At 38.7% G+C, this 254,008-nt stretch overlaps 2 protein-coding genes across 4 annotated transcripts; one reads left to right on the top strand and one right to left on the bottom strand.

The window, feature by feature from the left end:
- The first annotated feature begins 8,155 nt into the window (after positions 1 to 8,155).
- On the top strand, positions 8,156 to 64,347 carry TAX1BP1 (Tax1 binding protein 1). Of its 3 annotated transcripts, XM_066195187.1 has the most exons (18): positions 8,156 to 8,262; positions 11,054 to 11,236; positions 24,462 to 24,564; positions 28,008 to 28,195; positions 29,798 to 29,956; positions 40,706 to 40,854; positions 40,994 to 41,084; positions 42,296 to 42,481; positions 45,709 to 45,936; positions 47,239 to 47,385; positions 48,638 to 48,731; positions 49,996 to 50,114; positions 51,237 to 51,362; positions 53,193 to 53,264; positions 56,194 to 56,368; positions 56,703 to 56,851; positions 62,474 to 62,559; positions 63,203 to 64,347. In XM_066195187.1, exons 2-18 carry the CDS (start codon positions 11,060 to 11,062, stop codon positions 63,402 to 63,404), a joined length of 2,451 nt encoding a protein of 816 aa, XP_066051284.1. In that variant the 5' UTR covers positions 8,156 to 8,262; positions 11,054 to 11,059; the 3' UTR covers positions 63,405 to 64,347. The 3 variants fall into 3 exon arrangements, with proteins under 3 accessions (XP_066051284.1, XP_066051293.1, XP_066051301.1); XM_066195196.1 differs by lacking the exon at positions 42,296 to 42,481; XM_066195204.1 differs by lacking the exons at positions 48,638 to 48,731; positions 49,996 to 50,114.
- A 1,676-nt stretch (positions 64,348 to 66,023) lies between these two features.
- JAZF1 (JAZF zinc finger 1) lies at positions 66,024 to 252,671 on the bottom strand. Its single transcript, XM_066195175.1, has 5 exons — positions 252,457 to 252,671; positions 150,069 to 150,141; positions 94,513 to 94,709; positions 73,518 to 73,687; positions 66,024 to 67,190 (listed from the first exon to the last, which is right to left on the bottom strand). Exons 1-5 carry the CDS (start codon positions 252,569 to 252,571, stop codon positions 67,014 to 67,016), a joined length of 732 nt encoding a protein of 243 aa, XP_066051272.1. The 5' UTR covers positions 252,572 to 252,671; the 3' UTR covers positions 66,024 to 67,013.
- Positions 252,672 to 254,008: the final 1,337 nt, after the last annotated feature.

Raw genomic sequence — 254,008 nt, 5'->3', positions numbered from 1 at the left:
TTTAAGAGTTTTAAATACAAATTGCACCTCTGTTTTAAGTCTAGCACTATAATTTCACCACAGACAATGCATATTTATGGAACAGTTTGTTTATCATTAATTTTGGTTTAAATTTCTGCTCTATATTAATGCATTTCCCTAATGAATTTTAGAAAGAATGTGATTTTTGTTGTCTTAAGAGCTACCAGCACTAACAAGAAATGAATTTACTCTGGACACCTTGATTATAACTAAAGATAATTGAAATGCAAATTTGGTCTGTTGTGCCTGCCTTTTGATATCTCAAATTCTAAGAAAAGATGCACGAGAAAAAACATCATGACAAGCTTACAAAATCCAGAGTTGTTGATATAGGAAACCCAGTTTTCTGAGTCAGATTTTGTCATTATTATAATTTCCGTAAAATTGACATAGCATGCCTACTCATGTATACAGACCAATGCTTTGATTTATAAATAAGATGGAATAAAATATATTTTCCATTACTGATTTGTTCGAAACAAAGGTACTTCTTGATTGTTTTTTTTCCCCTAGTAACACATTAACTTTACTAAACATGAAATCAAACTTTGGTTGGTTACTATTAAAAATGAAAATAAATGTACCATTATGACTAGACTAATATAATCCTATTATCATCTTATTAGGTAAACAGTGACAACGTTGTGTTTCTAATAGCCTCTAGAGATACAATAAATCTAGTAGGGGAATGTCAGTTTCGTCCAAGACAGATTAAATGTAGAGAACTGGAGTATAGTTCCCAGTAAACAAACACTTTCAGGTCAGGAGGTCATACTTGCTCAGCTGTTCTTCATAAGCTCTATTGGAAATAACTTTCATACCATCACTGAATATATTCCATGCTACCTAATAATACTGAAGGCCAAGTACAGTTGTGATATAAATGATTTCTAACTGAAATATTTAGTGTGAAATGATCAAAAAGCAATATGTAAATGGAAAATCAGGGTGATGCTAGACATGCAATGGGTGCAATTCATAAGACTTTTTGCTCTTTTGTGGGAGAAAATCCTTCCCACTTGAAGGCTTGTGCAATTTCCCACTGACAAATGAGTTGATTTGGCCCCAGCAGACCTGTGATTAATGTAACAAAAACAAAGAATAACTGTAATTTAGAAAGCAACTAGGAAGAATGTTCAATGAATTCTCCCTTGGCAGTTGACTAATTGCAGCAGAATAGGGAACACAAGTCAACAAAGGTCTGGGAAGGAGAGACACAACTACAGAATGAATTTGCTTTTGGCATCTCTTCTATCAGGCAGAAAAATGCCTGGATTCCGGATATGCTAAAATAAAGATAGCAATGTGTGGATTATGATGGGTGAAGGTCTCAAATCTGGTAAGATAACTTAGTGTTTTTCAGACTCATACATCTGTCACCCAATTTTATGGAAAAGCTGCACTACTTACAGGCTGTAAAAGTAACAAATACGGTTGACAAGTTCACTCAGGTCTCAGTGGTAGCATCTAAGCAGGCAGTTTCATAAAGCCTTAAAAAGTCTCCTTCAGCACGGACACGGTATATTCAAAATATGCAGATATGCAGACCAAATGCTGCCCACTGATACATCCTAGCAAAGATAATGGAAATAAACACTGTAAAACCAGATTTTTACCATGGTGTTTGTGTACAAAACACTTATTACAGGCCCAACAGATCTTCTGCCATGTAGTGAACTAAAGCCATATGTCATGGCTGTAACCTTACTGTGGTTTCAAAAGAGTTGTTATCCATATTAATAATGTAAATTTTATTTTGATTGAAAGTTTCCAGTCCAAGGCACAACAACATGCAACCACACTTTGGAAAACAAAGTATGCTAACTTGGCTACAATATAATGTAAATATATATATTAGCAAAAGGGAGTGTCATTTAATAAATAAGCTTCTTTTTGTAGAAAGTTCTAGAAATGTAAGCTCCAGAGTATTCTGCCTTTTAAGAATATTCCCTATACAAGGAAATAAATTTGTGAAATAAGAAAAAGTATGAAAGTTGTGTGATTAGAATATATTTCCATTTCTGAATAGTGCTGATCAAATAACACCAGAAAGGTGGCATTACTTTCTGTATGTAAAATTGCATAGCAAATCCAACATATTCTTCTCTCTACAATGTTAATAAACACAATAAAATAATAAATCATTGGGGGGGGGTGAAGAAGAATTTTCATTTTAGCACTGTTTCCAAGTAATTGATTTGTATGTAATGTATGTAGCAATATGGTCATTATTTTTTTCATAGAATTTAAGAACTCTATAATGTAAGAGTTTCAGAACTCAAGCAGTAGGAGAAGGTGACACTCAAGATCTGTTGACTGAGAAGTTTTCTGTACAAAAAGCTACACGAGAGCTTTAGACCTGTCTCCAAGCTGAATGAGGGGCTATGGGGAAAGCAGCCTGACTTGATCTCTGTGTCGAGACCCAGGCCAGGCACAGCCTCTCACAAGTGCGCTGCATGACTCGACAGATCATTTCCTTGGTGTCAAGTCAAGGCTGACAAAGAATTCCGGCATCACTCAGGTGGTACCAGTCTCGGTCTCGGCAGGGAACTGCGAAGCTGCACTAAGCCCCCCAGTTTGAGCACAGCCGATCAGGGAGCCAAGGAGCAAGACAAACCAGTATAATGGTGGAGACACAAGTGCCTGAGCCAGGCTAGAGGAGCTGGAGGCAGCATTAGTGTGAGGACACAGACATCTTTAGAGCCATTCAGAAAAACATATACCATTATGAGAAAATAGGAAAGCTGCCAAGCTTCATGCAGATAGAGTATACAGACACTTCTGTGCTTTGTCAGTGGTGGCAGCCAGTGCTGGAGGGGGACCCAGAAGGGGATACAAGAAGCATGCTGTAGGCTGCTATGGAAAGGGCCTTTCTACTTTCAGTCTCCCAGGGTTAAGTGCTGTGCTCTGAGGTACAAGAACTTTTAAATCTCATTGCTTGTTTGTTTCCTGCCACATGCAGTTTTCCTGCCTCTGAAAACAAAATGTTGGTCATTTGGGAGCTTCCTATTACTTTCAGACAGAAAAGATAAAAGGCTGAGAGAAACAGTAAATCTACTAAAGCATACCAAACAAAGGTATTTACCTGTTCTATATCTGCTAAAATTTCAGTGACACCTACTCAGCGGTCATTTACATGCCGTTCTGTGTGTGTCAGTAAGAGGTATGCTGGAGGGAAAAAAACCCCCTTGCAAACATCATAAATAAGAAATGAAACACTCCCCCAGACCTGGGTCTCCAGTGCACAAATATTAATTACACACCAGAGGGTAAAGCCTCAGTATGTGCAAGCATTTAATTCATTATTTGCATTTATTAAAAACATTCCTTTTCACTTTAACAATACAGTAACCCAACAGTGAAGTAACAGCAATTCAAATGCAGTCATTTACAGATGTGCGGTTCCTTGTGCCCATTGTGCAGTGCAGTGCTGCCAAGTCTCACACCTTAGAAGCAAGCTCCTGCTCTCTCCTCTGTCACACACATACATACACACACATACAAAATTTACATGTCTGCTCTCACCTATACTCTTTTGGGAAAACCCACAAATTTCATCAATCTCACTCTACAGATTTAAAAAACCTGGCAGCTTTTGAATAGCTTTTCTTCATCAGCTGCAATTAAGTGTTGGAAAAGAAATCCAAAATACACAGAGAGAAATTTTCTCCTTAATAGGAAATGTTAGCAATAGTATGGGATTTCTAATATGTTCCAAAGTTTTGCCACACCATCATACTGGAAGGCTAAGACTGCATGCCCTGGGATTAGGTTCCCTTAAATGCTGAGCAATTCAGTGTTGTCAGCCATAACATAAAACATTATTTATAACTATTTAACTGTTTTAAGAGTATAGTTAATAGCTTTCTGTAACATGATCTTAAAGAAGTTGATTAAGTGTGCTTTACAACATGACCAGAAAGAGCTTCCGATTAGTGACATCTATATATTTTTTTTACATCTCACATGGCCCATACTTTTAAAACTTGGAAGTGTTGAAATAGGAGTCAAACCAAAATGAAATCAAATCACTAGAACTGAAGCATTTCCTTACCACACTTCATCAATATCATCATGTCATGCCAATAGATTGAATATCCACAACATCAAGTACCTGCCTCTGGTAATAAAACCTAGAAATATATAATTTTTCTGTCACTCACACAAAGCAAAGATGGGCCTCAGAGGGGAGGACTTCAGGGATGGTTCAAAAACTCATCATGAGTTTGGTCTAGACTACAGCAATACAGAAAGTAAACAAATGAAAGAAAAAAATGTTAGGCTCTGAATCTGAATAAAAGTTCACATATACCCAAGGTTAAACAGATGTAGACAGGGATCTATTTTTAATTTCAAGGCTCTAAATTACTGAAGGAGCTCACAGGTTGAAGAGGATAATGTAGTTATAAAAATAATGTTTTGCAAACACTCAACTCTGTTCCCTGGGAGTCTGTAATTCCTCCCCATTTCCTTTGGCAGTTCCAGTTAACTGCATGTTTTTATTCTTAATTATTACAGTTTTTATTCTTCATTCATCTCATGCCTGAGAGGGACTAGTCTCATCCTGGCAAAGTCTTAGTATAATTATAAAGCAGTGAAATTTTTGCATCCCAAACTAAATTTCAAACTTATTTGGAATCTAGCAATGTTCAAATACAGTTACTGAATTCACACACACTTTTTATTTTATTTAATATTTCTATCACAACCACAACTGTAATTTGCCATTGAATATTTGTCCTTGTATTTATGCGTTTCAGAAATAAAGACCCTTAAAAGAGCGTTCTCACAGCTTTTTATTTCAAAGTTGATACCCTAGTGAAATGTATTTGACATATATTCCTTGGAGATGGTGCATGTAGACACAAAATGAGAGAGAACAGGGATTTTTTTCAGCCTGTGGAGGAGAAGGCCTCAGGGCCTATTGCTGTCTACAGCCAGCTAAGCAGAGGTTGTAGAGAAGATGGAAAAGAATTCTCTTCAGAGGTACACAGCGAAAGAAGGAGGCAAGAGACAAAACTGCAACATGGAAAATTCCAATTTGATAGAAAGAATCTTTTTCATAATGAGTAATTTCAATCACTAAAAGAGGTTCTTTAGGTGACAGTGGAATGTCTCCATTAATGGAGACATCTGAAATGTGACTGGGCAAGCCCCTAAGCAAGGCGCTTCGAGCTGCTCTGGACGTCTCTTCCAACAAACATGGTTTTGATTTTACATATATATACACACACACACATATATATATAGAGAATCATTAAAAAGATACTTGACGTTCATAGTTTCTTTTTCTTTTAAATATGCACAAATACTGGCTAAACATAGATACTACGTGTTTAAAGTACACTCTGGTACACACAAAAGTTGTATTTTACCATATTTTACCGCTTGTGGTAAAATACTGGCTCGAACAAAACTAATTTCCTGTTACTGAAATCAGTGGAGTAGGAAAGCTGAAAATCAAGTCAGAAGGAGACAATATTGCCACCATGCCTGTAATAAGCTTTTCTGATTGAGTTAGGGTGTTAGTGTTAAGAGAATCTCACAAGAGTAAGGTTTTGTTAGAAATGCTGATGTCAAACTTTTTTCTTTGTTGCTTTAAATATTTTGCAGAGAATGTAATCAAGGATAGAAAAATAGTGTTGGTGAGGGGTTTTTTTGCTTTGTTTGGGGTTTTTTGTTTAGTTGGGTTTTGGTTTGTTTTTGTTTGGGGTTTTGGGGGTTTTTTTCTGCTCAAGATCAAGTTTCCTAAAAGATTTATATCACGAGTATGAATTTCAGGAAATGGTATTTGTCTAACAAATTCAGACTTATCAAAGCATTCAACCATTAATTCTCACCCAAGTGCAAGTATCACCAGTTCCAGTCACATTTTTCTTGATTCAGATCTTCATACAAGGATATTGACTGTTGATTATGGGATCACTATGCACCACTTGTTCTTTTCAGTCAAGTACTTAATTTCTTGATGGGGCAATAACAAAATAAGAAAAGGCTCTGCAGCATCTTTCTGTAAAATATCTATAAATTCTAGAGGGATAGGACTGGCATCTAAACCTAGCATGCAAAAGTGTACATGAGAGTACATTAAACCACATGTTTATTTTAGTCAGAAATACTTTTGTATTATATATGGATTATAACCACCATTATGGGGTTAAGATAGCAAGTTTAAAAATACATTTTCCTGAAAATTATGGATATAAGTACAAAAAAAGACAAGATTATTCTTGATTTATCTGTCCTAATATTTACACTGTTCATGCCAGCATATGTAGTTTTTTTCCCTCTTCCATATGCATTAAGCAATAGAAATAATAACTGAATACTGAATTATGAGTAAACCAGAACTACCTTTATTGACTGAATGAACATTTATTAAGTGAACATGGAAATATCTCAAATTTCTTAAAAAACTCAGAACTGGGGAGAAGTATTTTTTAAAAAATTAGGAAACAGAGGTGAGTTGTTTGTTTGTTTTTCCAGGCATTTACTTGTAAAAATTTTGATAGCTGCAAAATAAAATCTTTTTTTTCAAATTCCCCATCATATTCTCATAAACCTGCATTATAATGGCTTTAAATGAAAGCAAAACTACTTAGTCTCACCAACGTTAATATTCCCCAGTTGGTGACTAAACCCCGAGTTCTTCTTAAGTTCCAGCCCACATGACAACAGTGTCTTGTGACTCTTAAACAGCCCTTTATCACATTATAGAGAACAGAGAGCAGCAAGGAGAAGAAATGGAGGACTGAGATAAGAAGAAATAGCTTTTCCTACCTCATTACAAATATTTGTTGCTGAACAAGATACTGCTTTCGTTTTCCACTACAGAAGTTCATCTGGTCTTACAGGCGAGATTGCTCTACGTACATTTCCTCTGTCTTCTAAGATGATCAGTTAGTACTATGCACGGAATTTATTGCTTTCCAGGAAAACGTAGAATGTATGGATGACATAAGAGATTATTCATTATGGCTGCAAATCAAAGGATAATTTAGTAATCTGTGGCACACCTTAAGACATAAGACTGTTTTCAGAAACAAAAAGGGCAAGTGAATGAATAACCATAATTACTTAAAGACAGTTTCTATGTTCCAGCTTAGTTTCAGTTCTGTTAGGACTGACCATGAAAAAACCAGGTGAACTTGTCAGAAACCTCACTCAATAATTCTAATGATTAATCATGTTATTTATAATAACACTATGTCTCTCCTAACCCGTTTGTTTAAAATACACATGAAAACACATAAGAAATGGTAGCAGAAAAGAATTTAAGATGATCTTAAAGACAGTTTGTAGTGGCAACCAACACTGGGTGCACTGGGAAAAATCCTGCACACCAGTACTCATCACTGCTTGCTTGTACTCAGCACCGTGACTCAGATCAGTGCTCTATGAGCTGCTTTTGGATGAAAATTGAGTGGAGGTTGTGTAACAGTTGCAAGCATAACCAGAAAAGCCTTAATACCCAAACCATTTAAATCCAGATTGTTATCAGAAATGAGAAAAGATATTAATCGTGTATAAACTTGTGGCAACTAAAGTAGTTAAGGTGGTGGAATCACCAGTCCCTAGAGGTGCTCAAGAAACGACGCGGTATTTAGTGCCACGGTCTAGCTAACAAGGTGGTGACTGGTCAGAGGTTGGACGCAATGAGCTCAAAGGTCTTTTCCAACATAAGTGATTCCGTGTTTCCGTGGTTCTCTGAGGCGGTGTTGTGTGTGATGTAACGCTCTTTCATGGAGACCCGCCGAGGTACCCAGGCGCCAGCCTGTGTGAGCGTTTACAGTCGCTCTTATCTCACCCCTCCGTTCCCGGGGAAGACCAGGGAAGGCCAGCAAAGGCTGGCAGATTAACGGCGACCAACAGGGTGACGGCACGCCTGTGTCTTGACGTCGGACGGAAGAGGAGATGATTAATTCGGGGTAACTGGGTGCGACAGAGGTGATGTTGCAATCGCGGACAAGCTGGGAACGCTGTACGGACGTAACAGCAGCCTGGTCGGGCACAGGCCTCGCACAGCGCCGTGCCCGCACCCCCAAAACCCACCACGGGCGTGCTGCTGTGCAAGGGGGACTCGGCCGGAGAACTCTCCGCTCCCCAACCGGATCCGTGTCAGGGCCCACCCCGTGCGGGCGGGGCCGCGCTGGAAGTGACGCGGGCGGACGGGCGGAGCTGCGCGGCGCTGGTGGCCAAGGCCCCATGTTGATGTCCCCGGCGCCCTCCGCGTATGCCTAGGTAAGAGATGTCCGGGGCCAGCTGGGGGGACCGGGCAGGGCTGACACGCTCCTTCCCGCCGGCTGCTGGCCGCTTCTGGGCCGGGCCGGGGCGGCCGGGCCGTGCGGCCGCGGTTCTGCGCCACCGGCCCCCGCCAGCTGTTCGGGCCGGCCCTGGTCGGCCCGGGAGCGGCGGGGCCGGGCTGCGGGAGCTGGCGGGGCTTCCCGGCCCAGGGAGGAAGAAGAAGGCCCGGAGCCAAGGTGACCGCGTCGGCCAGCTGCCGAGCAGCGGCGGGGAAGGGGCGGGAGGCGGCGCGGGTGGGGGCTGGGGGTGTCGGGGGCCCGGGACCGCAGCTGGAGGACTACAGGAGGAGCTGACTGAGGTGGTGCGGCTCGTCCTGCTTTTGTTTTTCCTGCCTGACGAGCTTTTCCTCCTTTTCGCCGTCCTTTCCGCTGCGCCAAGCCAAACGCGTCGTTTAGCCTTCCCGTGGGAAGCGCTTGTCATGTCATTAATGAAGGCTGTGCGCAGTTCTTCCTCCTCCTCTCCCGTTTCCTAGCCGGTAGCTGGGAGCAAAGCGAGTACCCAGCATCCCCGTAACTATCCTTGAACTGTAAGTAGATCTGAGCATCACCTAAGCTCCGGGGATTTTTCTGCTAGGCAACAGTAATCCCAGCTGATTGTGCTGGTCCGCACTAGTTGGATTTGTGGACAGTTCTGCTTTGGGGTTGGAAACCAGTCTACCTTCACTGGTTCCGTTAGGGCTAGTTTTCAGCTGTGGCAGCTGACCCCCCAGTGTGCAGAAATGGATTTTTTTTTTCCTTTTGGTTGGGGTTAGTGCCTTTTTTTTTTTTTAAAATAGAATTATCGAAAAAAATGCAATTGGCTTAGTTATTAATGCTGTGTTTTCTCTTTTTGTACTTATTCTAGGTAATGAAAATTAAACACACTATTTCATGTCAGTGTTATTTGGCTAACTCACTAAATTACTAAAAAAAGAATTTGTTGAAATTGAAAATAACTAAGGTTGTTCTTTTTCTTCTAGAACTATAGAGATTGCTGATACATACCATTTATAGTTCAGAGTAAAATTGAGAGATGCCTTGAATGTAATCATCTGTTTTGAGATGTGTGGGAGTTTTCAGGATTTTACTGTGCTGTAGCATTTCCTATTCTGGACTCTGAAGCTGCATAACTGATAGGATTTATTGTGTACCCTGTTGTCTCTAGAAAACTGTGTTTTGATCTTTACTCAGTTTCTTGCTTGTGGAAGTTTTCCTTTTTCTTTTATATCTAATAATCTTCACATAAGCTTGGTGTTTTGTCTTGTAACCTGTGTTGGTTAGTGTACAAGACTGCTTTTTATTTAACATCTGATACATTAAAATAATGACATGGCTGCCTGTATGCACTTTACGTGTTACTCTAAATTGAGCGGTAATAAGCTTAAAATATTGACGGCTTAAAACTGAAAAAAACCCCTGTATTTATCTTTTCTGTGTTTTGCATGATGCATGTCTGTTTATTTCAGAGTGCATTTAGTTTCAAAAAGCAGAAGGTCTTTGCTACTTATTTTTTAATCAGTGATATTTTAAAAGGCTTTAGGAGGTACATGAACAGCTTTTCATATTTGAACTGGTTGAGTCTTGCAGTGTCCTGTCTCCTTTTGGTTTTGGTTTCCACATGTGTCTTCAATGAAAATAATATATTATGTCACATACTTGGCAGTTACTTCTTTCAAGGTGTGAATGTGCTTAGTTGGTATAAAATTACTTTCAACAGCAATTGCAAGAACAGGATAGCTCATCTTTCCTGAAATATCAGATACATAAGGCCTTTATCCTCCTAATATCAAATGTTTTGACAAAATTGTTATTGTACAAAAGAATCAGACACTTGAAACTTCTCAGTTGCATATGTTCTATTTTTGGCAGGTGTTGCTGAATTTGAGGAAGGGATGTTCTTGTTCTGCTCTTGAAGCATCTTGTGTTACTGTAGTTTGCAGCACTCTGTATCCTGAGTAAGGTGGTGAATGGAAAGCACGATTTAAAGCTTTTGCAGTCCAACTGATTAGTGTTAATCCCTTCAACTGCATGCATACCTCAATGTTCCTGCTATCAATGCAAGCCATTGTTTATGGTAATGAAGCTAAACACTAAGTGTTGTTACAGTGAGAATAGTAAAAGATGCCCACAGACTGCTAAACTGGGGCAGGAAAACTCTTGAAGAAGTAGGGAAAAAAGCCAGCCCAAACAAAACTCTCCTGTTTACATAAACTTTCTTATTTAAAAAAAAAAAAAAAAAAAAGTCTTAAAATGGAACTTTAATACTTTTGTTGAGAGGGAAGGAAAAACTTCATGTGTAAAAATGCTGTGAAGAGCACTGCACCGTACAGATTTGAGAAAAATTTAAAGCAGGAAAACTACAGAACTTATGTTTCTCCTTCTCTAGCATGTCTAGAACCATTAGGAATCTTTCATTAAGTCAGAATCCTGCTTTGTTTTCACACTGCTGCTCTTATTTTCCACTTTCTGACACTGAGATATAATACTGGGGGCATTCAGCTCAGCAATGCTTTCTCTTCATCTTGATGTCATTGTTGAAATGACTGCTCTTTTTATTCTGAGAGGTGGTTGTTTTGGAGAGATGCTGAGGCAGTGCACTTGGGTGAAGTTAGTCTATGTCTCTCTGTTTTTGGAACAGGGGAACTGATTGTTAGTTTTTTCTGTCATATCTATTTCAACTAGATTAATTTTTATAACTTAACTAGTTTTTCCACTCTGTTCAAGTAACAGCTTCTACAATTTTGTTACAGATAATCATGTCATCCTTTCAAGAAGTTCCGTCTTCAGCTAGCACTTTGCAGACCTCCAATTTTGCACATGTGATTTTTCAAAATGTCGCAAAAAGTTACCTTCCAAACACACATCTTGAATGTCACTACACTCTCACCCAGTTTATCCATCCTCATCAAAAAGACTGGGTTGGTATTTTCAAGGTAAGTTTTACTTGTTCTGTTGCTGTTTTTCAAATGTTTGCTTGCTCTCTTGCAAGTTAAAAAAGTAAATCTCGACAACAGTAAACTTTAAGTTGAACATCACTTAAGTGATGTATTTGTTCCTGCTGTTAGAGTGTCAGTTTTGTAACAAAGACCAAACTGGAGACCAAAACTAGAGGAGCGAGTACAGCTGAAGTCTGCTGGAGTAAAGAGAAGGTTTAATATATGCAGAATTAAATGGAAATTATTTGAGAAGAGATATGTGGTTATAGAGTGACATTGTGAACAGGACTGAGTGAAGAATGTGCTACTATGTGTGAAATGTGTGTGCAAAGGATGAAAACTAAGCTGGAGATAACCTGACCCACATCCCTGACTAATTTTTATTGCTAGAATAGGCTGAACAGGACAGATCACTAAAATTATTCAAAGCAGATCTTTGGAAAAAAGATATTTGGAGATATTGTCAAAGGTTAGTAAAGCTTCATTTATGGGATTAGAAATTGTTCAATTCTTATACCTACTTCTGTTTAAGACCTTAAAGATTTGTGTATCTTTGCCAGTATAGCTCCTAATAGATGATGCTTAAGTTCCTATTTTGAATTATATTTAATAGAAGTTTGATTCAGGCTTTAGTGAAGTGATGCTTTGGCAGTGGGAGGGGGAAAAGGGTGACAGACTAATTTGTTATTGGAGCACTTTTCCCATAGAACTCAGTTCACTGTTTCAGAATGTAAATGATCAACTTCATTGTAATCTGCAGATTGTGAGTCTTTATTCAAGCTACATTACTCCTCTGCTATGTAGAAATACTGTGCTCTGTAACAAAGCAGAAGTGTTTTTAATGCGATGTGCAGTGACTGTACAGTCACTAAATTGTGCCAGGGAGGTGTTAGCTTACAAACAGGCACATTTCCCTAGTAAGAAGTTTTTTTTTTTCAAGTGTGTATGTGTCTTATTTGCAAAGTTTTGACAAATGATGTAACTGAGAAAGCACTTGAATGTTTAGTTAATAGTATTTGTGAAATATAAAAAACCTGTCTTTATCCAAACTTTATAGACTGTTCTGTTTATATTGTGTGTAAGCATCTTGAAATTACTGAAATGTGAATGTAATGGCTTTGTCTGTTGGCCTAAGTGTGGGAGGCAATCAGACAGGACTCTAGAATTATTTATTAGATAAAAGAAAAACAAAGTTGGGAAACAGTTTTTCAGTGATTACACAAAATGCTGTGTACAGTGTACAGGTATCTGATTTCATCTTGACTGTGATGATAGCTTTCATAAACTATTCATGTTATTCTACTTTATTTTACTCTAACAGAGGCAGGTAATATTTTGGCAGTCATTTGAGGAGCACGTTGAGCTGGCATAAGGCAGTACTACTGTTCAAAGAAACATCTTTTATGCAGAGTGGTTTGTTTCTTGTGCTTCCTCTTTTATGTGAAATGAGATCTTGTGTGGTGAATCAAATCAGGGAATTGATTGAGGTTAAGACCAGTGTTTTGTGACTAGATCTTAAAAATGGAATTTCCCATCTGAATTTCCAGTTTGCCTGATTCTCATCAATACAAGGGAAGGAAGCATTGCAAGATGGGAAAAGAATAAAATTTTTTTTTTGTTTTTTTTTTTAGTGGTTACATCAGTTTATACTGAGTGTTATGAATATACTTTGTATAGTTACAGTACACTGAGTTAAATGGAGCCAGCTGTCTAACTGTATCTGTCTTCAAATATATATGTGTAATGTTTGCAGTAAAATAAACTATGGAACGTAGTAATCTTGGGATAGATAATAGAAGTTGTACTATACAGTGATCTGAGTGTAAAAATGAGTGACTTCTAGAGAATTGATGGTTCATGAACAACTAACAAAGCACCTGGAGGTGGCTTGAAACCTGATGAAACCAGGAAGGAGTTTTATCATTTATTTCACTAAAACACATATGAAGGATACAATGCATGGTTATTAAAGTGATTGAAAAAAGGAAGGACAAAAGCAAATCTTGACTAATTATGAGAACAATAATTAATGACCTTCAGTATTGCCTAGTATGCAATGAAAGTGGGGTTTCTGTGAGAGAACTTTGTTGATTCACAGACTGTGTAGAGGGAATAAAATTCACTTTGTCCTTTTCGAGTGCATAAGTTGCTTAGGAAACAAATCTGTTCAAGCTGGTGTCATTTAACCTTTGTCTGAAATTGCACAGAAGGTAACTAATATTGTAATAGTGAATAGTGGACAGAGGAAAAAGGCACCTAGTTAAAAAAAAAATGAAGAAACCTCAGCAAAAATCCCCAACAAAAAGTGGTAATTTTAGATTGGTTTAGAAAATAAGTATGAAGTAAGATTCTGCCTGTGCTCTGTTAACATTGTTGTTTGTGGTTCTAATGTTGATTTTTGTTGAGTTTTAGGGGTCAGTGGCTTCAGCAGTATTCTGTCTTGTTTGCTCTACTGACTAGAAAAGAACTTTTTTATTGAACTGAAAAAAAATCTTAGGTAAAAACCTTTTTGAGTGAATGGTTTCTATTTAGGATCCAAGTGCATTTCTTCAGCAACAGTGATGTCTTGAGTAAATATTGGTTCTATATATCCTTATGTTATTGCTTTTGTTTTGCTTGTCCAGCTGTTAGTGCAGCTGCACAGTGAAATGGATCAGTGGGGTGATCTGCTAGAAAAATACAGCCTCTCCTACCCCAGCTTTTGCCATATTATTTCATAACTGGTTTAGTTTTTCAGTTTGATCATGGTGTGGTGCAATGGGCAGCTGTGCTGGCGTCACTGTGATGGAAACGGGGGCTGGGAATGTGTGTGTGGGAAGCACTATGCCTGCTTTTTTGACATGGCTGCTTAATATGGAATGACAATTGAAAATTTTTTTCTGAACTTTTTTAGAGTTCTCAGTAGCAGCTTACGTGAAATTGTGAAAGTTAAGACTCTGACTTCTCTGCGTATGTTGTAGGTGAAATGTGATTTTTTGTTGTTTGTTTCCAGTGTAAGTTGCTAAGGCTCTTTGTGGTGGCATTAACAGCTTTAAAACTATTCCTAGGCAAGTAATTTTGTATTGTTTAGAAAAATGAAGACCTAGTGTTCATAAACTGAAAGAGTAACTTTGCATATAGGAGAATTATTTCAGATATACCAGGTTTTTTAGAAGCTTGATGTATCTAAATGCATACACTAATTCTGGGGTTGGATGTCTGGCAAAAACTGGGGGATGTAGGAAGTACAATAATGAAGATATTATCCTTTATAGCAGAAGTTCTCCATATGCATTTTTTATTGGTTTTGTGTTTATTTTTCTTACTCATTCCATACAGGAGAAGAGTCAAACGCAGGTTTTGACTCAAGTCTTCAAATCTGTTGTCTGTCATTGCTGCTATGTGTTTTTGTCCTTTTGTGGTATTCTGGAGAGTCATCTGTAATCAAGTGCTAAAAGGTCTTGATCAGTTATATCCTTGTGTGTTACCAAGAAAATAAAAGGCATTTTTTCTGACAAGTACTTGTCTAGTATTTGGCATGGACATCCTGAGCCTGAGTTCCTGTTCATGCAGTTTTATGAGAACTAAAATCTGAGATCAGCTTTCCTTCTACTGAGGGTTTCTGTGCAGCATAACATGATGGTTTCTAGTGTGGAGTCAGAGGTGAGAAGACTTACCATCCTTGATTGATTTTGTAGGAGGTCTGTATTCCTAGAGTGATCCAAGACCTCTATTTGTTTCTGCTCATCTCTGGTTGATCAGAATCTGGAGAGGCCTTTAATGTAACCCAAATCTAAACCTTTGAAATGAGGAAAGATAATAAATGTGTGCCCTACATCTGGCTGCAAAACTGTCTTGGCTGTAGGTAGTCCTACAGCTAGGGAATTTCCGGCTAGGGAAGTCTACATCTTATGACTATAAAATAAAATAATCATATGGCCAAGTGATATTTTTTGCATTATTAATACATAATGTCCAGATTTGCAGAAGTGTTTGAAAAACCTGCTTGGTTTCTAGGAAGCAGTGTCTACTTCTTTGTCTGGAGCATATGTGTGCAAATAGGGCTGTCAGATGTTCAGTATACAAGAGAGGCAGGTTTACTCTACATCTCAAAGGCACAAGGAAGGGCTCTTATAGGCTTTGTAAAGATACCGCATCAAGAGAGTAGTGCTAAAGGTGTAGGTGTTTGTGGGGTGTATCGTAATACTTCGTGCATTTCTGAAGATACAATTGAGCTGAGACAAGCATGCTGGAATGACCTGCAATATCAGCGCATAATCAATCTTGTATATGTTAAGCTAGTGACTTTGGTCTTGCTGTGTCATTAATTAACTAGTCCATCAAAACTTTTCTGTTCTTCAGTTCTGGTTGATATTTTTTTTTAAGTAATCTACCTTACCATTCTTCTAGGATATTGACAAGTCGTAGACGTGCTTTGATATTGACTGTCTCAGGGTACCCCTAGAGAAGGAAAGGAAATTCTTTCTTTCTTAATTTCCATATTTTTAATATCCTCACCTTAAAAATGGTGAGCCGAGGTTCTGGTAATCTAACATACAGAACAACTGAGTAACCGAAATTGGGAAGATCTTAGTAACTTACTTGAATACAAAAAGTACCTCTTGCTCAGAGTACTCAGTGTTTACAAGGCCACATCTGAGCTACTGTTTGTGCATCAGTGCAGTGCCTGTGTTTACGTGCCACTTAATTTCTGTATTTTCAATGGCCTTATTTATAGAAAATCTCAGAATTAAATTATCTGTTGTCTTTGTAGCACGGTCTAACACTATTTGATAGAGACTTAAGAAACAACTTGTTGTTTGTGTTTTATCAAGGCAGTGTAGCTATATCTTTGGATAGTACTCTGGGTTATTTAGTCTCCTTTAGACTGCAAGTAATAGTACACCTTGTGTGAGTCATTTCAATATCCTGATTTTGTTGTAGATTTATTACTTAAACAACAATTACTTCCACGTATACAGATTACATTCTGAAGTACAGCAAACATCTGGATGTACTATTTGCCACATGCATATAGAAATACCATTTTTCTGGCATGGAGTCATCGCTGCACAGCTGGCCATAATAGATACAGGAATGTGCAGTGCACAGTGTGTCCTGTTGTTAAAATAGCTGGGAAAAGAACTATTGGAATTCAGAATGTTTTTGAGAATTGTGATATCTGTGAATAAGAGGGATTTGGTTGGTTTGCAGTTTACTTTCTTTGGAAGGACAAGTAAATAGTGCTCGACTTAAAAAAGAAAGTCCCTGGTAACCTTACTTGCTCTTTCCAGATGAGATGAAAAGAAGGATAGTCTGGGTTTATGCGATTGTTACCTTTGACAAGAAATTTTAACTTTTTTTTCCGAGTGTCATTAATTTTCTAAAACTATTTGGTGCGGTAGATTGTAGAATAGGCATAACAAAGTAGTCAGTAGCAATTTTGAAATAAAAGATTATGCTAATTGATAGTTCTCATGAGATATGGTACCAAGGGAATAGTTCATTTAAACCCCACCTGCTCTTTATAAATACATTTTCATGCTTATTTTCTAGAGTAAACAGTAGCTTTTTTACTCTTTGATCTGTCATACATTTCTTTGGACAGTAGTTTATTTATGTTACAGGTTTACTTTTAGAGAATTCATAGTTTCCATATTTATTTTGATTTATACCTAATAGAGGAAGTTGATCCTATAGTCTAGGCACTCTGTCAATGTCGTTTTTACACATTCCTCTGAACTATGAGAAATACAACCAACAAGAGATGATTATAACTTAGGATCCTGATAGTATCTTGATATTGCAACAAATACCATATGTTTGCAGTAGTCCAAATTAATGTATGTGTTTGTAACATTCAGCAGAGATGGACTTCTTCAGGTCTGGGACTGAGAGAACATTTTGAGATTACAGCCTTCCATAAAGAATCTAGAGCACTTTGCAGCCATCTTCTACCTGAGAATGTTTCAACCTTGAGCCTCCTGTTGCATAACTGATTTTAATCCCAGTGTGAGTAGCAAGGTCATGTCTGTAGTGAAGGCTTAAGCGTCTTGGCTAAGTCAAAGTTGCATGTGCTGTAAGGTGATCACAGACAGACTAAAACCCCCGAGGTTTGACTTTGCTTACTTATTTTGGAATGTCTTTGCCTGAATGTTGCTACAGTGTACTTAATACTTAAATAAGTGCTTTTCCTTATGTCCATGTTCTGACATTTTTTATACAGTTTGATTCTTTCAGAACTACTATCTAGATACCATTATTTGCTGATGATGCCTGTGTTCAGAGGTACATTGCATCGATGGCATGTCAGCATTAACTCTTGGTGATTTTGGCTGCTGTGAGCTTCACTGTGCACAGATGCTTTCATTTTCCTATCTGCTGGTTGTTTTAGAAGAACTTGGTGTTTGTAGCTGCCTGTTGTAGATTATATGCTACAGTAGAACAGGCATTGCTGTGACTTTCAAGTAATGTTACTTTACTCAGGGTTATGGCTCAAGCCAAGCCTGCTTGGAGAAGTCTCTTCCTGTGATACTGATCCCAAGAGTGTTTTGCTTAAACCCCTATGTGCTATCTGTGGTTTGGGGCAAAGTTGGTGTCTTACCATGTGAAACATGGAAAGGCTGCTAATTTACTGTTGTCAGTAATAATTAAACTGTGTAACATACATCCAGAACTTTATCTTCTGTCTGTAATTTTGCTTCTTTCAGAGGTAGCACATTGTCTTCTTGCAGTACTTAGGGTGCTTTACCAAATTTCTTTCTCAGCTATTTAATTTACCTTTCAAATTAGAAAAGGGCGTAACATTTACTCTGATAAATTTTGTGGTCAGGTTTTTTGCGTGGTTTTTTTTTTTTTTTTTTTTTTTTTTTTTAAACGTTGGATTGTAATGAGGTATCTACAGTAAAGGCTCACTGGTTATGCCCAAGTTGGTTCAGCTAAACAAGTGTTTTCCTGGGTTTGCTTCTTTGGCTTGTTGATGTTGTGTAGATGGGTCAGGCACTGTTAATGCAGCAGAATGAACACTGCCGTTCTTTCAGCTGTGTAACAGCTTTCTGAGGCCAGGGAACAAAATGCCAAGTGAGTCTCCCATGCTGATGGTCTTTCTTAGAGGCACTCTGTCTCCAGATTGAATTGACTGACTTTACCAAGTGATTATAAAAGGAAAGAAATTTAACAAAATGGAAAATCAAAAAAATTTTATTTTCCATGTTCATCTGAAACTCAAGAAAGGAAAACAAAGTTGGAAATAATTTTTGCACTGAAAACACTGTGGAGTTGTAAGTAGAGCTTTCGCCTTAGAAGAGCTTACGTTCTGTGTTAGATGAAACAGATGAGAGTTGTAGGAGATTCAGTGAAATAAAATGATGATTTTTTCCCTCAGGTAGATATTGGATAACTCATTATTGCTATACAGACAAGCACTCCCTATTTATGCTCCCTCCCTCATCCCCCCATTTATTTTTCTGCTTGGCAAATTTTCTTCAAGCTATTCTGTTGAAATGTACTGGATGAAATGTAAATATGGGAAAGCTAATCTCACTGTGTGATGTGACATTGCATTCAAAAAGGAGCATATATCTGTGGGGCAGCATAGAAGAAGAAAAAGCTTTTGTGATGTCTATTTTTACATGTCTATTTGTTAGTAGAAGGAAAACCTGTCTAGTGTGAGTATTATGGGACAGCTGAGTTGTCCCTACTGGCCCAGCCAAATTGCAAAGTACTTGGTGCTGGACTCTTACCAGACTTCAGCATTTCTGCTGTGACTGCTGAGTTGGTTTATTTCAATTTAGGACATCATAAACACTTTTCAGTCGTATAAGTCTTTTTGCTCCAGAGTAGGAGATAGGAATACGATGAGTGGATTACTCTGTAATGGCTTGTTAAAGCTTTCCATTTTATGGAGGGAAAATTAAATAAAGTGAGATTTCAGTTATACATTGTAAATAATAACCCTATCTGGATATGACGTTTTTTGTGGCATAAATGATCTGTAGTCATGTTTTGTTTTAAAAACGTGTCTGAGAAGGTGAAAATAGGATTTGGTTTTTGGATTGTTAATTTCTTGGTTAACCTGTGGAAGGAAAGCAAGAATGTTTGCATTTATGCACAGCTGTCTAATTTAAAAATGTATTTCAGAGTGGAGTGTATTTCAGAGTGTAGAGAATATGTTGAGAATGTGTTGAGTAGCCGATGCCTTATGTCTAACTCAGTTGTAAACTGGACTTTTTTCTTCCTGTTGCTTTAGGGAAGTTGCATCATCTAAGTCTTAAGTGTTCTTTTGACTGAGAAATAAGAATGTTTCTGTTTTTTAAGCTTTGAACTCTGAGCAAAACGTTTTCAGACTTTTCAATGAATTCCTTGAAAAGTAACAGTATCAGCACAGTCAGTCAATGGAGATGACTGCTGTGCTCATCAGATGGTGAATCTGAGTTCAGGCTTCACAACGAGTGTAGTGTAGTGACTGTAGTTTGACAGGTCATTCTTCATTTTTCTCCTCTGAATTTCAGAAAGTTTTGTGTCACAGTTCTTCTGTAATTTGCAGTGTTTGTGTGCTTGAATGTGGATGTTGTAATGGTTGCCATGGCCCGTTCCAGGTTTTTAAGTTGGACTAATAAACTGTGCCTGGCTCCTTCTGGCTCAGAGAAAGTTTCTCAGTGTGTCCTGTAGAAATTTCTCGTTTATTTAAGATTCCTGGTAGTAAGAAAGTACTACTGTGCATCAACATAAGCACTTTGACTGGAACTTGGTTTCATGTTTTTAGTTGACTTTTTGTTGGTTGTGAGTTTTTTTGATTTGTTTGTTTGGGTTTGTTTTTGGGTTTTTTCAACTGATTTTTAAAGTTAATTTTCAACTTTGGTTTCACATTTTGGTACATAAGAATGTGTTCTTCATACCAAAATAGAAGTGTTAACTTCATGGGAGTCTTCAACAGGAATTAAGTGTGGGTTTTCACATCTTTCCCCTTGTTAACATCTTTTAACAGCTGTCAAGTTCTAATCATTAATGCAAATAAATATGCCTGCAGCTTTATAAGTTTTCATAATTTTCATAATTTTTTAGGACTTGCTTAGTAAATGAAGGAAATGAAAAGTTACACCGTGTTACTGAAGGCTTATTTTAAATGTATTTTTATAGTGTGCATAATTTCTCTCAATGGCTTTTTTTCATTGTTTTGAATTTCAAATGCAGAAATGAAATTTTCAAATCTTTCTTACAAGCATTTGTTTGTTTTCTATTATGTTTTCATGAAAAGAGGCCTCAGTGTTAGTCATATCAGCTGCTTTGGCAGTTGGAGTGGCCAGACTCTTGTTCTTATAGGCCTGACAATTTAAATAGCCATATTCCTGCTGTTCGTGTAGTACAGGTAAGATGTTCACATTGAATGGGTTCTTGTGGGGAGTCTGGAGCCCTCTCCCCTTTCAGAGACTAACCTGAAAGATAGTCTGTATTATTTCTAGTAGGTTTTGTTGGTATGATCACCAGTAAGACAAATAGCCTAGCTTTTCTGATTCCTGTCGTTAAAAATGAAACCATTTTTCCAAGCTAATATGCCTGATGTTGCTGAGGATGCTGTTTGTTTTGCATCCAAAGCTACAGTGTTTTATTTGTCATATAAACTCACTGTAGGGCTGCTGATGAATATTCCCATCTTCTCTTCATGTTTTTCACTTTTTGTTGATTTTCTTTGTAGCTTTTGCCACTAATTTTAGTTTCTCAATAAACCCTTAAGCAGTGTTAAATTTTATTCATATAGTTTTAACCCTGTCTTTAGACAAATATTGGTTTTCTTTCTGAGCTGAAAGAAGTATCTGTGTCAAAGATCACATTTAAGTCATTACTGAGCCATCCAGTGTGTGCTGTAGTATTATATCTGTGATAGTATAATCTGTTGCCATAGAGAAGCTTATGACTATGTATATGGTAGTTTGGAACCACTGTGTACTCCATACTAGGCTTATTAAAGAGAATGTTGACAAAATTTGCAAAGTACTAAAGTAAAAGTTTATTAAAACCTGTTGATAAAAAACCAGATTTCTTTTATTTTAAGGATTTACATTGTACACCTAAAACATGGATTACTTAAATTTGTTCTTATTTTATTCTCAGCATATCATTATGTGGCTTTGCTCTTTGTTTCTGCCATGTAAGAAATAACCCCGTGGATTTTAATGATATTTATTGTTATGTAGGTAGAATGTTGAAAAATGTTACTAAGTTAATTTGCTTTGCTGCAGAATACTCATCTTCCCCTTTTAAAATGTATTAAGCTGCGAGGAAGATGATGTTTGTTCATACTTCTCTGCATTGTCAGATTTTGACACGTGCAATGTGTAGCAGGGAAAACCCTCATTTTCTGAAATTCTGTGCAGTGACAAGGGCTGTTGGGCAATGCACACCTGCTGATCACTTGTGTGTGCCCATTAAGAAAGAATGGAATTGTCATGATCATAAGAGTGTAAGACGGGGAGCCTCGCCAGGGGAAAGAGATGATGGATGACAGGAAATACTTGTGGGGTAAACTTCCCAAGGTATTGCTTTTTAGCTCGTGATAGGTCACAGTTCTCTTTCTACCAGCAGGCCACCGATTAGTTATACTTAAAAATACGGGACCTGCTGAGAAACAGACCAGGAGATGTATGTGTTTTCTACATAAGTATTCTTTTTGTTTCTATCAGTATGGCTAAAGTTTTAAATGACCTCGAAAATCCTTTAGTTGATTACTGTTACAGGTAGAGTATTGATAAAAATAACTTTTGGTTTCAGGATAAATCACCAAATTTACAAATCAATATGTGATATCTAGGAAAAATAAAAAAAAAGATAGACCTCCAGGAATAAACTGCCTCAGAAATTGATTTGATCTCATATAGGGACCATTTTCGTATTTATGTTCACTGGATTTTGTTTCTTCTCTACGTTTTCCAGTGTTAATAGTCAGAAGGAACAATGTTATTTTAGTAAGGAAGACAGCATCAGAAGCAGTGTGTACATATTTTGGTTTTTAACAGAAATGAAAACTAGTTTAAGGTGAAAAGATTATTTCAGTTCTATACAATATTTGGTCTGGACATGATAATTTAGTTTCTTTTCTGAGATGAAAAAGATGATGTTGACTTTTTACTCAACAAGAACTACATTTAGAAAGCTGTGTGCTTTAGTTTAGGACACCAAATAATGGTATATGCGTCTCTTTTTGGAAGTAAAAAAGTCAGGGAAAATAAAAAGAGGTAGTAACATCTGAGTTGGATTTGAAGACAATGACTAATGTGAAGATTTGCGAAATATTTTTCCTGTGAACTTTTACTGAGAAAAGATTGCTTTTACCACCCTCAAGTTACTGGAAGAGTTTTCCTTGTTATTTCTGAGATATTTAACAGTGTGGGAATAATAACCCCAGGAAGTCTCATTTCGACAGCTTTAAAGGCTGTGTGATAGGAGATATCGTAGAAATCTTCTTTGCTAAGAATAGGCCTAAGATGTGGCAGGTGATTCCATTCTAATAGATGTGTTGAGTATCTGCACTGCTTCTCTTTAGTGAGTGTTGCCTTGCAGAAGTGACTGAAAATGGGAATTTAATCTGGTTTCACTGTTGTTAATGTGGTTTTTGAGAGTATAAAAAAGGCTCCATTATCTTCAACATTAATTTTTCCATACTTCTTAATATAAAATGAATGGATATCTATGGAATAATCTATTCAGATTTTTTAAATAATGCTATGCGTTAATGTGCACACATAAAATGTATGCCTCTATACATATATAATTGCTGCTTTGCCACTGAATTACTTTCACCTCTGATGTTCTCTTTGCCTTTGCCTATCTAAACATATTCTCCTTTCTTTTTTCTTTTTATTGAAAATTTCTTTAAAACCCTACCTATTAATGCTTTTAAAATATGCTACTATAATGTATTCTTTATAGAGGAAGACTTCTAAACTTGGAGTTTGGAAGTGTTGCCTGTTGAAGCAATGAAAATCATGATTGGTAACTTAATCTTTGCTTGGTTGTGTGGTTTTTTGTGTGTGGGTATTTTTTTTTTCTTCTTCTTCCTCTTGAAACACTGTTTTACCTGATAAAAATTGGGAAACAATTTATTCCCTTTCCATATCTTAATTCTTCCATGACAGTATACTGAGATAGTGATAAGCACCTAGCATTTGACAAAGTGTTGTGGTTTTTTTTGTTGTTGTTGTTTTGTTTTTTTAAAATCAGTGGCATAAATCAAATATATTTCTTCTTTTCCTTTACCATTATGCTGTCATTAATACCCATTGCTTTACAGTAGTTGTTTTTTCTGGTTTAGTTGCATGTATTTCAAGCCTGTTGAGCTCATAGAGTGGCCTGGGTTGGAAGGGATGTTAAAGAAGATGTAGTTTCAACCCTTCTGCCAAGGGCAGGAGCCCTTCTCACTAGACCTGGTTGCTCAGAGCTCCATCCAGCCTGACCTTGAACACTTCCAGAGAGGGGCATCCACAGCTCCTCTCAGCAACCAGTGGCTCACCACTGTAGAGAATCGCACTTCTGGGAAAACTCTGAAAGTAGAGGTTTATTGAAGTTAGCAGAAAGAAAACGCCAACTTAGCTAAGTTCTGTTTTCATGCAGATCTATTTTTTTTCCTTTGCAGACATAGCATGTACGTATGACAGAATTAGCATTCCGGTGAAATGCTGGTCTTTTGCATTGCAGAAGCTGTCAAAAAAATTCAAGTGTCAGTTGTGATCTTATCAGTAGCATAGAAAGCTTTTTTTTCCCCCCTCTTTTTTGTTTTCTGATGAACCAGTTGGGCTGTGAACACAAGAGTCAACATTGGCAGAACCTACACTAAGAAAATTTCACTATAAAATCAAGAATTAATCTTTTTGTATTTTCAATATAGAAAAATGTATCTTTATAGGAAAAAAAAATAATGTACCGAAGAATAGTTTAACATACAGTGAAAACTGTCTGGTGTTTTACTTTATATAGACCCTTTTACTGCCTTAGACCCATTTACTGCCTTAGGTAACAAGCTTAATAAAATAAATGCTAAATCTTTGACATGCTTGTTAAAATATTCCAGATTTGTAAACATTGTTAAGTATCTTTTGATTGCATTTTGGAGCAGAAATATGCATATTACAGTATGTTGTAAAGGCCAGACAATGATATCTTAACTGTGTATATCAAATTCTTCTGTTTAATGTTTTCTCTTTCTGTTTTTTTTTTTTTTTTCTTTTTTGTTGTGGTTATTCAATTTTAGGTTGGTTGGAGTACTGCAAGAGATTATTATACGTTTCTTTGGTCACCTATGCCAGAAAATTATGTGGAAGGAGCAACTGTTAACTGTGTGCTGACTTTTCAAGGTGAGTATAAGGCAGTATCTATCTATATTTTCCAGCCTACTCAGCTTTTTAAATACTTTTCTGTTCATTTAAGTGCTGAGCATTGTATAACAGTTCTAGAGTTTAAAAAAGATAAATTGGAGGAGAATTTTCAACATTTCACTGTGGGAAGTTTAGTCTTATTTTAGATGTCAAGGAAAATGGTAGGGAAAAGTATGTGACTTAGTATGTTTTTTACATGGTAATGGCAGATATTCATGACTGATAGAGAAGCTCTGCTGGAAACTACTAAAATAAAAGAAGTGACTTCGTTTAATCATCAGAAGGCTTTTTTAATCTTGACCTCTCTTAGTACAATTTGTCTGTACATAGTCTTTAGTCTCTGGACTTTAAACATGATTGATGTGATTCTTGTTAAAGAATAAATAGCATAGATGATGGTTTCATGAAGGTTCAGAGTAGTCATTGAGTTGCATGGGACCTTTTGTTGCAAGGAATTGATGGAAATGTCGAAGCTCTTAAGAATAAGGAACGAACCAGAAAATGTTACACCACTGTACAAGTCTATAGTATGTATGACTATAATTTTCAAATTACAGTATCTGTAACTATAATTTTCAACACTGTGTGCGGGTCATATCCTCTCTCTCCCCATGGCAGTCTCAAAACAGGTCTAGTAAAGTGCAACAAAGGAGATCAAAATTAAGAATAGCTTCTCTGTAAAGGTGTGGAGTTACGAAGATGAGAGCCACACTTCTTAAATAGAAAAAGGGACATTGGCTGTGGGTTATGATGTGGGAGGTTTATGTCTGACATTAGGAGTAGCATTTTTACCTTGTGGGGGAAATGGAGCTCTTGAACAGGTATCCTGGTTTGGAAGGATGCAAATTCCATACAGTTGTTTAGAGACAGCCACAGTAATCTCAGGTGCTGACAACAGTCTATTGAGTGGGAAGTCTGACAAAGTGACCTTCCAGACTTCCTTCTGCCAGGTTTTTCAGGCTGGGGAAAGGAAATAGTGTGAAGTGGCTGATGTCTCTAAAATCAGGTACCCATGGGATGGGTGGATTAACCGTTCTATATATCCAAATAAATAGGAACCACTGATATAAGCTACCAAGTGACAAGTTCAAAATAGAGGTAGAGATGGCATGTTTATAATACATTCAACATGCAGAGCTTGTTGCCACAGGACACGACAAATGTCAAAAAATCTACACACATTCAAAATTTAACGTAAAAAGAGCACCTCCACTAAATTAATGATTTTCTGCTTACAAACAGAATTTTATGTACAATCTTAGCATTTTTTTTTTTACTTCCCAAACTTGGCCTTAGTCTTTGTTCATGTGTGTGTTTATTGCTTAGAACATATTAAAAAATTAAATAATATGAGTCTTGCCATGATGACTGTATTAGGTCGCTGTCTTATTAAAGCTGCAAGCAGTGATAGCTTTGAGTTCAGTTCTTTCTCTTTTTTTATTCTGGTGCTTTCAGTGATGATCATATCCACATGGTCTGATAACCTGATAACCATTTTATAACTTTGAAGTTGATTGAAAAGTGTGCGTGCTCTGTAGAAACTGGAAGGAAATCAGTAGGGTTTTTTTACGGGTAACATAGTTCACTGAATGAATGAAATTGGGTTGGACTGAAATGAAAAGTGGTCTAGAAGAGTATAACTCTTCATGCCATTTTCAGTTCTTTGTAGAAATTTAACCACACATGAAGAGAACAAGTATCTCTGACCCATCTGTTACATTCCATCCTGACAGACCTCCACTTTTATAGAGCTGCCAGATTGCATCTCCATTCAAACAGTCTCCCGGTTGTGTTTGGCAAGATATTTTAATGCTGCTGAGATGAGATCAGTAGAGCTTACAGGAGCTTAATTATCTGAGCTAAATAGTAGATGCTGTGCAGCATGTTAAATGTGGTTGGGGTTTTTTTTATGATCAAGTAGGTATACTGGAAGAAAACAACCAGAAATCTGTTTCTCCAGTATATGTTAGACACAAGAAAAAGTACTTTCATTAGTTTTAAAATCAGGTTGTCTGAACCAATATTAAAATGTGCTGAAGCAGCAATGTAGGTTGTTCTACATTTATTTCTGCATAGTTTCATCTTACTTAAGCACTGAATCAGGTATACTGAACTACAGTGCTACATAGGAAAGTGTAGCCAGGCCCAAAAGCATGAATCCTGATGTTTTGTGTTTCAGATACTATTCCCTGAGCGACTGTTAATAAAGTAAAAGACTAATGGAAACATGAAGTTTCTTGATACAAGTGCTGTCTATACAGCAAATGTAATGTTTTACTATTTCTAGGAAAGGTAGCTAAGAGTACTGGGAAAAGACTTGCAGGAATCTGGAATAAAAGTGGGTGGAAAGTTAATGGTTAAATTAGAAAGGGAGAAGGTTGAAATGTGGTGAAATAAGAACTGAAATGGGTGACATCACCTGCTGGACCAAAGGCTGAGTAAGGGTTTATTATGTTAGTATCACCCTCAGGCCGGCTACAGTATCTGAAAAGAAGTATTATGAATGAAACTGGCTGGTTTTCTTACCATTACCATTGGGTAAGGCATAGGTCTCGACTATACTAATAAAAGTAAAAATGTCAGTAGTTTTCGAAATGATTGTTTCACATTCATAAATCCTACTGTATGAATCTGGGTCATGCAAGAGGCTTGAAGCTTTAGTGGGCAACAGTTCAGTTGGATAGTCACACAAATTCTCAAATAATCTGCTTGCACCATGTACCATTGCATAGCTTCAAGGAAGAGGATTTGTTCTTACCTTGTTAAGTCTAGAAAAATTTGTTTCAATTTTAAAAAATAAGCTTTTTGTTAAACTCCAGGCTCTTCTCTTTCAGCTGGTGTCATTCATTCAGGGCATTTCTGTGTTTTGGCATTGAAAAACAGAAAAAAAAGATGTTTGTCCCACAGACCCCTCCCCCCCAAAACAACAACAACAAAACGCTATGTACAAATGGTACCTGATGAAGTTGCAGGTGTCTTGCATATTATTTTGTCTTTTTTTGTTATATTTGGTTGTGTAGGTATTTCAAGGCCTAAAAATGACTTCCTCTCTGATGTGTGACTGTACAGCAGTCACACAGTAATGTGGTCATGATGCAACTTCATGGCATCTGTTTGCTAATGATTCTATTTCATAAATGTATAAACAGCAGCTAGTAGTGTATGTGAGGTGATGTGTACATATAGCAGCTATTGCCTAACATTGTTTAATCTTTGTCTTAAATACTCGTAGAAATTGCTAGGGGATGAAGGTTACTAAATAGGATGACTTTTTCTTTCTGCTGTTTTGGTGCTATATTTATGCCTTATGGAGGCAATGAGCATGAAATCTGTGAGTCAAACATGATGTGGTAATCTGTCTGCAGATGGAGACTTGTAAGCTTGTATAGAATATTTCTTCAAATATGAATTTATTTTGATAGGATATTATCTCCCAAATGATGATGGAGAATTTTATCAGTTCTGTTACGTGACTTACAAAGGAGAAATCCGTGGAGCAAGCACGCCTTTCCAGTTTCGTACCTCTTCTCCTGTTGAAGAATTGCTCACTATGGAAGATGAAGGAAACTCTGATATGTTAGTGGTGACCACAAAAGCTGGACTTCTTGAGGTTTGACACAAAAATTCTTAAAATGCTATTTTATTAATACTATATACAGACAATCACAGGTACTGAAGGAAAAACTAGTAGGAAAAGACCTGCATGTGTCTGTGTAATGCGTCTATTTCTGGCTCATTCTGTAGTATTTGGTTGAGGTTAGAACACGTTAAACAAATTAAGATTTAAAAATGTATAGCACTAAGCATGGATTGGGAAACACAGGAGTGGATATTGCCTGTCTCTCATATCTGTAGTCACCAACTAACTGGAGGGGGAGGAAGATACTCTTTGTGTGAAATGGTGCCTCTTGTAAGGAAAAAGAGTTATGGAACCAGGATACTTTTATTTTTGCCCAAGTTAAGAGCCCTGGAGACTGAGCTGAATAATTGCAGGTGCCTAAGTATATTAGAGTAGCTCTTGTTTTATTTTAAGGAGTTTTCTATGTGTTGTGTTCTTTGCTGGAGAGGTGTGGGTAGACTTGTGTGCTTATATCCAAAGTCAAGGTGTTTTACATTTTGCTTGTTGCTGTCTGTAGGCTGAACACTATTTAAACCCAAACAAATGATAAAAGATGCCTAAACTAACTTTTGTTGAAGTTTCTTCTTGGAAAATTGCTCAATGCAGTTCCCTTACCTTGCCATCAGACATTGTATCCAGTTTTCGGTTGCATCTAGGCACGTACGTGCATGTATTTGATTCACAGTTTTCAAACTTTAGGGATAAGAGTTAGTACAGAGATACATCTGGGATATTTTTGCTTTTCAGATATGTACTCATAGCACTAAAATTAATGAAGTTTTCAAGTATTTTTTATGATCTTCATTTGTAGTACTGTAGGATGGTTTGGGTTGGAAGGAACCATATAATGTCATCTACTCCAACCCCCTGCAGAGTGAGCAGGGACATCTTCAACTAGATGAGGTTGCTCACAGCCCCATCCAGCCTGACCTTCAGTGTTCTCAAGGATGTTGCATCTACCTCTCTGGGCAGCCCTTTCTAGTGTTTCACCACCTTCATCATAAAAGTTTCTGCCTTATATCTAGGCTCAATCTGTCATTTTTTAGTTTAAAACCTTCGCCCCTTGTTACTGCAGGCCCTACTGAATAGTCTGCCTGTCTTTTTTATAAGCTCCCTTAAGTATTGAAAGGGCACAGTTCATGTTCCAGGGCTTACTTTTCAGGTGGGGTGTGCAGTGTATGTGCACATTCATTTTTCTCAAATTCCTCAAATACTGCTTTCGAGAGAATGTGTGTCTCTGCAGTCAGCTGTCATTTTTTCACGGAGCTGCCATCATCAGAATTAGCTCGTCCACAGTTGCTGTCACTTGGGAACAGTTAAAGGCACTTCATTTAAAGAAGCAAAACTTGAGGGTAAATCAGGACACTGCAAATACGCTATCTAATGGCAGTCTGGTACTATGCACTAAAAGCAGTTAAACTTCAGAAATTTGAAAATAAGGGGGAAATTGTAGTAACCTAACCAAGGAACACACGATTTGTCCTTCTGCTCAAACACTGGAGTAATTAGTTATCCACTTGTTAGATTAGAATGAAGGGGGGAAAAATTACCAAATCCCATTCTTTTCTTTTTTTTATTTTTTTTTTTTTTCAGTTTAAAATTGAAAAAATAATAAAAGAAAAAGAAGAGCTATTAAAGGTAACTTCTGTTCTGGAAAAGGAAGCAACACAACTCAGAGATCAAGTTGAACAACTGGAAAAAGAACTTAACCATGAAAAGCAGAGATGTGAACAACTGCAAACAGAGCAAAAGGTTAGTTGTTTAACTGATTAAAGCTGACTCATAATGTCTGTATTAGAGCTTTTTCAAGAAGCAGTCAGACTGTGTGAACATCAGCTGTCAAAATCCCACAGCAGTTAGATAGACGTTTACACTAGCATAGGTCAGTTCCTGTTAACCTCCTGCCACTATTCCTTTTATGTCGTAAAATGGCTAAAATATTTAAACCTTTTGGTACCAGGCTTGGTAAGATAATCGATGACAACTGTTACCAGATGTTTGATAATTAACTGTGAAATTCATAGTGGAAAGTAGTTGATAATACAAAGTTTGCTTACATTAATTTAAAATGGAGGAAACCTTTTCAAAAAAAGCCCTCCTTAGGGAATAACTGCATAGAACACAGGCTCTTGCAAATGGTAAAAGTTCTGGTATGAAAATCAAAGATCAAAAGAGAATGCTTCTGCCAAGGTATGTAAAGAGTGAAAAGTAACTAGTAACTGACTTCTCTTAAAAGGTTTCACAATTCAAAGGGAAAAGAAGCATAAACTTAAAAATCTTTTTAAAGTGTTAATTAATAGTGAAAATGTAAATGTAGCCTAAACCAAAGCCAGCTTAATTTGGAATTCTGTATGTGGTAGGGAGGAAATCTAATACTATAAAAAGGATACCAAAAAGTTCGACCTAATCTATTTTTAAGCTGCTGCTTTTTAAAAAACCCAACTTTTAGGAGAAGATTAAAAACATATGGGAGGGAGGTGGTGACATGGACAAATTTGAAGTAATGAAACCTATATAATTTAGCTGTGGACAGCAGTTAATAGACTATTTCTAGGTACTAGTGTGTACATGTCAACAGTCCTGTGTCATACACTTTTAATAGGAATTTGTTGAGAGAACTTGAAAACATTAGTGCTTTTTAATAAGCTTTTGAACAGCAGATGGAATGGACTAGAGTGTTGGCTAAGGAAAAAAGAAAGGATAAGATGTTGTTTAGAAAGGTTTTTTCTATTAAAGAATAATTTTTATTTAATGTGCATGGGAGAACTAGCTTAAATCAATGAGAGAATAGAAATTCACATTTCATGGATTTGCAGATCTTAAGTTTGGTGGATAAATCTGAATGAGCTACATTGTTGCTTTTCATTGTCACTTGAGGCTCTTATTTAAAAAAGAATATTTGAAAGCAAACTGTCAGTTCCAACCCATGTTAGCTTTACCATTCCATTTTAGAACAATTCCTGAAATGGGATTTTGACTGCTGTCGTGCAAGGATATAGTTGGACTGTATAGGAACAAAGATGACTCAATACTTTCTCCCATTTTGCAGTGAACTTCTCTAATCCAAAGTAATTTTGACTCTAAAATACCAGAATTTAGCAAATAGAGTTTAATTTCATGAATGCTTGGATTTGTGGGTTTTTTTTCTGTCTCTTTTTTTCTCTGCAATTGTTGTTCTGCCTTGGCCTTGCAATTTCATGAAGAGAGAACACAGTGTGACAAACTTCTCACTTGTATTTAGATACAAATAGATGTCTGATCTGAAGCTGGTTGAGCTCTTCACTTGGCTAAAATACGATGGAAGTTTCCTAACTTAGGCTATTTTTTAGCCTCTAAGATTTTAACGCTGTCTTATTTTACATCTTCTATGTCCTGTCGTCTGTTTTTCACTTTTTAAAAAAAAGAAACTTAATATGCTGAGTTGAAAAAGTGTTCATTTTTAATGTATATAAGCAGAATATAAATTGAGTGTTATTCCTGAAAATTAAGTGGACATGTACTACATCTACTAAATCAGGTACAGAAAGTTAACTTTTTAATCATCAGAAATATTAATAAGTGATGCTTTATATGTGACTCTCCTGTCTTGAAGATGACTTTCTCTCCTTTCCTCCACACCCCAGGAAGTGAAATACAGCAGTGGATCGCAGGATTGTATAATTTATGTTTGCTGGGAATTCATGCAGTACATTAATACATTGATTTAAAGATTCCTGAGCAGCAGTGACACAGCACTCAGTTGGATTTCAGTACCTGGGTTTTATTTTTCTTGTGGCTTGTTTAAAAAACAAAGCATCAGCCAAACCCAAAAATCCAAACAAAACAACCCCAGAAAACACCCCCTCCCCAGCTGACCACTAACACAGATCTTGCAAAACAGATTCTGAATACAGCCCCCTGATAATCTAGTGCACTTTGTGTGATGTGAATTGTTGTTATTGGCAATAAGCCTAAGTAATGCATTAACTTGGATGTTTTTTATATAAGACTACAGGGTATAATCTTTAAAGTGATAAGTAATCAGAATGTATTTTTATTTTTTGTAACAACAGAATCTTCACAGGTGCTTAGTGTGAGCCAGTTTGTTTTGGCTTGGCTTATGGGATTTTTACCTTTTGAGTAGTTGTTTTAACCATGTATTATGGGGGCTTTTTATTTTCTTCCTTTTTTTCTAGTTCTCTTTTTTCATATGCATGTGAATTTTTAATTATGCTCTACAAATTTTTCATACATAAATAGGTAAAAAGTGAAAGTGATTAATTAAAAAATGGTATTTTAGAAAATCTTTAACTTAGGTAAAGATTTGACTATTTGGAATTCCACTTAAAACATCTTCCAATATACTTCCATATTAATCTAATGAACAACAATTAATAAAACAAAATAGCCCATATAAGAAAATATTGTATATATGAGATGTCATTGCCTTTGTAGTTGAAGGCAGCTATAATTGATAGAAATTTATTTCTGTTAAAAATATAGCTAAGTTAAATTGAACCTATGTGCAGTCTCTTAAGAGCATACTTTTTTGTTTGTTTTTGCAAGTGCTTCTATTAGGAACTGCTCAATATATTTCTGCTTGTGCAAAAAGCTCTCAAAAAACCCACAGTAGTACTAAATACTGTGTTTAAAAAGCAGTAATTGCATGTGCCAAAGAAGTGGATGTGCTTGTACAGACACGTGTATTTGATCCTAATTGAGTGCAGAGCTCTTTATGCTGCCAGTGTATTGGCAGCTAATATTTACTTATTACATTTGTATTGTGATAAGGGAGCCCTGGAGTTATGAACCCCTAAATGCATAATACTTGTCGATCTGCCTAATTTCTAAAAATCTTACTTAGGTTCTTCAGAGAAAATAATACGGGTATCTTAGCTCATGTGTTTCGTCTCTTGATCAAATCCATTGTTAAGCTATGTTGTATTTTTGTAGTTGTACAGAATGTGGATGATGTGGTTGGGGTTGTAGTACATTAGTTACTTTATTGTGGTGCAGCATAACAGATAGAAGATGGGAAAGCTCCAAGTTCCTAATATGAAAATGCTTCCTTAAAAAACAGTTCTCTTAAAATCTCCTTTTTATTCGTGTTTATTAATATGCCTTTAGACTACTTTCTTCTTTTAGGTGTTGATTTTTGTCAGTATTTTACTTTCAGAAATAGCTCAGAAGTAGTTTGGATCATGGAGAAATGCTTCTGCTGTAGACATGACAATGCTACAGCTAATCCCAATTAGTGCTTCCCTCCTACTCCTGATTAAATGACCTCTTTTCACACCTACAGAATTTTAGGCAGTGGAACTGGTGTCTTTTCTGTCTACTTTTTGCCAGGTTGGGGTATTTTGTAAGTGGTTGGGGAAAATATTAGGAAGGGAGAAGCTAAAAGTAAGTGCAATCAATCTTTTAAGAACATGGCATACTAAACAATCTATTCAGGTGTAATACAATCAGTGCTCCATGAAGCTTGACTATTGGGCTCTGTACATATTGAAAAGATTCCCATTTTATGAGTTGTACTAGTAGGAAAGTTCATGTGTTTGTGGCACTTGAAATTAATGGCTACAGCAGACTTTGGTTTGCTAAGGTGCCCTTGCTGTTCAGGAGATAAACAGTTTTGTGTTGCCTTCTTACAAGGTAGCCATGTCATTTCCTACTAAAGGCAGGAGGAATGAATGCATTCAAGACATAAAGTCATAATGTGCTATTAGAGTTCTTGAAACATATCTTCTTGTAACACCTTATTGCACTCTAAGTCACTACTTGTCCCTAAAGGCTTTTGTTTTTTTAGATTTGGTTAAATATTTTAGTGCTTTATCACATTAATAGAAAATGATTTATATTCAACACATCAATGATTGTGCAGGCAGTATTTTTTCTTGTTGTAATTGTCACCATCACAGAAAAAAAAAAAAATCTGCAAGACACACAGCTCAGCATTAGTCAGTGTTTGCACTCACAGGGAACATGCTCTCCAGCCCCACTTTTTTAGTGTGTACATACGGTTTATTACCACTAAGTTGTGTTAATAACCGCACCTTGCCAAAGCTTGAGGTACTTACTGTAAGATGAGGTCAAATTCAGTCTTTATTTCTTTTAGGTTGATCTTCTTCCTCTTATCCAAGGCCTGCTTAATGCAGTATATAGTTGTACTGACAACATCAGTTTAGAAAGGATGTAAATAGCCTTGCCTTTTCCTACCCCGAGCATGAGAATTTCCTGCAGCCCTCTTTTAGCCTTTTGAAAAGGGCTTGCCATGTTTTCAGTTAGAGGAAAACATAGTATTCCTTTGCAGCAGTTTTCATGTCAGTTAAACCATTCGTACTTTTTTTTCCCCCCAGATGACATTAAAATAGTCCTTACTGAGTGTGAAGACTTAACTTAATCTGTTACTACTCTGTGTGGGAATTCAGAGTCAATGCAAACTTACTGGAAATGTTTCAGAAATGTCACATCTTTTGCTTACAACCTTCTGTTAGTGTTTCAGAGTTAATCTGTTTTTGCTAGGGTGATGTTCTCTGGTAGCATATTTCTGTTTAGGATCAGGCTATATATACACCTTGCAACTCTAGCAGTGTAACACTGTTAAAATAATGATGTAGCTACGCTCTATTATTTTGCTTAAGAAGATGGCACATTATGCATGGTTGCCAGAAATGGTTCAGGTTGCTTTTAATATTTCAACTTTTCCCATGGTTTTACTTCTGTAAACTGGTACATAATCAGTGTGTTGAATAACATTATTATCCTGCTTTTAGCTGAACATATTTTGTTTTTAAAAATTGAGGGAAACTAACTTAAAAAAATGGAACAAAATCTTAATATGTTTTTATTTAGAAAACAATAATACAAACATTTCTGTCTTAGACCTTATGAATATAAACTGTGTATAGCTTTGTACATAATAAGAGTGCTTGCTTTTTGGTCTTTGTGTTCCCAGTTTTGTGTATGCTTAAACTGTGTGTAAGATCTGTGGCAGCAGTGCACTTGCCTACTGTTTTAAGGATCAATTTTACTGTGCTGAAGAAGAGAAGCATGTTGTAGTCATTGTGTGTCTTTCACTGGTCATTTCTTTGATACTCTGCAACCATTCCGTTTTGTGAACACTCGGTTTTGCGCTTTTGTAGAGAGCAGAGCTTGCAGAAGATGCTTTTGTAGTCATTGGTCTCCCTCTAGTGGGGAGAGGGCACTTCTGGACTGATTTTTTAATGTGACAAGTGGTGACAAGTCTTATTCTCTGGCAGTAGTTTCTGTGTTTAGCTTGAGTCAGAAGCAATGGAGTTGAAGACTGCCTGTTCATCCGTTGATCTTGTGAACATTTGAATAGTGTTTCTGTTATGATGCTGGCATAAATTGAGGCAAAAGTAAATTTACTGACTTGATAAACTTGTTCTTTCATACTTTTTGTAAATTTAGTTTACTATTTGACTTCTTAGAAGTGGGCTTTTTCATCTATCTTATGGGGAATTTTAATAAGGCATCCACATAAATTCACATTCTACTGACAGGTTCTACCTGCACAGTAGCTTTATTTATTGGAGAACTTTATTCAAATATCAGGGATTCATTTAAACTGGCTTTTGATGCCATTTTATAAGGAGAATTTCTCTGCTTAGATAGTGAAAAAACACTTGTTCAGTGTAATATGTCAGTGGTATGAGTAAGCAGTACATGTGCCCAGTTCAGCCTGTGTGCATAAGTAAGTAAATGAATTGTTTTTTCAGTGTCTCTTTAGACCAGGCTCTGTTCATACTGTTCATGTGTGCTGCATGTGTGAAAAATCTGATGGTCAGGAAAATGCACTGTTTTATGAAAAAACCCTCCCAAAAATTAAGTAACAACAAACCATCCTAAGGGCAAAAACCCAAACAGCAAGCAAAAAACTACCCCCCAGCCCAAAAAGCAACCTCCCCCCCAGTTTAATTTAATTTTAGACACAAATTAAACACTCTGAATTTGTTCAGGTTAGTACCAGCAATTACAGCACCCTTGGGTACTGTAAACATCATATGAAGAGAAAACACTGTTTCATGTTTTTTTACTGTTCTGTGTATGAATATTTCTTAAACTGGGCAATTGAAAATTATTTCAGTGGAAAATTAAGTAGTAACTTGAGATATTCTATAATTCACATTATGTATTCATGAAAATGACTTTGTAAAATCAGTAGCTTATAGCGAAATTATGGCATGTTTTAAGAAATTAACATTCTGACATGTAAATACATCCTGCAAAATCAGAGAGTGTGTAAAGGCTTCAGCTGCCTCCTGCAAAAACTTGCATGTTTGTAATCTTCATGACAGTAATTGAGTGACTGATGTAACTTAGATGAACTCTTAGAGGCTTAGATCACAGTTTTGATCACTTTTACGATGTTAAAGTACTACTGCTGTGAAATCTTAGATTTTTGAAATTGACTGCAGTGTTTTAAGTCATAGTCATGAGGATAAAAGCTTAATGTTATTGAAGTTATTTGGACTTGATTTGCTGTTTTACTTTACTGAATGCTTCAATTTTTTGTAGAAAGAAAAATTACAACTTGAGGTTTCCTTTCAGAACTTTCATGTCACGTGTTATGGGCAGACTCAGATTTTTGCACTGGCTGCAGTGGTGCTGTGTTGTGTTCAGAGGTCCTTTGAACAGAGTATGATGTCAGCCAAGTGTTTCACATGATTCTGTTGGAGCTGCTGTGATGTCAGTGGGATAAGAAAAGGCTCCTGCAGATAATTGATCTAAAACCCCTAAATTCTCTGTAGGAGATCAAGTGTAATAGTTCCTCTGACATTAAATTACATCCAGCTGAAAGGTGGTGCTGCCTTTTTTTTTTTTTTTTGCCGTTGTTTGTTTGCTTTTTGGTTTTTTTTCCTCATTTTTGTTTTTAAATAGATTGCCTTGTATTTAGTGATTTGACCTCTTCCACATGAGCTGCATAGCTAATTTTTAACTTTTCACCCTTCTTCATTACGGTGTATGCATTCTCTAAAAAGTAAAAAAAGACTGTAGATACTATGTATTAATCAACAGTGAATGCTTTAGGTGTGGGATGGCTTTGAAAAGGTTGGTAGGGAGTTCTACATGTTACGGATAGGGAAGATGAAGCATAAAAAACCATGCTGACCATTGCCATACTGCAAGGTGTCATGTCTGGAAATAGTCTTAGATTGTATTTTTCAAGTGTTTTCTTCTGTCTGCTGGATCTCTCTCTGCCTTCAGTATGTTTGAAAAATGTATTGTATGTGCTGATCATAGGAGGGATGTCTGTACCATTCCATTAAACAGACTGTGCTCAGCAATGTTTTACTGCTGTTGTAAAAATCCATTAGAAGTAAGAAATAAGTAGGAAAAGTGTGCTGTTCTTCGTTGTTGAATATGTGGATTTTTGCCATGATTTTCTCTTATAAAAATGAGAATTTAGAAACATTATGGCTATTCCATTCTCAAATGAAAGATCATTAGTCCTTTTGCAGCAGGAATTTATTTATGAAATGGATTTTAAATGTGTTTCAAGGATGATCCCAGGCATGATCTTTGCATATCCTCTAGATAGAGCTTATAATAGCTTTATGAGGACAGTGTTGCATGGAATTACAATAAAATTAATTTTAAAATAATCAGTCTTAAATTTAAATCTCTTGCCATTTTAGAATAGTAGTAAAGATTTTGGGACCCCCATATTTCTTCTTGTTCCGTATCTGAAGGTACATTAAGATTTTCAAAGTGGAATTTTGTTTCTAGGGAAATTCACTTGATAACTCACTGAATTTTTGTTGTTGTTTCATTTTACTAATGAGACTCCTAGTAGATACAGGATATTTTGTTTTGATAGCTACTTCTTTTGCAGTGGTAAAGCTAATTAAAGTAATTTCTAGTTGCTTACTCTTGACCCTTGTGATGCAGTTCACTTCCCACTTCCACCCTTATGGCTGTTGCAGCTCTAGGGAAGGAGATGGTAAGGCATATTTAACTGGATTAAAAATAGGCTTAATATTGTTGGGTGTTTTTAAACCAGTTCATTAAAATGATTCCGGTTCTTGCTGTGCTTTTTTTTTTTCCCCTCTGTTAAGAAGGTGGAAGAAAATTGTATAATATTGGTAGCTGTACCGGATAAGATAAATGAATTAAAGCGGTGATTACCGAAAACAATTACCTTTTTTGTAAGAGGGGTTGTACAATTATTTCACGTGTTTATTATATTCTTCCCCTTTAGACTCTTTCTAAACACAGTTGACTTTACCTGTAAAATAGTCTAAGAGCACTCATTTTAAATTTTACAGGCTTTGAAACCACTGTAATCAATGTATGGAACTAGGGATTGCAGCATCTAAATTGAATTACAAAGAATTCTGTAAAATAACAAGTCGTCTCTAAAAATTAATCCTTTCTTCTTCTTTAAAAACTGTAGGCCTTAGTTGTATCTAAGCAACTTTATTAGGTGAGAATCTGTTAAGTATGGAACTTTTACATTTTAGTACCATGTCCCTTTAGAATAACTAGCAAAGCAGCATCAATTGTAATGCTGTTTGTGGAGAGAATTTTTTTCAGGCTATTAATTCCTTTTAATATATGTTACCTTTGGCAGCCTGTTTGAACTGTTTGTACAGTTTGTATATATAATGTATCAGATTAAATTCTTTTGAAGGCACTTGGGTTACAACAGTTTAAGTTATACCAAAGTGGTGTTTAGAGAAAACACAGATATGCATTGAAATAGACTTTTTACTATACTAGGCTTTCAAAACAGGGGCAAGTAATTAGTCTCCACTGCACTAGGGGAGGACAAGCAGTTATAGAGTGTGCTGTTGCTGCTGGTTATACAGCAAGTTTTATTTGGAATACTGACTTTAATTAAAATATCCTGCCCTCATTACACCAAGTACATATATTTTTGGTTGCAAGAAACTGATAGCTCTTCAGAAATAAAGACCTCATGAAAGTTGTGGGTTATCTTCTCCAATGCTGTTTTTTTAAGAAAAGGTGGCACATTCATGATCCCTTGAAATTCTTTATTGTATTAAGATGTTAGACAGCCATTTAGAGTTTAAATAGTTGTAATATATTAGTTCTTCTATATAGCATATATGGCAAAAATAAAAATCTAGATGCTGGTTTAGTGTGTCACAAGTGAGTGAGTCATCGGATACATTTGCCACTCCTTGATTCAATACTGCTTACCCCTCAAACTGCCCCCCCCCCCCCCCCCCCCAAAATCATAATCCTCAAACTTCTGTTTAGTTGCTTGTAAAAGTGGGGCTTAATTATACTTGGAAACAGTGTATCTTGACAATTAATGACTAAAACCAGTCCTCATTATATTTTATTGTACTTAAAACATAGTTTGTTAGGTTGGAATTTGGCCAGTAGGGGTTCTTTGTAAAGTCTGGCTGATGTGTTTCTCTTGATGTAATAGTACAGTCTTGTTATTTCAGGGCATTGAGCTTTGTTTAAAAAGTAATAGATGAAGTAGTGCTTTTATCTTCCAAATCTAGAGCAGGAAGACAAGTTGTACTACAGTATCTACACAAGCACTCCTAAGTCATGCTGTAGTTAAGTATGTTGGTCAGTCTGTCTTGACCTTGTTTCACACTTTGATTCATATCACTGTCATGGTTGATAATAAGTTGAGATTTTTTTTTTTTTTCAGAAAAAGGTGATATATTATCTCAGTATATGTATTCTACTTTAGTGTCGCTTATTTATTTTTTTCGAGAAAATAATTATGTTGATAAAAAACATTTTCAGGTTTATTTAAGATAGTGTGACTTTAAATGGCTGTTTTGCTGTGGTGGAGATGGCCTTCAGATGTCCACTGCCTTAGAACAGTATGGACATTACTATAATTAGATAATGCAGTACTTAAAATTATTTCCCATCTTGTATTTGTCAGTTTTCTGACAGAAGAATCTGTTTTGGGTATTGTCATCATCCTCCGTCTCAGCTTCTGATATCCAAGACAAATCCCGCAGTGGTTGCATGAGCCTCCTTGAGCTATGTGAGACCTTCTATATCTTCTAGCTAGGAGAATGTCATGTAGTAACCAGCTCTGTATCAGAATTTTGTTTTGTATTGTTTCTCCTTTTGCCTGCAGTTGTCTTTACTGTGGCTTGCTTCTGTAGTGTAACTGTCTGGAAACGTGCAAGCTCTTCTTCTTTTTAAGTAAAAGCAGGTAAAAAGAGAAATAAAAGTTCTTTGTTTTCTAAGCTGGACAGTCAGTGGTTTGTTTGTGAAAAGGAAATAACGTGTTTATCCTGTACTCTGAAGTCTTTGGTAGGCTCTGAGTAACTGAATGCTTGCGTCCAAACAAACTCCTTATTGACCTCTTATTTTTATTTGAACTGTGCATAACAATATTCAATATATATTTGTTTACATATGCTTGAAATGGGCTTGTTATACATTTTAAGGAAGAAAAAAATCTGATGCCCAAATTCTGGCATTAATTCAAATAGCATGTCTTACTTCTGAAGAATCACATTCTTAAATGACATCTATTTGCAATTTTTTGAAAAGGATAATATTCAAACATCAGAAGCTTTTAAAAGGGAAAATAATGATTTGAAGAAGAAGCATGATGAAGCTGCTTCAAAAGTTCTCCAGCTTGAGGAAGATATCATGACTGTTACTCAGAAAGCCATTGCAAAAGAAACTGAGTTAGACAGGTACTTATTCTTTTGTTATTTACCTTCCTTATTTTACTTTTTTCCCCCAAAGGTGGTTTTTTTTAGACTAACATTTTTTATTATATGTATGGATTTTCTGTATTAATAGTTCTGTACCATTAATTTTTCAATGTTTTAGTCTGAAGGACAAACTGAAGAAAGTGATGCTTGAGAAGGAGCAACTTGAATGTGTGTTAAAGACAGAAAAGGATGAAAAAGAACTTTATAAGGTAACTTCATTACTTGTTCCTGTATACACTGGAATGAAGCGGTTTGAAATAAAGGTAATAATGTTTTATGGAAAAGTCTAGTAAATTGAATTTTTAAGGAAAAACGGAAATGGGTAACTTCTGTGAACATATCTTTAAGATAGTTATAGATGTTCTCATATAAAAATGAATGAGGAAAACAGCATCTGAATTCAACCATGGTATAAAAAGGTCTCTAAGAAGGAGAACGAATCACCAATTTGTTAAAGCTCAGACACAGTAACAAAAAATAATAGATTCTAGTGAGAAAATTCTTTAGTTATACAGTGCATCACCCAGTAACTGATCATCTTTAACATACTTTTTCATAACTAAAATGCTTCTTAGTAATTTAAATTCTCTCTCCAGACTTTGTTTTCTAAATTCCTCTTCTTGAGCCTTGTGTATAACACTGAGAAGCTTTTAGGTTCTCTGTTACATTGGTTTTTACTAGCATGGCTGATTTCTTTTGCTGGTAGTGAGAGACACTCATACATAGAATAAAATACACTGCCATCCTCCCTTCCCCCAAAGCAGAAAAAACTTTATATGCTAAAATAATGAAATCCTTAGGTTGTATGTATTTAAAAATTAGTTAGATCAAGTGTGTTTAAAAGATTATTTCTGTTCCTAGATTATAAAATCTCAAAGCATCTTTTACAAGCATGGAGTCCCTTTGTAAATAACACAAATGTTCTGGTCAGAGTGAAAAACAGTTGAGTGCAGGAGCTATTTTGCATTATTGTAGGCAGAGTTATTAAAAGTAGTTTGCTGTCATTAAAAATGAATATTCCTGATGTAGACCTGTTTGCTTAGATGATGTGGGCAGTTACTGCTAGAAGTTTAATTCCTCTTTAGTTTTCTTCAAGTTCTCTTTTGCTTGTCCTTAGTTGTCCAGCATTTATGAAGAGAGGAGTGAGTCCTGAATAACGTAATTTGATGTGGAAAGAAATTAGGGCTTTAACTTCTGGCTGTAGAGTGGAGCTGTTTTTAGGTGACCATACTGAAAGAATTCCAGCCAGAAAGTTTGGGCTGGAGGGCAGTGGTAATATAAAATACTTAATTTTTCTCTTTACCAGTTCTAATCTGCCTCAAGTTAGAATAAATTAGAATTTAGTGAACACATAAATAGACAGGTGAACAGTAGTTCTCCTAACGTGGAAGAAGTTTGACATGTTTTAGCGTCATTGCAGATGCACTTGAAGAATACAGAAATAGAAAACAGCAAACTAGTAAAAGAAATCCAGACGTTTAAGAATTTGGATGCAAACAAAGAAAACATGATATCGTATTATAAAGAGGAGGTTGGCAGATTACAGCTATTAATAGCTGAGAAGGAAAATGCGAAGAAAGCTTTTTTGCACTCCTCATCGAACAAGGTAAGCAGTACTGATATAATTGGCCTGATGTGAATAAACATATTGAACATTGTGTGTATTTGACAAGAGAAAGGAAGAAGTTGAAGAAATCATCAGGGTATAGGCTAAGCGGCGTGAGGATTATGATGTTTTCTGTAGATGCAGAAAATGGTGAAAAGAATGAGATCTGTTCTAGTTTTGCACCTTTTGAGCTTGTCGAGGTCTCACATGATGAGCTGAGATTAACTATGTGTGAAAAGGACAACTTTGAGTCCAGTAAAAGTGTTGTGCTCCTGTGTTGCTTTTAGCTTCGTAAAAACGGAAAGGAGGTTGAGGAAAAAAGTTTGTAATGTAGCTCTGTTTAGGCTGTAGAGGGTGATGGAGAGGAAGAGGAGACATGGAATGATTGCTGAAGGACTCCTTAGGTGAATGTGTTATCAAGCTACAGTGCTGACTGAGAATTCTGCAGGGACAGTAGCGTTTCCGAGGAAGTGGTGCCTTACTGTGCCCTGTGGCAGCACTGTGGTTAGCAAGCAGTGTGTTGTAACAGGAGAGTGAAATTGCTGAAGAACTCATATTTGTGCTGTCTGTGGTCCACCAAAGTGGGGTTACTTCAGACTTAGTTCTAGTTGGGTGCTATGGATACCTGTATTGTGTTTGTATAGGTTTTGGTAGCAGAGTGGCTTCTGTGAGAAGCTGAGAGAAGCTTCCCCTGAGAGCCAATACCAGCCAATGTCTGACAGAGCCAGTGCCAGCAAGGCTCCAAGATGGACCTGCCAGTGGCCAAGGCTGAGCCTGTGGGGCATGATGGTAGCAGCTCTGGGATAACAGATTAAATAAGGGCATGGGAGAGGGGGAGACTGTGAGAGGAATTGCAGCTGAAGAGAAGAGTGAGAACACGAGAGAAAGAGCACTGTAGACATCAGGGTCAGTGACGGAGGGCCAAAAGTTCCAGGTGCTGGAGCAGGGATTCCTGTGCAGCCCATGGTGAAGACCCTGGTGAGACAGGCTGCCTCCTGCAGCCTGTGGAGGACCTCATGCTTGAGAAGGTGAATGTGCCTGAAGGAAGCTCTGACTCTGTGGCAAGCCTGCAAAGGAGCAGGATTGCCGCAGGACCTGTGACCCCCACAGGGACCCTGTGCTGGTGCTGTCTGTTCCTGAAGGACTGCACCCCATGAGTGGGATCCTACACTGCAAGATTTCATGCAGAACCACAGCCTGTGGGAAGGATAAGTATTGGAGACCTTTGTAGAAGAGTGTCGCCCATGGGAAGGCCCCCACACTGGAGCAGAGGGAGAGAGTGAGGAGTCCTCCCCCTTAGGAGGAAGGAGCAGCAAAGAAACGTATGATGAACTGACGGCAGCCTCCATTCGCCGTCCTGGCTATGCTACTGGAGGAGAGGAGATAGAGAATTTGGGAGTGAAGTTGAACCTGAAAAGAGGGGTTGGGGTTTGGATGTGTTAAGACTTGGTTTTATTTCTCATTATCGTATTCTGATTTGACTGGTAATAAATCAGATTAATTTTCCCCCCTAGTTGAGTCTGGTTTTGCTCATGACAGTAATTGCTAAGTGATATCTCCCTGTCCTCATCACAGCCCACAAGCCTTTTGTTATATTCTCCCCCTTGTCCAGCTGAGGAGGGGAATGGTGGAGTGACTTTGGTGGGCACCTGGCATCCAACCAGGATAAACCCACAACAGAATAACCATTAGGTGTTTTTCTTTATGTACATCATCCTGTTCCATTTCATCCAAAAGAAGTGCAGTTTCTGTGCCCTGAGATTGTTCTCTGATCGGCAGTGTAATAGGCAATAATGAAATTGACTCAGGGTTTTGCTTCACAGATTTGCTGTTGATCCAAATTAGAGAGTCAATTTAGACATAACCTTTGAGGCCAGTATGGAAAAGTCGGATTATGCAGGCATCTTTCATGTGTATCCTGCCAGTTTTCTCACTGAAAAGCAACTTGGATCTCAAAAGACTAGAAATTGTTTTAAAGCAATATGAATTTTGAATATAATAACTAAGTGGAAAAGTAGTGCTGTTGAGAATGGACATAGAGTTTAAAAAGGGCATACTGTCTTGCTTTAAGTTACATCTTTACATGTAACTACATGTTTAGTCTATTTTCTGCTGTTTTGTTTCTGAATGTGTTAAATTACTACTTTGTTTTATTTTGAAGAGAGTGGATATGTGTCAGTACTGAAGCAACCAAACCTTTATGTAATTTATTAAGCTTAAAGTGCTTTTGATGTTTCTGGTGGGATCATTCATAGTTTTATCTCACACTGTGAAACTGCAGGTATTTACTGAAATACGTTACCAATGTATCATGTGCTGTAAAAATAGCTAGGAGACAGGACTTCAGGACATTAACTTGTCTATCCATCTTCATAAATGGTTACAAAATGTATTAGTATTCCTCTAGACTTAAGTGATATTAAAAGAATTAACAAATAATGGACTAGAGATAGCTGAATTTATGGCTGGACTCAAGAATAAGAGATGATTATGCCATCAGAGAGGCCAGAGGTGATGACTACTTTATATAGTAGCTTCTTTAAAAAAAAAGAAATTAAAATTATTTTTTGTAATCTTGGCCTTATCTGAGGAGTGAGAGGCTGGTAGTTCAGGTTGGTCAGTTGGCTCTTGGGTTGCCCAGTGTGCTTAGTGCTACATGCTGCAGCTTGCTCTTTGTTACTATTTGTTTTCTCTTCCCTCTGGAAAGCGTCTTGTGCAAGTTCTTGGGAAATAGAGCTGTGAGAAAAACATCCCAAAGCTGCTTTACAGTGTTTTCTATCAACCAGTTGTAGGCACTGTAAAACCTCTTGCTCTTTTGTTACCTTCAGTGTGTTTCTCTGGGAAGAACTTTGCTTTGGATGCTGGAGTCCTACAGTGATAAGAAGGGAGATGTGGAAAACAGACTTTTTTTGGTCATATGTTTAAAACTGAAGCTGAAATTCCAACAAAAATCCAGAATTGAAACTTCTATTTCATAGTGAAACTATTTCACTATAAAATATAGTTTGCCTTTATTTCATCGTGAAATAAACTTGCACATCATTGCTGGCAGAGAAGACAAGTGGGGAAAATAGTACTTGTGTACTGACTTCTTGATTTAGTAGTTTTGCTAAAGCCACCAGGAAGACTTGGTTTTTCTTTCAGATGTTTCTAATCGCTATGCCAACTTTTATTTAAACTTTGAATTTAAAAATCATGAATTGTCTTGCATGTCTTCTCCTTCCTAGGACGAGGCAAGTATTTTGAAAGAGCAGCTTCGGAAAGCTGAAGATCAGATTCAGGCTAGCAAACAAGAAGCTGTTCTAATGTCAAAAGAGCTGAGTGATGCAGTAAATGTGCGGGATAAGACAATGGCAGATCTTCACAGTGCACGTCTGGAAAATGAAAAATTCAAAAAGCAACTTGCCGAAGCTTTAGCTGAACTCATAAAAATCACAGCTTTGAAAAATGAACAGGTAAATTGTCAGTATTTAGTATTGAAGTTTATCTCTATTTGTAAAATCTTTACTGAAGATGGGGAATAAAACAGGTTTCTGGATGCTTAGTACAAATAATTATCGAATTCTCTTTCAGCATTCAATATACTGCTTTAAATCAAATGCATGTTAGCTGGTCTGGAGGTTAGTTCAGAAAGGAGGTTTCTGCTGTATACTCACATCTACTTCTCCCCACATTATTTTCACAGAATAATGCAGTATTTTTCTATGTTATTTTGAATCTTCTCCCTGTCTTAATTCTGTTAAGTGAGCCACAATAGCATTAAAAATTCATTCAAGTAAGAAAATGTATTGGTAGAAACTTGGGTTATTTTACAATGTTCTTTTCTCATTGATAGATTCTCTCTGAATTCTTTTAAATCCTTCCAGTATTTGTGATCAAAGTTAATTTGCTTTAAGTATATATAAGTAGAAGAATATCAATGTAATGGTAACTGTCTTGACCTTAGTCTTGGATAAAAATATAGTGAGCTAATACACGTTTCATCGTTTTGATTAAAGTGAGCTTTATCGAGGATCTTCAGTGACTGCAACTATATTGCATTTATTTGCTACTAGGATTACTGTAATGGTGTAACTGTTCGAAGAAAATATATTGAGCTGAACTGAATTAAAATGGTAATGGAATGTTCCAACACTCAAAAGATCTATTATATTTAAAATGTCAAAGAATTGTATGGGTTTTTTTCCCTAAGAGTTTCAGTTTTATACACTGTCTTTTGAAATGTGTCTTGAAAGAAGTAGCAAGTCATTGAATGCCTCAGGTTACCAGAAAGCATCCGAGCATGGCCCGTGTCCAGTTGTCTGATGTGGTTTGTGTAGCTTGTGTATCAGTGTTGTGGCTCAGTGGAACCACTCCCCGGTGAAATCTAGTGAGTGTGAGGGAAATAGTTGTGCACTTTTGCTATGTGGGTATATTTGTCTGTAGGATAGCTGAAACACCCCCTGGAAGGTGTTCAGACTTTTCCTATACATTTGGAATTTAGATACACATTAATGAGCCCATAAAATAAGAAACTCCTTTACCTGCCACTGGTATTATACCAGTGCCTGTTTATGTCGCTCAGTGTATCCTGCTTGGAATGAAGTTCTGCTTCTCTCTGTGCTCTACTGCTTGTGCTATTCCCTTCTTTCTTACAAAGAAAATAGGAGCTTCAGTACTCACATGGAGCATTATGCTTTTTTAATTGAAAAAAAGACTTTTTGGGAAATAGTGATATTTGAAGAAAAGAGAGGACAGTTTCTATTTTTTTTTTTAAGGAAGCTTCAAATGCAGTGGAGCAGGAATTGCGCAGAGAAGTTGAAGATCTGAAGCTTCGTCTACAAATGGCTGCTGACCATTACAAGGAAAAATTCAAAGAATGTCAAAAACTTCAAAAACAAGTAAACAAGTTTACAGAACAGGCAGTAAGTACAACGGGATAAATTGCACTTGCTTTTTTGGTAACATTTCAACAATGTTTTTATTCCTTTCTGTGAAAAGCAATGCTTTTAAAAAGATGTAAATGTGTGTTAAGGAATGACTCTGTACCATTTTCTTTCGCAAACCTATTTGTGAAGTTACTTCCATGATTCTTCTATGATTATGTCTGTCATTCTTCTATTACTTCTGTGATTTTAGGTAGTTGTCCAAACCAAGCATAGAATTTATAGTAGCTGGTGTAGAAGCCTAGTAGAGTTTGGATGAACCTAAAAAGAATTATACTGTTCAAGGAAGAATTTTGAAACTGAAGCTTGGAAAATCCATAATTATTGCCTCTATCCAGTACCACCACAAAAAAGCCCAGCAAAAAACCCCAAGCCCAAAAGTGGGGGAAATAGAGAACTTGAAGTAGGATTTAAAAGCCAAATGGGGAAGAAATATCCACAACACAGTATGGAATTGTATGGATTATGTATTTTGTAATCTTATCACTCTTCCAAGGTCTATTTCATAAATAAATGAATCTTTTTTAATGGTGACGCAAGTCTTAGGCCACCTAGTAACTGAACCTGTTAGCCAGTTTCAAACAGATTTGAAAGCAGCGTTCTTCAGAATTTTGTAAAAATTAGAGTTGGAGAGGAGCTCAAACAGGGAAAAGACCTATGCAGAATGGCAAGATGTAAAAATATGAATTCTTAAGAAAACCAGACTTAAGTATTTTTCTTACCCACAGAGCATTGCATAAAAAAGTCTCATCCAGAAGGTCAATGGTGAATGAGTTGTCATATCAGAACAACTGTGGCTTTTCTGTAAAAATCTTCTTTATCTTTGGCAATGTTGTATATCTTACAGCAAACGCCAGATTTCATTGCTTTTGCTCCAGAAGTCCAGCAGACATTGCTGATACAGACTCTATTTTTCTAATGGAGTATTAGATTTAAGTTAATGAATTTAAATGTAACTCATTCACTAGAAAATGAGGTTTTTATAATAATTTGCTTAGAAATTACTCCTTCTAGGGAGAAAGACCTTCGTCAAGTAAAAGGATAAAAATTATAGTCTGAAGAAATTTCTGTCTTAGTAGAATTAAATGTTTTTGTATATTTATTACTACTTACTGTTTAAATGAGCAGTTCTGTCTAATTTTGGAGCAAATGATACATTTTGCAAGGTACATTACTTTGTGCTTTGGTTTTCATTTAATCAAGTACCAAAACAAAATTTCTTTTCACAAAGAAAACTGGAGGGCATCAGCAGAAACTGACAGATGCATCTAACATTGAAACACCTACAGCCGTCCTTACAGGCAAAAAGTTGCCTGCATCTCCAGGTATCAACAGCTTAAATTTTGTCTGTCTTTATAAGACTGAAATGTTGTCTATGTGAAGTAGTCGCTAGTAGTATTCTTAGTATAAAGTAGGTGGACTTGTTCTTTTTAATTAAAGCATTCATTAGAGGTGAGAAAATTGAGCTATTTTGTCTCTCACCAAGTGGTGACATTCATAAATAAGTTCATGTATCAGTTTAGTTGCTATTTACTATTGTCAGTAGAATGGAACTCTGGAATTTCTGCTTCGTGGTTAACAGACATGGTTTTGCCAAGCTAAGAAACAGTTTATTAAAAAATAATCTTACTCAAATTTTTACTTTGAATATAATAGCACGGTAATTTTGCAGTCATGTTATGACTGTCCACTATAATATTCTACTGTAAAATCAATCTGCTGAAAAGTTCTGATTTTGTGATGGCAAGGTCAAGTCTACTGACTATTTTCATGAATTATAGGAGAAGTGGTTTATAAGAAAATGTTTATAATCATTACGAACTATTAAGTTATTGCGAAAATGATACTGTAAAACTTCAATATGTAATAGGCTAAAGCTAAAGAAGAAATCCTTCACTATGAGGCTGGTGAGGCAGCCTAAAGGAGTTACAAATGCCCCATCCCCTGGGGTTTAAGGCCTGGTTGGATGGGGTTCTGAGCAATGGAAGGTGTCCCTGCCCATGGCAGGGGCATTGGAGCTGGAGGATCTTTAAGGTCCCTTCCAGCCCAAACCATTCTGTGATTTTATCATTCAGTTTAAATTGATAGATGCCAAAAAATGCTGATTAGCTTTTTCTGTGTTATTTTATAACTGACAGATTTTTGCTATCTGTAAAGACCAAAGGTTGTTATTTCTATCAGTTTCCTCCTGTCTAAAGTAAATTCCGGTGTTTCTTAAAACATAAAATCCGAACAAGCTCAGTGATAGTGTGTGATGAAGTAGTTCGCTGAGGTACTTCCATGTTTTTATGTAAGAATAGAGTATTTAGAATGATAGCATATGTATTCTGGTGTTTAGTTTGTTTTCTCTCTTGGGAGAGTACTACATATGTCTGTATTTATGTTGATCTTAGTGTGAGAGAACTGAACACAGACATGGCAGTAAGGTTGCTGATCTTACATAGCACATAATGCTGATTGTCGCTGGTTTGGATAACATAAAGCACTCTGTTTTTGATGCACTCTCAAATCTGGGCTGTCATCTCTCTTATACAAACTTTATGGAACAAAAAAAATCAATGTTTTTGTTTTTTTCTTCAATGTTCACAGTTAGCCCCATTTCATCTGACATAGTTTCGGAATCCGTGGTAAAGGAGCAAGTGCGTGAAATGAATAAAGAGATTGCTGAGAAAACAGAGAAGTATAAGAAATACAAGCAAATGTTGGCAGTAAGTAAACAGCTGCTTCAGAAAACTGAACAAAAAGCAGCTGGAGGTGCTAAGCCTTAAAACCACAAGGCCTACCCAGCTGAGTTGCCTTCCTTGTTTGTGTGATGCACTGTGATTATACACAGTTGGAAAACACATTTTTGTTCAGTCAGCTCTTAACCATGTATGGTTTTAGAGGGTCCAGACAAGGAAGGCCAAGATACAGTAAAACAAATGTCCATATGCTTAAGGTTTTAAATACTTTTTATTCTCACATTAAGTGTAATTGCTTTTATAAATCAAATACAGCAGTTTGCTGTAAGCCAACTGATGTTTGGAACAAGTGTGGCAGTGTTGATCTGGTACACTGTCCAAAGGAAAGTAACTTCTCCCTATCTGCCTGTCATGGCTTTTACAGTGTTTTCCTACTCGTGGGTGCTGCCAATTACCTTGGGCTCAGTCATACATAAATGCATTTATTTGGTTGTTTTGACCAAAGTTGACACTTGATTTTCATTTAACCAGTTTGGATGTGTGTATGATGATGGAGTATTGCATCAGTGGCACTAGTAAAAAGTTGAGAACAGTTGAAGAAATTCTGAGTGTTGTCTGTCTTAAATTTGTTTCTTTTATTTATCACAGTGATATTATTCTATTTTAGTGGAGTTTTCCAGGATGTAATAACTGTCCTGTAGTTCTGCTCATGACCCTGTCCGTGGAGAGCCTGCATTGGCTTCTGCTGGCTGTTCATTCCATAGTAATTTTTGAAGAAAGCTTTGCCTTTGACCTTCTGGATGAAAGATACTTAGGTTGTAAAAGTCACTTGAGAAACGTTTTCTGTTGAAGTGAGGCACTTGAAAGAATTATGGTTAGTCGTATTAGGGTACAAAGAAACATGAAGCTGAAACTAAAGAGGAATATCATCTTATTGAAAACTCACAGAAAGAAATGGCTATTGAACATCATTTTTATGCAGTGTTCTGTGGTCCTGACCATTTTAAAGTCTTGAGTCAGGCTTGTAGAAGCTATTTGTAAATGGTCTTGTTTTAAAAGCATGGAGTTAACACAGTGTCATTTTGGGGGGTGGGAGGGAAAATCTCTTTAGACTGTAAATATTTCATGCCGTGGTATAAACTACTTTAGGATGAGAAGATGAAATGCAGTGTTTATGCTGATGAATTAGCCAAACTGGAGCTGAAGTGGAAAGAACAAGTGAAAATCAATGAGGGTATAAAATTACAGCTGGCTGCAATGGAGGATCAGTATAAAGTAAGTTACAGGTTTTGTTTATGACAATGAATGGTTACCTCTTCTTAACATGGCTGCTTATTTCTGATAGTTCAGGTAATGAAGAGCTTTAATAAGGAATGCACGCTAAATACATTTTTACTGTAAAATACAAATTCTGCTCTTGAAGAAACAATACAGTCTTGTAATGCTTCTTTTAAAATAGGAGAGGTCTGCTAAGATATGCTACCATCTGGTCATTAGTCTTTTAATACTGCAGATTTAGACAAACACCTAAATGACGTAGTCTTGTATTACAGGAAAAAAAGGGCAAGGGATTTCTGATTCCCTGCTGCTTACTATAATACTAACAGGAAGACTTACTGGTGTGTTTGTCTAAAATCTTCATATTCTCTATTGGATTACCAGTGTAGTAATGTCTAATGCATTTTATCTAAGTCAGTAGAGAGAGAGAGGAGCGATGCATTATTTTTAAAATCATGCAAGACTTTAATTTGGAGAATCTCAGCTATAGTCTTGGTAGAGTGATGTAACACATTCACCAGAAAGTCCAGCATAATGGGCAGCTTTAGCTTACAAGGGGCCTTAATCTTTGAGGCTCTGTGACAGCAATGCTTATGCTGAATTAGCTTCTTAGGTCAGTCGGGATGAGATAAGAGCAACAAATGTTCATGAAACCAGCTTTTCTGCTGGTTCTCAGTCTAATGGTGATAAAGTTGACTCTGTTGCCTGTTTTTGGCCATTGTGATAAAAAATGATTAACTGAACTGGGACTGTTAGTTCTACTAGGAACTCCTTTTTATTAGCAATTACAGCACTTTTTCTTTATAAAATGACAAATTACTCCACAGGCCATCTTTTTCTGACACTTTCCAAAGCTCCAATTTCAATTTTGTAAAATGCATGAGTCTTTCCCAGTTTATTTTACTAATTAAAGTGATCAGTTGCCATGCGTAATTTAATGTGAAATAAGTTTAACTTATCATCAGCTGGTGTAATAAATAATTGGTTCCACAATTGAAAGCATTTTGACTGGAGTTAAAAAATTGCTGTAATTCAGGAGAGTGCGGGTGGTAGAGAAAAAGTGAGCTTTTCTTCCCAGTCAGGAGATTTTGTTCCATTGACCTAAACTAGGAGGAGGAATTTCAGAATTGAAAAAAATTGATAAGCAGTTACGCCAACCACTAGGTATTGGAAAAACAGGGGAAGAGGCAGTCTCTAAAGGAACCAGAATACAAATGAAATTGTCCTTTGTAGTGAGAGATTATTTAAATCATCATTTTGAAGGCAGGAAGAATTGTGTAATGTCTCAGTTGTACCTCCTCCCAGAGCACCCAATAGAGACACAAGGTAGATGTTTGTGAAACAAATTAAGTGCCTTTGAGGCAGGAGTAGCTTTTGGTTCTCTCAAGTTCTGTGGTGGGACATATGAAATGCCAAGAGATTTCTTCAGAAATAATGAGATGAGGCTTGCAAACCTTCAACTGTGTCTGGGCAGTGGTGCCCCTCCTGCCATTGGTGACACTGATAGTACTCCTTGTTTTTAACATAGAATTTTGTCATTCCACAACTGTTCAGTGGAAACTGACAAGAAGAGGCTGCTAATGAACTGCTGTTACCCAGCAGATAAAACTTAGTGAGAATAAGTTTAAACTTTGTGAGAATAACTATGCGAGAATAAGTTTTGTTGGGTTGGATTTATAGTAACGCTGTGTGTTGTGTGTAACTCTAGTAGACAAAAGTATTTTCAGGAAGATTAACTTCATCAGGGAACTTTGTTTTCATGATGTAACATGCAGGGAAATAGTTTCCATTCACTATTACAAGAATCTTAATCTTCTGTTCATGTAGATTCAGCTGGCAGAAAAAGAGAGACGAATAAAGGAACTGGCGTCACAGTTGGAACTCTTTACCAGTGAGAAGGTATTGTCACACATTCTGAAATATTAATGCTAATTAGAAGTATTATATGGCAATTAATCAAAGCCAAATTTTACTGAGAAGTGAAATAAAAAAGTCTTTATTACATTCAGATAGTATTGCATGGTATTGTGCAAAGTTGGGATTTTTCTTTGAAACTTTATTTGATTACTTTATAATTCCAGTATGGAGAGATACTTAGTAATAATAGGCATTTTAATACTAATAAACTGAAGCAAAACTAAACTTTCAGATTAAGCTAGTTAATTTTTTGTAAAATTCTAGATTATCAAGTAGTTGGTATTTAATTTATCTTCTTTTAAAGCGAAGGATATATTTTTTTATAGATCTCGCATATTTTTCTAGTTCAAAAGAAATCAAAGTTTGAGTTTTAGTGAGGCTAGTTTAGATGGAGGAAGTAATTTTAAACACCACATATAAGAACATCAGCTGTAATAATAATAATAATGTATGAAGCTTATAAAAGCTTGGAACTTTTTCTACTAGATTTATAGGTATTTACATTACAAAGAAGAATCAAAGTGCCTTGCTAGACTGGACCCATGATTTAAAAGATTAAGCATAGAGTAGTAGTAAACAGCATTTCAATTTATACTCATTATCAGTGTTTGTTTATAAATGTCACCAAGCATAGCTTTCTAAAAATTCTCATTTGCTGTCTCCTCAAACTTATGAAAATACTTTATTTCTCGTTTATTTACATGCTTAGATAGATTTTTTTTTTTTTTTTTTTTTTTTTTTAAATCAGTCTCCACCCTAGCTATCCAGCTTCTGGCTAAGATTTTTTTGCACCACCTTTTTATAGTCATGTTGATCTACATTCTGTTTTAATTGTATGCTAAAATTAAAGTACTAATGCTACTGCCTCTCATTTTAAACTGCTTCTGTATTGCAGAAGAAATTGGTTTTAAAAAGGAAAATCTTGATTTCATTGCTAATTAATTGTTCCTGCTTTGTATTGAGTAAAGATAAATTACTTACATTTCACACTCACTAAAACATACAGTCGTAGGTTCTTAATCTTACCTATTTTAATCACATTTTCCTTTTAGTTTATAAATCTAAAGTAACACTGGCATAGCTTTATATTGTATGTAGAGGAGGTGTCTTGGTTTAGATAGACAGGTATCTACCAGGGAGGGTTGGAGTCTCCCTTGAAATGTAAGCCCCTCCTCCCTTTTCCAAATTATTATAAATTTGCAATTAAAAGGCTCTCAGGCAAAGATTTTGAGAATAGGTATAGCAGGTCTTTACTAGAGATATAAAAATACAGATGTTGTAGTACAGAAGAATAAGCAAGCAAACAAACAAACAAGAAATCCTAGAAAACCCTGACAGAGTCAGAAATACAACCTGACACCCTGTTGGTCAGGGTGTTGGAAGCAGTCCAAAGTAAGCCCTCTTGGAGTGGCAGATGTGGTTCTGTCGGAGTAGAGATGGTCCTGTTGAAGAAAAAGGGTCCAGTAATGGTGAGATGGGTCCAGTCTTCCTCCAGGGATCCGGTGGAAGACTGGATACCTAGTGGCACTGTTGCTCTTTTTTATCTAAGTTAAGATGGTTTGGCTCCTCTTCTCTGTGTGGAGCATCTTATAATAGTGCGAAGTAATGTGTCATGTCATTGGTGAGCTCTTAATGGTCCATTAGCAGAAGATATCCCCATGGGAGTAGTGAAACAATGAAGAGAGATAAGTAGCACTCCACCATTTGATAAGCGACACTGACCCATTTGGGCAAAGATAAGCAATTCTGCTCCACCCAGATGGAATAGAATAACATGTTCTTTACAAAACCCACATCAGGAGGAATGCCATCTGTTATATGAAGTCTCTTTGCATTTGAGTAGTGCTTTGTTTTCAGAGTAGTTATTGGTACTTGATTTTTGCATTTTTCTGTTCAAGAGGTTGATCTGAAGTTCACTTGTTTGCAAGAAAGAAAATACTAAATTGTTCCTTTTTTAAACAGACTTTTAATTCTCATGGAGTTGAACTGGTAATTGAAGCTTTGGTTTTAAGTTTCAATTTAAAGTCTTTCGGGGAAAAGACACACTTCAGTTTTGGAAGGTTTTATTAGCATCACATCAGCAAATACTAAACATGAACCCAGAGAACCCAGAAGAAAATACTAATCAGAAAGAACATTACTGGAAAGCATGTCTCCCATAACAGTCCCTATTCCTAAATTATTGTTTTCATATTTATCTCAGAATTTTTTGCTTGGTTCTGAATTTAAATGGCATAATCCTTTTGATATTTATGGCATACTGCTCTCTATTCCTTAACCCACTTTGTTGAATGGAAGGATGAGAAAGATTTTTATTGGGATAAATTACAGCTGATGCATTGACCACACTGAGGTCACCTTAATTAGTCTTTTAAGATCTATACTGGCTTGGAGTTTTAATGGTTTATAAGTTACAAAACCCCTTAATAGTTTGTAAAGTTGACAAAATTCCATATGGAATTATGTCCAGTATGTACAAAGATGTGCTCCACATACAAAAATGCTACATTTTTGGATGGTATGGTATGATACGAAAAAAAAAAATTACTTTCTTTTTAAACTTCTAGAAACTTTTCTCACTGTACATCATCTTTAGTTTTTATTGTTAATCTACCCATTTTTACTGATTTAGCTAATTTTTCTTCATTGTAAAAAGGATGCAAACACTTGAGAAACGTGGCAGTTCTGTTTATGTAATTAGAACTGACAACAAACCAAGAAAAAATAATATCCCTTTAAAATCTCTTCTTTGTATTTTGTTTTCTTCATTGACTGCTTTTGGTATTAATGGTATACTTGGCATAAGACCAAAATGAAAAGACAGTAGGAAGGTTAGCAGATTTTCGTAAACATTTCAGATTTTGCTAGGACTCCATAGGTTTAACTACACTATGAACTTTGTATTATTTAGGAACTTGGCAGGACACCAGGAGATCAAGCTGGAAGGATGATGGAAGGACAGGCTTCACAGCAGACATTACATTTTCGCAACCCATATTCAGAGGAAAATGGACCAGTTCCTGCAGTGCCAAGTAGACTACCAGTGTTGCAATATGGAAACCCTTATGCAATTCAGGAAAGAAGAGGTAAATAAATTTCACACCCCCAATATAATTTTTCCCTCGCTATTTCAAAAGCAATGCCTCATTTAATGCAAGTTAAGTATCAACAGTCTTCAGACGGGTTTACAGAGCCTTTTCTGACTGACGAACTTCAGTAAAAGGCCTTTATTTTATGATGCGAATCAGTAAGGTAAACAAAGTTTTAAACACCTTTGGAAGAAGCGGATTCTCTCCTATTGTTTTATATTATCTAAACCAAAAATGTGTTTAACTCTTGATTTTTAAAGGTAAAGTAGCACATCTGTAATCTCAAAATACAGTCTACTGAACAAAGATGTCCTAATTAATTTTTCTTCAGATGGAGCAGATGGCGCTTTTAATCCTGATGAGATCCAAAGACCACCTGTTAGAAGTTCCTTTTGGGAGCTAGAAGATGACGTAGTGTGTAGCCAGCCTTCACGCAATCTCAGTCGGCCTGATGGTTTAGAAGATCCTGAGGATAGCAATGCAAGTTACCCTTTTTGTTATTTATTTTCCTTGATACATTTACTGATGAGTTACTGACAGTTTCACATAGGTTTCCTGTATCTGACAAGCATGATTCATTGTTATGAAAATTTGGAGTTGTTTTTTCTTCACCCTGAAAAATATTTTTTCCTTCCTGTGAAGGGGAAAACTCTATTGATGATAATATACTTGTTCCCCTAATCTCTTGAGTTACTGACAGCTTGGTTTGGTATTAGAACAGTAGCTTCTTAACCTTTTAAAGTACTAAAGTAAAAAAAGTCAAGTAATCTCGACTCATGATTTTTCTCTCCTGTGTGGTAGAATGAGATCTCAAAATGTAGCCACATCTCACTCATTTTTTAATAGGAATGTAGGAACTAAAGTGGAACAGAACAAATAAAAGCATGTAGGATTCAGATACCAGTGTTTTCAGTTAAGTGCTGACTGTCAATTTGTATCCTACTAGATACATTATTCTAATCTGTTAATCTTTTTTCTGTCTTCTGCAAATCTACATTTATTAATTTCCATTTTGAATGCTCTTTGCTATTGGATATGTATTTGGAAGAGCTTAATTGACTGTTGCCTCAAGCTGATTAAACTGAAAGAGATACATTTCCATGGATTTTTCTTTGGGCTGTGTATGTTTCCAGTTTCTGGTTAACTTTTCTTTTTAGTACAGTTAACTTGCACATTCTGGTGTGAAAAATTGGCTTCTGTAATAAATTGGACTGTATGTCTTCATTTGAACAGGAACAGGTCTATTACTCTTTCTTATTCCAGGTACTCTTGCACCTTCAAAAATATTAAACAAGAAATAGCTTTCTGCAAAGTATTGTGCTCTTTGCAAGTACAGTGGTATCATGACCTGTTTCTCATTTAGTCTAGTTTGCCACATTTAATTGCTATTAACCTTTGCAGAAACTGATCAGTGTTCAGACAGGCATGATTTTAGCCCTGGTGCTCAACACCTATAATGGAGAAAAATGTATTTCTCCCTCCTACCTTTTGCTCCCAATGTCCATTACTGTGAATAATTAGAGAAACTGTCAGAGCTTTTGCAGCCTGTTCAAGATCTCGAATGTGAGCTTAATGCTGTCTCCACCTTTACTTCACATTTTGCATATTTAATCTGATCATTCTTGACGTAGCTATTACATCTGACAAGCTCTTCTCTTCTTTAGTCATCTGCTGCAGTTTAATTAGCTGGGTGTTCTCTCTGATCTATGTGCTTTGCCCTCTTGCAAACCCAAGAGAAACAGTGCTAGAGTCTTGTGCTCATTTGCAGACACAGCTTGGATTTTTGTAATGAGGTGGAATATAACAGGATTAAATAAAGTTCAGCTTGAGAAAAGGTGCCTTTAAATCAAATAACTTGTATCTTTATTTTTTATTTGCAGTTGAGAATCAGTTGCTTGTTCCTCACCCAGATAGACTGTATGTATAGTGTAGAAATTTATATGGAAATGAGGAGCTGCAGGAATCTTTCTAGGGAGACTTAGCAATGTGCCAAAGATAAAACAGTTCTGAGGTAGGATGTAAATAAATAATGAAAAGCTTCCACATATATAAGTGATCCATTATAAAGAAAAGTCTGTTGTTTGTGCAGAAGAAACAGCGAATATAAAATGATAAATATGAGGGGATTGCCATTTCTTGGACTGATTTTTGAAATAAGGTATTTAAGATGTAGTTCTCTGCATTTTTTCAACCAGCATGATGTAGATCCTTTTGCTGGAGAAGGATTCCCTCCCAGAAGAAAAGGACTGGTAGGATTGCTGCTTTGTTTAAAATACTACCATTGTGTGGACTTCTGCTGTCCTCCTGTCCACATTCCTATTACTACACATTATATTGGCTAAGAAATTAAGGGTGTTGCAGTCACTTCCATGTCTTCATGGCTAAAAGGTCTGTTATCTTAGATAAATAAAGTAGACATGTTCATCATCATAGGTGAACCACTACCAAAACAGTCATGAAGAGGTGGAAGTGACTACAACACCCACACTACATTAATTTCTTAAACTAATACAACACAAGATACTCAAATGCCTCTGAATTTTTGTGCTGTTGCATTCCCGTTTGGTTTCTCCCAAAACTTGGTTCCTTAGAAATGGGCACTTCTATGTCTTTGGTTGTCATAAAAACCCTTCAGTTTTGTATGACTGGGAGGACTTGACAGGATTTTTGTAGCTTTGACTTTTGGAACTCATAGGCTAATTAAACTGTGATTTCTGAAAGGGATAAACTGGTCTGTGTTAATAGTGCCAGCTGAGCATGTGCACAGGGGTGATTTTGTGTGGAGTGGCTGACTTGCCACACAAGTTCCTGCTGTCATCTACTCAACACCAACTTTCCATTTGCTCATGGTCTTGTAGTTGACCGAAATGGAATTGTTGGGAGCAAAGAACTTCTAGTGGTAGAGGGACAGATCCATAAACAAAGCATATATATGTAATATACTAGAGTATGAGTTTTAGAAATGCAGTCCTGATTACAGTTGGCAGCAAGCCCAGAATAACTATCCTGAGACTATTAAACAGTGTTTTAGTCACAGTAAATTTGTGGGGGATGGAGAAAGTAACTCTTGGCACCTGAGCACCAGGTCAGGATATTTTTGCACGTAACTCCAAAATGGCCTTTCTCCTAGCAACCCCCCCCCCCAATGCATTATTAGTCTGATCTGACCCTGACAGCCAATTACTATCTTTTGCATAGGGAGGATATGAAAGGAGCAGTTGGTATCCAGGTGTCTCTTGGGAGAGCAGACTGCTTGCAGGGAGGTTGAGAGGCCTAGAGGAGTAAGTTTGATTTTACTCCCACAGCAGAGCTGAATTACAAAAATAAAATCTGTGTGCCCTTCTTTCCAGTGCACCTGCACTGCATGTCGGCTCTGTGTCTGTTCATATGTTGTTTAAGGCCTAGGATGGGCATTGGTTCCTTACTTCTGCATGTCAAAATGATTTCGAGTGCTTGGGGATGGGATTTTGTACTGTGTCACACAGCTTTCTACTTTCTGTTTGACAGTCCTAGAACTGCTTACAGCTGTGATTATGAAAGCAATACTTAAGACAGATCTGGTTGGTTTCCATAAAACTAAAGGAGTTGCACTTACTTCTGACAGTTTCATGTCTGGCTTTCCCTTCTTCCCCTAGTGGCAAACCCCCTTTTTTTCCCCATGCTTTAGTGTGTAATACTGTATTTATCTTAATGATTCCCTTAATCTGTGGAGCTCATTGTAGCAGTTTTTTAAAGAGCCAGAGGTACAGTCCAATGAGAATAGTTAAGTCATGATGTTAAAGACATCCTTTATAATTTGTTCACCTAATTATTCAGATTTCTGAGTTCAGGAGGCCTGGCACTTGTTCTGCTACAGGACCATGATGCCAGCCTGTCAGTCCATGGTATCAGTCTTCTTTCCTGAGGACCTGAGACCGTGTATCCGCTGTGTTGTATCACTGCAGGGCACTGTAAAGCTCTCTAAGAATGTCCAGCCATGTCCATGTCTCTGGTCATCAGTCTGAACTGCAAGAAAGGTGGCTTTGGATCTACATAAAGAGCAGGTTAATCTGTTTAATGGAGTGTGGGCTTTCATCAAACCACGTGGTATCAAAGTAAACTGGTGCCTTTGCTTAACATACAGCATAGGCAAGAGCCGCTGAGGCACTGAGGCTTGGTGTCCCAGCAATTGTTGTCATACTCTCTGTAAAGCAGCTTCAGAAACCACCTCAGTTTGTCTTTTGAGCTGTCAGGAATGGTTCCTTTTCCCAGGGGAGAGTGATGGGTGTTTAAATGCCAGATTGAAAAGCATGTGTAACCTTGTTTATAAGAATAAAGAATGGATTTCTGGATGATACTGGGCACTAAGTGGCTGTGAACCAAGATGAGAACCACGTGAACTGTGAGGATCTGTCTTCTCCCCACAAGGTGCTCTGTTTTACATGGAACATTTAAGAGGTTTGTCCATTAGAAATAACAGAAATAGATAGCTGTTGGAGTCCAGTACAATGGCACCTTCTCTGATTTCCAGAGTTTCCGAGTTACCCCAGGGTGCTGCGTGAGAATTTTTAGTTCATGGTGACTGTATAGTGTTTACTGTAACTTGTAATTAGAATGGCTGGGAAGTCCTCTCAGACTGAGATAAAGTTCTCATGGTTCCTGTTTGACCATGCCGTGGTTACACAGTAATCTCTCTAACATCTCTGTGAGGTCAGCTCAACACAGAGACATTTGCATTCTTCTTGTGTGGGTTAAGCATCTCAAAAGGTTAAGAACTGCTCCCTGTACTTGGCCAAGAGCAAAAGTACACTGAAGAGACAGACGTTCTGTATCGTAGCAGTACATACTTAGTATTGACATTCTTGTACAGGGCCTGGGTCAGAAGCTGCTGTAAGGAACACAGAGTATGAATTTCAAAATTAGGGGAACTGGGCCACGAGAAAGCTGTAGTTTTAGGACATTCCAAAGGCTTTTACATGTGCTTGCCTTTTGTTGAAGAGAGTTCTTGCAGGGCAGCTATATAGGACAGTGCAGGTGTGCCTGTGCAGAGGAAAGCATCGTCCTCTTTTTCAGATGTTTCTCAAAAAGGAACAAGGAGGAATGTTACATTTGTATGTGGTAGGGTACCACACTTGCCAGAAGCTGAGAGAGGGCAAAAGCTATAAACAATTTTATCTTACCAAGTGACCAGCAGTAAGCCAAATGCCTTTAAAAAAAAAGCGGGGGGGAAGGGGGGGAAGGGGTTATACTGAAGATATTAACTAAGGCTTAAGTGTTAATGTGACCAGTGTTTGTAGTGGAACTGTTTTACTGATGGAAGATGCACGGGAATTTTCTTGGTTAAGTCCTGGTGTGCTTCAGTCTGGCATTCAGCAAATTCGTTGAGTTTTTGTACAAGCTGTAGCATTGCAGCATGAGAGTACTTTAAACAAAATAGTTTTCCCTTCTTAATACATCCATCCTGTCGCCTTCAGGACTAAAGCAACAACTTATGTTTTAAAACTCATATGCCCTCTTCACTGCAGGTGCAAAGCCAACAGACTGCAAGATTATGTTTGTTGCCAGCATCTTGTCATAGCAGGCCCCGCTGCCTGCTTAATGGAAGTGTTAAATGGTTGAAACTAAGCAGGTGTTGTCAGAAGAAGAATACTGAGGAAATTTTCCCATCCTTCCCTGTTTCCATTAACCCTTTCTAAAGGAAAAGTATGTTAGCCTAAAACTGAAATATGTTTGCATATGAGTTATTTGTATAAAACACAGCCTGTGTGCTGTTAAATGTGCTCCTTTGCACATCGTTTTTTGTAGATCAGCTAAATAATTCCTAGCCCTTGTTTGTAAGGCATCTTTGAGATAAAAAAAAAAACAGAAAATGAAGTAGGAGTTGGAGTTCCAAAAAATCTTGGAATGTACCTGTATTTCCACCTTGAAATTACTCTGTTTTGTGCTCTATTATTGAATTGTGTAATAGAGCCAAGATGTACAAAAGTTAAACTTCTGCTGCAGAAATTAGAGAGTGAAGGGTAATTTCATCTAGGTTTGTGTTTGATAACAAAAATGCATATTGAGGAGGAAAAAAAGCTGTTTGTAGGGGTTATTCTTTAAAATACTTTCTCTTTTCAATAGGATGATGACAACACTGTACCTTCTGCTCCTGATCCTCCAAGTCTTCTCTTGCGTGAGCGGGGCACAGGCTTCTGCTTTGATTCCAGGTAGATGTTATCTTTTATTGGTCTTTAAGGGCATGGAGAGGTTTCTGTAGAACTGCTCAAGGGTGGGGGTGGAGGTGAAAAGCTACGGAGCATTTTCAATGAATGTTTGGTTTACAATTAACTGGCAGAGAATATGCCGTGAGACTGGGCAGGCTGTTCATGCTATACCTTTGATGGAATTTGGACAATTTTTTTAGTAAAATGAATGAATAACTTTTGTTTTTTTCCCTTCTCTTGCCAACCTAATTGTGAACCTAAGTTTAGAGCTTTTATAAAGTGTTATGTTTGCTAAGAGCAAGCATTTATGAGCAGAGAGAGTGGTTTCCCATGAAACTGTTTGGCCATTAAGGCATTCAATAGATTTGTATTCAGTGGTAGCTGGAGTAAGGTCAAAATTATGTTGCTTTTAAAATGCCAGGTTATTTTGGAATTTGTGTGTAAAACTACTCTGACTGTATTGAGTGCTTTTGGCAAAAACATTGAAATGAACTGGGTGATACTTGGATACAAAGTCCACTCAAATTTAAGTTAGTAGTAAAGTTCTGAATGTCAGTGGCAGCGAGATCCTGCTTTTAGTTTGCATTAACAGAATAAATAGAAATAAACTGTTCCCTTTTTGCTTTCTCTCCACCTTCTCCTGAAGTTTTGATGTGCACAAGAAATGCCCTCTCTGTGATGTGATGTTTCCCCCAAACTACGACCAGAGCAAGTTTGAGGAGCACGTTGAGAGCCACTGGAAGGTTTGTCCCATGTGCAGCGAGCAGTTCCCGCCCGACTACGACCAGCAAGGCTTTGAGAGGCACGTCCAGACGCACTTTGATCAGAACGTATTAAATTTTGATTAAATACTTTGTTTTGCAGTGTAGCTTAAAACCCCACCACTTTGAGTAGTCCACCTCCAAAACAAAAGCAGTGCAGCTTTCTGTAAAAGTGCAAACTTCTGATTAAAAGCTCATGTACTCTAATGGGAGCCATGGCTGTAAGCTGCTATGGGGTTATGTTCTCTCTGCCTAACACTTTCACTAAGGAGACCCACAACCCCCCACCTTGTTGTGTATGTAGCTATTTATTCCCCTACTTAGTGGAATTTCTTCCCCTACTTAGTGGAATGCCTAAGGACACAGGAATGACTGAGCCTCAGAAAAAACGAGACTGGCTTCATGGTGTTCTTCAGCTACATTTATAAAAGGTCACCTAAACATCTGTGGTTTCTCTTAACCTTGATAACTGGGGCACAATTAAAAACGTGATAAGCAGGTGTTTCTCCTAGCAAATCCATGTCGTTTTTCTCTGAGTAACACTTAAATTGGAAAGCTACATTACTTACCCTATGAAAATATAGTTTTCTAGTACATTTCTGAGATGTAGATGCATGTACTGTGAGATTCCAGGCTTGCAACAAGAGGAATGGCAAATACTTCAGTTTCACATGTAGAATGTTTGCCTTAAGGGATAATGTTAAATTAGGCACGTTATACTTTAAGGCAGTGGTTTTGAGTTGAAAGAGACAGCTGTGCTTAAATGCTTAAAAGTAATTGTTTAAAAAATCATTGCCATTATGTTGCAGTTTTATTCAGTAGAAAATATTGTTCTATTTTCACAACAGTGGATTGTGTTCTTCTGGCTTTTAAAACCTTTTGTGTTTTAACTTTATGTATTTCTTTCCAATAAGTAAAAACACGTGTGTATATCTAAACATTTTATATTTACTTTAACTGTATTAAGTAAATTTGCTTCCCACTTGTTGTACAGTAGTCTTGTTACATTAAAAGCAGAATTATTCATGGAGTCAGTGGTCTGTTTTTCCTGCTGCTCATTTTGAAATTAAACAGAGTATAGGCTTTACTTAGGAGTAAATGACTCAGCATTGTATGACAAAGGGTTGCTCCTCACATCTGTTTATGTTCTTTCTTTGAGAGGGAAACGCTGGAATTAAGGTTTGGAGTAGCTTCTGTTGACTGCAGTTCCCTCCTGAACCATATGCAATATCCAGTTAATGCAGGACTTAACTAAAAACTGCATGATGGGGATAAATTGCAGTGTCCTGGGCAGCAGCAACTCAGCAGTGCTCATGTGCCATTTGCAGTCTAAAGTTTTTTTGTAACTGGGAGCTTCATATCAAGAGCTGGCCTGAGGTAAAGCATGGATTTTTTTCTTACTGTAACTCAACAGCAGATGAAAACAGTTGGAACAGACTCCAAGAGTTTAATGATACCAAAGTAAAATAAATATAAGACTGTACACAGCCCAAGAACTTAACTCTAGGTTAGGAATGAGAAAAGAGCAGTCTTCTTAGGTCAGAGGCAGTTTATTTTAAATGTGATTTGATTTACATTTATAAGCAGCTTTCCTGACAGGAATTCTTTAAGTTGCCTTCAGTTCTAAAACAAACCTCTGTCACTTTCAAACTTAAAGTACTTTGTCCCCAACAAAACATATGAAAATATAATTTAAAGCACACTTTTCACAGACACAGTACAATACATTCACTATACACAGTATAACAAAATAGTCCCATCTTTACCTGTTTAATAATACTGTCACAATGAATAGGTAAATAGAAACTGGAATTTCAGTTTTATAGTTGAAAGGAATTTACATGCAACAATGACGTTTTACAACTGTTTAGCTGTTGAACGAACTCGCCCAGCCTGTAGTTCTTGCACTAGGAGCAGAGCCAAAATGTGTTTGTTGGCCAGATCTGTTGCCAAAGCTGCAGAAGGTGGGAAGTGGCCACTTGGGGCCTTGTATGTACCAGTAACTCTCATGTCTGGATCATCCTTTAAACCCGGTTGTCACGGTCACCTCTCTGGGATCTGAGAGGGATGTTTCGCTTCACTTCGGCTGTTCTAAACACTCATTAGGATGATTCTTATGTGTTTTAATGAGACTTTTACTCTGCTGGAGAAAAGGTAATTGTCATCCTTACAAAGTTTTCCTTTAAAGCTTTGGAAAAAAAAAATAGGGAAAGCTCATTCCTCCTTTATGGGAGCTTTCTTTTGCACTTAAAAGAACAGGAACCAAGCCAAGGCGATGACTGTGTTAACACTGGGAGTTCCTCCTGCACCCTTGCCAGGCAAAGGACTGTTCAGGCCAGGGCTGGTGGAGAGTGCCCACCTCGGCTCCCAGCCAGCTGAACTCCAGGAATAGCACTTGTGAGAAGAATGCTCAAGGCAGGATGGCAAGCAACAAATGTTCAGGTATGGTCCAGACACGAAGTGCTCTCATGTTGGCTTTTAAGTCAAGTCTCTGACCACCTGCTGCAAGAAGCACTTAATCTTCAGTAAGGCTCAAATGTCATATTTCAGCAAAATTAATTGTAAAGCTAAACAGACACTTCCAAATGGAATGCAGTGACCTACAATGAGAAGCAAAAAATGCACAAAGAAAATCTCAAAACACAATGAATGTGAGGGAGAGGCATTAGAACTCCCTTAGCACAACTAACGGACCTCCTTAAACCATGCGCTGAATTTCTCATTTTTATTTGCAACCGCAGCACATGCTCGTACAGTAGTTGCAAGAATTGGCAACACATAAAACATTAAATCTGTTGGCAATAGAGAACTACAAAGTGCTTCAAAACTTCATCTGAGATGAAGATAATTGTTTCTCACACACACATAAATTTGCACTTAAGTATTTCCAAGTGTCTTTCTAAGAGATAGTTCAGGGGTAAATATTTAGTTGGACTGGGATATTGGTCCTCAAAAGTTTGATGGGCATGAACATAACATGACATCTTGTACAGAGAAAAAAAATGTAATTGCTAACACTAAAGTGATTGTTTACTAGAGTTCGAATGGCAAGGTTTTCAGCATTTCAAGAGGGAGGAAAAAAGAAAGATTTGCAAGATAATATAAAATACAGCAAGCACACCTTTTTATGTATGTTATTTAAGTATGAAAATATTTTTAGCATATTATGTTAAACATTCTTTCTTATTTATATTTCCATTACCTAAAAGACTTGCTACTCCACTGATAACTCCATTATGTAAGGCATGTTAACTATAGTTTGACGAGGGCGGTACTGTTTTGGTTTTGCACACACATTGACAGATGCATCGAAAGTCTTCATCACGTTACAATCTTGAAATGATGTCAGTGCCAAGCTCTCCTCCTCACGCTCCTGTCCCACACATCAGTACAACTAAATACGCAACGTCCCCCTAGTTCTTTTTTGTTTTGTTTTTTGGAGAAAAATGTTCTGAAGAACCTATAGCTTTTATAGCACCTTATCTCAAAGTAATGAAAATGGGTATGATGATAACATGTGCAAATGTACAAAATCATTAACTCTACAAAGATACATCATTCCAAAATTACAGAAAATTTTAAAGCATGCATTTAATTTTTTTAAAGGGTTGCTGAATGCTTCCCCTGAAAAAGGTGGCTGTTCTCAAAATCAGCAACTGCTGGTGAGGATTTCTTGGCACATTTGTGACCAGCATGTTATTGCTGCATCTTCCTGATGATCTCAGCAGACACGGGGGGATGAAAATTGATTGTGTGGTGCCGCAGGCCCTGAGCTGTCTTGTAACTCTTTCCACAGCGACATTTGAATGGTTTGCGTACGCGGATTTGTGTTCTGTGGCCGTTCTTGGCGTGGTACTTGATACCGTTCACATTCTGTGAGGGAGAAGGGAAAATGTCAGTGCTCAGGTGGGCTGACACAGGCTCTGCTTCCAGGCAAAACCTGAAAATGGATCAATGCTATGAGCAAAATCCTATAAACTGCCAGGAGCTCCTGCTGGCTATTACACATAGGCTATGCTCCCAAGGTACCAGGTGGGACAAGGACAATAATTTGTGTGGTTCTCAAAACTCACCTACTTGGCTAATCCTGATTTTTACCTCCTAATACACATCACTTCCCAAAGAATACCATTTAATGGACTCACACATGGTTGCTCTTTGTGTCCTGACATCTTTTTCATATAGCACTGACAAATCTTATTCAGAGGTTCATTTACAAGCAAACAAAGAATTGGCATGAAGACTCGGGTCACACCTCTTTAAAGAGCTGAGACCTCCCCCATGGTGGGTCTGTTCTGTTTAGTGTCATTGTTTGTAGATATGTCTTTAAACTCCAGCAAATTCTGATCGTTGACACATTGCCTCCAAAGAAATAACTGCAGGGAATGCTTAACTCAAAAAAGTTACACAGGACACTTAAAAAATAATCCAGAGAAGCTGTCTTCAAAATAGCTATTGTTTGGGAATACTCCACTGGTAAAACTGGAGAGCTGATCCCCACTAGTGCAAAACACAGCAACACAACACACACACCCTGTTACACTGGCAAGGGCAGGAAACAGGCCAAACTTCTGTCAACCAAAAACCTTACTAAACGTAAATCAAAGTAGTTCCCCTGTCTTCCTTTTCACATATTTCTGGCAAAAATGGAAGAAGCTGTTGTGATCGCAGCAGCTGTTGTGATATTCATCTGTGGAGTATACTGGAATCTCTCATCTGCTCCTACCAAAAGAGCTTGAATTTCTCGATGAAAAAGCAAAATCATACTGTTTTTCATCTGAGCTTCTTCTAGGATGAAACTGAAGAAGATAGTAGTTGTAATAAAAAGAGACAGTTCCAAGCCTCTCCTGTGTTCTCTCTTAAGATTCCAGATAGGTATCTCAGTACTTTTTTAAAGATTAAAGAAAAGAAAAAAGAGGAGAAAAGAGAAGAAAAGAGAATAAAAAAGAAAAGAGAAAAGAAAAAAGAGAAGAGAATAAAAAAGAAAAGAAAAAGAAAAGAGAAAAGAAAAGAAAGAAAGGAAAGAAGAGAAAAAAGAAAAGAGAAAAAAGAGAAGAAAAGAAAAATCTAAAAAGCTAAAATCAACCAACAGCCCAGATACTAACCCCTTAAATTAGGTCTTGGGCATTTTGTCTTTGCTAAACCACTGCCTGGTGTTACACATAACAGAAAGTCCCCTTGGCTCTTTAAAAAACAAGTTTTATCAATGTGCAGCTTGCAGTAAGTGGAAGCTCCAGCTTCAAACTCACAAAAAAACAGTCTCAAATATCCATCCTGGAAAAGAGGTGCAAGACTGCAAGCAACTGCTCTGACTGCAGTTCATGCTGCTCTTCTGCAGAGCAACCAGGCAGTGAATCCTCAACTGAAGTTGCAAATCCCGCCTCTGAATCGTCCTTTACACCCTTAAAAATGCTGGAAAACCCCTGCACAACTGTCTGCTCCTCCAACACCAACCAGGCACAGGAACATGAGATATCAAGGCAGGGTTTGTCTGGGTGCAGAGTACTCAGAGAAGGCAGAAAGCTGTTGCACCACAGCTCCAAGAGCACTACAAAGCTACAAAGCTACAAAGAGCAGTCAAGTAAATTCCCTGCAAGTAATCTGAGATCCTGGGGCAGCTTTTCGATCATCTTGCACATAGTTTCAACCTCTAGCACCCACAGGGCCATTGGGGTGAGGAGGCCAGGATTGTCACTGGGTGGCAGGAGGACTTGATAAAGGCATCTGCCATCATCTATGTACCTTTAAGGACCCGTGCCTTCAAAAGAGGACAAAATCTGGGGCTGACCTGCTAAACTTTTGCTACTGCAGTGAAATTTTTAAACAAGCCCTTTACCTACAATAACAATATTTTCCTAACAAAAACCTGTTCCTGTTTAAATTTTTTCTAAGAAATCCCTTCTAGATACTGTTGAGCTACTATCAATTGCTACAGATACTGTAAATCTACAATCACAAACATTCTCACTGTTCCATGCCAATGGTACTCTTCTCCTGATCCAGATTTTTTAACAATCCATCAGCCCTAGTACACCCCATTCTTTGGGGAAGGGGGAGAAAGTATTTTCAGGTGGAAAAAATTAAGGAGATGCTAAAGCAGAAACCTTAAAGGGATGTATTGGGCTCTGGAAGGTTTGAAACACAGTAACCATGCCGAGCATGAAGAGCTTGTGTAAAGTGAAATTTGACCTGTAACTCTGTCTAAAAGGAAACTGTTGTTAGAATTACAGTGACTCTTCGGCACTTTTTCCACTGCTGTAGTGTAAACACTTTGTTGTACGTACGCTGAGTTTGCTGAGGTACAGCAAAAGCCACGACCAAACTCGTACATCACTTTTATTGCTCTGGTTACTTAGGTTGCTCACTATTTACTCTCACAAATGATTGAGGAAGAGGATGGCCATAGAGAAGGGTACTCTAAAGATCTTGAACAGGAGGAAACAATTATTAACCTGGGATCAGATCAGGAGGTGATAGAGAAGTTTAGACTGGCACTATCTGGTTTGCAAGGACACAAAGGCTCTTGTTGGGCAGGGCCCTTTCTGCACGGCAGGACTGACAAAGGTACTACACTGCAGAGAACTTGCCAGCCCCACTTCATGTAGTAAAAAACATCTCAAAAAGATGATTTGAGAGTTTTCTTGTTTCAGCCTTGGACATTCATACATGTTTTTGTACTCTTGGCTCTTCATACCAAAGTTTTCTTTGTGGGTCCAGTTCCTCTGTTCAACTTGCAAGCTCTGGCTTGCTTCTTTCTTTCAAGTAAATTCCCTTGTTTCCCTCTCACTTTAATATTCTCCTTCCCTAAGTTCTGCTGAGTTTCACTACTCATAGGTCAGCCTTCCTGGGGGTTTGGGTCACCTCACAGGACCCTCATCCTTTCACGTGCCAAACAGACAAGCTCAGTGACTGAGCAGACATGGAAGGTACCACTTCTCCTCTTGCCCAAGGCCAAAGAAAAGTCATGGATGTAAGCTACATTCTGTATGCACTGAAATCTATTATTCTTTTTATTACTAATTTTGCACAAACTAGAAAATTTAGGACAAATACTCTAGGGTTTTCTCTATACTAGCATATATGCATTATTTGTGAGGTTTGTTGTACCTACTATGTCTCAAACTTCATTTGCTCTTACGATATTGCCTGAGTAAGTTTATCTACATCTTAAACACATTTTCAAAGACCTTCTCCAGAGCTAGAGACCACTCAGGGGTATTGAATAAAAGGAGGACTAATCAACACCTTCATAAATCCCCATTTTAGCTCCTACAAGGTGGTATTTTGCAAAGCACATTAACTACTCAGTATTCATATACTTCTGGACAGGGCATCTAAATTTGGATGTGAGTCCGAAGTCTGGTGACAGTGAACTCCACAGAAAACAAGGATTATACCTTTGGGTTCCTTGGAATCACACAGATGATTTTCTAAAAATCAAATTTCAGCCATCAAAGATGAATTACAGGAAGAAAAAAAAATCCATAAATGGAAAACTATAAAGTAATTATAACTTCTTCTCTACCTCAATAAGCAAAATTAGAGTAGAAAGCAAGCTTCAGAAATTAGTTCAAAGACTTATGTTTAAAGCATCTAGAAATCAGTGTACTTCAGGTTTATATAGATGCTTCTGACAATCCCGCATGTAATTTAAAGAAAAATATTTCTCCGAGGATCTGTGGCTTCTCAAGAAAATCTCTGCATTACTATTTAGAGTACCAATACACGTTACAAGCAAACAATTTTTAAAAATAAAGTTCCTGAAGAACAACGAAATGTTTATGACTATTTGCACTGCCTATGGGAAAGCGCCAGGAGACAGCAGCTGGGCAGGAGGCCAGCAGGGGCTCCTGATACGCATCTGGGCTTGTGTATAAACATGTTCTCCTTACAGTTTCCATTGTCCGCCCCAGCCCGTTCCTTTGGAGTATTTGTTGTACTCATTCTTGTCTTATTTACCTTCCCATAATGACTTTTCAGTGCAGAGGCCATCTCTTATCCTTGAACATTGTTTGCAAAAAGGTGCCCCATCCCTACTGGGTCCTTTAAGCAGTACTGTAATACAAATAAAATCTCTAAAAATACCATTCTACTTCTCAAACTTACGTCACCTAAGGCCAGACAAAAGAAAACTGTGTATATCCTCCTTTCCTCCTTGCTCCCTAAAGGAATGCATCCTTTCTCAGCCGTAAAGTGAGCCTGGCAATTACTGTATGTGCATGTCTGTGTTCCTGTTTGGAGCACTATAATTGTTTTACAGTCCTGACTGTGATTATCCAGTACCCACCAGAAAATCCCAGTGCTTTGATCACAGGACTCCCTACCCAGACTCTGCAAATAATTCGTCAGACAAGCGGGTTAAGCAGAAGGAAGATAAAGAGGAAACAAGAAAACACAGCTGACACAAAGCTCAAAGGAAGGAAACAAAGATAAAGATGCAAAAAGAAAAGAAGTAGGCTGAAAATAAAAAAGGGAGGAAACAGAAAAGAGAAATGAGGTGAGGTAGAGTTTAAGGAAATGTGCTTTTCTATCAGGACTAAACAGAGGTGAGTCTCTTAGGAGAATAAGGTACTTTTTATTTGCTGCTGTTCCCTGTCAGCCCCTCTAAGGGTCATTAATTTGTTCCCCCGCCCATCTGCTCTACCATTAATGGTGTACAAGATATCCCTTATAGACAGTCCTCATGCATTTGAGATGAAGTTAGTGAGATAGCAGAAGCAAGCACAAACAACTTGCTCATTTGGGCAATAAAAAGACGGAGGGCTAGCAGTCAAACAGAGAACAGACAGGATATAGCAAATTACAGGGTTCTCCTTCCAGACTTTGCCATTAAGCGAATGTTTTCTGCAATGCATAGATGCCCTCTGGGCACACGACTTCTAACAATCACCATGGCTTGTTTGCTTCCTGAGCTAGGGATTTAGCTTTTTATACCATACCCTCTGTCTGGCACAGCTCCTACCACATGCAAGGAAAGTATTGATCTTCAGTAATGTGAGTTTGTCTGCAAATACTTGTAAGTAGTCCAAAAACATCTTTCTCTCTGCCCTGGCCCTGGAGATGGTGTTCAGTTTTTCCTGTAACTGGAGAATAAATGCTACAAAGTTCAGGATAATCTCAGCAAAAAGATTTGTATGTCCCTAAGAAACAAGCACACTGCTTTCTTGTCCATGTTTTATCAAATAGTGTTGTCAAGGATAAGTGGTCTGTACAGGAACCTGAGTCTTGTGATTTGCTGCTGTAGGAGCTGCTGCAGCATCACTGAAACAGGTTTTCATCCACTACATGGTTTCATGCACAGGTTCTCCATTCTTGCCATAACTCTTTTATCTCAACTGCTATTGACCTTCCTCTATTTCTATTTCATATTTCTGCTCTCTTCTAAGTCCCTACTTATCAGTTATTTAAAGGACAAGCCACAAAATACAACCAACCCAGCCACCATGGTTTTTCTAGGGTGTAGGGTCAGTGGTTGGATTTTCCAGTAGTTCATGCAAAAAACTTTAGCAAATGTCTTAGAGGAAGTGTTGCCAACACACTATTTCTGTCCCTACATGTCAGTGGTTAGCGAATGCCATACTGAAGTGCAAGATGTTTAACACAATTTCATCTGCAAGCCCTGCATGTGGGGTCACTGACAGCTGTGCAGATGTGTCATGGGAACTCAGACCCAGGACAGAATGATGCCAGAATTTCTGCAAGACTCTGCCTTCCCAAGGTGAATTCTGACTTGCATGATGTTAACCACTACATCCCACACATTATCTTTAACAGGAAATGCACCCCGGGCACTGTCTCACTAAAGAGGAGGCAGTATCTCTAGTAGTCAAGCAGAAGGAATTGTTTCTGGCACAGATGGACAGAAGCTTTTTATTTCATATTTCTGAAAGGGACCCAAGAGATAATTTTGCTTGTAGTACCTCCTGCATTCTGTAGTTAATTTGTCTAAATAACAGAAAGGCCGTTAAAATGTGTAAAGCAAGAGAGTTGCTATATGTAATCTTTCTTGACAGACATCCCTTGTAAAACTGATAAACTTGGCTGTGCTTGAGAGGAAACTAGTGAATAAAATATTCTGCTAAAATATCACAAAAATAATTGTGGAAAGTCTATTAAATGAGAAGAGTGCAAACTGATTTTAGAGGCTTCCCCCACCACCCACACCAGCAGGAAATGAGGTAGGTCTGAACTACTACTTACCTTATATCTTTTTTTACATCCAGGAACAGGACAGGCAAAAGGTTTCTCATCCCCTCCATTCATGCACATTGAACTAAGGATAGCTTCAGAGCTGATAGCACTTTCTGTAGTCCAAGACTCATCACTGTCTGATTCTTCATAGTCTACTTCCTCTTCATCATATTCACTACCTAGAAAAGCAGGGCAGTCAGATAAAACAAGAATAAATAAGAGCACAGTAAGATAACCCATTCTGCATTTATTACATCAGCTACAATGACTTGTAATTTCCCCACTTTTGTCTTTTCTGGAAGACAGTTTTTTAATTGCATAACCCTATCTTTCTTGTCGTTATTTATTCCTTCATAAAGACACCAGTGGTTCTTTTTCTAATAACCAGGACAGACATTATTAATATATCTTCATAAACTGTTAACTGCATGGCACAGAAAGTTCAAAGGACTGATTTTAAAATGCAGTTTCATTGCTTCTCAAACACCAGGATCCTTCCGTCTTTCCCAGTGCCCTAACAGAAAATGCTCCCTTCCCCCCTCCAATTAAAGCTAATTTTAAGGCATTTCTTTATGCAATACAATACTGAAGAGTGTAATTCTACAGATCATAAACAGTGTAAAATAATATGTTGACAAGTCCTAATGCATTTACTAGCCCTTTGGAATTAATAGGAATTATAGCACAACATTAATAAGAATTATATTGTAGCAATTATAGTTGTGAAATTCATTCCCTCAGGTGTGGGTATAAATTGCATTGTGAGGCTGCCCTGAACAGACCGCATTATGTTCCAGATATGCAAAGACAGCCATCTGAGCAGCTGGTGCTGAGTTTATTTATTATTTTTAATTGCAATAACTATTAACGAAATCCTCTGAAGAAGTTAAATGTGAAACAAGAGAAATTAGAAAAGCAGAATTCCAACTGTAAAAATACAGTTGAAAAAAGAAAAGCAGGGGAGGGAAGAGCTGCAGCTGATTAAAAAGAAAATATATGCACAGAGGGAGAGAGAGGGAAAGCTGAGGGAAACTTCAGTGGTGTCAGCAGGAGGTGGTGCTGTGTTTCCCCTCCCCTTTCTTTTTTCCCTTTCCCAGCTCTGCTAAATTTTATCCTTTCTGCTGAAAGACAGTTTGGCTCCAAGTGCTGGAATAGCTCCTGCTATTAAAGACAGTTATGTGACACTTGCACGGCTCTTCCCTCACGTGCCCTTTCAGTGCACGGCTCTGAGCAGTTCTACCCGCCGAGGAGAAAATGCAGACAGATGCCTCATGGCACTTTAAAACATTCAGAATTCATAGGGAAAACCCATACTGGAAAGTACAATGGGGTTTTAGGGGCGTTTCTGCTTCTGCTGAAACTCCACACTTACTGCCTCTTTGGACTCCCCCTTCCCCACCATTCCAAGTCAGCCTCAGCACTGAGTAACAACACGTGGCAACTGGTAGCTGCCAGCAGCCAGGGCTCCTGAGCTTTGGTCAGGACAGATGTCAGGCTGTCCACATTTCTTTCCTGTGGCTCCCATCTGTCCAGGATGGTGTGCAGATGAGGAAAGAGGGATGGTTTCCCACCAGCCACAACCGTCGACATGAGCGCACGCACAGGCCCTGCAGCACATCTGGAAAACTCTGCCCTGCTGACTGTAGCTCCTCATCCCACTCCCAATGAGCGAGAGCCAAAGAAAGCATTATTGACCTCTTAAAATATTTCTGAACTCTAGGAACAGTTAACCTAAAATGAAGTTAAGAGTTGTTATAGTTTAATTAACTAATAAAAAAATGGAGGCAAAACCACAACTCTGCTTCTACGATTTCCTGCCCTTGATTGTATCTTGATGGAAAAAATTCCTCAAGCTGTTCCTTTCAAACCTTTTAGCTCAGTGGGGTTTTTTTAAAGCAAATGAAACAGAAAACCCTATTGTAAATACACACATGCGCTCCTAGGATGTCAAAACATACAATTCTAAACACTGATACCAACAATTTCTGCCTTTATAATCACCCTCCTTGTGAGCCCCCTTAAGAGTGGGTGATTTCCGCCCAAATAGTTTTTGTCCTCCTGAAGAAAACATCATTTGAAACAGTACAACATCTCTTAGGGACACCGGTCCTTTTAGTGATGATAAGGCGTATGCTTTCATAAAGCAATAATCAGTGCTCTTTAAAACTTAATATGCAATATGATGTATAAAATAAGAGATGCACAGAACAGTGGGGAGAAGCTGCAGTCAGTACTATTAAGCATTTCCTTAGGTTTTCCTAAAGGCATTAAGGAAATAAATTTTAATTTTTCTAGTAATCTTGCATGGTAGGATCCAATCCTGTAAAAATGTTGCCAGTACTTCAGTTAAAGGTAGGCTCAGTGACAGAGACAGAAGAGACCAAACTGTGTGTAAGCATCCATGAGACCACACCATCCTTACGGTTTTCTTCCCATGGCTTACCCGAACAAAAATGCAAGATTTGGTCTAGTACACTCAGAACAGTTCTTTAACCAGTACAAGCAAATGCTTCATTATCTTAAATTTTTAAATTCAGATGTCACTACAGATTTTACAAATACAATTGAGCTTTTCATATGAATGACCATATAAATATCTATTTCTTCTTGCACAAAACAGTATGGTGCTGTATGACTTCATATGAAGCTGTAACCGCACTCTATCACTGCTTTTATCTAACAGTGTCCTACTGAACTTAACTGCTTTTAATGTCTTTAAAAAAATAAAAATTAGAAATCCCAAAATGTATTTAAAAGGATCTTGGTAGAGGGAAAATGCAAAAAAAAAAAAAAAAATCATTGCCTTGAAAAAAAATTCATTAGCAATAAAAATTCAACCTTAAAATAATTATGTTGTTTCAGTTGTTATAGAAAAACAACACTGATTTAGTCATGCTTTTAACCGATTCTGCCTCAGAATTTAATTTCCTCAGTTGTCAGTGTCCAAAGTGCAGCAACCCATGCGGTGCCTCACTGACTGCGTGCAACACATCAGAGAGGGGGGAAATAAAACAAGAGGAAAAACAAGAAGCACAACGCACAGGTTGGCGCTGCCATTATAAACAGCCCCTGGATGAGGTATTTTAATTAAGTGGTGCAGGGCTGAGCACGGTGGCTTTGTGAGGCCGTTCCCAGGCGGGGCAGGAGGCTCCATGTCAGGTGTACAAACTGCAACCCGAGCCGGTGCTGCCCGGGTTCTTGGGCAGCGTTCCCGGGGACCAGCAGCGCGCCGAGGAGAAGTGCACTGCAGCGCACTTTGATCAAGATAGAGCTAGTTAATTGCTTGCCTTTTCTTTTTTTTTTTTTTTTTTAACTTGGTTGGTGTTTCACTATTATACCTGTAAATATTTACTTAAAAAAAAAAAAAAAGAAAAAAGAAATTACGCGCCTTTACATCTAACCCATGGCCATCTCCAGGGTGTAACAATTGCATGACTTGGGCAGTGTTTGCATTAACTCTCCAGAGAGCTGTCTCGCTGAGCTCCCCTTAGACAGTGCCACGCTCATGGAAAACGGGATGCTCTTCTGGGGAATGCTGCCCTCTGGACACTGAGCTGAGTCGTTCCTGTAGCAAGTGTGCCAATGGCTTTACCCTTCCTCCCCATGCTTGGAAAGCAGAAGGAATGTTTCTTCCACAGAAAAATATCAGAACTAGTCTTCAGACGTCTGAAAAGCAAAAAAAAAACCTCCCCCAAAACTCGACAACACACAGTTCTCTAAGACAAAGCATCTAAGTATCTGGCTGATAGACAAGCACATGGTTTCAGCAAGGCACCGTACAAATACACAATATTATTACCATAACTAAACACTAGTTCCACCATAGCAAAAAAACTGCTCTCTTCCTCTCTCCTCTGGCAATGCTTTTTCTGAGGCTTCTTGCTGGCTCATTGCTCTTTAACATAATATCCAGTTTCATCATCTGGCTTTCATTCAGAGACCCTACACAGTTCCACCTTGGCCTAACCTAAACCACTGCTTTATTATCCAAATAACTCAGTAACATCTTCTTAATACTGCACCCGCCCTCGCATGCAATAATCCCTCAGTCCTGGCCCACAAAGCCATTTCCCCACTCCCCACTTCAGTGGCCTTGCCAAAAGACTCACTTCATCTGGGCTGCCCCCAGCAGATCAAAAACAATGAAAAGAAACAAAGGCAAGGAAAGAATGCTTGTTCAGCTTTTTTTTCTGCCCCCCTCCCCCCGCCCCGCCCCGCCCCACTGCAATTTTCCATGCTGAGACAATGCCGCTACTCCTTAAAGGGGAGGTGGATTCCACTAGGCACAACTCACACAGTATGCCATATTGGAGCCAGATATCACATAAAATTACCTGTTATGAGAAGCCACAAAGCACACCGGCTCACAAACAGTTCCAGCAAGTTATTTCTCTTGTCATTTTCACACTGCATTTAAACAACCCATCACAAATGAGGAAGCTATGTCCCAGCCAAAAGAAAAGACATGCACGAAAAGGGATTATGATTACTGCCTGCAGGTTAAGAAGCCTGTGTAGTTTAAAACAAAAGAAAAGCTGACCATAAAGACTTGGTCTACACCTCTGCTGCCAGTCAGTTTTCCTATCAAAATCAGTGAGAACGTCACTTAATCCTCCAGCAAAGATCTCACCTCTTCAATGCCCATCTACTACCTTTTTGTTTCCCAGTAGATGAAGTCAGTAATTTAAAGAGCCCAGAAATGGTTTGCAGGGAGTTAATTCATTTGACATTCTGGAACAGACAACATCCCAGCTACACTGCTGAAAATCTGGGGCCTTATCTTTTATATTTCTGGGGTTTATTCTGTATTCACACCACTGTAGCCAAGATAAATTCTGCCTTTTGCATGAGTGAATTCACTCCATGGTGAGATTTACAGAGGATTTTCTTCTGAACTTTAAATGAATCCTGGTTCTAGCAGGTGCACAGCATTTGTTTTTACATTGCTTTTCAAATCTAAAGACTCCTCTGCTGTGCCTTTAAATATAAAAAAGACAAAGTTGATTAAAACCAGCACAAGCTGTGTGTGCCATTTTAATGAGTAGGATCTATCTTGACCTCTGATCAAGAACATTATGAGTTCTTCCTTTCTCCTCCCATGAAGAAAAACAAACCCAAAACATCCTTGCCAATTATTTTTGTGACCAGAAAGCATACATTTAAGTATACAATGAATAACCATGAGCAAATAGCTTACTGCAGTGGGAACCAACATTGCTAGTGTCACTGAAAGTTCATGGTAATTCCAAGGATTTCTCATAAAAATTCAGCTTCACACTTTGTCCCGTGCGGGACTTGCAGTTTGTATTTCATAGAAACAGCTTTATGAGAGCACTTCTTATGTTAAGAACTTTGCATTCCCATATTCTGCAACAGTTTCCTTGATAAAAAAGTGAATTATTAATATTATGTGAATTTTGGGTTAATACTAAAGCACATTTATGAATTTGTCAGACTTCTTCCCTTTATGCCCAAGGATGTACACAGCAGGGACAATGTTCCTACAGGTGATACTCATTGCTGATCTAAAGACATATCAAGTCATTCAAAATGAAATATTATTCTTTCTCATAAAGAACAGGAAATAAATGAAATACAAAACAGTCAAAGAACAAATAACAGCGGCCATGCAAGTCCAAGTCTTTAGAAGCTGTAGCAGGACTCTCTCAGCTGCGAGCTAGTATGGGTGGCACAGTGTACTGGCTCTGCAAATTCCAGCAACAAATGTCAGACACTGGATCATCCAGACACACTAAGCCAGGGTCTTCGCTTGCCTGCTTGTTTTGGTGGGCGGGGAGAGGGGACACAGATGACAGAAAGCGGTTTTCAGCCTTTGTCCATTCAGAATAATTTCTTACATTTTCAAAAACACTTCTACCATTCATGTCCACAAAGATGATGTAGACACAACTGAAGAAAACGTGGAGAGGTTTAACAGAGCAGTGCTACAGACACTGGCATTTTAGACAGGAAGTGCCTTTGCAGTGTTTGGATTAAGCACCTAAATACAACAAGCACTAGGTTCACCTCAGTGAAGTCTTTCATGGAGCCTTTCTCCAGCATGTGGGTATAAGCATGTGCAGTTGAGGTTTTGCTCCTCTCCCAGGTAAATATTCCTGATCTTTATTTCTGGGTGAGGAGGGGCAATTCTGTTCTCAAAGCCAACTGCATGCTTGGAACTTTGCTGTCACTGGTGGGAGCTGATTGAGATGGTTATGGTTTATCAAACAGGCACTTGCCAGGGCTGGCAGAGGCCTCCGTGCCTCTTCATGATCACAACAGAGCCATCAAAATAGCAATTATGACTGACTACTGCCTTGGCCCTGCACCAGGTGGGGCGGGGGCTCCAGGCTGTCCTGCTGGCCGCTGCCAGCGCTGCACAGCGCATCCCACGGGCTGTGGCTGCCACTGCCAGCAGCCTCCTCTTTCCCATGACACCAGTCAGAGCAGGATTTGGCCAGAACAGTGTCTTCTGGAGAAACCACCCTTCCTTTTCTCTTTTCCAGTCCTCTCCTAGCTCAGATCAAGAATTGAGTGCTAAATAATGAGCTGTTAGGATGTATTTCTGCCAAGAAGAACTAATTTTCTATTGTCTCTGGCTGAAGCAGGGCTCAGCTAATGAATAAGCACCAAGAGAATTTCAAAAATGTACCTCATGTAATGATGTGAACATGGATTCAAATACAAAGAACAGTATGGTTTTTTATCATTATTTTTAGGCACAAAGCACTTGAAAGCACTAGAGAAAATAGTTAGGCAAAAAAACCCCAAACAAACCCCACAAAAAACTTTTCTGTGTTCGTTTGCATCATCTGAAGAGTAGCTTTCAGACAACACTTTCAGACCTCCACTGCTATACCAAAGGAGGGAACATTTAGGCATCTAAGTTTACGGGGAGGTGTTTCTGGACATCCCCTCCCCTCTCTCCCAGTCAAAGGGCAACTGTAACTTGCAGAGTCACAGAGACAGGCTGAAAAGATCCTTCCTACAGCTATTTTGGAGGGTGGTACTTTAAACAGGATGAACCTGTACACAGTTAAACATCCAGCACCCTGGTGTTTTAAATGACATGGTAGATGGGCCAATTCCAACATTTCACACCAACTGCAGTTTTAATTTCATTGCTTTCAGTGTAAGCTCATGCTGAATTTCAAGTGACTTAAAATGCATCCTGTTACAAGTTTTGGATTCTCTTTGGAAAGTGTGCAAACACTCCTACAGGTAAAACGTAAATCTGAATACATTGTATTTTGGTATAGAATGATTTTGGCTGAGCTAACCTGTATGGAAATCACCCTAAAATGTTGGAGGTTAAGCTAAAATGATAAAGGTTCAAAATAAGCATAAAGTTTTATATTTAAAGGGCTATTAGTATGACATTAGTGCTATATAATATTTTTCACTTTTCAGTTCAGATCTCATGTGTAAACAGTTCTTTTCAGCAAAATGGAGAACTGTTTACATGTGAGACCTGCTCTCCGTTTTGGGCTACTAGAGAAACAGAACTAACACACTCAGGTTAAAAAAAAAAAAATCCTCCAGAGCCAATACTGGGATTGGTGGAGCAGCTGGATTCTATCTGGCCTTAGGAGCAACTGTGTGCCATTTTCTTTCTTGATATATCTGTATCTTGATAGCAAGGAACAGTCTTTAAAACTAAAGCACTGTAAACCCTAATCCAAAGTTTATAAATCCGCTTGCACACCTATATAAGCAGATATGTTACAGCTTATTGAATGTATAAATGCAAATAAAACATACATGTAATAAGATAAACAAAAAAATCCCCCACTTCCAATTACTTGTGGAACAGCAACTAATCACAAAAACATGCATGTAAAGAACTGATTCTGGAAAAAAACAGTCAACTGATACCACGGCATATGTTTTGTAGAGCAGGCCTTTCTGAGAACGCTGCAGAGGTGCTAAAGCAAATTGTTATAATGTCACTGCACAATGTGCTGTTGAGGTTTTATGGTCACACTGCGCCAATAGTCTCGGGAAGTTACTTTGCATTCTTATATAAACTTTTCCCCCCAATGCTGTTTTCCACAAAAAAGGGCTTTCAATAATGTACAAATCTTGTGTTTATACATACTACAGGAAAAACACGATAAACCCAAGAACACAATCTCTACTTTAAACATATTTTAAAACTAGATTTCTGCAACTTCATGTAAACAAGAAAAAGCTGTTAAACACTCACCAAAAAAGAACATAACCTTCCTGTAATTAAATGGCAGTGTTTTACATGGCACTTTTTTAAAAATCATGAAAATAAAAAAAAGTAAATAAATAAATCAGCCCAGCAGACCCCTCCCAATTTGAGGCTTAACCTGCAAAGTAATGTAACAGTAATAAAACCTATGCCAGCTGGACTCCTTTCTTTTTCTGGCTTTGGCATCAGAAGCAAGAGCAGGTATATGTTTGAAGAAAAACAAAGTAGGACATTTTCCACCTTTAGTCACAGGATGTTAATTGAACTCTGGCAAAGGTTTAAAGATATTCTCAAAATGTTCAAAAAAGAATTAAAACCAGTTGGGGCTGAGAAAAAGAAACAATCCATCCTTCCTCCCCTCCCTTCTCTCCCCTCAAACATCTGTTCCAAACTTATACTCCAGAAACCACAGCGAAGAACAGTCATAATTAATGTTATTTTGGCTTTTTAGTTGCTAGGCCTGCATTCCAAGGTTAGAAATACAAAAATACAAGTTCAGGGCACTATTACTGTACTTAAGGACTCTCCTGATGCATATAACAAAAGAGCAGTTTTTCTTTTCTCTTCTTTACCCCATTTTATAAAAAAAAAAGAGAAGAAAAAATAGAAACGGTACCAGGAAACAGTTCCATGTTGAAGATAAAGGATTACAATAAAAAGTACCTACATAAATGAACTACACTTTATGAAGCTATGAAAATACATTTGAGACATGTTTAATACATGCTTTACAGCTGTACAAAAGCTATCCAGCCACTTACAATGCAGGTCATAAAACTGCTAATGCACACAGGTCCCTCCCCACCCCGACTGCCGTGCCTTTGCCTTGACCGGCGTGCAAATCCTGCACGGCTGCTCTGAGCTCCCCCCAGGCACTACCACTGTGCAGGTACAGCCTGAACTACACAAGGAGTGCTGCTGATTTCAGCAGGATCTGGCTAGGCAGGGACTTCCAAGATGCTCCTCAGGCCCTCCTGTGTGAATGGGCTGCAGCATGCCTGCAAGCCCTGGCTCAGCGCATGGAGGACCAGGGTGCAGAGGAGCTGTACAAGACAAGGTGAGGTACAAGACAACTCAGTGCTTTTCCAGCGGTTTTGGGCTGAGGAAATGTCATGTTTATGAAGCCCAAGAGGGCTGGCTACAAACCCCTGACCAGCAACAAGGGAAGCAATGGCAGATTCTCCACCTCAATCCACTGAAGGGCCAGGAGGATTTAATCTGCATGAATATACACCGACCACTTCTCTTTGCCTGCTTTTGAAGCTCTGACCGTCTAGATTTAAGAAACACCATCAGCATGATTTGAGAGCTAGTCCTAAGACTCAGAATTGCAGGATGGGCTAACATGGCTACCAACTACTGAGCAAGAATCAAGGCTTTTGTCATCTCAACTACACAAAAAATCTACAGGAAAGATCTGTGATGTTTTCTATTAATCCTACTTTGTGTTTCTCAGAAAGAAATTAACCCAAGCATAAGAACACATTTAGTGGGGAGTCATGTCTCCTCTCTCATTTTTAAAGACAAAGATTCTGATAAAATAAAATGTGCACTGTGCCTCTTATGCTGTCACAAAGCTTTCTTTGAGGCTCTCATTGTTTCAATCAGGTCTACACAACGTATGTTAGCAGGCGTGAGTTGTTTCAGGTGACATATCACTGGGCTAAAATCAAAGTACTTTTCAAATTGCTATTTTCCATTGCTCCTTGGCTTCTTGTCTCCTTCGGCATTAGAGGCAGAAGTGCTCAAAAGTTGTGAATGGCACTCTCTGACTATAGATGGAAAAACCTTTCAAGAGGGAGACTATGCTAGCAAGGACAAAGCACCAACCTTCATCTTCAGCAAGAATTAGGGTGGTGTCTTCCACCTGCCAGGCCACAAGCACTAAAAAGACAAAAGGAACTAGTGGTTTTAGGAGTCAGCAAATGTTTCATGGTTTTTAGTTCACTTGGAAATACACAAGAGCTACATAGAACCCTGTTTTTCCTAAAATGTTACACAATTTGAGGATCTTGTACTGGCCAACATCACCTCATGATACACCATTTCCCCTGTGAAATAAAGCTCTCTGGGTTATAAGAGAGTGAAGTGGTACATTAGTCCTTGCTTTTTATTGCTTCTGATTTGCTTTGGCCATAATGCAAGGAAAACTCAAACATTTGCTTAAGTTTCATCATCTTCAGCACACTGAAGTACTGCATAAATAAGTCTGTTTCTTTTTTTTCTGCTGAACCATAACACTGGTGTCAGTGTGCAGACACGTAGCACTGGTGGACATGGAGTAATTTTTTCAGTCCTTGAGGTACTACACTGGTATAGATAAATCTCATTTAATGCCCCATTGTAATATACATATATGTATTTGTGTAAATATGTATGTGCATATGCACACACACACACAATTTAAATAAACACCTAAAAGCTCCATGTGGCCACTACTGTTTCTAACTTGGAGAAAAACATTTGTGTTTTCAGCTAGGAATTTTCAAGATAATTAGCAGATTACTTACAAACCTAAATGGTAAATAAATAAATAAAAATCCTTCCACCAATTGGCCCTTGCAGTATAAACACACAAACATGAATGCCATCATTGTTACCCAGAACTGCTGAAGTAACTTTTTGAGTGTCGCATTATCCTTATGTTAAACCTGTTATGCCTCAAGCTGTGAAAGGCAGACACAATGTGCTTTCTACAAAAAGTGTATTTTTTACACATTTGGAGGAAGATAGGTTTATGTGTGATGGATATGCTTGTACACAAAAACCCCTATCCTATCTCAAATTAACACAGAGATAATCTATACTTTTAAGCTTATTGTTCATTTTTTTTGTTCTTGACCCTGCTAAAAATGGTTTGTCAGGGTAGACTACTACGATGGGGATTATAAAACAGTTCCTGTGCTTGGAAGTACTTTAAATCTACAAGCCATGTTTCTATTGCTGCTTTGTAGCTCAAACCCCAAAACTAGTGATGATTTTACGAGTTGCTGTAGTCTAGACAACTCGGTTACTTTTCAATTAAATTGTTCCTTGGGGAGACTACTGTGAAAAGTCCCATACAATTAATTACAGGTATGTGCAATTAAAATACAATTCTACAGCACAGTAGCTTTACAATTGCTGGTGCAATTTATGTCTGTATCAAACAAGAATGCTCTGAAGGGGCTGGGAAGACAAAGTACAACACACATGTAAAGCTACCTGTAGTGAATGAGATGAAATAAAAGGTAATGTTAAATTTTTGCGTGCCTTTTCCTCTGGTAAGATTTAGAATTCTACTAGAAAGCACAAAATCTAACAACTGAGCTAATCTTCCCAGAACATATTTTTATAGCAAACTGGGCTCAACACATTTTTACTGCCAAGTTAAGGAGCAAATCAGAAATTTAACAGAATTACATGAAAATGCACCCATAAAGCAGGAAAATTAAGAAAAACAGAAAATGCAGCAAAAAGCTGAGAGGATATGTGATTAAAGAAAGTCAACATGTATTTCCCCTGACAGCAAAGCCCAATTTTCCCCCACTGGTTATTTTCATATTAGTCTTACTTTCTTCTATATACACTTAAAAATGTCCTTTTTACTTTAAAAGCAATTTAAATGATTAGAAGCACCACTTTCAAATACCATTTCGTGAATATAGGCCTTTCTGTACTTAACTTATAAATTAGTTTAGGATGGAGTTAAACAAAGGACTAAGCAGGGGAGATTATCAGAGCACGTCTTTGTGCAAACCATAGGAAAGATTAGTTCCAGGAGAATCTCCATAATTTTGCTCAATCTTCACAAGTTTACAGGCTTGGATCAGTGGAAATACCAAACCCCTGAAAAATTCGGACACTCGTGAGTCACGTCAGCTTGTCTTGCACAGCCTTGCAGAAATCCTCCAGGATCTGTACCCCAAAGGTACCCTACTATGAAAGAACTGTAGTCTTGGACTTGCAGCCCTGTAGTCCTTGCAGCCTTAACCAACACTCCTCATGCACCTGGTCCACGTGCACTGAAAGAGGTGGACTTTGAGGGGTCCCAGACACACTAAAACAAACCAGATCATTTCTGTAAGGCGAACAGGGCTGGGGTTTGCGAGTCCTTAGGACTCTGGCTTTGCCTAGGAGATAAAAAAAAAGACACCAGGGCCTCCCTTGTAAGAGACACAGCCATCAAAGGGTGGCCAACTCCCATCCTGCCTCCTTTTAGGGTTCAGCCAAACTGCAGAGCAGGTACCCAGGTAATTGCACAACCAGAGGTCAAAAAATGTGCAGGTTTGACCAAGTTATCTTCAGGGTAATTCCAAGCTGTTCGATTTGGAGCTACAAGTTAGTCCAAGGCGTGACAACACTGTTGCTGTGCCTATAATATGGAATTATCTCTGCTCTGCAGATCCTCCAAGCCTAAGTCTCAGTATGTTCTGGGAATGTAATTCTTTTGGTTTGGTTTAGTCACTGAGTAACCAGGTTAATACAGTCTTGTCTCTCTAAGGAAGCCAGACAGTCACCTGACGGCTGATGACCGCTAGGAAAAGGAAAAAAAAATCCATTTCTGAAGCACTTAGCCAAGCACAGTGATGCACACTTGAGCATTTTTCACTTTGGATTACAGAAGAAAGAGCGAAATATGTAGAAGTTTACAGCCTGGCTCCCTAAAATTGGAATGTGACATCTAGCTCTGAAAAAACATCTTTTAGCCATGGGAACAAATCCCACCTGTTCTAAGAAAACCCCTATAGGAAATAATTGAACTTTTACTTACTATTTTCCATTGTCATTAGAAACCTTTTATTACAGCTTTATTCCTTAAGGTAGAATCTGGAAACTACTACAGATTTCTCTTATTATTCCTGCTTAGTCATGACCTCAGCCAAAAGCTCTTGTTAAAAATCTCATACTATACCTAAGCACACACATATACTATAGTTAACTCGTCCATTGATCAACTGTTTTGCACAATGTCATTCATTATTTTTTTACAAGAACACCCATAAGGCTCTGTTAGAATAGGTGCCTCAGACTGCTAAATGCTGGGCAATTATACATACAATATAATTTAGTGTGCAGGATTAATATATGGCCCCAAACCTGCAATTAGATGGAACCATTTTGGCTCCAATAAAGGAATCTCTCTTCCATCATCTACACAGAAATGTGAAAACCTGGCAACAGTGAAGCACCTCAGAAGGAAATTTTGTCAGGGACCACAATTCAGTTTCCACAAGATATTTTAACATAGATTTTTTTCATACCTTGCAGGTCTGAAATATCAAATGTATTCAAACATTCATTATGCTGGAGAACTCAATTTGGTCTTCATTTTGTGAAGTATAGCTTATTTATTTGCCCATAGTGTTTATCCAAGCGTGAGTCCATATATCTAATTTTTAATAAAAAAATAGCATAAAAGTTCTTCAGACTCTGAGCAGGCAATTAAACAAGTAGAAAGTTCTGAACAAGTAATGAGATGGCTCCTCAGACATCTGAAAGTCTGTTTTTTCAAGCTGCAACAGAGCTTGGTTGATTCGTGCTTTACTATGCTGGACACCCCGTAAGTCAAACACACAAAAATGTAACACTCTCAAGCCCACTTCTCAGCAACAATTTAATACAACAGCCCTGGGATTTGATTTAATATTTCTACTTTTCATTATTTTTTTCAATTACATCTGCATGATACTAGGCTACTTTAACATAAAGTGCAATAATTAAATTTAAGCATTTACAGTATGCTAACACAGGTGAAGAATTTTTGAGGCGAATGGCTAAAGCTGGGTTTTTGTAACTACATAAATTCTTGAGCTTGCAACTCTGCAAGTGGTGAATACTCCATTCCAGTCTGACAAAGCACTTCTTATGTGCTCCAAGCCAGGCAGCATTTACTTCCTTAGTATTAGGTGCTAAACATTAATCATGTGCTTGAAGCTCACGTGACCTGAATTTGTAGCGTGATTTTCAAAATGCCATCAATGTGTACTTGTTTCCACTGGTTTGTCCTCCCAAGTCTAATTTCAAGCTCCCTTAAGATCTAATCAAGGAATATTTTGCAGTGCACTTTGCTTACAAAAATAAGCCCACCACAAAAGGGCAGTATCTCTCTAGCTGTAGCAATATTGAGTAAATCTTTGTTGCCCAAAGAGAAAGCTGTTGCAGATTATCAACTGAACAGCAGATTTGGTTCATAGTCTACTCTGATTCAACCTAACATGGAGTTCAGAAATGCCACCTGCTGACAGCAGCCAAACAGATTCTGCTATAAATAGCAGCTCTGCAACTAATTCAGCTTAATTCAGCTGAATACATATTAATAGCATATCCATCAACACAAAAAAGTTTTGAGCACCTAACTCTTCCTGTAGGTCTTCAATTATTTGTGGGGGGAACACCCCTCTTATTTGACATTTCTGCTGCTCACTCTAAACTGACAAAGAAGTCCAGCTGAGCAGATCACTTTTTCTTGCTGGATTCTGTTTAATGTGTTGCTCCAGTGCTCTGTGCAACAGCTGTCTGTGCCATATGATTACTTCATTGTTGAAAGCCTGACATATGGAAACTCTACTGAAATGTTAGCTGCTTTGATACCTATGAAGAGGAATGAGCTTTTACATTACAACAACGCATTTTTTAAACAACTCAAAAAAAAAATTAAACACACATTTAGAATCTAAACCATATTAGTTTCCAGCATATGCCTGTTACTCTATTTCGATGCCCAGTTCCAAAGGCTGGTTACTATTGTGGTTTTGGTTGCTATTACTAGCAAACAATGGGTGGTTTTCTTTCAGCTTTTGCATTCTTGGAAGAGAAAAGGGAACAGATTCAAGAGGAGGCCCGTGGGATTCCTTCATGAGTTATCCTTGAAGGCAAATGCTACACAGCAGAATTACAGGAATGATATCTCATGTCATTGAGATAACAGTACATGAGATAACCTGGTTTATTGGGAAAAGTAATTAACTGCCACACAGTGTTTCGCTTCTCAGAATCAAAGCTTCCACAACAGACAGCTCCTTAATGGACCAGAAGAAAGGCGGATCCTTATGGATAAATTTCTGAGTCCCAACTGCCTTTGGTAGGCAGAGAAAGGAGCTCCTTTGTTGTAATATGCAGACTTTCCTCCCCTGTAAATTAGTCACCCAAAGAGGGAACAATGATGCTCCAAATTATTTCATCAGCAGCATGAACACTTGTTAACACAGAAGGAAGATGTAATTTTTTGGTCACTGTTTTGCCAGTAGTAGCGTTTGGATCCTGAACAAAATCCATCTGAATGAGAGAAGATACTAATAGTCTGAGTTTTAAGGATCGATTAATTTTATTGAGTAAAAATTTGTATGTACCTTTTAAAAAATATTCAGCCTTAGAAGATATTCCCTAATGATGTAAATGGGATATGATTCTCTTTAATTTAGTTACCTAAACCTGAATCAAACACAAATATATTTGAAATTATTGCAAACATTTAAAAATGCAATCACTCTCGGTATAAAAAGTACTCTTAAATACACCAGGCTCTGAAAATAAGACACTAGGGGAAGACTGATTTTTTTTTCTTGTTTTGATTGAAAAGTAATTGAATTCCGCTTTCTGTTACAAAATGATATATTATATTAAGTCATCTTTCACCACTAGTATGATTTATTAGACAAAAATTGGCCCATATCACATAGTGTATTCTGACTGAAACAGTGCAGCTTTAGGACTACTGACAAAGCTACAAAGCAATCTTGATTTCAGTTTTAGAATATCTCCACATATCTACAAAACTACTGGTTTACTATAAATCTACTAAAACATAATTCAGATAGTAACCTCAGATGGTAAAACGTAGTAATTTCTACATCAACAGTAATAATTTGATAGCCTCAGTAATATTTTTTTTCAAGTCTCATAACATTACTTTGCAGAATTTTTAGGCATATTTGATTAAAATATCACTGTTTAGATCTTAGATTTCTTAAAGGTTAAGGCAAATCCTACAAAGTTGTTTTTTACTTCAGATTAAAATGATTTATTACTTTCAAGTTTTACAAGAAAGAGAAAAAAATTTAAAAATGAAAAGTTAGGTATTTTCTGTGGGTAGAAAACGGGGTCACATAAATACGGAGACTGGACTGGTGGAAATTTCAAGGAAGTCTGACATATTTATGAAAGGTAAAAACTTTCAAATGCAATTAATCAGAAACGACTGAACAAATATGACTCCCCAGAAAGGCATTTATCCTAATTAACAAGACAAACCAATAGTTTGTCACCTGCTCAAATGACAGCTGTAAATCAAAATGGGACTTGCCAATTCTCTCATGGGGTCAGCCTATGACCACCCATGAAAACTGCACTCTTTCATCTCCTTCCCAAGTGCAAGGGCTGAGAAAAGGCCACAGCTGTTCCAGGCAACCACAGCATCCTCGACACTTTGTGCCAGGACTGGCTGCCATCCACTGCCCAAAATGATCAGGCAGTAAATAGGTCTATAAACCTATTAAAACTGCGTAAATGTTATAACTTGTAATCTATTAAATTAAAAAATAAACAGGAAAGGATGTCTGAGAGCCAGCTTCTTCAGACCAAAATAAAATGCTAAGTTAGAGGTTTTCAAGTACTGCAGCTTTTTTTTTTTTGTAGTGGTTTTTGTTGTTGTTGTTGTTGTTTTAGGTTTTTGGGTTTTTTTTGTGCAGGGGGAGGTGGGGGGGGTATAAGACTTAGGGCTGAACTATTAAAAAGCCAGTTGGTGGTATTAAACTCTTGCTTTAGGATTTATAGGAACGCCAAAAATTCACTCCAGGCTGAAATTTACAATTCCATGCCTGGAACAGTTAAAAAAAAAAAAAAAAAAAGGAAAATAATAAACACATAACAGTGGTTTCAGATGATCGATGATCTTTGGCATTTCTTCAATGCTGAATTGGCTTTATTTTTTACTTTTTTTTAGTCTCAGATTCATCACTATGAATTACTTTTCTAACTAAAATTGGGAACAAGTAACTTTAATAGTTAATTCCCAAGTTACTATCACTGGATCTCTTTTAAAGCTTTTCAGTATGAAGAGACATCATAGCTTTCAAAGGAATGTCAATGCTCTGACTTAGACTGAAGAGCCAGGAAGTTAGGGGTGGAAATTTCTTCTGTGAGCCACACGGATGTATGAAAACAGTCAAAAAATTAACAACGTATGTTGAGGATTCAATGCCAGCCCCATTTTTATCCATAACTAGACTTCATTAGTTTTGTGGGTTTAAAATTGACATTTAAAAATAAAAGCAACATAAGTTTTTGTGACTTGAGTGCTCCTTAAATAAAGAGATATTTCAGTATTTGCAGACTGCTAACATCTTTCCAAAATAAGCTGTGTGCTGGTGCTACTTTGCTCTATTTCACTATCACCCTAAGGAGCCTTTATTCCTGATGGAAGCCATTTCTTTTGCTAAATCCTGCCTGTGAACTCTAACAAGACCATTTAAGCCCTACTAAACAAAGTCTCCTGGGAGGCACTATTGTTAAAATAAAAACTGGAGCAAATTTTTAAAGTGAACTTTCTGCAACCGTTAGAGGATGCAGATCTTAAGAAGAGAAAACTTGTTATAGGAGAGGGAACAAAAAGCCAAATGTAAGCAGAGAGCATATGCCAGCCACCCCGAGGGAACAGAGGGGAGGTATAGAAAATTAACTACTGCATTTCTACTTCCCACCAAAACCACAAATGGGCCATTTCAGGGGACTAATACATCCAGAATCTGAAGATAAATACATGTCTACCTCATTACCTGAGAAGAGCCTTAAAGAGCACACTCCTTTGCTGAATATTTCTGCTTCTCTATGAATAAAAATCTCCTGTACCAAGAAGCAGGAGATGCTTACATGTGCACATGCAACATTCTCAGCATTGATGTGTGTCAGTCTGGACGCTGCTCAGCTCGGTCTGAGAATGAGGCCCCACAGTCTTTTGGCACAGATTTTTACTGCAAAACTTAACAAACACTCTCTGCAGCCAAAACACCTTGAACCACTTCTTACCAGGTTTCACAAGCTAGGTGGGTTTGAGTCTGGTCAATACATGGATGAGAGATCATTATATGAAATTGCACTTTGCTGAAAACTTACAGCAGTAGCTTAAAACCATCGGGCAGTGGCGAGACATCACCATGAGGACATGCACAAACGTGACTGGAATCCAGGCAGCTCCTGGCTTCACCCAAGCCAAGACTAACACCCCTGGGAAAGCCAAGATGAGCAGCATACCAAAAGGAAGGACAGCTCATGGAAAAGGGGACTCAAAAGCTTAGTGTGGTTTTCGCTTTCTACGTTGAACAAGAATGACAAGAAGCCATATGAGCAAGACACTTTCAGCTGAGTAGAACATTTGTATCTGTATGCCACCTCACCAGCCTGTAGGGCATGATTCCTCTCTGGCATCTAAAGTGCCACCACCATGTGCAGTGACAGTAATGCCAGGCACACTGCTGAGCCCTCACGAATTATCCAACAACTGAGATTGGAGATAATAAAAGGGAAACAGCCATTCCCAGAATTTCATTAACAAATTGGGTCAAAGCAATCCCATTTTATTTTTGACAAAGCTTAGGCCTAAAGGAGGATGAAGACAAGGATTATATTTGGATTATAACAAATACAGGGCAGAAGGCAACCTAAGGGAAAAAAGCCTCTTGGTTTTCTCAAGTTACCACAACATACACGTTTACCTGCATTCAAAGACGAATTAACAAGAGTTTTCTCGGAGTGCAAATCAAACAGGACTGCATGGAAGGAATACAGCAATACTCTTCATTCTCACAGGATGCAGTGGAGGGTATGCCTGTAGGGCTTGAAAGCTGTGTAGGCACTGTGAGGCTGAAATGTAGGACAATTTACAGACTCCAAATTGTTCCCCTGGAACAGATCTTGCCTAACTATCCTTGGTTACATCACCTTGCTATAGTCAACTGCCATATATACCTGCACTTGAGGGAAAAGGATTTGCATTGTCCAATAAAAGACATGTAAGCTGCATATCTAAAGTTAGTCTGCAGCCCCTATTGGGCTGCTCTCCAGGCATTGCACCCACAGAAACTCAGCTATGGCATGACTCTGAGCACCTCATCTATCTCAGTTAGAAAAAATCTTACACCAGGTAAACACTGGGAAAAAACCTGTAGTTTATCAGAAAAAGCTCAATGCCTACTTTAGGTCCAGAAAAACTAGGATGAGAAAAATGAAAATTCTGGGTTGAGGCTGCTCAAATGCAATGCAGTTAAATAGTACATTTTTTAAAAAGTCTAAAAGAAAGAATATATGTTCTTTGCTACTAAAATGTTACAAACCCTAGCTTTGGAACAGAGGTCCAAAAGGGAACTTGGAATAGAGGGTGCAGAAAGTGGAAGCTGGTATTATTTATAACCTGGTAGGCAGGACTTGCAGAAATGCAGCCATAACAAGCTGATTCTTTTAACTGCAGGTAAAACAACATTCTGACTAACTTTAAAAGTTTGGAAAATATATAAATAGTAAAAGTATTTTGCTAGGCAGATGCTGACTTTTTTTCTTTAGTATTTGATGGAACATGTTTCAGAGAGTACATCACTAGCCAATATTGCTGACGGACGTGCAACGTTATACTACCTGACCACATCATGAATTAGCCTTCTCAGGAGAAGCTGTACAAAAATTAAACAAAAGAAAGAAGAAACTCCTTGCCATCTGTAGGATGCCAAGGAAATGAATCAGTTTGTTTTGAACAGGAGATAATTAAGAAAATCTAAATTTTCCTGAATTACATTAGGACTTTATCGTTTAGCTTTTCTCACCGTGCTTCCCTTTTTCATAACCAGGTACATACTGAACAACCACTTCATTTAACAACTTGCAGACAGAACATCTCAAGGACTGCTACAACTTTTCCATTTAATCACTAATACTAAGACATGAAATAGCCTATATGAAAACACATGGCGTAACAGCTTTTCAGGGCAGTGATGCTCATGTCATTTCCTGCTAAGGAGAATATATTGAACCTATTTATGACAGAACAGAATAGCCCTTTTATATGCATTTAGCTTTTTAGAAGAAAATACTGGGATTTAGTCTGAAGTGTACCAGAATTATTTGACAAGATCTCTACTTAAAGTAAATCGAACTGACTTAGGCCAAGAGATCTGGCTCAGGATAGCAAGCAATTTTCAGTTGCTCTAATCACTGCAAAAAAATTCCCAAGACTTTTATACCCTGGAAAACCACTGGAATATTAGTTTTTGAAGGAAATATAGATCCCTTTTTTCATTTATTTTTTTCACGAACATAGTTTCCTAATGAAAGTAATGTCTACATGATGACAGCAACAGAACAGAATTCCTCCCTGACCACTTACAATGAACTCCACTTTCCCCCCACTTAAAAAATAAAGGGGGGGGGGGGAAGGCGGGGAGGGAAATTGGGCAGGAGGAAGATACTGACCACTTTTTAAAAATCTTTAACTGACACTGTACCATAGGCAGAGCTCTCCTACTGATACATAAGACATCTTTTGCACATTTGGCCTTTCTGGTAAGGTTAGTTTCTTCACAGAATAATTTCAGCTGCAACATTTAAAGTCAGTGCCCTTCTCTGCATTAGCAAAGAATTTAGAAACAAATGCCTAAACACATTTTAGGGACTGCAGACCAAATGTAAAATAGCACAAGCTTTGCTTTTCTATTTTTTGGGGCACTTCTTACCAATGCCTCAGTATGTCTCCTGTTCTCCAAATGCCACATAGCAAAACTGCTCCCTTTATTTGGGATGAATTAAAGAGTAGGAGCTTACCTGTAGGAGTACTACTGCGAAACGAAGAGGAGGGAGTGATTGGAGGGGTGACTGGAGGAGTAAGGCTTCCACTGCTGTGGCGAGGTGGAGTAGATACATTCCCACGGGACACTGTGCTTGACAAAGTCAAAGAGAGTTTCGGCTGAATCTTTTTCTTCAAAGACTCCTGCTCACGTCGAGCTGCATCAGTCATAAATCTAAAACAAGGACAATCATGAGCTTTGAACCACTGTCTACCTGCAAGCTTTAGGTGAAGATAAAGTATTTTTTTGCCTTCGGTGACACAATGGAGTTTCAAACTCAGCCGTGACAAGTTCCTCTACAACACACAAATTTACAGATTACGAACTTCTCCATCAACAACTTTATGTATTCAACATCTGGGCCATTTCCTTCTGATTTCAATAAAACTTACATTAGATACTTGCATCATGTGCAGACACACAAGTTTTTTGAACTCCAACCAGATATCAGCATGACAAACAATAATATGATTGTACTTAGTCCTTTACAGTAACTACATTCAATCATTCTGTGAAAAAGCAGCTGAGAAAAATGTTAGCAGCAAATGACTTTCAATCTGAAGGTCAAAGGGATAGAATTAACTACTTTGGGTAGATACATAATTTTCAATAGGATAATCACACCCTTTCACTAAGGGTTTTAGACTACGTTGCCTGGCATAAAAGATGTCTAATTAAATTGCAGTTCCTCCAGCTGGAGTTTCCAGCTCTTGAAAACCAAATGAGGTCTCTCTATAGAGCTCTGTACAAGCTGCTGAAGGCCTAATGCAACTCAAGTTTCATCTCTGTGGGGTGCTGAGAGGGAATGCAACAGTGCAATGGGAATGCAAGGTATGCAACAGTAGTGCTGTAATTCCAGCAGTGCAACTTTTTGCATGGGATATCTCATCTGGATTAAAAAGTGCTTTTTTTCACTTTTATTCTGATTCCTTTCAAAAGGGAACAATTGAACTGAAAAATACCACTTTTATTCCAAGTACACGCAAAGAGCTACACCAGAAGACCTGATGCTGCTTTCTGCTGACATTCAAAGCATTGCTGCTGGAACTTGTATTAACTCTCACTTGAAAAGACTGGGGTTCCCCCACAAGAGGATCTCTGCAAGTCAGACTTCATGACATAGCATTCGAGAGACATTTGAATCCTTTGTCTTTCCCCTCCATTACATATGGATATACATTAATAATTATGGATATCTTGAAGGATTCCTAAGACAGGCTAAAGTAAATCATCTTGTCAGTACAGCCCCTCTGTCCTTGAGGCTGCAGTACAAACTACACCTGCCAGTGAATAAAAAAAATATATACTAACACATGATATAGGCCTTTGTTTGACCAGTACCCAGGTATTTGTTTGACCACAGTCTCAAAACACTATGGCATAAAATTTTAAGTAACATTAGAGCAATAAAGACGCAGCCTGTCTGTCCATACCATGAAGCCATTAATAAGTGGATCTTTGCCATGATAAGTAACATCAACACACAGGCATTAATAAACAGGTATGTGACATGACAGCTTATCTTCTTTGAACTGAGACAACAATACATCATGTCAAGGCCAGATGTGGCATTTTTATGAAGTTAATATTTTAAATGCAGATATCCATAGTAACAGCTGAGTGTTAAATTTCTCTTCTTCAACCAAGGGTACAGATGATATTGACAAAACAGTCCTCAAATGGAAGTCTAAATTTCATTCAAGAAAATATAAGTAAAAGGATTTTAATAAAGTGGTCATTCAGTACACATTTGCTTTCCTCTAACTAGGAAATGCCTAATTCACTATTTTTGCAATTTGTACTATGATGTATGCTTGCTTCTGGATGGGAAGCCTTATTCCTTAAGAAAATATTATGGTAATGTTATAAATCCTTGAAAACTTGGAAGATAACTTCAACTGTGAGATATTAAAAGCAGCAGCATGAAAGTTGCTCTTTAGTAAACTCAGCCACAAATAACAATGTTAAAATAATATTGAGTTATAACCACTCTGGTTGAAGTCCATAAAAATCAGGAAAATGTGAAGTTATAACTGAAACTTCTCCCTGTCCTCTTAACTCGTTCCCATTTGGGCTAAGCATGTAAAGTAGATTCCAAAATGTCATTTGTTGTCTACACTGTGAACCTGAGAGAAATGGAAGGCAGAGTCTGTTGAGAAGTTCAGTTTCCAATATCTCACATATGGAATTAACCTTTCCAGATCCAAATGCTCCCCTACATGTTTGCTGAAGCACTGGCAGTGCTGTGGGTTTGAAAATGAAACATGTCTAAATGGATTAAACGAAAACATTTTTCAGTATTTTAACAGAAATGCAGTATTATACATGCGTCTGAATACGGCAGTGTTCTTCAAAGCTTAAAATATAAGCATTGTAATGATGGCTGTAGAATGACATTTCCAACTAAGTCTTTAATTTTCATGTTGGAAGTATATTATGGTTGCAACATCAAGTGTTCACGAATGAAACATGCTGGAATTAGGGTTGAATATTGGTCTCTAAATTACATGCCAGCATACAATTTTCCCTGCCTCATTTAAATGCACAAGATGTCTGGGAAACAGAAAATGAACTGTAACTAGAAAAGGCTGCTGTTTAACTTAGGTTAAATCCCATCTTCCTGACAGTCTGTCACACCATCTTCAAATCCATCTCTTTGCTGAGCAAAGCTACCTCTGCTATTTTCAAATTATTATCAACATAACCCTGCCCCTCTAGTTCCATCACTGGGCACATTTCAGTCACCTTTCCTGTTGCATACAATTTTGTTTACACCTCATAATCCTCTCTCCCTCAAACCAACACATCATAGGGGTGCAGTGAAACAAGGAGGATCATTCAGCTCCCAGCCATTCATTTGACTCTGTTTAGAAAAGCATGTGGTTTGTGTGCTTTCTTGCCAACAGTTTGTAATATCAGGCAGGAGCAAACTCTTTCTAAAGAAGTCTCTTCTACACCCATTTTTTCTTTCCTCACAGCTTTCCTAATTATTCAACTCCCTGCTCCAAAAAAAGTGGGTGAAATGATTTCTGAATCAAGTGCTTGCAGCAACTTTAATAAACATGAGCAAAATATAGTTTTTCCGCCTCTTCTCACTCCCTGGAATGGTTCAAGTATTTTTATTGAAACTTTCCCAAGAAATTCAGCCTGAAGGAGACACACAGCATGGAAAATTTCAGCCCGAACAGATGAATGTTGGCAACATAAGCAACTGAAACAGTCTTATAATGGAAAGTGTTGCACAACCTTTCATATAGGTGGCAATATAATACAAACAGTGTTAGCTCTGGTTACCAACACAAAAAGTCACAAAAAGCAGAGGTTACGCTTAAATTCAAAAAAAGCACTTTCAAATCAAACCTTTTCCAGAATTTCTAAGACTTGTCACCCTCAAAAGCTTTGGAGTCAAGAATGAACAGAACATAGTCTTAGAGATTTCCTTGTGCTGTTAGCATGCACTGCTTCACGATCATGCCCCAGTGGGTCACATGATGGGGTCAGAGTTAGTTTATCATAAAACCTATGCTACACACAGTGCTAAGGCAGTTTAAGAGCTCTGGACTCATACGCCCAGACCGAGGGTAAGGGTTATAAAAATGAGCTGCAGGTAAACTGAAAAGAACGAAAAGAAAGAACCCAGGTTACTCTTCAGAATGTATATTCCTAATAGTTCTTATCAGAGCATGAAGTAGCCTTTCCTCCTCTTCCTCACTGCTAAATCTTGCTGATGCAGGAAGTCAGCTGCTTGGGCCAGCTCTGTTTCCATGTCCAGTGAAAAAAGAAGGTACATCACAGCTACCTAGTTGGATTTGAATATTAATTTGCCACATTTAGTTTCTTCATTATTTAATCTCTAAAACATACCAACAGAAGATGTGACACAATCACAAGTCTACTGTTCTCCAGTTACCACCTGCACAGGCAAGAGAAGGGAGTGGGATTACTCTGAGCTTGCATAACAAGCAGATTACATCACAGGGAGACTCAAATCCAGGACTGCTCTGCAACACTGTCCAGATGCTCACAAGCTCAAAAAAAAAAAAAAAAGTACAGCACTACCTGACAGTAACAAATACACCCTCCCCTGTGCCACACCACTGCCAACTAGTACTGATGCCTTTAGTTTTAGCATTCATATTTTCCAGATTCTAGACTGCATTAGTATATAACTTCCGAAGTACATTTTAACAAGTGTTAGCAAGTTCTCTTCACAGTTTAGATAGACAAAACAATCCTTTTCCAGCCCAAGAACCAAGGACACTGTTGCAGCTTCAGGCCCAAAAAGTATAAACAAGGGAGAACTGAGGAGAGCAAACCGGGAGGATGGGACTTCACAACCTGAAGCTGTAACTGGACAATTAACCCCAATATGTAAATGGACCAAAACCTATAAAAGTGTGAAAATGGGTGACCCATCATCCTTGGGTGTAGCCTCACTCAGGCTCAAGTACTGCCCAAGGTGTACCTTTTGAAGGCCTTTTTAATAAATGCCTACTTTTATTCCTTTAACACTGTCTAGCCTCTGTTCTAGGTAGCCTCTCCAGGGCATCAGTATTAGCCCACAATGGGGGGAGACAGCAGAACAGAATCAGTTCTGACCTTTTTTCATTACCAGATAATTATGGAAGAACATTTATAGTAGCATTCAGGTCATATTCACGTTTGCCTAATTTGGCTAACCCGCCCTGGGAAAGCCTGTCACCTTTACCAGAACATGAGAACATGCTGAGCTTCCATCATTTGTATTCCAGCAGACTGCTCCTTAGCCTGCCACTTGGCCAGCTTCAAGATTGACTGGAAAGAGGAGAAAAAAAAAAAATCCATGGTGCTCTATTACAGATTTGTGCTGGCTTGTGGTAGTATTATATTTAGACAAAAAGTGGTCAGATCTACTTGACAGATGAGACACACAGTAGCTTGCTGACTTCTAAATTACATACATACATACATGAAAGCCACACATTAATTCTCTTGCTATTCTTTACAGCCACCAGAGCAAGGTCCCTGCTGTATCTGTTTTCTCCCCTCAATCTTTTCCCATTTTTGCCTCAAGATGTTTATGCTATTCCTTGTCCGTGCAGTACCAAGAGAAATAATGGGGCGAGGGGTGGTAATTTTAGCTTTCAGTCTTCATCATCACATAAGCAGCATTTATGAAAAAAAAAAAGGCTAGGATGGAAAGTACTTCTAGTTGTACAGTATTTTAAAACTTCAGATTTTAAAGAAGAAGAGGGATTATTTTGAAGAGGGATTAGGAGAATCCACTTCTCAAGGGATGACCCCATTTCAGTAGGACAGGACTCTGTGGACTCCTCAAGTCAGGAGCTGTCCTGATAAACACTTTATCTTTTCTTGTATAGGCAGCCAAGCAGTTTGATTTAACCAATGCCAGAAAGAAGACACAATTTACAAGTTGAACTTCTCTTGGGCTAAGGAAAAATCTGGTGAAATCTAAATGGTGGGAGTTCAGCAGTACTTGTTCACAGACAAGTTCACAGACTCGGGCTGTTTTGTGTCCTGGAAAGGATGAAAGGCTTTTCTCAGTTCAACCTGAACAACACTGGACCAAAACAAAGATAATCAATATCCCCAGTAATGTCTTGCCACACTGTTTATGTGATCATGAAGAAAGAAATATATGAGCAAGTTTTCGATCATCTATTAACTCAAATATTTTAATGAACACCCTTGAGCACTTTCACATATCATTCTTTGTAGTGTGGGGAAAACAGAAGTATTCTGCAGCTCTTTATAGACCTTCTGCTTCACAGAAGCCGGCAACAAACTTTTTCTTTTAGAGATGTTTCATTACAGCTTTAGAAAAACCCTAAAAAGAAACACCAGTGTGAAAAACCCCCATTAAAACCAAGCATAATCCCCTACATGCCTTCCCTCTCTTTAGATTACAAACTATTTGCATAGTGAGTGCTAAAGTATATGATTCATATAAAATCCCCTTTAGATGGTCTTGCTTTTTTTCGAATTTCACAAAAACCTAACAAGTGGGGAAGAAAATAATAATCCCTTCCCAATTATTCTCTCAAACCTGTATTGGATTTCACAACAGGCACTAACCAGATCAAACCGATCATTAAAGGGCATTTCTAAGTTTCTGGAAAGAACTCTTCCAGCCCAGTATTTATGGCAGAACCACCTCACATCTGCATAGGACTCCAGCATGCTCATTCACTGAGATCAGGTCTTAAAAGGGAATTCAGTGCTCATTCTCAGTGCCAGTTGTATTCAGACTCTTCTATTGAAAACTTTCTCTATGTCCTAAATATGGAATATTTATGACAAACTGATGAGTATCTTAGACAGATAGGACAGAATCAGATTTCTTTTTATTATTAGCCTTAGGGATAATTCATCACCAGTACAATTCTTTCTTTTCTGTTATTCAACTAGTTCCCTCAAGATGTAAAACTGTTACTGCCACAAAATCAGCTACAGAGTAATACTTTTTTTTCCTGAATATTTGCATCTTAAGCCACTGTAGTAGAGATTATTAGGCTGCACATGTACCTTAAACAATTTAAATTGCATTTCTGCCTCTTCACTGAAAGACTTGAACACAACAGTCATTCACCCTCATTGCTGCCAGTCAATTCAAGGCTGCAACCTTGGAAAGTCTGCTAAATATGAGCAAGAGTTCAGTGGGTTTACTTTAGTTTTCTGTTCTTCACACATTCTTGAAAGATACAATAAGACACAATAAAATATTCACCAAGGAGATAATTGTGCTTCTAGTGTGGAAAATTGATTCAGGAGATTGAGTAATTTCATATCTAAATGTGTAAGTGGAGCTAATGGACAGTGATATGTCAAATAATCTATTACCACTCAAACAGAATGAAAATAAACCCTCCCAAATAATACAGTTGCCTACAGTAAAGCATGTGTTTACTCACTGTTAATCAATACAAAGCAGTGTTAAAAGCAATGGAAAGAAATCTAGTATCTCTCTTGATTTTGGGAATACACAAAAACATCAGTGTGAATTACACTCCATACTTTGGTTAACAGAAATACCAAACACTGAACATAAGCCCTGGCTTTCCATTTTATAATTATTTGCTATATTATATGTAATATATTAAATGCTTATGATATTAAATATAGGGATTTTAATATTTTCTTTTTGAAAAGGAGTTCTTTTACATCTTTTTTTTTCCTTCATTCTGTTTTCATTTCTTCTCTTTTATTCTGCTTACACTTATTTTCCTATATTTTCTTTTCAAGAAGCACCAAAATAATATTTAATTTAAAATTAAAACCAAACAAACAAGAATCAGTGTTGTATGATCAGCCCACCACAAAAATAGGTGTTTACTTAAAATTCAGATATAGGAACTATTTTGGGGGGGGGTTATTTTTTAGATTACGTGGTACTTTTGCCTTTTCTTTCTTGAACTTAGGTAATACAGCAAATAAAAAATTGAGGGCTGCATTTTATTTTATATTATTTTTAAATTGTCAAGAAAAAATGCACACTGGATAGATAAAATTCGAAAAGTAACATGATCAGGGCAGATGCAGTCTTATTTTTGACATTTCATTCATAATAAAATTTCATTACTTATTCCCTCAACTGATGACGGGGGCTCAAGGAGAAGCCCACGCTGTCTTTCTGATGTTCTTAAAATAAAAAAAAATGACATTTCAGTGTTTAAAAGGAACAAAATTAGAGCTCACGAAAATTCAAGAGAACAACAGTAATTTCTAAAACATTAGTAACATACTCCAAGTTCTCTTCCTTTCCCCTCCCACACCCTCCCCAGATTTTTCCACCCTATCTTGAAGTAAATGAGTGAGTTTCAGAAAGGAGCTACAACTTAGCTGCATCTTCAAAACTCTGTGATTTCTATGGAGTGAGAGGCAATAGTTGAGAAAAACAGATACTTGAAGGAGGTAATTAGCAGGAAGGCAGCAAGCACTTGATATAGTTTGGTGTGATATTTTCACCTCTTCTACAAATGCAGAGAGTTTAAAAAGTCATGATAACCCTTACATCTGATGGAAATGATCATTTATGCTGTGTTCTGCCTCGACATCAACTTATTTCCTATCAAACTCATTCCAGAGTTTTGCCACTGGGAAAAAGGAGCATTTGGATGGTGCAAAACACTTGCAGAGTTTCTTGCAGTTGGGACAGATTTTTAAGATGCTGCAGGAAACCCCTGCCTTAAGCATAATGTAGCAGTTCTTATTTCAGAAATCTCCTCCCTGCGCTCACCAAGTGGCTTATTGGGACATATATCAGGCTTGGCTTTGCTTGCAGCCACTAACGAACAAACCAGCCCTTGCCTGCTGCTAACAACAGATACTTTATGCATTATTGCCTAATTAATCGTTGAATATAACGTCATGAATCCTGAAATTTCAGTTCATACCCTTGTTAATATACAGGAATAATGTAATGTCACACAGCCATAAAATGTTACAGAGACCGAAATGAGAATCCCAGCAGACATAAATAATGTGACACGAAAAGCAACTTCTTCATTTAAAGTATTTTTTTTAACCACATAATTTTAAAAAATGCACCATGACAGTTTTTAAATTTGCATCATAGAAACAAAACCTCTGAATTATTTTTCTTAGGATGACTAAAGATAATCTCAGATGAACGAATATTGCTAGCATCTTTTCAGTAATACTCTAACTTTACCTATCAGTTATTAAATTTAAATATTTTAAATACTGTTATTTCACATTTTATGACTTAATAGACTACTCTAAGCTTTCACATGAATGAAATGCAAAATTCTTGAAAGCAGAGTAAAAAATTTAACTTTTACTTTAGTGAAAGTAGAGGGGTAATAAATTGTGTGTGCCTTTTTATTTGTAGACATTATAAACTTTAATAAATTACTAATGTCTTTGGAGAAAATGGAATTAAGCTGCTCACAGAGTGAAAAAAAAGGGTCTGTATGCTCTAAATTTGACTTGAACCTCAAAATAGTTCTTGTGTGGGACTAAGTAGTGTACAAGCCCTGTTCTGGCTCTTTGCACAGGCTCCAGTGTTGTCAGATTGCCTAGTTCCAGTAGCATGTTTTATGTTCAGATGTGCTTAACTTAAAATACTGTATTTTTTTCCATTACTGGTCCACCCTTTTTCCTTCTTGAAGAGCTTATTGTAACTATTTATGTAAAAACAATTTCTTTCAGTCAGCCCTACAGAAAAACAGATCTGTGTACGCATGACACACACTTTTACTGTTGGACTCGGTTTCTTTTTATTGATGCCTCAAGGACTTTTAGCTTTAAGAAGCTGGGAGCTGAAATGTCAGCTATTTTATTCTTGTAATGTTCCATTTATGTCTGGCTATTCTTGTGTCATTCTGTGTTGAGTTCTCCTGAGAATTCAAGTCAATACCCAAAGACAGATTCATCATGCAAGAATTTAAAAATAGATATTATCGCAAAGCATTGCTTATTAACTCTACGGAAGTCTAATATCAATCTGCATAAATAAAACAATCTTCGGTATTTTACACAGTATTAATCAAACACATTAACCAACATATTTTGCAGTTTTTCAGAAATGTATCACATATACAATGTCTGCACTGGCTCCTCCAGGCAGTAAGCAATCCAGAATACCCATTCAACAAAAAATATGACAAAAAGAAACTGATAATAAGATGCATAATAAATTAATTCCTACATTAAAACTAAACTCAAAACAGATGCTGTTTTTTCTTTCAAAAACAGAGACACCAAAGTCACTCACAATACACTCACAGTTTGATTTTTAAAGAAACTAAATCCATTTGTGAAAACACTGACACAGAACATGATTCTCCAGTTGAGAAAAAGCATTCAGCTCAAAGATGTTCACCCAAGCTTAAAATCTAAGTGCAGATTTAGATGGAGAAACATTTTTTGAAACTGGTTTATAAATCTGTATTCAGAGGACTGGGTGGGGTAAAGCTTATAATGGAAAATTGCAGCAATCTTAACATTAGGAATGTGAAATGTCTGGTCTTAATAAACCAAGTTTTCAGGCATCGTGAGTTGTTTGAAAAGATGATAGCAACTTACAAACAATTCAGCTCCACTAAAATGGCAAATTGAACATTCCCAATTCTTCAGGCTCTGCTCAATGAGTCCCACATATATAAAATAGCCAACACGAAAGATTCCTCCTTGAAGGTAAGAAAGTTCAGGTGAAGATAGACAAGGAAAAGTGGAGAAGGAAGAAGATAACCATCACATGTGTGTTTGCTCTCTAATACAAACGGAATAACGAAGTCGCATTTCGGTAATTATGTGCTATTTTAAAAAAATGTACTTTTCTACACTTTAAGCTGATTTGACTGACAAAGTTAACAGTTCATTATGCAATCATTGCTGTTTTAGCAGTTTGGGGAGGGGGAAATACCTAAGAACTAAGAATAGCTCCTGAGGTCCCATTATTCAGCTGTAAGGCATAAAAGCAGAACACTGATTTGCATTCTGAAATTTTGTCCCTGTTAGTCTTGCAGTGTGCTATTGCACCAGACCCAGGCATGTATGGGAGTGCAGCAAATCCCCCAGTTTCGCTCAGTCTAACAGGAAACCATTCCCTCGCATCCCTCACTGGCAGCCACCCTCCCACCTCCAGCTCCAGTGATCTGATGAAACCAGCCAAACCCTGCTAGGATGCAAAAGAAAAGGACTGACATCTGAATAACTAACAATGCATTGCTTCTCAGGCAGACAGCAGGGAAGTTCCTTCAGCCCTGTTTGATCTGTTTCACTGGCATTATTGCAAAAAGCCGGTTTTTCATTAGGTAAGAAAAAAAAACAACCCCAAAGTTGCGATGCAGCCTAAGTGAGGTTACAAATGTGCCCTAACACAATGAATGAAGAGAAAATAGATGGTGTAATACAGAAAGACCCAAGACTGGCAAGTGGAAAAAAGTATCAATTACTATTTTAATTAATTTCCTAATGTAAAACACAGCTGTAGTAATGTTGGCAAATATCACCTGCCTCTTTTAAGTTTGTTAAATTAAATCATGCTCTTTAATTGGGTCTTAACATACAAAAGTATGTTTTATTTACTTTTTATTACAATATCAGTATTTTAACTTTCAGTTTGCTTGCGCAAAAGCTTTATAAATTACTTGAATCACTTAAATCTGAATACCATAATCTGCAGTTACAATGTACCAGTTTGAGTTTCAACAATTAAATGCCTTTTTTGTGGACTCCCGCTGCTATGTGAACTAGCTGTAGGCTATTAAAATAATGAGTCCGGACTGAGTCATCTGATCTCAGCCTTGGTGCAAAGCCTGAGGAAAAGGACTTAGCCCACAATTCCTAGTCTGTTTACCAGACTAAGACCAGACTGTTGGAAGCGTTACCCCAGCACTCCCTTCCTCCCCCCCCCCCGCCCCCCGCACTGGGCCAGGGGAAACGCGGTGTCACAGAGCCCTCTGCAGGCAGCGGCTGCCGCCCGCATCACCTCGCATCCCTCCTCTCCTCCCGCTGCCCCTCATCACTATCCATCCCCATCCCCTCGCATCCCTCCTCCCGTGCCTCTGCCCCGCATCACTGTCCATCCCCATCACTGTCCATCCCCATCACTGTCCATCCCCATCACTGTCCATCCTCATCACTGTCCATCCCCATCACTGTCCATCCCCATCACTGTCCATCCCCATCACTGTCCATCCTCATCACTTCCCCCCTACCCCTCGCATCCCTCGTCCCGTCCCGCCGCCCCGCATCGCCGCCCATCCCCATCACAGCTACCTGTCCCACCCCACCACCCCGAAACAAGTCGCCTACGTACTCGCTCCTGTATGAAGTGTGGCCTCTTCCAGAAAGGCTCAGAAAGGTAGGCCAAGGTAAGGTGGGAAAGTACTCATCACAGGATGGTGGAAAACCCACGCCAGCAGCATCTGTGAATTTGGGGTGCCCTGAAGATCTCGCTTTTTCAAGGTGTGGGTTTATGACGTCAGATGACACAAGGGAAGGGAGCTCAGTGGACTAGAGAGGCCTCCTCAGCTTGCATGCCACAAAAATACCACAGATTTGGCCACAGCAAGGATGCTTCAGACAACTTGGCCTCATGAAACTCCATAAATGTGAAACTCTCTGCCAGTGACGGTAATAAGGAACAAAACCTAAAGTCCTCCCCTCCTTCACAGAACCAAAATCATAGGATGGATGAGGTTGGAAGGGATCATCTGGTCCAGTCTCCTTGCTTAAGCGGGGTCATCCTACAGCACACAGCACAGGTTGGTGTCCAGACAGTTCCTGGATACCTCCAGTGAGGGAGGCTCTGCAACATGGCAACCTCTCTGGCCAATATGTTCCAGTGCTCGGACACTCACACAGTAAAGAAGTTCTTCCTCATATTCAGGTGGCATTCCCTGTACATCAGTTTCTGCCCATTGCCTCTTGTCCTAAACCCTCCACCTTCAGAGAAACGCCACCAGCAGCATCCGGCACAAAGGGAACAGGAAAACCATCTGTCCTCTCACACCTTCCAGAGGAATCCAAAAGCACTGTCATTCACTTTTATTTTCAACAACATGAAATGCATCTTCCTACAATGTCAGTATATAAAATACAGAAATACACAGCACACGCACATGGTGCTGTCTAAAGCAATACCTGCCTCAGGTTGAACTCCAGCTAGTATTCAGGGACTGCTGTAATCTGCATTAGTTTTAAGTTGGTTTGTGTGCCAGACCATATAATTTACCTACCTCCTTGATATTTCTGCAGTTTTTGATCCTGTGTGAACAGGTAAAGGGAAAATAATTAAATGGAAAACTTTCTCTAATGAATCTCCACAGTTTTTTTAGTAATTTACCATCATCATTTCTACTTTCCACTCTGGAAAATATCTGACCTCTACCTTTTACACTTTTATTCATTACACTCCAATGACATCTCCATCTATTATCAATCCACAGTAGCATTTCTGCCTTGTTCTCCAACAACTTTGTTACAGGCAAGTGACAGAGAGAATATTCTCTGCATTACCAATGTCATTCCACCACTCCTTTTGACTGTGGGTCCTCCTGATCTCAGCCCTCTCTGTTTCATACCTCTCCAGTTTAGGTTTTCTGCCCTGATTAGGAGTCCATATCCTGAATTTAAGTAGCACTCAGTAATAACTGCTTGTACATCTGTCCACCTCTATCTATCTATATATATACAAACACACAGAGATTCATGGATACACATATATCTATTACACGCATACATATGAATTAAATACATGTTTGTATATCAAACATGTATGTGTACTCTTTTTAATTTTAACAGCCAAGTGAAAGCAGTTCTTTTGAGAGGCAAAATAATTAAATAATGACATTTTAAAAAAATGTGTGGCCAACATGATATGACTTTTGGGGAGCTGTTACTCAGGCAGCACATACCTAACAGGATTCAGCACACACAATAGAATTAGCAATTTATGCAATTCCTGATGGTTCTGTAAGGTAAGCCCTGGTGAAAGAATCCGCTTTGAGAAGAGGACCACAGCCCTCACATAGAGACAGAAAATGTTCTAACCTGTCCTGTAATTTTCAATTTTTGAAACATTGCTTAAACTCTAGACAAGTTTGCAAATACACCTTGAGAACATCTTAAAAGCTCAAAACCCAGAAAGAAAAGAGAAATGTAACTATTAATTAAGATTTGAAATAACCACAATCAAGTGTGGTAGTGTCTGACACGAATTTTGAATTTCTGAGGTTGTCAATAATGAGGCACAATGCCATGCTTGCAAAACATTGACCTGCATCCCCTTCTGTTTCTGAAAATGTTGTCAGAGGGAATGTGGCAGATAAATTTCAGCAACAGCCTCAAAACACCACTACCACTATTCTTTTCCATTCTTCAGTCAGTGCCTAAGCTGCTATGCCACAGTATTTTGCAACACATATTCAAATTTCAGTTTTATTTCAACAACCTGTAAAAGCCAAGTCTAAGAAAATGCTTTAAATGCAAATTTCTGCTCATCCTATGTGATCCTAAACCACACCAACAACCTCAGTGCAAATATTAGCCACATTTAATAGCTAGCCTGACCAACTACAGGGACTTGAAACCTCCGTCCCTCTCAGCCCAGTGGTTCCCACGAGTGTATGCTTAGTGGTTCCTTGATGGTCTACAAAATTATATTAAACAGCAGTTCATTCGAAGCCAGAGGGTAAAATTTGGTGTATTACGGCCTAGGAAAATACTGAGTGTTGACTCTGGTCTGCAAAACTGCCATGCTAGAGAACCACTGTCTGGGCTGAAAGGCACACGGCCAAGGTTTTCCCACTTCTGCCCCAAGCATCAGACTTGAACCTGTATGAGGGCACTTCTCAGTCTCACCTAAAACCCTGACCTGGGCCAAGCAGCCCCTTGGCAAGGAGCAGCTCTCTCACATCAGCAACACCATGTAGAAAGAGAGAGCTAAAAGGCAGACAATAAAATAACTTTCTGTTGCTTGCTGGTCACAAAAACTTCACAAACTTTCCCCTACATACTATCACAGTACTCTCTTTGGAGATGAGGACTTAAAAAAACCTTTGGCATATTGATTTCCAGATTTAATTTTGCTCACAAGGGCTAAAAAGCTGTTGAAACCTTCCCACTCTCCTTTCTGCTCTGTTGACCTTCCAAGTCTGCTTTGGCATATTCCTTCAACATAAACTACCCACCAAATACTGAGACTAAAGAGATACATGTCCTTCTCTATTTTCACCGAAACCTATGTCAAGCACCAGAGGAGTCATTTTAATATCTACAAACCTGGAAAACAACCTATGGACTGCTGTTAAAATAAGTCAATAATGGCTACACTTAACACTTTTCATCCATCAGTCAACATCTGTGGTAAAAAGCTTAAACATTTTCAATATAATGCACTGACACTAAATACTTTGCTTCTTGCAAATCTTTAAAAAAGAGTTTTTAATCTTCAAATAATATAATCCTCAAAAATATTTCAAAAGCTGTTTCTAAGGCCAACTCCTTAAAATCTATTTTTTCCCTTATTTTCTCTATTTATCAATCAAACAAATTCTAAAGGCTGTTTTATTAACAGGATCAAAGTAGACCTTAGATCATGGTTCAGAATGGATAAAAACCTATTTTATGTAGAAATAATGAAATACAATGAAAATAAATATTACGCGATTGCTCCCTGAGCTAACTTCCTAGAAACCCTGAATGTTCGAATTAGTCTTTCACAGTGGAGGGGGACAAAGAAACTTTTCGAAGGAAAAATAATTTTTTTAACACCTGCAAAATGCAGAAGTTGTGGAACCATCTGCCTCCCCTTAACCATTATCTTTTTCCTTCAATGCTAGCGTCCTTTTCCTATCCAAACTAATTTTATAAAGTAGTTTTTCATTCACGGAAGCCAATTTTTACTTGAACTGTCAATTCTTTATAATAAACTCTCAGCAGGACTAAGCAACACAGGAACAGTGCTTTGCAACAAATTTTACTCAATAAGTTTAAAGGCTAGTATGATTTTTTTGGATGCTCAGGAAGCTTGCCCCTTGCTGCAGACTGCTTTCTCTGAAGCAAAGAATTCTGAAATAGCCCTTGTACAGCATTTTCCTATATGAATTGCATGTAAACTCTTACATATAATCAACTGAAATACTTAAAACTCCTCTCCGTCCCCTGAGTAACTCATGTCTATTTTGCTGCATTAATTGAGAGGAAAGAACAAAAAAATCCTATATGCAGGGTCCATACCCTCCTTAAAATGGGAGGCTCATAAAGGCCTGAAATTTAAAAGGCAAAATTTTGAATTTTAATAATTTGAGAATCACTAATTTTAATGACAAATATGAAAATGAGAGTAATCAAAGTCATTAAATAAAAAAAAATTATAGTGATTTTGGTATTTGTTCAAAAGTTCTGTTTTCCCTTAAAAACAAACAGATCCAGCTACTTTTCAAAAGCTGTTGAATCATTACTGCAAAGCTGTCAAACAATTGACTCTGGTAACCCTAAACAAGATTTTCAGATTTATCAGAAATTAGGATGGATATTGCTGAACATGCTCCTGGAGCCAGAGTATTCTTTATCCTAGCAGTGCCAAAAGACTAAATAGATGCAATATTTTTACTTGCTTTTGCTGCAAATTATTGTCAAGCCCTGAAAAGTAAAAAAACCGCAAAAATGAAAACAACAAACCACCACTTAGAAAAATGTATTTGCAGTAAAAAACCTGTGACATTTAGCACCAAAAGTTCCCTCTCCCTCATCCCCAAATTAACTCCTTCCCCCTTAGGTAATTAACTTCACAGTGACACAGGCTGATCTGTTTGCAGGGATGACACAGCAGCCACTTGCTGGAGCTGCTCAGCACCATTTTTATCCTCATCTCCCACTGACACTGGAGTAATTGAAAACATTTGCATGAGGTGCTCAGTAACTTGCAAAATCCAATCCCAACGTCAGCGAGCTTCAGCGCGGCTCGAATCCTGCAATGCAGTGAAATGAAAACGTCAGGGTGACCCCGGCACCGGAGCAGGAGCCAAGGTGAGTGGAATGAGATGGGAATGCTGCCACAAAAGGGCTGGATACCCAGGGTGTTCACATTCTTGTCAGCAGCAACTTGAAACAGCCCATGGCAACCTGACGGGACAAGAAGCTGCGAAGATGGATCATAATGTGCAGACTGGGCAGGACACAGAAGTAAGGAGGAGTTAAGGTCCTTAACGACAAAGTCCCATGGTAACAAAGGAGGGTAAGTTAAAACTCAGCTGCGACAATGGAAGCTCGGTGTTAAGAATTAAATAGATAAAATGACATTCTGATTCCAAAGAGAATTTCCCTTATACCTGTCCCTTAATTATCAGGATTAGTAAGGCATTGCCCAAATCTCTCTGTAAAAACTACAGCATGTCTGTGTGCACCCATGAGCTCAGTGAGAAAACTCTCTAGATCATGATCCCTTGACTCTCCCAGCACCTTCCCAACTGGAGGGGAGCATCTCTGACCTGATACTGCACAACTGAAGGAACAATTTTGGTACGCTGTGTGCCTCAGTGTACTGGACTGCCAAAGGAATGGCAGCTGCCTAAGAGCTGGCACAGCATATGGGGCTGCATTCCCGGCACATCTACGGACTGCTTCCCCAGACTCATAGGCTTATTGCTGCAAATTCTTATGCACCAGAGTGTAATTTCGACAACACCAATGCCTTCCTCATTTAGAACATGGGAGAGGACAGGTGATAAGGATTAAGAGAAAATAAAGTTTGAGTATTTTCAGCACAGCAAGGAAAGCCACATCATAGTCTCATGATTTAATTGCAGAAACATGAACATGAAAAGCATAAAATTTAAAGCAAACTCTGTGAGAAAAGAACCAAACCCCCTGAACACTAGCACTTCCAACCCCCAACCCACACAACTGATGTAAGAGTGGAGGAGGGAAGCTACTCACAGTAATATTGGCATTGATGAGCAGGCAAGAGCTAATGGAAGAAACAGAACACTTCAATCAACCATGACATCAGGCTATCAAAAACAATCTGGCTGTTATCACATTAAAAATCCATTCAAGTAAACAAATCAAAAATAAAGATCAGAACAGAAAGCTCAAGACTCAGTTTACCAATGGATTGATGACTATCATTAGCTGGGAACACTCTAAAAAAAACAATCTGTGCAACCTAAAACATTATTATCCATAATAATTGGTTCACTACTGAGAATGCTGCCTCTCTGCCAAAATCTAGTGCTAAACCAGATAGACATGTTCTGTTCATTTTCTTTCCAAGAGTTAATGCAGTGGTTGACTTGTCTTCTTAAGCCTTTGGCTATCACAGCAAACTAGAAATTGGAAAACAAATCTTCATAATTTTACCCATTAAAAAAGGAGTCTTCTCCAGGGCACAGAAACACCACAACAGCCACAAAAGCTCTTAACTTTTCAAAGAGGAAATTAATGATCATTCACTGCGGATTACAAACATACATAAAGGCCCTTACATTGAAATAAACAGAGGGATAGCATTATCTAATGGATGGGAATTGGAACATTCTGTCTTCAAATCAAAAATCCCAATACCTAGTTGACAATAAGGAAGATTTACTAAGTGAAATGAAGTCTTTCATTTGACTTCAGATCAGTATTGGATGTTTTTCTAGAATAAACTCATTGCATCAAATCACAAGTTACAGAGTTCTCACTTGTCAGAGTTCTCATTCTATACTCACTTCTGCTGCAAAAGAGTACAATTCCTTTGCCAATGTGGTGAGGGTCTATGCCTACATTATGGTCTAGGTAACCTTCTTTGCCTCTGTTATGTCTAGGTAACCATAACAATCCATTGTGTACTAGCAGGAACTTTGTAAAAATTGATATGGATATAATTGATCAGGGATCTGTTCACAGCTTTTAATTGTGATTATCTCTCGTCAGCCATTTGAGAGAGCTGATACTCCAGGAGATGAGCAGGAAAGAACCACTGCATGTTTGGGAAGAACTGCCTTCCATTAGCTGCTGAGATCAAGTTAATCTTTACAAGTGCCCACCAAGTCATCTCCATGCAATACACAAAAACCTCCTCATCCACCTCTCCAGCCCACTGTGCTTTGCTCACCTAATCTTCCTGACTTCCTCCACTGATATTGCCCTTGATGTAGAGAGAAGGGATTAATTTGATGTAGAGAGAGAGAAGGGATTAAGAAGGGACATTTGCCTAGTCTGAACTATCTCCTTGAAAAGCACCTCTCTTCTCCACTGAATAAAGAGGGAGGCAGTTCAGCCTTCCCTTGTCAGTCTAATCCCTATTTTCCGTGATCACCTTCTCAGTATCAACTACCAGATGCTTAAAACAAGATACCTATGACCAGACTAGCAATCCTTCACATCATGGTTCATTTTACTCTCTACCTTAGCAGTCCCCTCCACATCCCTCCAATTTTTATTACAAAATTTTGAGCCAGTTTGCCAGGGAAATTACTCAGCAAAGGTACAGTAGGATGGGGAAACCTGAAATCACAAATAACTTTTCAGGTAAAGTATACAGATGACAAGCAGTATGTGTCACCACTCCTAAGAATCTAGAGTCGGCCTCTGAAGGTATGTATTGCTGCAACACAGCTTATCCCATAAGACCACAAGTAAAAGTGGTCTGCTATCACATACTTAGGAAAAAGTACTTACATAACTGTACAATATGAGGCCACATGTCTGTGCTTCAGGCAAATTTCAGAGAGCTTCCCTTAGCATGGAAGACATACAGTAAGAATTTTTGTTCCAATTTGCTACATTGAAGACCATAAAAGGTGTATAATATCAGTACTACAGCTGTCTTCATATGGTGGTTCTTTGTTGTCATCAAATGACTCTGCTGTCACTGTAAAAAACTAAAATTAGTATTTAAAGCAATGGAGAAGTTTCTAGGTACAAAACCTAGCCTCTTAAGAAACATGAAGAATAGCTGCTTCTGTGGTGGTTTTGTTCCACTTTTCTTTTTCTTTCAATTGAAAACTTGGGGATAATCAAAACAAACAGCTCAAAGTACCATGAAGTTTTAGCTCTCTAATATGTCCTATTTATTTCCACTTTGAAATAAAGTGCTTTCAAATATTCTGCCTATTTCACCATGTTGTTCTCAGTTTTCTTAGCCAAGGAAATGAACATCACCTAGAAACTAGTAACTACATGTGGGAATAAACAGCTGAATCAGAATGTACTTTTCCCACTCGTCTGTCATCATCGTCCAGGAACTGATGAAACAGCCCGCAATTGGTTTCTCTCCTGGGATAATCATCACTTCTGGGTCTATAAGATACGATCTCACTGTATTCTTTAAAAAAATAATTTAAAAATATTAAAACCAGGACATGCAGAACTCTGATGAGTGCAGAGGGGAAGACTAATTTGAAATTTGGTATAAAGGTCAAGCTGAATCTGGGAAATTCTGTGTTTCGTCTCACATACACCAGTGAAACAGGGGCACACCTCTTTACAGTGTGAGAGACATCAGTGCAGAGAAAGAAGCAACTAATTGCATGTTCACTGGAAGAAACCCCTGCTAAGATCTCAAACAAAACTCGTTTCTATTTTATTTACTTGCAGGGGAGACTGCAATACAAGAATGTATCTAAATATCTCTCCTCTACTCATTGAACTTAAGTAGGGAAAGCTCTCTAACCGTGCTGTAGAAACACAGTGGGGAAGGTGACCCCAAATTAAAATAAACAATCCCAACCAAACTCGGGGATAACTTGCCCACTGTTTTGTTAATTTTTTTCCGAAATAACTCATTCAGCTGAGTTTTTGGGTGAATCTGCTAGTCTGACATATATGCCTATGCCTTTTTGTACTGCGCTCATAAAATCTGATGCATTTTCTTTGTTTATTTATACAGTTCTAGGTTTCCTCTGGCTCCTTAGTAGAGCAGTTCTTATCTAGAAGCCCACTGCCTGTAAAAGCACAGACAAAGTCTACACCAAAAAACTCACTACCTTCAATGACAACAAACTTACTGCCCAAATAACAAGCTTTGGGAAATTCCCTGGCCTTCAAGTCACAACTTGCATTGTACTAACAGTGTTTCTGCAATGCTTACTATCATATATTTTATTGCAAAGTCATAACAGAATCTAAAATGAATAACTTGATTTATCTTTCCAATATTAATAAGATTATTTATATATGTAACAGTTAAATAGATTTTCTTAAGGTATTTTCTAAGTTTAGGCTCTCTGTTTTCACTTAAGAACAGATTTCTGCCAAAATTTTTTTGGTACATTTGCAACTGCTGAACAACGATGTGAAAATATAATAGCTAATGTGCCTTAAGACTAGAATAAACACATGATTAATAATATTTTATTTATGTATAGTCATATTTTTCTTAACCTTTACAGAAATCTTGAATCATGGCATATTAATGAATTTTATTCGATTTCAATAGTTGAAGAAGATGTCTTCTATCAAACTAAAGTCCAAATTCATTGTTGACAATCCTCTGCAATTTGTGCTCTGATGAGAAATAAAACAATTCTAACGCAGGCTGCTCTAAGTAAATTTTAGCCTAATCCCCTACAACAGATTTTATGTGGCTCTCAACTTTTAAGCCTTTACACTTTCAGGACTTGATTATTCTCATATGTTATAAATTGCATCTGGAGCTAGGCAACAGTATATCCGTTTTTGGATCCCAAGTTCCTTCTCCGCTTCTTCACATGGTCCTCCACTTAGCCAAAAATATTGCAGGGTCCTCACCATGGCCTAAGTAATTGGGCTTGCTAAACCAAAACCCATTTAAAAAACCCCCAAACCATTCATCCTTAAGGATTCCCTGAGTGCTTTTAAGAAAAATAAGAAACAGCTTTACATGGGGAATGCATAACTTGTCTTGTAAACTTTCTCACCCAGTGCACATAAGAAAACAAGACAGAAAATGTAAGAACACAGTCTCAGGTTGTCTCTGACCTCCCCATTTTCATCTCTCAAGAGCATCCTAAAACCACGTAACAACACCTCAACTCTCAAATAACTCTAAACAGTCTCTGTGCAATTTCAGATGTAAATCTGAAAAAAAACCGCAACAAATCAAGCTGCTTTTATTTACTACATTAGTTTTACTCTTTTTATATCCTTCCGAATCTTTATTAGCAGACACAGCCTTGTGATAATCGGCATTCTGCTTTACAAATGAGACAACGTGAATGCTTGCAAGAAGTGACTAAAGAGCTGGAAACAAGCTGAAGGGTTCTGTAGCCATTCTAACATTTTTTCACTTTGACAGTCCAAAAGAAAACTGGAAAAATTACATGCTCCTATAAGCTATTCTTGCACTGTAATGCTGTCTTTCCATAAGGTTAAAGTGTGGCAATTTAAAATCTTACTAAAGCCTCCCATTGCATGGACCTGCTATTTTTTAATAATGAAGCAGCCAACAGGAATGACATTTTTAATGTCAGGTCCCAAACTCAGTCTCTGCAATGCAGTGTCACTACCAGGGGCCGTTCTTTTGAAAAGCATCAGGCTACAAGTCTTCCCCAGGTGTGGAGAGGATCCAGAATCCAGTGGTTGTCCCACCAGTAACTTGTGTGTTATCAGGAGTGGAAGACAGATGTCCACACCATGAGCAGGCATCTTATACGGATGTAGAAAAACATAATAAGTAACACTAACCAAAGCAGGTGTATCTGCTAGAACAGCTTTGCTGAAATTCAGTAGTTATATTTATGTTAGTGGCACTAAAAAACACAGAAAATTTCTCCATTATGTGTTTGGGATTCCAAATATGATGGAGCTAAGTCTGCTTGCCTACATTTCAAAGCTAATGCTGACTTTTAATGTGTTTATGGTTTCCAAAAAATCAGGCTCATCGTTCAGTATGCTTTGGATCCAGCTAAGAGATAATAAACACTTGAAGTTAATACTTACTTTTCCTGGACATCACCTTTTTCAAACCAGCTCCATCTCAGTTAAAACTATTAGAAGCCTCTGCTCTGCTGGTAGGCCTATCTGGATAATCCAAGTGTCTTCTATCCAGCTCCCACACACCCCTTAGCACTGTGGTTTACACAAAGTGCTCAGCTGCTCAGGCAGGGAAATGTCTTTTAATAAACGCTTGTACCCCCAAGTGCAGTGGTCCTGTATCTTAAAAGAGTGAAGTAAAGGGATCCAGTAAAAGAAAATAAAGGGAAGAAAAAAGAGAAAGAGGGAGGAAGAAAGAAAAAAACTCCAGCAGCATTATATTATCAATAATAACTGTCAGAAGTTAATGACACTATTATTGAATAATTATTGAAAAATAATTATTGACATATAAATACTTTCAGTGCCACAACATGTTATTTTAATGGTTCCTTAACAACATTAATGCTGATTATCCTTCTCTAGCAGCTCTTTCTGGATGCAGCCTCTGACCCTCCCTGCCAGCCCTGTGGAGGTGATGGTTTTGCAATCCACTTGCCTGGCCCAACTCCTCATAAGGCAAATTGTTCCACCTTTCATTCCTCACCAACCTGCCTGTTCTCACCACTGTCTCTTCCCAGCAGAAGTGTTTGTGTGCTTGTGGGCAAGCTGGAACATGGACCTGGTCCAAGTGAAAGCTAACCCAATCAAAACCACGTCAGAACCACAAAGTCAGCACACAAACGAAACAGGCAGCCTGAACAGGGAGAGGCAATCATCCCTTTCTCCAGCAGCACCGAGTTATGCCAAATGAAAGTGATGACAACTTTAGACTGACTTGCCTCATCACAGACACTTTCCACATATTCCTCAAATTAATTTTTTACATAACAAGTCTTTCCATTGCCTGTTCCCATTTACTAGTTCAGACATTGGGTTGGACGTACACCATGGGAGCAATTTCTGAGATACATTTAAGAAAATGAAAGGACTTCAACTGTGCAAAAACCGAAAAGTTATTTGTCATTTCCTAATTGTGAGTCCACTACCCATCTAGCTTAAATTAAAAAGCTCTGTAAAGAACAGAACTAATGAAGCTGGATTTCCTAAGGACATGCAAACCACTTCCTTCAAACTCCTACTGCAATAAACACCAGCTCCTCCTGTGTCTTCTGTAATTCCATCCTCTCATCTTCATTTTCCTGTGACCCACTCCCCTCCACATTTAGACCCAGATCTTCTTTCACAGTGTTTATAGTTCTTTCAACCACAACTGTAACCTCAGACAAATGTCTAAATATTCACTGTAACCCGCTGACTTTCAATAGCTACAAAGTTCTCTGAAAATGAGGCCCATGCAAAGGCATATACAGTGGGGTCCTTCAAACCTCTAGTCACTTTGGAATCCTTATATGAACTCATGGTTGCTATTGAACCCAGAATCCCACCAAACTCAGTCAGTACCCTTGAGAAAACCTTCTGGGCATAGACTGGGGTTTGCACTCAGGCCAGAGCTTGGCTGCATGTTGGGAAAAGTTTAAACCTGTGCAGCATTTAGGTGTGGAACTGGAGCGTGACCATACCTATGGGAAATTGTCAGGCATACCATGCCTGAATACTCCACCCACAAACTGCCTCTGTGATGGAAAAAATCAGAAGGTTGCGCAGGACAAAAAAGTACAGCTGGAATTTTTTCTGGAAGAAGCTGACCCTGCGTGGTCTTGAAGCCAAGCAGAGACGTAGGATGACCGAGCAGGCACGGTCCCTCTAGCAGGTCACACGTGTCACTCCTCGAAACCATGCAGTTTACAGGTGGTGGAATTTGGGAACACAGAGAAGACTGTGGCTTAGCCACACCACAGCGCATACATCTACACATCATCATGGAGAACACTGTCCTTTTCTCTGCCTTTCAGGTGCTTCTAAAGCGATATGAAATAACCACATCCAATAAACAAGTTTAATGGTATATCATTATTCACATGTGGGTGTAGAATTCTTACACTGTGAGATAACAAAGTAATAACACCCTCCCCCAAATTTTCTACCAAACTGTTATTTAAAAAGACAATTCCATGGTTAAAAAACCCTAATACATTACTATTACACTAATACTTATTATCTAACATGCAATTTCAAGGGCAAATTTTTTTAACAGAGCATTTAAGATGCTTTCTTGGGAAGTCTGTGCCTTTGATGTTAAATTTATGATCAGTCATTGCTTGACAATTGTAATTAATATGCTAGGTGATTTTCTGACTTGCTGTTCTAAGAGACATTATTATTTGTAGTCTGTCAGTGTAACACATAAATTATGAGCTATGTTCACCTGTAATAGACTGAAATGAAACTTCAAAAATGACATTTATGAAGAAAAATGAAAAAGTCCTTTCCACCATGAGAATGGATATATCACACAGTCTGAAGTAGACTCGGAACAGAAAAAAGTTGAAGTTACGTATTTTGAAATACCTGCCTGCCAAGAATAATTACATGCTTAAAAACAGATTACTCTTTAGTTGCACGGTCTCAGAAACCAGGCAATGTCATGCACGATCAAGGAGGAGTTTTACACACACTGTAATTTTTTTTGCCTGCTGACCACTAGCATGGATCATTTTTCAAGACAGTGATGCATATTAGTACATCAAGAAAGATCTCCTAAAGGAATGAAAAAAATTACCCTCCTGAAACAGAGCATGAACTAAATCCCCATGCACATAAGAGGTTTCATCTTCTTTTCAAAGCAAAATTTGAAAAATAAATCTAGTCTTATCTTTTCATTTCATACTGAAGTTTAAGTTTTAGATCTTGTATAATATGAAATTTCAAACCAGAATGAATCAAGACAAAACCAGAAGCTATTTAAACCAGACACTTGCTAACCTTGAACTTAGATGATCTAGATACAAAAAGCATTGTGTGGAAGAACATGCCCAAACTTTTACTAGGTATTAATCTGCAAGTCTAAAACAGCCAAACACTCTTCAAAGCTGTTGACCATTATGTCTACAAAAAAAAAAAAAAAAAAAAAAAAAAGGTGTGCACATGCTAGGTAAATGCACTTTAAAATCCTAAACCTTCAAGGGCTTTTACTCAATAATGCAAGTAAATGGAGAATAGGCAATGTGTACTTTGCCAGGTAATAAACAAAGAGCTTCCATTAAAACTTTTTTAAAAAGCCATCAAAACAGAAAACCAAATGAAATGCCTGAAGTAAGTGCTATGAGTCTATATTACTGGAAATGTCTAGGTATGCCAAGTATCCCCATATTCAACTAGCATCAAGTGAGAATCCAGAAGAAGCAATTGCAGCTTTAAGGTTCCTCTGCTCTGAGAGCACTCCTGCTAGTGGAGGGAAATGCTCTGGAGTCTGGGTGTCCCCAGCCCTAACACACTCTGCAAGGGTAGAGGAGAGAAACAGCATCAGCTATGCTAAACACATACTAGTAGGTCATGAGGAAAGGCATCCTTTAAAGCAAAGAGTGAATCCTGGTTTTCGCCCTCTGTGCGCATCAGGAGGAGTTTTGCTCGAGCTGAAGTGTGGATGTTCTCAATCACCATGTGTACCTTTAAGTGTAATGTAATAGTGTCATGTTTTAAGTTTCTGAGAAAAAAAATTGTGGATTGGAAAAAAACCCCATGGTTTTAGGCAGACCCTAGCAGTTCAGAAAACCTTCAACTTAAATAAGTACTCAAACTGTGGCAGCTTAAAAAAGCCTAAACCACAAACTAAAACTGAAAAGACCAAAGTGAAAACTAAACTCAATTTTGTTCTTCCCATATTTCAGCCTGAAATAAGTGAAAACACCTAAGTATAGTTAAATCTTTGTGCCAATTTTTTGGTTTGCTCCCATGAGAAAAGCTAACTTTAGTACTTCCAAGTTTTAAACTAATCAGAACATTTTGACAATTTTAGTTAGGAAAATATGAAGTATACACAGTTCCACAGAATAACCTTGTAGGGTTTTTTTTTTTGTTTTGTTTGAGTTTGTTGTTGTTGTTGTTGTGTTTACATTATGCAACTAACTTTGCCTCATATTTTTATATCTGAGTTTGGAGCAAGGGAGTCTGTATCTGTCACTGCTATCTCTCCCTGTCTATACATTACTCTCTCCCTTGCTCCTTACATGCAACTCAACAGGGCATAGGTACAAAACAAAAATACCCATCTCGAAGGAAGTTCTGGGCAAACTACAGACTGAACCCACAGCATCTCTCCTCTTAATTCTCATACTGTTTTTTTGCTAGCCCACAATCTTGGAGTTACATTATTTACCCAGGTTGTGGAGACTAAAATAGGAGCGATAAAACCCCTGAAGTCACAGATGCCAAAAGAATTACTGTAAATACCAGGGCAGTAAAAGTTTAACCTAACAGTCTCAGATTAACAAATACGTCTGCAGCTTTACTACTACTGATAGTATTATTGGTACTGTAACTATATAATTATTTCTTCCTGGTTTTAAAAGGCTTAGACTTTGAATTAGCACAGCAAATGCATTCAGCCTACAAAAACATGTCTGTCCAGATTGAGGATATTTCTTTTGCACACTTGTGGACAAGATGTTGGCTTCATTTTACAACCAACATCTTGTCCACATCAGGGGAGCGTTCTCACACAGACATGCATACCATGTGGGCTACCTGCTGAGTTTTGGCAAGCTTGGCAGGCTGCAGAGTATAAAGGGTAGGCAGTTGTAGTGGAAAAAACCTTCATGGGAATTTTTTTTTTAATGTTGTGAAAAAAGAAATAAGAAAAAAAAGCAAACTGTTTCCCAATGAACCATACTGTGAGCTGGCATAAGGAAGATAAGGGCAGGAAATTGGATGTAAAACTAGTGCATAGGTCCTTTAACAGAGGAGGCACTCTGCAAGTTGCCAATGTGACATACACATTTCTTTTCTAAAATTCAGCCATTTTTTTTTCTTTTTAATTAGCCATATGGAAAGTTGAAAGACTTGTGAACTTACAGCATCAATCCCACATGTTGAACCTAATTTTGGGGAGGTTTTACTCCATCTTGTGTCTTTAATTTAATTTTATACTCACATTTATACACCGTTAGACAAAATAACACACATAGAGCAAGATACGCCTTACGGTATGAGCATAGTTTAGTATTACTCAGTTCTTATATAAAGGTGCTAAAGTGTTTCAAATTAGGAAATGAAGTGCACCTGACAAGCGGTTATGTTTTAGTGTTCCACCTTGGTAAATTTTACAAATACTGGTGTAGCCAACTATTCTTAGTTTCCTGGTGTGATCTAGAAAGCAAAGCAGAATAAAAACGATTGAAGCACTAAAAACAGCCACTGCCAAAAGAAAAAATGCAACAGCACCACCTAAGGCCCATCTAAGACAGTGCAAAAAGTCACAGAGGTTTTACAGAACCCTTATTCGTATTTATACAGCTGTAACATGCATTATAAAATTGTAGCATGGCCTGTCTTCATGCCTTGAGTGTTGGCTAACCAATTCCTTATACTTATTTATTCACAATTTGGCTTTCCATACAGTTCACAGTACTGTGTGAATCAAAGGTTCAACTGTTAAATAGATTTATACTCCTCATTTTTCCACTTGGAAATTAAGTGGTATTGTATTTCAAACATATCACGGGCAAGAAAATTCTCAAACCATTTTAAACTATTGTGACAAATCACCCAGCCTAGTTGCCATTGGCAGAGTTTTGGCGCACACAAGTGCCTCCTGGTGCAGAATTTTTATTTTCTACAGTAACTGAAGCATCAGGGTGACTACAGCTTCAAGTAAAGAACTTTCTTCCAGCCTCAGAAGATCCATGAACAAATTTACAAACATTTGTTTTGCTAGCTATGTGATTCTTTACTTTGGATAGTTCCCTTCCCTGCTTTTTTACTCTTCACACAACATTTATAAAAGCTACGCTGTTCTCTCTTAGCGTTGGCTAGGCTCTAAAGGAGAGCTAACCTTCTCTGACAGGACTTTATTCCCTTTACTGCCCTACATCCCATCCCAAACGAGTTACAGTACTCACTGCAATGACCCTGGTCTCACTCCACTGTAAACAGCTCTTCCAACACAATCCCATTTGGCCTTTTTTGACTTACCCATTTACAACAGTTGCTATACTATGGGATGACTGAACAGTATTCAGTAATATTAAAGTAATTAATATTAAAAAATATTAATTCAGTAAGATTAAAGTCTATTCCTATTAAGGAATACAAACATGCTCGAGCTGCTTTCTATTTTGCTCTCCTATTATTTTATAAGGAATTAATTCAGCATAACCTATGGTACTATGTAAGTTTAAGACTTTGTCAATTAATCAGTGAGACTGTTACAAATGACAGACCAATGCTGTCTCTTCATCTGACCTGTTTCTTCCCTTGTGTCTAAATTAACACAACATGACCAAACTAAGTGACCTTTCTTACAAGCATGCATGTAAGCCATTTCTAGAGAGTTCTGCTAGAGCTGTATTATTAATAGACAATCACAATGAAAAGGGATGCTGGCACTGCACTTGCTGCCAGCATTTCTACAGAAAAGATTATGTGTGTCACTCAGCTTGCCAGCTGTGGAAGCTGATGTGGTCAGAAACAGCACTTACAGAGGAGATGGCTGTATGCAGAAAGCAAAGTCACTGAGGGCATCCCTCCACACCTCTGCTGAGGTCGGTGCATGTAACATACCACCACAGGAGTTACAGACCACTCATCACAGGCCACAGGTCTAGGAGTTGTTGCAGGGGGAGAAAGGGTGCCTTGAAAAGATTCCCAGGACACAGGTGTATAGATCATGCAAGTTTGATTTATTATGCCTTCTTCATTGCTCAGGAACTCTCTCTGCCTGCCCTCCTTTATCGACACCTAACAGATCCAAACCTAGGAAACAGCAGCCCAGAGGTTTTGGAGGGTTCAGAGCTGCCAGGCTTCCAGGGAGTGGCCTCCCTTCTTTTTCCTATTTTGTTCCAGGCACAACTCCAGCTACTGTCCCTTGTAGTTAGACAGTGAAAGGAGCTATTTGAAAGCAAATTCCTAAATAATGCCCTCTGAGCAGATGTGATCCCCAACCTGCCTGCAAACACAGCTCTTTCACTGTGCAGAATTTAGGCTCACACCTCCTCAGGATTTGTTTATGTTATTAACACAAAATTCATAATACATGAACAATGTTAATTGGACAAATCTACCCCAGACTCGGGCAGGGGAGTCTGCTGGGTCCATAAAAGCTGTATCTTATGTTAGTAGTGCTCAGCACTCACTGCAGCTGGACAAGAGTAACAAACTACGTACATGCTGCAGTCAAGGCAGCGCTCTGCTCTCCTGGCTAGCCTTCAATTTGAGCTTTAATATCCTGTGGCCCCAAAATTACAGTCTCTCACACAGTGTATTGCTCCCCCCAGCAAGGCTGAATGCTATAGTTATACACTTCTGCCCCCTGCTATTTAAGTGAGGGAGCAGGACAATTCATTACCTAGAAAATTAATGATGATGATGATAATAATAGTAAAAGTAATAATGACATTCATACAAGTAAGACAAAAAGGTTCCATTTTTCATTGGTTGCAATCAGGTATTTCAAAAGATGAAAGACTGAGGCTCTCATCGGGTATACCATAAAAAAAAGTGTCATAGAAATTTCAATTGTCTGATATGAGAGACCTGCCTAATAAAATAGAGATTAGAGTGCTTTGTTCCCCACAAACAAGATGCTTCATTATTGATGCACCTACAAAAATTAATCATTTTCATGACTTCAACAGGAAACATTTTCTAACTCTGCCTTAGAGTCAATATTGAGGAATTTTGCAATTTCTGAGCTTATGACACAGGCAGAAAATCTCTTGAAAAAACACAGTCACGCATATCTATACTCAAAGGTTACTAAAGACCTTTAGTTATTGAAAATTATCTACTTACTTTCTGGAAATTATGTAATACTTAAAAATATTCTACTTTTTTTGATAGTTACAATTTATATGTATATATATATATATTTCCCCAAGATTTTGTAATGTATTACTTTTTTAAGTATCTTTCATCCACTCGTCATTCTCTCAATTTCAACTGAGCAAATTTCACAGTAATTGCTCTCCTTTGGCAGATGTACTAGAATCCTATCATTATAAAAAAGCACCACAAACTCTATTTCCAGAACCAAAATAATGAGTTAACCACAAATGCTGCCAAGAGAAAAGTGGAAACATCACCCACTCTACATGAAATATTCAATGACAGAAAGCAAATCAAAAAACAACTCCAAAATGCAAGGCTGCTAATATCTCAAATCTCTCATTTTTTCAGCTGAGACTTCACAGTATTCAGTTGTAGATATTTCAGTAATAACTGACTACTTATTTAAAGTTCTTACACAGATAAACAGTAAGTTTGGTCTTGCAGCAGAAAAGGAAAGCAACATAACCAATACACCACCTAAAAACAGCTGCTGAAGGTGCTAAAGAGATATGGAATGCCTTACTTAAGAAACTGTATTGTAAAGGTAGCTACTGCATTTCAGCATCTCTTACAATTTCTTTTCTAATATAACATACATCTATTAATTATTCATCTTTGCAGTAGCTTTTTCTTCCAAGTAAACATACTGTGTGCATAAATGCTATGCTCTCATTTGATTTTGTATCCTTCAAAAACTATAGCTGAATATGGAAGTGCTGGGTCCTTAACATACTAGTTTGTAAATGGATTTCAAAAACCATTTTCCAAGTTGTATATTTTAATAAATAGGCTTCTTTAATTAAATGGAAGTGCCCTGAACTGTCCATGGGTGAATCAAAAACAAGAGCTGTGTGAAATTATAAATGGAGCATCTTACTAATGCTAACAAATTAGGACTGCCTTCAGAATAGAGTATTTCTTCCTTTAATACGTCAAATTATTATGGTGGTGATAGGAATGGAACAGTCATGCTAAATCAGCTTTTCAAAATTAATATTTCTTTGCAACGAATTTGCAATTTAAATTTAAACAGATCCTAAGTACAGACACTCCTGCACAGCATTACCTCCTTTCATAAAAAAGCTCATTTTAGAGATATGATCTTTTTGCCAATATTACATGAAATTAGCATGGGAAATATTGGAAGAAAACGTTTCTTAAGTACAGCTTGGCCTATTTTTTTTTTTTTTGGTAAGGCTGCACTTAATCTTTATTCTTCCATAATCAGTATTTATTGTGTGACCCTGACAGCTTGCTACTGCTGTGATAAATTATCTGACTCAAGTCAGATTAAAAATGCAACCCTGAATTCTAATTATCTTGGCAGATCCGCTTAGTAATGGCGTTTCTTGTCAATTCTGGAATCACAGCATGGGTGTCAATTGCAACAAATGCCCTGGCCCCTCTCTGAAGCAGGCTCCCCAGAATGCTTTCGTATCTGCCATATGTAAATCTCAGATGCTCTGTACCCTTGGTGACCTTTTATTAGCAAACTGACAAAATGATAAAGCTAGTCATGGCAAAACTCCCACTACTGCACAATTATCTGCTACAGTTCCAGTCGGTGGGAGATCAACAAGACATTGTTAATTGTGATGCATTTCATTGACTTCCCCTGCTAAGAGACCCCACAGGTCACCCAAACCAATAGGGTTAGGCTTTTATTTCACATCAGAAGGGGATGGCAATGTAATTTTGACCCACAGGAGAGTTTCCATCCTTTGTTTTTTCCTCTTCAGTAAGATGCCTATCACTTGTTTTAAAAAAGACTCATGAAATTATTTATAGTTGTTTCTAACACACAGACACAAACACATGCATATATTATATATATGTATGTATTTTTTAAAAAAGTTTTAGAAAATAATGATCTGCTTCAAGAACTTACAAAACTGAGATACATCCTACCAAGGAGTGTCAGTCTGGTTGAAACCACAGAGAACTCCTTCCCATTGCCTCACCATGCTGCAAACCTTCATCAGAATTTAAACCCTTCAGCTAAGACACACTCCAAGACATCCAGCTTTGGCAACTTACTGAGGCACACAAAAAGAACAAAGGTAGATTCCAAAAGCATGATAAACAAATAACCTTTTCATCCACAAAAAATTATCCAATGGAGTTAGGATTCCACAAAACACTTCTGCCTGTACGCGCATGTGCTTTGTAAATAAATACACTTCAATCTCGAGAATCTTCCTGCAAACTTACGACATCTTGCAGCGTCTCCATTAAAATTTCATACACCTATAAGGCTAACAAGTAAGGTAGAGAGAAAAAGAAGCTGAAAATTATCCAGCATGGTTCAGTCTTCCTGCTCCCTCAGAGCTTTCCATGGACCCCTATATCAGAATAGCATCCAAGAAGTTTACAACACACCCTCATATGTTGCACTAGAGAATTAAAAACTGGAAAAGTCTGCTCTGATTTTGGCAGTTATCACTCCATTCCAGCTACCTTCTGGCTGGCTCGAGTTGATAAAAGCATCAGGCTCTGCAGGACACAGCATAAGTCAAAACCCTGTCATTTATGGAACCAATGGATATTCGCTTTGCAATGCAGTTTATTTCTGAAAGCACAACTTGGCCACTAAAATGACTTAGGATTTTCTCAATTGCTCATGAGCTACTTGGAGAGTGCACACAGAGCTTCAGTCTTGTAACCAAGGACATGGCTGTTTGACCAGTATGAGAAAGAACTACACTATGATGATGTGGGGCATCTGGGGGCATTCTTATGCTACTGACAACTGGTCCTGTGTCATCAGCTCCTGCAAAAGCGGTGTGTTCACCATGGTGAAGTGAAAAACAAGAGGAAAAAGAGAATTCCATTCAATCAATTCTCAATACACATTTCCTGCTCTAAACAGAATAAAATTCATGTCTTCTTGGAAAAAGGGAAAGACTGATGAATTGTTTGAACTGATTTCAAAGTGAATGAGAAAGAGGTAGACTGTGATATCCCTTCTTAAAACAAAAACAAAACCAAAAACAACCCCAAAATGTGGACAATGAATACTTCAATCAAGATGTGGATTTCAGAAAAGATCCTGACACAAGAAAAGTCCTTTGCTGCATTTTTGTTTGCAGCCTTATTTGAAATGGCCACTGTGTCCAGGGTAATTCTCATTTCTGCAACCATGTTCTCTGCCTGGGTTCTTCTTTCCCTGTTTAATTTTGAGCTTGCAAACAGCTTATGGCACCAGCAGCTCCAGTACTGAACACCATAATGGACCGACAACAACATTGACACCCATGAAGCAAACCTAAAATACTGCCCAGTCTTGCACATTATTTTATAATTAAGTTCCTTGGTTAAATGATTCCAAATGCTGTGAAACAAGTCCATCTTACTATATATGAAAAACTTGTGAAGATTGTATCAGTTTATAAATCAAGAAGATGGAACAAATTCAAATGTCTGTATCAAGTTGCATAACATTCTTCCAATTCTATCCTCTAAACAGTCCCACAGCAGAGAGGAATATTTGGTTCAGACGCGACAGCTCTCTGAAGTGAAGCAAGAAGTTTGCAATTCCAGCTGCAATGGGGATGAAATAACTCAAAAAATACTGGGAAAAAATATGAAAAGCTTTGAAAGAAGATATTTCAGCATGGCATGATTTCTTCTTTCTAAAGTGTGTTCAGTGTAACAACCTGATCTTTGTGCCAACAGTCTGTCAAATTAGAACAGTAAATACTGTAATCACGTTTTTCACAAGTTGCACATGGCCTGATGTTTTTTCAGGCTGCACTTTAACCCGTAATGATCATCCTTTCAGAGTACTCCTTGTTTCCCCACAAAGAAAATGTTCTTGATTGCTCTTGAATGGTTGTCTAATTGCTCCCTTTGCTGAACTACAAGCTATTTTCTGTAGCTCTAGAGCCTGAATACCACACCTGGGAGTTTCACACCATTTTGCCTTTTGACTTTAACCTGGAATATCTCTTTGTTCTTTGGAAGCTGTTCTAGTTACTGTGGCAATATTACAAAACTTCCATTCGCTCCAGATTCGGTCAGGATAGCTGACCCAAGAATATTAGACACTAAAAACCATTCATTATGAAAGAAATATCAAAATCATATAACTAGTCATGGAAATTATATGGGTCTGGAAGATTGGCACCACAGATCTGACTAAACATACTATCATTTTCCCATTTCTCTTGTGCTCACACACATTTCAAAGAAATAATGAAGATGTTTTTGATTCACATCCACACATACTGAAGAGAAAAATTTGTGCAGCGAACTAGTTACATCAATTAAAATATTTCTACCGTCAGGCCACATTCAAATAAGGTTTCAATTTGTATTCCCTTAAATATGAGATTACTGAAACCATGTTTGGCATCCAGAAGTGCAGATCTGTCCAGAAAATACCATGCTGGTTCCCGTGGCTGCTCGATTTATTTTTCATAAACAATATGCTGTATACATCCAACATGGTTTGTATTCCACAAAATCCATCTCAGGCAACAAAATCTACTGTGTCGGCTCTGCAGGGCGAGTTCTTCATTTGGACTTCAACCCCATTAGCACAGCTCCACTGGCTCTCCAATACAGCATCTGTGCTCTTACACAAGAAGCAGAGAAGGGAGTGGGATTTCTCAGCTGCAGAAGTGAAAGCCAAAAGAGCCAGAACTGAAAGAAGGCAGTCCTTTCTGGTTTACTGCTTCCTTTCCCCTCAGTAGCACAGCACATATATAAAAGTTTGCCTTTGACCCAACTCCTCCCATGCTGCTGTAAGACCACACACCCTCGCCTGTAACTTGTGGATAGAATCTCACTTCTGCCAAGGGATGGGGTGGCTACATACCAAAGTGAAAAAAAAAGTTTTATAGCAAAAATACTGCATTTGTTAAGCTCACATGCCTGGGAGAACATATGGCTCTTAATCCTTCAATGTTTTTTTAAACTATTAGTGATATATTTATTAAAATACTTAGTGGTTGCATCTGTAATTGAGATGAATTCCACTGAAGGCATAAACTGACCCGGTTACGTGAGCTGCTCTTACAGCAAACTCTCAGAGGCACTACCCAAAGAACATTCCTCATGCAAACTTGGGTTCATCAGCAACTGAACATTTGGTGACTGATACTCCAACTAAAACTTCCAATGTTTAACAGTAAGACACACATGACAGACAACCAGGCATCTACACCTGTCTGTAGTTCCTTTTTTTTTTTTTCATTTTGTTTTGGGGTTTCTTTGTTAGTAAGTACAGCACTGCTACTAAAAATCATTGTGGTGACTGAGGGCTTAGGAAATGCTACATCCTAGAAAAGAACTGGTAATGGAAAGAAAGCATCTTAGCCCAGAACAAGCAACACAACACAGCAAAACAGGTTAATCACGCAGCCTGTGTTGGGTTTAGTATGATGGCAGGCAGCAGGTTGAGTGAATCCATTAAATCCATCTACACAGCACTTGTGAAGATGGTTGGGAAGAGTATGTCCACTTCTGCAACCCCAGCAAAGAGGCAAAGTGATGGATGGGCAGCAGGGAAGCATGGTTGAGGCTGCACTATGAAAGATGTGAAGAAGCTGAGCAAGCTGATTTTTTCTAGCTGGAAGGTTGAACTAGGCTCTCCTCAGAGACATGTAGACATCAAAAGGGCAAAAGTCAATGGATACAAGTTTTTTAGCACAGAAAAATCTCAGTTTTATATAGACAAAAAAGGTTTCACAACAGCACCTTGGCACTGGAAAAGGCTGCCTAAAGAGACAAGCTCCGTAATCAGCCTCATCTAACTTTGAGGTTAACCCTACTTAGGGCCAGGGGCTGAATGACAAAACCTCTTGGGATCCTTTCCAACCTAAATTATGCAGTGTCTACAAGAAGGCAGATACCCATCCTTCCCTAGAGGAAAATGACCTTGTCTTTGCATCTCCCAATAACAACATTTATTTATTCAACACTGGATCTCATCTTAAAACCAACATATTAGAACTCAAGTGCCTAAAATACAGATCAATGAATAGTCCTAGAAAAAAACACTTTAAAACTTCCACTGTATTCTTCAGCATGTCAAGAGCCCCAGCTTCCTGCTAATGTTTGTGCAATAGGATTATCCAGGCTCTATCAATTACTCTATCAAAACAGAGCTCCTCTTTGATGTTAAGTACTTTAAAATCCCCATATAGGAAGCAAAGGAAGTTCAGCCCACTCTGCTAATGTAAAATGCTACCTAGTGAGAGACTAGTGCACATTATTTTCTTAGCAATGTACTCCTCCTCTGTGGTTTCATTATGTGACATTTTCATTCATTCCAATATAAAGCTAGTTTCAGAGTATTCGGAGTTGTAACACACAGACACATTAATCACCAGCCTAATACATGTCCTGTGTAGTAGCTTTATTATCTTTTCAAAGCCGAGCTGTAAAAACAGAAAAACTGTGATCTTTTATGCTATCCTTTAATAAAGTTATTTTAAAATGCTATAAAAATGGTTTCAGTTTTTTCTTTTTCCAAGCTACAGCTTAATGCAACTAACTCTTGTACATCCAAAACACTAAAGTCTGAGTAAGTAGTTTTAAAAGTCCCTGCGGACTTGTAATCTAGCAAGAGCGAAGAACTCTAACCACTAGAGACAGAAATGGGAAGGAATCCTGAGCTTCAAGTTACAGAATATGCCTGTTCTTTTGTCATTCTGACCAGGCACGGCCTTGCAAAGTACTCTCACTTCTGTGATAAATTTTAAATGTCTATTCCTGTATGCTAATATTTACATATTTAGAACAGTGGTGGTCTGCAATTTTCCCCCCCTCTTCTTCAGGTTCAGTATCAGCCTACCTCCTTAAATTAGTATTTTACATTCACCAAGATTGTGTCAATATAACATAGTCTTAATAGACCTGTGTCCTCTTTCATGCAAGGCATGAAATGGACCAAGCAACTTGTCCTCTGCCGAGACAAATAGCATGGACCTGAATGGCACAGCACCTTGCCCTTCACGGAGGGAATGTGCTTCCAACAATACAGACTGACACCATTCACTTCAATCCCTGCTTCTCCTTCTGCAGATGAATGAGGACACATCCACACGTTTCTGACTTTCAGAAATACCACTTTTCAAAGACAGACCTGAAACTTCAACTCAGATGGGAATGAAGCTGAAGTGTTATAAAAATCTGCGTCTGTAATAAGAACAAATTGATGGCAGGCTTCAACATTGTCTGGTGATTATATGCCACTGTCTCCTCCGTGGTCTCCTCAAGTGGTGGCAATGGACACTAACTGAAGAGAAAATAGTATATTTCAGCTATGTGCAACTATTACATCTACGCCTCAGGCAAGCCAACACCTCTGGGCAGAAATCTGCAAGAACCATGCAATTCCCCTGGTGGGAAACAGTTGTGATAATTGCATGAACTGAAGCCAGGCTTGAAAAAAAAGTGCTCCTAAATAAATAAAGATGATTCATTGGCAAAAACCCAGCATTATTGCAACAGATTTTTACCAATCCAGCAGAAAAACCACTCCTCAGCTCTGTATGAAACAACCACCCACCCACTCCACGTGTTGAAGTGCAGGGCTCTGGCCAGCACACTGGTGGGCTTTGTATGGCTACTTAACCAAAGCAGGAGATGCTTCTACCATTTTCTGAATGTTCTTAATATTTCTCAGCTTTTTACCCCAGTGAAAATTATAATTAGAATGGTGAATCACAGAATAAAACTTGCACCTCATCAAGTATAATTTTAAATCAATGGGTCTCTCAATAACCCTAGGCTCAAAAATTCTCCATAAGAAGATTCAACAGGATACTACAGGCTTTTGTAGTAAGTTTAGGTTTGGGCAAAACCAGAGTTTTCATAAAAAACTGACAGAGGTGAAAAACATTTATAATCTTTCTCAGAGGAGGTAAGGACACGTTACTCTGAAGCCGTACAAGGCTCTTGGCCTGAATTAACCACTTGGAAGTATTTTGAGACAGATGTGATCAGCACCCTGTGACCAAAGCCGTCTCAATGGTGGCCACGTGGAGATGACGGCTGTTTTCTTACAGTACTCCATTGCAAAAAAGCAAGTGTTTCTCTGAAACCACCAAGCAACTGCGGCTGTTAGGCATTCTCTGGAAAGCAGCAGTTTCATGTTATTATCATTCATGAGGCAGATCACTCAATTCCCCTTCTCTCTACTTCCCTCTGGTTTTTTTCTTAACCCTTTTTCTTTTTTTTTTTTTTTAGATCAGAGCTACACTGAACTTTTGTAAATGAAAACCATTTATCAAAACAAGGACAAAATTTAACTCATGCTTTATTGAACCCTTTAATTGGTGGGAAAAAAGATGAATTCGTTCACTTTTATTTTTACATCTGGTAAAAAGTATGGAATTCAGGTATTCTGTGCCAAGTTTTGACGAGAAATGATTTTTTCACATCCAAGTAATAGATGACTAGGGAAATGGAGTGGCTTAAAATGCAAATGTGTGGATATTAATTATTGTTGTTATTGGGACATTTACAAGAATAGTGTGGCACTATTTTAGAACCAGTAATGTCTAATCTTTTAAAACTACTGTAACAAAAACAGAACTAGAATAAAATCAAGCATTAAAACATGAATTCTCATAATGTTTTAGTTTGTTTTGTCTGAAAATGTATTTGAAGTCTGGAAATGCCTGGTGCACATATTCAATATTTTATAACTTAATTTGTTCAACAAGAACGGCAGTATTTTAACAAGGTGAAACAATTTCACGATTAAAGCACTGCCTGCTTCCTCAGTAGTAAAGAGCTCATGGAAAAATATCTAATCTTTATAAGGCAGAGACTCATAATTTAACTGCCAAGAACAAATGAAGAGTCTAATTCTTATTTTGCTGCTTTAGTGGTAGCATGTGGTGATAGCAAAGTATTAGCATAAGCCAGAACTTGCTCCCACTTTTCTTTCCAGGCATGTAACAAATATCTGATGGCTATGCAAATTTCACCCAAAGCAAAGTTGTCCCAGCTGGCAAGCCATACATTAAAAGGTAAATTACACAAAGCTGAGGCCATCTGGACTAAAAAATTCTCCTGTCAATAGTATTTTAAGCTTGCCAATTCCACACAATGAAGGACAATATATTACGTATGTATTTGAGGTGTGGGCTTTTCACCAAGCATTATTTAAAAAACCCCAGAAGTTAAAAGTTAAGAATGGACTGCAAAATAATTTTGGTATTTTCTTGGAACGTAATTTTTAAAGCTCATATAGCTCAATTTTAGTTGGATTATGTACATACCATGCATTTAAGTTCATAAATGCCTATTTTCTGAAAACTTGCCAATCCAGGAAGCCAACAGTTCCAACCTATTTCATAAATGCTAAGCAAAAAGAATTTGAAATTTGAAAGAGTCTTCCAGCATCTATGCTTCTACAAAGCTGCCAGCATGTTTCCATGCAGACTTTTACTGGAGAGCAGCCCTTGACAGAACACCTTGATAGTCTGGTTTCTTCTTTGGTTAAACCAAAATTTTAAAGCAGAATATCTTCTGTAAGAAAATGGACAGCTGAGGGCAGAAAAACTAACCAAAGCTTTCTAAACCACAGCAGAGTCATCACTTATGTTATTTCAGCATTTAATTCACATTAAATTGCCTGTCTTGTCCAGTCTTGAGAAACTAATCTCTATGTTATATATTATGGAATTTAAAGTAACATCTGTGTCTTTGAAATTAAATTAACATACTTCTATTTGATTAGCTTATTAACTGTAATTCTCAATATGCTGTAGGAACAGACACCAACTAGAGAGATGCAGCTGACACCACCACCTGTCTGATATAAAGTACTTTTTATCATAGACATGGAGGGATCTGTCAGCAGTCAGCCAAAGCATCAGACAGATTAGGAAGTGACACAGGGGCAGAAAAATGACTTGCCTCAGATCGCAAAGCAGATAATTGATGGGATGGGGAACAGAACCTGTGCCTTTTGGCTCACAGCTTCATACCTTTGCTAATGGCTTTCCCAAAAATCAAATGATGTAAGGAAAGAGCAATTTGTAACTTGTACTACATTTAACAGAGACAGTATTTGAAGAAAAATACATTTAGGTATTTCACATGCTTCCGGGAATATTTATTATTTATTCTCTGGTTTCCACAGAAAACATTTCCCATTTCATCCCCACAGAGGATAAAGAAGATCTGAAAGAGTATATTCATACTCAGTCTCAAGGTTATAGTGCATGAACAGAGGTAAAGAATTAATATGGTCTCCTTGTAGACTCCACTCTCACTCTTTTTTTCTTACCTGGTGAGATCTTATGCTCCTCTTCATAGCAATGAATCCTTGACATCCTGTCACCACCTTTCAATCTACATGACACCTCCTACATCACAAGGTTTCTCACCACATCAAATATGTCTTCAGCTCTGTCACTATTGTTCATTGCACTGAGAAATAGAAATGCTCTGAATTTACGCAGGGAAAAATAAAACCACCACAGAAGAAGCATTGTCTGAGCTGCATTAATTTCATTTTCACAGGAAATTGGGGGGGTGGGGGGAAAGAAAAAAGACCACAAATATGCAGTCAGGCAGCAGGAGCTACAAGATACTGGTGGCTAGTTCTTACAACTCTGAGCGGCTTTGGCTGAATTGCTCCTCAGGGATTACCTGGTTTTGTTCTCAAAGCTGCATCACAGACATAATAATGAAATGCTACTTTCGGTGAACTGTTGCTCTTATGTAAAAGCCTTGCCAGTATGCTGTCTCTCTCTATGTACAGTTTTTAGGAAAGTAAATGCTAATGTAATTATCTAGCCAAGTCTTCAGCATCTGTCACTTGAAAACTGGGGCTATAGTTCAGATACCGTGGACTAATTGTTGAAAGTTAGCAGAAAACTTTTGGCTACAAAGGAAATTGGCACACAAACCCAACTTTAAGACCCACTGTTCAATAACATTTGTCCCTTTAGATACTGTTCTCTTTCACTGCTCCCATGGATCCCCAGGTCCAACCACAGCCCCACAGACTTTGCTTGCCTTGCTTGCAACACATAGTATCATCAGGAAGAGAGGTGCCAAGGAGGATTTAAGTTGGGAGGTTTCTTAGATATCTGCCTGATAGCTCTTATTCTAAGTTCCTTCTAAAACTTTTTCTACCTTACACTGCTCTTTACAACTCCCACTGATCCAAAGCCAGCGTTACAGCAAGGCACTTAATTTCTTATAGATATTTACTGAATTCCCCAAGGACAAAACAGTAGTTCTGGGAAGTACTATGAGAAATATTAGAATGCCAAACACAAGACCATAGGGAGTTTTCCATTGGATGATATGGACAGAAAACAAATTGCCTATGACCGGCAAAAGTAATGGAAACCTGCTTCCTCTAAATTCTTATGTGCTAAGGCTACTCCAGAGCTGCACTGCCAGACAGCATTTAGCACCTGAGTCCTTTTCCTCAGTACCCAGAGCATTAATTTGGGTCTTTCTAGCCCAGCCAACAACTTATTAGATGAAGATTAGATTAATTTATCTAACTTTAAAGACCTCTACCCTACTGCTAAGCTTAGCAAAAAATGCCCAGCAGGTTCCACAACTCCGACTGGCAGGAAGTATGGTGGAATCCCAGAAACCAGGCTTTCTGCATATGTCTTGGGAGACTGCTTTTTATTTATCATTAGATTTTTTTCCCCTCAAATGTATTTCCACACTGGAACTTAATCCAAAGTTCAGCAATTTCAAGTGCTAGGTAATTTATTTCAGCATTGCTGACAGACAAATAAAAAGAGATGCTTGTTAGTGGCATTACCTCTAGAATGACACCTAGTCCTATTCAAACATGCATCCATCAAACTTCTCCTGTGACACAGGGCTCACAAAGGGAGAGTTGCAAGCACCAGTGTCAGCAAGTGTCTTCTGAGGATTAGCACACAAAGCTAGATTACTTTATTTACCAGAGACAATGCAAAGTAGAAAGCTTTCCTTTTACATCTACTAATCCAGATCCTGAAATAACCCTTCAATAGCTCTTCTCTAACTGTTAAAATGAGATACAGGCCCCCACCCATCACACTGAAGAACCCATCCTGGACACAGTTTGTGTATTATATCCTCTGAATTCTCCTTTCTTGATGTTTCAGTCATACTGTAACTAAGCTGACCCAGGTTTTTACTCCCCTCAAATATTTCTATCCCACAATTAATTTTTTTCCTTTGTGTTTCCCTCACTACAAGACATCCTCCATGAAACTCCCATGTTTGTACCCACAAGGTGAAGCACCCTCACTTTTGCTAATTGGCCCTTCCTTGTCCTGTCTTCCCTGCCAACAAAAGACCCACCCTGTCTGCGCAGTCTGATCCTTGTCACTTGTCCGGTAGCTCAGTAATGACCAGGTGGGAGTTTCTGAAGTGTGATGGGAGAGCCTGGCCATCTACACCTGCCTTTCTCCTTTGTGCTTTTGGGAGCACAAAGTCTGTTGCTTTCTGTCTCTTTCCTACTTGATGGTACTGTCAAACCGCTTACCACACTTGACTTTTTACATCACTTGACATGGGCATCAGCTCCCTTTCACTGAAGTCAGAGCAAGCAACAACCAGCTTTTACTGAAGTCACCACTAGTGTCAAGTGACTGAAGGCTGAAACCATACGAAACCAATACATTTCTTGTGGTTCTTTCAATGCACAGTAGAGTGAGCACAGATTGGCTGCAAATTCAACCCAGACTTAGAAACCTCAGCAAATGTTCCTGTGAACTTGATCCAGCCTTCAGGTTCGTTTCATCCAGTTTCAGGTTTCATCGTGAAAATTTTACTCTGCCCTACACGCTGCCCCAATAAACCATGCCTCAAATGAAATAAGGACATCAGCAAAAATGAAGAACTCATCAGATAGCGATGTTTTAGTTTTATACCATATGTAAGAACATGCATTGAGACAAGGAGTATGTATACAATCACTGCTATTGCAAATCAAGAATTGTTCATGGTAATGGAGTTCTACTTAAGTACAATTTCTGCTAAGAAAATATTTTCAAGAAATGTGGATGGAATACCTCTGTATCATAGTCCTTCTCCTTCCTCATCACAGTAATATACTAAGAAACTAAGCGTTTTCATCACCACCTGTGCACAAAACCTCCAGCATGCTTTTGAAACATTCAGGATGTGAAACAACAAAGTCTAAACTTTACTGAAGCAGTATTTTCTGCCTGCATTTACCATCACTGAGGCAGCAATAGGAAAGAAAAAATAATAATGAGGAAACTGAACATCTTTTATGGATCACATGAATGCAAAGCCAAAATAGATGTAATTGCCTAGCTCATTGAAAGAACAACATCTTTTCCTACAAAGCTTACACTACTCGCAATGTTTCCTCACTTCTAAATCATATTAAACTGATAATTAAAATGAAAAAAAACCTGCCTAGACTTACAATACCTTTAGGAGGGCGTGTAGATTGTAATTTTATAGTGCATTTCATGTAAGCAGATTTTTAAAAATTTCTTAGTCTGAAACTAAAGCAAAATCCATGTTACATTAAGTTTTGGAAATGATTTAACTCCTGCACAAAAATATTGCTAAAGAAAAAAAAAGATTCATAATTTCAAATCAGGTAGGAAGATAGTTAATTCTGACCTCTCACAAGCAACTAAGTCACTCCTCATTTATACACATGTGATTTGCAGAAGTATTCAGTTAGAAACTGTGACAGGTAGTTTCCTATTACAGATTTCAAGTCAATTTAGTAGTCAAGGGCTCTTACTGGACCAAACCTAAACCTAAAGCAAAATCCCTACTAACTGCAAGGGATGCAGGTTGGTTTCCAGTGGAGCAGTGGTGCTGTCTACAATCCCCAGCCTAGCTGAGTTACACTGTTCTGAGCCAGATGGGTGAAATCAAAACTACCAGCAATATTAAAATACATGATGCAAATGAACAATTATGTGCACAGGACCTTAGGTGCCAATAAGAATAAATGAGATTGCACTACATGGAGCATGAAAGAAATATGAGAAGTTCTTTACCTCTTGATTGTATGTTTCTTGTACTAGCATGAGAAGAGTACATTAATTTTATTTAACTGCATTACAGGTTTCTACAAACCTTCTTCCAGCCTTCTGCATTAAATGGCAAAACACAAAAGCAATAACAAAAAGCAACCTCTAAGAGCATTATGACTTAAGTACCGTGCAAGAGAAATCAGTAGAAAAAATTATTAAAAAAATAAGGGAATATACTTTACATGAAAAAAATTATTTGGAACAGGAAATCTAATACTCTCCTGTATGTTCTTAAAAGCTTTCGCAAAATGTCGTTTTTGAGTATATTTAGCAGATTATGAGAATTACATTTAGCAAGGGGTATTTTCCTCATTATTTTAAATGGTAACACACTTGGTTTTCTTTTTATTAAAGAGCTGCTATATAGTGCCGGGTGCAAATTTAGGGCATTTCTACAATCTCAACACTGGTAACAGATAGTATTTTTGTAGCTGGTCAGATCCCAAAGATCACATTAAAAGCGTAAGTTCAAAGTTTTGGAAATATTCAAACCAGGCTTTTATACCCAGGCTCTGTGGTTAAAAAGTCAGCATCAGCCCTGGTCATCCTCTACATGGCAGACAGGAACTGTTCAGCTACCTCTTGCAAACACCATTGCCCGACTAACCTGGTTTAAATTGCTTCACAACTTTTCCTAAATACTGACCTTTTAGAAACGGCAAATGAAATAAGAAACAGTAAAGAGGGAAGTCACACATAAATGCCTCAACTCACCTTGAACAGGGATGTTTTGGGCTAGGTTTTTTAACACATTATTAAGCACATTTCACATTGGAAGCTACTGCAGGGAAGGAAACTGCTTTCAACAAATATTTGAGTTTTGTTGAATTTACATTGTGTGTAGCAGCAGTGGAACTTACTACCACAAATTGTTGCCACCATCACAGGAGCTATAGGTGCTATAGGAGTTACAGGATGTTAAGCGGAATGGTCCTGCTATCCACACTATAAAAGCAAGTAATAAATTCAGCCTATTCCCAGCTCAAAAGTTCTTGTGAAAGGTTCATTCAAGGCGCATGGTCAATCCCCAGCACTAATGGTGGCAGATATGAAATGTTACTTATATGCAACTTTGGAACAAGTCACCTTTTTTACACCTCCATCCAGAATCCACAACTACATCCCTCTGTTAAAGTGTCTTGCTCATACATTACAAAAGCTACTCTAATTAGAAATTTCTAGATATTAAACAGTCATGCAAGGCAAACCCACAGCAATTGCTCAGTAATTAAGGACAAACCAGCAGTGTCTACCCCTGCAGTCAATCCACACCTGTAGATGGAATTACTACTGTAATTATTTCCATCTCTGCCTGTATCCTCATATACCACTTGGGGAAATACTTGTGCCTGATTTATAAAAAAACAACCAAAACTCCGCATACAAACCCCCAACACTAACAATGAAAGAAAACCTTTCTCAGTTCTCTGAAAAATTGGAACAAGAAATCTAGTGTCTGCAAAATTGTATTGCTTCAGGGAAACCAAGACTCAAAAAGCACTAAATCAGCCCGACTAACTGTACTATAACTAAGCCAAATTAATGAAATAAAGCCTCCTTTAATAGCATTTGTTTGCTGAGCCAAGCAAGCCTTTTGAGTGTTTCAGGTCACCATAATCCAACATAAGTTACTTAAACAATGTGTAATATGTAACATACACAACTATTGTTAAAATGCATGGAATTAGACTTTAGACTTTCAGGGGTCAAAGATAGGCAACTGTCCACCTCTATTCACAAACACACTCAATAGCTGTACATCAGAAAAAACCCATGCGTTTGCACCAGTTTCAGGGGTTTGTTTCTACTTTGTCATGCAAGTTCTCTCTTTTACAGGCTTGTAAGTTGTCTTCACTGTTTGAGTTGTGGACAAGATGTTTCAGAAAAATCCAAGGGCAAGATCAGAGCAGTCTCTTCTCTGTTTTTACATTCGTAACAAAAATCCAGTAAGCGCTATGGTTTTGCCAATTGTCTCCGTCAAAAATAATTTTCTGATTACATGATACCACGCTATCTTGGCAAAATTAGGTAGATTTAACAAAAATCACAGATGATGTGCCAGGGCTTCCCCCTCCCAGCACTTTATAAGTTTAGGAGAGCAGCCCCAAAGGAAAACCAAAAACCAAAGGAAAAAGTCTTTTCTTCTTTCCTCCATTTTCATCATATTAAAAGTTCCTTTACTATATATAGATAGTAAAGGAACTGCTCACAATCAGGCCAGTTAAGCTTCACTAATTCCTTATCATAACATATATCCTCACGGCTCTCTTTCACGCTTATATTTCATGTCCACCAGTTGCTTCCAGATGGCTTCAATTTTGACCTTCATTTTGTTCTAGCATGAAGCCTAGTCAGGATTCCAGTGCACAACACAGGTTCTTTTCAGCCCTGTACTGAAGGTGCTTAAATACTGCTATAACCTGTGCTATTCCAGTCATAGACCTAGGAGAACCATCTTTCAAAAGCATTTTGCTGGTGGACTCCAAAATTCCCTCACTGGCCTGCTAAACGCACCCTTGGCATCAGTAAGAGAAGAAACCAACTCTGTCAAGCTCTCCACCTGGTCTCCATTTCTCGGGACACTGGAGTATTGCGGAGGAAGTGGTGGGATAAGGAATGCATCTTTGCAGGATATAAAATTTTCTCCCTGGCTCAGAATCAAATTGAGAGGTCAACCCAACCGCAAACGTATTTAATGAAAATTAAGGCTGAGACTAACACTTTGGAGTAGGTTTCATGCAGCGGAAGATGACATCAATGTTCTTTCCTCATGAGCCAAGTTCTCCAGCACTAAGAATATTCTCTCATCTGCTCTTAATCTCTAGTCTAGGCTACAGGCTGTCCTAAAGCATGACTTGGACAGCCTTGGTATGCAACCTCCAAATCGCAGCCCTACTTCTGAATGCCTGTGGCAATATACAAACTTTGTGCCGTGACTTTGCTACGTGGCCTTTGTGTTCACAGGCCCCATCTCACACTGAATACTAGCAAAACTTTGCTAATGATGTGTAAGAGCCCATGTATATACATACATACATACATACATATACATATATATATATATATAACATATATAATACGTAACATGTAATATATAATATTTAACATATAATATATTATAAAATATTATGTAATATATATTTTATATATTATGTATAATATTTTAAGTTTATATGCAAAAATGAGAACGAAGGAGAAGAGAGGGAAACGTCAGGCATCTTTAGATACCTTAGGAATTACGGATATAGTTTGTTGCATTTTAATAAATTGGTGGGATATTCACTACTGGAATGAATCTAAGAATACACAATGTGCTCACATAATTAAAAGCTAATATAGGGAAAAAAATAATTCAGTAATTTGCATTTTGAACTACCTAATCTAATTTTAAATCTTTCTGTAGATTAATCCTATGCATGCTTTTTTGCAACAAATCTAAGTAGGCAGCTTTACAATGAAATATTGTTACTTTTTAAAAATCAGTGAAATTAGACAAAGAAGCGCAACTACTTTTGTACACAAGGTCAGTGATAAGCAAATTTTAGGTTCATAAAAAAATCAGGCCACAGCCAATGAAAATTACCAGCAGCTGGTCTGGGCTGCCTTGGGATTCCAGGGACAGCAACTTTGCCAATCTGCAAGACACCACACTTAGCTAAGATTGTCACAAGTTTTAAGCGTAACACTGGACAGCATTAACATTTCCTAAGAAGGTTCATCTACTCAGTCTGTAATTTTCACCTGTGCATGTAATGTTTTGTTGCTCTTGTTGATGGTGATTTAAAGAAAATAAACTTACTAGGATAGAAAGTAACTAGCTGTGTATGTCAGCCATTTCTCTAAATGGTAGAGAAAGGAAGAACAGCCACTCCTTTCAGCCATTTTAACTCAAATCACATTTGAAAAGAAAACTAATCACAGTCATAAAATTTTTGCTCATCCTTTAATCGTGTATCAAAGCAGAATAGTGTCTACCAGTTCTAATTTCTGCAGAGGATCTGAAACTGGGCACATTAATGTATTTTCTAAATAGCTCTGCAAATATGTTAAGTAACTGCAATATAAACAATGAACATATGTTATTACCAGAGTCTAGTAAGAATTAGGAACTCACCGTGGTACGACACAGAGAAAGAGATACTGAGAACCTTATTAGCCCACATAGCTGACAGCAAAATATCTGACTATGGTTTTTTGTGCAGCCAACATACAGTGTTCTCAGAACATTACTACTGCTTAGGATGAAATTTAAACACCACAGAAATGAAATGCCTTCCTTTTTAAAGCAAGAGACAATAAAGTATTTCTCCTTTCCCTTCCCTAAATGCAGGGACTTGTGCAAGAGACCTATGCAGAAAGCTGGGAATTGAAACAGAACTGGCCAAGACAAAAAACAGTGCCAGGAAGACAAGATGGATTTTTCATCAATTTTGGCATACCACGTTGACAAAAGATGAAGAAATACCAATGGAGACAAGAATCCTGAAAAATCTTGAGGACTTATACTGACAGTTCTAGTGCTTGGTAATTGAACTACACAGGGGTGTGCATACATTCACTTGCAAGAAATGATGCTGACTTGGCAATGCTTCTTTCTTTTGAGATTCATGGGGTGGAAAAGAAAAAGAAAGGAAAAATCCTGAGTCTTTCACAGAAAAATTACCGTAAAAAAGCTAATTCCCTCTCAATTAAAACAAAAAAATCAGCCCCACAACTAAGACACATTCTTTCAAGGTCCTACATTTAAATTTACCACGTAATTTTTATTTCAAGGTATGGCATTAAGGCTTTTCCTTAAAGTGCCAATCTGCCTTTTGATCTTTACTGCTGACATGAAATAGAAGAGCTGTACATCATATAAATCTTCAGCTTTGCTTAGCTTGAAACTGGTAAAGAGAGAAGGAGAAAACAAAGCCATCTGCATAAATCTTTTCAAACCAAAAGGCATTCCCCTTACCCTAACTATCATTCATTTCTGCACATCTTGTTTGAATTATCATCTGAAGTTTGTCTTGTTCCATCTCCAGAACAAGTCAAATAGCAGAGCATAAAGATATGGCTACATGAATAAAACCATATGATCTACTTGGTCACTGTTAACTTAAAAATAGGCTTACACAGAAAAATATTATCTGGCAATTGACATGTTACTTTGATCCCTTTCTTTCTGTATCCTGTCACATGCATTCAATCCAGCAGCTACTGGAAGCATTGGCATGCACCTTCAATGTGATGAGAACCAACAATCCAAGGGAATCACTGGACTATTACAAAGTTGTGATGCTCAATTCAAATGAGGCAGTATCATGTTGCGGGAAGGAAAAGTTAAATTTTAAGACGAAGAGGAAGAACTATGGTATTAGGCACTATAAAATGCAGCAAGTCTCAACAGGTGATTCAGCAATGCTTTAACAGATTCACGGGCTCATATGTTCCCACGCAGAAAAACTCATCTGCAATAGAACTCCTGAAATGGAAAGGTCTCCCTTGTCTCTACCCTTCTGTTTCTAAATCACAGCATGAGATTTAAGATGGTGTATGCTATACCAAAAAAAGTTAGGATAGCTCTTAGTTATATCTTTTTTTTAAATTTTGCTTTTTATTCATTCAAAAAATCAAGTTAACTATTTTGAGATCAACAATCAATTTTAAGGGGTTTTATATATTTATTGGTAGCACGTCTCAATCTGTTGTGTACCATCGATGATACAACTTCAAAGTGGAAATATTGTGCCTGAATTAATTAGAAAGACTTGAAGATTGATCAAGTTTTTGATGCAGGGAATAATTATTTTAGAGAAAAATGCTCACCATTTCAGAATTGTTTCACTTTGCACATGCCTTCTGCAGAAGAACTTATTACGAAGGCAAGCAAGGAGAAACAAACATACTTCTCTCCAGCCTCATGACTTTTGTTCCAAACTGTGCCCCAACAGCCATTATAGTGACAGTACACAGACATCAGAAGGCAAGGAGAAGAAATGCCGGACAGAGAAGCTACGTCCTACCCCAAACTAATCAACAGTCTCAGGATTAAAATAATCTTAGGGAATCAAAGGGGAGAAAATGGAATTGTCTCCCACAAATTACTCAAACAACTTAATGCTTGTGCTCATAGAAAAAAAAAAGGAAGCAACAAGATTTTCACTGCTGCTGAGAAGATGTTTGATAGAGAACTTTGATGGCTCATCCAGCCATGGGGTATGACCTCCAAGAGGCTAAAGTCTTTCATTGGCTTCTTGTGCAACTACTGCTCATAGCTTACCCCAGGAAAATCTCTTCGGGCTGAACCACAGGGAAAGTGCAATATGTTGCAGTATCCCGTGGTTTGGATGCTCTGCTAAGAAACTGATGCCTAAAGATTTTTAGCTTTTTCATGTATTTGTAGCTTTGCAGATTTTTAATATATAGTTGTATAGTTTTTAGCACTTTCTCACACTTTAGAACAATAGCTGACTCTTTCTAACACATTCTTGAAATTCCATTTAGTCTTAATTTCAAGAAGAGAATTTCTAACATGGACATTTTGTTTTACACCAGTGCCTGAGAGACATACCAAGATATAGGGCAAAGAACCCCCTGTAGCAACTGCAAGGGGCAGACTCAAGCGTGGGTTGCTGGGGCAACTGGTCCCTTATTGGATGTACCTGCTAGATCCAAAAACATTCTTCTTGTTATTGAATTAGTAACACAGTGCATACTAAATATATCATTACCTAAAAATTTGCCACTTTCTGAAATAACTTTCAGATGATCTTTAAATCCTACTGTCTTGGCTGTTTGTTTTACTCCAGGAAAAAACAGGTAATAGGAGTAGAACCAGAATCAGTGAGCTGGGCAAGACACGGGGACAGTCTGCAGTGGCCAGAACTTTACATGCAATATATTTCTTTCACAAGCACATATGCTCACAGAAATGATTGATTTTACTTCTTGTGGTATAAATAAAGCAGGCAGAGTAAGGAAATTTTTTCATGAGAAGTCAATGGCAGTTGAAAGGGAAGTGGGGGGAGATGAGATGCCTGAAGCCTATGGGAATTTATAATGGTAACAGTGAGGCAAAATCTTGCAAGTTAAAACTAAAATCTGGAGGGAGGAGTGAAAATGTTAGATTGGTTCAGTGATGTGCAAGGAGAATCTTGGGTTCTCTGCCTAAGAATGCCATCCAATTTTGATCACAGGTTTCATTTGTGCTCCCAGTTGTGCACAAGAATGAACTTTATAGACATTCAACAGCCTCATTCAATAGACTACCCAGAGGCAACACCAAAAAAGTTCACACCAGAGTGCTGTAATTGCTTGCAGGATTGATGTTTAAAATACATTATAGAACCCTTCTTCTATGGCCTCAATTATGAATAGAAAGACACTATTAAAAAGAACCTGGGGTTAATATAATTAAAGTATTTTGGTCGATTTTAAAAGATTTTAAGATAACAACAGTCTTTATTTTCAAAAATTCCCTAATACAGCCATTATGCAATGTGCAGTAGAAACAGTATATAATTATGACTGCTTCATTTCAGTTGTAGGTGCATACTAGTTTCCTTTCTTCCCCATCAGGATGAAACTTTTTTAAGCAAAGCAATTACTGTATCTAAGAAAAATGTATTTCATGGAAACTGTATTAAATACAGAATTAATTGCTCTTTTTGTGGTAGATGCTTCCAATAATACAGGTTTCTGTGGTACTTCCCATCCTTCATATTCAAGGCAAAAGGAATTGACTCCAGTAACTTACGCTTTTTTCCTATTTCTGGTACTTACAATCTCAAAGTTGAAATAACCCCATTAAAACATAATTGTAAAAAATTTTTCATTCACTAAGTTGAGAATAAAAGCTTTTTTATTATAAGCATTTTTTTTAATATTACCTTTTCAGACAAAGGAATTATTTGTATGCCTCTGTTGTCTTCTCACTTGTGCTAGTAACATTGGTATGTCTGCTTTGCTGTTTTTTTAAAAGCCCAAACATTCCCACAGCAGCTGCTTTCCTCATTAACAGGTAACCATCAGTATCCACATTAAACAAACTTTCAAGTATGAGAATACTGAGAAGTCTCTCTCCACTAGACTGCAGCAGACTAAAAGCCTCGGCTGCATGCTGCAATGCCAGGTAATACAGCAACCTCAAGAGCCATCACTTCTAAAGATTCAGACTAGCACACTCAGAGGCACAAACAATGCCATGCAGATTCCAATAAACACCAAGCAAAATTCATAGTCATGTTTATTAACTTAAAGCTGTAAAACTTGCATTTAAGCAGCAGTATAAGCAATATTAATCACTGTGGCTAACTGCTGCATTGCAATGCAATACAAAATATAAAGGTGTCTTGACCCATCTACAAAGGAAATACCTCTAGAAAGTACTGGAGGATGTTGGCCCAAGTGCTCATTTGCAACTACTCCTGGCAGATCACAGCCAGTATTCCATCCTGTAGTAGCACCATTGAACTCCTTGCAGACAAACCTCTCCTGTATTTATAGGACGGAAACAGATTAACTGCATCTGCTTTCCCTGTAGTGTGTCTTTTATTGATTCCAATTCTGACTTCTAAGAAACCAAACCAGAAGAAAGCAAGGAATAGCCATCAATACTGGGGACTGCACTAAGGCTACACTAAACTTTGTCTGAGAAAGGGATTTGTGGCAATTCAGTCAGTGTCTGATGGAAGTGTTTGATGTAGCAGTAACAAACCATTATGACCCATAATTTATATTTTGTCCACCAGTTTTAAAAGGAATGTTATCTGTCTACATGAGGATCACACACTATGGAAGCAGCATCTGTGTGTAGTTATTGAAAGCTGTAATGGCAGTAAATCTCCAGCAGAGAAAGAGATGGAGCCTTACAGATTTAGACATTCACAATCTGAGGGCTGTCTCAGAACTTCAGAGCTCAAACAGTACTGCCATAATAATATGCCTGAGAAAATAACCAGGGATAGAAGGGAAGTGGAAACGAGTATGTTTCAAGTTGTAAACAGAGACTCCAGTACCCTTCCCTCTCTACTATCTGTTTTACTGATACTTTATCCTCCCAGCTATCAAGCCAGACAGCCCAGATTTATGGTTTGTTTTAGCTCATAATAGCCGCCATACAACAGGGCAACGGGCAGAGCATAAAGCACACCCATTTAATCTTTCTACCACAACATATATTTAGTGTCCATCTTATCATACAATTTCAGCAGTCCCTGAGAATCAGATGTCCCTATTTTCCCAGGCTCCACGAGACCGTATGGCCCACACAGAACATATTGAATATACAAACTTGCAGAGGAAGATTGTTTTAAGGTCTGTAACTCACAGCAGGAACTGAGCTAAGTTCAGTTCCACTTGGAAGCCATAAAAGCATGGGTTTAAAAAAAGTGCAGCAGTATCTGGTGTTTGATATCTAACAGTATGCAACATGTTTATGACATGTATTAGGCTACAAAATCTGAGTTCATAGCCTGGGACAACAAAGCAGAACTCAGCTCTGGCATATGTAGTGGGAAATAGAAAGGCATGTCTTGTGCTGTAATGGATATTGCTGCTCCCTCAAGAGCTTGAGTTGCATGGAGCAGGTGGTTCAATGAAAGATACTAGCACTTTGGAAAAAATTAAAATACAATTAAAAGAGCAACTAAATAGCAGCTGGTTCAAGCACAAGTCAATTCAGATTCAGTTTTACTACACAAACCACACAGTTCAGTTCTCCAGAATTATTTTTCAGAAATGACAGAGTAAGAAAGTTTGGACAAGATATGTAGCAACTAAAACTGTCTCAGTCACACAGAACTCTGTTTAAAGGGTACCAAAAGAATGAAATCTAGATGAGGCATCACTTGGAAACTACTTTAAAAGTAGTCTGATTCCAAATTGAAGATCAAGTCCCACTGTCTTAAAACAAGTCCCATGGTCAAGTATGTGGTTTTAAAACAGCTTTTCCCTATTTAAAAAAAAAAAAAAAAAAAACAAAAAACAACAACAAAATCTTTCCCCTCTCTCACATTAAGTAAAATAACCACAGAAGCAAAAAGAGAAAACACCCAAGTGTTTCTAATATGATGGAAAGAGGGAAATATACCAACATGCACAACAGCATACCCAGCCTACATATTGGAAAAAAAAAGTTTTATACATTAAATGAGATCAGCAGAACTAAGTGTTAAAAAGGGTCACAGCTAATTTCAAAATATGCTTTAAGAGCCGGACTGTCTCCAGGAAGAACAGGAGTTACTTGCCAAGTAGGAAATCATGTCAATACTGGCTATTCTTAATCATCATAGTCTCATGTAGTGGAGAAAATGTAGTCATTTCACCAAGTGAACACCACTTACTTCCACACCTCGAAGTACTCTTCCCCCACACACCCACTGACACTTTTTTGCTACAGCTTATTATAGAAAGTCAAATAGTGGATTCTGTGTTTTTAAAAGTTTGTTGTTTTTTGCTTTTGTTTTGCTTTTCCCCATTTTTAAAATGAAGTAGAATTAAAAAGAAAAATTTTGTGTGACTCATGAGAGTTTGAATCAACTCAGTCTATGCTGAACTAAATCTTGGGTAATCTTCCAGGCTTAGAGGGTTATGAGTTTGTATCTCATCCTCTAGACAGCAAAAATAAAAAAGCAAACTGGTCTTCTATGTATAAAAAGCAATAATCCATGCTAGAGTACCCTAGAGGTTTCAGTACCACCATCAGCCAATAACTGAAAAGCTGAGGCTCTATTACTTACAAAAGTACTTTAAAAATGGTTTAATTTCTTAATTGCTTTCAAGTTTGAGGTTATACAGGGTTGGTAAGCAAGATTTTTAAAGATATATATTGTAGTTGAAAAACTTTTGAAGTTCTGTAAAAAGTCCACTTATACATTGAACTATTATCAGATAGAACTTCTTTTCAATCAAAAGTGAATGTTTCTCTACTCATGTGTACGAAATACAATAAAATAGAAAACTAAGCCAAGAAAAATTATCTTGTTTGGCATGAGATTTAGCTAAAACATAAAAAGCTACAACCTCGTTCCTAAGTATTTGAGCAGTGCAGCTGAAGTTCTGCTTGTGCCCTATGCAAAAGTGTTAAAAATTTAGTTAAATTCTAATTCAATTGTTTTTCCAAAACAGATGTTATGATAGCGTCATATCCCATGATGCAAAACAGACTGCATCCATAAGCATGCCATTTTGGTATAACTGTGAAAACTAAGATGAGTTATACCTGAAAAATAACCACACTTACCTGTTAATGTAACTTAGAGCAACATAGGTTGGCTGCTGAAGTTCTTGTTTCTCTAATACACGTGGGTCTGTATCTGGAATAAAAAAAAAATACATACACAGAATTGAGCTTTCTGTATTTACACTGAAATTAGGGGACTGAATGCTGCAGAGTAACCTAAGTGGACACAAGAGATACAAAATAGCTCAACCCAGTTTATCCACAGAGTACACTTAGCACAGCTCAATCACTCGCCCATTCATTCATAAACACAGTATTGCATTACTTTACGCAAGAATTTGAAACACCAACAGTGATGTAATTTCCAACTGTCACACAAGCTTTCACAATCCCCCTCATAAATATTAGTTTTCACCGCTTTCCATGATTTATAGTGTTAAATGGCTCAAGCTTGCTTCTTTTTTAATGTAGCTATTTTAACATTTTAAGATGCTCCAAGAGTGATTAGATCTCCTCCGTTGGGCCTGGATACTTTTCTTCTGCATCTCTTAGTTTTGTTCTCTCCCGTCTCTACAGCTTATTTTCTGAAGTTCAGAATCAGAGAAGTCAGAGAAAAATGCTCTTGAAGCAAAATGCTTGCCAAGCAGAGCACGGCCCACCAAATGCCCTGAAGCAAACATATCCAAATTCCCTTGAGTGCTAACTTTCTCAGTCAACTGCAAAGGACAATGGAAACAGTGACTGAAAACATATTTTTTCATTTAAGTTGTGCTTTTATCTAACAAAGGAGTTTTGGTTTGAATTTCTGAAACCAAAGCCAAGGGAGTACGTCCATAGTTTGGACAGTTTTCTTATACCAAACCCCAGGGTTATATTGAAGTTTCAAATACAACTTTGCCCTGAAAAGTTGATAGGCACCTTTAGGAGCTGGGTAGAAATAGTCTTCAAAAGTGCCCAATGGAAAGTGCATCCTATCCTGCCTGTGCAGATTACTACACAGTCATTAACAGCATGTTTTATGCATTACTTGAAAAGCAATTCTGTGTGTAACTTCTGCATTTTAACTATCAAGAATAAAAATTGCCTTTACCAAATGGTTCTGCACAGCCCTGCTGCTATCCATCTTTTATTTCTGAGAACTATCTACTTTGTGTTTGGTGAGGTGGGGGAAGGGCTTGGGGCACTCCAAGCAAACCCCATATTTTGTATTGTTCTTGCTTCCTCCTAGTTTTTAAGCATTGTTAAGGTTTAAAAACTCATTATCTTAATAAGCACATTAGTTTGACTTGATCAGTCGCTTTTGGTGGTTTTTGTGGGGTTTAAAACATGATACAATCTTTTTGAAATCTGTCTCTGCTGCCATGCCTTATGGAAGCTATTTAACTGAACTGAATGGGGATGGTGCTTTAGGGTTGCTGCATTTGTCACACCACTGCTGAAGCAAGATAATGTCTTTATTCAAGGAGAAGGGAATCCCCTGTCTGCCTCTCAAAGCTTAGACTGATCCTAATCTTTATCCTTACATTTGCCCCTGCCCAGCTTAGACCACAGGATTTGCTAACACGCCTTTATCAATACATCCCTGAAGAGATAAATAATTCTAAGAAAGTTAAGTAAAGAGGGATGAAAGTAAAAGTGCCAATCCAATCAGCAAACCCAAGCCTGTTGTTCTTAAGAGGAACAGATCTTGCTGTGCTGGTGCCTGGGGAAATTCTGCAGTAATTGCCAGCACATCACACTCATATGAAGCTAACCAAAGACAGCAAAGCATCAGTGATCTCCCATGCTGTCTAATTCACTTCTCTGAGGAAGTGAGGTTCACACAACATACAAAGACCCTTTACTTGCCTTTGTTTCCATAAAACCCACCATCATTTAGCAGACCAAGCATACAACTACTGTCATGGTGAGCTCTCTTAGATTTACACCTCGGTGGTGCATGGCCTGCCATGAAACTGTCTGATGCAGAATGTCTGCAGGGCATTAATCCCAGCCAGGACTATCTGAGAACTGCTGCAACCCAAGTTCAGGCATCTGTGGTTAAATGACTATGTCTTTGCTAATCCAGTTCTTAAATGGGATTAACCTCCACCTATAAACAACAGTTTCTGTGACTGAAGGAGACAAAATTGAGGCTGGTTTACATCAGAGTGCTGCACATTATCTGTGGGAGAGGACAAGGAAAGACTCTAATGGAGAGTCCACCACCCTTCCCGAAGCTCGAAGCTCGCCAGCAGCTCCCCATAACACCAGCTGAAGATGAAAATACAAAGACAAAAACCAAAAGCCCCATAACTTTCGTAGGAGTGTGTTATCAAAGCAGAGAGCAATTTGCCTGCTGGCACCTGAATAAAGCAGACTCCTGTCTCTCAGTAGGTGCTGCCTGACACATGAGGAACACAATGCAGATTCTTTCTATCCCTTCCCCCTCCATGTGTCAGACTTCACAAGTTTTGAAAGTCAAATATGCTGTATATACCAATTCCACAAAATAATCCAAACCATTTAAAAAAAAAAAAAATCTTGTATGAATTTAGCACTAAGAATCCTTCATACATTTTTATTCCTCTTGCAGCCAGATGCTGCGTTGCCAGTCATGAGACTGCTGCATTCACTGCTGCACTGCATCAGGAGCTACACGTAACACTGCTAACTTCCTCAGCTATAATATAAAAAAACCCCACAGAAACTTGTTCTGGGGCCACAGCAAGGCCCTCAGAGAAGAGCAGAAAAGAGGAGAAACCAGACCAGCTGGGCCACAGGTGGCAGCAGCCACGGGGCCCTAGCACAGCTCTCCCCCAGCTGAGGGGCATGAAGACCACACTGGCAGCCCCTCTGCATCCACCTAAAACCTGCACGGATGTGCTTTCCAGGCACACGCACATTTGGCCCATCACTGCCAGCTTTTTTCTCACTGTTTAAAAATATCACCAGTCCATTCCTTTCTGCCTCCATGCCCTCTTCCTCTGCCCAGCTTCAGACAGTGCCCTCCCTCTCTCTTGCCCCTTCCTAACTCCAATTCTTCCTATATATCCTGCCCTTCATCACTCTCTACTGCTTTCACTGTTATGCTCCCCTCTCAAAATGTCACAACATAAGAACAAGTTTAAACTCTCACAGACATGTCTATACTTGGTCACCCTTGTACCACAGGACTGCACATAGATGAAATTAATTCTCTGGACTGCGCTCTTCCCTTCTGCCCCTGCCTGATCCCTCCATCCCCTTTATTGTATTTTACTTCCAATTTAGGCAGTCTCTGCATACTTTCCTGATGTTAGTTAGCACTCTTGAGCAGAGTCAATATACATTGTTAACAACTACAAAAAAATCACAACCATCTCAGACATGATACCAAAAAACCCAGTAGTTAGCGCTTTTTTCTTTCTTTCTTTTTCAAGGAACAGCAAGTACAGCTACAGTGAGATTAAGCAGCAGTACTCCCTGATGCTGAACCTTCAAGCCTAGACTTTCAGCACTCTGCCTTTCTCATGTCTAAGCACATTCATGCAGACACCAGCAATGTTTTCTAATACCACACATGCTGCCCAAAGCATGTCTTTGAACACGTGCTGCCTCACTGACCAGGATGTTATGCACCAGCCAACGCTCTCAATCTGACTCGGGAATGAGGAGCAGGGGGGACAAAAGTCTGTCGTCAGTCTCACAAAAATGACCCTGTATAATGCTAAATGTTTAGTCCATGTTTCTCCAAACTCACATAGACTGGTCAAATCAGCCAAAAGTAGCCTAAATAGTTTCCTAACAGACACCTATAATGGATTAAACACTCACAGATGACAGATTTCTTCTTGAAAATATTTAAGCAATATAACTTAGGGCTGATGTGAGCTCCCTTTCCTGTATGAAAAATATCCAGCACACACACAAAACAACTCCAGAACTTGAGAGAACCGGTTGATTAACACTACTTCAACTAGTTACCCTCACTTCTTGAATTAACAAGGGCTATCCAGGACTCATTACTCCATTGGCTTTGCAGTAACACTGTAAGTCCGATAGAACAATCTGCCGCCTGCTGTACATTAGCTGCCTTCATTAAGTGTCTCTTTTCATAAGCATTATGTGCCACTGATGTTCCACAGTGGGAAGAATTACTTTCTGTAATGCTGTGAGCATTTTTAACTATGTCCTCCTCATTTACTATGGGGCTAGTTTTTTTTTTCTCTTTTTTTTTTTTTAAATGAAATGTTATTAAAACAAAAATGTTATCTTACACAAACTACTCCAGAATTTTGTTGTGCATCCCAGCACCTCACTATTTAAAAGACTGAAGTGTGGATGCTAACATCCATAAGAGAGAAGAATCACTCAGTCATCTGCTGGATTAGACCCCTCCAATTTCTCACATCCACAACCTGTTTCATACCGGACAACTACACAAGTAGTATGAGCGTATAATTAAGACTGAGAGACCATAAATTGCACTGAGCCATCTTTGAACTGTTCAAATAAAGCCAGGCATTTTCTGTGGAGTGTGTTCTAACAAAATAAATCATTGACTACTGAAGCATGCTACGATTACTAAATCACCTCACTACACAGAAAGAATTTGCAGCCTGAAAGCACTGCAAAATCCTAACCTGGCAAAGTATTTCAAAGAGAGCAAATAATAAACAAAAACATTCACATCCTGTATAAGCAAAGTCTTCAATGATATAACTTGGTTCTACATTAATATTTCTGTACAAAAGTACACTCCACATCTTCATTGTATATAATGCAGCAATAAGTTTTTACCCTACAAGATAAAAGAAAGTTATCAGAAGTAACTTCACTTTCATAAGAGCCCTGGTTTTAAATCACTGTGAAAGATCACTTTTCACCTTACAAAATGCTAACAAATTCCAGTGGGATTATTTTGTAATGACACGCTTTCTTCTTACAGAGACCAGGAAAGGTCACTACCACTAGCAAGGTGGTAAAGATAGTCTCAGAAGAAAAATAATGACCTAAAGGTGGTAAAAATTATACTGCTCTTCAACATCTTGAATATGAACTGGGCAGTCCTGTTTTTACTCCACCCTGCCACCATATAACAAAAGCAGAGCTTGCTGTCAAGATTGACAGAAGTCCAGGTGCCTAAAGGACACATGAATCCCTGCTCACTTAAAAATTCAGTGACTGGACTGTCAAATATTTTTGGTAGATACAATCCTACAACAGTTTTCACAGACCAACAACCTGAGTAGCTGCTTTATGGCTGACAATTATCCTTTTCTCCATCTTGTCATAGCGGGTACTACGCTAATTGAGTGTGGGGGTGATTATTAGGGAACAAATTTCAGCCTAAGAAACAAGGTCTCTCAGTGAGCTCCAGTGAGCCTCTGCTGAGCTGAGAAGTACAAGACAATTCACTGATGTTGCAGATAATAATTTTTGGAGGGAAGGGTTGAGAGATGTCCATATCTTAAAAAGACTTAGGTTTGAAAAATATGTCTTCTGTAAGTCATATCAATTTTATACCAAATAGTTGCAACAAAAGCAAAAAGGCAAAACTCCCCTTGCCAATCCAAGGGTTGGTCTTATTTCCATTTCAGTTTAATCTCTAAAAGAGTAACAAAATGCCTTTAATGTAATGAAAATAACGGCCCTGCAAAGGATTTTAAAAGGATTTATAAAAGCACGCATTTGCAAGGACCAAGGACTTACAAGTCTCTCCCAAGTCACTTGGAGATGTTAATGATAATCTCATCTTTTCTGTACAAGATCACACTGGGGTAAATTGCCAACACAGAGGTTCCCCAGACTCAAACCTGGCTTTGCCAGAACATCCATACACACATTCTGCTCGCCCACCAGCAGGTTCACAGAGTGCCTGTCTTGTATTTCACTTGGCCTTGAAACGGGCTGATATAAGTCAGCTCAGCTAGTTAATTAAAACCTACACTTCCCTTGAAACTAGCTCGCTTCACTATTGATGCCAAGGGAAATATTTCTGTTGGCTTCCTCAAAAGTCTGCAATTGTTCCTATGTGGATGTAGCTTAAAAAGCCAGAAATAGATAAATTCAATGTTACTGGAAATTGCTCCCCATCTAAAACCTCCATTACAAGGAAACCACTATGTACCACAGTATCAATTCCAAATGCACTGTTATTCATGTCTTCTTATAAATAAAAAGAAAAAAGAACCGCAGACATATTAACACTGTCCCTCAATTATATCTTAAATAGAAAAAAAAAATGTCCTCATCTTCAAAAAGGAGACTATACTCTTCACTTCAAAGACAGAACACTGGAGAATAAATACGATTCTGCAAGGGTTTTAAATCTAGAATTCAACAACACCTTTACTATTTAAGCACAAATTTAGGTTCTTTCCAAGATCAAGGTGTTAAATGTCACAGAGATGGATTTATCAAAATGTCTGAAACAGATCAGATATCAAACCACAATAATCTCTTAGAGATGACTTAGCTCTCTAAAAAGATGACTAAGATAACTACATTCAGGCAAGTACAAACAAGAAAACACTGTAGTTATGTCAACTTTCACAGTTTTGATGAACGCTAGAGGCTCCAGAATATGTTTCAGGACAAAATTCTGCCTGCTCGGTCTATCCCAGAGTTGCAAAAATGTCTTAGTTAGCTGCAAACAGTTTATTTCCCCCATCAAATTGTACTTCAGCGCATGAAGCCATGAAAAAAAAAAAACCCTTAAAGACACAGGTGACATAAGTATTACAAGAAGGTGATGAAACGGCAGGATTTTTGGCCTGCTGGGGTACAGCTCTGTTGGGCTGGCACTCTGCTGCTGCTCAAAACAGGCCTGTGAACTTCCTACACAGCAACTGAGTGATTGCAACTGCTGCATTACAGCAGGAGAATAACGCAGTCCAAAGACAAGGCAAAGCATCAGAAGTCACAGCCCAAAAGCTGAACTACTGTGGACTTCTCCTAACGCCTTCAAGCACAAAAAGGTTATCATTAATCTTAATAACTGCAAATTACATATTAGGCATGTAGACACGCGTAGCATGTGGTTAGCAAAAGGAAATGTCAAACAGAAGGTTTATTCAAATGGAGGCTGCCTCAGTAAAAAAAACCAACAAGTATAAATTGGGAATGCACACACAGGCAGCTGGAAGGCAAAGCAGCAGCTGCTGACTTAACACCCTGGATTAGCACACACTGGCCCCTTCATGTTGGTGCACCTCCCAAGGAAGTGAGGAAGTCCTTGTGGAGTTCCCAAGGAAAATGGTAATTCGTAAAAACTGCCTCTTCATTGGAAAGACACCATGATCCCAGGGACAGCACTCCCAGCATTGTAGCTTCCGAGTCTTAATGAATGCAGAACCTCTACGATGCAACCAGAGCACATCATGAGAGAATAAAAAAAGGTCAGAGAAGTTCAAAAGCAGAAAATCATTGGAAACAAAAGCACAAAAACCTCTGAGAGCACCACAACCAACAGCATCCATTCGCTAACTTACACTAACACAAATGAAATTCCATTTTGTAACATAACCCCTTTTAGACACAAGAACTCAGGGTTTTGTCATATGAGAAAATGGTATCTTGGTGGGTGATAAAATAATACATGATATTTCAGATGACCTACACAAAAACAAGTCTGTGCCTTGATCTTACAGCAGAATAGAACTTTTTACATAACACTGCTTTGGAGCAATCCTGCTTTATCCTTGCAAGCTCCCACTATATAATTCAGACTGCGAACTTTAAAAAATAATGGCCACTCCTTATCTTGTCCAGACAAACAAGGCTCTGATTACAGCTTCACATGTATCAATTTAACGCACAGTTACTGGAAGTATTTCAGCAACACAACTGAGATCATCACCTGACATTTTCCATTTTTAATTTAAAAACCAAACAGCCAAGTAAACAAACAGGACTTGCAAACCTGAAAAACTTCTTTCATTTAAAAAAAAAAAAAAGTGATATAACCATATGCAAAAAAAGGTTATTTCAGATATGGACATTAGAAAAGAGAAAGAATGTGTGGAGTCCAGTCAAGGATCCTGAATCTTTTTAAAATGTTCTGATTTCTGCAATTAAGTTAATTTTTGCACAATAGTAAGTGACCACAGTGCTCCTCAGTTGCTGAAAGCAACCTTTGGATCTGTCATGCTGTCTTCAAACAGGTAATTAAAGTGAAAAATGAGAGTGTGCATAACTTTACAGGACCATATATTATATACAAATAACACACAAATAAGAACTGAAGTTATCAAACCAAAAACTAAGTCAACTTAGTCATGCTTTTATCTGTTTATTTGAACATGTATTACTTTGTTATTCTTGAAATCCTTATTACAGGTAATCTACTACCTTAAGAAGAGTTTTCCCTTACCAGAAATTAAGAGAACTTTCCAATTCTCTGTCCCCAAAATAATGTGCATTAACTGAGGCTGAGTAGTATAAAACATTCTAGCTGTGGGCTTTCCTGGTTCCTTTTAGAGTGGTGCTGACTGGAGACACAGCCCAGTCTACGAGGGCCCTCTCAGACCTCTGGCACACCTGAACAGGCTGGCACCCACAGTCTGCAGTTGCCTCTGGCAGAAAGAAGGGCACCCAATCAACCCATATTTAAGTCATCCTCTGCTATGAAAACCCAAACAAATCTCCGGCAGCAACCACAAGTCAGAGAGCTGTGTAGGAGGGTATAACCCTAACTCTTTCAGAAAACATTATTGTGCGCTGTGATTGAAGACACCCTCAAGATCTCAGTACCTCATGCCTCAGCATAAAAAGAGTAATGGTGTAAATCAGCTACTTAATTTCTATTCAAACAGAACGTAATTGCTGGTAACTGGCTGAAAAGCAACAAATGCCAAAAAGACGTCTTTGTGATTTTTCAGATGTAATGAATTGCAAGCACACTTCATGTGCCATGATGCTTTTCCACTTACTATGCTAATTAGTTTTTATTTGAAACACACAATTATTGCTGCAACCAAATGCAATCATTAATGCATTTATTTGATAGGCAAAATATTCATGAATCAAATCAACAGGAAATAAGCAGTGTTGGAAAGGTCCCTTAGAGAAGGAAAAAAGCATCCAAGACTGCTGGTATTTAATTTTTCTTTTTAAATATTCAGTTTCTAACCATTTGGAATGTTAACATCTTGCTTGCAATTTCTAAGTGCAAATACACTTAATGAAGCTTGACATAGAGAAAAATTAGAATGCCATTTTCAGAGAACTTAACAACATTTAATTCAAGTCAAATAACCTCATGATATGCCACTGGAGAGTAAATAAAAGGTCCATTTGCACTTAACAGTCAAGCACACAGGACATAACATATATCATTAGTAATCTCTAAAATGATCCCATTACAGAAATTAAATGAGCATTTTTATTCCTCACCACACTATGATGTCTCTTTTGGCTGAGAGATTTAAAAACTCGTGTACTGTGGAAAGGCATTCACTCAGATCAGGGAAGGTCCCCAAAATCAATTAAAAGAAAACTTAATTCATGACCTAAGGATACTATTCCCTACGCTGCCAGATGGGAGAGAGTGGAGGAAAAGGAGTGGACCCAGCCCTGCCTGGAGAATTTCTAGGTGTTCAGTCAAACCACTCCATTTCCAGTATTCACACATTTTTCCCCTCTCTAAGGTCATACACATCATTACCCAGTACATCTGGAAGTGACAAATAAAAAAGAAGAATGAGAAACATTCATCCTGCTCTTAGCATTTTGCCAAAAATTATATGGAAATAAATTTTTAGAGTTGATAATTGATTGATTGAAGGTTGAATTCTGTGGGTTTCTATGAGAACCCAGGCCTCATTTGGGCAAATCCACTGGGAAGACTTTTTTGGGCAAAACTTGGTAACTAGTAGTGGAAGAACAATCTTTACATAAACCACAAGGCTCTGTTTTTCCAGTGTGAGGTGAGTATATGCTTAAGACCATATTTTAGGATAAACAGTTTAGCATAAAGGAAGCAGTTATTTCAAAACAGCTAGTTTTCCTACTAAGAAAATTTAAATTTGTAGGTTTGTGTTTGGCTTTCATATTAATATTACTCAAATACTCAAACCCTTGTTCTCATCTAGGTTTAATAATGAAAACCTGGGTAAACATTCAAAAATAAATAAAACCTAGTATTACTTTATATAAAACTTCAAAAAATATATATCTTGACAGTTTGGATGCTTGAGGGTTTTATTTCCCAAAGTAGTAATGATCTCCAGGAGTTAAAATAATATGATTATATCCCAACTCCATGACCAGCTAAACCACAACTGAACTGCAGTGGCACATATTTCATTTGCAATGTCAGAGGATCTCCCTTTCAGACTACCAACACAGCACTACATTTCCAAGTGTCACTGGAAATAGGCCACCACTAATTTTGGTTGGAAACACTAATATGAACAGTTATAAGCAGCACAGACAGTATTTTACCAGTCCAACCTCTTCATCTTTACCAGGAATGAGAAAGGAAAGCTTGTTACTCTCAGTTTTATACCGTGTCTTTCCTCCACTGCAAACAGTGGTTGAAAGATTTTTTGGTTTATTTTAAGGGAGGATTGCATGACAAGGAAACAAAACATATTTTTCCTGTGAGTCACTAAAATTACTATAATAGCTTATCTTCTGTGCTACTACTCTGCAGTCCTGTAAGAGACACGATTCCTAATCTTCACTTCCTGCTGATAGGAAGAGGGAGTGCACATAACTAAGCTATTTCTTGTAAGGAAGAAGAAAAGAGCATAATTACCTAATGTTACTCAAAAGAAGCTCCAGAAGACAGCAACCATGCAAGGTGGAACACAGACAGGAACCAGACGCGTTAGAACACCAGGTGCTCAGCTAACCTTTCCTTCCTGAAACGTCTTTTTCCAAAATTCGTTGGTACATACCGTGTCTTACACAATTTTATTATTTTATTTCACTGGGAATAATTTCACCACCAACATGTCTCATCCAAGGCCATGAACAACCCCAGATTTGTCACCAGAGCTACACATGAAACATCCAGCAACAAGCCTACTCTGCAGGGAACAAGAAATGCACAAAAACACATATCACATATCACATTTCCCGAAGTGAGTGAGGGTGTGGTGTGGGGGCGTCCCTCTCTTTAAGAAGAAGATATCATCACTGAAAATAGTGCACAAATGTGAACCTAATACTCTGAGATGAAAAATCTATTTTTCTGCAAACAAACTGTCAATAAACTTAAATAAAATAATTATCCCCAAACAGCACCTTTTGGAAGTCTAAGACTCAATTATTGGGATAACAGGAAATGGCATAAGAAAAAAATTTTAAGTGCTGTTAACCATCAGCCTTGAGCAACAAGACTATTTTGTTGCCCTTAAGTATTAAAACTGAAAACTTGAAAGTTTTTTTGCCAATAAAACTTGCACAGCATTCCCCATGACAGAAAGTATCTTCTCTGCAGTTTTGTACCTTTGATAGCTGTTTTTGAAAGAGAATTTCAAATTATCTTGAGAACTATGAAGGTGAAATAGATTATTTCATACACTGAAGTTAGTGAATTGGTTCCAGTATCCCCAGTCACTGGGAAGCCAAGTACAAAGGGGTTTGGTGCCCTCCACTGAATGACATCTGGCCATCTCAGTATGGTTCTTAGAAAGGACAGGATTTTGCAGAGCAGGGAATGGGTGAAGCCACACAGCTCCACTGGAACCGGATCCTGCCATGTGCTCTCTCACCTCAACGGTCTGAACCCATACAGCCCAAAAACAAAGGCGAGGTTTTACTCTCACGCAACCACTCACAAACTGAGGCTTGTAGGGGGAGAATGAAACAAAAGGTGAATGGTCAGTTTAAAATAGAAAATGAATTTATATAAGCTTTAAAATATTGACATTAAGCAGAGATTTAAGGGAATAGATAAGCTTAACAATCAAAGAGGTTCTAAGACCATGGTATGGTCATATATGTTCTATTTTTACTTTATTATCCCAGTTGAAACCATGCAGCAGCCAATGAAACAAACAAAAAAACCCCCCACAACCTCCCCTAAATGAGAAAACAAAACCCAAGCCAACCAACCAACCACTCCCATGCCTTTCCCCCTAAAAAACCCCCACCTAACGCAAACTAAAAAAAATTTGCCTGGTGTGAACACATAGGAAATACAGGAAGTTACAAATTCCTTCAAAAGACTCATTCCAAATACTTCAAAATACTTCTTCAAAATACTATCTTTGCCCTCACATAGAATTTGAATATAGAATTATTAATCAAACAGTGATACTAATGAAAACAAAGTTAGCTGACCATAATAAAAAAAGTCTTTACAATTATGACAACAGGAAGACTATTCACTATAAAAGCTCACAAAAAATTACCCGCCAGTCGTTGGCTTCCACAGTTTTGCCTGACATTCATGTAAGCCTCAAGTGTCTGTACTTCCTTAGTGATTGTTTTAATAGAAAGCAACAGAAGGGCACTGCACTTCTTGCAGGTGAAAATAGTGCTCCAGGTTCACACAAGTCACGCTCAGGCAGGCTTCTCACCAGAGAAAGCTCATTTTCTGTTCAGGAACGTCTAAGGGGATCAAGGAATCTAATAAACATATTGGTATGTCAGAAACCAGTTTTAATTAAGTAAAGGTAAACAAAAAGATATGAAAGAGAAGATTTCCTACAAGCAGTAAAATTTCTCCTTGCATTCAATTACGTACAAAAGAAAAATCTGTTCACTCATTTCTGCATGTGAGTTTGAAATGTCGATTATTTCTGATGTAATAGTGTAGGACAAGCAATGCCTCAACTCCTAGCTTGGGGCAAGTTCAAAAGGTAGTACCTGTTCAAAACAGTGTTAAGCTTACTGTATTTAGTAATTTGAAAAATGGATTATTCAGAATTTCCAGAAGACCAGTTATTTTGCTATTCTTATGTGTTATAAGTAATTAGAATCAGGAAGAACACACCTTTCAGAGTAACTCAAATAAAGATTCTTCTATACACTCCAGCTGCTAATTTTACAGTTAGCAGCTGACAAAGAAAATTACTTCCAAAAGTGATGGTATATAGCTTCTAAATTCTACTACTGTTACTACTAAACAGCAATTAATTAACAATTAGGAGTTGATAGCATTACCAATTATTACAGCAATAAATCTTAATACGATTTTTATTCTGTATTGTTCCTCCTCTGATCAACACCCAAGTATGAAACAAAAAGCACAAAATACATTTACCAAAATTATTTAAGAAATATGATAAGAGGGAGACAGTAGATAAAGGTTCTGATGCTGAATTTAGGGTCAATTTAAACTGTGAATTATTTGTGTCAATATTTATTCTGCTATGCTGCTACTTAACTCTGTTGGAGTTATTTGTAAACATAATTTTGTAAAGTTCTCTAAAGAACATTAAATAATTTGGCCTCAAAAGACTATCAGTCTTTAGAAAGACACTTTCAACTTTAAAAACCCCCATATTTCAATAATGACCTTACAAGTGAAATTGCACATAGTATCAGAAAAAAGAACATCACCTTTACAAGTATGTTGCTACCTGCAACAGCAGGTGCTTCCTATTTGGTCAGTTTCTCTCTTTTCAAGAAACTCTTTTAGAAGTTTCACAAATCCTTTTAAAACATTTCCATCAAAGGCTTATTTTAAAAGGTATGACTGGGTAAAGGGTATTTGTTCAGAGGAAGAGCTTCTTTGGTTTGCTGTTCCTAAACAAACTAATAAAAGAACCCAAGTGGCAACAAAATACTTCTCCAGGTTCAACAGACACCTGCATACTAGCATCGGGACAACAGAACTACATTCCTGCCAGGATTAATTCACAATATTTAACTAAAATTGCTTTGAACTCTTTTTATATTCAAGACTAACATGGTGTGCAAGCATGGCGGCTGGATTACAAGATATTAAGACCACCAGCAATAATGGTCCCCCTCCTCCAAAGCATTTTCCCTATCCCTCCAATAAGCCTTTTCTATTACCTCCTCCTGTCCCTAAATCCAGCTACTAAGGCTATGTGAATTATCTCCCTCTCCATTCAGTTTGGATTTTAGCAAGTTCTAATATTCATTCCTTAATGCAGTGTCAGTGTGCTCACCCCTTGCTCTACAGACTGTTGTTGATTTGCAGAGAGAAGCAGAGAAATGCACTGTAACTCCTCTGTAATTTATTCTAGCTCTAAAGTTTTCCACTGCAGTCAGTAGACTCCCTAATAGCCTAGTCAAAATGAAGACAAACATCTTCTATGACAGAAAACCGTGGGGAAGGTGGCATGAATTTAAGAGCTTGAAAATAAACACCTTAAACAAATCACCTCAGCGGGAGACCGACACTGTCTGCCAATGAACTGCAGACAAGATGCTTAGAGAAGCCCCATGACAAAGAAAAATCTGCATATTGTTCTAGGGTTCCCATGTCAGCACTACCCCTGAAGCCAGAAACATTAATGACTTCTCTTTTGTCTTTATTCTTTCTGGGGAGGAGAAGGGAGTTGAAATCAAAACAAGCAAATAAAAGTATATAAAGATGATTTGTTTTCTTGCTAGCTGAAATTTGCCCATGCCAAGTATTAATGTATGATCCTGGGGCTGAAGGTTTCTTGGTTTTATTTTGAAAGGGGCAATGGAGTCCTACAATTTGGTTGAATCATAAAAAGCTTGAGATACACCTTATCAGAGGCAAGGTGTATCAGCTCAGCAGCCAAGCTTATCAGTTTGATGAGGTAATTGCTTACATGTTTTCCTAACTAGATTTCTCTTTTTTCCTTACACACTTGGAAAAAACTTTAATAAATTGATTATCAATTAAATGTATCAGACTGACATTTTTCAAAAATGCTCTCTGCATTGCCTTGATAAGCAGAATCAGTCAGAATGTAAGTTTTCCGGCTGTTGTATCACTGGGGTAAAGACCAACTTCCCAATGTGAAAGTACAGGCATATCATTCCAGTAGAGGATGAGACCCAAGTACTCTGACAACCCTTTACAATCTGACTTCAATGAAAAGAAATCCAGTGGACTGTGGAAGGAAGGCACAGGAAGGCACAACATGCTCTAACATCCCTCAGTATAAATCATCAGTGGACTGCGACAGGGATGGATGACAGGAGGCAGACTACACTACAGTCATGTTGCAGCCTGAGGTAGTGTCTGCTGGGAATACAATAGTTCATTCTCCATGTCCATGCAATAAATGGCCTCTCTGCAGCTACCAGTTAAGATTATAAATCAGTATGTTTTGCAATATTAAAAGCCACTCCAGCTGCAAAGGAACCAAGACCATAAATTCTTTTCAATGCACTTTTGAACAGCTTCAGATGGTAATAAGGCTTTCCTGGGAACTCTAGACAGCTGTGAAATTGCTGCTTCAAATTTAGGTTCTATTACAAGAGATGGAAAAGACCTGTATGAACTATTTAATTAACAGATCAAGCCACCAAGACCCACAAGGAAAAAAATTCAGCTCTTAACAAAAGGTTTTAACTGTTTCTTGAACCTCTATGTGATGTTTTTGAATTAATTCAAAAATGTGAGCTGAAGGACATCTCCAGACCTCACCTCCCCATTGTTAGTAATGCATGTCAAGTTAACAGTAGGGGCGGAGTTTGTGGTATTTCTCAGAAGGATGAGCCTGCTAACTGGAGGTCTGAGGAACACACACACTAGCTCTTCTTCAAACAGGCATGAAAAAGGTTTTTGCTAATCCATTTCTTTTCTCATATGAAATCAATGGCTCTTAATCTCCAGTTGATCACCTAATTTACCTTTAAAGAAATTAGACGACTTCTTCTATAACTCAACAGCAGCTACAGTTGCCCATGCAAACTACCTCTCTGCTGTTCATCAGACCTGGTAATTTAAGAGCAGGTTTGGAGTGGAATGGGAAAGGAATGCTGTAGTATCTGCCATGACCATTAAACATCACGACTCTCTGGCAGATGATCAGTAGCTGCAATTATTGCTCACTGGTTTCACTGAGACTTGCTTGGGCTCTGCATGTGAGAGGAATGCCATCAGGAAAAACCCACTGTTCTTTAAATGTTCAGTTATGTTCAACATGAACAAAGACAGGAGCCTACCAGCTAACACGTTGTCTGGAATGGCGGACATGGAGAGAGTAACAAGCTATGCTGTGTTTCTGCAAGACAGGACCCTTAAGAAGTCAAGCAGAGCTAGGAGTTGGACTGGATGATCCTGGATGAACCCTGAGTGGGTTCCTTCCAACCCAGCATATTCCATGATTCTATCCTTTTCTGCTTCTCACAATACGTCTGGACACGGTCTTGGTCTCCAGCACAAGCTATGCGTCCTAGGTCTTGTTTTCTGTCCAGGTATAAAAGGACCAGCTTCTTTCCTTCAGGTTTAAAGCCCAACATGAAAAAGAACTGTCACAAAGCACCTTGAAAAAGCACTGCACAGTAAGTACTTTTAGTCCACTACCAATAATGGCAAAGCTTATCTTAAAGAAAATTACTAAGTACCAAAGTTACTTTTGGTCCCAGTTTTACCTAAGAGAGTGAATATTCTGCACTGCCTAGGATCAAAGGCCTCAAGGTCAATTTTCAGCTCAGTTACAGGCTGCATAACAGTCCTGACACTCCTTTCTTTGCTCAATTCCCATTTATTTTTACTTTTTTGCACTTTAAACCTTCTTCTGCTTGCTGTGCATAAAATTAAAGATTCCTGAGGCTACATTGTATTTGATGGTGCAATTAAGTATCTACAGACAGTGAGATGTGAGCATAACTGTACTTCAAAATCTTGCCATAAACACACTTTTTTCTTCCACAGTTCCAACAGAAACAAAGAGCCTTTTGCCTTCATTATTACCAGTAGTGGAAGGCTGCAGTGAGGTCTCCCTGGAGCTTTTTCTTCTCCAGGCTGAGAGAATGGCTGTGCCATTCAGCTTTATGTCATCTGCAAACTGGCTGAGGATGTGTTTGATCACACTCTCTGCCACTGACATATTAAAGAGCACCAGTTCCAGAACAGAGCCCTGAGGGACACCATCCATCAGCAGCCTCAGCCTGGACATGGAGCCACTGACCACAGCTCTCTGCCTGCATCAGGGTACCAAATAAACAAAGAGCTCAGGTTGTAAGGTATACAACACTGAGGAGAATGTCTATAACTCTAGTCACGGCATGCATTCAAATATTCAATCATCCGCAAGTGCCTGGAGCCACTAAAACAGAGTGATCAGGGTGGGTGGGTAGGATGACACCCAAAACCACCACTACCACCCTGAAAATAAAAAAGAAGCACTTGGTTTCAGTTCACTGTCATATTCCTGGCAAAATATCTGCTGAAGCACTGCAGAGAATTTTACAGGCCTGGAGGAGACACTGAAGAAATACAAACATATCAATGAATACCAGCAGTGAGAGATAAACAGTTTCAAATGCTTTGTACAACTAGAATCATTTTGCAGCCAGATTCATTGCCAAGATGAAGACTTGGAAGGCTTCTGTCAGGCTATTTCCAATTACAGTGTTTTATGAAAACACAGGGCATACAGTATGCCTTGATGAGAAAAGCCAGTGTATATATAGGCTCATCATCCTCAAGCAGAAAGCACTGAGGTAAGTACTAGTTGTTATGGATACGTCTGCATAAGTAATGGGTGTTATTGCATCTAACCTTCGGGTTTCGTTTATTTTATATTGGAGGGTGTGGGTGTGTGTAGAGAGATTTACGGTTTATGTTATAAACTTTCATCCGCCACAAAATCCTGAAGTGTTCTTACAGTGACTGAAAAAATACCTTCAAGCAGTGAGTTTAATGTAAATTCAGAGGAATCAAATATCTTTAGACGACTTTGAAAAATGCACTGCTGATTGTTCTTTTAGTCCATTTGTGTGTTGCTCAGAAATTCTCCAATATGCAATGTTTCTCACTGAGTACGCACAATTTAATGCGAACAGACAGCATGACACTACAGATACACAACTCATTTGCGTGTTCCTTGTGTCAACTGACCTCTCAGTCTTAGAGCTGTTTTTCTGATGACTAATGCCATATTGTGGGAAAAAAAAACAACAACAACAAAACAAAAACCCCACTCAACCACCTTTGATGACCTCACAGTTATTATATTAGGCACACACTGGCTAAAAATACCATCATATTCTATACATTTTTCTTTGTATCCACACAAGACAGGAGGAAAGATTCTAAGGACCAGAAAAATCAACTATTAGACAAAATTCTAAATCAGTTTTGGTACTGATACCTAGTAACACAGAATGAACATCTGAAACCAGGTATGTGGGTTTAGAGGTTTTTGTGTTGAGTTTGCAAAACAATTTAATTTCATGTAGCAAACAGTATTACTAATTAGAGATAGTCTGTGTTCTAAGTCCTTCTTTTGGGTAAACCTGACAGCTCCAGAAAAAGTTCATGTGTTTTGTATTTTTAAGTGAAAAATACAACTTGCTTTGTCCTATTTAGGTAGTAATAATAAAAGCAAATTATATGCACAGACAAATACATGTATACACACAAACACATATATAAACAGCCCAGTTTGATAGATCTGGAAATCAGTCAAATGAAAAACTAGTAGTAACTTTTTAAGCCAACATCACAAGTTGGACCTATCAAGACTGTGTAGAGTTTGGAAGCTCTGGGCCTACAGATCTCCTAGACCATGACTTGAAGAGCAGTAAACTAAATTCCAACCTTGGCCTGTTTCCTTGGACCTCTGTTCTCCTTTAAACCCAGTCTTGAAAAGCTTTGCCTCCTCTCCTTCTCTCCCCACCTGTCAGCAGTCCCTAAAGGCAGTTTGTGTTCACATTCATTTTTGGCCAGAGAAGCAAGAGAGAAAGCTTTCAGGTCTTCCTTTCCAGAGACTTCAGCAGCCTATCAAAAGAGTTCCAAGGAAGTAATCTTTCAAACTCTTCAACAAACAGCCTCTGGTTAACTTGTAACCTTGTCAAATTTGAACAATCTTCACTAAAAAGAACCCACTTTCCCCTCTCTTAAGTTCTAGAACTTGCTCCAAGACAGATATAAGGATCGTCAGAATGAAATGGGTATAATATCTTTAACACTAGAGAAACAAAGTTTTTCCTAATTTTCTTTAAGAACCACATGAAACTTTTAATTAAAACTCACAAACAAAGAATGTGTCCAAAAGCGGACACTGAACACAAAAAATGCCAGTCCAAAGGGTTTAGATGTGGAAAGGATATAATTAAAAATGTTTTTGAAATTGAAAATGGAAGTTCATTGAGAGGTCTTACCACAATTTCTTTACAGATCTTGGTAGTTTGCTGTTTTAAGTTATCTGCTGAACAGCTATACAAAGAAGAAACTGTCATAAACAAAAGGTCTTACTAACAAAACAAGAGAATCTTGACAACATAAACATAAAGAGATACTATCTAGCATAACCTTTCTTTCTTTTGCTCTTCTAAGCATTATTTTAACCCCTTTACTTTGAAACAAGAGTAGAGAGCTACAATCTGCCAGGTAACTTTGCATCTTACCTATTTAATCAATGCCAACCCCTGAAAGGGAAAACTAAATCCTTCCCAGCTCACAATATCCCAAATTAGTGAATGCCACCTGGCACCATCAACACCATCAACACTCTACTTCCTGTTCGATTTTTCCAAATTTACTTCAACTTCCTGACTCCTCCTTGAGTTTGTTTTTGGTAAGACTCAGAATGTCATCTACCTCCATACACATCACTGGACACATTCTTTGAAGCACTGAGTTGACAAATAGCATCAGTACAGATCGAAAGGGCAGCAAGTTCTTAGGGGCACATATTTTCTGACCTCATCTCATCTCAGGATTACTTTGTCATAACAATAAACTGCACTATTCCTTCTGCAATATCAGGATCAGCTGAACTTCTTTTAATGTAAGTCCTGCTGTTTTTCAAGCTTTAATGATGTTCCCAAATAATTTGCCACAAAACAGAATTTACCACAATCCACCTATGTATGGAAAGGATGACTGAAATGAAATGAAATAATGAAATAAAACACAGGGAAGAAATAAAAGTCAAACTAATATGGAAGTTATTTGAATGCGATTTTTAGCTGCATGAAGAGATTTATATCTGTAACTCCAAAATTACGGCACATTCTTCAGAAAAGAACTCAACTTCAACATACCACTTAAGTCAGCCAGTCAAATCTGTAGCAAAGAAAGATTTTTGTTTTCCAAAAACAATTGCTTCAGTTAATAAAGAAGGGTTTTAACAGCTAGTTTAGTTGCATCTTTTAACAACTTAATAATTTTTATACTTTGACCTCACACACACAAAATCTATAAAATCATGTTTAAAATGCATACAGCTCCTAAAATTAGCTCAGGAGCATGAATAAATTTTAAGTTAGAGATGCCAGCCTACTGAAACAAACAGAACTCCTGGAAACACCAGCTTCAAAAGACTTGCATTTTCCAGGTGCAGTAAATTCTTCAAGTCTTCTCATGGTGAATAATGTGGAGGTTTCCCACATTCTCAGCAATATCAGGCCACACCATAAGGAACTTTTCACTTAACTGGATAAGCAGCAGCATTTCTTCCCCCTTCCCCCAGCCACATTTCACAACTGCTTCTGGGAGAAATCCCAGTTTCAGGAATTGGTGCATTCAGCATGACTGCTGCACTCTCACTATGCCTGAACTTCATGGACCCTGTGAGCTACTGGCATTTGGCTCCAAGTTCAACCAGAATATACTGCTGTATGTGAGAACTGCTGTAACTCTTATTTATTTTACCCATTCTGGCATGTTCTCTGTCTGTCTCATTCTCCCAGCTCCAATCTGCTTGTAACAGCTATGCAGCAGCAATTTAACTTCAGAGGAAATCTGAAGATCACAAAAAATTATCTCCGATAACAAAATTCAGGTCGGAATTTGACCTGCCAAACAAACAGGTTCTTTCACCAAAAGATAAACCAGACACTTGAACTCTCAAGCACTGTCAAGACAGAGGGCAGCTCGCCTGTTCAGATGAGCAGCCAGTCTTTTGAGACCTGAGAGATAAACCAGACAAAATGCTGCACAGGAACAAAATGTACAGTAACAGTATACAAAAGCTGGAGTCTAGGATAAGAACACAAACAGAGGGAAAATAACTTTGCAAAGCCAAGTTTAACTCATAAAACTAAATTTGAAGCATAAGATCTTATCTTTCGTTCTTTGTGACTTCTGGGAATCTCAGAGTACACCATACCAACTCAAGACTATAGAACAAATTATGGAAAAATCTGTTTGCACTTTGATACTTTCCTCATCACCAGTTCGGAATGGATTTATTATGCAAATTTCATTTCTAGTATGCTATAGATAGAAGTAAATTTCTGCTTGTTAAACTGTCTCCATCTTTGTTGCTGTTTCCTGCCTAGTATGTGAGAGAATAAGCAATACTGCCAAAACCAAAATGAACTCAGAAAATAAGAGATAAAAGAAAGGCACAGGTATTTACAAAAGCATTTCCCAGGTAATTTAGATAGTTATTAAGATTCATTTGTTTTATATGCTGTAGCCTCTGGCATACGCTTAGAAGAACAAATGGTTTGATCTTGCAACATTTCTTCACACAGCTTAATCTTACTACCTTTGAGGTGTATCCTACATGATAAGAGGGCAAACAATAGAGAAACTGAGATCAAACAATTTAGATTAACAGATACCAAAGTGAAAATAGCGTTAGAAGAACGAAGTCTATCTGGTTAAGAACTAGGTGCAAAAAGGACTCACAATATTTATTTTTAAAATTCTTGTAATACATTGCACTCATCTTTCGGGCTGTTAGGCCATGATGATGGCACTGGCGGCAGAACACAGAAGATGAAGTTACAGAACACCCTTATCAGATGCCTCTCTGAAATAATCACAGACATAGGCTGCCCTGGGAAATCAGGCACTGCCTTCCACTACCTGTAAGCCTGGCGGCACCGCAGCACACTGCCAACAGTGTGGTAAAAGTTCAACTCTCGAAATTGCTGCCACAGTGAAAAATAGGGAGACTGCACTGGGCCACAGTTACAGAAACGGAGCAGAGATTTTACTTTTCAAAATACTACTGCTGTCATGCAAAATGACTCTGGGGTCAGAACTCTCCAGCAAAGCAGTCAGAAATGAAAGCAATTAATTTGTCATTACTCAGTTTATCAGCCAGAATAAAATGAAGTGTGCAAGAACTGTACCTTATGAAGCCTCAGATAAATGGTAATTTGCTCTGTGAAAAGTTCATGAGGCAAAAACAAGACCTTTGATACACAATAAAGCATGGCTAAGAGAGGACAAGGGTGGCAGCACCTCTGAGAACAAGCTTCCTTCTGTGTCAGAATTCGAAGTTTCAACCAAGATGAAAGTTAAATATTTTATGTCTGCTTATGTTTGTGCTATGTGAAAGGTGATGCAGATGGAAACTTGCAAGAAAATGGCAGCATGACATTATTAAAGAACAGGAAACTAGCAGCCCAAAAAATAACATCAAGAAAACGATCACGAGAGAGAACAGTGGGATAATGCAAGCCCTGGGATATATGAGTATGCCCATATGAGCTCATATGCCCTTATGAGCTCATCAGCTATCATGACCTTGATTTTTGCACAAGATGTTTTGTCTAACTTTCATACTTTCCACTAATTTTCCACTTCCTATGTATTCAACAGAACTACTACTTTGGAAAAGAGTCCATATATTCAAACCCCTCCACGTGGTTCAGCATATAGCATATCACAGCTGCCTAAACTCCTGGCATGGCCTTACACCTTTCAGTACAGGATTATGACATCTTTCAGCAAAGCATTTTTGAGTTTAAATGGTTTGTCTCAAGGCTCTCAGTAGGGAACTGCAAGGTTTTATGAATCATTGCAAAGATGGAAATACCTGCTGTCAACAAACAATCAGATCGCAACTGTTTCACATAAAATCAGAGGACAGATGTGTCCAGAATAGTCCCACTCTGCATTGCTTTACCAGTGGCTCAGAAAGCAAACAGCTGTGGAAGTCACAAGACCACACACCCTTGGATGAATAAAGAGTTTTCACTATGATTGCCTGTATGTTCTTTTCACAAAGTTCACTTCAGTTTTCCCTATTAGGGCCACTGATTTGATTTCCATTAGACATCTTGCTATCTATGTTCTGCTCCACATCCACATGGCACAGGCTTAACTTCCACATAGCCAAAACATGCCATATATTCCGTAGCTCACTCCAGCTTCTTTCTTTTCATTATCATGATAGCTGCAAATGGGTATGTTCCACCAATCTCTGTTTGCATGGGACATTGTCTGAGAGACTGGAGAGCAACAAAGAGGAGGAATTCCCCAGAATTCCATGAACAAGTATGTCTCCATGGTGACAGCACGTTCTAGACGTGTTAAACATGATTACTGCATATTATTTTAGAAAAAGGATGAAAACAAAGACATCATCAAGATAGGGAGACAGCAATGAGGTATCATAATAATTTTTAATACCTTTAAAAGTACATACTAATTGGACTGCACTAAGAATCAACAGGAATGCAACTGAAGGAGTGCCAGAAAAAAGGCACTTCCAGTTTTCATGGGAAACTGGTGAGGATGTTTTGACAAGATAAGCACTTGGGTGCTTTGTTAATCAGCTTCTGAAACATGAATTTTAACACTTCGGAGCAAGAAAATGTTTTAATGAACACACGAATGAGAGATGACAACTGTTCACATGATTTCCCATTTTTCTGTGTTACAGTTCAAAAAGCATACAGACCTAGCGATGGCTAGAATACATCCCAGAGGTAACTTCATGAAAACATCTTTCAGGGAATAAGTGACAACATTTTATGTTGTAGCAGAGAATGGCAAATACTACTCTACGCAGCTGGTGGTTTTTTTCCTGGATTTTGTCTCACATTTTTCCTCCTCCTGTCCCCCCTTATATTCCTACATTTATTTTCTTTTACGGTTCATGTGCTAAGGTCCTATATAAGTCTCAAAACTGTAGCCAAAACTCTGAATTCCAGAGTAATGCAAAAAACTATTGAGAAAAATTTTCTCTGTAGTTCTTCCATAACTTTATAAATATTCATATTTAGTAAGTTTTAAATATGAAAGAACTTCGTTAACCCTTCTCCAAAGTTGGGCAGAGGGATTATTATCTGAAATAGTTTTTCTCCTTTATATGGTGTTTCTTTTAAGACTAATACCTCAAATACCTGAAGTGGAGACTTCAGCAATGAACAAACACAACCAGTTCTACAAACACCATCTGTTCTTCTTAGGAATGAGAAAACCTTTTAGGGTGCTCAACAGACTTGATTTTTAAGAATCATGATGAAGAGATAACCCACTGTCTGTACAGAATATTCTTAGGAGGAGATGAAATCTCTGTTCTACACAGATTGCAGAGAAATGCACACTATAAACCACATAGTTGTAATTTAATGGAACTAGAAGTCACATCACAGACACAACATGATGGTTCTCACTATGTGTATAAAGGAACTGGTTTAATCTCTAGGAGAAGAATAGAGTCATATAAATACATTATAGGGTACCCAAGGTTAAAACAACCTCCATTTCTAAAGTAGGACATTCTCAAACAAAGAGTCACTTGACAGCATTTCTTTCAAAAATACTGCTCTTCATCAGTGCTCAAGACTCCATATTGGATCAGGGCAGACAGCTGTTAAAAGGACACAAGGTAAGACAGTAAGACATTTGCTGTACAAGCCACAGAAGAAAGCAATAAAAACTACTGTCTTTTACTCACAGATCCCTTTATTCACTTCCCTATTCTCATCCACTAGCATTACAACTTCACATTTTCAAGCTGAGTTGTAATGCACCCAAGACAACTATTATAGTATTAAAGTAAATTTATAGCTTTTATTCTGTTGTATTACATGACACAGGACAAAATAACACAAACTTTTATTTCCCGGAGATGATGTTACAGATGTGAAGGTATGGTAACAGATGATTAAGGTCTTTCTTTCCAGTTTAAGTAATCCCATACCTGCTACTTCGACTCACAAAAATTCTAGCAAAGCTATCACCTAAAAAGTGAACTCTAAACCGGCAGTCTGGTTTGAAACACAAAAGTCAGCAAATGCTTTTTTATCCACCTGGGATCATGCCTCAGGAGACTTACATAGCTATTAAGTCTCTCTTCAGGTGCCCAAGGAAGTTAGAAATTCAAATGGCTTTTCAAGAAGAACAAACACATACTCCAAACCTATTAAAACAATTTGGTGAGCACTAAATACAGTAATTCCCTGTTGCAATTATATTAATGATGGTGCAAGGGAACTTCACATCAAGAAGTCTCAGAAAAATCTAATACTAGTTAAATATGGTGGTAGGCTACTAAAGGCAATCTGCATTTATTTTATTTAAACCAGCTGCACAAAGGTTCTGAAAGAATAAGACACAGTTATTACTATTAGTAATACTAGAAGTTGCTCAGATTCAATTTGTAGCCCTTTAAAACTGAAACATTTGCACTCAAGAGCCCAACAGAAGATGGGGCTCTTGTAATTATCACAGTTTTATTTATTTATTTATTTAAAGTCATCCAGATTTCTGGTAAAAGTTAACATGTTTAAAGAGACTATTTTCAAGTAAAACATGAATGTATTTTCCCCTCAAGAGTAAAACAATCAGCACAGCAGGTTTTAATCAAGTAGTTTACATTCCCCTACCCAGAACTCTCCAACTACAAATATCACAAACAATCTCTCTTTTCAGATAGCAACAGGCTAAGAAATGCCAGTTGTAATTACAAACTCTATGAAGTTGACAAACACATTCATGGTAACAACCACTCCTTACCCCCATGAACTCTCATAAAACCAGACTAAACCGAATGGATTCAGCTCTTCTAACCATGCTAACCACAGTAACCATGCTCTAGCAGTTGTCAAGAGGCTGTTCTGCAAATTCTTTTTTACAAAACTAAATAAACAGGATCAATCTAGCAAGTAATTGTAGTCTACAGATTCTACAGTAACTGGAATGAGGGAAATGTAAATTGAAAAATGAGAGTCCTATTATCAAATTAAGAAATACTATAACTTTGCAGACCTCCAGCAATTATATAGGAAGAGCCATGATTTGTTTCCAAGTTCTGTGTCAAATGTGGGCAGCATAGTTGTATCCCTCAAGAACAGAATTTCATAGCCCTTGAAATTCACTAAACACCAAACTGCACATTCTCATTCATCATCACCTCTCAAAAGAACCTCCTCAGCTACCCAAAGAGTGGTCTTTTTAGAATAAAACTTTTCTGGCCTGAACCCACAGCTTGATCTTCTAAGCTGAGTTTCGGGTTAGACTGTTTAATGTGCAGTCAATGAAAAGCCAAACCAATTCCCATTAACTTTGCTGTATGTCACTTACACCTTCTGTCTGAAGTGTTTCACAGTACTACCTCTGCTGTCCTCAGACTCTGCCCTGCCAGTGTCAGTGAATGCACTGTAAATCCTACATAAACTATCCTCAGATTTCAGACATATCCCAGGACATCCCATTGCTTTAAATATCCAATCCTATGCTTGTTACTGGCCAGGCAGAAACAGCCTTGCTCCATCAACATCAACCAACTGCCAAATAAAGGGAAACTCCACAGTTCTCTCTCTCACTTACTCTGCAGAGGCAATAATCCCCTCAACCCCAAAAGCTGCATAAAGTTTCTGGAAACCTATAATCATTGAGATTTTAACTCCACAGTGGAATCGTAGCATGAATCTGCCAAGACACTCTAAAGCTATCAGGAGGAGATACAGTGGTATTTAAAATTTTTTTCTGAGCAAACCTAAGAAAATAACCAACTTCTGTCATCTTCCAGGTAGGGCTGGGTAAGAGTTACTTTAATCACTTGTATGTCAATATTAAAAAAAACCCAAACAATTGTTAAGCATGTTACTACCTCCATGGTGTATTATTTCCACTAGCCATAAGCTTTGTAGAGAATGAAGAAGAAATGGTGACTTGAACTGATGTCGCTTCCCCTCTTCTACTCCCCCATGACCTATTGCAGCATATAATTGTAAAGACAAAAGGAGCAACATTCAAAACCTTAAAACCAGAAACAGCCTGCTCTGGCAGCCTCTACATTACTAAGCATGTTTGCAGCAGCATGACTGCCATCCTGGGAAGGGTTTTCCATATGTCTGCTGAACTGTGGGAGCCTCCCTACCTAGCAGTGCATACACAGTAGCATTCTATTTATCAGCATGGTACAGATGCAGACCACTCTTCTGGTTTTAAGGTTAAACAGGACAGAATGTTCAGACACACTAAAATTGAGAAATTGCTCCAGCTATTATATGTTTTCAGTCACTTTCTCTCAACGTCCTCATGTACCTGCTTCACTTCCTGTAACTACAGAACGAATATCTAATTACAAAAATGCTACTTGGTTGCAAATCACTTGTAATAATTCGGTCTCTTGGTGCTGGGATGCAAAACTGCTGACGGGGGACAAACACTCATGTCAAAGTTAGAAAGCTGCATGTGATTCCAACAGCCCTGGCACACTTCCAGCTGTGTTGGGTTACAGAATGACATGGGAAGCCACTAAATTGTTACTGAGACAGAGCAATTTCAAAATAGAACTGGGGAAAGGGTGGAAGCTGAACACCTACACTATGTCAAGGGTTATAGGGTCTTTATGCTACAAGCCATAGCTGGTTTTTTTCCATTTTGTCTCTCTTGCTTCAGCTACAGAAGCAATACAGTATGAAAAAAATACCAAGCTCTTTTTCATAACCTTAAATAAGTAACGAAAACTGTGAAACAAGAGGAATCATGACTCAAGTTTTTAAACTCAGGTCTTGCCTATTCTATCAGACCACAGCGATGAAGAACTAGTGAAACAACGAAATTGCAATATAAAGAAGCAGTGGAGTGAATTACAAATTAACTCTGTTTTACTGCTTTCTTCTTTCTGAATCTAATCCCTAATCAACATTTTGGGAAAGTCATCTGTGTTAACAGTTCAAAAATTAGATCTTAAGGTGAAAAACAAGATCTTGCTGTCAAAATTTGAGTCCCATAAAAGGCTCTCCATTAGGACTCTACCTAATATCATCCCACCAACACTATATGAGGTAGCAAAAGCAATTACATTTAAAATAAGATACCTGGAAGACTAATAATTGCACCTAACTCTCAAGGCAAACTCCCTTATGTTCTCAATTAAGAACTTGAGGCAGAGGACACTTAAAACTGTGTTTAATTGTTTCATTAGCATTCAATGCTTCAAGATCTATGACGTACTACAGTTTTAAAACTGAAATTGAACCGAATAGTTCATAAAATGAAACATTCAGAACAAACCAGAGTTTCTTTATCTTCTAGTGGTTTGCTTCATACTGATTCTGGCAATGCTGTTCAATGCTTCTAAAAAGGCTGTTGCAGAGAATCATCTACCCTGCAACACGCACGAATGAACCCTCTATTGTTTTCATTTGAAATCTGATTAATCAAACACTTATTTTGATGATTTATTACATTCCTTCACAGGATTTTTCTGGCGAGAACTACTGATGAGCAGTTGTTTGCCAATACTGAAGCTTTAAGTTAGCTCAACAAAGATGCTTCAGATCCTTCTAACAAATTAATTTTTATAGTGTAAACCTTTATTGTTTCAGCTACTGTCAAACAAAATTCAGCCTTGTGGTCTGGGTAAGTTTTTCAGAACACAGATCAATGGCTATTTCCACGTCTGGTAAATTAAATTGTTCTCCTAAGTCTGTAACAACATGTAGAGACTTAAATCTCTTAGCTGAGGTGAAATTGTCTTTTATAATCCATATGATGTAATCCTCATCATTACCTTCTCTCAGCAGACTGCAGAACAAAGACGTCAACATGAAAGAAAGCACAAAAGTACAAGGAAGAAAAGAACAAGATCATCCAGTGAGACATGACTCCTGGAAGTTAGAAAGCCATGGTTCAATCCTAATCTGCCCATTCTAAACTTCTTGCATTTGCCCTGCTTCCAAAAGGTCCCAAATTATAACTGTGCCATTCAAAACACTCTGAATTTATGAGAGGATGGATGGAGAGCATATTATACAAGAAGCTGCTGTTGGAAGACAAAAATGTTGGGTCCACTTCGCTCAACTCTTGGCACTACTGGCGGAAGCTTCAGAGCATAATTTTTTCACATAAAACATGCTCACATAATTTTTCCTCAAAACAAAGGGAGAACAGCAGGACACAGTGGAGATACTGAATAGAGAAAATGGGGGGAGTTGAGAGATCAAATGGAGTTTGCTCTAACCTGCTCTGTGGCAGACAACTAGCTTGCTTCTTTCCTTTTGAACACAGATAAATCTGGAGATATTCAACAGGAAATGCAATGCTGGTTTCAGCATCAGCAACACCCAAATCCCAAATTCCACCTTTAGCGCTAAAGGATGTCTTTTGATTAAGGTTAAAAGACAACAGACAGATAAGGACAAAGTTCTGTTTATCAATGCAATAAAATATTACTAACTCTGCATGTCATACTGCAGTAATGGACACTGAAACAGTGTTTAGCTACTTAAAAAAAAGTGTTCTCTTTTAGCACTACTGACAGCAGCTGTTCCCCAAGAGAAAACACTGCAGCCTTGTCCCCACTTAGGTCACACACCACCAAAAACATCTTGGTCAATTTGGATACATTCTTCGAAATTACTGTTAGAAGTTACTCTGTTTAGTACATGAGAAGTAATGGGATATAAACACTTATAATGTACAGCCTACATAGTCTATTTCTGCTTTTTTTGTACTGGACTTCTGCCACCAATGGTACTTACACTGGAAGCCCACCATCATAATTACAATGTTTACAATCTGATTTATTTTCAGGTAGTGCATAGAACCTCCTCAAAGAGAGCCTGGCAAGGATTTCATCTGGAGCAGCCACCTAAAAGACATTGTTCATTCTAAAGTTCTAACAACAGCCATGAGGAATATATAAACATAAAGCTCAAAGTTTTTTGTGAACATTTTAAGTTAAAACAATTCTCCTTATTTCTATTAATTTAAAATTTAAAATACAACATAAGAGAACAATATAACTCTGATATTTCTGCTCTGAATTGGGGTTAGTTGAAACCAGACAATGTATTTAAAAGTTGGAAGTGGAAGGAGAAAAAGAAAAGGAGAGAGAAAACCTGTGATGTGTCTTCCTTCCTAAAAAAACAGAAAACAAGAAAAAAGAGAGAATGTTAAGAGACAGTTAATGTCATCCTGGCCAAAACAAGGAGAAAAGGTTGGAACAGGCTTTTCAGAAGTACAGAAAAGAATAACTAAGATGAGAAAATTCTGTTCTTGTACAGCCATAAATTAGCTAAACCCAAATTGGTTTATGTTTTTCTAACTTTAGATTCTTGAGCTGCACTTTCCAAGAGGGGAAGAGGATCATCTTGTTCCCAGAGATGAGTTGCTGATGTTATCAACCCTCAGCAAGGAAGGAAAATTTGCACTAGTTACAACCCCCCAGACCAAGTGCTGGAACTTTCACGTGATCTGCCTTATACGCCTGAAAGTCTTGGATTCAAAAATTGCATGAAGTGGACAGGGCCAAAAAAACCTGATGGGCTGTCATGCTTACCCATCTCATATCCTTTCAAAAAGGACAGATCAACTTTACAACAGTGGTCTTTTTGAACCTGCTAGTGGAAAATAATTAGAACAAACCATTGGTTCTGGACTTGCAAATCTATTTTACTCTTAGAGTCAGCAGCATCAAGGTGGTCACGAAGTACCCTATGGGTTAAATCTAATTTACTTTGTTCTACATTTCTGCCCCCTGCGCCCTGACATGCTGATTTGGACAGGCTGCTATATGCACTTGAGCTGAGCACAACTAAAGCTACCTGCACTTCATTACACACTACTATCCCTGCACTGCAGCAAACTCCAGTCCCCTTGCTCCACCACCACATCCCAGCCCTGATGCCTTGTTAGTTTCAGCAACAGCTTCACTGCAGGCACAGGTGGTCTTCAGGTAAAACTCATTTGTCTTCACAGGATGACACGCTAGCCGGGCACATGAGGTTTCTTTGCACCTCAGTTTGTACAGGGTATAACTCCTCCGACTGAAAACAGCAACATGAAGGTGCAAAGGGTAGAAATACTGCAACTGACAGTACGTGAAATATTAGTCTGCGACAAAATTCACAATTGGTTGCTTTTGTGCAGGAGAAAACCACAAAATTTCATTCACTAGGGACTTTACTTTTGGCAATCTGTGCTTGCACAGTTTTAGTGTAGGTTTGCAAAACATTTTGAAATGTTTCTATCTATAGTGTAACCAGATTTTTATAACATTGCTTTAATCAGAAGACCATACTTCTGCATACTAATTTTTATTGCCAGTTTCACTTACATACATAAAACAAAAATGCCACCAAAGTCCAATGAAAACATGTATGAAATTTCCCTATGAAGGTCATTGTGCAATGAAAAAGGGTTATAAATGACACAGTCCATCAACATTTAAAGCCTGCAAATAAGAACAATTAAGATCAACTACAAAAGGGAAGTTAAACAAAAATAACAGGGAAAGGAATCACACCTTCATTTGATTTAAGAGGGCAGTAGAAACCCTGGCATGTGATTTACTGGCAGAAACTAAACACTCTAGTGTGGGCTAGTTGTAAAGAAAAAATACTGTCATTTTTTTTCCAGTTTGAAGTCTAATGCACTGAATCTTAAGAAAGTACAGGTTCACCCAAAGTGCAGACTTCTTTTGATGTTAAAGGGAAAAAAATTAGCCTCCTCCATATCTTCTATATTAAAAGTTCATTAAAGAAAGGCTAAACATTTCATTCAGTGGGATGGTTCTGTTTTTTGTCATTTTTGCATAGTTAACCAGATCATAATTCACATAGGTCACACATTGTAAATATACTCACTATATTGTTTTCCTTTCCTCTATAATTAGACCACCTTTTGTTACCAAGAATCCTATAAACTGTTTAACTGTGAATGGTTGTAAACTGCTCGTATTAAAAATTAGGCATCTCCTCCTCCCAACTTTGTGAAATGAGAATTGCATCCAACCCTGCCCCTGCCCATTCACCTCCCCCCCTAACTATGGCATATAAAATCAACATTACATCTCTGACACTTCTTTCTGTAGGGGGTTGACCCACATTACATCATCTGCACACTTTATACAGCTTTTTCTCCATCCACACAAATTACTCTTGCCTAGCTACCAACAAAGGGAGACATACAAGCTTACTGACAGCAGAACAGATTCAAGCAGCTCAGCTGCTGTGGAAAATAAAATCACTCAATCTTCACCAGAGCTGCAGGAAGGACACCACAGCAGCTATTCCAGTGGCTTCATGGAGGCAAATGCAAAAGGTGCCCAAGTCCTGCCTGCTGAACCAGCACACAGCAGCAGCCAAGGAGTCCAAGAGAAAAGACAAGGTTTCCCAAGAGCCAAATGCTCCTCAATGTTGCTCTGCTCTTCCTTCTGCTTTTTTTTTTTTTTTTTCTAATTAGGTTGCTTTCCCTAATTAGAAACAAAGGTAGCCCTTCAGGGAATTATGGCTCCATTTCTGAATGGCCTGAGCCACTGCTGCCCCCCACAGGTATTTCCAAGGTTTTGTTCAGTGTGTTTGGTTTCTACTTCTGGTCATCCTCTACTCCTTGAAATCAAGCAGCAGCAGCAGCCACAACACTCCATATTCTTTTGTGTTACAATTTACAGTGCATATTTATTGGAGTATGTAGAGTCACAAGACCTAGGCAGAATTATTTTAGCTTATGGGTGTTAAAACTCCATGAACTGACAAGGTTCATTGAAGCCATTAGCAGGATTAATAGAGCCTACCAGTGAATTTTCAAGGTGGCCCCTTAGGAAGGGTACAGTCCTCTCAAGCACACAGATCTTATTCAAAGGATAGCTTGAACTGCTTAAAGCTGTCATAATCGGAATTGTTTTCTACAATGTCAGTAGTGATCAACAGGCTCACAAAAGTTCTCAGAAAGCTGCTGTTCTTATTCTCAGGCCAAATGGACAAGAATAGGGAATGTATGTGTGCCATTTTAGGAAACACAGTACCTCCAGGTTATTATTTTTTTTTCCTATCTCATCTGAAAAGAAAAGAGAAAGGGAAAAAAAGAAATTGTGGAAGAATTCTGTGTGGATGACGCCATCATTCATCCACCTACTGGAGATTATTTTCCTGCAGTTAAACATGGGTTTGGCGTTTTAATTGTGATTTTGACACGAGCTGCTGTTTGACATACTCTGCATAAATTCTGATGCTGTGAGTAAATGTTTTCCAACAGCAAACTCTCATCCACTATTTAAAGGCAGTCTTAAAAACCCCATATTTCTGCCCCAAAGGGTAGATTCTGAATTACCAAAGCTCATTATATAATATATATTCTTTGGAATATTCCAAAGAAAAATACACTTGAAGAAGCAACTTCAGCTCTCGTAGATTTCAGGTTATTTGGTCAGAGAGAGATTATGAATTACCACAGTTCACCAGGAAGAGCTGCAGGGTTGCAGTCTGCTTTTCTGTTTTCTGGTGGCACTGTTAATGCTACAGCTGAGACAACTATAAAGGAAGGTGAAGACAGACAGGATTGCACAACAGAAGATGAATCTGCATGCCCATAATTAGTCAGGGGGAAACCCAACCAAAACCACCCAAACCTGAAGAATCTATTTCAGATTAAGCAGTAATATTACTCAGAAGTAGAATGTAATAGAACAGAAAATAGTATTAATAGATGAAAAAAGATGCTAAATCCTTGAGGGGATTATAGTCTCAATTAAGTAGTATAGAAACTGCAAAAATTTTCAGTAAGTACATCTATGCTCTGTAATTTGCTCAGGACTTTGCCATAACAGAACACACAGAGGGAAAAGCCACAGAGATTTGCATTGCATTTAACTGGCTTCTTCCCAGCACATTTCACTGAAGGAGTCAAACAGCTCCCATGACCACTGTGGGTGCAGCTATCAGACAACACATCCCCAGCGCTAACAAAGGTATTTAAGAAAGGCGCCTAGTTGCTGCCTTTCCTGGTGTCACAAAACAACTGTGAAGCTCAGTCCAACATTCATTTCTCAAGTTCAAAGAATATTTTCGAAGCATTTCATTATCCAACTAACAAAAATTCTGAGAAGTTTCCCCACTCCCTGTTTTCTGCCATATTTCAGAGTTAAAGAAAAAAACAAAGACAAAAAAACCGGTCCTATAAAAATAAAATAGTATTTGATGCACTACCATCATTATAATAACTAAAAGAAAACAATCTCTACTGCAAACTACTTTCCACTTGTAATAAAAACCTTGGTTTTCTCCTTTTAACCCCCATTAAAAGATCAGAGGGAATGCTGACATACAAGATTTGGCAGGCACTCAAGGAAGAGTGGGTACCCCATCAGACATCTCTTGTTCTTAAACACTAGACATCAAGTAAAAAATGAATCTTGGCCTGATATCAGACCTTAATAGTAATCTATGGTAATTTAGCTCTTCATAAAAGAAAATGTTGAACCATTTTACCTTCAGCAGAAGTGAAGAGAAAGGGAAGAGTAATTTAATATTGAAAAACAGCTTGCTAAACGGGTAATCTCATTATTAGACTCCTTTAATCTTGCTCTGAGCACCAATATGGTTTATGGATAAGATACCTGTATTTGGATATAGTGATTTACATCAATGTCCAAATTAACATTATTTCCCTTGAGTTTTGGTTCATATCCCACTTTCAGTTATACTCTTTTGCCAGGTTCTTTTTTTCCTGGTACTATTGGTCTCCTCTTAGTATTTTCTAACAATAAATAAGGTTCACCCTGGTCTGTCATAGAGTATGAAATATTTTTTGTATAATCAGAAGAAACATCCCAACTAGAAGCTGGTAAATCACTTTTCTTTGGTGTAATACAAAGCTTAATACCAATATTGTAAATCATGTCAGCACTGAGAGAAGGCCAGCTTACTAATGTGATTAATAATGTTCACATATTACAAGCCTTGGAAATTCAAATTGTTCCAAATTCCCATTCAAGCTAGTTCAGTTAAGCCTTATGCTGTGCTCTTCATTTCTTCTGATATTAAAAAAACCCCAAACCCCCTCAAGCAAACCAGGAACCATGAAGTTAAATAAAAGCACCCACAATCACTTCGGCCCTAGACAACGATCCTATGGATGATTCTGTTGGTAGAATACCAACAGTACATTTCCTAAATGGTTTGGAAATCTAAGGTCTGAATTGATTCAAGAAAAGAATCTGTGACCATTCCCATGGAAGGAGAAAATAGTCTTCAGCTCTTCCAAGCCAAGACCACCATATCAGCTGTGAATTTAAAGAACCAAGGTACCTTACACCATCACCCGCTCCTCACGCATGGAGGTAGCTGTGAAGGAACTTAGATTTGATGAAAAAAAAAAACTCCCCCCCCCCCCACCCCCCCGAAGTAATACTAAAGACAAAATCAAGATGGTATAGTCTGGTTAGACTTAATGCTGAACAAACATAGCAGTTGTATTTCTCCCACAGAGAAGTCCCTAACTTACCAAAAAATGTATGCAAATACAGACACCTTGAAGTTATTACAAACCTGCAATAACCTTAAAAACTCTATTTGGCAGGTAATCCTAGCAAGACTTGTTTGTTATCTCCAGAAAAATAATACTTTAATATAAAGTGGACTTTCCTTTTCCAGTACTGTAAAAAAAGTGGACCATTTGACAATCATTCCAATACTAGTTTTAACAGTGGCAAAATGATAATCCTGAATAAGGTTGCTGAATTTAAAAAGAAATTATTACACTGTTATTAAACATAGCCCATTCTTATACATGGGATTACCATACTGTGTATAAGTGCTACTATACATTATTTTGCAAAACATGTACAGAATGGGAGTGTTTATTATGGACATTTTCAAGAAGACAACAGTAATTACATTCCAAAGACTCAATGAAATCAACAGGAATTAACATTTAGCTAATACGTATACTTCAAAAAATAGTAATTCATCATAATGTAAACTTGGGAAGATAGTAACTTCCAAGTGTTACCATCAACACGATAGCATTAGTTAGCTACCAATGTTACTTGCCATAACTGAAATTTTCATTTCATGACGAAAGACAATTTTTTACATTTTGCACAGTCTTCATAAGAGATGTGCTGCTAATTGTAAGGCACTAGAGATACTTCAGAAGAGGTGGAAACTTAATTTTGAAAGACTGCAAGAACAACTCTTGATTGGAAGTCTCTCAGCAATACAGTCCATAAGCAAACAGTCATGATGCAGTTACTGAAACCCTGGCAATAATTACATTTTGCACACTCTGCCCAAATTTAGAACACACAGAGAGAATCAGTAAGTGTTATTAAGTTTTACTATGAAAAGCAAGAAACTATGTTTTGTTTCCTAAATACCTAGAAGCACAACAGTGAAACATACACTACGAAATATTAAGAGATATTTTCTCAGATTCCAGGTCTAATTTCCCTTCAAAGCATTAATAAGAGAGATTCCAACCAGCCAGCCCACTGGGTTCAGTCGAAAATAGCACCTTACAACTAGAAGAGGTGTTCAACAAAGAGAGAATATGCTGCTTCTTGTAAGTAGTAGAATCATCCCAAGACATGCATGTCTTGTTTATTTTGGGCAAAACGTGCCCTAAATCACCTGTGTAGACATGTTTAGTGTTTCCCCTTCTTCCTGTTGTACTACTGGCATGCTAGAAAGCTACAAAGGGTACCTCAGAAACTTTTAATGAGGTACTACAGTAATGCAGAGTCCCACACCCTGCCCTGCTGCAGATGCATTACTATCCACAGACCTAGAATAGCTGTAAATTACCTATAGTTGTAAGGTGGATGTTCTCAGAATTCATGTAAGCTCCATTCGGAGAGCCCCCCTACTTTTACCTCTTACAACACAGATCAGCTCTTAAAGAAGGGTGTGAGATATCTTGAAAGTACATCACAGCTCCCATCACTCCTGCCCGTAACAGGGGATGGATTTGCTTGGTATTTCAAATATTATAGTTATCCCTGCACTGACAGCATCCAGGAGAGGGCAGGAAGGGAGGGAATTTCCTTCTAGGACTAAGTGCAGAAAGCTAGGAGCAGTTGCAAGATATTCACAGACGCAGTCAAACAGATGAGGAATTTGAACTATTTGGCAGTCACTGCTCAAGAGAGAGCCAAACTGAGACAATAAAAGTAGTATTTTGCAAGACTCAGTTGCAGCATGAAAGAGGAAACCTGCAAGAACTCATTTTGTACTTGCATCGTTAAATGTAAAAGTAATGTTTCAAGTAAATATGTTATAGAGAAATATTAGGAGTACTTAAGATTACAACATTACATTGAACATTGCATATCTAATATAGAAAGAAATTATAATTGGTTCAGACATATTACACAAGAAGTTGTAGTATTTAACAAGTGTGTGAAATTGCAACAAAAAACCCCAGCCTACAAATTACAGAGAATTTAATAATCATTGCAGCTGTGAAAAGTATTAAAATAACGTGATGTATTTACTAAGGTCCCCAAACATGACTCCCTGACCATCACCTCCGGTAATGGGAATGAGAAAAACATGGAGATTAATGTAGCAACCAACATTCATGTATAAAAGGCTGCAAATGCTGCTAAATTTTTTGCTTTGAAGCAAATAGGATAAGAAAATCCCTCCTCTAAAGATAGCACAAGTGGAATCACACTACAAGTGGAAAGAGAGTCATACTTTAAATAGTAATAAGGATTAAGTTTGGGTGGTGTACAAAATAGCACAAAAGGCACAGAACAAGCACATGCAGAGAATTAAAAGTATCAAAAATATCTTCACCAAATACTGCCATGAAAAACTCGAACAATTAATTGTGTGTGGTGTAGATACTTAAAAGGCATTTGTTTCTGGCTGGATGGCTGGCTTTATATAAAAAAAGTACACTTTTTGCTCATCTATCAGCTAGCAGTAAAACAAAGAACCTTCCCCCCATACCGTTTATAAATATAATTTTATACTATCCAGCCAAAAATAATAACCATTTTTTAAATAAAGGGAAATCCGTCTAGAATTTCTGCTATGCAAGCAGTTCCTAAATACTCAGAGAAAAATCAGAGCAACAGATTACTGCTATTATTTGAGTGTGAATAACCAAAAGCAGATTTTATAGGTGCCTAAGTTAGCTCCCTACAAATTCTGATCACAATTTTCTGTCAGTGGCACTTGTTAAACCTGCATTTGATTTATTTTCAGTAAATGAGCACCTTCTTCTACATGGCTGTTACATTACCCCCAGCACTCACACCATCAAGCATTGTTGAGGTACAAAAACCCAAACATTAAGTAAGAAACATGCATAACACAAGCACGGCCTTGAAATTCCATTTGCATGTTTTTGAAAACATTACTGTTCTCTAAGACAGTTCATAAATAAGTTCACTACTGCTATCAACTAATGCACTCAGTGACCAAAATTCAGTCTTTAATACAGTGACTTTGCCAGGAAAAGGGAAAAAAATCATTAACAGACTTATTTTTCAGCAGCAATTAAAATTTTTTTAAGTAAAACGGAACACAGAAAAATACCAAGATCTCCCATTTATCTTCTATTTTCTTTAGGTTTTTATAATCCTTTTGAGGCTCAGAAGAAAACCCCTCTTCCCCTTCTTTTTAGGCATAAACTAAACTGTCAAGCGTAGCTACCCTGATGTACTCTTCCTTAATGAAATTGATTTTGGTGAAGTTTTTTTGTTACATTTTGGGTTTTGTTTGTTTGATTTGTTTGTTTTTGTTGGTTTTGTTGTGGATTTTTTAAAGAGTAATTATTTTCTTCTGCACAAAATAACTGCCACAGTTATTTGGATGCTTTTGAGATTAATTTTGGAACCATATTTCGGTTAAATAGGGCATCAATAACCATGGTGCTCATTTAGTCAGAGCTGAGTTAAGCCACATATTATCAACTTTCTCCATGCAAAACTTGGCGGAAAAGGGAAAGGGAAAGAGGAAGAGGAAAAGAGCAGCACAGTATATTTATTTCTGCCACTGGTCATCTTTTTCCAGTGGGTTCAAATGAACCCCAATTAGCTTTTTCTTTTTCCTTTGTAGTCAGCATACAGTTTAAGGCACTAACATTTTTTGCTAACTACTTGTTCTTGTGTGTACATGAAGTTTACACTCACCTATTTGTTAATATGATTGAACAACACCAGACTCAAAACTTAAGCAAAGCCTTAATTTAACTTTTTTGGAGAGGTGTGTGTAAGTCAAGTTGTATTTTGATTAGAGTGATTTTTCTAGGGTATTCTAGGGAATTTCTAGGGAAATTCAATGGGAACTGCAGGTGCTTATCAGCACATAGGAATAAATAAATGGAAATTAAAAAAAAAAAAACCAAAACCACTCCCAAGTGTATTCTCAAGACTCCCCCACAAGATCAAGTTAACCTGACTTTTCCAATCCTAAATTCACCACAATAGGATACATGTTTCTAATTGTTTGGGGGGTGTTGTGCATATGTATTTTGTAGAATTTTGCATGTTATTGAGATAAATCCAGCAATTTAAAGCTGCAGAATAGGTTTTCACTTCAAAGGATGGATTTCTGTTAAGTCCTTATCTGCATATAGATGTTTATTTATGATCCTATTACCCGAAAAATTGTGACTAGCACTTTTCAAATATTCCTTAGGGTTTCAATTGTGAGACTTTACAGGCAAGAACAAAAGCAGCATTTTAAATAGCCTGTGTTGAAATTTTATGCCTACTATGAATTGCTCTCTAACAAGTGCCCCAAAAGTAATCAGAAGAATGCTCATTTAGGTGCAAAATTGCATCTAGAGAAAAAGCAGCCCCCCGACCCCAAGTCCTGCATCCCACAGTCCCTGTCAAACAGCACGGCAGCTTACCCTGTGATAATATATGAACAGGAAACTTCAAAGCAGTGTCACAGCTTTGAAATTGTAGTCCAAGGGTAAAAGGACAAGATTGCCTGAAAGGACAAGAAGTTTTCAGCAGTACTCCCAAACAGAACAATAGAGTTGGGTTGCCAATCAATGGTATGAGTGCTAACCAGCCAAAAAATCCCCAAATCAATTAACACCACACACATCCAAACACTGTTTGACACCAAATTCTAAGCAGTCTTACAATTTCATCCGAATAAATACACTTTCTTTAAAGAAGCAGAAACCTCCTATCCACATCCACTATTCTATCTTTCTTCCTAAGGAGGTCAAAGGGAATGGATGAAGCCACAGAAGACTCCAGTTATTCCAAAGCAATATACAGTAATATACATATTACTACTTAAATATCAAAACAACAACAAAAAAAGGCTACCACAGCTTACTTTTGCCTGAAAGAGGTGTGAAGTAACAATTAAGCAGTTCAGTGGCAGGTTTCTGTTTGAGCAGGATACTGTATTAACTGGATAGAAGAAAATTCAAGCAGCTAATAACATATTTATCCTCCCAGAAGTATTTTTCAAATTAATTTGTAAATAAATGTTATTAAAATACAGACATGTTGTGACATCAAGTATCCATCTTTTTAGTGAAGGCCTCACCATTAAAAATCACCAGAGAACTTTCTCCCCAAGTAACAGGTTCCACTAAATACTGAACAAGTTATGACAGTGCTTTTCCTCTTCTAATTTCTTTTTCTGCTACTATGTTTACCAGAAGTTCTCACAAAGGGTAAATCCTATTTCACACCAATATGGAGTATTCACTTCCAGATCCCATAGCAATGCTCTCCCACAAAAGCACACGTTCACACAGGTTTGTGGGTTTGTGAAAGACCTTCTACATATTTATCTCCATACAATCTATTTTTGGAGTTACACCAATGTGCATGCTTTTTACTGCCTTGAAGGTTATCTTTCCTTCTGAATTTCTTTCAAGTGTCTTTATCTCTTCAATGCATCTTGGCAAGCCTGCTATTTCCTGGTATTTTGAAATACCTTTGGAGTTTGAAGACTCGAAAGTTGAGAGATTTTTATAACATCTAACAAAGGAGCATATCTTTAATTAATGTCTATCTATCTTCTGGTGACTGGAATAAACTTTGTTATGAATAATGTACTTCTCTGCACTCTAGTTTTTAAACTGATTTTGCAACAGCTTTCACAAAATAGGTGTGCTAAACTTTTTGAGTGACACCTTTCAACACCACAGATCTCCTTAACATAAACACTGCCAATATCTCAGTATCACTTTTTTGAACATTGCCTACTGTATACATTTCTTCTAGTATTTTCTACTTATCCTAGCTTGAAGTTTACCTTGAAACATTCTGGTCATTTAAACAGGATACTTCTAGGCACTGACTGATAATGTTCTGGTACCTTCTTCCAGCAAAACTATTATTTGACATCATTATCCAGTTTCCTCTTGAAAAGCTAAGAAGAGACACCAAGAAAAATAAACATTTTCCAGGAAGTCTTTGACCCATCTCAGCTACCAAACATTTTAGAGGCATCCTAAATCCATCTGATTCTGCTCTGTTTACTGATAGTAGTGTTAATTCTCTTCTAGCATGGAATGTGACAAGAAAGCAAAAAAAAACCAAACCCAACCCTCCTGTTCCTGCTAACAAGCTTCCTTCCCAATTGGAGAGGCTGGGTAAAAAGGAAAATATTATACACCCAGGCCTATCCAACTTCAGAGTTCATTATTTTAATTGGTTTATTAACTAGTCCTGCTTAATGTTACCTTGGTTTGGATCCCTGGCATTTTACACACAAAATAACCAACATGTCTTTAAACTGAATATGGGACTTCGCTTGCAAGTTTCAGAATGTCTTTCCCATTCAGATCTCTACTACTACCACCTTCTCTGCTTCTTCTCTCCTGTAACTCTCAAGCTTTGTTGCCTATCCCTTAGTCAGGTTGCTTCTCTTTCAGTCCTAAGAAGCATTTTCAACCAAAAAAGTTCAGCTCTCATCCACTAGAGCTGAGTTCCAAATGCTCATGCAAGATACAGGGTAAAGGTACATTACGAAAGCCTTCCCTTGCTCTTTTCAAGGAGGGAAGAAAAGAAGATTGAAACTCTCTAAAAGGAAGCGCTTGAGGGACCCTAATGATCCACACTGAACCACCTATACATTATGCAATAGAAATTTCTCCTACCATAAAATTAGTATTTGCAGTCAGCTACGTGCACAAAACCATAGACACTCCGCAGTGTTCTGAAGTCCACATTGGTCTTCCAGGGTCAATATGACTGATGGATTGTGTCTTCATGAGTATACTGGCATATACTACTGCTGAGACTGGTGATCACAGAAATACCGCATGCAGGAATGTACCATCAATCCAAAATTTGAAAGCGTTCTTTAATATCTTTTTTCCTGGAGTCAAAACTAAAGACACTCACCATAGAGCAGACCCCATAAAAGAAAAAAAACCAAACCTTCAACCTAGATTATGAAGCCTAATGACCATATATCCTTATTTTCATAAGATTAACACTATAGCAGTACTTTCTCAGGGGACTGCATTTTCCTCTTTTTTCTCCACAGCTTTCTGGTTTAAGACTGCTAAAAGTTATTGCTCCTGGATTTAGTTTTATTTCTTAAACTTGTACTGATCTTATTTTTATTATCTTTTTATTGTCATTCACCTAATTTAACTCTCTCATTGGTTTACTATTGGTAAGAATACATGCTGGATCTTCCGATTTTTACAATTTTATTTTGATAGCTGATAAATGATTCATACAATTTTATTTTCCTAACTGATAAATTACTTTTGTGGTATCCGGACAAAGTTCAGAAAGGCTTATAGTGTGATCTCATATGATCATAATCTTATATCTTACCCTGCCTGCATTCTATGTCTCAGTGCCTCATACGTACAGGTACATACAAAACACAGAATTTCATACTATCTCTTGACTAGGTAAAAAATTCTCTGTGTGTAGATATATATACACATACACTAAATTAGTGTATGTGTATATATATATACACACACATGTACAGACAAGATACGTAGATGCACACATCTATCCGCACATGCAGGAACATTCTTTCATAGGCAAATGACCTTTATAAGCCCCATGTTTTCAGGACAACCTAAGATAATAACAGGATTGCAGAGAGAACTTAAGGCATGAGGACACAGCATGTCTGTTCAGCACAGGGAGCTGAACAAAGTACATAGGAAAATCTGAAACCTTGGAAAATACAGACGGAGAATTTTGTCTTCAGTGTTTCAGTAACTCCCAGCTTTTGTAGAAGTATCCTAAAACTAAACTTATAGTACAAACATTGTGTAGGCATGCATGTAGAGAAGGCCAATACATTATATAACACAGTTTCAGAGATACAGCTCACAGGAGTGCTAAGGAGAAGGGCATTGCCCTGCAAATGCTAAATCATTCATGCTTGTAACTTCTGCAGATGCTCAAGTCAAGCTCCACAACAGCAGGGGCACAGAATTACTGAGCACTGTTGTGCACAAAGCGTGAGGCACAGTCAGATTTCCTGCTACTGTAGGAAGGGCAATGTTAAATGTAACGTAAAGCATTCCCCATAGCCTCCATAAAATATAGCTCCTGCTTAGTCTGTATTAACTGCTGTCAAGTTCAGCACAGGGATTAGAGAGGACAGTCAACCATTTCACATGGGGGCATGCATGTCAGACAGGAGCCATCCCTCGTATGAGAGTAAAGCCCTGTACCAGCATTCATCATCTCCTGACTGATAGCAGGCAAACAACTACCCTGAGCCATATATCACATTCAGCAAGGAAGAGACTTTGCTTTCCCATCTTGACTTGCTAAAAGGCACAGCAGGCTGCCTCCTCTGACACCCTCCTACTTTCTGCCGCTCAGGAAATCATCCCATCTCTGCATCAGACAAGCAGCAGTTTGGCAGCCACCTCCCTGCTGCACAATCCCTGCTGAGAAAGGGTTATGACAACAAAATCTGAATATATTTCTCTGTAGACCTCCAATAGTGTATTTGCTTTGCAGTGTGGAAGAACTGATAACTTGACATGTCAAAGCTATTTTACTACTCTATAGCTTGCAAATATTTTTCCTGCAATTCTTTTCCATTTTTTGTGCCTTTCTGCACTGCAAATATTCTAATCCTGAGTGACAGGGCTTAGGGCTGATTAAAGTGTTTGCAAGTGATGAAAAAAAATTTGCTCAAATGACACACAGGTTGTAAGGACAGATCTGCAACAGAGAAGGAAAATAATTTATGAGCATAACCAGCTTTAAATTTGCAGTAGAATCATTACCTTCACCATCCTCAATCCATCAGGAAAGCAAATAATTTTAATTTCAGATGGGACATAGCTCTTGCAAAGTAAAATACTCAGTAATTAATTGAGTGAAAGAAGCAAAATCAAATGTAGTAGCTTTTTTTTCCTTCCACAGAAATGAAACAGATTTAATATAATCCTTGTCTAAAATTCATCCAAGTCTTTAATATTTGTTTAAATTATATTAGACTTGAAAGAAAAATCTGACTCCTACTACACCTTAAAAAATAGCTGCTTTAGATAGATTTAATGAAATTTTACTAGGCACTTCTTTTTGCCTTTTTTTTTAAAATTTGAGATTGATAGCACTTTTTCAATCTGGGCACCTGTGGGCAGTGTACTTGGCTTCAACAACTCACCAGCTACTACAGCCTCCTGTTAGGCACTGTGCCAGAAAATGCCTTATCCAGAAGAATTAAAAAAGACCTATTGACTGCACTTTTATTCTTGCCCAAGCTAGGCCACAGTATTGGTTTCAAGACAATCCTGTGGTACTTCCTGACACATAGTTCTTGCCAAGGACAAGCTCTCTGCAATGAAAAGCAAACAAGCCATGCTTCACGAGCTCTGGTGAGGTTCAAAAGCTGCCCACAAACTCATCTGTGTTGGCAGAAGAAATTTTGAATGAGATGAAAATATGAATGAACACTAGAGGATCCATTTGGAAAGAAGCATTGCTTGAGAAGCCAGTTCTTTGACATTTATTACAGCATTCATTCCTCTGGAATACCTCCCTGTTCTTAAGAGCACTCCCTACCTCTCCAGATGACAAAATAAGGCCACTGCAAGTCACTGCATAACCCTTACACCACCTGAGTCTCTCCAGAATATTTAATAGGAACATCACCTCTCTGAAAGCTTCATCCCAATGGCAAACTTGGTTACAACTGGCCAAAGAGGAGACAGGACCTCTGGTGAATAACGAGTCCGCTCACTCCCAAAAGGATCAGCTTTATCATTCCTTGTAGCTGCTTGAATAACCTCCAGGAACAGAGATACTCTCAAACTATTTTCATCCCACCCAAATACTTCTTACTGCAAGTTCAGCTGGTCACTCTTTGTCCAAACACGCATTTGGAGGGAACAAAAGGACACAAATTCCTCCCTGATTCTTACAAAGCATTACATCTGACCCACTGGCTGCTCTTTTGGGAGCTGGGACCAAGCTCAGCTGGCCCACTTCTTTTGTTGATTCAAAACTAGACTAAACTATTTGAGCTCATGCCTTCTCAGCACCACTAACAGCACTGAAACACAGACTCTCCTTTCTACTTCATCCTGAAGGGGGAAGAGGCCCAACACTCCTGGAAAGGGTCAGTCACCAGCAGAAGAAAAGAAGGCAGAAGGAACTAATGGTAGAGAGGAGCTTATTGATATGCCCCTTTTACTAACTAACGTCTCCTGCTCCATTGAAAACAGAAGCACAAAATGAGCATTTGATCCAGAACCAAGCTCTCCACAAACCAGTCTGCCCAACACCATCTGCCTGGAGCCAATTCCAAGACTAATTTGGCATTACTCTTACAGTACATTTGTCTACACCACAACACTCACTTAAGAAGCTGTGTGAAAAGGCTTAGCACAGGGAAGACAAGGGAGAAAGAAGAGATGCTCCTGAAGAAGCAGCAGACATTAGACAAGAACAAACAGCCAAGTTCGTTGTTACTCCCTCTCTTATTTGAGGATTTCTCCTAAGAATCTATCATCTATCTTACAAATTTAAGATAGCCAGTATGTAGTTTCTCCTTTCAGCTTTTTAAGAGGTAGGCAGTAATTTTGGCTTTTTTAAAATTTGCATACACACACACACACACACACACACACACACACACACACATACACATATATATTTCTAAAAATTCCTGAAATGAGTGACTGTCATATAAAATCACAAAAAACTTCCCTTTCCAACTCATCATCACAATGAATCAAGCCTTGGAAATGTCTTTTGGCAGTAATTTCTGAACATAATTAAAAAGTTTTCATGCTAACAATCATAACTCACAATAAGACAATCCTATCTTTTTAAACCACTAATGCTATTAATTTAACCAAAGAAACAGCAAAACGCAATTTGGTCCACCAAATCCCACACAAACTACTTTGTAGTAGGCTTTCTGCTGCCTTTCCCATCCTCAGCTGAAAACTGGGGCAGTTTCAGAGCACGTAACTTGCTTTTTTGTTCTTTTAGGTAGACCTTGAAACTCAGACTATGCCAAAGACCATCTTGTCTGCCCTGCCCCAAAAGTCAATCAATGGGAAAAAACTCAACCTGATAGAGTTTACCAAAACAAAAGTTTCACTATCTTTGTTTATACTTTTGTTTTCTACTTTGCAACCTAGTGAGGCTTAAAACAACTGAGCCACTTTACCAACAAAGGAAAAGAGGGAAATAAATGAAACATCCAGCTGAGGACTATCCCTGAGGAAAGAACTTATTCCAGTGAAGTCGACTCTAACAGTAAGCAATGGAAAAAGCAACAAGCCAACTTGAAAATTCTAATTAAACAAAGTAAAAGAAAAAAAAATGATGAGCCTGCAAGTTTTCCATCCCTTTGCTTTCAGTATCAATGAATCACACCCAGTACGGAAATTACCTCAAGCTGAGACTTCAGTAAAAACAGTGCCTCATTGCAGCACTGCCTGTTTTCTAGGACTTTGTTCTACAGACTTCATGTGTTTTGATCTGTACTGATGTTACCCTTTCTTTAACCAGCCAAATCTGGAAAACCCAGCGATGAGCCACTTATGAGTTTATGCAAAGACACAGGCACTTTTGACATTTAAAAATGTGCTTTAAGCCTTAATTTGACAATAAATGCTTTGAACCATGAGTATTAACAATGCCATAAAGACAAAGCTAACAGATAAAATAACACTGAGCTAGTAAGAAATGGGAGTATTTCTCCTAGTATAAAAAATCCCCCAACAGCCCAACGAAAAGAATCCACCCTCACATAATGTGTGGGAATGACAGATCCGCTCTGACTAAAAAGACAAAGCTGACGTGCCTAAAGTACATGTTTAGGATCCTATACTTGGCTTAACTCAAACAACTCTGACTGGATGGGGTCCCTCAGCAGTATTAAAACTGCTCTAATTGCATTCTTCAAGCCAGCTGAAAGCTGACAGCTTCCGCTCTCCCGCTCGCTATCAGGGCACATCAAGGACTTCTGTTATGAGAGGAGCACCTGGTCCAAATTTATTTCAACGGCCCAGAGCAAAAAGGGAAGGTGCTTAATGTTCAGCTACAATGGTGACATTTTTACGATACATCCAAAGTTCAGAAACAAACAAATGAAGGATTTGAAAGGCGCACGAACAGAAAGGGTGACAATAAAAATTCAACATTAATATATCAATTTTAAAACACATACCACCCATACACTTGAGGGCAAGGCCAAAAGTTCGAAGCAGAGAAAAGAAGAAATCTGCATCGCTAGCTTGGAAGAAAAAAAAAATTAATTCTCTGGATCTGTTTGAAAGAAATGTTGACCTTTTACGGAAAACGACACATTTCATTCCATCCTATTTTAGATGACTACAAGTAGCACCAGTCATTCCATCCAAAAGTGGTGGCACATTTCAGCTTCAGCAGAATAACAAGTGATACGGCTGGATAATCTCTCTACATTTTATGTTAAATTGTCTGGTTTGTGCCCCTCCCTCTGCCCCATGGTTAAAAATCAAATTAACTGGAGGAGCAGAAAGAGATGTACAGAGAGTAATACTAAAAATCTTCTGATCAGCAGAGATGAGTGAATAATTATTGCGAAATTTATCATAGTGTTAAAGAGGCATTGATAAAAGTTTCTCAATTTATTTGAAAAATACCATTGCTATTTTTAATCAAACCTTTATGAAAATGACACTCTTGTTCAACTCAAAATTAGGCCAGCTTTATTTCTGCAGCTACAACTAGGCTAAAATTACAGTCATTATGTAAATTTATAGAAGATTTTTCATGAACAGAATGACTGAAGATTAGATAATTTTAGAAATAGAAATGCTGAAATTGCACCACAGTAATCAATGCATATCCACACAGCAAAGCAAAAATGACAGAAAATCTCACATCTGTACAATGACATAGGAAGCATCAATTAACTCTTTATAAATAACAACATTTAGGAACAATTTTAAATGTGCTTTACAAAAACAGGAAACTGATTATTCCACATTAAGCATTTCTGTAACATATATAGTAAAGAGCCTAGCTCTATGCCTTGAAAATGTCTATTTAGGTATAAAAATATACTGAAAGAGAAAAAATAAATTCTTAAATCAGTATATCAGCTTTTTTTTTGCAGCAGAAACCATATATTCCATACTTTCTAGTCAGTATGCATGGCCAGATTTGCTGCCACATATGAAGTTATTAGCATGCTCACATGTGGTATTTTTCTTAACTAAACAGACAAAAGTGTAATTTAGTAAGTGACTGAGACAATCTGCAGGAAAATCTAAAGTACTTAAAAAAGGCATCTTTCAAGAAGGATTGAAATACATAGTTACACAGGCAAAGCCACACCATCTTTAAAAATGAATTCCAAGTATCTTATGGAGCAGTTAATATTGCAATTTCTGGTAATTTGATGCTGAAGCTCTGCCTTCTCATGCAATTTCCCCTGTATTCTGCAAGGCAAATTAGAGAACAAAACCCAAGCACAGACTTTCCTGGATGGCTGATACCAATCATTAGTATTGACTAATTGTGACTATTGTGCTTGATCAGGAGCATACTTCTCAGAAATATTCTCCTTCTGTTTGCTTCCTACTAACTGGAACAAGCTTATCTAAGGTCTTTCTCAAGAACTGCCTGATTTTAAGAAATACCACATTTCCTCATTTTACTTACTGAATGTTTATATTGACTTTTTCAGAGAGCAATTTTTAGTGCACTAATGGACATTTTCTTTTCATTAAGCAAGTAATGTTTGTTATTAAAAAGCTTAAAAAGTTATTAAAAAGTAACAGGGTTTAGTGATCTTTAAAAAACCAAATTCCACCCCCTCTTCCCCAAAATCTGCTAATGAAATAAATGTTTTTTAAAAAGAAAACAAAAGGGGAAAAAAAAGAGGGAAGACATGTAAAAGAAATACATGCATAGTGGAAGAAAGAGTTAACAAAATCTGCAGTGTGCCTCAAAATGAGCTATAAAAGTTCCATAATGAACCTCCTAGTCCTGAACTATCTCTCAGGCGCATTCACTTATAGTTCTTTATGCTGCCATCTCTCACTGTAAGTATAACAAGAGAGTTAAAATGTAATTTTACATGTAGGTATATCACCTCAAATTAGCAACATAAAATTACTGACATTTATTCTAAAGAAAGCCCTACTGGCTGGAGGTAAAACGCTGAACTAGCATCTGTCAGTACTGCTAATTGAGGTAAGGTTGGGAACTATAAAGTACTATTAAAGGAGTAAAATAATACCAAATGGAAATGCTGAAAAGGTACACTACCCTTCTGACACTCTAAATTATTATCTCGATTAAAGTAACTAGTATGTTTGACTCCTAAAAGTGCCATGGACAGTAATGTACTTCAGAATTGCAAGGAACATTTTATGGGCCACAGTACCTGAAAAAAAACCACATTAACAAATTCTTGCAATATAGTATCTATATGTTTGATGTCTTTTTAATGAAGTATTCCATCTCCTGTATTTTTAAAAAGCATCTGTCTTTTTTAGAAAGTGCCACATTTTCATACCTCCAGCTTCAGCAGTTCCACCCTGTCCTCTTCAGGCTAAGCTTCAAGTAGATCTTTGGACCACAAACTGCTTGCAAGGCTCTTGCCATCATCTTATGAATGATGAATGGCAACAGGATAAAAATCCAACAATGGACCAAAAGGTGAAACAGTTAAATCTAGAGAAGTATTAATAAAACTTATACAACTTTATCTTTTTTTCTTGTTTGGCATAGCTACTCCTTTGACACCATGGTGTAGAGTTCTGTGTATTCATTTAGGAACACACAGCAATTTTTACTACAGCATCTAGAAGTCTTTAAATAAATTCTGTTTATCACACAAGCATTACTGCTTTCTCTTTCAGGAGGAATAGCCAGGGAATACAATCCAATTTGTTGCTAGGTACAGCCTTCAGAAAATTCAGAGACTTACAAAACAGCAGTAGCCATGGTACAAAATAAAGGCAATATGGAGAACATTCAAAGATGAGAAGGATTATTTTTCATTTACTTCTGTGTGAATGAGAGTGATACGCAAATTTATTAGCAGATACCTGCTCTTTGAGAAAAATGCTGAAATCTGATGGTAACACAACAGTGTGTCCACTCTGCTTGAAAAATATTAAGCTGTATTAGGTAAAAGGAATCATTTATGGTCACATCCTAAGGGATTTACTTTTGTACAGACTGCTTGCATGACGAACAAAATACAGTATGTATTTCTGACTTGCTAAAAACTTTCATAATAGGACTAGTTATCAAAGGAAAGTTCATGCCTGCCCTTTCACCCCCACAGATGAACTGAAAAATTTCAACTGGTTTAACATTTGGACACACTAAAAGGAAACCAAATAGAACACATTTTAACTTGAAAATAATTTCCAGGCTGAGCTATATTAAACTTATGTAGGTCATGCACAGAATCCTTAACCTGACAAAGTTCAACAACTGGAAGTACAAAGTCCTGCACCTGGGAAAGAACAACCCTATGTACCAAAAATGTGCTGGGGGTCACTCTGCTGGAAAGCACCTTGGCATGTAAGGATCTGGGGGTTCTGGTGGACACCAAGTTGAATGTGAGCCAACAGTGTGCCCTTGTGGCAAAGACGGCCAATGGTGTCCTGGGCTGTACAAGACTTGCCAGAAGTGTTGAGTAGAGGTCCTTTTCCTCAACTCAGCACTGGTGAGGACACAGCTGCAGTTCTGTGTCCAGTTCTGGGCTCCCCAGTACAAGTGAGGCATGGACATACAAGGGAGAGTCCTAAAAAAGGTCCACCAAGATGACAAAGAAACTGGAACATCTCTCCTCTGAGGAAGGGCAGAGAGCTGGGACTCTTCAGCCTGGAGAAATGTCTAAAGGGAGGATGCAAAGAGGACAGAGCCAGGCTCTTCTCAGTGGTGCCCACTGACAGGATCAGAAGTAAAAAATGAAGGAGACTCTGTCCAAACAACTGGAAACACTTTTTCAACCTGAGCACTGGCACAGGTTGCCAAGACAGGTTGTGGAGTCTCCATCTTTGCAGTTATTCAGAAGCTATCTGGACAAGGTCCTGGGCAGCCTGCTCTAAGTGACCATCTTTGAGCAGAAGAGTTGTACCAGATGACCAATCTGCGGAGGTCCCTTCCAACCTCAACCCCTTCATAGTTCTGTAAAAGAAGCTCCACAATTTCTATGTGCATTTTACAGTCACCAAGGAAGGATTTTTTTGTATTCTAAATGATCTGAAAGTAAATCTTTGTATGGGAGACTGCATGCACGCACACATGCATTTGTATTTACACACAGATATCCTTACTCCTTTGAAAGGACAGAGAATTGGTACTTAATGTTTTTACTGCCTCAAGAATTCTACATCCCAAGACCTCGCAAAAATATACCAAGCTTGAAAAGTCATGGTGAATCTACTACATATGGACAGTTTTTAAGAGGGGAAAAGGACACAGTTCTTCCTGAGTTAAGAATGTCAGAATAGTCCATCAAGCTAATTAAGGTGTTACCTGCAGTAAAAAAAGTGCCTGACTTCAAAAAAAGAATAAAGAAAATCCTCAAAAGCCACCAAAGTTCTCACTGGTATTTTGTCAGCATTCAAGAGACATCCACAGATTTAACTGAAATGCACCAGTTAACTGGGGCATTAAAGCAACCTCTGCAGAGCTGGACAGTTTGTAAAGTTCATTAGCACCCAGATTACTTTCCTACAGACTCTTTGAGGCCCTCGAAATCATCTGAAAGATCATTAGATTCTGACACACTGTTCTTATATATCTAAATGACCTTTTGGATACACTTTTCAGGTTCTCACTGTTAACACTGCATGCCAAATGTCACCAAAATTCTTTTGAAGTTAAGTGTCACCAGAAGACATTTTGACAGGCCGTTCTGTTGCTAGATACAGCAACAGAATTACTTTACACTGAGGGTGAGGGACTGAAAGGGAGGAAAAGCATCTGATCTCTAGCCAAGTACACCATTACTTCAGAGGTACTCAGAGAAAAGCTTATGGAGGAAGGAGAGGCCACTTACTCCAAGCAGCTCAAGGCTCCTGGAATCCTCAGTCACAGGGGGTGTTTTCAAGAGATTAAGGTAGCTGGAGAAGATAGGCGGCTTGGGCTGCACTACAGGGTACCTGCCCAGTCTTAAGCACCATCTAGGTTCCCAAGCAGACCCCGCTTTTCTCAGTGATCAGTTTCAACAAAATGCAGACTGACAGCCTGTTTCCCCAAACCTCACACATACTTTGGCATGAGTTGATTGAATAATCTCATCTCTTCCGAGAAGCAGGCTCATCTTACGTCTGATCATGTGGGCAAAAATGGGGGCACTCACCACAACATGCACCAAGATAGCTCACATTGCCACGAATGCATAGAGAATGAATACATGGCTCCTTCCTGCAAGCCCACTGTACCTCTAGGTGCAAAGCAAGCATGCAAACTAATGCCTTAAGAGGATTAGGGAAGAGAGGAGGGAGGGTCAGGGGACACATTTTTATAGAAGTGGAAAAATGCATTGTTCTGTCTATACCAGATGTGAGTGTCCTACTTTTGACTTGCCAGTCTTTCCCTTCCAAAGAACTGTGTGGCAGTAAGATGATCCAGTTCAAACAAACATCAGAACAAGTCTGCCACATTATCTGAGTCAATCAGTACAAGTGAAAAACCATTAGAAACTGCATGTGAATGAGCAAACAAAGCATCAAAAGACAGGAGTTCATGCACCTTCAACTTTACAGGGACAGCCAAGACCAATTTTCAATAAAAGGAATTCCTAGTAACTTCCAGAAAACTGAAAAATTTCTATTAACTACTCAGCAACTGAAAGAGAACAAGGCCTTGAGTCAGACACACTTTCTAATGCTTATCTCCTATCCCTCTGAAACTCTTTTTGCCAGCATTATCTGCCAGCATTATCTTTTCGCCAGCATTATCTGGTGCACTATGAGCACTCAGGACCATGCACTTACATGGCAGGAGCAGAAAAAGTTTCCCCATCCTTAGGAGCAGGGCTGCACCTTCCAGCGTTCTGCAGTGACATCTGAAGACAGCTCATCTGACTGCCACCAATGCTACAGGAAGCTCACTCCACTGAAACAGTGCTAGAAAACCACGGAATTCCAGAGAAGTCAGACTTCTCAGAGCCACAGAATTCACAATGTTAACTTGTTATTAGACAAAGAGCTTACCAATGGAATTGTAACAAACAGGCAAACAACGATTGTGACCAACGTGCTGATGAACCAGCCACCTAAAACCATTCTTTTTTTTTTTTTCCGTTTTTTTTTTTTTTTTTTTTTTACAAACGAGCAAAGCATAACATTACAGGACGTGCATGAAATTTCACATCACACACACTGAACACATGAACTAGGCAGCCGGGGCATAGGGTGGTGTGAGTCTGCTCTGCATGCTACTCAAAAAAAAGCAGACCACCTGCAGCTTAGTCAGGAGGAGACTCTAAAAACACAGATGATAAAAGGAACTGAGAGGGTGGTACAAAGTAACTAGCTTCTCCAAATAAATACTCTTCCTAGCTGTAAACTAGATTTTGAGTTCCTGGGTAAGTAGGAACAAATCCTCAGATAAAAAAATGCCACACTGACTTAATAGATATGTAGGAGCAAAGAAAGGCTGACATTTCTATAGCAACAGAATTAATGGTGCATGGAAGTATTTAATTCCAAATTTTCAATTAAATTCTCTGTCTTTCACTGGGGTTTTCTTGGTTTTTTTTTTTTTTTTTCTTTTTGGTTGGCTGGTTTAGGGGTTTTTTTTTGCTACAATGCAAACTAGGATATTTGTCAGGGTTTGGGAGTACCTAGATTTGAGAACTCAAGCAATAATGTAAGCGTAAATCAGCAAAACCAGCTAAGACTTTATTCCATCTATAAGCTTTCCCACCCAAACCTTGAAGTTTGTTAGACGCTCTTTCCCAGGCCTTTTTAAACAAAAAGCAATAAAAGGTAGCAGGCAAAGCATTCTGATCTTAAGACACCAATGTACAGTACTTACAGCAACCACCTTATGGAAGTCTTGTTATTGCTGCCTATTAAAAAAAGAAATCTGAAAACCAGAAAGTTAAAGCCTTGCTGCTGTGGAGTAAAAGAATGGTCTTTTTATGGTGTGCTACTGCTGCCTTAAGGGGTAAATCCTGTTTAGGGCAAACCCTAGAAACAAAAAAGCCCAGCATCACTGTTGTATTAAACAGATCCCTCTTTTTGCTGATTTTATGGCACACATAGAGCAAAAACCTCCTTATCAGAACAAATGCTCAACTACTTACTTGGAGCCAATTAAAAATGATTGTAAGATGACGTTTAAATTAAGGCTTTCAAGACATTCAACCAGCCAAGTAAACTGTGAGAGCCGGATGCCCACCCTCAAAAGTTTAGTGCTAGCATCCCACCACCCACTCCCTCTTGTTTCATAAATAAAGTTACTTAAGAATCCAGGTCCCTTCTTTGATATATGCAAGCTGCTTTTTTGGGAGGATTGGTCTTTTTATATGCAGATGGAGTAGGGGTAAGGGGAGGATGAAGGGAGAGAGAGGAGAGAATCAAAGCTACAGAGCTTCAATTCGTGTTACAAATGGAAAAATTCTAGGCTCCTAAAAATCCCAGCCATTAGAAATTTTATGCCAAAAACCTAAAAGTGAACAAAGTGGAGAGGCAATATCAGTAAATTAAGTGAAGGTATCCATCTAAGGTTAACTTGTACCTTTAAATAAAAAGAAGCTCAGTTCAATTCTTTATTAAAAGCTGTAGAGTGTCAAAGCAGTGGGACTTTAAGTAATAGCAACAACCCTCATCTTAAGCTCATCTATATTTTTTAAAGGTACTTAGAGAAAGAAATTAATTCCTCCTCAGCTATTTCTATCTATAATTCGTAAAACTTATAGCTAGCCAGACATCGTCTTTTTATTTTAACCAGCAATGGGAAAGAACTGGGGAAAGAAGCAATGAAGTTTTCCTTCCCTTTTTCATCAGTCTTTGAAAAGCAGTAACATGCACAGCAAGAAAGGATGAATTAAACTTAAGATACATTAACTAATTAAATGATAGTGAGCCAGTTTTACACTGCTTGTAAATATAGCCCCACTGGAAGCTAAGTCACATATTGAGGTCCAAAAATTATCTGCCATATCACCAGGCTGGAATATGGTGTTATTAATATGGTGTAATTACCAGTGTTTTCAGTTCTCTTTGATATCCAAACGCTAACTTAACAACGTGCAAAAGCAAGGAAAAAACTCAAACCTAACCACAATGTGTATTTTTTTTTAAAAATCAAAGCACAGAAAAAATTTAATATTGAATTAAGGACTAAAACACCATTTAAGAGCACTCAAGTTCTACTGTAATTTAAGAAAACCCACATCTTATAGTGCTGTTTACCACCAACAGCACAGAAACCTTTGTAGGACTGTTCCTCTACCTTAGACAGAAGAAACACAAAACATTACCTGCTAGAGGTTTACTTCAGTAATCTCAAAGTATTTTGTAAAAGTGTGTTTTAAGGTAACACATCAGAGGCTGTTTAAAACAAGCTTTAAACAATTTATCCTTTTAAAAAAGATCACACATGGATCACTTGACATTTTACTCATAGAACTGTGTATATATTTACTGAAGTTAACTTAGCCCAGGAGAGGCTTGCACCCAAATCCCTGTATTTAACTGAATATATTTTTAATGCTTTTCTCCTTGACCTTTACACTCCATTGCAGCAATTGTATTTTATCTATAAATTGGTGTTTAGTGTTGGTTTGTGTTACGGATAAAAACTTCAAGGTATTAATACTACAAGCTTTTTAAAAAGAGTTATTGCACACATATTATGTTTTAAAAATATTTATGACAGAAGTATATTCATATATGTATGTGTGTACACACAGACACCCACACAGAGCCTGACTTCCACTGGGGAGCAAAAGGCAGCAACCTTTCATCTCAAAAGTGAAGTCATTTCTCAGCTACAGAAATAACATTCACACACGAAAAAATGTGCAAGTCTGGGGGTTTCGCCTTTGTTCAACTGGGGTTTTTTTTTTTTAGTATATCTGCATTTGCAATGACTAGCTTACAGTCTAGAAGCCTACGGTATAAATTTCATCCCAGAGTGAATTTTTATGATGGAGTTATAAACCCCTAAAGAAACAGGGTTTACAATGGAAGTGCTGACATAACTAACTATAGCAGGGCTAGCAGTGCTTCTGTAATCAAGGCACATTATATTTATGAGGTAGGTAAAAGTCTGTAACCATCAATCACTGGAATCATATTGACAGATTCTAAGTTTGAGGTCCAACAGAATTAATGTATTCAGTTTCTCACACCATTGATATGAAGAGGAGAATTTGCAGGCACTTTTATGGGCTTAGGCTTTGACATCTTTACAGAAATCAGTGAGGGGCTGTCTTGCTGAAACATTTCATTAAACTGCAGCCTCAACATTTCTAGGTTTTGCACCAACCTTTCACAAAATGCTGGAGAAACAGATTGTCCAGAAACCAAACGTGACCTTATCCACATAAGCATGCTTCATGAGCCGGTCATTGCAAACATTAATTCTACGTATATCTACCAGACATTTAAAGTTATACCTAAGAATGATTAATCACCCAAAGAATATCCAACTCCTAAATTATAACTCAACATCCCTATATAAAGCAATCTAAAATGTCAGCACCTCTGCCTTTATGATATCACACCGTTCCAATAATTCTGTTTTACAAGTAAATTCCTATTATACATTAATAAGTGCTGTTGGTGGCTAAACTTCATGCCTTTGAGTAATGACCAGGTTGAAGGCAATTAGGCCGGCCAGGTGCAGCTGGGTTAGGTACTAATAAAAAGTTTTTAAATTTTACTATTTCCGTTTGGATTTTGGGGATGCATTCCAATCTGCCCAAATTAGGGAGGAAATTGTTTCCATGTTTTCAGCTGTTCCATGGTCTGACTATTACTGACCGATAACCTGCAAAGACTTTTTTTTTTTTACTTGCACACATACACACTCACAGGACCAATGTCTATTTTTCAATTTGTCAGAGCAGCAAAATTGCAAAACTAAGAAACTATTATATAAGTTGGCAGAAAGCATTTTCAATTCAGTGAAAAGAGTAGCGGAGCTTGAGTGAAACTTGTCTGAAATCAGAAAATCTGGATTGGTTTTCAAAGTCTTTATATATAAATGCAGGATAAGAATTAAAATGCAACCATGTTATTTGCCATTGTTCCTAAAGTCTAGACTGCTGTAGGTTTTCCGTAACAAGTTAATTTTTTAAAACTAGCTAACCACTTTTATTTTGGTTGGTTTTTTTTTTTTTTAATCAGGCTAGCTTAACACCATTTGTACTGATTCTAAAAGCCATGGTTTTATTGAGATGTATGTAGGAAAATGGTGCTAATGCCTGTGGTTTTAGTCAGAGGAGGAAGGCTTTCTGATGTGACACCACTGCAGGCAGCATGCAAGAGTCTTCTGTGTGCACACACACTCATTGACATGCACTGTCCTGCCCTCTTACATGTTTCGACATGTGACTCTTCCTCCAAAACTCAGCCTGAAGTTGATCACAGAGAGCAACACACAGTCTGCTTCCAGAGGCATCAGGAAACTTCCACACCTTCTCACCAGGATTTTCTCAGAAGATAGTGGTATTGCCATGGACCTGAAGAACTGGGGGACAGAAGAATTATTCTGTTTGCCCCACAAAAATGTCTTGAGATTCTGTACGGCCCTGAGCTTCTCACCCACATTATAAACTCATTCTCTCTCGGGAGGCTTTACTTTTGGAAAATCGGAGCCCAGGACATAAGTTTGTTTTACATTCTCACAGCAGCGTTTGTTAATTTTCATTTTCTGCTTGAAAACCACACAGAGATAGCACTGGGTTCAGGAAGGTCCTGAGCCACAAATCACAGGTAACTGTGAGAATATTCTCTAACAGAATCAAAACAAGCTTTCCCCATTCCTACTGTCCAGAAAGGCATCCTCCATGAAGCCTGTGCTAAAATGCTGCCATTAACAGGGACCTTGGGTCTGACTGACTTCAGCCACTTCTGATGAAAGCTCACAGCAAAGTGACAACACCGAGAACACATTGCACCAGTGACTGTAGAGACACATTTCTCTGCTTCCCAGTGCCCCCAGTTCAGCATCACAGGCTCTTCAAACAACTGATTTGTATTCTGAATGCTTTTTAAGCCCCAGTCAGAAATTTAACCTCAGCAAGCCATAAAAGTCCAACAGCATTAACAAGAAGGCACCACTGCACAGGATTTCGACACAACTAAGCTGCAACCTCTGCTCATTCTGAAGCTTTTGCACAGATTTGAGCTTGGGGGAAAATGTCATGAATTTTTGAAACCAGAACAAAAGTACAATTCTATGTGCCAATTAACATCCCCCTCCCCAAATTAATTCTTGTGACTCTAAAATTTGAAATTAAACATGGCATACTTTCACATTTTAGAAGGCATTGCTTTGCAGGCAAAAAGAAATAGCAGTGCAGCATGCAGATAAAGGGAGCTCAAGGAAAATTACTTGCTCTTCACATGCTTTGCTACAACTGCCTGGCCTCTCAAGGGATTAGTGAAGTGCCACACACAGAGTCAAACTTCATAATAAAATGTTGGTAGAAAGACACAGGATATTAAAACAAAGCTCACTAAAAAGTGTCAAAGCCCTTGCTTTCACGAGAATCAATAGGAACAGATTCTGAGAAGCTGCAATATTTCACAGTTTCTTGACTCTAAAGCATTGCCATTTGGTTTAAAATGTTCTTGAATCAAGATGTTCAAGAAACAGATCATCTAATACTGACTACACAAGTAAATGGGAACAATTATCAAAATCTGGAAAAAAACCCCATATCCGTTTTTAAATAGAATCCTATTTTGAAGTTATTATATTTGATTTTCCCGTAAGTCAGTTTGACAACACAACTGATTGTGTGATACAAGTGATACATGTGATCATCAAAACCCTCCCCTGTAATCCTGCACATTTGAAATCTCAATTGCTTAGATTTTGTCGGTAAACTTCATGAAAATAAATAATAATAATAATAATTAATAATAATGGTATCAGCTTGCAGACAGTTTTCTCAATTACTTACAGGAATCTCAAAATCAGTCATACTGTCTCTTATACAGCACATGAAGGAAGATGGTTTCCAATTTAGAGATTCTGAAAGGTAGTTACAGTACTTAGAGGAAGTAAGACTACAAAGAAACCTACCACATATTTGGCTCTGTTCACGAACAAACTGGAGGCATCTTAAGGCTTTTCATATGGCACCACCCCTAACTGTCCAGTCTGCCTCCTCCTACCAGTCCTACTTTTGTCAGTGACCTCAAGATGATTGTTTTTGTCGTGAAGAATAAACCTGGACTGTAAATAGAACGTTGGGGTATTTTAATGAATAATTGCAAGTTATCTTTAGAAGCCTCACGGAAAATTGGAATCTGGGTAGCATCAGCATATGAACAGAATTGCAATTTCCAAAAGAGAGTTCACATAATTAGGGAAACCAGAGTGGCTAGCAGCACTTAAAAAGCTAATATATGATATTATACAATACATAATTATCATCGAACACCTATTATGCGAAATGAAGAGCACGTATTAAATGGAATGAAAAGCGGCGGAAGCGGGGAGCGGGAGGAGCCGCAGCGGGAGCGGCGCCGGGCCATCCCCTGCCCTGCAGCGCCCTCTGCTGCTGCGCCCGAGGAAACGCCGCCGCTCCGCGCTCCCGCCGGGAGACACAAACGGCGGAGCCAGGATCCCTCCATCCCGGATGGATCCCGGATGGATCCCGGATGGATCCCTTCGTCCGGGGTCCCCTCGTCCAGGACCCTGCAAACACACGTGCGCACATTTAATTCAGGGAGCGTTAACTGTGGGAAAAGAACTAAACTGCACAAGGCGTCGCTCGAACGAAATCCCACCAGGAAATGTAAACCTGCAAAACAACTGGTTCCCTGAGAGGGATAATCCGGAGAATTATCCCAGAATATAAAAATATACAGCGAAGGAAGGTCAGAATTATATTTCCACCTGTTCACAGGACTCCATGTCCCATATTTCTTTCCGTTTTTGGAAGCTAAAAAGAATGCTAACACCCATAGCCTTAACCACAGAAATTCAGGAATGCCTTATTTTAATGCCAGTGATGTTGTGATCCCACCCTCTCCCAATAAAAAAAAAATAAAATAAAATAAATGAGCAACACAGACAGATGGACGCTTTCAACAGGATACTCTTACAAGGACGAGAGATGCTTTCAAAACAACACAAAAGGACAATAAAAAACTGCACTTGACTCCAGACTGAAAACATCATCAGAGCTCCTTGTCCTGAAAACCCTTCGGAGTAGTTTGAAAGACTTGATTAAGCAGTCCACATGCAGTGAGCTTCCCTCGCCCACACAACACTGGGGCTATACTGGTTTGCTTTGCTTTGCCTTTTTACTCCACAGGCACATGCCACACCTTGAAGAAAAAAACCATACATGGCTCTGGAGTCCCAGGTGCCCACGCCACACTCGAGCACTGCTGTGGGATGAGGCCGCTTACACCCAGAGAAGCACCTCCATGCTGAAACTTAGGAGCAGCCAGCACTGGCGCACCAGCCCCTAAATTACAGGGCAACACCATATAATTCAGCATGAGGATGCAGAGCTGTACAATTCCAACCTGCAGGCAAGATGAAGTCAGCCACAGTGCTCATGAAAACACATCCAGCCAGATAAAGTTTTGTCTCAGGACCGCTATCGGGAACCCCCTCCACCCTTCTCAAAGAACAGGGAATGTCAGGAATATTTTGGGCCACTAACTACACGACAGACATTGAGATGCTGGTGGGTTGTCCAGTGAAGGGCAACAAATGTGGTAAAGGGTCTGGAGCAAAAGTCTTATGAGGAGGGTATGAGAGAACTGGAATAGTCTAGCCTGAAGAAAAGGAGGCTCAGGGGGGACAATCTCACTCTCTACAACTACCTGAAAGGAAGCTGTAGCCAAGTTGGGGTCAGATTCTTTTCCCAAGCAACAAAGTGACAGGATGAGGGAAAAAGACCTCAAGTTATCAAGTTCAGATTGACTATAAGGAAAAGTTTCTTCACTGAAAGCACAGTCAGGCACAGGAACAGACTGCCCGGGGAAGTGGTGGAGTCATCATCCCAGGAAGTATCTAAAAGACATGCAGATGTGGCACTTAGGGACATGGCTTAGAGCTGGACTTGGCAGTGTTGGGTTAAGGGCTGGACTCGATCTTAAGGGTCTTCTCCAATCTAAATGATTCTTTCAACATTTGAACATTAAAAACAAATGAAAGATCTAAGAGGACTTTCTTCTTGTGTCTCAAGTTTTCTCTAGCTACATGAGAAGGTAATATGTTTTTTCAATATTAAGACAACTTTCACTACCAATGCTTGAGCAGAGATGTTAGACATTAATCTTCAGATGGCTACAAATGACTTTAGAAGGCTAAGCTTATTACAATGAACAAGAACTTAAAGAATACTACCTCCAAATTTAGTTACAATTTAGTCGACAATTAGTTAGACAATTCTCAAATGACATAATACATGCATGAAGCTGCAAGCAGATGCAGGTATTTAAGGTATCAGGAATAATGAAACTGCTTAACCTGAATCAAAATCATTTAAGTATTTTTAACATTAGTTCTCTCCTACACTAAACAAAAACATACTTCCTTTCCTAAGCCATATGCATCTACTGGAACATGAAACATGTTTTTCAATTACTGCCAGAAGTACTTTCATTAAGTGCTTCTTCTACTTCAGTACAATATGTTCCAGTCTTTTCAAGTTATGTGTTTCGCTTTTAGAATTATTGTTATTATTATTGTGTTATTTTAGTGTTTCTGCAAAATTCCAGACAGCAAAAACATGACAGAATCTTTGTAAAGCAGACAAACTGCTGGTGATGCCATATGAATTTCAGTCACTGTATTTTTTTTTTTTTGTAACTGAATATCCAGGCAGTTCAGTAACAGAACAAAGAAATTAATAGAAAGCAAGAAGAAAGGACGGAAGAAAAAGAATCCCTTTTTAAAATGATCATTAAGAATTATAAATAATGCTGTTAAGTGGGTTTCTGAACAGCAAAAATAAGTAAAATAGAAGAATCCATCATTATGGCATGGCCATTTTGATCTATCAGGCATGAAAAAACATTTTTACGATAACACTTTGCAGCATTGTTCAAGAAGTTCCCCTTCTGAGCAACAAGGTGCAACATGGCATTGGTAGGGGCCACCAACACAGGCTAAGCAGAGCAATAGCGTGGAGAGGAAGGCAATGACGGGAGACACATGGTCACACTTCACTGAAACACATTATCCTAAAAAGTGCAGGAAGAAGTTTTTCTTTGTTTTCCTCAGAGGACAGTAAGTGTGGGAAGGAAGCCCTATATAATTCCTTTCCTCCTCTCCTGCAAAGCTGAGGCTATCAGCTACATATGAAGATGATCCAACACTGCACATGAAAATTAGCATTTCAAAAGTAGGAGTTGCAAGCTGTGTTCTTAAGTTTTAACTTAATAAAACTAATGCTGTGATAGCCACAACCATTATAGAAGGAATTTAATTAGAATACATTTCAATGGCTAACTGCAACTTGAAATACAAAAGCTGAGAACTGACAGATTATTCTCAGGATGACTATCAGACCAGCAAACACTTGGTCTTCCAGCATACTCTACTCTGGCAGAAGTGTCTTCACAACCCACCTTTTACTCTAGTGAAAGACGCTACTGTTAAGGTATTTGGGAAGGAGTTCCACGTTATCCAAAAAAAAAAAAAAAAAACAAACCAAACCCAGAGCAGGCAAGATGTTTCTCACTCTTACTTTAAGCACATCACCTTACAGCTGATGAAAGAAGTCAAAAACAGTCAGTTGGCTGTGCTGTAAATGCTTTACCACCATGGGTCTTTCCCTCTCTGTCCTCAAAGTTCCAGTAACTTTGCTATGAAGAGAATTAAGTGCAATGGAATGACAGCAAAAATAAGACCAGTATTATGCTCCATTTAAAATAATTCATTAAAAAAAAGAATGGAAAGAAAAAGCACTGCATGGGTCACTGGCCCCAAGCACCTTGTGTCCACCATGTGAATGGCCGAGGCAGCCAACACCATCACAATTACGTGGGCCATCAGAGATGGGATTACAACATACGTGGACATGGCCAAGCTAAATATGACCTTGCTTGCTGAGGTAGCAAGCCATGGAAAGCCAGAGGCACCAACCCCTGCGTGCCTGAGAAGGCTCTAAGAGCACCTAGAGGAACTGCTGAACAGAAATCTTCTTCTCCACAGCACTGGTAGTTTTTTTACCAAAGGAAGATGTATTAAAAATGTGTTTGGCTACATTATTCGCACAATACTATTTACTTCCTGATTCCATTATATTTTGAAAGTGCACTAATTCGCACTAAATGGTCCAAAACTCAGATGCATAGTATTTCAACCCCAAAATTTCTAAAGCTGCAGATAATTCTCCTCATCCCTGCAGAAGTGCGAAGTTTTGCTTTTTTGAAAGGCAGCTGTTCAAAAACTAATAGGAAGTATCCAGGAAACATTTTAAAGTGGCAAGGCACAATTTTATCTAATACATTTTTCCTACACTGTTTAGAAGGATATTCAAAATCCTTATTTCCACACACTGCCATAAAAAGCACACAAGATGAGGAGACAGAGCGTTGATTATTCACCTTAGCTATCAGCAAACCTTCTCCTCCCTGGGCAGGGCACCTCTTCTAAAATGACCTACCTGACCTTCATGTCTGAAGCTGAAAGATCAGAGCTTCCTGTGCTCTACAGCTTAAAACTTACATCATTGAGATGAACTTGCAATCCACCATGATCAGACTGCAGTTTAAGCTGATAAGAAAGGAAAGACTTTTTATTACATTCAACACTTCAGCTGAAAATCAGGATTTTTTTTTTCTAGTTCCAAGTGTAAATTCATGAGTTGAATCTACTTGTTATTATAAGAGGCCCATTATCAGTTTGTGTGTATCTGCCAGACCTGCTGCAGCTGAGCATCTACTTTGACAGCACTTTGGAGCACAAGATACAAAAATATCCCAAGGATGTCAGAGAAAATGGGGAAGGGGAGATGGGGAAGGAGTGATGGGAGTAAGGAGGTAGTGCAGCAATTCAAGTAAGCTTAAATAGTTTAAAATGTCATGAGCCCTCCACAATACTCCATCACTATCAAAATTATTATCAACTAATAATGTTTTCAAACAAGGAAAAACAGAACTAAAAGGGAAAAAAAAAAGAGAAACACCGCAATCTTTTAACTCTCAGAAACTTTCTTTAATTTTGCTGCCCAATTAAGTTGAAGAGCTAAAAGAACAGGCCCAGTACCTGTTCACAGGACATTTTCAAGTTAAGAGCAGCCACGATACTTAAGATTAAGTTAAGAGCATGAGAATTATAAATCACTCAAACAAAAGGCTTAAAAGAAACCAGTAAAATGAAAATAAAAAAATCTTCAAATGGCAATAAGACAAAACCTGAAACAGAAAAAAATCTTCATACAAATCCCTTAACAAAACATCTGTTGGTCTTCTGGGGCAAAGTTATTGATATTTGTTTTGGTCCTCTCTTTTAACAAATGCATGTGAGTTTCTAAGGATTAATAATATTTAACACTGGCATGGAAATTAGTCTTGTTAGTTCCATTGGGGATAGTATTCTCATGTTTCTTTTTTAAACAATGTCAGGACAAGCCAAGCCATTTCACATGACATCCATTAATAGAAATAAATTAAAAAGACATTCATCCGAATTTAGTTGAAAAAAAAAAATCTTCCATTATTTTCAGAAAGTAATGTGTACGTGGCTGCCTGGAGGTTCAGGAGAGAACTGTACCTATGTAAAAAGACATTTATACCCCTGGCAGATCGAGGAGAAAGTGTTTTATTATCTCCTTAATTTTCACAGCTACAATAAGATTTTGGCAATGGGACACGTGGCTGCTCTTAACTGTAGAATTATTAACACGAACAAATGTAAAAACCACACCATCTTAAAGCTGACAAATACAGTAAGAGTTCTCTTTGGTCTCTTAACGCTGCTCATAAAACAGCATTCATGTCGGCACTGACATGAAGTGAGGAAGTGGGATTTCATTTGCAGTAGAGAGAAAGCAGGGAGCACAGACAATTGTGACTGCCAACTCCTGGTCAGTCCAGCATGCCACACAGCATTAGGGATTAAACACCAAGACAGAGCTGTGTGACAAACCACCCCATGTGGCCTGACACAGCTGAGAGCTCCTCCTGTGTCAAGGTATTGCCAAGAGATGGTGCGGCAGAAACTCTGCTGAAAGCTATTTCATTTTAGGAAGTTCTCTCCAAAACTCTTCTCCAAAGCAGTACTCAGGAAATTTCCTTTGGAAACTCTCCTAATTGCTATAGATACAACAGCTCGATTCATTGGAGACATGGAAGGAATTGGCCTGCAGCAGCATTTCAGGCTTTTTTTTTAATGTTTGCTAGTAAAACTTCTTTTCAACAAGTCAAAGAATGTAGAAGTTTTTAAAAATCTCAAAGAAAGCATTTAAAGAAAGGTAACATAGGTAATAATTAATGCATTAACCTGACACTGACATTCATGAAAGTAGCATTCTATATGTAAAAGTAATAAGAAAGATAATATAACTAATGCAAATCAATATGGACTTTAGGACTACTAAATAGCTTTCCAATTGCTTTAAGAATAAATTTCCTTAGATAAAGTCAGAGACATTTAAGTCACAAATGAAGCTTCACAGTAGGTTCTTCTGCTGATATCCAGGGATGTCCAACAGGGAGAACAAAAAAAAAAAAAACAGCAACCCCCAGAAAGTATCCTCCCACAGCAAGCAGCATTGTCCTAAGGGCTGTATATTGAAAGGTGCTCATCTCTCTTGCCTGAGCAAACAGAAGATCCGATCCGTGAGACCAGACTCACCAATTCTCTTCTAGCACAAGAAGCACAGTGGCTGCTCTCCTTGGCAGCAGCCAAGGGAGGGATGGACAGCCAGAGGCAAGGGGGTGATTACTCTGTCTGCTTCCTTTGTCACAGCCAAGCCAGGCACAGACATCCCGCACAGCCAGGAGCTCCTGGCCATCGCCAGCACAGAACACAGCCACTGAGCACTCTGCTCCATGCACAAGCATGGAGGGAAGGGGAACAAAGCTCTTCCTGGGTAAGAAATTAAACCCACATTATTTCTTCATCAAAGACAAGTCAAGTGCCTAAACCCACTTGCTTCACCCATGCTGCTGTCAGCCTGCAATTCTTCATTTTCTCTCTCACACACCCCCTTTCACCTGCAACAAATAACTGCCCATCATGAAATCTTAAATCTCCTACCCTAATGTTTGGCAATGCTAGTTACTCTGCTAACATCTTACCACAGCATATATAAATTTTTAAATAGAGATTTAAACTCAAATATTCGCTTCACTAACTGAACAAACAGAAGGAGAGTTGCAAGTGTGAAATGGTTCTTGTAAGTGAGGAGTCATCCCAAGCAGATGGGCTTCAAGCAGTATTACTGCCTCACCAGACCCTAGACATGTATTATGTGACTTTTAAAGGTTTATAGTACTAAGCAAATTACTACTGACATATTTGCTGAGGATACAAATCCTGAGACACAGAGAGAAATGGCAGAACGTTGCTGGTGGGAATCAGCATGAAAGAACCTAAAACTGGCCAGAAGTCACCATTGAAATGCCTGCAGCAGAAATAACATGGTGGAGAGAATTTTTTTTTTTTAAAAAAACTAAGGTATCAAGGTGGATAAGCTACTGGGTGGTGGGGTGGGAAGGCTGTAACAGAAAAAAAATCAAATTTTAATTCACAAGAGTCCAAATTCTTAATAAAGCACATGATTTTTACAGGAAGAATAAACCACTGGAAGAGTTTAGCAACTATTAAGATGACTGGATACTAGAAATACTAAGCCCAAAATCAGAAGATACATGCTTTCAAGAAAGTATTAGAGCAAAGAGGTCCTGTAACCAGTGCTGTGCTCAGACCAGATCAATATTGTGAAGGTCCCTGGTCTGCAAATCAAATTTTGGTGTCAGTATTCTGTTAAATTTTTGGGGTATTCTAATTAAAAATTCAAACTTGAAACAGCTGCTACAGTCAAGGGAAGAACAGACAGCTAACTAATACTAGTCTGAAGCCTAAACATTAATCACAGCTGAACACAGTCACTTTTATCTGTGCCTCTGAGTTGGGATTATCTACAGAAGGATGTCAAACAGAGCTGAAACTCCTGCTGCTCAAACACACTATCAAACCCAGGAAATTCTTACCCCACAACTCATTTCTCAGGAGCATGGGGTCAGCCCTGGAAGAGCTCAGACTTCCCTTATGCAACAGGAATCCAAAACCAGTAAACAAATGAATCAATAAAAAGGGCTTTGCAAATTTTAAAGCAAACCTGACAGATTAGAGAATCCCACTAAACAGAGAAATATTACTTGTCATCCAGTTGCAATAGGCAGTGGTTTCTCTTGATGTGAGATATCACCACAACAAGAAGAGTCAGAAGAACCCACATCATACAGGCATGAACCTCTTCCTTCCTCACTCGAAGCAGGCAAACCCCACTTAACCTCACCACACTTCTGAGCATGCCCATGTCATTGATGACTCATGAAAGGCTGCACACAAGACAGCAGCACCTAAATGCAAATGTTTATCTTCCCCCTTGTGCATTCCCACACATACTCTCTGCACAGTGTTTATACCTCTCTTTCCCCAGAAGTCATCTCACTCCTACGAATTTGGGAGTGAGTGAAGTTAAAGCTCTAAACAGATGGTACAGGTTTTGGTTCTTGACATTCACATAAAGACACTTCAGTCTATCATTTGCTCAAAATCAGGCAGGGTTTGTTTTTGTTTTTTGTAATACACTGTAAAGCTCTGCCAATCTTCATTATGGATATAGTTTAATGGTGGACCTGGCAGTGCCAACTTAACAGTTAGACTTGAAGATCTTGCAGGTTTTTTCCAATGTAAATTATACTGTGTGGGTGAGCAAGATTGCCTAGATTGCTAGCAGCTCAGCTTTGCCACAGTGAAAAACCATACCCATAAAAAGGAGAAATCCTCCAGAGATGCACCTTTGTTTGTTCACTTTGACAGCTGTCACTGATAACAGTTTTCAACAGTGTAGGGGCTGAGGCTGGGAACTCTTCTGATTTCCATGCTTTGTGACTTGCTTCCCTGGGACACAGGAAGCAAGTCCCAAAGCAGCACCTAACCCCTTGCAGTATTTGAGGAGTAGCTCATGTTCGAACAGAACACTTCAAGCCAGAACATGGCAACCCTGGAGTCTTAACACACACAACAACCACTGCCAAGGGTGGGCACTGAGTCTTGCAGCAGCTCTTTGGGGAGCAGAGTTATCACACGCTTCTCCTGCCAACCCAGTAACAAACCTGGCAAATATCCTCTGTAGTCTTGCCTATACAAGGCAAACAGGGAGGAGCAAGCTGTTCACAAATCTATAACCAAAGACAGAGTAACAGAAAGCAAGGCATTAACTTGGCCTCTGAAACAAGGCTCTAAGTTAAGAACATCATCATCATCATTATTATTATTACTACTACTATTCCCTAGACCTACTGGATAAACTAAAAGTATTGCCAAGGTTCGTTTTAAGACACTCATTTTGGGATTAAAGTCAAGACATGGATTCCCATCAATACTCCTTTAAAAGTTACATTACTGCCAGCTAAATTTGTCGTATCAGCCATCAGTTCAGGTAATCCAAATGAGCATCAATACCTAGATCAGCACTTTCTTGAAAATCATATGTGGATTTGTTTTTCCACAATTGAGTGGCTACGGGGTTCTAAGAGCACATATTTAAAACACTGTGACTGTAAAATAATCATTTAAAGACAATAGTAACATGCAAAGTGCAACATCAAGAACAATCATCAGTCTTCATGCCAAATGGAGAAGAAAAAGTGCTTTTCTGTGTACCTGTACTGAAAATGTTCCTCGTACCCAGAGTCATGGCACTTCTCGCCCTGGGCTTCCAAGGAAATGCTCATTGGCAGCATTCCATCTGATGTACAAGACTTGGATGCCAACCAAACATCCTCAGAGTAATCAAACTGAAACCTTTGACAGTCACACTTCAATAGGAGCCTGGTGCATGTCTGAATGCACACGAAAATGCAGTCTGTGGGTGTGCCTGGGCATTCCCAGCTGGCCCCAGTGCAAAGCAAGAAGCCATAGAAGAACTGAGAGACACCACTAACAGAGAACAAGTGTACCTGAAGGACTACGTGGCTTACAGAGTGCCAGCCTGAGAAAGGTCTGCTGCTTCAACACCAATGGTCATCAACAATCACTTGAATATACCAACTTAGCTCTTGGGTAGTGGTGTTGTAAGGTACAGAGTTAAGCACGGCAAAAGCTGAAATATAGGCACCCCCACTCCAGCTCTTGAACTATGAAGAAATCTTCCCCTTAATCCTTCCTTAAGAAAGTAAGACTACTGAAGAACAAAGAGATTGTTTTCTACACAGAAAAAAAAAAAAAAAAAAAAAAAAAACAACTAAAAAACTCAGAAGACACAGTTCAAAGAGGTGAAATACTCAAAGAGGGCATAAAAGGAAGCAGAAATAAAGGCAAGTGAAGCCAGGTGTTATTCATGCTTGCCTGCACAGTAGATCACCTCACTGCAATAGAGGGAGCTTTGCAAATGGTACCAAAATCCCAGGTAGCTGCTTCCTCTGTAACCAGCCAAGAACAAGAAACAGCAGCTGGCAAGAGGGAGGGGAGAAGAAAAAAATAAAGAGAAACTTTTAACCCACACCTGGGGGAATCGAGTCTAAGAATCTTAATTGACTCAATTAAATCTGCAGAGAACAGAGATACTGTAAATATTAGAACTAGCTTGAAAAAAAGGAAGGAAAAAAACCCTCCAAGGCAAAACATTCTTATTCTATCATCTCCATTGTGCCATGCAATTCAGAAGACAGAGGTTTGCCCCAGGGCTATATTAAGGGTTATGCTTTGTGGTTTACAATTTTGATATGCCATTTCTGAGGTTTCTCAAGATTCCTCATGGGAGAGCAGGATTACGGAGTATGACAGAAACACTTGTTCTATTACAGAAGTTCAAATCTGAAGAACACACAGTATATTGAACTGTCAATCCATCTGCCCATTTTTTTCCTGTAAAGGGGACAAAGGAAAGCAGAGCCTTTACTTCTTTTTTTTAAGCTACATGTTGTGATCTGCTTTAACAAACTCCATGAGGCTTTTCTCTTTAGTATGTTATCAGTTTAACTAAGGAACTGGGGGGTGCTGTGTCAGTTTTTATGGTGATAACACAGCTACATGAAACCTACCACAGGGTTGGTGCTTGGCATTCTGACCAAGGAGAGAAACACCTCATGAAATGGCATCACAGCCACAGGAGACAGAAAGTAGTATGGATCCCAACAATCCCTTTCTAAAGTGCAGCCTCACGCCATGCATTAGCTGGGGAATTTTAACATTTCAGCTCCAAAAACATACACTAAAGCCATGACAGAGTGTATGAATACTCAACAAAATACTGCAAGTGTCAGCCCACTCAACAACAGAGGGAAAGACCTGAGTTTAAAGAAAGGGATTTAAGACTTGTGTAGTTTATGAACTGTACTGTGAAAGTTTAGCCTCAAAAAACCTGTTATCTAAAACAGATGTCGCCTTTGCAATGCTCAATTTATGATAAATTGTTTTAATATTTATACCTAGCACAGGCACTGCAATAAATCAGACAAGGGCAAAATATAACGAGCATTCCAAGGCATAGAAATTACACGCTCCCGGCTCTGTGAGACCCGTTTGTTTGGAAAGCTAGGGGAATAAATCTCTAACAGTGTTTTTCTTCACTGGCCGCCTCACGAACTACGAAGCCAAAAAACGAAAACCAAATCATTATCGGCCACAGCGAAACGCGGGATTAGCAGCTGGCAAGCGATCCCGGCTTTGGGCGCGGAGCGGGCGCTGCCCGCGGCCGCCACGCGGGGGCGCCCCAGGGCAAGGGCCGCGGAGGGAAATGCGGGAAGGGAAAGGGACACAGGTGAGCAGAGAACCGCAGGGACACAGGTGAGCAGAGAACAGCAGGGACACAGGTGAGCAGAGAACCGCAGGGACACAGGTGAGCAGAGAACAGCAGGGACACAGGTGAGCAGAGAACTGCAGGGACACAGGTGAGCAGAGAACAGCAGGGACACAAGTGAGCAGAGAACAGCAGGGACACAGGTGAGCAGAGAACCGCAGGGACACAGGTGAGCAGAGAACCGCAGGGACACAGGTGAGCAGAGAACAGCAGGGACACAAGTGAGCAGAGAACAGCAGGGACACAGGTGAGCAGAGAACAGCAGGGACACAGGTGAGCAGAGAACCGCGGCACGGCGCTCACCAGGCGGTAGGTATTGCCAACTGCTCGAGGGTCACGCCGCTGAAGACACTAAGTTGGGAGGAGCTGCCCCCTAGAAGGCAGTGACGCACCGTGTTAAGTTTAATAAGCTCGCTTTGCTGTCAAGAGGCTTCACCTCCATCTCCACCCCTCCACAGAAGTTCAGGTGATGCCAAGGACTGTCGAGGGAGCAGCTTTAGCACTGCGTGCTGCAGGGAGAGGATACAGCTATGGATCAGCACATTAAATAATGTGAGCTGCAAAGAAGCTTGTTACAGTACATGGTGCTGATAACACCGAGGCAGTGGGTTCAATCCCCTAGGGGCCATGCACTTAAGAGCTGGACTTGATGATCCTTGAGGGTCCCTTCCAACTTAGAATATTCTGTGAGTCTGCATATGTAAAAGATGTAAAACATTAGTTTCTGCCTGAAACATCTTGCTGGCCAAGACAACAGGTATCCAAGCAGGAAAGCAGAGCCTCCCCAGACCAAAGGGGACCTGAAATATTTCACATCAAGGAACAAAAGGTGCCACAACTGCACTAAAATGTTGTTTCTGACAAGCTCAACTCTGGGTAAGAAAGTGGGTATCTTCCCATGCTACCCACTGGGCACAGAGAAAAGAACCAATGGGGAGTAATCAGAATGGAGAAAATTACCTGACACAGCTTCAGAACCCACTAGTAATTTGAAGAAGTTTCTCACTTTTCAGTTGTGTCATCACAACGCTGGAGAAGGCCAAGCCAGCTCTGCTTTTGGGTCACATGCTGTCTTTACTGGGCATTTGCAACAGGATCGACAGTCCAGACAGCCAGGGAGCCACAGCAAGCAGGGGGAGCTCCTAGCTTTTAAAATTAGGGATTTTTTTGTTTACTTTAACAGTTCCCTTCAACAGATTTCTACTGGCAATATTCTAAAATCAGCTTAAAAAAATAATTAAGAAATCCAGCCACAAACAGAACACCACCATCCCCAACAAAAAAAGGCTTACATGCTGTTGGAAGGCACACTGACAGGGACTTCAATAAGCAGGGACTTTATGTTCTAGGTGTAATTTGCAATGGCCTTTCTCAATGACAACCCAAAAGAGTGCAGAAAGATCAGAATAAAAGCAGCAATGAAGTCAGAGTACTGAAGAATTCCCTACAGTTCAGTTTTCTCCAGCTCACTTGCAGTTTTGCAGCTCCTGTCATCATTCTGCTCTACACAAGTGGCAGCAACAATGACCCACCACCTGAATGAACCAGAGCACTAATTTTGGCTCTATTCATCTAAAAAAATTGAAAACTACATTCCATTTGTTATCTGGGCCATTTAACCACTGAGGATTCTCTGGCATAGGGCAGTGTTTTAGTGACAAGCCTGTGTTACAGGTAACAGTTGCTGCAGAGCAACTCAGCTTAAAATGTGAGCAGCCTGCCTGAGGAAGCAGAGATGCCACAGGTGACATGTCACCTTGATAACCCACTGTCTCCTAGTACCATGGAGACTGGAGAGGGCATTGTGCCTCTGGCTGCTTTTGGTATCACCACAGGTACAACCAACACCAAAAAACCAGAGATCCACTTGAAAAAATTGAAACAGACACCAGACATGGGAGAGTACTACCAGAACTAAGTCAGAAAAAAAAAATCTCAGTCTAAAAGTAAAACCTGTTCAAGTAAGTCATTTTTATGAAACTGCAGGTGTTGCTGTATTCCATTATTTGCTAGAGCAGGCAGGCAGTTCGTTTTGTGCCAGGCCACCACCAGTTTGAACACTTAGGTTTAGAACAACAAGAGGTAGTGTCAAAGCTTGGCAATTCCTCGAGACTGGTATTTTTCGTTTTTGCATTCAGAATTAACAGCAAGAGGCAGCCCCCAGTGCACACACCGAGAGGTCTGAGGGGTATGTTTTAAGGCAAGAGGTACAATACACTAAAAGATCATCTTCACCAATTTAAGACAGCTACTTCAGTTTGGACACTACCATAATAACCTCACCTGAACTCAGTGATGATCCAGTGGGGCCAGCTTGAGGAGAGGCAGCTGACATACTTCCCCCAACACCAATCCTCACAGGTTCCCAATCTCCTAGGTGCCTTAGGGTTCACTGGCTCTTCCCAGTAACAACACAGGTCAGGAAGCCCTACCAGCCTAACAGGTACTTTTCTTGCCTTCACAAGATCCCAAACTTGGTTCCCAGAGGCAGCAAGCAGGCTAGGGAGGGAGATGTCATCTCTGCAATTCTGCAATTCAGCTCTGCAAATCTGGATACAATCAGCCTTAAAAGGTCTGTAAGTGGTATCTGTGCCAAAGACTTGGAGATTACAGAGGTCTGGCCCAGAGAAGATGCAGAAACAAGGAGTCACGAGAGAGGAGAGAGAGTAACAAGCTCCACCAACAGCTTCCTGGGACTTGGTGCTTCTGGGCTGAAGCATAATTTTTGCAGAGTCAATCCAGAAGTAAACGCCATCAAAAGGAGATACTCTGACCGGACTGTTGTTCAGTTTAAGGCTTGAGGCCCCAGCTAGCTCTGCTTCACAGGCAGTTCATACACGTGGCACAGCTGGCAGTTTAGCAGATACTCTCCTTAAACATCTGAAAACCAGCCCAAAGAGGGAAAAGTTTATGTGGCTAGTTAAAGGACAAAGTGATGGTGCCAACTCAGAAGACTCCCACATGTCTGACATCAGGGTCTCCTATATACTCTCATATATAAGAACTAGATTCCAGAGTGAGGATTGTTTGCATTTTTCTGCTGGGCTGCAGATGGAAGTACAACCGAGTAGCTGAAATTTCATTGACACGAGAGTCATGCCAGCTCCAACACTAACTATTTCAATAATCCTCTTTTTTCCAGTTCATTCAGGAGGCACACAAATAGTTGGTTGTAGAGGGAACAAAAAACCTTGACTCATCATCACCCTAATCAAGCATTAGAAAAGTGAGGCGGTACAGTCATGAGATGATGTCAGGCACAGTGCTGGGGTTCAGTTCATTTCCACAGCCAAGATCAGAAGAAAAACATTAAACACTCTTTGCCCCATAGCATAGTGGTATGCATGAAAACACAGGGAGCAGCCAGTCCAGAATCCAGAAGGACATACAGGAGACAAGCTGCTGGACTATGCCTACTCCTGCTTCTGCTCCTCAAAGTGATCATCATCATCGACTAGACACCATACTGGGCCCTCCAGTCACAGAATCATACAGCACACGTCCCTCCCCTCAAAGCCTGGACATTTGCAGAAACTGCTGTATTTGTAGGGACATACATTCTGTAAAGTATTTGTGGTTTGTCATTCCTTCTCACGCTTCATGTTTCTGCCATCCTTTCACACATCAGGACCAACAGTGCAATTCAAGTGCATCAGCAAGGCAGGAGGGACAGAGAGAACTGTCCCTCTCCAGCAAGGCAGAGGCAGGGCAGGCAGCAGCCCTCCTCATGCAAGAGAGCTCCCAAAAGAGCAGGTAATTGAAAAGGCTGCCTTTTTTGCTACATGGGTATGAAAATACAATTCTTACACACATGCTAGGGAGTATTTCGCATTTGCAGTATGCTTTCAGACAGCCTCATATAGGAAGTCAAAACAAAAATACTGTTAAATAATCATTTTCATAGCAGGGTGCCCAAAATCACTCTCTTGGAAATATAGCAAGAGAATGACAAATAATGATTTAGCAATATCAAGTTCAGCAACCACTTCAACCTCTTTGTTCCTCTTTGAAAAGAAGTTCAGATTATAATTTGAGCTCCAACAAAGGAACAAATATTATGATCTGGATTTAACATAGCATTATGTCCTAAACCACACATATCTAGCATTAAAACATAAGTTGGCAGTATATACTTTTGAATGAAACTGAAAAAATTTTGAGTAATATTTTAGGAAGCCAAAATCAAATACACATCAGTGTTTGAATACAGTAAACACCTGGTGAATAGTGTTTTGCAGCTTCATGAAGACAGAACAAAAAGTCCTCTTTCTCTCCACTCCCCTTCTCTTTTGAGCCTAGTCTCAGCACTGACATACAAATTATCAGCCATTTTCAAAAACTTGTGCTGCCTTTGGAGGAAAAAGCTGCAGTGTCACAAGAAGTTCACGAAGATTATTAAAACCTATCAACTGAACATTACTAGAAGTGATACAATTTTTCTTGTCATATCAGCCACAGATGGAATTCCATCATTATAATAAAGCCAACATACCTGCCTTCAATAGCCAGCCTTCTTCCCCTCCCATAAACTGAAGACCTTGGTGAAGCACAACCTGCCTGTAGTATTAATAGCGTACATGACAGCTTTGGAGAGGTCAGCTCTAGGCTTTACTGAGATTTAAAGTTTTCTCTTTTCTTTCTGCACACCCCAAAGTAGCCATGAAGATGAATTCTACATACTTCCGTTTCTAGCAGAAATTTTGATGTTGTCCCATCAGGGTTTGGGAGGGTAAACTGTGTCTTTCATACTCATTAAGCTGCAACATTTTATGGGGACCGAAGTTGGAAATCCCTTTGCTTTCATGTTAGACTATGTTGCAACCATTCAAATAAAATATGCTGGATATCCTGAGCTGTAAACAGTTTCATGATATTTTTGAATTGCTGTTAACAATTAAACACCAAGTAATACGAATATCCGCTTTTAGGGCTACAGAATGATGTTTACCTCCAGTGAAGAGGCTTAACATAATAGAATACTCTGATGAAATACAAAGATTACATACTCATAAAAAATATTTTTAAAGGTTGCTTCCCCCACATTTAAAGTTATAGTAAATCCAATAGGTCGTTACTCCTAAAAACCTGATGACTGCAGTAAACATTCAAGACTAATTTCTTTCACTGCATTAGGAGTCCCCTTTGGCTGTCCACTGCTGCTGTGCTTTTATTCATTCTGTGATAGGATACCCACAAAAAAATTAGCCTTATTAAAACCACGTAAATTTCTGACTGCCAGCAGGTAGCAACTGAGCCATCACGGGAAACTCTCATGCAGGAGGTGTCTACAAACACTGGGAAATTTAACACAGTGAACACAACTACATATTAGTCCCTGGGAGAAAGTAAATCCCTTAGCAATACTTGACAGTAAGCAACCTCAATAATACAAAGGAGAGTTCTTTGAAACTAAAACAAAACAGCAAGTAATAAAATAAATGGCTCTACAAGTATATAGCAATATACAGTCAGTAAAACACATGTACCAAGTCCTGGACTTCCTTCCTGAAGATAACCCACAGTGAACACATCAGTGAAAGCACCGCTCTGTACTCAGGAAAAGGGCTATAAAGAGGTTCAGGGATTGTACTTAGATCAACCTTAAAAAAAAAAAATTGGACAGGGAAATTTTATTACTAATACAAAAATTAAGAGGTGAACTAGTAAGCTTAATGAGACTCTGCTGGGTCAAGTAAACTATCTAAAGAAGAAGATTACAACCCAATTTGCATTGGTGTATCCATTATTAGGTTATTCTCTCCCTTCCCAGAAAAGCAGTGGGCAACAGACAAACTGAAGTATGACAAAATATACAGTCCAGGACCCAGAATAAAAGCTTGGCATGTAGACAAGATGTTCTTGTTCAGTCAAGAACATTTTTTTTGTGCACTTCCATGACTGCAAAATCAGAGAGTGCTTCAATCTCTAGTCTAACAACACTGTTCAGGGATAAAACAAAACAAAATCCCACACCTGTTAATAGAAGTATAAATGAGTCATAAGCATCCACTTAGCACAAGCTAGTAGTACACCGTGACCTTTCACTACATAACTACATCCTACTAGATCATAGGTTCAAAGAACAGCATCCCAAAAGGCAAGTGCATATGCTTTTTGAGTACCCTACATAAAACATGGGAGCAGTGGAAGGTATTGAAGTTTCCTGGAAAAAAACAGTCACTTAAAGTAATAATACTTGAACAGAACTACTAGACACTTTTGCCAAGTGAAAGGTTCTGCTTTTTTATACATCCCACCTGAGACTCTGGCCGCACCTTGAGGCTCTAAGGTTTCCTACATGGAGATAGCCATTTACAGGAAGTTTCACGCTGACAGCTCTAAGTGCATTCTGTCTCCACCAAAACTTCATACTAAGAAAGATACATGAAGTTATGCCTTGAAGAGAGAGGAAACAGGACTGAGACACACGAGGTCTCACCTGTGCATGCACACCATTCTATAACCCAAGCTCCATAGCAAAGCCCTCCTTATTCTATTCAGATTTGCTCAGTTTTCTTCTAGAGTCAGAGGCTCCAAAAGCTGCTGAAGAAATGCATGTTCAAAGCTACCAACACTTAAAAATTAGGAGTATGCAAATGAGAATAAGCTGCCTGAGCTGTCTTTCCAACCACATTGCACCCCAGAGGCAAATATTTTATTAATTTTTTCTTTAAGACATATAAAACGAGTTGTGAGAAAAAGCTATTTTAATCAGTATTTTCCAGTAAGGAAAGCAACAGGTGCCAAGAACTGAAGGAAACCCACATCTGCTCCACTGTGACCGTAGGCCCTGCCTGATCAGATTTTATAATATGTATTTTGCACATGCATGGATTACTTAGAATCTGAGGAATGCAGCCCATACCACTGGGAGACCATAAAAATATAAGGAATTTGCAGTCTTTCCCGCAGCATGGATCTGGAATGCCTGCACTGTTTAAGCAATGCTACGATAATAGTAGCCCCAAAACTACTGTCAGTATGATTAATTTCAGTAGCTTTCTTACCCTGGCCAGAAAGCTGCAGGGTTTACACACCACACTGAGATTTGCATACACTGAGCTCTGCATACAGGGTAGAAGCCCACCTGCCTACTTCACTTGGCCATGAAGGTGGAAAGATAAGAATAACCACTGTTTTGTGGGAGGGATTAAAAGGGGATAATATCAGGCCAGCCCTCTTCCTGGGTTTGCAAAAGTTTGGGTGCCCAGGGATGCTTGTGAGCTATTGTCATGAATAACAGCTGCTATCTTTGTCTAGAGAGCTCACCCGCCTCTGACTGACTGCCCTGAGCAAAGCTTTGAGGTACACGAAGTGAGAAGGACCATATATCTACAGTAAAATTGTATTCTGCCTGGTTCAGCAGGGTGGGGAGGCAAGAGAGCCTCTATTTGGCCTTGTAAGGAGCTACATTCTTTGACTGCCTTGTAGTGAGTTTCGGGGGATCACCACATTTATATGCGCCACACAGATAATGCACTTGAAATGCTTTGGGACTGATATGAATAGGAACTATTCTTCCCTTTAATTAGCATTTTTGCCAGATGAACACTGCTGTGAAGTGCCAAGCTGTGGAGTCCTCCTACAAGTTCCAAAAGATACACAACAGACAGCCAGAGCGTATCCAAAATCGGAAGATTTCTTTTTACAGTTACAATTCATTTTGCCCACTTGAATGAAAGTAACACAGTTATCAAAATGATCACCCAAGATAAGGACAAAACCAGTGTACTACATAAACCCTGAGAGGTCACACACAAAACTCTGCTGAATTCTTGGGCAGTTGCATGATGTTCTTTGAATACTGACTAACATTATAAACACCGACCACAGAAAAAAAAAAGCATTGGTGTACTTCCGAAGAGACAGCTTATCATCAGAAGACACAGAATTTATGGGTTTTTAAAAAAGTCAAACAGCTGATCCTACCTCTGACCACACACACAAAAAGTAGTCATGGGTGACTGTTAGACAATTTACAAGAGAATTTCTCCAAAACTTCACCTTAAGTTATAACCAGTAGGAAAAGTATAAATCTAGAAGTATGGTAAAGATGTAAGTTATACTGTTTGGGTGTTGGTGTTCTTGTATTACCAGATGAATTGCCAATAGAAAGACAGTATGGATTAAGGGAAAAAAAAAATACAAAAACATTGGCTTGTTTCCTAGCAACAGCTCAGCTAAAATTACTTAACATTTCTACTCAATCAAATGTAAATTTGACTATGTTATCCCTTAAATGTTGATTATAACAAGCCTTTTCAAATGCAAATTCAGTGTGTAAAGTGAATGTAAACGTTGACAAAGCTGACACCAAAATCTCCTGATTAACATCATTTGCATGTACACAGCAACATTATTACAAACCTTCTAAAGACAGAAGGAAATGAAAATTGGAGAATCACCTTCTGCATTATCTCATTCTTTCCTCCTTTAAGAGCAAAACAGACAGAAATATAAAGCCTTTTGGATTGCATGCAAAATTCCAACAGTTTAAAAGTGCAACACAATAAGCTGTACCTGAATGCTATTCCTTGTGTTGCTAGCAAGTACAATGGGTGAAAAGCTCTGGTTTATTTCTTAGTCGCAGAACTTGAAAATTACACATATAGCACAAGCAGACTGTAAATATTGTAATACCATGTAGCCACTGGCAGCTTGCAAGTTTTCTTGCCTCTTTTACCTGCAATTCTTGCATGAGAAAAATGGGGGGGGGGGGGGGGGGGAATTATTATATGTTACTCCCAAAGTTTACAAGTTTGTTCTTTGCAACTTAATCAACTCTGGTATTAAAAACCTTAGTTATGCATGCATTCACAAAGGGCCAGATTATTTCTGCCTAAAACATGTAGTGGAGGCTTCAGAGAGGATGTCAACACATTTCTTCTTGTTGCAGCATTTCACAATATGGGTATTGAAGTGTATTATTTTACAATAATGTGCACTACATCAGGCTGATTTACCACCAGTTAACCACTACCACCCTTTTAGACTGAGAGTATTCTCTAGTAGAAACCACCACCCTTCCTTCTTAATCATCTCAAGAAGGATACTGGGCTGAAACACAAGGTTTTACATCTACAGACACCACACAGACTGATCTTTGGCAATAGAGATTTCATTTTTCATACTGATGCAGACAGGTACCTTGATAGCTTGCTGTGATACACACATCCTAGTCCAGCAATTGACATGATGAGAATTTGCACAGCGTCAGCTACAGCAGTGCAAAATGAACAATTTAGCATTCCCCAGACATATCCTAAACTTTCATGGTGCTATGTTTTTAAAGAAAAGCAGAAACACTTTCTTCCTTCACTGCACAGCTTCTTAATAGAGTTATTACAGGCCTGTTGAGGATTATCTTTTCTACCCTGGATTAGAGTTGCTACTTAAAGTATTTTAGACAGGACATAATCCACTCCCCCCTACACCCCCAAGCTGCAAATTTTAGCCATGTCAGGTCCTAAAAGTTTCTAAGAAATTTCTAAGAAATCAACAAGGACAACAGCTGAGTATTGGGAAGGCATAATCAGTGAAATGTTTACATCCATATTAAGCACAAACCATACCGTCTCAGAAAGCCAGTTCCATCTCAAAATTATGGTTCTGGGACAGAGCTGAAAGTGGGTATTGGACTTGGCCTAAGGGATAAGGGAGAGAAATCCAGGAAGATACAGGCAAGAAAACTTCATCCTGCCATGCCAACTCCTGCCTGCTACCCCACTGCTTACAAATTTCTGCATGCCAGACAAGGCTGAAACTCGTGTCTGAAACAGAGCCCAGTTTTAAAGGCAGAGGTCATGTTCTGATGCCATATGAGCTGGTTTTCTTCAGCAAAGCCTAAAGCAGCAGGAGCTCTACACCTTACCTCACTGATCCTTCACCCTTATGCTGCACATTTGCTGCTCCATTCAAATCCAGCTTCTGATAGGAGAAACGAGGAGACGCAGACTTTTGGGAAAATCTTGAGAAACTATTTTATTTTTGTTTGGAAACTCTCCAGAGGCACTTTTAGTGCCTTTCAGTAAATACACATAAAAATTAGTACTGTTCTCTCCTTATTAATACATTCTTTCAAGTGACTTTTACAGTCTGGAAGCAAAGGTCAGTTACACTGAGTTCCAAGAATCCACTGCAGTAAAAAAGTAACTTTATTCGACCATATGTTACTATAATTAAACATACAGGAAAATACTCTTTGCTCTTATGACTGTCTTGGACTAGATGGATAGCAATCCCATTTTTACAAATGATTATTCTAGTTGGAATCCTAAAAAAAAAAGAAATCTGAAATACCTATATCATTGACTTAACAATTTACCATTAAAATTACCACCGTGGTATGTGATATGGCAGTGTATGTTGAAAGATCATTTCCTAACTGGGCTCTTGCCTCAGAACCCTGACACAAGAGGTTTGGGAGCTCATACCCATGACAGTGACTGAAAGAGACGAAGCAGTAGGTGTTGAAACAGCAAGACATTTGTAGCTGGGAACTAAAATAAATTACTCTCATGCAGCACACAAGTTCCTGGAGAAAAGGCTCATTAACGTGAGAAACATTTGCTACAGAACAAAACTATGTAAACAAAACAAAGGCAAGATGTGCACAGAAAGTTATCTGTTGTTCTACACCATATGGGCTATCACTGCCAATAAAGTTCCAGAGACAAAGATTCTAAACAACTGAAACTTAAAATTCAGCTCAAATGAGCTGAATTCAGACAAGGAACCAATTAGCACCTTTACTTCAGTACAGAGCCTGTAAGTGAAAGGAATAGTCTCATAGGAATTATCCAAGGAATTGTTCCGCCTTAGGTGAGGTCCTATGGACACTCCTAAAAATCAAGAGTACACTTTTTCACACTTCTTGATACACTAGGATCTGGGAAAAAATAAAATATCCTAAATTAACCAATAGCACTACTGTTACAGGAAAAAAGACTCAAAAATTTATTCTGAATAAAACGTCTGAAGTCCATAGCTGTACATGTAACTTCCTTTCACATATGCTTAGTGGGATAATTCAATTCAGTGTACTTCCAACAATGACAGATGTCAAAGTTAAATTAAGAAAAGTTTTATTACCATTCATCACACCCTTAAAGACCAGAGCAGGTGAAGTTAAATGTTCTTCCTTGAGTTTCATGTGTAGCAGAGAAGTGCAAATACCATGGTAAACTCAGTGCTGAAACAGGCAAGAGGAAAGCTATATAAAGAAAGATGAGAAGAACAACTAGCTCACATTTAGACAGGGTATTTGAATAGGATTTGGAAACACCACAGAAAATTATTTTTTTAATACTTTGTATTCTTAATAGGAGATCATATCAGCTTTTGCATCTTGTAGGCAAACCTCTCTAGATTTAAAAGAAAAAAAAATCCCACACACCTCTGACTGTATGCGTTGCTCAGGAACAGAATGGTGACACAGAGGCATTGTCCTGCCTCATGACTGAGACAACCTCAGAGAGTCGCTATTCATGCTCTCAACACAAGGTTGGGCATATGTGGTGTTGGGAGGGGCCAAACTTAAATACTCATGAGCAGTCCTCATGACATTTTTAACACCACCTGATGGCATTCAGCCAGACCACAATAAGGTCTGATTTATAGAAAGAGAAACTACAGTACATCCATGCCTGTGATTTCTGCCATAGCTTCTTTTATGAGTGTAAGATAAACTATCTGATTTAAGACTAAGTAGCTTCAACAAGCCTCTTCCAATTAACCAAATACTACAAACAAACTCCTTTCCAGCTACCCCATCCGACAAAAGCAAATGCTTATTCTGCAGTTATCTCAGTGTGCATAAGCACACTACAAGAGTACAAGGATGGGGGAAATGACAGTAACTAAGGGACAAGCTGCTCACCAGTGCCCACTTTCATCTTTAGCAACTTGACAACTGAACTTGACACTACTTTCTGGGTGAAAAAGCAATTCATTCAGGAATCTCAGCATGGTTTGAGTTGGAAGGGACCTTAAAGATCATCTAGGTGCCCCACCATGAGCAGGGATGCCTTCCACTAGATCAGGTTGGTCACAGCTCCATCCAGCCTGGCCCTGAACACTTCGAGGGATGGAGTATCCTCAGTTTCTCTGGGAAACCTGTTCTAGTGCCTCATCACCCTCCCTGTGAAGAATTTCTCCCTAATATCTAATCTAAATCTACGCTCTTTCAGTTTAAAGCCATTACCCCTTACCCCACCACTACACACGCTTGCCAAAAGTCCCTCTTAAGGGCCCTCTTTAGTAATGGAAGGTGCTATAAGGCCTTCTGGAGCCCTCTCTTCTTCAGGCTGAACAACCCCAACCTCTGTGAACCTGCCTTCATACCACGGGTGCTTCAGCCCTCGTGTCATCTTCGTGGTTTCCTCTGGATCCAATCCAGCATGTCCACATCCTTCTTGAATTGGGGAACTGAGAGCTGAATGCATTTCTCCAGGTAGGGTTTCACCAGAGCAGAGCAGAGGTCTGCTGGTCACGCTGCTTTTTCTGCAGCCCAGGACATATTTGGCTTTCTCTGGGCTGAAGTGCATGTTGCTGGGCCCTGTGCTTGTCCTCCATGCACACCCCCAGGTACTTCTCTGTAGGGTTATTGTCAGTTCATTCTCTGCTCAGACTGCATTTGTGCTTAGGATTGCCCTGACCCATCTGCAGGACCTTGCACCTGACCTTCTTGAAGTTCATGAGGCCTGCCTGTCAAGGTCACTCTGGATGCCATCCCCTCCTTCCAGTGTGTTGATGCAATGAAGCTGACTTGTTGCCCAGAGTGGCTGCAATTCCTTTGTGCTACTCTTCAGGAGCTCTCCTGCTAACTTGCAATCCATCTCCAGGCTCTGGGCATCTCTTGCTGGTGCTGGCATCAAACTGGTAGGAGTAGGATGGATGGAAGTTCCCTTCCCCCACCAGCTTTAGTTTAAAGCCCTCTTCACATCTTTTAAGACAGCTCTGTTTTAAAAGAACTAGCTAATCTGTTCTTACTAGCAAATGTAATCCTTTACCCCAGCATCAAAGACTCCATTTAGCTCAGTTCTTGAAGTTTATAAAGAACTGAAAGGATACATGAGGCATGGAAATTAAAAACAAAATAGAAGAGAGGAAGCAGGCTTGCTAACTGCAGGAAATGGGACTTTTTCTACAGTCTCAGCCCCACCACTACTTATGTTTTATTCATCAATTCTACTTGCAGTTTTTCTCTTTAGGCAAAGACAACCTGGCAGCACCACCTTTTCATTACTCCAAGTCAAATATAATACCAGATCATTAAAAAAAGAGATGAAGTACCCTTCAGATTCTTATTAGAGACTCAGGAACATTGCCTTGTTACCCATCTATGGTGCCCATCTCTCGCTCACATTCCCAGGTTTAATTTTGGCACAGTGTACTGGTCCAAGCACACACAATGGAAGACAAATCCTATCCCTTCATAAGAGAGACAGAGAGGCAGTTTACTTTTGCTGACCTCTAACTCAGACCTATTTTTGTACTTCTCTGAGATGTCACCATCCCTCTTGAAACTGCGCATCCCTGCCTTCAGCACACTCCTGCTACTCTGACAGTCTCAGGAGTTTTACTCACTACATATAATACTCTTCTGGTCTTCACAGAACTGGTGTGCTGTCACTTCTCTCTCCTACTCTCCACCTCCTTCAAGACACGACTTTTTAAATTACTTTTTTTCAAGCCAGGTTCAAGCATTACTAATGCTGTATTACAGCAGCTTCTGTTACCAATGTGAAAAAGTCAATGATTTACTGCCAAATCCATGGAGCTACCAGTAAGAATGTGTAAGAGAGTCATCAAGTTCTACTGTAATGATGCATAGTAAAGTTGTGCAATGTCTGCCACATCAAAAGCTCTAACCAGATAAACTTTAGACTAGGAAAATTTTAAAAGAAAGGAAAAAAATCAACACTAACAAAATATAAGAACATGAAATTGAAAAGACACCAAGAAATAAACAGAGCAACTAAAAAAAAAATCAAGTTAGAAATGGTCTCACAGACACTGCTCTGAAAGTAAAGCTCACAGACGCAACACAAATCTTAGAAGTTAAAATACATGGCTGCTGGGATAAATATCTACAGCTCTCCTCACCTGCCCACATATTTAGACCGTTTAAGATTTTATCCTTGAGAACCAAGGTGATAGCTATCAACCTGAGATAGTTAGCAAAGCCTAAGCAGCATGATTTGAATTATAGAAAAAATAATGTCAAGAGTATAGTTCTTATATCTGTTAATAATAAAAAAAAGGGCATCAGAAATAGAAGGTATTTAGCTACTCTCTCTAGAGTAAACCCTATTTTTTGAATTCCGTGATCATGCCTCTTTGAACAGGAAATTGCACTTCAGTCTCTTACCCAAACCAAAACCAAAGCATTGATTTACATGTCACATATTTACATGCAGACAAAGGAACCATAAACATCCTTCATGCATGTATATGTTTGGGTTTATATATTTATGTATAGACTTATTTATGAGCCTAGATCTCCTGATATCCTCACTAGAATCTTTGCAGCAGAGAAATCATTCATGTTCCATCCAGAGGTGTCATGGATCATCCAAAGGTTTTGCTTCTGAGAGCTGCAAATTACACACAAAAACCTTTCCTGCCCACACATCTCCCTGGCATCTCGCAACAGTTCCTGCAAGGAGAAGATCCAGCTCTGCCACTAGCCCAGGAGTGGTTTCACCTCTCTGGTTTTGTTCTCCTCCTCCATGGTTTGCTGAGCCATCTAATCCTTGCATTTCTAAATGGAAATAACACATTGCCAAACACTAATGCTTATTATTACAGTCAACCAATTAAACTGTAATTCTACCATTATTATCCACCAACACTCTTCCTGCTTAAGTGCAAGCTATGTTTACTTTATTACTGAGAAGCTCAAACATTTTCTTTCACAATAATGTATTCTCTTCCTCCTTCCACCTAAGCCAAGGTGAATGCTCATGAATCAGACCAATAACTAGAACAATGTTTTCACTTCTACACCGACATGGACAGATGCAGAAAACCTGAGACTTAGTACTTTCACCAGTTTTAGGATCCATAGAAAGATTCTGCAAAAAAGGGAAAGATGGCAGAGATTTCAAAAAAAAACCAAAAAAACCCCTCTTCTACACCGCAAACACAGCACCACGACACAGAGTTGACATTTTATTATCTTCTCTTTTACAGTATCACTGCTGAAGCTAGAAGTTCCAGATCTAATGAAACAAATGAAATAGCCATAAAGGAAGAAATTAGATGGCAGAACAAGTAACACAGCTCTTATAAAACCTCAGACCTATTAGCACAGTGTCGATAAAAATATTTTTGGATTTTATTCCAATCTGCTCTGCAAAAAACCTCTCCTTTACCCCACTAAACAGAATCTGCACCAATAATGCTGGTTCACAATTACATAGGGACAACAGTTAAGGAAGTTGGAAACAATGCAGAAATGTCTTATCTAGTGGTAAGGCACTGGTGATTTTTAGAGCTCATTTCTAGCACCTTTACTTCTTCAGGAACACTGCATATATGATGAAAAGGAAAACTTAATCCTGGCACCTCATATTCACAGCTAAATATGGAGTGCAGTGCTGGTAACCCACACTCAGGAAACATGAAACACTGTTTTCATTATCCTACAGCCAGTTCAAAATAGCATCATTAAGCCGACAAGTGTACATCACCAGGAAAGGACTGTATTTATCTGAAAATCTTTACTCCCCCATCAGAGGACCTCTGTATATGCTGCTCCCTCAAAACTTGAACTGATAAGAATCAGCCCTAATCACATATGTACACTCAGCATGAGACTATTTGCAGATCACGAAACATGTAGAAACTTGCTGCTTCCCAGGAAATGTCCACAACCGATTCTCAAATTCAAGACCAAATGCTAAATACCACAAAATACCACTGTGCTGCTTATCTAACTCCTTAAACTGGGACCATTAGTGCGGTTATCTGAGCACTTGAACACAATTGACAAACATGCACTTTGCAGCATATCTCATTATTACTACATTTTTGTGGCAGGCAAACATACAGACGCTTCTCTTTTCCCCTCCAAAAAAGATACCTTCTGAACTCTGCACCTGCCCAAGACAGCAAAAGTGTTATTCAAGCCATTCTCCTAAGGTGACATCCTTACAACACATTCTAAGGATCAGAAACAAAATTACATCTACACAAGTTCCTACTATTTTGACAAGTCCAACAAATCGCTAGGAATGCGTGTTCTTAAACACATTCTCCAGCGTAGAAACAGCTCTGTGCTCTCCTCTGTGCCATCACCAGAAACAGCATCCAAGAAGGGAGGATGGAGCTGCCTCCACTCAGATCTACTTCTTGCTACCACGTCTTCTTTCCTCAGGCCATCGGGTGGGAAGAGCTGCCCGGCTCAGTTTAGTCTGCAAAAGTACTACACGTTAGTACTATGGATCAGTTTTGTTTTACTAAACAATATATGTCAATTATAAAAAGCATGCAGGACCAACATGAGACACAACAACAGACCACCAGTTTTCAGAAGGTGGAGAGGTCACCACCTCCTAAATACCAACCACCCTACAAAAGGATTTATGATGATTATGCAAAACTAGGACACATGTCATCCCACAAATCACTGGTTTTCCCCTCTCAAAGTAAAGAAAACAGTGTATCTACAGACACTTGAGTACTACAAAGAGAGCAATGTAACAGTTGCGCTTTGCTTAGGGATGGACAGCCCTGCAATCATCTACACAACCTCTTTCCCATATGATGTCTCACCATGAGGCATCACATGGTCAAGCTGTGTTTCATGGAACTTGCAGGGATACATGCTCAACTAGAAGTATGTTCTGCCCATGTAAACTTGTATTAGGACACGATTACACAGTAGCTCTTTTGTTTGTAGGAATCCTTTTCCTCATCCTACCACACAATCATGACACCATGCCAACTAATGGAGAGCAACGAGACAGGAGGACTGTGAGACTTCACCTTTATCTTCCTAGTAATCAACAACATATGTTACTCCACTACACTGCAAAGACACAGAGAGAAAGCAGTTCCTCTGCCACATTCTAAAACACTTTGGGGCTCAAAATACATAACACAGAACAGTTCAACATGTTTTCAAATAGGGGCTGTCTCAGACACCTGTGAAACAAAAGTCTGCCCAAATCAGGTTTGTATCCACCCAAATTCAAGCGTGAAACCTTCTGGCAATAGTCTTAATGCTTATATTCTGCTCTTCATAAAATGTCAGGGGAAAAAAAAACACAGACCAAACTCAAAACAATAAATTTGCTTTCTTGAGTGCTTATCATCAGCCCTGCCTACTGGACTCTAAAAACTGCCATCATGCAAGGTGTTTGATTGCTTAACACCAGAGGTTCAAAGATGGGAAGGTTCAACAGAGTCCAAGTGAGGAAATCAGAGTAAGTCCACATAAACAGACTGCCTCCCAAACATGCTGTCATTAACAAGCCTGTTCTACTAAGCTACCTACCCCCAACAAGGTAGAAAGCAACCAAAGGGTACCCAGAAAGAAAGGCCTTTATGATCTTGACAAAGGTGTTCTACTGTGCAACCACTGGTAAGATAAACTGGGGGGGGGGGGGGAAGGGGGGGGGAGGGGAGGCTGTGTGTGGAATAAATAAAAAGAAAAGAAAAAAGGCAAAAAAATAAATTATGCTACAATAGCAACAAAATGTTTGTATAGGAAAGATGGGCTATCAGCCCAACACTTACTAAATCCTGGGACTCCAGAAAGGATGGCTTTGGAACTGACCTTAAGAGAAAAGCTAAAGTATTCCTGGAAGAACAGGAAGAGCATGTGTCATATCTGAGAAGGAGATTGCTTACTTACCAGGAGTGCTTCAGCACACACATTCAGTAACAGAACCAGCCTACCAGTCTTCTGGATTGAGCATTCAGTGCTCAGTATCCTGAGCAGGAAAGCTAAGCAAAAGAATTCAGCTCTCAGATATGTAAAGTTCTGCTTCAAAATGAAAATATAGAGGGGAGTTATCCACATCTAGATCATTAATGCAGCTCTTAAGGAACATGATCTACACAAAATGAGTTAAAACTCAGTAGTGTGACAAGTCACCTGCAAGGAGGGAAATTCAAAAGGGGTACTGAGGTAGCTTGAAAAGGCGGCTGCAAATAACCCATAGAACTGATCTGATATCAGGATGTATTTAGTAATATAAACAAATAAGGTTTTCAGGATAAATTAGATAAGGACTTTGTAGGCAATGAAATAAAGATACTTAAAACATCCATTAAGAGCTCTGAATCTCATCAAGTACATGCTTCAAGCAGACTGCCTGAACAACCCCAAGCATTCAACCTCAAAGTGAGTCAGAAGAAAGAGAGTGGCTGGTATACTTGCTCCAGAATTAGACATGTGTCTGCCCAGCAAGAAAAAACATGGTTTCTTTTCAGGCAGGCAACTGTCCAGCCTATGAGATTTAAAAACTCCAACCAAGACCTCATTTTAGAGAGCAGACTCCTTTGCTTTTCACAAACTCCTTTTTTCCCTTGCTTCAGTTTCAGATTTTTTCATCGTTACTCCTTGCTATATTCTGCTTCATTATTTTCTCAGAAAGGGACCTTCTGTATTTATATGGTTAATACAAAGGCCTGAAAAACACAAGTACAGTATATCCTATTATGCCTGTGTTCAGTGTCCTGTTCCTAAACTACACCTGTTCTACAGAGCACCAAAAATAAATAAATTAGACAATCTGTATTCACGAGAAAAGAAGGCTTTGAGACTTTACAGGACGAAGCGGTTCAGTGGTTCCAGGACAGAAAAGCAGCAGCCGTGAGAAAGGCTCCAATCAACCACTCATCTGTGGAGCAACAGGAGAAGAGAACAGAACGAACAGTCAGAAGGTGAGCAGCAGGTGAGCAAAGACACCGGGTGGAGATTTTTAAACTTTTTTTTTTTTTAAAGCAGTAACAGAACAGTAGGCAATTTCTGATCTCCCTACAAAGCCTATATCAGGTACTCACCAACTCCACCTCAGCATGCACATGTAACACCTTTCTAGGTGGGTATGTTCTATGCAAAGAGTAAACCACTTTGTGGCACCAAGCACCACAGTCTGGGGTCTGTGTGTAGGTGCAGCAGAATGCTCTGCTGAGCATAACTCCTTATTAAAAGCTAAACACTGCTGGAGCAGAGTTTCCTCCATGTAGGTATGGGATTTATAATCCCCTTCCTTAAACCACCTGTCAGGGCTTGGCAGGTAAGCAGAAGTGTCAGGTGATGAGAGGGGCTGAACGGTAGTATAGAACAGAAGAAAGATGTAAAGGTTCAACTTTGCTCCACAGGTGGACACAGACAAGAAAAAAAAAAATTCCAACCCTGGGTTTGTATGATGTTATTTCAATCATGAAAGGATGAACAACACCTTGCAAGTGTCTTGCCAAAGTACAGATAGTGGAAGGTTTGTTTTTAATTCCTACCTCTGCAATTTACTATCTTCTATCAATTTCCCAAAATGGAACTAGTATCTGGGCTCTTCCCAACCTCCTCTCTTCAGTTCTCACTTCTTCTCCTAACTACCTGCAGCTTTGCAGGCTTCTGAAAGAAACATAAACCTGGTCTTCAATTACAATTAATATGTTTAAATTACATGCAGAAAGATCAGCACAAATCATTGTTCCTAATTATCAATATAGCAAGTCTAATGGCATACAATGAGCGCATAATAAATTTTAAATTATTACACCACACAAACTGACAATACTTTCTAGAGAGCTGTATACTCAATTCTGTGCCATGGTTCTAGCCACACAACACCATAGAGATTATGAGCAAATACTAACAGGCTTTCAATATGTATGCACACCTGCTACTACAGAAGAAGCATTAGCAAAATTGTGTGTTTGGGCTCAATTTCGAATTCATGAGGTATCAAGTGTTTTTAGTAGCCACTTACACCACTGCGGGCAAAACTCCAATCCTTTCCATTATTAAGGGGTTGTGCTTTGTGGGGCAGAGCACAGGGATTTGGTTTCCAAATGCAGATGTTATGGCCCCCATATAGGCAGGGTCAGAGAAAAGGCATGAATGTTTGGTGGTAGTAAGCAATCCTGTGGCTGAAACACTGTGCCATTAGCAGGAACAGCAGGGTCCACTAACTGTACACCTACTATATTTCTGAGGTCAGTGGGATCAAGTGGAAGTACGGTGACAATGCTACAGCAATTACACTTTCTATTTCAAAAAGAAACAAAGGAAGAAGTCAGATGAGCACTGAGGAAAAAAATGCAGCTATCAATTAACCCAGTGTATCTCCAGAACATCCATAAAGTTTATAAATGCATGTCACCTTTATATTTGTTTCCATCTTTGAAATACATTTGAGGCCACATATACAATTCAGATATAGCAAGAGCAGATATGGAACCTCTTGCCTGTCTCTTTCACAATGATTTTTAACTCAGAATTATGAAAATTGCTGCAGAAGTAAAATTCTTCATGTAAAAGTTGCTCAAAGGCAGGGTTTTTTTTTTAGATTTCATTAAAATCCAACCACCTAATATTAAAATACAAGAGTGCAACCAAAAATATCCATAGAAGGTAACAGCAACAAATACCTTTCCCCCATCCTGTGCATTCAATTATTGTTACATACCTGAACAAGCACTTGGTATTTACCCTGGCTCTGGAAGCAGGTTGAGCAAGCCACTAAAAGTCCCTGGCATATAACTATGCGCCAGCTCACAGTATCCAACACAGACTTTATCTCCCCACTCAATCTGGTCTAAAGAGAGCTCTGGGTACCTGCCCCATGGTAACTGTCAGCGAAGATAAAGTATTTGCTTTGTTCTAATGGCAGGCTCTTCACAATCACAAAAAAAAAAAAAACAAAAAACAAAAAACAAAAAAAAAAAAAAAAAAAAAAAAAAAAAAAAAAAAAAAAAAAAAAACCCCCAAAAAAACCACCAAAAAAACCACCAACAACAAATCTGCCAGGAAGAGAAGGCTTATTCCAGATACATGAAATGAGAACACTAGACACAAGTAGCTAAATCTCTAGACAGCTCTCCTAAGACAGAGACCAAAGTCTGGAAGCCCTGTTAAGCATGGCTGCTGAAGATAAAGCATAAGGATGGATATAGCTACAATGTCAGCATTTCTCATCTATAAGAGAGTATTTAATCAATTTATGAAATTTTTCTAAGGTAAAAAGAACATACAGTTACTACCAATGCTACGACTGTGTGCGAAGAGTCCTACAGCACAACCAGAAAGCCTCTCTCAAGTACAGCAAGTGCTCACAATGAGCCCAGGAAAATGAAGACCCCCCAGAGAAGTGCTGTGAAATGAAAGTACATACAAAAAAAATTCTGTGTAGCATTATCTTCCCACCCTCCTCACTCACCACACCACCACCTTGCCTCATGGAGCATAGAGCACTTAGAACTACAGTAGGGACCATAGTCTTCCTAGTTCCTCCCTGGAAGGTTCTGCAACCATGGATTTTATTTTAAACACATTTAAGCTTTCCTTTTTCCTCCAAATATCACAGTAGTTACAAGCAATTTTTAGTGAATTTGTTACTGTCAGCTGCCTGGTTCATGCTGCCACATCCATGGCACTCTGCATTGATAAATAACCCCCAGCCCAGGCACACAGAGCAGCACACTTCTGAGCCTCTCCCCCTTTCTGTGCTGCCACTGCTGTGGAAATTTTTCACTCCCCTTCCACAAATCTATCTTCTTCACATTAACATACTTATTAAGTGAGCAGGATGCTCTTGCAATATGTCCCAAACAAATTTATTGGAAAAAGCAATGATTTGAAGTTTTCCTTAGTGTTTTTTTCACACATCTTTCACTATAATCTACTCTATGCAAAAGGAAAAATAAAAATGTTCAGACAATGAAAACCTGGTTCCTCAGGAGAAAGGCTCTGCAGATACCCCCAGAGCTTAACAGGATAAACAGAAAAGCTCCCTAGTGGCAAACTGAAATAAAGATAAGTATGTGCGTGGTTCACTGTTATTTTCTGCATCAAAATTGAGATCTTAACAACTCTCACGCCACCCAGTTAACCCAGAATAACAATCACATAGCAGACTCTCCTCAACTTAACAGCAAGTTATAGAAGGTGTAACAATTCTCCAGCATAGTGCTACAAAATCATGTAAACTTCAAAGGCTTCCTAAAAGTTTGTCATCAGATTTACTTGTATCAATGTCAGTTCTTTGATCTGAAGACAAAAGAAGCAAGAGTAGACTTCAGTAATCCGGTACACAGCTTTCACCTGCCAGCAAGCAAACATCTGAAGTCTACACCAAGCCTTTAAATGAATTTTGAGGTCACTTCCACAACACTGATACACACACTCTGAAGAACATACACAGCAGGATTACATCACAATAAATGACTGAAATAATTAAATAGTCTTGTTTTCAACACTGAATGCCTCTAAGGGGCTGAGGTAAGATTTTTGTATCTCATAGCAGAGAAACTGGACCTCTTGCATCTTAAATGTACCATCTCCCTGTTTCTGGGTTATGGCTTCTATCAGGATAATTCCCAGCAAGTAAGATGGTGACTACATTATACACTGCTGGAGAAACAGGTGATTCTCCTTTCCACTTCGTACTGGGGTATTTAGAGGTTCAAATTTTATTCATGGAGTATTGACTGTTTGTCAAAATACAATGGAAAAAAAATTAATTTCCATAAGGAACAGAGACATTCGTAGCTCACTGAAGCTTTACAAAGTACTTGGAGCAGGTATCTCAGAAGTGTCCAAATATCCTCTAAAACTATAAAAAGATTTTGTTGGACCAGTTTCAGAATGAAATATTTCAAAATAAAAGTGCTCAGCTTTTTGAAAAAAAAAATCTTAATAAATAAGATGGTCTTTATTAGCACACAGTGAAATCTTTCTCAAAATCAGAAGAAATGTTTCAAAATTCATCCACAATCAAGATCTAATATCTTCGTCCATAAAGAACTGATCAACTTGGCTTCAAAATTCCATTCGATTTTTCCCTTAAGCTGGTAAATGTCTTCTTCTATGTCTACTCCACCCTTTTTAACACAAAACGGAACATTAAAAAGATACAACTAACACCTGTATTTAAGTCAGTTCAGTCTTCCATGAATTACAGTGTCTGAAATGAAACTGCTCAGTAGTAATATACTCCATCCTGTGCACTTATGAGAGACACAACAAGTGCAGTGTCATCAGCATCTCTGGTGAAAAAATCCATTCCCCTTGTTTATCACAGCACAAAGTTAAGAAGGAGCCTTGTAAGGATTCAGGGAACACAAATATTAATAGCCAAGAAAAAAAATCATTAAACCATAAACTGGAATATTTCTTCTATTCTACAGCTCTGAATATTGGTCCATCATCTCGTAACTAAAGTGTAATAAACCATATGTACTCTCCCAAAGCATCTCTAAAAGTCTCAAGACAGAATTAGACACTGAGTAACAGGAATCGGTTGTTTAATTTTTAATGTGAAGTTATTCACTGAGACAGTCCTTTAAAACCAAGGACTCTTTATTGTTAAACAAAGCTGATTTATCAAATCAATTCTCTAATTGTCACCATTTCAAATTAACACTAAAATCTTTGTCTCTGCCTTTCTCAAAGTGTACAGAGCAGCTATTTTCTTGGATGGTTATCATCCAAATTTTGAATAACTGGTGCTTACTAGATATAAATAAAATTTATTCTCAGTGAAAAAAACCAACTTATTCAAGAAAAATAACTATAAATAAAGAAAAAAAATAGCACATTCAGGAGCAACATAAAATATACACTGCAAGCAGCAGGCCTGTAGTGCTTCCTTCTTCTGCATTAAAGTATTCTGCAACTTGACACAAAATATTTCTGATTACTTGTTCGCATTTGCATTATATTCTAGAAGAGGAAGGAATGGTAGGTAAGATTGTCTCAGATTGGATAGATGTTTCTTCATCTTCTGGCATCACCCCTTCCTCAAATTATTTTTTACTATACAATTATTATTTTTTATTATACAATTTCACATTCCTCAAGAAATGATGAAGTGAAAAAAAGATAATGTGACTGGCAGCCACCTGATTATTTTACAGTTCTCATAAGAACTGGAGATTAACTATGAAAACGTCCTCTCAAAGCTTGAAGTGCAGACATGATAATCACTATAAATTTCACCACAAAGGTAAATATGCCCTACAAAAGTGAAGTGTAATGCCAGTGTTACAAAGTTACCTGATGTTTCTTCAGGTTTTCATTTCCCAGCTCTTGTAAATCTGCTGGTATACAAGAGGAACAATCCCTGCCAGTCCTATGGATACAGAACTGCAATGGGCCTCACCTAAAGCTACGCCAGCAAGCAGAGGAAAAAAGGAAAGATTTCTATCAGCTTTATGTGAGACCTTCAATCTTAAAACTGAAAAATCAGTTTGCAGCATTTTCACAGATGTTTGCTTTCAGTCCTCTCTTCCCAGAAAATATGAGACTCGGGCTTTACACTATTAAACACTTTATATCTCATCCTCCATATACTCAGCAAGCTCAGAACAAGAAAAAATTTCATGTAACAGAAGTACAAAAAATTATGTTTTAGTCAAACTTCAATGACACTTCCATTTTCCTCCATACAATTGATATAGTCTAGATTTTTTTACAAGAGTCTCATTTACATTTTATCACAATTTATATTCAAACCCAAAGAGTAAAAGAAGCCATACTTGTAAATGCAAAGTTATCCAAAAACCTGCTCTGCTCAAGATTACATGTGGGGGGAAAAACTGCTGATAAGATCTTTTAGTCAAGAAAGACTTTGACAGAAACACCTTCCTGAGATAGAAGGGCCTTCCTCACCATACCAACTTGCAAAGCAAATAACATCCTTGGAAAACAGATCCTTCCACTTCCCTGTGAAACGCATTTTAAATAAGAAACAAAAACTACAGTTGCAGAAGTACTGGACAGAAGATGAACCTTAGCCAACCGTAAGAAGTTGCTTTTCATGAACAATAATTAGTACTCCCTGCTGAGGTAAATGCACATAATTGTTTGTTTATTTTGCAAGGACACACATTCATGCACATTACTGGCAACTAAGTATGGGTCTGTCCTCTGATTTCCAGATGCTGATGAGAGCACTCCATGTGCCCAGCTGCCACATTACTCCTGGTGTAAAAAGCCTTGGGTTGAGATCTACCACCTTTTCAAAACAGCTGCTCTCAACTCCAAATGTTAAATTACACGTTGAGCAAATGCTGAGAGAAATTTACATGATGGCAGCCACTTAAATGATGTTCACGCTCTTGTGAAGAGCTCAGCTTTTAGTGAACACAATCTGTCATACAGACGTAGGTTTTCCAGGCCTTCCATAGATGTGTAGCCCCTCATCCTCATCTTTAGCAACATTCAACAGTTGCATCTTCTTGTGCTTGTTTTACACAACATGTGGTCGGCTCCAATATAGAAGCTGTCACCCCTGTCAGACTGCACTTTAACCAAGATGCTGCTGGAAGTCTGGGCAACACAGCAGTGGGGAGCAAAACCCACATTTCAGCAATACCAAATGCCATTTTAGCATGTGCTCACAGCCAGCTCATCATTCAACACCTCTAACTATCGAAGTGAGGACACCACATCGTTATTAACATGTTTGAGAAAATACTGAAAGGGACATCTTTAAGAAAGGCACGTGCATTCAGCCAATGGCTTGTTCAACTACTTGAGCCCTTTGCTGGGGAATCTGGCCCCTTGACTGCATAATATTAAGAACTGAAGTCACTGAAGGCAGCAGATGTCAAAGCTACCACCAGACATGGAAATCCATAAGTCTCTTTCTCCCTTCATATGACCTGAACTTTCCAGATGGGTAGTATTTTTGAAAGGTTTTGGTCTGTCTTCTGCAATTACTCTTTTATGGAGGAAGTTTTGTTTTTCCTGCTAATCCTACCACTTACAAAAGCAGCTGCCTCTGCTCCCTCAGTAAGTACTGTTGTGTTGCAGGATCCATCCTAGTATTTGGGAATCAGTCAAGCTTGATGAAAAGCTCCCAGTTCCAACAGCAATACTACAAAAATACCCCACTGAAAGCTATCCAAGACTGGGACTTCTTGCAAAGCTATGAAGAAATGTTCAGCAACAGCTGATCATCTTTTTGTGCAATTACTGTATAAGCAGATGGCCTTTTTTTCACTCCCTTCAAATTCTAGTATTTCAGTGCAATACAATTACCAAACTCCACTTACAGGTAAGAGTGTATTCAGATTTATCTTTATCTCTTCCACCTCTTGTAGCCCACCACGTCTGACATTCATTTCAGCCCACCACTCATTTCATTCGCATCTATTTCCTCAATGCTTCATGAGTCTCAGGAGAAGCAGGACTGCTCGTATCAGCCAAAGAGCTACACAGGTCCATACACATGTCAGCATTTATCACGAACCAAGTGAACACATAGAGCCTCATACAAACAGCAACCTCACCTGATTTTGAAGTACTTTACTAAAAATACCTTGCAAAAATTAAAATAAATTAATGGATGTTGTCAAAACCTGATTAAGAGATTCTGTTTAAATACTGACCCTTCAGCATCAAAGTAAACTTCATCTTAGCAACTAAGAGACTACCTGAATCACCACTCTAACTGCAGGTAGATTGAGGGTGAAGCAAGTTGAGGAAATGGGGAGAGGAGAACAAAAAAAAAAAAAGAGAAACTTCACCCAAGGTGTGACCCTCTGGACTTCCAGGACTTCCATGAACAGCTCAAAATGCCCCAGAAGACTTAAGTGTATTTTCAGAAACACTCTGTGGAAACAGTTGTGCTGGTCCCAATATCATAGCTGAAGACACTATGGGACTGCAGAAATGTAATAAAGTTTGCCATGTTGCCACAGCTGAATATTTGGCCGTTCAAAATTGGTGGGTTTGGGGGGTCTTTTTCCTCCTCTCTTGACATTACCAAGGGGAATTGAGTCCATTCCATTTGACAGTCTGCATCTGGCTAATTGTAGTAAATTTGGCCTTTGGCTCATGGACTAGAGATGTCAGAAAAGCCAATCAAACTACCTGCAAGGGGTCAGAGCAGACAAAACCAAGAGGCAGGGAGACAGCCTAGCAAGGCAGGCCAAAAACCCCCCTTCTCAGTACACTTGCAGATAAGGTAACAGCACTTCAGGTTGCTTGGATAACATGCTCGTAGAAAGAGCTGACAGAGAAGCATTTGCAAATCAGCAGTTTTAAATCAACATCCATTTCCAGCTGTGAGCCACAGAAAACATGAATACACAGTTTAGTAGTATTGCTACGGACTGCAGAACACAGTCTCGTTGCAGAGGACACCAGTAGGGCCCGGCCTGCCTTATGAAAGACCCCAGAGCAGTGCTTCCTAGTGATCCCAATCCTACACAAGTCTTGGATCTATACATGCAAAACCCAAAAAGCAGCTGATGTGCTGATGCGCACCCAGCACCACCTCAGAGTCGAATACTTCATCCAATGGCCACAACTCTCCTAGATTATATGCACTGATACTTTTTCAAGTAACCAGTAACTTCTTACTTGATCACTAAGATGTAGGTGGGAAAAAAAAAAAAAAACACCCAAGCCACACCACTGTACACTGAATTATTTCATTACAATATGATTATTCATTAGTATTATAAATAAAGAAAGCAACTGTAGAATTGCTCAGAAATGCCTCCAGAATGCCACAGCAGTGTTTCACAGAATCATGGAACAGGTAAGGCTAGAAAAGACCACAGTGGGTCATCTGATCCAACCTCCCTGCTTAAGCAGGGTCATCCTAGAGCACATAGGACAGGATTCCATCCAGATGGTTTTTGAGTATCTCCAGTGAGGGAGACTCCACAATCACTCTACACAACTTGTTCCAGTGAGTAACCATGCACATGATAGAGAACTACTTCCTCATGTTCAGGTGAAAATTCCTGTGCATCACTTTCTTCCCACTGTCTCTTTTCCTATTTCCTTATGCTAAGCTGAGGGTTTTCTTCCAAAGGCTGACAAAAAAAAAAAAAAAAAAAAAAAAAAGCCCTTGACTAAGTGTTTGCTCCCACTTTTCAGATACACAGTACAGCTCTGAGAAACATTCCTACCAGTGCTCCACTGAAGATGTGAACAATTAACCTATTCCATGAAATGTGGCAGAGCAGCAGCACTGCAGCAGCCAGATCCCCTAGAGCCGGTGCCATACACACCTCCCCACACACAGCTGTGTGCAGCATCAGGTTTGTTATCTGTGCTGTAACACCGTCTGCCCAGCAATCACCCACTTCAGTTTAAACTAATAATGGAATGTAACTCAATCAAGTTTTCTTTATTACTGCAGCACATGCTGAATGTCCAAAGCAATCTATTTTTATGTGGCATGTTACTCTTCACAATGTATGCCAAAAAATCCAGTCAATTTTTATAGCAACACATTTCAGCGTACACTTCTAGGCCTGTATGACAGCAAAAGCAGGACACTGTTTGCATCACCTTACTGAGAAAGTGATTCCAACATAAGCTCCTATTCAGAAATTTAGTCCTTTATTTCCCAGTTCCTTTCAGAAAGGTTAATTTCGTCTGAGTGCTTAGCTGGTGAGTTTTCGTAGATTATCATCCTTTAGGCTGTGGCAGGAGTTCCTCACCCACACCAAACCATAGAGCTGACCCTTCGCATAAGAAGTTCAGTATCGCTGGTTCAACTACCTACTGATTTTCCCTGTGTCTTATAAAGGTAACATAACATTGCCACATCTTGTATTCACAAGCAGGTGAAGTTCATTCACCCAGCTGTCATACAGAGGTGAAACATTAAAAACGAAGCACAAGCAACCTTATGTCATACCCCAGCAGTTTGTACTCAAATCAGCTGCTTGTGTGACACTACGTGCAGAGCCCCAGATGTGTGTCCTGGAAGTCCTGGCAAATGACATACTCTTTTAAATGTGTGCGTGTGCTCAATCCATAATGCTCTAACTTTGTGAAAAGGAAAAAGTGATCAACACTGGCTATAAAATTAAATATATAATTATTTTAAAATTACAAAATTTCAGCATTAAGTTCTCTTTTCTGTGAAGAAGTCTCAGAACAGCTTATTGGGACTCGAGCAGCAATGCACAGACCACGTGAGCAGGACTGTATCTTCTTTGGAAACCTGCGGGTTGTGGCACCTAAGGGCTGATAATCCACTCAAGGGACATGTTAGACAACTTATGAACTTTCATTTTGAGTAACTGTTTCCCGTAAGCTTTTCTGGTGTAAAGTGATGGACGGTACAGGAAAAGCTAAGAATCGGAGACTAAAAACCCCCAATATCACAATGGTACGCCTGCACCACGTCGACTCATAAATTACAGAGTTTTGTGGTATGTGGTTTTGTTACCTCATACTAGGCATCATGATAATTATGAGAACCACACCTTTCATCTCGCTGACCTATAATGCTACATTAATGTAACGTTACACTCGCAATTTAAGCTTCAGTGATTTTTTTCAGGTATTCAGGCAGGCTTATTAAAACTTTAATAAACTGAAATGCACGCTAGCTAGCTTCATCGTGTTGTAGCAGCACTGCTTCTTCATACTTCTAGCGAAAGACTTAGTCCCTAGGTACTTAAACTTCTGCGTTTTTTTCCCCTAGTTTTAAAACTTGGTCTGCTTCAAAGAACTAGTTCGGTTTTTGATAGCTTAAGCGCTGTGTTTTATTAGCAAAAAGAGAAACTCGGGAAGATGCAGATGGAAAGCAAGCAGCGCAGCAGCCAAGGCAGCACACCTGCCGAGGCGGGAAGGTTGCGGGGAGGCGGCAGCGCCGTGCACGGCTGCGGACGAGATGCTTTTGCCGGCAGACCCTGCGCCCCAGCACGCCTGAGGCCCGGCCGGGCGCGGGCAGGCCGGTCCCGCCGGAGGGGGGAAAGGGAAAGTTGGCGCCCGCGGCCGGCCGGGAGCCGCGCCGCCCCCTCCTCCCCTGGGCGCCGCCCGCGCCGCCGAGGGCCGGCCCCGGCGCCCCTGCGCACGCTCCCGCCCGCCGCCCATGAGGCGCCCGCGCCGGGAAGGCACTGACGAGTCATCGCCCCGCCGCGTCCCCGCCCCCGCGGCCCTGGCGGGACGGGCGGCGCAGGGGAGCAGCGACTGCGGGGGGGAGCCCGCAGGTGATGCTCCGGCGCGGCCAGGCCCTAAGCTCAGCGGCTCAGGGCGGCGGGTCCCGCCCGGCGCGGCCGGCTTCTTCTCCCGCCCGGCCGGCCCCGGGGGCTGCGCCGGCCCCGCCGCCGGGCGCTCCCTCCACGCCCACCGCGCCGCCGGCCCCGCGCTCCTGCACGCCGGTGCCTCCGCCGAGAGGCGCCTCCCGCGCTGCGGCGGCCGGAGCGCGACCCGTGCTCCCCGCCACACCTAGCAACAGCGCTGACAGGACGCAGTGGCGGCGGCGGGAGGAGGAGGAGGAGGAAGCGGAATGGCTGCCGCGGCGGCGGCTCCCTCCCTCCCCGGAGCCCTGACAGCCAGCGCCGGGGCGGAAGCAGCAGGCGGCGTGCTGTGCCCGTCCTCCTCCCTCCTCCTCCTCCGCCGCCGCCTCCTCCTCCGGGCTCCTGCGCTCCCTCCTGCCAATGCAAACTAACTCCCCCTCGCCAGGGCCGGCGGGCTGCACGCCTCCCCCGCACCCACCCATGCCGCCGCGCCGCACGCCGCCGCCTCCCCGAAGAGCGCTCTACGTCGCCCTCAGGACCTGCTCCTGCCACTCCACGCCCGCCGACCCTCCTCCCCCGGCGGCCGCCGCGCCCCGGCTCCCGCTGCACCTTGTGCCCCCCACCCCGCCCCGCGCCGCCGCCGCCGCACACGCGGCCCCCGCGCCCCCCGGCCGCCCTGCCCTGCCCCGGCCGCGGCCCCGCGGGCACTCACCGATGTGGTTGTCCTCGATGTGCTCGATCAGCTCTGCCAGGGTTGGGAAGTGGAGCCCGCAGCCCCCGAACCTGCAGGCGTTGGAGAAGAAGGAGGCGGCGGCGATGCCTGTCATGGTGTTACATCGAGATCCCCCTGCGGTGCCTGCTCTGCCAGGGCCGGCGGCGGCAGGGCGGGGAGAGGCGGGGGCAGGGGGGGAACGGGACGGAGAGAGAGAGATGGGGAGCGAGAGAGAGGGTGGGGGTGGGGAGGAGGAGGAGGTGGTGGTGGTGGCGGCGGCGGCGGCAGCAGCAGCAGCGTCGGGAGCGGCGGAGGGGAGGGACGGGCTGGGTGGGGGGAGATGAGGCAGCCGCAGCTGGGAGGAGGGACCAGCGCGGCTCTGTAACAGCTGTGCTGCCCCGGCGGCGGCCGCCGGCGGCGGGAGGAGCAGGGCACCCGCGCCGCCCTCCGCCGCCGGGGGACACCGCGCCGCCTCGTCCGGCCCCGCGCGGGGCTGGGGGGAAGCGGGGAGAACTTTCCCCCTCAGCCTCTCGGAGGCAGCGGCGGGGCTGGGGTCTGGTCCTGCGGCCGGCGGGTCGAGGGGAGATGCTCCGGGGTAGTTGCTGGGGCCGGGAAGGTGGTGCCCGCCCCAGGGGGCTCACCCCGCCGCGGGAGTTGGCTCCTAACGCGGCCGTCACCTCCCGGGGCGGGGAGCAACCAGCCCTCGCCGAGGTCGCTAAACTGAGGGGCGGTCGCTTCTTCCCCAAGGGGACCGAGGCCGCCGAACACAACCTTCACCTGCTCGGCGACGAGCCGCAGGCCCCGGGCACCTGCTCGGTGTACCGGGGGTCCCTCCGCCGCCGGGTGGGCTGCGGTCCCACTTGCCCCTGAGCTGCCGGTCACAGATCCCTGTGCCAGATCTTTCCCGTCTTCGCCTCCCGCTGAGGCGGGTCAGGGGTATGGGACTGCGGCCCTGGGGAGAAAAGTTAGCAGGAGTCGCACACACATCGCTTCCAAATCTTATTTTGACTTTGTCTCCAGAAAGCTATTCAACAGAGAGGCTGACTGATTAATTGATTTTAATGAAGGTCTCCCTAGGCTCAAGTTTGCAGACAGCTTTATTTAAAATTAGAAAAAAAAAAAACAGATCACTTGTCAGGAAGGCTCTCCTTTCCCCCCCCCCCCCCTCTGTTTCATATTAATCTTTTTTTTTTCTATAATTACAAGATTCTACGACATTGTTAATAATTTTGAACAAAAGTGGGGCTAAAAAAAGCTTTAGAATACGCACAGGACTCTGCATTTTGTGGACATAAGTGGTTCCGCTGAGCCTGCTGACAGATTACAGTCCCAAGCTGTTACCTCTGTAAAATCAAGCATGTGCACAAGAATCAGTCTAACCCTTGCATATGTTGTTACCTGTATTGCAGGTGAGGATGTTCGTAGCATTGCTGTGGGAGCCAAAGAATAGCAAATCCTAAAAATGCAGTAGAATAATTAGTGAATGAAAAAGTTAGTGTTTGCCCATTTCCTAAAAGGACGAAAACTCTTGGAGCTAGTCCCTGGTGTCCTG

The sequence above is a fragment of the Chamaea fasciata genome, unplaced genomic scaffold (assembly GCF_029207755.1).
Source record: "Chamaea fasciata isolate MVZ Bird 193981 ecotype frontalis unplaced genomic scaffold, bChaFas1.0.hap1 SCAF_1, whole genome shotgun sequence".
Classification (NCBI taxonomy): domain Eukaryota; kingdom Metazoa; phylum Chordata; class Aves; order Passeriformes; family Sylviidae; genus Chamaea; species Chamaea fasciata.
Note: the sequence above shows the minus strand (reverse complement) of the source record. Positions and strands in the feature narration are given on the sequence as shown.

Bases quoted from the DNA above. Each gene is read 5' to 3' on its own strand.
- JAZF1 (XM_066195175.1), bottom strand. From the start codon at position 252,571: ATGACAGGCATCGCCGCCGCCTCCTTCTTCTCCAACGCCTGCAGGTTC. The intron at 94,710-150,068 runs GTAAGTGTGGTT...TCCTTGTTTTAG, and splicing joins GCTCTAAGTTACATTAACAG to ATTTATGACTGATGCAGCTC. The intron at 67,191-73,517 runs GTAAGTAGTAGT...TCTCCCTCACAG, and splicing joins GATGTAAAAAAAGATATAAG to AATGTGAACGGTATCAAGTA.
- TAX1BP1 (XM_066195187.1), top strand. From the start codon at position 11,060: ATGTCATCCTTTCAAGAAGTTCCGTCTTCAGCTAGCACTTTGCAGACC. The intron at 24,565-28,007 runs GTGAGTATAAGG...TTATTTTGATAG, and splicing joins CTGTGTGCTGACTTTTCAAG to GATATTATCTCCCAAATGAT. The intron at 42,482-45,708 runs GTAAGCAGTACT...TCTCCTTCCTAG, and splicing joins TGCACTCCTCATCGAACAAG to GACGAGGCAAGTATTTTGAA.